Genomic DNA, 288358 nt, shown 5'->3' with positions numbered 1-288358 from the left:
TCCGGAATGACTCGAAGAATCAACAGAGACTAGCTGACTAGCCAGGGTCAGTCGAGTGTAAATAGGGCAGCAACAACAAGACAAAAATGACAAGAGAGAGGGCATGGGAGAATAATAACGTCCGAATTATTCATCGAAGAGTCGATACCTAAGGCCTAGCGATATTGTCATCATCATCTACATCACGGATTGGGCCTTTGGTCCGTTCCGTGTCCTTCCAAATTGGTAAAGGCATCTCTTAATTGGCTTAAAAATGGGTGTCTTGCCTCTTGATTTGTATTTTTATACGACTTTAGTGATTCTAGCATACGGTGTATATTGCTTACTCACTTCAGCTCTGATGTTATTATTTGCCTTTTTATCCGTCAAAGGATATGCAGCTGCCTGTCTAAGGAAATCATTTCGCATACGTCTATTCTATTTTCATTTCTCTTCTTGAAAGTCCTGTTTTCGCATCCACAGTGCAATGCTGATAGAGCCGTAACCTTAAAGAACTTTAGTATAGTATATCTGTGGACTATCCTCCACAATGTTCTGGGAAAGATTTCACAGAAATAGTTAAAAAGGTCTAAATTTATTTGTATTTCATTGTTCGCCCTATATGTAATACTGTATCCGAAATATTTAAATGTATTAACTTACTCTGTGATTCCAATTTCTACGAGTATCTTAACTAGCAAAGGAGTGGTGTCCTAAAAATGCCACTGATTTTGTCTTTGTGATGGAGATGTTCAGATTGTATTCTCTGGCTATTTTACTGTAATGAAAGATAGTTTCTTATAAGTCATTTCCATTCTGACTAACAGTTACTTGGTCACCAGCAAAAGTAATACTAACAACCACATCGTTAATTTTAAAACCTTTTATTGTCTGTTCTCAAGTTTTGGTTACATCGCTGATATTCATATTAAAAAGAGTGGGGAAGAGGGGACAGAGTTTGTAACTCCTTGGTTTATTTCAACCATGTTATGTATGCTGCCGGCTATTTTCATTTGTATTTTGTTATTCATATGTAAACCCTCTACAGCTTACAAGATGAGATCGAACCTATTTGTTTCTTAAAATGTCACGCAGTTTGTTTCGATTTACTTTAGTCAATTTAGGGAGGAAAAGGTAGAAAACTGAGTTTACGCTCTTTTTATGTTAGTTGTGTATTGATGATGGTACAGTTCGAGCAAGATCTGCGTTTTCGAAAAACCATGTTGGGCATCGATTAATACAGTTTCAGTGATTGGCGACAGTCGTTTTGTTAAAATTCTAGCATACAATTTCTAACATGATTTCAGAAGACTAAAACTTCTAGACCTTTTTGCCTTTTTATTTCTTGCTGGTTGGGGTACATTCCGTTCTTCAGCTAACCACTTCGCCAGCACATATTCATAAAATCGTGTATTCTTATTTTTGCAACATTATGTATATTTTATCAGCTCTCTATTGGTTTGTTATACCCTGGAAATTAACTATTCTTGCTTGACATGACTGCATTCTACAGTTTCTCCAATGTTATTAAGTCTACGTTCCTATCTGGTTCAGACACAATCACCTGTGTATCTTGCACATTCGACAGATATTGAGTTTATTTGCAGATTTTTCTTGTCTCCTTTGTTTAAAAATTTCATTGTTATGTATGCTTTGTCTTGCCTTCCTCTTACATCGTCTTCAGTATATGTAACTTTCCCTTTGACTAGAGCTGATTCATAATCTAGTCGCAGATCGTGATAGTCTGGGAAATTCAACATTTTAAGTAGGCATATTACTTATCTGCAATTAGACTACGTGTTTCACCAGTCAAGTATCAGAGATCTCTTTTGTGAAAACTTTTCTTTCTTGCACCAAGTGCTTCTGTTGCTTCTTTAATTAGTGCTTGCTTTATACTATTCCATTTCTGGTTGATGTTATACACTTTTATATTTAAACTTAAGTATTCTTCAAGCTTTTTCTGCCTGAGTGACTGGATACACTATTCTTCAAGTAAATGTACTTTAAATATTGTATCAACATTATTTTGATTTTCTTTGTAAGTTATCGTCCATTTTTTTAACCAGAAAGAAATGATCTGAAGAGGCATCTGGATATCTGAAGACCCTCGTAGCAATGTGTCTTGCTAGCCAAGCTCTTCTTATTTGCAATTACGTAGTCTATATTTGTAGCAGAGTTAACCAGGTATATCTTTGGATCTGTTTATACCTGCAGAATGTGTTAGTTACCCTTACCTCATTATTTAATAATAACGCCTTCAATCTATACCCAAGATTATTTATTACATTTTCCTTTCAGAACAATAATATTTGCCATGTGGTTGCTACCTACCCTTACATTTAAATCTCCAGCTATTACCGGGTAATCATTTTTGTTTGTCTCTTACAGTGTTCTTTTAGAGATATCATAGAAGTCTTCGGAATCATCATCCCGTCCCTCTTCTGGGGCATGTACTCCAATTATCGACAGGCAACTTCTTAGCGTCTTTATTCTTTTGCTCCTTCACCTATAACTGCATTCCAGTCTCCAATGACTACTAGATTTTCATCTCCCTTAACATATTGAATTACCTGTTCAATTTCCTTGTATACTGTCTCTCTTGCTATTTGAGCAAGAGAATTGCTGTTCTTTATGTAGCACTCAATATTGTTTTCTCTGTGGCCACCAGTAATTTTCCACAATGTGTAGCTTGTCGTCCACTATGCCCAGCCAAAATGGAACCATGAGATTGCCTCAATACTTCATCCAGCAAACAGGCTGGCTGAACGATGTGGCAGCCACATCATGTTTGCTACTAAAGCACTCCATCGTGAGACCTGAACTGTGCTTGTTCTACATACCATTGACAATCCAGGTTGGTGGGCTGAGCTCGTAATATTCTTTAATCCCAGGGGCCAATTTAGTGCAGTGTGATCTTTTATGACCTTAAAATGCCTCCCATACCGATAGCAACAAAAAACATGATACCAAGAATTAGCACCTTCGCTTCTTTTTCTTTTGTTGAATGATTTTTTCTGCTTTATACAGCTGCCTGGAACCATAGGTGATGGGGTGTTCCTTCCCATCCACTTCTTGGGTCAGAACAAAGCCAAAGGCATGTTTTCTTAAATCAGAAGTTTAGGTTCAAATGGCTCTGAGCACTATGGGACCTTACATCTGAGCTCATCAGACCCCTAGAACTTAGAACTACTTAAACCTAACTAACCTAAGGAAATCACACACATCCATGCCCGAGGCAGGATTCGAACCAGTGACCGTAGCGGTCGCGCGGTTCCAGACTGTAGCGCCTGAAGACTAGATAAATAGTCTTCAAAAATGGTAATGGGATCTATGGTCGGTAGTTCTTTTAATGGTTGAAATGCTTCTTGATAGTCTGGATAGTCTTGTATCCAGTTAAATTTTATTCCTTTTTTAGCAAATGCATAAGGAGGTCTGGTAAACATTGGTGACTTTCTGCTGATTCAGACCTCTGTAATCACAGCAGAACATATAAGTGTTTTCCTATCGAAGAACTTCCTGGGTACATTTACTACTGGAGCCAACCGGAGGCTAGTACTTTCTCCTGTACTTCCATCCCAAAGCTGTTGGTCAGTGAACTCCTCCATCACCATTTGTAAAGTAGAGGGCACACAATGTTTTCTTGTATACAGATGGATCGTCCCCAGTAAGAATTCTGTGTTGCATCAGAAGTGTAACTCGGAGTGGTCCAGATGTGTTGTATAATCCTGCATATTTCTCCAATAAATTCTCCATATTTACTCTACCACGTCCTCTCAGATGCAACCCTTTTTCTCTTAGTGCAGTTAAATCAATTAGCTGTCCCGTCTTTTAGCATTCTGCATTGAAACCCCTTTCTAATCCCTCCTCTAAAGTTTCTAAGTTAGCTCTCAGCTCTCCTTTTAATAGCTTCATCGCCTCTGAACCCAATTTATTTATACTGATGGGCACAATTTGGCTGCTGTCTAGGTCCTGGACATATGACAACCTACGTTGTATGAAACATTGTGCCCAGATTCAGAATAATGTCGCAGCTAATACTCACAGTAGGAGGAATTTTCAAATATTCTCAAAACTCCTTCCCCTCAATCGAAAGCCAACAATTTGGAACCGAGAGAATACAAACATATACCACCCACGCCACTTAACCAACACCCTGGTGGGCTCAAATTCACTGTATTCAGCACATAGTGCACATTTCTGTTTGGGTTTTTCAGCTACTGTATCATCATAGGCCTATTACCGATTTGAAAATATCACGATAACTAACAAGAGATGTAAACGTATGTGTAGAAATAAACTTCAAACCAATTGCAGTACAAACAAAAGTGACCCGGTTTTTCTTTTCTTTTAGAAAGCTGGCCAGCCTAATCTGATAGCATAACAAGCTGGAGATTTATGGCTGTGTTGTTAAGTGAAGGCCGTAGTCTCTGTGATTTCGCGGAGTAACCGGTTGTGTAGAACGAAATACTCCATAGACCACCAGCTCCGTCATTGCACAGTGAAGAGTACGTTTGCAGACATTGGTAGTAGAGTATGGTGAGCAGTTTGATGTAACGACAAAGAAAGAAGACCCCTCGAGTCCCACTATGTAAAGACCGGTACACGACTATTCTTGCCTGCTTTACAGCTGAACAAACAGAACTGTCTCGACACTGGTTTTTTAGCGATGGTTGAACGTCAGCTGAGGGTGCGGCAGGCGTGTGGGAGGCTAAGACCCGGCGGGCCACGTGTCACTCTGGCGATCTTTCATTAGGCGCTCGTTAATCTCGGTCGCAGCGACGCCGCGCGGCGCCCCGGGGGCCGAGCCAAGGCAAACACGGCGGGCTGTCGCCGCCGTCACAGCCGCAGCCTCCGCCCGCTCGCCACGGCACAGTAATTATAGATCCGCCGGCGACGCCCGCCGCTGCCGATGATCGCTTGTTAACCGGCCGGGTGGGCAAAGCCGTCGGCGCGCCCGGGGCTCATCCCCCGGGCTGATCTCCACTATCCGCTATCTCCTTTGTCAATTTGCTGCAAGCGTGGCGTGAATGGGCCCTGTCCCATTGATTTCGTCAAGTTGTTATGTATGCAGAGTATCCCGCAGTTAATTGCTCCAGCCTGTGCATTTTGCTATTATGGATGAGCTAGTTGTGTCATGAATACAGAAAGGCCATGGGGAGCAGAAGGCAGGGCGGGATCCTGGCCATTATGGGCACATGAACGTGTCCGACAGAGGTGAAAAAAAATCACGGGATAGCGATATGCACTTATCAGATGGTGATAGTATAGCGTATACAATTATAAAAGGGCAGTGCATTGGTGGAGCTGTCATTTGTACTCAGGTTTCTTGATTATGGCTGTACGAAAGGAGTTAACTTTGACCGCCGAATGGAATTTGAAGCTAATCGCATGGCACATTTCATTTCAGAAAACGTTGTGGAATACAATGTTCCGCGATCACATCGTCAAAAGTGTGCCGAGAATAGCAAATTTCAGGCACTGCCACCTATCACAGACAGCGCATTGGCCGACGGCCTTCACTTAACGACTGAGAGCAGCGGACTTTGCGTAGAGTTGTCAGTGCTAACAGACAAGCAACACCGCGTGAAGTATCCGAAGAAATCAATGTGGGACGTACGACGAACGTTAGGGCAGAGCGGCGAAATTTAGCGTTAATGCAGCGTCTCCCCAGGGCTCGTGACCATATCGGTTGGATCCTAGACGACTGGAAGACCTTGGTTTGGTCAACTGAGTCCCGATTTCAATTGAAGAACCGATGACAAGGTTGAAGTGATGTCCTTAGGTTAGTTAGGTTTAAGTAGTTCTAGGGGACTGATGACCTCAGAGCCTTTTTTTTTTTTTTTTTTTTTTGTAATTTCAGCCTACTTCTGGGAAGGCCGCTATGCTGGTGCCGCGCCTGTGTAATCGGTATACTGTGCCAGACTCTCCTGACGACGATGACAGGTGGAGGTGTCAAACAGTTCGAAGATTTATTCTAAATGACGTGTACCGTAAATCCACACAGTATTGCATTCTCCAAACAAATGAAAATGTTGTAGCACATTACTTGCCTCAAATCCTCTGTTTAGCACCCAGGAAACCGTTCAAGTGTCATCCGAGACACTTCATCACACCGCGACCTTGACCCCAGCAACTGATAGTTGAGACATTGTGGGTAACATAGGCGTACGCGACAGTCACAAGGCGCTGAGTCTCCTGGAGATGATGCAAGTAGCACCACTGAAATTACACCACCATTCGAGTCATCTTTACCTGGAAACGATTCGCTGCCCCTTGCGACTATCCGTCTTGATGCTCAGTCTGATACTCTGGGGCTAACCAGCAATCCAGCCAGCAAATTATCCCCTCTGTGGAAGGCGCAAGCGATGTGTGAAGCAGACCTGGCCTCTGGCAGGAACCACTATTATATACCGCAGTCAGAGGAACCTCATGTGGTGTCACCGCCAGACACCACACTTGCTAGGTGGTAGCTTTAAATCGGCCGCGGTCCATTAGTGCATGTCGGACCCGCGTGTCGCCACTGTCAGTGATCGCAGACCGAGCGCCACCACACGGCAGGTCTCGAGAGACTTACTAGCACTCGCCCCAGTTGTACGGACGACTTTGCTAGCGACTACACTGACGAAGCCTCGCTCCTTTGCAGAGCAGATAGTTAGAATAGCCTTCAGCTAAGTCAATGGCTACGACCTAGCAAGGCGCCATAGCAATTGATAGTTATCGTATGAAGCATGTCTCATCAAGAACGATGTATACAAATGATGGATTAAAGTTAAGTATTCCAGAAGCTACGTACTTTTCTTTATAGCATTCATTACGTATCCTGTTTCAGAGCTCACGCCAATCTGCGTGAGCTTAACGCGTGCCTTTCGGCTACTTCCGAGTGGCGTGGCTGTCTTGCTACGCCACTACACATCACGTCTTCCCGCGCTCTCTATGAAACCTCAGTTCAAAGCCGACCTGGAATCCTGCACGCGTGTGAAGCTGCTGCACATGTGCAAGTTCCTGGTTACAGTTTGCCGCTTCGGTTTACCCACTAGCTGGGATACCCTGTTGCTGCGGCTCTCTCGTGCTCTTTTCATAGTGTGAAACGCAATCACGGGAAGGTATCGTGTTATTCCATTAACAAACGTTACGGTTCTGAAGCAAAACATAAAAACAAATGGTGCATAATTATGCCGGATAGGTTTTACGCTCACGTTAGGTGACTTAATACCCCTCAAAGCAAGGGTACCAAACATGTCTCTCTATAAATAAAGGATAATTTTTAAGCACGTAACTACGCCTTCAACAACCGGTTTAATACCAAATTTTTCAGATAACAATGTTCACCTGCGTAACATGGAGCAGAATGAGACACAGTTAGTAAATAACTATTTTAAATTACAAAAAGCAAAAAATCCGAAATATGTTTATTATCGGTGGCGAGAAAAGACAAATTTATTGTCTGGTACAAAAGCACGGTACACTGATAAAGGCAAACAATAGACTAGCTTTTAGTCGCAAGTACTCGGTCGAAACCTTGATTTTCTTGTTTTCATTATGGAGAAAAATCTTTCATGCATCTAAGTACTTTCGAACGTGGACTTAACTCCGGTAGCTTCGTGATGCAGGCGTGGAAATGCTTGCTGTGGAAAATTTTTGTAGAATTCTTTTGTGCTTCGTACTGCAAAGAACTTGTTCTTCGGCCGTATTTTGCACTGCAGGTCGACCAGTTCCAGCAGTAGATGATTCGGAGCATCTTCAACTAATGCTGAAAACAGCCGTGCAAGGCAACGAATGATACGAGACACACTCGTAACATCTACAAGTCGTGCTCGACATTACTCCTTAATTTTTACAGTTATTCACAAGTATTCTTTAAATCTAGCACTTTCGTGGAACAAAGCAAGAGTGGGGGAATATGCAGTTTTTTTCAGACAATAGCTGGCTCTCCCAGAGAGTAAGCTCCCTTTCAAAAACATTTACGTTTTCTAACATGATAGAAATTAAATTATTTTCAGCTGCAAACTGACGTTCAGGATGTTCATATCAGACGTAATGTCCACGAGAAATATAAAGTCTGATATCCAACAAGGGTCTTCACATTTCCGTTCGCTCTTTCCCTTCTCATGTGAGAAATGTACTACGATCAAACGTAAATCATAAAATCTTTTCAGCATTTTACGTTCCTTAGTAGTAAGAGGTGTCGCCGTTCTCCTCTCCTAATTGCTCCAAGAACTGCCGAAACTGGCGATGCGTAAGCCCAAGTGCTTTCAGATAGTTAAAAATTTGCACGCCGTTTTCTGACGTTACAAATTTTGCACAAAGCGCCTTTCCACGTGGAATGCAATGAATTCCGTATAAGGTGTCTTCTGTGCGTCCTGGCTTCTTCTCGCATCAGTGGCACGAGTCCTCTCTGACGGCCTCGCATAAGATGGTCCATCCATGGCCACTAAGATTAAACGTTTCCAATCCATACCGACACCATCAATCGCTGCTCGACAGCTTGGAATGGGAACTCTACATCGGTCGTAGTTCCTTTCACAGGCATTAAGTTCAAAACGTTCTCTGCCACACGCAGCGCCTTATTGACACCACGTGTATATATCAATACTTGAGCTGTATCTGTAAAATCTGTTGCTTCATCCAACGCAACAGAGAAAGCAACAAAGTTCCTAGCTTTATTTATTAACTGCCTATGCACATCGCCGCCCATAACACTTATACGCCGTGTCACTGTTTGTTAGGAAAGGACGATTCCTTGAAACCTGCTAAAGTTCGTGGGACACAAAAGTTCTTCTTTCGCAAAGCTGGTCGTATGTGAAGTTCCGGAAACGAACGGTAATACGCGGCTGCACTTTCTGCGCAACCCACCCGCCATTTTCCACAATGCGCGGGCGAATACAGGGCAAGCTGTGGATGCTCTGTTGGGTCGATGGGACTGGGAAATACCATACCACCCACCATACTTCATGGAGTTAAGTCCTTGAAACTGATTTGATTCGGAAGATGAAGGAACCACTTTTTGGCATTCGCTTCAGAACTGTTCCCAAGATTCGACAGTCAGTAGACCGCTCCAGTCGACCATCAACAGGACAGGCTCTGTTAATGATATCGCTGGAAAAGAGTTCTACACAACGCTGGTGACTACTTTGAAGGACAGTAACAGGTGAAAACATGTAACTCTTTTTGTATCGGCTGTGAATAAATAATTGCCACTATTTAAGTTCCAACCCTCGTATATGAATGTAACACAACAAACTAAGAGTTCAAGAGGTATCAATTATTATGCCCTACATAAAAAACCTGTTGATGAAAATGTTTGCCCGCATCTCGTGGTCGTGCGGTAGCGTTCTCGCTTCCCACGTCCGGGTTCCCGGGTTCGATTCCCGGCGAGGTCAGGGATTTTCTCTGCCTCGTGATGGCTGGGTGTTGTGTTCTGTCCTTAGGTTAGTTAGGTTTAAGTTGTTCTAAGTTCTAGGGGACTGATGACCACAGATGTTAAGTCCAATAGTGCTCAGAGCCATTTTTGATGGAAAAGTTTTTTTTCTTTACTCATCAGTCTTGTGACTGGTTTGATGCGGCCCGCCACGAATTTCTCTCCTGTACCAACCTCTTCATTTCAGAACATTGCTGGCAAACTATGCCTTCAATTACTTGATGGATGTATTCCATTCTTGGCTGCATTCCAGACGTCTCTTTTGGTCAGCTACTCACTACGTGAACTGTGTCGTTACAGTCGGTTTCCGAGTCACCGCCGATGCGAGTGATTACCCAGTTTGTTTCTAGCTACTCTTGAGTAGTTGCACTTCCACTTTCATTAACTATAGAATTGATGAGAACTGCTATCTGCGATTCTATTCACAATTTATCACTATTACACGTATTGGTTGTTATTAACCCGTTTCTGCTCAGTGAAATTTGTACAATCATTTCGTATTCATGTGCCACTGAGTTTCGGAGTGGGATTCTGAATAGGTGGGTACAGGTTGAGACGCAGTAAACCTGTTGACTGGTCCTAGTAAGACCCCTGTTATTTTTTCTTTGTGTTTATTTATAGTTACAGTGACATATTTTACAAAGCGTACTGTTACGGTGGACATCTTAGAGGCGCATGCAGTAAAGAAGCTTTTGTAAACTGTATCATCCTCATCACACACATTTTCAGTTAAACTTGAGTTTCTGTATGTTGCCTGTAAGTTTATTTGTTATCCAGGCCACTTACGTTCTATTTCTCAGGATACAGCTCTCCTGGGATCTGAATGTTTCGATCTGGCTTCGATGGATTAGGAATATCTGATACTTAATTTACATTATAAGTTAAGAAACCTAAGAAATATGTTATTAGAAATGAATTGACGAAGTGATTAATGTAAGTCAAAAACAAAGCAATAGTGCCACTATCGCCCGGTTTTCGTTATAAAAGAAAAGGAATGGTCTTTTCCAGTCTTTCATCCTGCAGTTGTGCTTAACGCTGCTGGTGGTATTTGTCTGCGACACTCCAAAAATTATCAAGCCATGAGCATAGGGGATAATTGTCTTTCTTACAATTTGTGGCTTGTGTGGTCTCTCTCCTCATGTTCAGTGAGTAGAACTCCAAGCCAGGTCCTGTGTCCGTCGCAGAAGTATCCGCTCGGAGTCTCTGCAACTGCACAGGAGCCGTAAATACGAGGGTTGGAACTTTAATAGTGGCAACTATTTATTTACAGCTCGTACAAAATAGATACGTGTTTCAAAGTTTTACTGATCTTCAAAGCAGTCACCATTATTGTGTATAGCCTGTTGCCAGCGATGTAGAAGTCTTAACAGTGCCAGTTGTGTTGAGAGTACGAGCGGCGCGGTCTATTGCACGACGAATTTGTAGCAGTTCTGAAGCGAATGCCGTGAATTGTTTCATTCAGTTTAGAAATCGAGATGAACTTACGAGGGCTTAAGTCAGGTGAGTGCAATAGGTGGTAAAGCAGTTAGCAACCCCATCAGCCAAACGAATCAGCAGCAGCTTGCCCTGTACATGCTTGAGCATTGTCCGGCAAAATGATGGTCAAGTCCTGCAGTCCTGCAAGTCTGTCTCTAAGCTGGTCGTAGGTTGTGTTCCAAAAGTAAACAGCATAGAGACAGAAGTGATGACTCTTTCTGCAGGACTTGACAATCATTTTCCAGGACAATGCTCAACAACGTACAGTGCAGCTGTTACTGATTTGTTTGACTGATGGGGCTGGTAAGTGCTATACCACTGCTCCACTCCCCTGACCTAAGCCCTCTCGAGTTCAACTCTCTTTCTATACTGCAGGAAACACTTCACGGCTTTCGCTTCATAACTGCTGGAAGTTCTTCGGGCAACAGACCGCGCTGCTCGAACTGTCAATACAACCGTCACTGCTAAGAGTATCCTACGACTTCCACATCGCTGGCAGCGGGTTGTACACAATGCTGGTGACTACTTTGAACGTCAGTAAAACTTTAAAACGCATATCTGTTTTGTACGATCTGTAAATAAATAGTTGCCACTATTAAAGTTCCAACCTTCGTAGTAACACTCAGATGATTCGACAACCGTCACTAACTTGTGTTTGTTACAACACTGAAGTCTCCCTGTTTAGCAACAGCGCTTGTTTTTTGTGCATGGGGCACTCTTCCAGTATTGTGAGATAATTATGCAAATCGCGCGCACACAGATTCGCTTGAAGACGCGAGAAAACGGGCTGGCTCGCAAACGAGCGCTATTTGATTAGTGAGCCATGACGAACATTAGGCGCGTGCATCCGCAAGCGATCCGACCACTTCCTTTCCTGTCCGCAGTTTGCACCTGTCAATACCTTCTTGTGGTTCGTCTAATGAAGGCGGCGTTACGCTGCGCTACGTTCCACCGCCATTACTCGTCGTCCAGATAGGCTGTTGATGTCACGCATCTTACACAGCCCCTTCGTTAAGATCGCCACACACGTTCAAGTAGACATGACAGGTTGCGCACAGGCGTGCTGAAATGTTATTTTTTTCCCCGTCTCCATTTGTACTTCTATACATATTGTTTTTTTTTACTAATTGAACTAAATCCTCTTTCTGCTCGTTTGTTCTAAAAAAAAATCTGCATCGCACCTAAAAGCACTAGATCAGCAGCTGTCAGAAACGCTTTTGCCCCTCTACTAGGTAGATTTTCAACTGTCTAACAGAGTTCAGCGTAACTGACACATATGCATCACATACACCCTCTGTGTCATAATACACGGTAAGATATTCAAATACCATGCAACAGGTTAAAAGTGACAGATACATGAACATTAGCTACTATGGACCTAAAATGTAATTTTGACTGTTGCTTGCCTTATGAGTCGCGATAGCAGACAATTGGGTGAAGTAGTTCTCCATGACATTCACTATCTGGCACTTTAAAAACCCTTGAAATACATTTCTGTTTTCTGCTCTTTTTTACCTACCTATAAGAATAGTAAACGATATTTCAGTGTTATTTAATTTGAATACTGTTTCCACGGTGTCAATCAAAATACTTCGCGTCCTGCATCTTCTACAGCAGGTGAGTTATTTTCTATTTTTGATACCAAACGAGTTCCTTCTCGATGCTGATAACCCTTTGCCCTCTTGCAAGCTATAATTCTGATTTTACTTTAGTATCTGCAAAGTACATTCTCGTAAATAAACAAGGAAGTATAAATTTCTGGGTAGCTGCATCGTCTTTTCTTGTTACTGTTGAGTTCCGTCAAAGACAAGAGAGAGTCATAGGAGACACACTATGGGATAACGTAGCCCCGCTAATGCTACAGTAAAATCTGCGATCGCACTTACACCAACAGAAAATGATCAAATTTGGTAAAGGCGTAACTCCAATGTTTAATATCAGTAAAAATTAGATTAAAATTGAGCGTGACGGAATTTTCTGCTGGAAGTCCTTTGTTCGACAACTTGCGAAATGCTAAAAAGTTCCAACAATCACGGTCGGATGCTGAGGCGGGAATTTGGGTACAGGTAGCTAACGCAGTCAACTGCGAACGACCGTTCCACGTTTATCAGAGTGTGTGTATTTAATTTATCCCAAAAAGCAACCCGTAACAATCATTAGTGGTCCATACAGTCGGTCGCGTACTGTCAGTTTAAATTTTAATCGATTGCTTAAAATCATAGTCTCTCCGTAAGAACAAATCACCTTCCCATGTACTTCAACATATAATTAACAAAATTCACAGTTATTGTCAGATATTTTCACTCATTAAATTTCTATCTCGCAGATAGTTCAACTCAAGAGCGAAATATTTTAATAATTTCCATGTTTAACGCTGCGGTATTCTCCATGTTTATAATACTGCGACATACAAAATAGCTATTCAACAGATTTCAAGTTGTCTTCAGTTAGCCAAATACAGCCAGAAAAGACCCTGCAGAACCACTCCCGAAAATACAGTCTAAGCTCAAAATTTTTACCAAAATGGCTCACACTCAAATTAAGACGTCCACACTGCAACACTCGCGCTCATCTGCTCCTCGCGACACAGCAACTAACACTCCCCTGTTTCAGCAACAAAACATCCTCTATCTCGATAAAATTCATATCGATAAAATACAGCGTATTAGGGATATAAGCGCAATAATTGTGCTAATTGGTACCTTCGTATGCACCCAATTAGCTGTGTTGGTTGTTTTGTCTCTACTTCTAATAGTCTTCTCATGTTTTCTGCACGGTCGTACCTACACCACTAAGTGGACTACGGATGTCAGTATGGACAAGCAGTTTTGTGTCCACACATCCACACTTAACACCTGACATGCTGACCATAGGAAATAAGCACTAATTGCTTGAGCTTACCAAATGTACTTACTAACTAACCTAAAAACATATTAATTCTAATAGCTGCAACTGTTAGTCTGCAGATGAAGTAAATACTGATGTAATGTTGCTCTGTGCCCTGTCCTCACTCACCAGTAAAAATTTCTGCTCTTATACCCCTAACAGGTTTAGAACGCTATGAATTTTTTTAAAATTTAAGTAAGGCGTTTGATTGTGTTGATCGCAAAATATTGCTCTCTAGTTTTATGCGTAACTCTGAAATATTTCTGTTTGCTGACGAGACTAGCTTGGTAGTAAAGGATGTTGCGCCCAAGATAGGCTCGGTTTCAAATAGTTTCTAACACACAATTCAACAAAACTCGACGTTTTAACTTCACAGAATGGGAATATGATTATTGAAACTGAACAGTTCAAATTTCTAGGTGTTTACGTAGATAGTAAAGTGTCGTGCTAAGCCCACATTCAGGCTCTTGTTCAAAGACTTAATGCTGCTGTTTTTAGTATTGGAACGGTATCTGAAGTAAGTGATCATTCGATCCGAAAATTAGTCTACTTTATTCATTTTCGTTCACTTATGTCGAGTGGTATTATATTTTGGGGTAGCTCTTCCCTTCCTAAAAGGATATTTTTGGCTCAGAAACGTGGGGCTCGGGCAGTAATTGGGTAAGTTTGCGAACCTCTTGTCGACCCCTGTTCACTAGTCTGATTATTCTGACATTGGCCTCTCAATATATATATATATATATATATATATATATATATATATATATATATATATATATTACAATCATTTGTTATCAACAATATCAGCTTATTCCCAAGAATAAGCAGCTTTCAATAAGTTAATAGTCAGCAGAAATCAAACCTGCATTTGGATCGGACTTCCTTGACGCTTGTACAGAAAGGTGTGCAGTATGCTGCTGCATCCATTTTCAATAAGCTACCATAAGAATTCAAAAATCTTAGCAGTAAGCCACGCACTTGCAAATCGAAACTGAGAAATTTCATCCTGAGGCGCTCCTTCAAATCTGTTGAGGTGTTCCTTGAAAAATTAAGCTAATTCTTATGTTCTGTTGTTGATTGCGTTCACTTAAACTTACGGTGTGATTTTGTTTGGTTCATAAACAATTTATTTCTATCTGTTATTACTTTTACATCGTAATTCCATCTATTGTCACGTTCCATGGCCTTGGAGACATCCTCCTCAATTGGTCCTAGGGATCTTGACGTGTAAATGAAAAAAATAACACAACAAAAGCGACATTTTGCACGATAAAACTAGAGAAAGATCAAATGACTGTACATAAAGATCGATGTGTCCATGTTAGTAAGAAAAAGACACTGAAGTGCCAAAGAACTGGTATACGCTTTGCGTGTTCGAATACACAGATAAGTAAACAGGTAGAATATGGCAAGCCTATATAAGAGAGCAACTGTCTGGTGCACATATTAGATCGATTACTGCTGCTACAATGGCAGATTATCAAGATTTAAGTGAGTCTGGAAGTGGTGGGACAGTCTGCGCACGAGCTATGGGTCGCAGCGTCTCCGAGGTAGCGATGAAGTAGAGATTTTCGTGTATGACCATTTAACGAGTGTACCGTCAACATCAGGAACCTGGTAAAACATCAAATCTCCGTCATCGCTGCGCCCGGAAAAAGATCTTGCAAGAACGGGACCAACGGCAATTGAAGAGAATCGTTCAAAGTGACAAAAGTACAACCCTTCCGAAAAATGTTGGAGATTTCAATGCAGGGCCATCAACAAGTGTCAGCGTGAGAACCATTCAACTAAACATCAGCGATATGGGTTTTCAGAGCCGAAGGTCCACTCGTGTACCCTTGACGGCAGCACGACAGAAATCTCTTCGCCTCGCCTTGGCATGTCAACACCGACGCTGGACTATTGATGACTGGAAACATCTTGCCTGGTCGGACCAGTCTTGTTTCTAACTGTATCGAGCGGTTGGACGTGTACGGGTATGGAGACAACGTCATGAATCCAAGGACACTGCATGTCAGTAGGGGACTCTTCAAGCCGGTGGAGGCTCTGTTGCAGCTGGTGGAGGCTTTGTAATGGCATGGGGCGCGTGCAGTTGGAGTGACATAGATAGGACCAGTGATACGTATAGATACATACCTAAGCATCCTGTCTGACCACCTGCATCCATTCATGTCCACTGTGCATTCAGACGGAACTGGGCAATTCCTGCAGGAGAATGCGAGACCCCACACGTCGAGAATTGCTATAGACTGGCTCCAGGAACACTCTTCTCAGCTGGTCACTAAACTCCCCGATATGAACATTATTGAGCATACCTGGGATGCCTTGCAACGTGCTGTTCAGAAGAAATTCCACCGCCTCGTACTCTTACGGATTTATGAGCACCCTGCAGGATTCATGATGTCAGTTCGCTCCAGCACTACTCCAGACATTAGGCGAGTCCATGACACGTCGTGTTACGGCACTCCTGCGTGCTCGCGAGGCCCCTACACAATATTAGGCAGATGTAACAGTTTCTTTGGTTCTTCAGTGTCTATCCGTTAAGTCACGATGAATTTGCCCAGCATGTTCACCTATCCAGACTACTGGAGTTAACATATGTAACTTAAAAATTTTCAGTATATGTGTGAATTCCTAAGGGACCAAACTACTGAATTCATCGGTACCAAGACTTACACACTACTTAAACTAACTTAAACTAGCTTTGGCTAAGGACAACACCCACACACATACCCGAGCTAGGACTCGACCCTCCGGCGGGAGGGGCACGCTTATTCAGTATAAAACTTCTGCATTTATGTTACCTCGTCGACATCCTTTTTATATATCAGCTTTCGGCCTCTGTTGTAGACGTCTTGGCCAAGGTGTGCCTTAATCACACGGCCAGTTCCACTTTGATCTTAGGTAACATTTCTTCTAATTGTTTCTCCTGAGTTACCCTATATGAGAGTCCTAGCTTTGAACCGGCCGGAGTGGCCGAGTGGTTCTAGGCGCTACAGTCTGGAACCGCACGACCGCTACGGTCGCAGGTTCGAATACTGTCTCGGGCATGGGTGTGTGTGATGTCCTTAGGTCAGTTAGGTTTAAGTATTTCTACGTTCTAGGGGACTGATGACCTCAGAAGTTAATTCCCATAGTGCTCAGAGCCATTTGAACCATTTGAACCTAGCTTTGATATTTGTTTCCCTCGCATTTTTATTTCCGCTAATAACGTAAGTATTCCACAACTGAAGCACGTTACACTCCCCTTTGGGAAGTTCGACTTTAGAACTTGCGTTTTTTCTTACTTACTTTTGGCAGTGTGGCAGCACGCGGTGTCTTCCGACAAATACTTCAAATATAGCAATTAAATTTTGAGTAATGGAGAGTTACTTTGAAGTAAGAGCAGCTTATACAGATTCAACGATACTGTTTATTGAACACTGTAAACTGTTTTCTCATTCTTACTGTCAAGAATTACCGCGTCGAATAATTTGTCGTAGCCTTCCACCACACGGCCAAAGAACCCCACACAAGGTCTCCAGCCTATAATGCCATATGATCTTCTCATCATCATTTCAAAACGGCTGTCGCAATGGCTCGATAATACACGGACACGTTTGAAAGAAGTCACCACTAACCCAGATTGTCAGCACGAATGGGACAGAAAATTGAAAGTAATAACACTATGTGCAGTTGATGATCCTAATGCAGTTCTGGAGTTACACGGAGAGTAACATTTCCTTTTTCGTTTTCTTTCGAGCACTTACAGTAACCTACGTTATAGCGAAAGCATTCTACTTCTGAGAAACGTCAAAGAGTGATTCCAGGCCAAGTGAAAGAAGTATTTAGCCAAAGAGATGATACTTGTTTTTTGCTACTATGTTAAATGTTTCATATTTCCCATACTAAGAGACGTGAGTAAATACCTGTCTCTCCCCATCTCCCTCCCTTCCAGGAAACGAACAAGCTTGTCTGCGGTAATTGTAGTCTTTCACGTGTTGGATAACGTTGTATGTGGCAATAATTGCAAGAATGTTAAGACCATTCTAGAGACCGGAGGATACTGTTCTTGTGTGTTAATGTCTAAGTCTTCCTGCAGATTAGTATCGCATTGGGCTCGTGTACACGGATAGATACGGAACCCCACCGGGTTGCTCTTAAGAGTATGTTACATAACACAGCGTGGCTCCATGCTTTCACCATTGCTGTCGTGTTGTTTTTTAAGAAGTTCGAAATTAATTAGAACGCTGTGCGTTGGAAATACACAGTCACTCGTAGCTGGATGACTGCGTCTTCCAGAGCTTGAGTAGGTGGAAGTGACAACTGGATAAATTCGTTTAATACACGTCGGAACACAATGAGGGGGTCACTTTTATGAAACCCCGTAATCCCACCAATTGGGACGCAGAAGTTTGAAATTTGTCTCAAGGTCGTCTGCAACATTCGTCTGTAAAACAGCACACGTGTGGGGCCCTACGACGTCATTCTAGCACTCGCCGACGATTCGGATAGCAAGGTGTCGACATGTGCTAAAAGAATGCGGGAGCTCAGACGGTCATTTTAGGTGTAAGTTTGGTTAGTTATGTCATATTGGCGCCAAATTTTACCTTAATTCTGCCCAACACCATCGTGAACACGTCACACAATGGGATATTTCACCCCTTCTGTTGACACCTCTGCGATGGACCTCGGAAATGCGTCACCCAGCATTGAAATGAGGACGAAGAACATATTACAGTCACACCACTCTTCAGAATCGGCACGGAGAGGAGGCAGCGTAATGGACGTCAATAAAACCATCCCTTATTATGGGGCGTTTATTTACATACATTTTCTGATCGAAAACCACATTTTTCATTGTGCAACAGAACTATGTTCTTTACAACCTATGATATCGCTGATAACCCAGACGATTCTACACTTCTCTAAGGATGTCGAGGGTCTGCAACCGTGTTGAACATGCTTATACCCCTTTGAAGTGTAGCACGACAGTAATTTTCACCCTGATGTCCAAAATGGTACCACTAGTGACCAATCAAAAACATTCGACGAAATCTGAACGTGTTCTGGTGCAACATAGAATGTTTCTGCTTTTCAGTACTCCTGCCTCGTGTCCTCTGTGGTGTGACCATGAGGCAGTGCAAATTGACACATGTGCAAAAGGTTCCTCTAAGAATCCCCAGTGTGGCAACATCTAGATGAACACGTCAAAAATGTGTCTTTACAGAGACAATGCTTGATGGATTCCTAGGCGCCTGCAGGCAGGCAAGCCCTTGACACCCAACTAAGTGGCGCTACGGTGCTGCTGTAGTGCCTGCCTGCGGACATGTGGAATTCGAGGGATGTTGAAGGGCCGGCCGCGGTGGTCTAGCGGTTCTAGGCGCTCAGTCCGGAGCCGCACGACTGCTACGGTAGCAGGTTCGAATCCTGCCTCGGGCATGGATGTGTGTGATGTCCTTAGGTTAGTTAGGTTTAAGTATTTCTAAGTTCTAGGGGACTGATGACCATAGATGTTAAGTCCCATAGTACTCAGAGCCATTTGAACCATTTGAACCATTTGATGAAGGGTTTGTCTGCCTGCACGTGCCATGCAGGTTGTCACACATTTTTAAAGTGTCCATTAAAGATGTGTGGTGGCACTGATTGTGTTGCCAATCACTGACATCTTAGGGGCACCCTTTACGTTTTGTTCATACATGTGTGGGAATCAACGCTCAAGGGGATGGGGTGGTTTCATTAATTCATTAATTCAGTTTTTGCCGGTCCTGAGCAGCGGTGTGCCTGAAATGCTTTCCTCAACCACCTGTAAGAAAATGGCGTGATTTGGACGCTGGGCGTCGTGGTTCTAACCTCCACTGCAGAGGCGTCAGAAGAAGGGGTCTAACGTGGGAACGACATAGTGTGACGACCGCACACTCGTGTGATACGTTCTCGATGGCGTCGGGTAGAATTTTGGTGGAATTTCGTGCTAATGTAACAGCATTAACCCACCTTACGAGTCACTTCTGAGCTTTGGCCTCTTTTTTCGCCTTATTTGTGTTGTGTAATGTAGTTAACACGAAAAGCTCTTTAAATTCTTCTTGCATTGTACTTATTTAATGACATTTACCTCCTTCGATTCGTTTTTTGCAAAGAAAGATACTGAATCAGAAGTCCTGGGTTCTATCGATGACAATTCTTTCTTACTAAAACGACCGTCTCTGCCTCGTGAGGCAAAATAAGATGCGGTGCTAAGTATAAGCAATACCTCTGACGGTCATATCATCCAAGCGAAGTCACATGAAGGTGATTGATACTGAACATATACTTTTAATTTATTGTTAAGATAAGTAAGAAGACAAAACAGGCAGTCACATACAGAAATACCACAAGCAACGCTTAGTGTCATACTTCTGTCTCAACTATAGAGTAATAATGTCTCTGCCGGCCGCGGTGGTCTTGCGGTTCTAGGCGCGCAGTCCGGAACCGTGCGACTGCTACGGTCGCAGGTTCGAATCCTGCCTCGGGCATGGATGTGTGTGATGTCCTTAGGTTAGTTAGGTTTAAGTAGTTCTAAGTTCTAGGGGACTGATAACCACAGCAGTTGAGTCCCATAGTGCTCAGAGCCATTTGAACCATTTGAACTAATAATGTCTCTAAAACATCAATTTCTTTTACAGTTTCAAAGTGCTTTCGACCCTAGTCTGCCTGATTTTTTCGCTTTGGTGGAGTGTACCCTTTCACGATCAATGGTTACTTGATACCATTATTTTTCTAATCCGACAGTGCTCGCTCAGTGGAGCATCCACAGCACACAACATGGCGTACTCCGTACTGTCACTTGCTCCTAGTACATTGTAGAGGAGAGCAGAATATCATCGGTCGTGCCGGTCAATCAAATAGACCATTTCACATGTCGTTCGTACGGCTCTTTAAGGTCGATTCATACTAGACGTCACGAAACGGAGTGTGGAATATTACATAATTTATTTCAGGTGGGAGCAATCATAAAGAGCTTCAACAGAATTGAGTGTAAAGGAGCTATTATACGACATACCTACAGTCAGGTATAGACGCCCTCCCACCTAGCGGCAGAACCGGTGAAGCTACGATTTTAGCAGATGGGTTATCCACCGGGGAGAAATGTATTACGGACACACAACACCGTGATTCAAATACAACATTAATTTTATTTCTCTCCAAGGAACGTACATCATGGAATATAAAACATTAATTCAAGGATAATCAATATTTCCAGAGTGTTTATAATTACAAATATCAACCCGCAACACCCTCCCCACCCTGGTCAACTTCTAGAGGAATGACCAGTTGAACGGGACGTGAGATTATGGATCCTTCTGAAGTTCGTAAGGTTACAGTTCGTATTTTCCCATCTCTTCCTTCATGAAGATCTTCTATCCGCGCCTTCCTCCACATGTGTCGTGGACGAACATCCTCTTGTAGAAGAACGACATCACCCAGCTGGAGTCTTCCTGAACCTGGCCTTGGTTGATGAGTTTCATGGAAGATTTTGAGCAAGATCAGATACTCTTTCTTCCACCTGTTCCAGAAGTGTTCTACCATTTTCTGCAGCCGTTGAAATTCCTTGGACAAGCCCTTTCTAACTGGTGATTCTGGACCAGTAGGTAGTGTTGTGAGTCGATCACCTACAAGGAAATGTGGGGGCGTCAGTGGCTCAGATTCCTCTCCCCCTTGCGTAATTGGTCTAGAGTTTAGTGCTGCTTCTATGCTGACCAGGATTGTGTTGAGACCTTCTTCGTCCAACTGTGACTGTCCAAAAACTTTTCTCAGGCAGCGTTTGACAGATCCAACCATCCGTTCCCAGAATCCTCCCCACCAAGGCGCGTGTGGGGCGATGAATTTCCAAGTGATGGCTTGCTGGGCGGGGTACTTGTGCGTCTTGCTTGCCACGAGAGCCTGTCAGTTGACATATCTGAGCTTAGTTCCAGGTGTATAGATCGTGTTGTTGCACATGTGAATAGAGCAATATACGCTTTCTTCGTAATATGTCCTTGTCTCTTGTCTGACATATAATGGACCAGCAAAGTCAATACCTGTTACTGTAAATGGTTTCAGTGGTAAAACTCCTTCAGCTGGTAATGGAGCCTCAGTTTGTTGAACAACGTGAGCTTTCACCATCTTACAAGGTAGACAACGGTGTAGAACATGTTTAATTGCCTGTCGAGCTCTAAGGATCCAGAATTCTGTTCTCAGTTCAGATAACACTGTTTACTCCAAGGTGATGCAAATGAATATGAGTCTGCTGGATCAGTAAACGTGTGAAATTATGATCTCCATCAAGAAGAATCGGGTGGCGTTGATCTCTGGTTAATTCTGCAAACTGCAGCCGTCCACCGAGACGAATAAGACCATTATCCAAGAATGGGTTGTAGCGAGCTATGTGAGAATTACGTGGTAGAGGCATGTTGTTGTATAGTGCATGCAGTTCGAGCGCAAAATGTTGCTGTTGAACAACTTGAATCCAGTAAGTGCGTGCTTCGCCCTAATCTGATGCTGTTAGATCTCCAGATGTTCTGTTTTCTTTCAATAAGTGCCGTTTAAAGCGAAGTACCCATCCTGTAACTCTTAATAGCTTTAAATAGCAGCCGGCCGCGGTGGTCTCGCGGTTAAGGCGCTCAGTCCGGAACCGCGCGACTGCTACGGTCGCAGGTTCGAATCCTGCCTCGGGCATGGATGTGTGTGATGTCCTTAGGTTAGTTAGGTTTAAGTAGTTCTAAGTTCTAGGGGACTGATGACCACAGAAGTTAAGTCCCATAGTGCTCAGAGCCATTCGAACCATTTTTTTTTAAATAGCTACTGTACCGTGTAGCTCTTAAAATAGGAATCGTTGTTTGTACCATGAAGACTTGGTCTGTTAATTTCTTCTTTTCTGGCAAGGAGTGCTCTTCTGTCTGTAAAATTCGAGGCCACTGTGTTCTGTTCTTTGTTAACCAAGCAGGTCCATGGAACCATACAGAAGCACGGTGAAGTTTATCTGCTGTGGTACCTCTGGAGGTTAGATCAGTTGGATTTTCGTCACCAGGGCAGTGCCTCCACTGTGACGGATTTGTTAGTCGTTGTATTTCTGTAACACGGTTTGACACAAAGGTTTTCCATCGATTAGGGTCATGTTGTATCCATCCTAAGGCTACAGTTGAGTCAGACCACAATGTTGCACGACTTGCATTATAGCTCGTGGCCTTAGAGAAATAATGAAGTAGTCTTGATCCAAGAAGTGTCGCTAGAAGTTCCAGCCGTGGAAGAGTTATTTTTTTGATGGGAACTAGTCGGTTTTTACTGCAAACTAAATGGACTGATACCATGTTTGTTGTGGTGCACCGTACATAAAGGTATGCTCCGTAGGCCTTTTCTGATGCGTGTTTTCAGATACACCAACCCATCGGGGAATTTTTATGTGTGAACATGATAGCAATGTTGATACCCACATTCGCCAGCGTTTGCTAAAATCAAGGGGTGAAAGCTCATCCCATTTCTTGAAAAATTATTTTTGCAGTGAGGGATACAGGCGACAACAAACCCAGTGGGTCATAGACTCTAGCAGTGTTTCGTAGTACTTCTCGCTTAGTGGCAGGACGATTTATAACATTGTCGGTAACATTGTTGTGAACAATACAGCGTATCAGTCTGTGTGTTCCAGTGGACTCCCAGTACCTCCGTATCTATAGTGTTTATGACACCTTCTGATTGTCATATTCCAATCAGTTGCCTTGAATTTGTGGCCCACTTTGCCATTGGTAGACTGATCTGTCCCATGAGTGATGTAAGCTCATAATATAAGTTAATTACGGCATTGTCATCTTTAGCACCTGCTACAAAATCATCCATGTACATATTATCTTCAATAAGTAAAGCAGCTTGCGGAAAATTCGTTTTGTGCATTACAGTAAGTTCTTTCAGTGTGGCTGCAAGATGAAACGGACTGCAGGTAAGTCCGAAAGGTAGTCGGGTGAAGTGGTATGTAATCCTTTCGTCATTTGTAATATAGTTTCCTTGTTGATCTACGATTACTTTGTACCAAAAGAACCTCGTGAGATCTCTATCTTTCCTGTGAAGAACTAACTGTAGAAATGCTTGTTTGATATCGGCAATTAAGGCTACTCGATGTAGACGATATCTCAGTAAAATTGAAAGAATGTCAGGAAGTAAATTGGGACCTATTTCTAAAGAGTCATTCAATGAACGTGCATTCTGGTCGTGCGACGAACCATCAAATACAATCCTCCATTTGATGACACCTAACTTTTCTTTCTTTACTGCATGATGTGGCAGATAAAACGTGTCACGCAATTTCTGTCCAGAAGGGGTGACTTCCACATGTTTCTTCTTGATGTGTTCTATCATTTGCGCCTCGTAAATTTGTTTCAGTTTCATGTCCTTCGTAAATTTTTTCTCCAGTGAAGCAAATCCCTTCTCTGCTTGCTGAAGATTATTAGATAACATAACGTTGGGTTTTCTGGGGAAAGACACCCCTCTTCTTTTGTCTTCGATGCAGTAGGATTTTGAGAAATCTTGCAATAACGCCAATTCCTTCTGATTCAGAGTTGTTGTTTCATCTTCTGTGATTCCCATTGTTTCTAAACTCCAGAAACGTCATAAAATATCGTCTGTTGTTGTCGCTGTCTCTAAACTGATGTAGTTTTCCACCACAAAGTTAGCCGCGGTGCTTGATTTGCTTCCACTAAGAATCCAACCTAGAATGGAAGGTGCCAGAACAACTGATGACGTTAGTCGAATCGGAGGGGAATCTTTAACGATTTTCCAATAGTAATCTGCTCCGATAAGAATCTCGATGGGAAGATCATCTGTACCATACCTTAGGTCCGCAAACTGAAGTCCTTGTGTGCGTACAAGTTTTCTTAAATCGGAAGGCGCAGTTGGGTGCGCGGAAAATGAGTATGTGCTTTCAAACGCAGTCATAGACGTCTTGGAATTAGTTCATGTACCCTGTAGTGTGAATTCTACGACTCTACGATGCGTTGAAGTTGCGGATGGCATGTCAAAGGCGTTGACAGATAGATCACAATGTTCTAGAGTTCTTAAACCTAGCTCATCAATCAGGAACTTGGAAATGAAGCTTGACTGACTACCGCTATCCAGAACGCAGCGAGTAAGTTTGCTTAATCCTGCGGGTCCACTGACCCAAACTCGAGCTGTCTGAAGATAAGTAAAACCTGCTGAACTTACGTCGATTCTCCCTACAGATGTAGAGCTAATTTGCTGAGAAGATGAAGAAGAGGCAGCAATGTCAGTACAGATAGCTTTGTGATGACTTTTCTTGCACTTAGAACACGAGACCTTGCCCTTCTTACTGCGGTTTCTAGCATTATGACCTCGGTTTAGACATATGAAACAGCGATTATCTTGCTTTAGTTTATCGATACGTTGTAGGCTGTGAGTTCCTATGTTGCAGTCTTGGGCCCAATGAGAGCGAGCTTCGCAAAATACGCAACATGCTTGTACCGGTACTTCTCGTTTAGGCTTACGCGGATTTTTCGCTTGCTTTGAATTTATGTGAAGAGCTGCTGCAGTGGGCGTGAAGCTAGGAGATGACTGATATTCTGTACGAATCTTTTGTGCAGTGAGAGCATCACGAACTTCTTCTTCCAAAAAGTTAAGTAGTTTCAGTACATCTCCTTCCGCTACTTCGGTTCTTCTAGCATGAATGACCCATTTCCGGCACATTTCAGGGGGAAATGCACGCAGAATTTTCGGAGTGAGAATTTTGCCGTGCGCCACGACGTCTTCTCCTAAGGCACGCAGTGCTTGAATACGACGGTTACATTCCAGGAATGTACTGTTCAGCGTTTCAGGTGTCGCTGACTGTACAGGCTTTAGCGCATCCAGATAATCCAGGTGCGCCTGTATAATGCGATTGCTATCTCCGTATCTATTCAATAAAATTTTCTTTGTTTCTTCATACGTGTTAGCCGTTATATGTATTCCATCTATTAGTGACTTCGGTTCGCCTGACAGATACCCTCGTAGGAAAACATGTTCGTTTACTGTAGAAAGGGATGGGTCTTTATCAATGGTCGATTCAAATTGTTCGCAGAAGCGGAACCACATTTTGACATCTCCACAAAATGACTCAAGCTTAATTGCTGGTAGCTTGACAGAGTGGAATGCAGTTGGTTGTGTGAGCACCGGTGGTGACGTGATATTCATCTGCGACGTTGAGGCTGAAAGCGTGTAATCAATTGCTTTTGTAGCCTTCTGTATAGCGCGTTTGACTTTGTCTATATATTCCTCACAGCTCAGCACGTCTGCATTGTATTCATCGTCAGAGAGAAAATTATGAATAGCGTCATCTAATGAAACGAGCTTCTCTAGAGTTTCTTGAAGACGTTCCCTGTAATATTCAAAATCATCAAACGGGCTTTCTGTGGTAAGAGCATCAACAGCCGCACAAAACCGCGTAGCATTAGTCCTCTCCCTAGTTCGCTTTCTTTTGAAGTTTGCTAACTGTATCTCTGATTCGTCCTGCATTATGCCTTACTAAAGACGGCTGTTGTAAGATCGTTTACGAGTGGGCTTGTGAATAGTTTAAACGTTTAACAAGCAGCGCATGCGCAAACGTAAGTGAACGAAAACCTTTTAATAAAACTAGCTACTCTTAGTACAAGTTTCAGGCTTGCAATACAAAGCCGCAAAATTTGTTTTGAAGCAACCAGTTCATGCGATCATATTATATTGGAATGGACTTAGCTTGTGATGCGGTCCGACGTCGTCTCTTGTTACACCTACAGCGTGAAGTAAGCCGTTAATTGTTGAAATCACGCAGGAAATCGCAATTTCTTCCCGGGTTTCGGCACCAAAATATTACGGACACACAACACCGTGATTCCAATACAATATTAATTTTATTTCTCTCCAAGGAACGTACATCATGGAATATAAAACATGAATTCAAGGATAATCAATATTTCCAGAGTGTCTATAATTACAAATATCAACCCGCAACAAAATGAAACCGTTCTATTCTGCCGTGCATCTGCACATGCTCAGTAGAAGAGCTGTGTGCGCGTAGCAGCAGAATGCAACGTTTCAAGCGGACTTTCTTTTTGTTACCGTTTTCACTTGTGGTCAGCGAACGATAAATGCATGAACTCTTGAAGACTCTTTCGGCTACTACGCGAGATATTCTACAAATTTTTCAGTGAGTAATTTTTTATAAATACAGCAATAAAAGAAAAGTAAAATTCTCTTTTTTGATTTGTCGTTGAGGAAAGCTTTTATGTAATAAGAGTTTTTTTTGCTGTAGAAATGGAATGTAAGAATAAGTGTGCTTATTGAGGCGTAGAGCAAGGAGAAGTGTCTACAAGTCTTCTTGATACGCTATACCATAATTATGTACGTCTACAAATGTTTGATTCTGAATTTATGTTTCACGTAACTGAGCAGACAACGCTGCTTTGTATATGTGTACGTATCACCTTTATTAGAGAAAGTAGCGTCTTTGGTATTATTTCAGCATGCCGGGAAGGATAGTGTTGAGAGAATAAGGATAAGAGTGAGAGCAGTTTTGCCGGCCGCGAGCAGTGAGGATTATAAAAGCCGTTTTGCATCTTTGCGCTCACACTATTATAAAATAGCGTCTCTCTTTACGGTGCCACTTGCGCGAATCCGGTCGTCTACTGTCAACAGCAGTTTCTCAAAACAAGGCACATCCATTCTGACGCAGTCGAGCCTAAACTCCTTCATTAAAAGGGAGTATATGTCCTGCCTTCACCCTTCTTCCCCGTTAGGGTCGAACACAATTCCTGCTCCTGGCATTACATTGTCTTTCTGCCCTTCTCCTAACGATTAAAGCGGGCACTGTCACTGAAAATCCTGCGTAGATAATTGCGTCCTCCATGTCTAAAATGCTTGCACCAGCTGTACGTAAAACGAAAACATTATTCTGTTTAGTCAAATTTCATTCTACATGCGCAAGATAACAATAACTGCTTAGTAAAAATACGAACCTAGAACTCTAACAAGTTTTAGTATCAGTATTTCGCAGCTTTATGAAAACATCAACTTTCACAATCAGCTATATAAATAAGCTTGCAGTTCCGAATATGTACCCTTGGGGCACTTGCGCAGACTTACACGTTAGGTGTGCTGTGTAATAGGGCCAAGGAAAAAGTTGGTAGTCCAACACTTGTACGCTAGGGGCTCTAATGCAGGCTTGTATACGATAGATGCGTCGTGTAATACCGACTTAAGGGACCAGAACGGCAAGCCACAATCAAGGATTCTCGGGAAAGACATTTTGAGGTTTACATTGGGAGGGGGATGGTAGCATCGTTTAACAAGAACGGAAGTTAACTTAGTCTCCACACACACACATATTATAGTAATGGATTCTGTAAATTATTTACCTCTACTTCTTGCATTGCTTTCCTTACAAATAACGAACGTAGCATGAGGACTTGAGCTCTTCCCTAAGAGTTACTTCTACAAAGAGATTAGTACATGAATGTCAAAATAATTTAAATTTTATAGTACCTGGACAATGAAAAATCCTACATTGCGCCCAACCCTGGACATAAATTTAATTAAACAGCTGTTATTAAAAAATGCTTATTTTGAGAGTGAAAGCGTTAAGTGTATTGAAGGATAAAAATGTATTTGACGTTTTTTCCCACTTAGGAAGTAAACATTACGCAGAGGTTAAAATAAGGCACTATGTATTGATTTCTAAAATATTACTCGGCATGCTTATACGCATACATTTTCTCGACAAAAGGGTGATGTTTTGAAATGCTTGGACGGAATTTTTCTATTCTTTCAGGTCTCAGGCTAGTGGGAAGTATACCATGCACATTTATCATGAATATGTGCTACTAATTTGTTTTGGTAATTACGAAACCCTACTAACGCTAAAATATGTAGGAATATGAGTAGAGGGCGATTTAAAGTGGAGCGACCTCATGAAATTAATTGCGGCTAAGGCTGATATCGGACTGAGATTCGTTGGAAGTATCAACAGGAAATGTATTCCGACAAGAAAGTACATAGCTTACAAAACACTCGTTCGATCAGTACTTGAGTACTGCTTGGCAGCCTGGGTTCCGCAGTCTGCGATCCGTATCACATAGAACTGATAGAGAAACTAGAGAAGATTAAAAAAAAAAGAATAGTACGTTTCATTACAGATTTATTTAGTAAGTGGCAAGTGTCACCGTGGATTTCAGTCAACGGCAGTGGCAGACGTTACAAGAGAGGCATTTGCATGGTTTACTGTTAAAGGCCCGAGAGCGACCGTTCTTAGGACAGTCAACCAATATAATATATTGCTTCCTACTACTTATATCTCGCGAAAAGACTCCGACGATAAAACTAAAATTATTCTAGGTCACACATAGGCTGACCAGCATTCGTTCTTCCCGCTAACTATTCGCGGCTGCAATAATGAAAGCTGGAACTGACAGTGGTACACAACGCATCCTCCGCCATACACTGTAAGGTGGCTTGTAGAGTGCAAGCATAGATGTGATATAACTGTGGATGTACAGGGTGTTTCACAATTCATGTTTCACACTTCTAGAGGTTATAAAGGGTACTTAGCAGATCAAGTCTGACATAGGAACGTATGTCCGGAAACAGTTCGCTTCCGTGTTACAAGAAAAACAATACATACAGATTTCACTTTTGTTTACTGTGATATTACAACAGCTGTTCGATATGGAGACCACCAAGTTCGTTGCACACAGAGTCTCTGCGCAGTAAGTTCTCAGAAACTCTGACCAGAATGCGTTGTGTATGGTTAATCACTTCCGCCGAAGACATGATCCGTCCACCAGATCTTCCTCCGACTAGACAGAGGTCAAAAATGGTCAAATGGCTCTGAGCACTATGGGACTCAACTGCTGAGGTCATAAGTCCCCTAGAACTTAGAACTACTTAAACCTAACTAACCTAAGGACATCACACACATCCATGCCCGAGGCAGGATTCGAACCTGCGACCGTAGCGGTCGCGCGGTTCCAGACTGTAGCGCCAGAACCGCTCGGCCACCAGCGGCCGGCGACTAGACAGAGGTCCCGCAAACAAGACTCTCCATATGACCCCACAAAAAAAAATATCCGTAAAGGAGCTAAATCTGGGGATCTTGGTGGGGAAGCATAGGGTCCTCTTCGACCGATCCAATTGTCGCTGTAGACGACTTCAGATGATTTCGGGCGCGAACTGCAAAATGTACTGGCGCGCCATCATTCTGGAGCCACAATTACTGCCGAATGTTCAATGGCACATTTTCTAAAAGCTCGGCCAGCATTTGTTGCAGGAATATCAAGTACCTTGCATCCATTAGGTGGAGAGGAGGGACTGTACGGCAAAATCGCACTGCCTTCACTGATATCTGCCCTGACATTGATGCCTATGATGTGCTGAAATTTTCGTGTACACTTGACTTTGGGGTGTTCTTGGTCCCAAATGTGGCTATTTAGAGCGTTCAAAACGCCTTCGCTGTTGAAATGCGCTTTGTCGTTGAACAAAATTCGCTTTGGAAACTGAAGAAAATCCACGCAACAGTGTAAAAACCAAGTACAGAAATTGACACGTGACACAAAATCCAGCGGAAACATGTTGCGTACCTGCTGAGGGTGATACGGGTGGAGTTCTTGTACGTGCAGAACACGCCAGACAGACGAGTGAGACACATGTAGGTCACGGCTCGAGTACTCATCGATGGATTCTCCTAGACTTGGGTTCTAGGCGCTTCAGTCCGGAACTGCCCTGCTGCTACAGTCGCAGGTTCGAATCCTGCCTCGGGCATGGACGTGTGTGATGTCCTTAGGTTAGTTAGGTTAGTAGTTCTAAGTCTAGGGAACTGATGACCTCAGATGGTACGTCCCTTAGTGCTCAGAGCCATTTGAACCATCTTCACCTTGATGAAGCCCTTCCTGTTCCAATACGATAGTGCTCCTTCTTGGAGCGCCACATTTTGCTCTATCGCTTGTAAATTTCCGACTTCCCCGCTGCTGTTGTTCTACTCTGATATACGTGGGATGAGATGGAATCACAGGATTTCGAAAGTACTCGTGGTATATACGTTGAGCTTTTCTTCCAAGTCGGCGAGCTTCACCGAAAATTAACAGCATATCGGTGTACTCTGCGGACGTGTAATCAGACATCCTTTTACTGTTGTACTAATCACCGTAATGTCAACCGACGCACCAGGAGGAAGCTTAAAAACAAAGCAGATGGAGACAGAGGACATCACGTGACAATGCGACATCGTACCGTTCTTGAATGTGGATAGCCTATCATGACAGGCGAACTGCGTAAGAAACATCTAGCACGCAATTGAATAACTCTTGTTTTCCGTGTAACATCGAAACGGTTTCCGGACATGGGTTCCCATGTCAAACTTGATCTGATAAGTCCTCTCTACAACCCCTGGGAGTTCCTAAACAGTCTTTAAATGTAGATATACATTCTGGTACTAAGAACATAGGACAAAAAATTAGTCACTCCCAGGTGACATCACCCAATAGCATATAATGCTGCCTTCATTTCGCTGCCATTCGATGAGGAGAAGAGTCGACAAGTTTCAGCTGGTTTATCAAACCCATCTGAAGCCACACCCTGTTTCAAACTGATTCAGTTACTATGGCATTAAGATAGGGTGATTTTGCGGCCCAAACAAGGCGTCATGGAGCGCCTGATAGTTCGTGAAGCTAGAAACGTATGCATACAGCTCTATGAACATGGCTGTTGTCGTCTCGGAAGACAGGAGCGTCCGTAGAATACTCAGCAGAAGTAACGAGAAGTCTTGGTTACCGAGAACGTTGGACGAACAGTTCTGGTTCATGTTAACGGCCCTAACTACACCCTATACAGAATGCGGATTAAGTTGTTCGTTAGGACGTCGGAGCATTTCAGCCCTTGCGTAATTTGAAAAGAGATGAATCGGGCTGTCGGACCAGACTACACGCCTCAAGTCAACTACTGTGCGCTTAATGTTCAAATGGCTCTGAGAATTATGGGCCTTAAATTCTGAGGTCTTCAGTCCCCTAGAACTTAGAACTACTTAAACCTAACTAACCTAAGGACATCACACACATCCATGGCCGAGGCAGGATTCAAACCTGCGGCCGTAGCGGTCTCGCGGTTCCAGACTGTAGCGCCTAGAACCGCTCGGCCATCCCGGCCGGCTCCGCTTAATGTGTGTTTGCCTCACTGGAGACGTGCAGCAGCATGTGTCGCTAAGAACACTGTTCTTTTACGAGGTGCAGTTCTCTTCGTAAAGTTCGCTGGAGAACTCGATGAAATGTTGACCTACATTCACTGGTTCAAATGGTTCAAATGGCTCTGAGCACTATGGGACTCAACTGCTGAGGTCATTAGTCCCCTAGAACTTAGAACTAGTTAAACCTAACTAACCTAAGGACATCACAAACATCCATGCCCGAGGCAGGATTCGAACCTGCGACCGTAGCGGTCTTGCGGTTCCAGACTGCAGCGCCTTTAACCGCACGGCCACTTCGGCCGGCTACATTCACTGGTAGCAGCTGTTCCTCTATGGTCTGACTGCCATTGAAAAGGCATCAGACACGTCTCCCACTCCCTGTCACTTACAGTCCTTCTGCGACAACTGCTCTTACACCGTGTTACGTTGCTGCGTTTGGTTCAGCATTGTAGACATATTAATAATCGGCTTTGGTACACCAAAAAACTGGACCAGTGTGGCCATACCCATGTGTTGCCACAATAGACCTTTTCTGCCATTCTGTCAGGTTCAAGCGTCGCCCCGTCTGAACCGTGTGGCTATGAACAAGCGACTGATACCTACACGTGACCTACCTGCTATGATTACGTCACGCCTAGTACCAGTACTACAACAAGTATAGCGCCTCAAAGCGACCAGTATGCTTCTTTAAGGGGATGACGATCATTTTTGACCAAGGTTACATTCCAACTTTTGTATTAATTACTGTATCTCATAACGTCACTGCCACCATCCACTGTCGGGTTAAGCCAAGTGACACTTTGTTCACTTTCCTTCCTGTGTGAACACACATTCACTTGCTGCAGACATTCCGATCCATTCCGTTACACTGATATTCGGCGGGAATAGACCTTTCTGCACCCGAAATACTTCAAAGCTATTATTAAAGCGTCATTAAAACTGTCGTATGTTACAAATTAGTGTTATTGTTAAAATATTTTCTCATATTACTAAAATATGAGAAATACCCTGAAGCTACTGTTGTGCCCCAGAATGAAGTCATTGCGCCACCATGAAATTTTTGAAGCTCTATCCAGTGTGCTCAGAATCGAGGAGGCCATCCTAGAGGCGGTGTGCCAATCGGAATGGCAACACGGCGCATTGACGGTGCGGCGGAAGACTGGGCAACAGGCGAGCATTCCTACACAACCTCCGAATGAGGAAAGCGTTACAACTTAACAGGACAGTATAAGGTAACACTACATAACTTACAGCACCACAACGCGCAGCCCAAAGTAAGTACTGAGCTACTGCTGTAAGACAAGGAGCGCTGGCAAGACGAATAAACGAGCGAAAATTCGCTTGCGTAGGCAGAGTCACTAAGTCATAGACGTGGACTCGGATCTTTAATCCACGGAGCTTCTGAAGCTTAATAAACGGAATCTTCGGAGCTTTACGACACATTAACTAATGCTGTCATTCTGTCCATATTTCCAGAACCAGACAGAATGCCGGCCTCTTGAGTTTGAATGAATGCACGATAAACCGATCAATGATGATCTGCCTGATACCTGCTTGCTAACTTCAATTCCGAGATGCAGCCAACCTGTCGTAAACGATAGTCTGGGTTTTCCTGGGAACACGTGTGGTACTCCTGTGCTGCCTAAGCAAACCTTTTTCGAATCGTGTAGTTGTTTGAATTTTCTCTGTCTCCTTCGTTCATCCTACTTGCTAGAGCACCAGACTGGCGATGTTTAGTCGGAATTGGTCAACTTCGTGCCTGGGTGAATTAACCTTTGTTAGGGCCTTTCCGCTCTCCCCAAGTCTAGAATTATGTGGTCGTTCCACCTTAGATCATCCCACAAAGCACCATCGGGTTCTTAATGGTTGTAGCAGATGTCCGAGACTTATCGCTAATTGCGTAATCAAACAACATTAGCTTACGCAGCACCAATGCGAGATTTGATGTGGCGATCCGGGATAGCTACAGGCAGTGGGGAGTACGGAACTGCAACGACAAGTTGAACAGGGAGCATATGGCAACGGCTGACAAGGCTTTCGTCGGGGGTCATGTTTGGTGTGCCAGAGAATTTGTTTTGTATCAGTGTGGCTGACCCATGGATTTGCTGCAGTGAACGTAGTTCATTGTAGATGAGTTGCACGACAGGGACGGAATCGACCACATCCTCTGGGACCCAGTGCCGTGACGCCGTGGAAAGCGGCTGACAACTAGCGGTGTGTCGCTGGAGGCTGACCTTGTATGGTATCCGCAGGGCCGGCCGGAGTCTGTATGGCAATAGTAGAGGATGGGCAACCACGGGTCTGCAACGGGAGGTGCGGCGAATCAGATGGGCAGGTGGTAACCTCCAGCGAAAGGGAATACGTCAAGAAGGAAGCTCAACAGTGCCACCTGAAGTCGGAGCGTAAAACTGGAGACAGCAAGACAGTGGGGTTACGAACGGTCAAAAGTGGGCGTGGTTTGCTGTTAACTCAAGGCATGAACCATATTTGGTGTTACACGAAATTAGTGCTCGCCTCCGGATGTGTACTGTAGTGTAGTGGTTCGCACACTGGACTCGTATTCAGGAGGACGATGATTCAAACCCGCGTCTGGCCATTCAGATTTAGGGTTTCCGTGGTTTCCCTAAATCGCTCCAGGAAAATTCCGGGGTAGTCCCTTTGACAGGGCACGGCCGACTTCTTTCCCCATCCTTGACACAATCCGAGCTTGTGTTCCGTCTTCAAAGACGTCGATGTCGACGGGACGGTAAACCCAGTGTTCCTTCCTTCCAAACAGTCAATTGCTCGAATCGTAAATACAGGCCGGCATGAGCAGTATCATGCTATGGGGAACATTCTTCTAGGTTACCATGGAAGCTGAAGCATCATGATAGCAGTGCGTGTGGTAAGGAAAGTGGCCTTTCCTGGAAGAAAACCGCACTGCCACACAGAATGACTAACGGCCCGTTGAGCAGGTATGTTCCGAACTGCTCGCTTGTGTACTGACAACGGGCTCATAGACCAGTCTATGGCCGGTCCGTCGGTTCGGTCGGCGAAGCACTACCTGCTTGCCCAAACCGCTACCTGCCATTCCACACTCCGTCAGACAGGTAGGTCCAACCAAGCGGTCACCAGTATCCACAAACTGTCGGATGGGTCGATGCTGTTGTTGGCGTACGTGTCGGCAGACCAGTGGGGCTGTGAATGGATGGCTTAAGAATCAGAGTTCTGACTAGCAGTGCGGTGGAGTGAGCGGTGATCTACGTAAGTTCTGTTAATGTGCGTTTCTTGTATTAGATGTATTAGTTATAAATTCTGTATTCCTGTACAGTATTAATATATATAGTGGGGAAAAAAACCGTAACAGGCGCGTCCCAGCACTGTGTTGACACTCATTTGGAAGTCGTGCAGCGGAAAAGCTGGTGTAAGATTGAGAAACTGCTAATAGTTAATCGTCAGGACGAAGTTGGGTAGAGAGAGTGGGGACTCACCTCCTCAGTCTTCAGTTTTCCGACAGACTATAATCAAAGGAACAAAGATACTTGTCTACCATGCAAACATTGCTGAGGACTATCTGCATCCCTTTATACTTGATTTCAGTTCCGACCGCGATGGCATCGTCAGGAGAAAGACTGTCCGTATCACGAGGCCAGAATAGAACTAGAGTTGTTTCAGGGACATGATGGTGAACTCACTTTGATGTCTTGACGATAGACTATTTTGAACTATACCAATCGTGACGAAATATACTGACATGCTGCAAAACATTATCAAGCAAGATGAAAAAAGCATAATAATTGTTCATCGAACAAGGTAAAATTTACACTTAACTCACGAATGATTTTAAACTGTGCAGACCACACACAGACGCACACGGACACACACCCACACCCACACCCACACCCACACACACACACACACACACACACACACACATATATATATATATATATATATATATATATATATATATATATGTGTGTGTGTGTGTGTGTGTGTGTGTGTGTGTGTTTGTGTGTGTGTGTGTGTGTGTGTGTGTGTGTGAAGAGGCTGGTTGGAGAGGCAATTACAAACTTTGCCTGCCCGCCAAAGAAGGAGAAGGAAGAAAGACGAACTCTGTATATCCACAACTGTGGCCGGGAGCTTCAGTTTCGGTAATTCGCTAATGTCCACAGGCTTGGAAATAAGGTACTCTCTGAAACCAGTCCTTCGAAGCTCTTATGACACTGTTCGTCTGTTATAAAACACACACACACACACACAAACACACACACACACACACACACACACACACACACACACATGGATTCGAATCTGCGACCGTAGCGGTCGCTCGGCTTCAGACTGTAGCGCCTAGAACTGCAAGGCCACTCCGGCCGGCCAACAAACTATGTAAGATACCTTAACGTAATATGAATAAATTAATTACAACTTCATTTGGAAATGTTTAATACAATAATGCTTCGTTTACACGAGTACTTAGTTCAGTGCTTTAGCATGACGTCTGGGAACTTGCACTTCAGAGAAATACAGCTATTGAAAAGCACGCGATCAAACTCTTAATAAAGATTTTTGCAGTCAGATCCTACGAGGCTACTTCAAAGGCTGCTGAGCTTCCCAGAAGGGCAGATGTCTTTCTATACTTGCTGGAAGCAAACGTATGGTCAGTTTTGGTAATGAGTAGCACATCGCAAAGGAGGTCTGTTAGCAAGAGCGGGAGATGGCAAATCAGGTGCTTTCAGTCTGCTCCCAAAGCTGACTGGAAATCCTGATCGTTGGAATAAAAACTGGAGCATTTTGAAGGTACTGAAATCAGTGAGACCCATTGTGGGGTTTAATAGGAAAATATTGTGCCCTCTGGGATGGAGGTGGATATTAAGAAAAAAATGTTCAAATGTGTGTGAAATCTTATGGGACTTAACTGCTAAGGTCATACACACTGCTTAACCTAAATTATCCTAAGGACAAACATACACACCCATGCCCGAGGGAGGACTCGAACCTCCGCCGGTACCAGCCGCACAGTCCATGAGTGGAGCGCCTTAGAATGCTCGGCTAATCCCGCGCGACGGATATTAAATTTTTTTATAAATTTCTAATTTCGGTAGTTAGTGATCCTTACGGATCAACAAAGTTAGGTTTCCAATATGGAAAGCCTACAAGAATTCAAAAGTTTATCCTCATGAATAGGATTGTAATTCTGCTTAGTGTGCAATTTTCTAGGCGAGTGCTGCAGTTTAGTGACTGTGTATCTGCTTGAGCTCAGATCAAAGCATGGAGTTACTACGTATCTGGAAATAGTGTTTAAATAAAGTGGCGGGCTTGATGAGGTCTACCTTAACCAGTGAAGTACTTGTATGTATGTTTCAATGGAGACACAAAGTGTGGTGTTTTTGAGTAACTTTTTGGCCTGACTGAGTTAGATTTAATACCATATTTTGTTTTCGCAGGGCATTATCAGCAGAAGTTTAAAAGTCATTCGTTAAAATATCAGCTTGCAGGTCACTCATTCGTGCTCAAGTTGTGAGGCACAAGTCTGTTGGAAAGCCATTCTTGTACTAGTCGAGTGAAGACGTATCTGAACGCCTACAATTTGGAGACAGTGTTTACTGACCAAGGAAACACCTGCCTGGGCCGTTTCACATGCGCTACGGTCGCAGGTTCGAATCCTGCCTCGGGCATGCCTGTGTGTGGTGTCCTTAGGTTGGTTAGGTTTAAGTAGTTCTAATTTCTAGGGGACTGATGACCTCAGAAGTTAAGTCCCATAGTGCTCAGAGGCATTTGAACCGTTTCACATGACTGTGAACTAGATTTCACAGCGGACAATGGACACTATTTTGTTCTGCTCTTTGCTTTCACACGTCTCAACTCGCCAGTTCCACGTGCTGTATTCTAGACTACTGGTGCCAGAGCTGGGTATCTGAAATGAGATTGCTTTCTGATGGCCGTTCTCAGACTACAAACACTGAGAATTTTGCAGCTTGGTGTAATATTCTGACACAGTGATCAGAGAGCGTTACCAATTATTTCTTTAACCAAAACTGCGTATAAAAGGGGCACCTTCTCAGTGCAATTTACTGAAGTCACAACTCAATTCAGGCACAAAATTGAGACGGAATAAAGAGAAGGACGCTTTTAAGTTGCTTGCAGACTTTTGGGGACGACGAATGATACTGTTAGCGGAATATCGTTTCCAGTCCAGTGGTTGGATGTCGGAATGTTTTTGTAAGTAGTTGAATTGCTTTATGACACTAATGACTAATCTTTCGAGTGGTTACAAGTTTAACACTCCCTCACATATCAAAGCGACTCTGGAGAACCTTTAAAACACTGTCCTGTGACATTAATGTGACCACCTGCCTAATGCCTGAATAGCCACGTTTTGCAGCGTGGATCACTGCAAGACATAAAGGAAGAGTGTCAGTGAGGTTACGTGAGGTCCTGGAAGGCCTAACAGAGATGTGGAGCCACGTCGACTCCAGTGCCGTGGTCAGCTGCGCCAGGTTTCTAGACTGAGGATCTGTGGTGCGATCAGCCAGACTGTGGTGATCTCATAGATTCTCGACTGGGTTTAAATCCGAGGTGTTTGGTTACCAGGGGAGTTCGGTAAACTCGTCAGGGTGCACTTCGAACCCTGCATGTACACTTACATGTGTGAGAGACGCTGCGTTGTTCTGCTGTTGGATGCCATCGTGCCCATGTAAACTGCATCTAGGGGTGGACGTTGTCCCTAAAGGTAGATGGAAAATGGAAATGAGCGTTTGGTGTCATTGGCTGGGAGGCCCCCTGACGGGGCAGGTCCAGCCGCCTTGGTGCAGGTCTTATTACATTCGACGCCACATTGGGCGACCTGCACGCCGGATGGGGATGAAATGATGATGAAGACAACACAACAACCAGACCCTGAGCGGAGAAAATCCCGGACCCAACCGGGAATCGAACCAGGGCCCCTTACAACGGCAGTCCGTCACGCTGACCATGCAGCTATCGGGGCGGACTCTAAAGATAGGTGAATACTTGTGTTGATAAATTGTGCCTTCCAGAATGACGAGATTACCCAAGAAACATCACGAAAGCATTCCACAAAGCATAACGCTCCCTCTTCCCTCCAGACCACTTCTGACGATTCTTGCAGGGTGTTTTCCTTTCAGACTTCTCATGCTCATGGAGCATAAAACGTGCTTCATCTGGAAACGACATCTGTCGCCACTCACAAGTCAGTGGACGTCCAGTTGCGACCTTGGCACGTAAGCTGCAGCCCCCGTCGACGATGTACTGCAGTCAGTACGGGTGCGTAAACCAGACTCCAGGTGCGTAGGCTCATACGGAGCAACATTACCTGAAATATCGTCGAGGAGAGATTTTTGCAGCCCCTTTATTCATCTGGGCTGTCAGTTGCTCAACAGTTGCACATCTGTTCGTCCGTATATATCTCCCCCAGCCGTCGTTATTACCTGTCATCTATGGCGCGGAGTGCACCCCACTTGCCTCGGCGGCGGTTAAAGTGCCATTTTGCCAGGCACGGTATAATTTAACTACGGACCCGCCAGGATAGCCGAGAGTCTAACGCGCTGTTTCCTGGGCTCGATCGAATCCGCCCGGCGGATTAACGACGACGACCGGTGTGCCGGTCAGCCTGTATGTGGTTTTTAGGCGGATTTCCACATCCTCCTAGGTGAATACCGGGCTGGTCTCCACGTCCCGCCTCAGTTACACGACTCGCTGACATTTGAAACACATTCACACTATTTCACGATTTACACTAGACGCATACAGCTGGGGTACACTAATTCCGTCCCAGGGGGTATGAGGTTGTGGCAGGAAGGGCATCCGGCCACCTCTTAAAATTAACCATGCCAAAGCCGTACTTCACCCTGCCGACCCTGCACACAGTGCGGGATAAAGGCTGCAGCAAAAGAGAGAAAAGGTATAATTTAACTACGGTGGAATGTGAACATTTTACGAACTTAGCCATTTCGGAAATGTTTCCACCATTGGTCCAGAAGCCAATGATTATGATCTTTTGCAGGCCAAATAAATCTCTCACATTCTACATTACGAGAACGACTGCACTGTTTTCCGCGGTACCTGGACAGGCTGTAATACCCTCCAATGCTAGTGCTGCCACCTACAGGCAGTTAATTGTAGCCGGCCGGTGTGGCCGAGCGGTTCTAGGCGATACAGTCTGAAATCGTGCGACCGCTACGATCGCAGGTTCGAATCCTGCCACGGGCATGGAAGTGTGTGATGTCCTTAGGTTAGTTAGGTTTAAGTAGTTCTAAGTTCTAGGGGACTGATGACCTCAAATGTTAAGTCCGATAGTAATCAGAGCCATTTTTGTGATTTCGAACATAGGCGGTAATCATAATGATTTCGCTGTACCCTGTTGTATAGCAATGCAGAGAATTAATCCGGGTGTGCAAATAAATGTTTCCAAGGTGATCTGCGTAGTAAAACGTCGAGTTAGGCATCTCACGCCCAACACATCGCTAATAATGGGTGGGTTATTGCAGAGACCGCGACTGTACCCCGTAAGCTCCGAGGATGACACGTGTCACACCAAGTACTGAGCTCGTCACTGCGACCATAGTAGACTGTCTAAAATGCAACTCGTATTATTCCAGGTTTCCTCGTTGGCACACCTCGTCAGGCGTACAAGTATGCCCGAGGCACGAACCTCGGCCATTCGTTAAGCATCCAAGTCACGTGTCGGAAGGCGGTTTCCTAGAGACGATGACGCACGGACGGATTCTCGTGCACTGTGCGCTGTTTTTTCCCGGCGCGCTAGAGGTGACTCTGGCCGTTTAGCGTGCAGGCCGCAAACAGCGCGCGTCTCTCTTTCCCGCGCCACCGGCGGCGCCCAATTAGGAGGGTGCCGTCACGGCTCCAGTGCGAACAGCCGAGGCAAACATTCGCGACGGCGGTCAGGGCGAGAGGTCGGCCGCGAGCCGGATGCTCCGGCCGGCCGGCCCGCCGTAAATAAAGCGGCCGCGAAATTCCGCGATTAGGCGGAGTGCGCCGGATGCTGGCCGCGGGCCGACTCCTCCGGGCCGTTCCCGGCGCGACACGGCGGGCCATCCGCGCCGCGCGGCGCTGTCAATGAGGAAGTGAGCGCGAGGCGAGTGCGCCTCACTTGACCCTCGTTGTGGCGCTCGGCCGAGTGTGGGCGCGCCCCGGCACCGCCGCACAGGCGACAGCTCCTCCGCTCCCGGTGCCCGTGTCCGCTGCATTCACTCAGCCACCCACTCTTACATCCACTCAGCTCAATCCACTAGCAAGCGCAAGACCGGCAGGCGACTTGCCTGACACTGTCGTACGTCTCCATTCTTCGACGAATGTAAACTTTCATTATGGACCGTGAAACATACTGTAATTCCCTCATGGGCGTACGCAGCGAAGGGGCTCGAAGGAAAATTGTTCACCCTCCCCGCCCCCCCTCCCCAATCCTTGAAACGAAAATGATCTTCGCAAACCGAACTCGCATCCTGCTCCTTTCTGCAGACAGACGTATCTGTTCGCTATCAGTTGAACGAAAGCCAGAAAATGTATCTACACTAATTACTATTAAAACTGCTACACCAGGAAGAAATGGAGATGATAAACGGGTATTCATTGGACAAATACAATATACTAGAACTGACATTTGATTACATTTTCACGCAATTTAGCTGCATAGATCCTGAGAAATCAGTACCCAGAACAACCACCTCGGGCCGTAATACGCCTGGGTATTGAGTCAAACAGAGCTTGGATGGCATGTACAGATACAGCTGCCCATGCAGCTTCAACACGATACCACAGTTCATCAAGAATAGTGACTGGCGTATTGTGACGAGCCAGTTGCTCGACCACCATTGACCAGACGTTTTCAGTTGGTGAGAGATCTGGAGAATGTGCTGGCCAGGGCAGCAGCCGAGCGTTTTCTGTATCCAGAATGGCCCGTACAAGACCTGCAACATGCGGTCGTGCATTATCCTGCTGAAATGTATGGTTTCGCAGGAATCGAATGAAGGGTAGAGCCATGGGTCGTAACACATCTGAAATGTAACGTCCACTGTTCAAAGTGCCGTCAATGCGAACAAGAAGTAACCGAGACGTGTAACCAATAGCACCCCATACCATCACCCCGGGTATGGTGATGACGAATACACGCTTCCAATGTGCGTTCACCGCGATATCGCCAAACACGGATGCGACCATCATGACGCTGTAAACAGAACCTGAATTCATCTGAAAAAAATGACGTTTTGCCATTCGTGTACCCAAGTTGTCGTTGAGTACACCATCGCAGGCGCTCCTGTCCATGATGCAGCGTCAAGGGTAACCGCAGCCATGCTCTCCGAGTTGATAGTCCAAGCTGCTGCAAACGTCGTCGAACTGTTCGTGCAGATGGTTGACTTGCAAACGTCACCATCTGTTGACTCACGGATCGAGACGTGGCTGCACGATCCGTTACACCCATGCGGATAAGATGCCTGTCATCTCGACTGCTAGTGATACGAGGCCGTTGGGATTCAGCACGGCGTTCCGTGTTACCCTCCTAAACCCACCAATTCCATATTCTGCTAACAGTCATTGGATCTCGACCAACGCGAGCAGCAATGTCACGATACGATAAACCGCAATCGCGACACGCTACAATCCGACCTTTATCGAAGTCGGAAACTTGTTGGCACGCATTTCTCCTTCTCACAACAACGTTTCACAAGGCAACACCAGTCAACTGCTGTCTGTGTATGAGAAATCGGTTGGAAACTTTCCTCATGTCAGCACGTTGTAGGTGCCGCCGCGGGCGCCAACCTTGTGTGAATGCTCTGAAAAGCTAATCATTTGCATATAACAGCATCTTCTTCCTGTTGGTTAAATTTCGCTTCTGGAGCATTTCATCTTCGCGGTGTATCAATTTTAATGGCCAGTAGTGTATCTAGGAACTTGTGTACTGAGAGCGAAACGTATTATTACTAGCCAAGATTACTTGCTGTGAAATAGTTTATTTCGTGACTAGTTTCAACAGTAACTCTCTGTTCAAAATGGTTCAAATGGCTCTGAGCACTATGCGACTTAACGTCTGAGGTCATCAGTCGCCTAGAACTTAGAACTAATTAAACTTAACTAATTTAAGGACATCACACACAACCATGCCCGAGGCAGGATTCGAACCTGCGACCGTAGCGGTCGCTCGGTTCCAGACTGTAGCGCCTAGAACCAAACGTCCACTCCCGCCGCCTAGTAACTCGCTGTCAAATGGTTCAAATGGCTCTGAGCACTATGGGACTTATCATCTGTGGTCATCAGTCCCCTAGAACTTAGAACTACTTAAACCTAACTAACCTAATGACATCACACACATCCATGCCCGAGGCAGGATTCGAACCTGTGACCGTAGCAGTCGCGCGGTTCTGGACTGCGCGCCTAGAACCGCTAGACCACCGCTGCCGGCCAACTCTCTGTCATCTTCAGATTCTTATATCAACCCAGAAATATAGCTATACATCATTCTTGTCGGAAAGACTGCTGTATTGTCATATGTCTGGGAGATCTGAGAATCTGAAGACGACAGGTAGTTGCTATCGACACTGGTCTTAAATAAAAACACACTGGTGTCTAAAATTAAAGCAACACACCACTATTTCCCCGTATTATGTCTAACTCACAGTATAATCACACAAAGTATTAACAGATATTCGCAAAATAGTACTGTGCACGGAAAGTTGCATTCTGGTCAATGGACAACCATGCCAACGATGACGTCAGGACACCTATCAAACGGGATAGTGTATGACGGATAGTCCCACATCAACATTCGCTGTGTATATAGCCACATACAGGGCAGTATTGCACAAGAAATACACGTACTGGACTCTCTGCAGTGGAGGGCCATAAAATGGAAGCAGAACAGTCCCAATCTCGTGTGGGACGATGGCTTAATGTAAATCGTTCTGTTGTTTCTCGGACGTCGTGACAATTTATAAACATCCAAACAGTATCCTGAAGACCAGGGCAGGGCCGACGATGTGTGATATTAGAAACATGGGACTCGCTTATTTGGCTGCAAGGGCACAACGTTATCGCCGTGGTACTGCACAGCAACTGGCATCTGTCCTCGCAGCATCGGGGGAAACGGTGTACAGTAGGCTTCAGCAGAGGGTACTTTACTGTCGGAGACCTGCTGTATGTGTACCTCTGATACATCCTCACAGAAGAGAACATATAGAGTGGAGTCGTCAACATACCACCTGAACGGTCGAACAGAGTGGGCCGATATTCTTTCACAGAAAAGTCACGGTAAAAGAGTCGGCCAATGTTGTTTCCACAGATGAAAATGGCTCTGAGCACTATGGGACTCAACTGCTGAGGTCATTAGTCCCCTAGAACTTAGAACTAGTTAAACCTAACTAACCTAAAGACATCACAAACATCCATGCCCGAGGCAGGATTCGAACCTGCGACCGTAGCGGTCTTGCGGTTCCAGACTGCAGCGCCTTTAACCGCACGGCCACTTCGGCCGGCTCCACAGATGAGCTCCATTTTGGTCTGGACAATGATTCTTGAAATATCCGCTCTGGAAGGAATGTGAAACATTATTTCGAAACCGAAGCATTGTGGATAACCAGGGCGATCCATAATGGTATGCACAGGGATTACATGGCAAACTTGAATACCGCTTCATGAAATTGTACGGGTGAATCGGCAAGGTTTAACTGGACCTCATGTGCGGTTGCTGCGATGTTGTGTGGACCTAGACTTCGTATTGATGGACGATAATGCACTAACTCGTAGAGAACGGGTAGTAGACCTTTTCTTGGAAACGGTAAATGTTGCACAGTTGACGTGGCCTACTCTCTCTCTCTCTCTCTCTCTCTCTCTCTCTCTCTCTCTCCGTCTCCCTATTTAAATCCCATAGAGTATGTCTGGGATGTACTAGGGAGACAGGTTGCATCACGTCAGGAGCCACCATCCACTCTCTAAGACTTTAGAGCAGCTCTGCAGGAACAACGGGTGTTATTCCCTCAAACGTGAGTTTAATGACATCATTCACAGCATGCCCCGTTGTTGTCTGGTCTGTATTGCTGTCAGAGGTGGTCACACCTCATACTGAGTACATTAACAAGTTGTCGGAATGTGTGTGCAAATCTGATAATGTGGAAAATCGAAGAACATTTTTGTCTACCATTATGGATATTGCAGTTCTTTACGTTCTGTTTTCTTTACATTGTTTCTACTTTAGCATCACCTTTTTATACTAATTGGTGGCGAAACAAACGCAACCTTGCCAAATTTCCGTTTATTGCTTCAATTGTGGACTCCGGTGTATTTCACATCAAGTTATCTTGGCTTCTAATTGTGCAAATTACAACTTTAGATCGCCCCAGTAACGTGGGTATGTTTTAACAGCTGTATGTCGTGGAATCTGAAAACTGTTTAGCCATTTTAGCTTCTCCTTGCAACTGAAAATATCATATGGCTATTGGTTCTAAAAGTTGCTAGTAGCATTGTGTCTTTGGTTCACAGTGACTTTCCTCGAGTTACCATCCAATGTGAAAAACTACTGAAAATATTTGCATAAAAAGTATTTGCTTGTTGTAAGGGTATGATGGGAGGATGTTAACTAGAGATACGTAACGTGGCCCTGTTGATCTCACGTAATTCTCTCGTCGCCCTCCGAAATAATGGACTAAGTATTTGTTATCTACGTAATTAAACAAAAGTCTCAAGTAACTCAGATTACTACATTGAAGTGCATCATACATCATCTGACAAATATTGACAGTGCTAAATTAATATCACGGCAATCCTGGTCAAGGGATCTGGGGTCTGACTCTATTAAACATGTATGAGGATAAAACAACTGAATTCACAAAGTCGGACCGTGATCACCAAAAGTTTAGTACTAAAATGCAGATAGCACTATAGAAGAATTCGTATCTGTCCCTGGAGTTGAAGGCACATTGATCGTACAACTGCAAGCCATTCTTCAGAATGAAGCCTGAAATTACTGAGACTCAGTAAAGTCGACTTAACTGTCCCTGCGGTTTGTCTCATTGTCGTGGTTGGATCTCCCCATATTAATCCTCAGGTGGAGGTTGAAATGGCTGCAAAATCAGTCATTACTTTTGAATCAATAGTTTTCCTTTGTTAGTCACAAAAATTTCTAAGTCCTTAGCTCACCTGCACGTAAAGGCATCTGGCTTCAGAGACACTCGGCTAATGAGGTGCTGAAAAAAAGTGCGACGGAGATGTAATTTTGTGCTATCTGACACCTAAAAGGAAGACTCGCATTTCAGCGTTTTTCGTTCGTCACATCGTTTTGGAAGGCTGATCTCTGAATGCTCATCAGTGAGAATAAGACTTAAAAGAAGCTGGTCCCCTTCTCTGACTCTTGTTTCAGGCTGTGAATCTCTAACAAGCTGTCTCACACTAGGTGCTGAAATAGTGTGTCTTGCTTACTTTCTGTGTCTGTCTATGGCCAATGAGGTTGGGTCTCTGTAGCACAACCGTGGTTCTCTAACTTCTAAGTTATTTATTTTACCCAGTCGCTATAGTTCTTACTTTATGTCAAAAAATATTTGTCTGGCTTTGCCTGAGCTGGCTGGCGGTGCCTCACGCCCTTAAAGAGGGTGTACATCCCCTGGTCCTAGCTCCAATATAAGATGTTACTTATAGTAGTTCATGTATTTTGAAGAATCCACGCTTTCTATGGTTCTGTTCACAAAAGCATTCTCCTGATCTTGCCAAAAATAGCACACTCCTTCGTCCACATGCAGGTTACTGGAAACAGACGCCGCCAGTCTCCTAGCGCCGTGATAGATACTGTATCAGCACCGTGATAGATAACTTCCTGGCAGATTAAAACTGTGTGCCCGACCGAGACTCGAACTCGGAAGGTAGGAGACGAGATACTGGCAGAAGTAAAGCTGTGAGTACCGGGACTGAGTCGTGCTTCTTTAGCTCAGTTGGTAGAGCACTTGCCCGCGAAAAGCAAAGGTCCCGAGTTCGAGTCTCGGTCGGGCACACAGTTTTAATCTGCCAGGAAGTTTCATATCAGCGCACACTCCGCTGCAGAGTGAAAATCTCATACCGTGATAGATACTGTATGCATTGCTATTCTTGGCGTGTTTTCATACTGGTGTCCTACTTGGATGAACATGTAATTCAGTAAGAAAATGTAATCTATGTTAGTTAAGTCGTAGCAATCACTGATACTAATCCACATCTCGTTAATCAATGGGGATTAATTGTTTGACTGGCTCTTTAATTCCGTTTTGTATCAGTTACAGGAGAGTTTTGTAAGCAAACGGTAGTGTAACAATGTTTCAGAATGTTAACTGGCTGACAGAAAAATAATACATAGGAATCTCATACAAACCACAATGTTGTAGTTAAGTTCACCGTAGGTAACAATAGAGTGGTCGCACTATTCTATACCAGGTACGCTCTTGTGTTCCATGGAATTCAGGAATCTCCTGAAAATCTCAATGTTTTGTTCCCATCTGAGGAAGACACTCCACACTCTAATTTTCTACTACTAATTTCGAAGCTACAACTACCCAGAAGACATCTTCTTAGGATAATGAAAAAGGATCCGATATTTGTTAGAGAATATGTATTACCGCAATGTAATGGCCCGGAAATTCTCAATTTAAGTATTTTGATATGATTCGTTGCAGTAAGTTTTGCTAGTGTAACTGTTGAGGTATATTTCGATTTCTTTGCAAGAGTTCGACATACTAATTCAGGACCACAGAGCTGTTCTGTCCAGCTAACAATTGTTTCTCGTAGGTATTAAGTACTATTTGTATTATTGTGCTGCCTGCGGACACATGCAGAATAACTTACCATTCTTATTTTTTCGTCATCAATCAGCAGCTACGTCAACACTAAAAGTATATAACAAAACAAGTATAACATCCTGCTTTTTCCCCGATGTGTCAGGGACGTTCTTTCAGTGTCATTTCTGTTGCGTATATTGTTCTGTCATCTACTCTACTACAGCAGCTGCACGTTTTCTTTTTTCTTTCTCAAAAATTTTGCAAAGATTTCTGAGTTTTACTTAGTATTTTAAAACGTAGTACTCACTGAACAAAATAAGTTTTTCTCGTTTTTAAATAATTTTTGAATTCAGTTATCCTCCAAAATAAGCAACGTATTCCATCAAAACACCAGGATTCTGGAACTGTTTCGTCAGTAGGAAAGCTTGGGAGCCCCTGCTCTGCAGGGACCGGCCACATTTCATGAACGACTATCCTGCACAACATGTCTGATTAACGCATCATACCATCACACTGTTTCACACCTATTATGCCCTCCTAGTCGCTGCTATATGACTTTCCTGAATATTGGTGTAGTACTGTGTGGTATGCTCTTTCTGGTCGGAGTGAATCATTTCAGTAAGCGATGCTAATAGTCCAGAAAGAACTTTAGTCTTCTCCTTCGTCTTCAGTATATTTTTGCCTCAGATAATCGCCGTATCTTTTATTTCATCTGAATAATAATCTATCATTGTTTTTCCCGGAAATAGTTCCCATACGTGGTGTAGATCGACCAAAGTGGCCGCCATTGCTACAGAAAACGTGACATTCTCCAAGTAATTTATTACTTTTCCAGGTTCCCTCAATTTATTCAGTGCAGTTTCGTGACTCCTGCCATTTACTTGTCATGTTGATTCCGAGAGTGATATGTTCAACATGTAAATCAAGCCGCACTTGTCAGTTTTTGATGTATTTATCTTTACGCCACTGGTTTCATGCTGGTCCTGCACAATCTGTGCTCTGCTTAACTCATCATTGTAGTTCGTTTTTCTACGTGTCACGCCCTCCCGCTGGCTGAATTATCCGAATTAAAAAGAGAAATTAAAATGTAGTAAGGAGGAAGGAAGGGCGATTTTCGTTTAACGTCTCGTCGGAAGCAGAAGTCAGAATAGGGAAAGCATGGGAAAGGAACCATCTGGACATTCACTCTAAACGATTCAGGGAAACTCTAGAGAGATAGAAAGCCTAAATTTGGGTGCCCGGAGGGGAATTTCAGACACAGTCCTCCCAAATACTACTCGGGTTCAAAATTTTGAAAAACATAGCCCTCAGTCGTGAACACAATTAATTTGTGACCTACGATTCTGTATCACAAGGGACACCTTCTTCGGACAAAATTAAAACTAAATGTTACAGCATAACGTACCAAAAAATGCGAAAGCTGCGGTCATACCTGACACGGTCACATGGAGTTCTGCGTTGACTGTAGCAGAGGACACATGGCAGGTCCTAGTGGCTTGCACCTCTGTTGCATCTTATTTTAATTCTGACTATCTGACGCTGTCAGGTATGACCGCAGCATTCGTATTTTTCGGTACGTTATGCTGTAACGTTTAGTTTTAATTTTGTCCGAACAAGGTGTCCCTTGTGACACCGAAACCTAGGTCACAAATTAATTGTGTTTGCGACTGAGGGCTGTGTTTTTTCAAAAATTTTGTATTATACAACCGTCGCTGATTGCCAGCCATGTTAAAAACCTTACTACTCGGGTATCTTACTACCGAATGACTTCTCTCAATATAACACAGTTACAGTACGCGGCATTTACCAGCGTAAAGTACAGAACAGTTGATGATTTGACACATCGTATCTACTCGTACACTTCAGGTTTTAGTTTGATATAGTAGTACCTATGGCGAAAACCGGTTATAAGAAATAACAAGCATACTGCAATCCAACAAATTCTCTGACTTGCTTCAGGTTTGGAAGGAGAATATTTTGCTTTACGATTATAGGAACAGGTGCTGTGCAACAGACTGCAGGTACTACACAGAAGTGAAGGTTGGAGGCTGGGCCAATGGCTGCAATTTCCTTCTTCTCTTACAGATTACATATAATTTAAGCGACATTTTAGTAGACGTATGACGTAACAAGTTGAGTTGAGGCACCACACAACAGATGCTGCTATCTTCATGAAGAAATCGCGGGAAATTGCCACATAAAAGAAAAACTATTTACGTTCTGATTGGCTGTAGTAATGAAAGATAAAGAAGATTATCCTCCTGTCTGTGAGTCACACGGCTTATTTTCAGTTATTAATAACAACTAAGTTAATACAGTACAAAATAGAATGGTTAATCCCCGGTACTGTACTACCAAGAAGTACACTACTGGCCATTAAAATTGCTACACCAAGAAGAAATGCAGATGACAAACGGGTATTCATTGGACAAATATATTATACTAGAACTTACATGTGATTACATTTTCACGAAATTTGGGTGCATAGATCCTGAGAAATCAGTACCCAGAACAACCACCTCTGGCCGCAGTAACGGCATTGATACGCCTGGGCATTGAGTCAAACAGAGCTTGGATGGCGTGTACAAGTACAGCTGCCCATGCAGCTTCAACACGATACCACAATTCATCAAGAGTAGTGACTGGTTTATTGTGACGAACCAGTTGTTCAGCCACCATTGACCAGACGTTTTCAATTGGTGAGAGATCTGGAGAATGTGCTAGCCAGGGCAGCAGTCGAACATTTTCTGTATCCAGAAAGGCCTGTACACGACCTTCAACAATCGGTCGTGCATTATCCTGCTGAAATGTTGCGTTTCGCAGGGATCGAATGAAGGGTAGAGCCACGGGTCGTAACACATCTGAAATGTAACGTCCACTGTTCAAAGTGCCGTCAATGCGACCAAGAGGTGACCGAGACGTGTAACTAATGGGACCCCATACCATCACGCCGGGTGATACGCCAGTATGGCGATGACGAATATACACTTCCAATGTGCGTTCACCACGATGTCGCCAAACACGGATGCGACCGTCATGGTGCTGTAAACAGAACCTGGATTCATCCGAAAAAATGACGTTTTGCCATTCGTGCACCCAGGTTCGTCCTTAAGTACACCATCGCAGGCGCTCCTGTCTGTGATGCAGCGTCAAGGATAACCGCAGCCATGGTCTCCGAGCTGATAGTCCATGCTGCTGCAAACGTCGTCGAACTGTTCGTGGAGATGGTTGTTGTCTTGCAAACGTCCCCATCTGTTGACTCAGGGATCGAGACGTGTCTGCATGATCCGTTACAGCCATGCGGATAAGGTTCCTGTCATCTCGACTGCTAGTGATATGAGGTCGTTGGGATTCAGCACGCCGTTTCGTATTACCCTCCTGAACCCACCGATTCCATATTCTGCTAACAGTCATTGGATCTCGACCAACGCGAGCAGCAATGTCACGATACGATAAACCGCAATCGCGATAGGCTACAATCCGACCTTTGTCAAAGTCGGAATAGTGATGGTACGCATTTCTTCTCCTTACGCGAGACATCGTACCAACGTTTCACCAGGCAACACCGGTCAACTACTGTTTGTGTATGAGAAATCGGTTGGAAACTTTCCTCATGTCAGCACGTTGTAGGTGTCGCGACCGGCGCCAACCTTGTGTGAATGCTATGAAAAGCTAATCATTTGCATATCACAGCATCTTCTTCCTGTCGTTTCAATTTCGCGACTGTAGCACGTCATCTTCGTAGTGTAGCAATTTTAATGGCCAGTAGTGTAATAACAACAAAATTTTATAGTTAGCGTTAAATAAGCAATTGACGCCCTCGGCAGATAAGAAAAGCTTTGTGCGTCATCGGCAGTCATGCTGATGACCATACAGCGAAACGATCGTGGCAATTAATCAGTGTTACTAATGACAGCACGGTGTTGGAAGTTCGCGGTTAAGCTCGGCCATCTGGCGACAAAGCAGATTTTATTAGGCGTTCAGGAATGTGTAATTTTTCTTGCCATATATTAATAATACGTATTCCTCAAAAAGAGATAAAGGCTGCAGTTTGGCTGATGAGAACGACTCATGATTTTGTGTAAAACAATTGAAATGTGTACTAAAGTTCACACTGTATTCAAGTGTAGCTTCCTGTTTTTTCTGAAGGAATGTTTATAAGAAAGACTGCCGCTTAGTCTGTTTCACCGCCGGCTGGTGTGGCCGAGCGGTTCTAGGCGCTGCAGTCTGGAACCGCGCGGTTGCTACGGTCGCAGGTTCGACTCCTGCCTCGGGCATGGATATGTGTGATGTCCTTAGGTTAGTTAGGTTTTTTAGTAGTTCTAAGTTCTAGGGGACTGATGACCACAGCAGTTAAGTCCCATTTGCCATTTGCCAGAGCCATTTGAACCATTTTAAACCAACCTGTTTCACCGTAACTCCGACAGATCCTCTCATCGAAAACAACGGACTCAAGACCTAAGTGCAATTTCTCTTCTGCGATAACGGCATCGCTCTAGATACCGGATGCCAGGTTGATGCCATATTTCTCGACTTTCGAAAGGCGTTCGACTCAGTTCCGCACTGTCGCTTGCTACAAAAAGTGCGCCCTTACGGTCTATCCAATGACATATGCGGTTGGATAAAAATTTTTCTAACAGACAGGGAGCAGTATGTCGTCCTGAACGGGTTAACTTCAACAGAAACAAGAGTGACTTCAGGTGTGCCCCAGGGCAGCGTAATAGGTCCTCTGCTTTTTACGATTTACATAAACGATCTGGTTGATGGTAATGACAGCGGCCTTAAACTGTTTGCCGATGATGCTGTAGTCTACAGGAAAGTAGTATCACAGGAAAGTTGTGAACAAATCAATGATGATTTGCAGAAAATAAATGCCTGGTGTAATGACTGGCAATTATCTCTCAGTATCAGTGAGTGTAATCTACTACGTATAACAAGGAGAAAATCCCCATTAATGTACGAGTACAAAATAAACGATCAGTCTTTGGAAGCGTTAACATCAGTCAAGTATCTGGGTGTGACTATTCGAAATGATCTCAAATGGAATGATCAATTTACACAAGTAACGGGTGAGACGAATTCTAATTGCGGTTTATTGGTAGAATCCTGAGGCGATTCAGTCCTTCAAAAAAGGAAATAGCTTGCAATACGTTAGTTCGTTCAGTCTTATAATATTGTTAATCTGTATGGGACCCTTATCACTTGGATCTGATTCAAGAGATTGAGAAGATCCAAAGAAGAGCGGCAAGAATCGTGACTCGTACATTTAGCCATTGCGAGAGCGTTACAAATCGCATGGAAAGTTTGAAGTGGGGCACACTTGCAGATAGACGACGCGGTAAACGGAAGGGGCTACTCACTAAATTCCGAAATCCAATCTTCACCGAGGATGTAGAGCATATATTATTACCACCAACTTTCGAATCGGCTAATGATCATCATTCAGAGATAAGGGAAAAAAGAGCTCGTACTGAGGCGTTCAGACAGTCGTTTTTCCCTCGCTTGATCCGCGAGAGGAACAGTGGGGGCGGGGGGAGGGGGGGGGGGGGGGTAAATATGACTTTGGCGCGAATTGTGCCCTCCGTGACACACCGCTTGGTGGCTAGCGGAGTATTTATGTAGATGTAGATGTAGAAATGTGGAAACATTAAAACTTTCGTATTTCATTCTGGTGTAGCTTGATACAGTTGGGCCCCTTGCTCATGCAAATCTACTCATTCCTTAAGGGGCTCCGGAAAGGCTCAAAATCATGAAAAGTTCAATTTTTACTTTTTTGCGTTTTCTGAATCTGCAGACTATTACCTTTTAATAGATATATAATTTATTCAATTCCGAAGACTACAACTATTTTTAAATTTTTTTTGAAATGTGTTCTACATGGGCGTGACCCACTGTGGCGCTGTTAAACTGCTGTCAAATGGTGTTATTATTAACGTCCGTGTTCATCAGGTACATTTTAGTGATGTGAGATAAAGTATGTGTTGTGGCTAACCTGTGATGGTTCAATATATATCGCTGGTGTGATTGTCGATTGTTTCATGTTTATTTACTCTGTCGTTATCTCAAAAATATTCGTAATTAATTCTGTTTCTTGAGTCTCTGTTTTGTTGAAGTATAATAATGAGTAAAAGTAAAGTTATTAGAAATCCTCTGAAGGCTTTTAAGAAAAGGAGAAATGTTGGAAAGCCAAAGGTATCTGTTATTACTGCAAACAATAAAGACGATAACCAAGTGAGTGAACCTAACCTCTCAAGTGCACCTGCCCATAGCAGTCAAAGTGGGAAAGAAAATACTTCACAGAAGAAGCTTGGTTCAATGAGTGAAAACTATGAATGTTTTATGGGCGAATCGGATGTGAATGAAATATTTGATATGTCGGTTCTCAAAGGAATTTTTTCAAACTGTGTAAGATGTATTCATTGTAGTGAAGTTGGTCTGGAACTCTCCATAATAAAGCACGTAGGACTTGCTAGTGAAATACAACTGAAATGTGATAATTGTTCATACATGACCACCTTTTGGAACAGTGTTGCAGTAACTGCAACTGAAGAAAATGGTAGCAAAATCTACGAACACAACAACGAGCGATGCTTGCTTTAGACAAGGAACGCCTTCGGGCTGCAGACAGGGCTGTAAAGAGTCTAGAAATACAAGCAAGAGTAAACAGGAGGAGGAACAAGAGGAAGCTGGAGGAGGAGTTTGCAGAGGATGAAGATAATCCATCCTATGGACCTGGAATGCACTAAAAAGTTAATCCAATCTTTGTCGCTCGATTCCCAAAACTTTTATTTTCTCATACTAATTACATATTTTCTAAGGATCTTCCAAACATATTTGTTTCAAACTTTCAGTAAATGTTACACAGTACCTTCTGCATAATTTAACACAGCCTTTTTCCAAAAAACTGTATATTTTTGAATATATAAATAAAAAATTGCAAAAAAATGTTGCGAATTTTCATTACAATTGAAAAAAAATCATCTTTAATAACTGAACTAAAATTTTATAAAATCCCTGTGTTAAGTTGTAGCCCATATTCCAATAAATAATCTGTAAAAAGTTCAACTTCCTACCTCAAGTACTTTGTGAGGAAAGATGTAATTTATAAGCGTTATTTTAACATTGCAAGTATAGGGCGTTCCGGAGCCCCTTAACTAGCCACGTATTTAATCACTGGCGAAAAGGCCTGTTACTGATTTCGCCGAGAATAACGTTGCTAGTGGGATGAAGCGTGCTATTGTTGTTATGCCGCATCCCGTGCCTGGAGCAGGCGCAGCTAGTGGTTTGTATAGTGACGAAGGCTGCGACATTTACCGATCAGATCTAACCTAGACTCGGGCTATGCTATGATATCCCTGTCACCATGGTGACTGTCTCATGGGAGTTTACGTAATGAGTCTCCATATTGTACTAAATAAGATCACAAGATCTGGAAGTAGCGTATTTATCTGCCGAAGTGACATTTCCTGACACTTTATCACAATCGTATTAAAAGACGTGCTTTGGAGAGTGATCTTTAATGCAGCGTACGTTTGCTTCGCCGCGTGCTAAATGTTTTTTTTCTCGTTTTGAAACTTAAACTTGCGTTTTTATGTTCTGTGCGTGTTCAGTGCTCAGCGTTTATGAGTTCGGAAGAAAATCAACATTGGTATTTCCGTGACATCGCCACGAACAGTCACCAGGTTTATTTGTTTGTGGAGCAGGCATACCTTATTTGTTGGTTTTCGTATTTATACTCGTTTTGTAGATCTTCCCAAAACGTGTTATTTTTGTACGGTTTTGTTGTGATACAGTATCGAAAAATGTCATACCGGTACAAAAATACTTTTTTAACCATTTTAAGCACTTTACTGAACAGGCTAAGTAGGTAGTTACAACAAATATGTTGGTTCTTGTCACCTATTAATTCAAGTTTTGCTTATCTCAGTTTATTTTGTAGCGACTTTAGCGCTTCCCCCTTCTGCGAGGGGAAATGATCTACACTCCTGGAAATGGAAAAAAGAACACATTGACACCGGTGTGTCAGACCCACCATACTTGCTCCGGACACTGCGAGAGGGCTGTACAAGCAATGATCACACGCACGGCACAGCGGACACACCAGGAACCGCGGTGTTGGCCGTCGAATGGCGCTAGCTGCGCAGCATTTGTGCCTCGCCGCCGTCAGTGTCAGCCAGTTTGCCGTGGCATACGGAGCTCCATCGCAGTCTTTAACACTGGTAGCATGCCGCGACAGCGTGGACGTGAACCGTATGTGCAGTTGACGGACTTTGAGCGAGGGCGTATAGTGGGCATGCGGGAAGCCGGGTGGACGTACCGCCGAATTGCTCAACACGTGGGGCGTGAGGTCTCCACAGTACATCGATGTTGTCGCCAGTGGTCGGCGGAAGGTGCACGTGCCCGTCGACCTGGAACCGGACCGCAGCGACGCGCGGATGCACGCCAAGACCGTAGGATCCTACGCAGTGCCGTAGGGGACCGCACCGCCACTTCCCAGCAAATTAGGGACACTGTTGCTCCTGGGGTATTGGCGAGGACCATTCGCAACCGTCTCCATGAAGCTGGGCTACGGTCCCGCACACCGTTAGGCCGTCTTCCGCTCACGCCCCAACATCGTGCAGCCCGCCTCCAGTGGTGTCGCGACAGGCGTGAATGGAGGGACGAATGGAGACGTGTCGTCTTCAGCGATGAGAGTCGCTTCTGCCTTGGTGCCAATGATGGTCGTATGCGTGTTTGGCGCCGTGCAGGTGAGCGCCACAATCATGACTGCATACGACCGAGGCACACAGGGCCAACACCCGGCATCGTGGTGTGGGGAGCGATCTCCTACACTGGCCGTACACCACTGGTGATCGTCGAGGGGACACTGAATAGTGCACGGTACATCCAAACCGTCATCGAACCATCGTTCTACCATTCCTAGACCGGCAAGGGAACTTGCTGTTCCAACAGGACAATGCACGTCAGCATGTATCCCGTGCCACCCAACGTGCTCTAGAAGGTGTAAGTCAACTACCCTGGCCAGCAAGATCTCCGGATCTGTCCCCCATTGAGCATGTTTGGGACTGGGTGAAGCGTCGTCTCACGCGGTCTGCACGTCCAGCACGAACGCTGGTCCAACTGAGGCGCCAGATGGAAATGGCATGGCAAGCCGTTCCACAGGACTACATCCAGCATCTCTACGATCGTCTCCATGGGAGAATAGCAGCCTGCATTGCTGCGAAAGGTGGATATACACTGTACTAGTGCCGACATTGTGCATGCTCTGTTGCCTGTGTCTATGTGCCTGTGGTTCTGTCAGTGTGATCATGTGATGTATCTGACCCCAGGAATGTGTCAATAAAGTTTCCCCTTCCTGGGACAATGAATTCACGGTGTTCTTATTTCAATTTCCAGGAGTGTATTATCATTTCATTAAAATTTGGACGATCTGATAGCTCTTTTTCAAGCGCATATTCCAAATTTTGGCTGTTAAGTTTCACACTGAATTAATGTTGTGCTGTTCTCAGCCTTACGGTATGAAAGAAAATAAAACTAAGTACAACTCACGCACAATACACTCGCAAAAAGAAACTTGCCAATAACGGTAATGGGATATCTTCGCGCGCGTGTTTGCTCTGTCCTTTCGTGAATGTCCCGCTATGTGGTGGCACTTAATGTTACCGTACTCTAGTGCCCTATAGAGAGACATCTACGAACCCCATGGTACAGCGGATAGCTTTGCTATCGACAGAAACATGAATCTACTTAAAACACTGTCAAGCCATTATTAGTAAACTTCGCTTAGTGACGCATAAAAGCTTAGTAGCATAATAGAGATAGACAGGGTTTCGACAGTGACATTTCAGCCACTCTGTTCATTACCTTTCGGCATAGGCAGCGGTATATGAAAATCGTGTGGAGATTGATAGGACACCTTCACATGTTGCTACTTGAGCCGTCGGGGGGTCTGTAGTAGATGTACTCTGTAGAAGCCATCCTCAAAGCTTCTACTACTACTTGGAGTTCATGGGCATTTCAAGGTGCGACCTGAAGACTAGTTAATATCTGAAGTTTTTGATAACATTTCTAGTGGAGGAACAGCGGTCTAGTTTAAAATACTTTAAAATGGATTAAAAACAGTTCTTAGCCGGCCGTGGTGGCCGAGAGGTTCTAGGCTCATTAGTCTGGAACCACGCGGCTGCTACGGTCACAGGTTCGATTCCTGCCTCTGACATTGATGTGTGTGATGTCCTTAGGTTAGTTAGGTTTAAGTAGTTCTAAGTTCTAGGGGACTGATGATCTCAGATGTTAAGTCCCATAGTGCTCAGACCAATTTGAACCAAAAACTGTACTGACCAAAATAAAATAATTAGTTACAGTATTTACCAGTTTCGCTCGGAATGTGCCCATCTTCAGACCATTTATACCGAGATGGTAGGCGGTGGCGGTGAACAGAACAAGTGTTATGACTCCACGAACGTTAAGTGCTATGGTATAAATGGTCTTAAGAAGGTCACATTCTGACCAATACCGGTAACCATTGCAAATAAATATTTTATTGTGGTCAATACTGTTTTTAATTCACTTTTAAGTTAACTACTACCTGTTGGAAAACACCAATCTACATCAATAGTCTAATGGCGGTTATATCTTTCAAAAACTTCCAGAAACATACACAGTGTTTGAGTGGAAAAAATTGGAAATGAGTCTGATAGCTTAAATTCAGTAATACATTATTGAGAAATAGATTTCAATTTGTATTTTGGGGAAGCTCCAACTGAGTACTTTTAACTGCGAGCTGTGCCTGATTTTAGAGTATTCGGTCATCTGAAGTGGGACAAGAGTGAGGCATTAGCTTGGACGTTTCAGACAACTGAACAATAGGGCGTAGTAACCGAGAGGTTCAACCAAGTGCCACGCAGGTAGCCACGCGGTCTGCGGCGCTGTGTCACGGTCCGTGCAGCTCCCCCCGTCGGAGGTTCGAGTTCTCCCTCGATCGTGGATGTTGTGCTTAAGGTACGTTAGCTTACAGAATGACATTTTCACTCTGCAGCGGAGTGTGCGCTGTTATGAAACTTCTTGGCAGAGTGTGCCGTACTGAGACTCAAACTCTGGACCTTTGCCTTTCGCGGGCAAGTCCTCGACCATCTGAGCTACCCAAGCAGGACTCACGCCCCGTCCTCACAGTCTTACTTCTGCCAGTACCTCGACTCCTGCCTTCCAAACTTTACAGAAGCTCTCCTGGGAACCTTGCAGGAAGTTTCTTAAGTTAGTGTAAGTTAGATTAAGTAGTGTGTAGGCTTAGGGACCGATGACCTCTGCAGTTTGGTCCCATAAGACCTTACCACATAATTCCAAATTTCTTCTTCAACCAAGAAGCTTCCGTGACAAATGTGTGTGCCGAGCGGATTGGCCGCGCAGTTTGAGGGGCCATGTCACGAATTGCGCTGCCCCTCCCGCCGGAGGTACGAATCATCCCTCGGGCATTGGTGTGTGTGTTGTTCTTAGGATAAGATATTTTAAGTAGCGTGTAAATGTAGGGAGCGATGACCTCAGCAGTTCGGTCCCTTAGGAATCCACACTCATTTGAACATTTGAACAAACGTGTGTGTCACTGGTTAAGGCTGATTGACAGTAAATCACTATTTCTGCAACGAGTTTCATGCCGTGAGATCACTGGCGAAGACCGATATAGCTTAGACTAATCCCAGTCGGCTGACGGCCCGATTTGAGGAGAGCGTCCGACTGGTGGAGCTCCGCGGTGGGCGCGTGCGCCTCCCAGCGGTGGACGGGCCGAGGGCTCTCTTAATGACGCGACGCCCTCTGGAGGCGAGCAGGCGGGTATTTCTGACCGCGGGCCCTCAGCACTCGGACAGGCCACGCCGGGCCAGCCGGGGCCCTGCCCGCCTCGATAGCATCTCAATGCTCGCGCCACGCCGTTGCCACGTCTTCGGCTGAGGAGGAGCGCCAGGTCTCGGGCGCGTGGGCGGAGCCGCCCTACGAGATCGACCGTGAAGCGATCCGGCCGCGCCACGGCTGGTGATGCGCCTCGGACCTGCCGTCGTCGTCTCAGGATCCTCTCCTGGGCCGTCAAGTTTCTGTGTTGGCAGTCTGACAAACCAACGCGGCTAGAAGACACACAGTGCTAAATTGAGACTGAACTTCTCCTGCACTTCGTGACCAACATACAATGCCCGAAATGGGAATTACGAGGGTAGTTCAATAACTAATGCTCCACATTTTTCTCAGAATATATTTATTGCTAAGAGTATGAATTTGGTGAAAATTACATCAACATGTTTTGTCCACGTGCTATTTTACTACGTAGTCTCCATCATGTTCCATGGTCGTACCATAACGTTGTTGAAGAGCAAGTGTTCCCTGCCGGTAAAAGCTCTTGTCCTGTAGGAGCAGCCAGTTTTCACTGCATGACTGACACTCTCGTTATCTTCAAAGTGTTTTCCCCGTAGAAAATCATTAAGTGGCCGAGAGAGATGGAAGTGCTAGATCTGGATTGTAGGGTGAATGAGCCAGTGATGTCCAACCCAATTTGGTGATGTCTTCCCAGGTTTTCAGACTTGTGTGTGGGCGTGCATTGTCGTGTCGGAGTAAGATTTCTGGTGGATTCTTGTCCGGTCGAACACGTCCGAAATGGTTCTTGAGTTTATGCAGTCTTCACGTATACCTCTGAATTGATGGTTGACCCTCTTGGCCTCACATCCAAGGGAATGACGCCATCACAGTCCCCGAAGACTGTCACCATGACTTTTCCGGCGGAGGGTGTTGTCTTCAATTTCTTCTTTTGTGGTGAATGAGGATGATGCCACTCCATGGACTGCCTTTTTGTTTCCGTCGCAAGCTGGTGCACCCAGCTTTCGTCGCCTGTAACGATCCGTGACAGAAAGGCCTCTCCGTTGGTCTCAAAACGCTCCAACAATTCATATGAAATGGCCTTTCTTTGAATCTTGTGGTCCGCTGTGAGCATTCGAGGAACGCATTGTCAGCACCTCTTTGAATATCCGAGAGTCTCGACCATTGCAGACGCGCTTCCAATGCTGACCGACAGCGAGCAAATTGACTAGTTGTGATGCGCCGGCCGGCACGAATAATGGCATCCGCACGATTCAACATGTCTGGAACAGTGGCCTTGACACGACGTTCCGAGCGTTGCTGATCATGGAGCTTTGTTTCTGCATTTCCTAAGGATGTAATTTTCTTTACCCAATGCCCAACTGTACTATCAACTGCAGCATCGCCATACACTGCACACAAACGTTTATGGATGTTCACCACGGTTTCTTTTCCTGCACACAAGAATTCAATAACAGCACGCTGCTTGTAACGCAATTTTGACACTGTACTACGACTCTGCAATCTGCGAGAACGGTTCGAAACTACACCGACACAAAGAACAAACATCAAATGTGAAGCACCAAATGGTTCAAATGGCTCTAAGCTCTATGGGACTTAACATCTGAGGTCATCAGTCCCCTAGACTTAGAACTGTTTAACTAAGCTAAGGACATCACACACATCCATGCCCGAGGCAGGATTCGAACCTGAAACGGTAGCAGCAGCGCGGTTCCGGACTGAAGCGCCTAGAATCGCTCGTCCACAGCGGCCGGCTCTGAAGCACCAACAAGGACGTTTGTCTATGTATATTAATGGCTTTTTTAAAACAAAAATGTGCGACTTTACTTATTGAATTACCCTCGTATTACACTGTGAAGCACCGATCTGATGTGTATCCAACTTTTTGGAGAGGTTCTCCGTATAATGGGACTTAAATTATTAAACTTTCATTCGATTGAACAGATGATCATCACTAGCGTCAGTAAGAATTTGACCCCTTCCGACACAAATACTCCTCATATTTGCTGTGGCACGGAAGTTAATCGCTTCTGAATGTCATCTTCAAGAGTTTCTTGCCTTGTCTGAAATATATGCCGTCTATTCATGACGACTGTTCGCTACAGGTTGGTAGGAACGTGTACGTCTTTCTATCATATACGAGATAAACTCTTTGATTGGTAAGTTTGGGGCAGGTAGGCCAAACATGAAGCTAAACATTTCTCAAAGCCTTTGGTGTGTAAACTGCAGTGTGGGGTCTTGCAGTAACCTGTCGAAGTACATTTGGTATAATGCTCATGTAGGCTACGAAAATAAATTTTGCCATTCTTGCCACACAGTGGCGAGAGTTTAACTTACAGGGTTATTACAAATGATTGAAGCGATTTCACAGCTCTACAATAACTTTATTATTTGAGATATTTTCACAATGCTTTGCACACACATACAAAAACTCAAAAAGTTTTTTTAGGCATTCACAAATGTTCGATATGTGCCCCTTAAGTGATTCGGCAGACATCAAGCCGATAATCAAGTTCCTCCCACACTCGGCGCAGCATGTCCCCATCAATGAGTTTGAAAGCATCGTTGGTGCGAGCTCGCAGTTCTGGCACGTTTCTTGGTAGAGGAGGTTTAAACACTGAACCTTTCACATAACCCCACAAAAAGAAATCGCATGGGGTTAAGTCGGGATAGCGTGGAGGCCATGACATGAATTGCTGATCATGATCTCCACCACGACTGATCCATCGGTTTTCCAATCTCCTATTTAAGAAATGCCGAACATCATGATGGAAGTGCGGTGGAGCACCATCCTGTTGAAAGATGAAGTCGGCGCTGTCGGTCTCCAGTTGTGGCATGAGCCAATTTTTCAGCATGTCCAGATACACGTGTCCTGTAATGTTTTTTCCTCAGAAGAAAAAGGGGCCGTAAACTTTAAACCGTGAGGCATCCAGAAGCTTTAAACTGCGCATACCATCGCCGAATGGAGTTAGCAGTTGGTGGATCTTTGTTGAACTTCGTCCTGAAGTGTCGTTGCACTGTTATGACTGACTGATGTGAGTGCATTTCAAGCACGATATACGCTTTCTCGGCTCCTGTCGCCATTTTGTCTCACTGCGCTCTCGAGCGCTCTGGCGGCAGAAACCTGAAGTGGGGCTTCATCCGAACAAAACTTTATGAGTTTTTCTACGTATCTGTAGTGTGTCGTGACCATATGTCAATGAATGGAGCTACAGTGAATTTATGAAATCGCTTCAATCATTTGTAATAGCACTGTACTTTAAATAATTACAAATAGATTCTGTTGTCCCATTCATTAGCTCCTCACACAATGACCTCAGGAACTGGACAACAATGGGTCTCGAGAATCGCTTCTTCCTGTGACATTTCACCAAGTCTTCTACAGACGTGATGTTGTCCATCTGTCTTCGAAACACAAAACCTAGACTCATAGCTGAACACCACACAGAGGATCGACGTCCAAGTTGACTCTAGCTCCACGCAAGTCTCCGTTTCCTGACGTATCAATGGCAAGCGACGCTTGACAACTCGAGATCTCAACCCATATTCTGACAGTCTACTTCCGACTTTTCGTGGTAACACTCTGCCTGTAATACTGCACAGATTTCAACAATTACCGTCGCGCGGACTGGCCGTGCGGCTTGAGGCACAATGTCACTGTCACGGACTGCGCGGCCGCTCCCGCCGGAGGTTCGAGTCCTCCCTCGGGCATGGGTGTGTGTCGTTCTTAGCGTAATTTAGTTTAAGTAGTGTGTAAGTTTAGGGACCGATGACCTCAGCAGTTTTGTCCCTTAGTAGTTCCCACACTTCTCAACATTTGAACATTCAATTGCTACCATCCATCTACTGATAAGAGCCAGTCGAACAACTCTACAGTTTTCTCGTGCGGCAGACTTTCCGGAAGGACTCCTGCATACCCTTGTAATTCTGACCCACCTCCTCATCAGTTGTTCTGCAGACACTGCACTACAACCAACTATCCGTCCGATATGTCGGTGTGATGCTCTCATGACTCTCATATCGATCATTCGACCTTTCACGAAGTCCAACTGATAAGTACAGTAATTGCACGTACACGTCTTGTGGGAAAGCTGCGTTGCGGTCTCCAACCGAAGATTTCCGGTAACGTTACACACATCCAGTACTCGGCATGTCCTCTCAGCATTTTCCATCTGTGGGAATGAAATTTTTCTCTACTCAAAAAAGCTTTCTCAGGCTTTGAAACACTGGTGTAGCAGTTTGTCAGCATTCGTCGTAGCATTTTCCATTTCCGTCAGTATATATACTGTATATATAGAACGTGCTGAAATTTTTCCACGGTGCGATTGCACTATTAGGGCGCGCCATGTAATATGTTTTGCACGGCCCGTAGTGCTGCACTCAGTCCATTTAGCTCGAACCAACGACTTCCGCCACGTCGCTCTCATGCAACGCAGTTGAGGCCACGGGCTCGGCTGCCCCTGCAGCACCATCTGGAGCAGGGGCCTCGTGGAGAACTATGATTCTTTCTTTGCGAGAAAGGCAATTGTATTACATGTATTAAACTATTGTATATGGAACTATAAATAGTAAGTTGTAAAGGACATAACCGATTTCAGAAGAACGATAAAAGAATGTAGGACAGATTGAGTAGTGGGTATCCCTCCACATGGAGGAGATCTCGGAACGTGACCTCGAGTCCATCATATTCGTGCAGTGGTTCCCAAGATCACTTACTAATGTGTGTTAATATGCAAGTCTACTTACACTATTGGCCATTAAATTTGCTCCACCAAGAATGAATGCAGATGATAACCGGGTATACATTGGACAATTATATTATACTAGAACTGATATGTGATTACATTTTTACGTAATTTGGGTGCATAGATCCTGAGAAATCAGTACCCCGAACAAACACCTCTGGCCGTGATAACGGCCTTGATACGCCTGGGTATTGAGCCAAACAGAGATTGGATGCCGTGTACAGGTACAGCTGCCCATGCAGCTTCAACACGATACCACAGTTCATGAAAAGTATTGGCGTATTGTGACGAGCCAATTTCTCGGTCTCCACTGACCAGACGTTTGCAATTGGTGAGAGATCTGGAGAATGTGCTAGCCAGGGCAGCAGTCGAACATTTTCTGTATCCAGAAAGGCCTGTACAAGACCTGCAACATTCGGTCGTGCATTATCCTGCTGAAATGTAGGGCTTCGCAGGGATCGAATGAAGGGTAGAGTGACGGGTCGTAACACATCTGAAATGTAACGTCCACTGTTCAATGTTCCGTCAATGCGAACAAGAGGCGTGTAACCAATGGCACCCCATACCATCACGCCGGGTGATACGCCAGTACTTCGATGACGAATACGCGCTTCTAATGTGCGTTCACCGCGATGTCGCCAAACACGGATGCGACCATCATGATGATGATCCGAGATGATAGTCCATGCTGCTGCAAACATCGTCGAACTGTTTGTGCAGATGGTTGTTGTCTTGCAAACGTCCTCATCTGTCGACTCGGGGATCGAGACGTGGCTGCACGATCCGTTTCAGCATTGCGGATAAGATGTCTGTCATCTCGACCGGTAGTGATACGAGGCCGTTGGGATCCAGCACGGCGTTCCGTATTACCCTCCTGACTCCACCGATTCCATATTCTGCTAACAGTCATTGGATCTCGACCAACGTGAGCAGCAATGTCGCGATACGATAAACCGCAATCGCCATAGGCTACAATCCGACCTTTACCAAAGTCGGAAACGTGATGGTACTCATTTCTCCTCCTTTCACGAGGCATCACACCAGGCTACGCCGGTCAACTGTTGTTTGTGTATGAGAAATCCGTTGGAAACTTTCCTCATGTCAGAGCGTAGTAGGTTTCGGCACCGGCGCCATCCTTGTGTGAATGCTCTGAAACGCTAATAATTTGCATATCACAGCATCTTCTTCCTGTCGGTTAAATTTCGCGCACGTAGCACGTCATATTCGTGATGTAGCAATTTTAATGGCAAGTAGTGTAATTCTAGGTTAGTGTTCTGTATTCATTTGTCTTCAGTTGCTGAGGTCCGCTCGACTTCCGTCCCTGCCTACTGAAGGCATATTGGCACTTACACACAACTTCCTCAATCGTTTGTGCACTACATCTCCACCTCTGTTTTCTTCTGTTGTTCTTGCCCTCTCTCGTCTTGATGGTATATGACGAGCGAAAACCGCGTGCTGGAGGGAGACTCACACTCGCATATCTGCTTTCCGTAATGATTCTGGTTACATTGTCTTGGTGCATCTCACTCCCTATCTGGGAACATTAATTTGCCGCTGGCTTCTCTCCATTTCGGCCAAAGTGTCGCAGAAGCTCCAGCGTGTCGTATTCCTCTATGTGTATGGATGGACAGTTTGGACAAACTTTTCGTGATGGTCATTCTTTCAGAGTAACGTGGGACGGCCTTTGTGCGCTTTGGAAAAAAAGGGCGGAGTAATTTTACTCATTCCTTGAGGCATGCTTAGGGAACGCATTACCTACGTATAGCAGAGTTGTGAGTTTTAATTTGGGAGGTGGGATGAGGAGAGGGATTGGTGATGGTATTTGCTCTAGGGTTGTAACGTTCAGATATATTTTAATAATGCTATTATAGAGCCGTAGGCAATTTTTGAGAACTAGTTTCAACTCACCTTCAAATCTAGCTTCATTTTAGCTAGTCTGTCAAGCCATAAGTAATTTTTTATGACTACTTGTTGTCATAAAACGTGCAAGGGGGAACGTCTCGAATGCCATCCAGTGTGTGTATGGAAGCAAAGCCTCTCACGACGACGCCATTGTATGAAATGTTCTCAGTGTTCTTAGTACGTCCAATCAGATTCAAAAGTAAGCTCTCAGCGACAACATCAGTCTTGCTGACGAGGCTGGCGGAGGTATTCATTTAAAACTGGAGATTTTATCCCAGTCAGATGTGGAAAGAACACCGATAGTATTTTATACTTCGTTTTGTACGTTATTTTCTTACTAGCTTAATCCTGTCTTCGTCTGCTTTCCCGTGCAGAGGATATGAGGGAGCATCACACATTGTAATGTCTATCTCGCCAATAATCCCTAACAGAGGTAAGTCGATTTTCTCGTGGCAGTCTTGGCCTAGTTCGTCCTCTCTTGATATGTATATAATTACCTTCTTCATGAACCTTCATAAACCTTGGCAAGCTGGACAAACCAAACTTTTCAGCAGATGCTTTTGGATTTTCTTTTCAGTTGCTTTACACTTCAGTTTAATAAGTCACAGCTGCAAAATACTAACGCGAATTCTTTACAGACGAATGGAAAAACTGGTAGAAGCTGACCTCGGGGAAGATCAGTTTGGATTCCGTAGAAATGTTGGAACACGTGAGGCAATACTGACCCTACGACTTATCTTAGAAGACAGATTAAGGAAAGGCAAACCTAAGTTTCTAGCATTTGTAGACTTAGAGAAAGCTTTTGACAATGTTGACTGGAATACTCTCTTTCAAATTCTAAAGGTGGCAGGGGTAAAATACAGGGAGCGAAAGGCTATTTACAATTTGTACAGAAACCAGACGGCAGTTACAAGGTTCGAGGGGCGTGAAAGGGAGGCAGTGGTTGTGGAGGGAGTGAGACAGGGTTGTAGCCTCTCCCCGATGTTATTCAATCTGTGTATTGAGCAAGCAGTAAAGGAAACAAAAGAAAAACTCGGAGTAGGTATTAAAACCAAGGGAGAAGAAAAAAAAAATCTTTGAGGTTCGCCGATGGCATTGTAATTCTATCAGAGACAAAAAGGACTTGGAAGATCAGTTGAACGGAATGGACAGTGTCTCGAAAGCAGGATATAAGATGAACATCAACAAATGCAAAACGGGGATAATGGAATGTGGTCGAATTAAGTCGGGTGATGCTGAGGGAATTAGATTAGGAAATGAGACACTTAAAGTAGTAAAGGAGTTTTGCTATTTGGGGAGCAAAATAACTGATGATGGTCGAAGTAGAGAAGATATAAAATGTAGACTGGCAATGGCAAGGAAGGCGTTTCTGAAGAAGAGAAATTTGTTACCATCGAGTATAGATTTAAGTGTCAGGAAGCCGTTTCTGAAAGTATTTGTGTGGAGTGTAGCCGTGTATGGAAGTGAAACATGGACGATAAAGAGATTGGAGAAGAAGAGAACAGAAGCTTTCGAAATGTGGTGCTACAGAAGAATGCTGAAGGTTAGATGGGTAGATCACATAACTAATGATGAAGTACTGAATAGAATTGGGGAGAAGAGGAGTATGTGGCACAACTTGACAAAAAGAAGGGACCGGTTAGTAGGACATGTTCTGAGGCATCAAGGGATCACAAATTTAGCATTGGAGGGCAGCGTGGAGGGTAAAAATCGTAGAGGGAGACCAAGAGATGAATACACTAAGCAGATTCAGAAGGATGTGTGTTGCAGTAAGTACTGGGAGATGAAGAAGCTTGCACAGGATAGATTAGCATGGAGAGCTGCATGAAACCAGTCTCAGGACTGAAGACAACAACAACAACAACAACACTTCAACATTAACGAATGTAAATCTGTCCCTCCTACTCGCGTGTTCTGTCTTCCGGAAATGTTTCATTTCTGGTACTTATATCTGACATTTTTCTCGCTTGCTCCCTGTCCAATATTCACAGCCATTGGTTGTGATGTAGAATGATCTATATACAGTTAACAGTCCGATATCTCACAGCTGTTGAGCAAGTTCCATCTGGCTGCATTAAATACAAGGCCTCTTTCACCGACTCTTTCCCTAATTTTTCTTCCGTCTCTCCACCAGCACTAATAGTACATTCTTCGTAACTGAATTTACAAACATTTTCAAGTGGCATTTCTTCTCCTGTGATGGTGTGTCTATCTTCTCTATTGTTTATAAGCATGATTTTTCTTTTCCAACATTTCCCTCTATTCTTTTCTTTCTCAAGTCTTCCACGCAGATACTGTTTTACACTAGATTATGTACTCACTGTAGACTGCTATCACTAGGTCACCTGGTGGACTAAACGAATTTTCTTTCATAATTTCTGATGGTCAACTTTCTAACTTTGCTACTACATGGCTCTTACACGCAATTTGTGTGTTACTACATTAATAAATAGCTATTTGTACATCGAGCTACTGAGGAAGAGGTTAGGGACAAGTCTGGCATTTACTAAAACGACCGTAAGAAACAACTCAAAACGCACATTCCGCATGGTCAATGTGCTCGACAAATGCTCTTCATACGCTGCACGATTTTTTTTCGAACCTGGCTCATCTCGCTCTCACTACAGATCATTTTCTATTTGCAACGGTGTACAACCAGGCATGAAAGTGCCTGTATTGTGCTCCTTAAAATAGCGGCTTCCACCTACAAATTATCTGTATTGTGCTCCTCAAAATAGCGGCTTCCACCTACAAATTGTCTTTAAAATTCTGTTATCCACTCTTAGGTAGGTCAGATGAGCATATTCAACACTCCTGTACATACTGTGATTACAGTTAAATATCCCGTTGTTGCTGAAAAGTAATTGATGTAATGTGTTAATGGTTGGAGAGTACTCATATATTAATTATTTTGTGTTTTAAGTCATCAGTCATGCAACTGGGTTGATTCTGTTTCACCATGTTTTCCTATCGAACACACGTTTTCGTTTATACGTAAGTGCTGCACCCTGCAGTTTCTGTAAACTGTTCTGCATCTTACAGTCCTGATATACTATTTCCCCCCTTTGCTACTCTTTCCAGCGCCAAGTTAACTTTTCTCCTTTCCACGTTAGACTCCCATTGACCTGGCCTTCTTCAGAAATTCTTCCGCAGATATATATCCTCATCCGTTCAACGGAATTTGAATAATTAAATCCAAAATGACAGAAGACGACCAAGAAATAATACAAATACTAAAAACAACAGAAGTCACTTTAGGCCAACCCAAAGGATTACAATTCACAATGACTAAATAACATTTTATGACAAACTGCCTCTGCCCATGATATCAGAACAGAAAATTTAATTACGCTAGATCCTAGCAATCAGAACTACAGAACACTTGATAGCCTCCCAAGTTCTCTGCTCGATCCTAAAATCAACACGATTCGATATTTAGGTGATCGATGTGTCCGCCATCTTCAAGAGAGCGCTGCTATTCAGAGTCCCGCTGAGAGCTGATTCAGAGACTGCAGATCTTTGTCCTATATAGGCAACCGTACAGTACACGGCGCATGGGCTTCCCACCACAATTGCTGCCCTCCAAGACTGAGTTGGAAGCACTGCCGGTAGTACAACACGGGAGTCAAAGACGATTTCCATAAACTTGGGCTGGCCACACTGAACAACGTTGTGTTTTGATGCGGGATAGTACAGATTTCCATACGTTCTGCTACAAGGAAGATTGTCTGCAAAGGTAATTTCAACTGACTCTGTATAAACGCTGTTCCAAACACCAGAAATATTGACAACTACCACTGTCCCTCCAAATTTCATCCTATGTCCTTCGGTTATGTAATGTTCTGCTACCGGCGATTTTGCCGGCTGTTGTAGCTTCCTGTGAGAGCCATGTTACACACAGCTACACTGTGTGAATGAACGGCGGATGAAAGCCTTCCCACAAGGAACTTCATAAATTGCAGCTTTTTAAGTCCCAAACCATCTTTCAAGGAGCCAAGTAGTCCCTAAACTTGGAAGATGGACGAAGTCACTACTAAGGTAAAAATTCCTTATAATCCTGCCAGTCTTAAATAATATGCCGTAATCTTAGGTAATAAAGGCCACAGATCAGTCCTTCTCTTCATGAACCTCCGCGGATGTACCAGACTCCATAGCCCAACGTATTTGCATCCCAGAGTCACCAAATGTCCAAGTTATTGGTTTAAACAGCTCACGTCTGAAATGGGACTTGCTTGTGACCAGAGTCCTGAGGACGCCACTGCATTGGTATGGAGCATGGCATGTAGATACCGGTCGGCGTGTGTCCATGTTCGGTGAACACTATGTCCTACGGTACTACCCTGTTTTTTGTAAACCATGAGTCGTTGACTCACCACGGAAGATGTTGCCCGCAGTTGGCAGCGAAACGTCAGTAAGAAGAAGTTTTACAGATCGACCACGGTCTCTCAGCCCGGTTTTAACTAATGAAGACGCCGGACGTGAAAGCCTACACGTTATGATTACACATAGGCAATTCGTCATTGTGTTCAGAAATGTTGACAAATACTTTGATGTCATGATAGGACGACTCAGCTTGAGCAACAGAGTGGATCGGTACTTTAGCTAAACACGACACACATATAGTTTGAAAATCTTCAGTTTACTTTCCGTTTGTCCATGTCTCATTCTCATGCAATGTTGTATTCCAGATGTATACTACTGGGATGTTCTTTATTATTAGAGGACTTATATTTATGTTGAACAGGTCGCTATAAATCGTTACTTGTTGATGAAAAACTTTTATATTGACTCGTTTCTTCGGAAGATTTTTCAACAACATGTGACCAGTTCGTTTCTAGCGACCTATACAGCATTAACGTACGTCCTCTCAAGCTTACATCACGGTTACAGGCGTTCTACGAGACCTTATGTCACACCTTAAAGTAAGTTATTTCTTAGTTTAATACCGATAAGCGATACCAGTAGAGTTCTCTTATCGGAGAACCATTTTTTGGCTATGACAGTCTACTTCTAACATCTTCCGTGCTTCAACTATCCTGTGTAACCCTACTTCTTAAATAAGAGAATCCTTTCATGTCTTCTACCACTGAGGCATTCCAGATTCTGTTGTTAAGCCAGTCGTTATCCTCCTTTCATCTAGTCTTCATCATCTTCATATTTGCTTTGTTTATCCTTAAACCAAATCCACGCTTAGTATGCTGTCCATTCCTTCCAAACCGAGTTTACAAGTCGTCCATAATACGGGCAGATGGGCTATGTTATCTGCAGGCCTGTTCCGACTTTTTCTTTTCCGTTGTTCATAACGTCTTTGACATACAAGTTGGAAACAATGCCAATAAACTGCAGTTTTACCTTAAGAGCAATGAAATACGACTGTTTTCATCTTGATCTTCCACTTTTCTTGCCTCCACGTCGATCTATAGATGTTGTAGATCATTCCCCTGTCTTTGTACGTTAGCCCCGATTTTCTAAGATTTATAAATAAATTTTAAAAAAATTTTCTACCTTTCACAGTCAAAGGTTCACTCTAAGACCACAAGTGGAAGTAATAATTCTAATTTTTCTCCAGTCTATCACTGAGTACCAAGCGCAATGTCATTACAGCTTGACGGGTACCTTTCTCGTCTTGAGACTAACAAGATCTTCGTCCACTTGGAAAGTGCTTCCTTCTTCGCTGCTCTTTGTTATCTTGATCCGCAGATTATGTACATAAATTGTCGGATTAATCGTCTGATAATCCTCACGTTTATTCGTTTTACGTCTATTAGCCAATTAGAAAAATTCAGAAGCCTGATGGGGTTTAAGATAATGATACCTGTTCAGTACTCTACAGGTTAGCAAACGCAAACGCCTTTCAGACGTCTGAAGTAAGTTTCTGTTTCGCACAAGAAATGGCTGACACTGATATTTTAGTGGATATGAGGATTTCTCTGGAATCGAGTGAAACTACGCTCATTATGGCACATAGATGACGCTAGGCTATAGTACTCCCTCAATGCCCTAATAGGGGTACTTCCGGTCAATTAATGAACACGTCGCAGCCGCCACGAACACTTGGTTCTCCCTCCCTGAGGTAGCGCCCGGCGGCAGCTGCGGTCATTACGCCATCATTTGCCTCGCGTCGCCGACTCTGCCTTTCGATTTATCGCTGCTACACCTTGTTTTTTCTCTCCTTCCCTCGCACTCGTTCTTTTTCCTCTCTACCCCCACATTCATACTTCAGCCGGAAACATAATTCATTTTAATGGATTCGGGCTTTCCCGCCCACCTTTCCGCAGGCCTGAAATGTTGCCACACGCGTGTGACATATCTTAGCTATTTCACGGGCCATTAAGCTTCGCTTCATTTTTGCGCGTGCCGTTAATTGTGCGTCCCGCTTTGTTAAACGGTTCACTACCCCGCTGTTACCTTCAACGAGTGCTTATCGAATCAGACAATGAGAGCAATCTTGTGTGGGAGACGTGTATAAACGAAAGTGTGCCAAAAGGGCACTTTTGTGTCACGTAATATGATTTCCTCTCGTTTCATTCTCGGATGGAGAATGGATAAAAATAATAACTTACATATTTCTCTGTGTCTCATTATTTGTCTAACTTCGTCTTTGCGGTCGCTATGGACTGAGGCTTATGGTTCTGGAAACTATGAAACTCTTATTTCCCACGACCTGTTTTACTGGAATTTTTTAAACAGGATTTCAGGAACTACTCTTCGAATGTCTGCAAATACAGATATTTCAGGACTTCTTTTACACTCTTACGCGAGAAAGTTTGCGCTACCCTTCTTTCTGTAAGCCTGATGTATCACTGTTAATCGAACCTGTAACGTATCACACTTGGCTAGTATAAGCCGTATTACCATGTTTGTAAGCAGTTCCCATCGCAAACTAATCAGTCTCTAGTCGTCCTAAAATAGCATCGGAAAATATGTTTCTTTTCTGCTTCACATTTCTAGTGATTTTTTTCTAGATATTGACACGTCCCTAAGTTAGTTTCAGTAAATTTTGAAAATGTGTCTACTTGAAGTAACGAGTTGTTGCACAGTGACATTTGTTACAGATATGACTGAATAGCTCTACGTTTTACCTGCCAAGAGGTTCCACGTCCCCTCAGAAACATGATTTTGTAACTAATACAAACGGATTTCCTGCAGTATGATTTTATCTGGTACCGATTCGACATTAGCCGAAAGTTTATAGAATAGTATACTGATGTCATCCGTGGTACTTGTCCATGGCAGAACACTTCCTTGATAGCGAATAGCCGGCCGCTGTGGCCGAGCGGTTCTAGGCGCTTCAGTCTGGAACCGCGCTGCTGCTACGGTCACAGGTTCGAATTCGGCCTCGGGCATGGATGCGTGTGATGTCCTTAGATTAGTCAGGTTTAAGTAGTTCTAAGTTCTAGTGGACTTATGAATGGCTCTGAGCACTATGGGACTTAACATCTGTGGTCATCAGTCCTCTTGAACTTAGAACGACTTAAACGTAACTAAGCTAAGGACCCCATACACTTCCATGCCCGAGGCAGGATTCGAACCTGCGACCGTAGCGTTCACGCGGTTCAGACTGAAGCGCCTAGAACCGCAAGGCCACAATGGCCGGCAGTGGACTGATGACCTCAGATGATAAGTCCCATAGTGCTCAGAGCCATTTGAACCCATCTGAAAGCGAATAACAAAGAGAAATATCTGTACACGATGAATCACGAAGGATGTTGTGTTGTGTTGTGTGTGTGTGTGTGTGTGTGTGTGTGTGTGTGTGTGTGTGTTATTGTGTTCTTCTTCTGTCAAACTCAGCTCAGATGAGACTACTCAAATAAGTGCCCATGCGAGTGTGATGTTCCTAAATTCCAAACAATTGTCGTGTACGCTCATTGTGTTCGCATTCCAAAAATCTGTTGTGGGAAGCATTGGCAATAAACAAGCAAAGGCACAGCTAATGCTGCTGGCTATGATTAGCTTCTCTGAACATGCCATGACAGAGTTGTGAGCATACACTTACTTGTCCGGATTAAATTTATTGCATAGTTGCATTTTAAAAACTACACTCCTGGAAATGGAAAAAAGAACACATTGACACCGGTGTGTCAGACCCACCATACTTGCTCCGGACACTGCGAGAGGGCTGTACAAGCAATGATCACACGCACGGCACAGCGGACACACCAGGAACCGCGGTGTTGGCCGTCGAATGGCGCTAGCTGCGCAGCATTTGTGCACCGCCGCCGTCAGTGTCAGCCAGTTTGCCGTGGCATACGGAGCTCCATCGCAGTCTTTAACACTGGTAGCATGCCGCGACAGCGTGGACGTGAACCGTATGTGCAGTTGACGGACTTTGAGCGAGGGCGTATAGTGGGCATGCGGGAGGCCGGGTGGACGTACCGCCGAATTGCTCAACACGTGGGGCGTGAGGTCTCCACAGTACATCGATGTTGTCGCCAGTGGTCGGCGGAAGGTGCACGTGCCCGTCGACCTGGGACCGGACCGCAGCGACGCACGGATGCACGCCAAGACCGTAGGATCCTACGCAGTGCCGTAGGGGACCGCACCGCCACTTCCCAGCAAATTAGGGACACTGTTGCTCCTGGGGTATCGGCGAGGACCATTCGCAACCGTCTCCATGAAGCTGGGCTACGGTCCCGCACACCGTTAGGCCGTCTTCCGCTCACGCCCTAACATCGTGCAGCCCGCCTGCAGTGGTGTCGCGACAGGCGTGAATGGAGGGACGAATGGAGACGTGTCGTCTTCAGCGATGAGAGTCGCTTCTGCCTTGGTGCCAATGACGGTCGTATGCGTGTTTGGCGCCGTGCAGGTGAGCGCCACAATCAGGACTGCATACGACCGAGGCACACAGGGCCAACACCCGGCATCATGGTGTGGGGAGCGATCTCCTACACTGGCCGTACACCACTGGTGATCGTCGAGGGGACATTGAATAGTGCACGGTACATCCAAACCGTCATCGAACCCATCGTTCTACCATTCCTAGACCGGCAAGGGAACTTGCTGTTCCAACAGGACAATGCACGTCATGTATCCCGTGCCACCCAACGTGCTCTAGAAGGTGTAAGTCAAATACCCTGGCCAGCAAGATCTCCGGATCTGTCCCCCATTGAGCATGTTTGGGACTGGATGAAGCGTCGTCTCACGCGGTCTGCACGTCCAGCACGAACGCTGGTCCAACTGAGGCGCCAGGTGGAAATGGCATGGCAAGCCGTTGCACAGGACTACATCCAGCATCTCTACGATCGTCTCCATGGGAGAATAGCAGCCTGCATTGTTGCGAAAGGTGGATATACACTGTACTAGTGCCGACATTGTGCATGCTCTGTTGCCTGTGTCTATGTGCCTGTGGTTCTGTCAGTGTGATCATGTGATGTATCTGACCCCAGGAATGTGTCAATAGTGTTTCCCCTTCCTGGGACAATGAATTCACGGTGTTCTTATTTCAATTTCCAGGAGTGTATTTTCAACATAGACATCTGCTTGAGTTAGCCGGATCTGGATATAAAATGAAGTTGTCAAAAGCAATGGTCGCAGAGGCCTACATAACATTAATCAGGAACTTACCAGGAAGTTTCTAGAGGCCAGCAGACTTTGGTGTAATATGAGCTGTGGAAATCTTTATATTTGGAATATGGCGAGTCTAACGTCAGGGCGATTAGTTACAATCCGCAACGGGCAGTTCGGAAGTTGTTTATGGTTGACTATTGGGTGGAATCTGGAGTCTAATTAACGATTTACGAGCCAGTGATAAGCTGTGCGTCTGCCGAGTTAAGCCCATACTGCACTGCGGATCTTGCCTTTTGAAAGGTGCCTGTTTTTGGCTCTTTCGTCATCAACTCCTTTCTCTTTTTCGAGATCTCTAATACTCAGTGAACCCATGGTCTAGATATCTCTTTAAACGTGTTCGGTCAGAGGGTTACTCGTTCTCTGTAACAACAATACTGAGTAAATGGATCGACGATGAGTGTCATGGGACATGGACATCCGCCCCGAACAAATGCAACGCGCAATAGCGAACAAAATGAGATTTAAAAAAAAAGGGGGTAGTGTCTTTGATTACTAATCAAAACGTCTTCGGTCCCGGGTTCGAAACCCGCCACCGCTTAAATTTTGATTAATAATCCACACTGGTGACCGAAGACTTCCGGGATAAAAAGTCAACCGCACACTGCCAACGGCCATTTCAAATTGGGCAGCAATGATCAACGGCATGAATATGCAAACAACAATGGAAACCACACAAGGTGCATCCACATGACATGTGGCCTGTATTTCAAAAAGTGCCAAGGGATATCGCCATTCGCGAAAGATTCCGGAATAGTGTTCCATTCAGATGTCCGGGAGAGAGCTGCCAAGGCGGAGGTGACCGTGAGAGAAAGATTGAATAACAAACGAAAACATAACTTTCTGTGGGTCGGGGCGTGGAATGTCAGAAGATGAACGTGCTAGGGAAGCTAAAAAATTTGAAAAGGAAAATGCAAAGGCCCAGTCTACATACAGAACGGGTAATTGAAGTGAAATGGAAAGAAGTCAAGGATACCTGGTCAGATTAGTGTAGGGTAATATCAACAGTAGCACAAAATAGTATAATGAGAGTAGGATTCGTTATGAATAGGAAGGTAGAGAAAGTATGTGAGGCTATTGAAGTAAAAATATAGTCCGTGAAGGGAGATGAAAATCTAATAGCCATGAGAAATGGAACGCAGTTATAGGGCAAGGAGGAGAAGAAAAGGTTGAAGGAGAATATTGGCCTGGAACAAGGAATGAGAGAGAAGAAAGACTAATTAAGTTTTGTTATAAGTTTTCGCTAGCAATAGTGAATATTCTGTTCAAAATTCACAAGAGGAGGAGGTATTCTTGGAAAAGGTCGAGTGTTACGGGAAGATTTCAGTTAGATTACATCATGGTCAGGGAGAGATTCCGAAATCACATATTGTATTTTTAAGGCGTACCCAGGAGCAGATACAGGCTCAGAGCGCACTGTAGTAGTGACGAACAGTAGGCTGAAGTTTAAGAGATTAGTCAAGAAAAATGAATATGCAATGAAGTGGGACACGGAAGCACGGAGGAATGATGGGAAACGCTTGAAGTTCTCAAAGTCTATAGATACTGTAATAAGGAAATGTTCAGGAGACAGTACAGTTGCGGAGCGATGGGCATCCAAAACGGGCAATCACAGAAGTTGGAAAGAAAAAACATAGGTACGAAGACGGTAACTGCGAGAAACCATGAGTAACAGAAGAAAATACTTCAGCTGATCGATGAAAGAAGAAGGTACGAAAATGTTAAGGGAAATACAAGGATACAGAAATACAGGTCATTAAGAAATAAAATAAATAGGAAGTGCAGACAAGCTAAAACGAAGCGGCTGCATGAAAAAGTCAGAGGGACAGACTCAGCGCGTAGGAAAGGCAAAAAAGTCTCGCACTGGCAAAAAGGGCATTCCTGGCCAAAAGAAGTCTTCTAGTGTCAGACACAGGCCATGATTTGAGGAAGATATTTCTGAGAATGTACATTTGGAGCACAGCATTGTATGGTAGAGAAACATGTACAGTGGGAAGACCAGAGCAGTGTGTGTGTGTGTGTGTGTGTGTGTGTGTGTGTGTGTGGATCTTATGGGCACTCAACGGCAAGGTTTATCAGCGCCCTCATAATTATCAAAACGAAAGAATGTGGGGAGAAACTATATAAAACTGTTGTAGACTCATGCATCGAAATGACCACAAAGTCACTCTATCTGACATGTCCTAATACCAATAAGTACCTATACATGAAATTAGAACACAGTGAAAACGAAAGACAGAGAAAACAAGACACAATGAAAACAAAATACAGAAGAGCCAAAACGAAAGCATATAGAAGTGTCACTGGATGATCACTCACAAGAAACTTCGATGAGCCAGCCACCCTGTTGACACATTAAAAGCATCTCCCCAAATCTTGTTAAAAACGTTGGACAATTCACAAATCTTTAAAAGTTGAACCACATTCGTTTGAACATTGCCTAAAATAGATAGATCTGTCGGCAAATTCGCGGCAGTCTGCTGGTCGGAAAATAAAGCGCAGTCCAGTAACATGTGGTGCACAGTGATCTGCGCGCCACGAGCATGATATATTGGTGGGCCCCTCGCCTGACTACGAATCCATGTGTCATGGGGCTGTGGCCCATGCAAAGACGAGCAAGAAGGACCTTTTCCCGTCGATGTGGCTGGAAAGAAATATGCCATGGCCGAGTTGTGGACTTCACTACAGAGCGCTTGTTGTCGGTCACTTCCAGCTACTCGTTTTCCCATTGACGCTGAAACTTTGTACCTCAACAGTGAGGTGATGGCGTGCAGGGGAATGGCACACTGAAATACCGAGGATCACGACACTCCTCCTTGGCTATTCGATCCGCCCTTTCGTTCCCTGCAATTCCATGTACCCTGGTACCAGTGGTGGTATTTAGAGGAGGGCATCTTGGATGAATTTATCTGCTGGGTACAAACGTTATAAAGAGTAAAGGCGCTCAGATAATCTGAACAGGCAAGAAATTTAGCACTGGAAGAATGTGTTATCTGCTCCAGTGGCCGCAAAGTTGCCTATAATTCTGTGTCGAAGATAATAAATTCTTGAGGCAGTCGGACCTTGAGGACACAGTCCGGAAAAATGACAGAGTAACCAACGGAATCCCTCTGCTTGGACCCATCCATAAAGACAGCGACATAGTTCTGTATAAAATGAAAATGTGGCATTAAAAATGGAAGCAGGAGTGCACTAAATCTAAAATGAAGTTGGGCCTCTGGAGCAATCAGTGTGGCGGACAGTTAAATCCCTGGATCTGGGATTCTACTTGCTCAGCACCAAGTGACTCCAGCATACGCCGCACATGGATCCCAAATGTCATTGTGGCTCGCGGATGGTTGGAGACGAGGCATTCCAGAGACAACAGAATGGTGTGTGGGTGAAGTTGGAGCTGCAGGGATCTTACTTGCCTGAATCACCATGAGGTGCTACCGCCGGATGGTAAGTGTATGCCTCAGCATAGGGGCTGGATATGGTACTGGTCCTGTAAGCACCCGTGGCTAGCCGAATCATATCATGGTGGCCAGAGTCAACGATCTTCAAATAAGAAGGCCTCACTGATCCATACACTGTGCACCTGTAGTCCTGCCATGAAGGCAGGTAAGAAAACTGGAGGAGATGCGCACTGTCTGCTCCCCAAGACTTGTGGCTGAGGTACTTAGATTCATGGCCTTCAGGATTCTGGCTTTCAGGTCTCTCAGATGTGGCAACCAAGAGAATTTTAAGTGAAAAGTGAGGCACAGAAACCGCACTGAGTCTCTAAAATGTAGGATGGTGCCCCGAATGCAAGGCAGGGAAATTGAAAATACGACGAGAACAATTAAAATGAACACCCACCCATACCACCCATACCCATCTACAGAAAACTGAGAACTTGTCTTTGCAGCCCACTCCACTAACCTCCGCACTGTAACTTGCAATTGATGGCTTGCTGTTGCAGCACTGGAAGAGGAACAGAAAACAGCAAAATTTTTCACAAATAAAGAGTGCTGTACAGGTCTCCTTACCACAGACATGATACTGTTTACAACTATGGCAAAGAGGGTAACACTTAAAAATTGAACTTAGGCACACTATTCTCCTGCTCAAAACGAGCTGACAGCAAGTCACCATCTCAGGTCCAGAAAAGCCATTGAGACAGGAAAGACTGTATGTAGATGGGTAGATGAGCATGAATGCCTCATTGATGCACTAGTATAAGAATACAGTGTCTCAAAGTGGTATCATATACCTTACTAATATCGAAGAATGTACCGATATAGTGGTGGTTGCAGAGGAAAGACTGCTGAATAGCCTCCTCTAGAAAGGTCAAGTTGTCGACAATGGACCGAAATCTCCAGAATCCACACTGAGAGCTGTTAAGAAGTTATCTGGTCTCTAGTAACCAGGCAGAATATGGTTAATCATTCGTTCCAGGGCCTTTCCTACACATTATGTTAAGGGAATACTCCAGAAACTACTGGGAAATGTACAGTCCTTTCAGGAGAGGTATCTGAACTGCCTACGTTCACGAGTGAGGGAAGTTGCCTGTCTACCACATAAGACTAAAATGTTTGAGGAGGGTTTCCTTTGACGCCGTTGGCAAATGTCGAAGCATGCAATATAGGATTTGGTTGTGACCAGGTGCAGTATCGAGAGTTTCAAACAGTGCCAATTCCAGCTCCCACATGGAGAAAGGAGAGTTGTAGGCCTCAGAACAGTTGGATCTGAAGTCCAGTTTGTCCCTCTCTACAGTTACTCGGTAGTGGTGAAATGCCAGATCCTGGCTTGCATCAGTTGTAGTTTGTGCAATTTGTTTGGCCAGCGTCAGACCAATGTCTCTGGGCGTCATTTTGGGACATCCCTATTTCAGCGCTGCTGCTACTGGTAAACGATTGTGTTTATTGGAAATCTTCTGGATGCCTTCCCATACATTTGTAGAACAAGTGGAACGGTTGATGGATTCCAGGACTGTTTCTTGATCTCCTTAATGACGCGTGGAGCCTTGGCTGTCGCGACTCGAAAGGCTGTGAGGTTCTCTGCTGTCAGGCGGCATTTAAACTGTCGAAGAGCCACACGTCTGGCCCTTATGGCTGGACGGCACTCTTCTACCCACCAGGATACAGGTCGCCTCCTAAGAGGACCAAAAGACTGTGGTATGGATAGGTCAGCAACACAATGTATCACATGCATTATGTGGTCCAGATAGCCCTGCCTGCTTTCCTTGTTGGCGGCTTCTCTTTCCGCAATACACTATCCATTAGATGCATGCGGATTGGGAAATCATCACTTCAGTGAAAGTCGTCAGTGACATTCCAGTGAACTGAGACGGCAGGGGCTGGAGAGCAGAGAGACTGTTTGGTGGCCGAGAACGACCCAGTAGCCACACAGAAAAGAGTGGGAGTGCCAGCGTTTACGATAATAGCTCTTGAGGTGTCAGAAGACTCTCCCAAACCCAACCCTGATGGCAAGTAGCTGTCGAGCCCCACAAGACAGGATAGGCATTGAAGTCTCCCAAGAGGAGAAATGACGAGTTGCTGTGAGAGCCTCAGAGTCTTCTGCACCCAGCGGCGGTGAATACAGACAGCAAACTGTAATCCCCTGGCGGGCATGAATTTCAACTGCAACTGCTGGCAGATCAGCAGCCAGGGGGAGTGCAGAGAAGTGGTCCACATAACTGACAAACATGGCAAGCACTATCATGGCCCTTTCCCCAATCAGGCCATCCTTGTGATACAGGGTATAGCCCTGTAATATACGGGCGTCAGATGCTTTAAAATGGATTTCCTGCAAACACAATCACAGGGGCCGTTGTTGTGCTAGGGGTTTCAGTTCCTCCTCATGCGTTCTGAACCCATTAGTGTTTAGAATGGGAACCATCTGTCACGGGAATAGCTCTTTCATCCTGACTTTCTGCAGTGTTGTGGTGGGGAGGGGGTGGGACGGGGGGGGGGGGCACAACGTGTGGAGGCTCAGTCGTGGGGCTAGAGGATTGCCCTAGTCCAACATCAAGTTCCATAGTCTCTAAAGAAGAATCGAGAGAGACGTTGACATTGTCATGCTGTTTACTGCCTGATTCTAACCATAGTTGACATTTTACCTTTGTTTCCTTCTTTCCTGAGTATGCAGCCCTACTGCGGCTGTAGTAGTGGCAGTAGTGGACAGCGTACCAGATGAAACCTTTGGAGGCTCAGGGAGCTCCACAGTGTCAGCAACTGCGGCACAAGTGCATGGACAAACCCAGGTACTAGTGCTGACACTAGCAACCTCCGTTTGTATAGCAGCATCAGCTTGCCGCCCTGGCTGTTTAACAACCAATGTGAAGGAGGTAGCAAAAGCTGGGGGGCAGCATGGCATTATGCGTAGTTTTTGCCTCAATATATGTGATGTGCTTCGCAGTTTTAAGCTCTTGTACCTTCCGTTCTTCCAGAGACAAACTGCAGTCCCGACTCCAGACAGGCTGAGGTCCAGATCAATTCATAAGGGACACCTTATTGGGCGGCCTTACCTTACTTGCCGCAAGCAGCTTCTCCATGACATTCACTACTACTATGCCCAAAGTGCTTGCATTTGAAACACTGCAATGGGTTGAGTACATAAGGCCGCACACTTAGGTGAAGGAAATCTGCCTTAATATGATCAGGAAGTTTTGTACTATTTAACATCAGGATAAGGGAGTCGGCCTTTACAAGATCCCCAACCACCCACTTCAAGATGTTGTGCACATCATCTCATCCCTCTGGAGCCCACTCATCTTTCAGGTCCTCCTTGGGAACGTCCACTAAATCCCTGCACTTCACAATACCTTGGCTGCAATTCAAGATGGAGTGCAGCTCAGTTTCAAAGGCTCCGGGTGCTCAAGCCAAGATCCCCGTTCCCTGAGAAACATAATGTTCCATCACCGTGCAGCACGTTGGTCGCTGAAGCGTGCCCAGAGTTTACAGTAAAAGGAGTCTGGCGGCGTTTACCAGACCGAACTCAGGAATCCCGAAAACCAGAACAGAAGATTCAAATGGTTCAAACGCCTCTGAGCACTATGGGACTTAACACCTGAGGTCATCAGTCCCCTGGAACTTAGGACTACTTAAACCTAATTAACCTAAGGACATCACACACATCCATGCCCGAGGTAGGATTCGAACCTGTGACCGTAGCGGTGGCGCGCTTCCAGACTGAAGCGCCTAGAACCGCTCGGCCACCACGGCCGGCGGGAACAGAAGAGAATCGAAGCGTTTGAGATGTGGCGCTAAAGACGAATGTTGAAAATCAGGTGGACTGATAAGGAATGAGGAGGTATACGTGTAAAACACTTACAAGGAGCAGGGACAGGATGGTAGGACAACTGCTAATACATAAGGAAGTGACTTCCATGATACTGTAGATGGCAAAAACTGTAGACCAAGACAAAGATTGAACACATCCAACAAATAATTGAGGTCATAGATTGTAAGTGCTACTCTGACATGAAGAGTTTGGCACAGGAGAGGTATTCATGATGGTCCACATCAAACGAATCAAAAGACTAATGACACAAAAAGAAAACTTAGTTACTTCTGAGGTGTTGATTTAACCAGCTTTGATATTACCGATCCAGATACTTTTTCAATCTCTTCACTCAGCCACTGCATCAGCTGGTTGGCCATCACCCAATACCCTGCTCTGGCTGCTGAAAATACCATGCTATCTTTGCCCGAAGGAAGCTAGACACTACATTTGTTGTATGTTGCTTTACAGTGTGGTTCTGGAGCTATATCTGAAAGAGCATATTATTCTAAAGAAATTACCTTTCTCTGACAGGGAGTCATTGCTTTGAACAGTCCGTATAACATGTAAGATCATTCCGGTTTATATTCTACAGTTTGAGAGTACTCAGGTTGAGAGGCGTCAGCCTTGTCTGGACGTCCTCCTCTTGTTATTAAATAAGTATTTCACTAACTTAAAATTGAGTTTCCCTGATTTTATTTATATTTGACTCATGTTGATTTCCAAACCGTCAATGAGCGGTTACTAGAATCATATGTAGTGGGTTATTTAGTTGATTTCATCACGTTACTTTTTTTACATTTATTATTACATCATTGTTTGAGGTGTAGTATGCAGTAGGCTAGCATTCGCCAGAAGTTCTGTTGTGCCACACTGGTGTAATGAGAGGAATTTACGACGAGCTTTCTGTCTGGGAACCTGCAGAGCTGAGGGTGCGGGACGGGGAGGCAGCAACGTGTAGCTGAGCTACTTACTGGAGTGCTATGGAGCCCATCTGTGCCTGGAAACGGCAGAAGGCGTTGCACTGGCCGTCGTCAGCTCAAGAGCAAGAGAATGCTTTTTCTTTAGAAACCGGGCGTGAACAATGCAGAGAGAGAACCTCTGGGTAATAAAAATGAGGCTTCAACAGCGGTCAGCCGGCAGAAGGGACTCCAGATAACATCGTTTGCTAAAAATCACAATCTTTCGTAATGCAGTGGAAGAGTGTTTCAAGAAAGGCCACTTGAGAATGTTAGACTTTTGACTTGCATTCTTGTGGGAAAGAACTCGACTCCTGCTTGTGAAGCTGGCGGGATGAGTTAGGTGTACAGGTGGGAGTGTGTTCGATTGTCTGTTCTGTGCTGACGCTGGTGGAAGTTAAAATATTATTGTCATTTGCTTTAACTGGAGACTACTCTTGGGGGCAGAAACGGCACACGGCTCAGAGCTCAGGTGGCGGGTCATGTAGAGCGACTTTACTGATTCCGTGGTGAGAAGTGTCAGAGTTCAGGCTGCTTTGTGCAGAGCAGTTGTTCGTATTCAGAACAAGATAGCTTTCGGTGAGCGGTAGCTTGCCTTTATTTGAGACAGAAGTCTTCAATCCTGCATTGGGCCGTGCAGCAGACTTCGACCATCAGTGCCACTGTGTTACGGAGGCATACGTGAGTAGCAGCCTATTAGCGTACGCTAATCGCAAATGAATCGACGGCGCAATTTGCAACAGCATCGCGTTATCTTCAGCCGTAATCATCAAACAGCGGTTGTGGGAAAAGCGTGCAATCAAAATGGGGCGTGAAAAGCCAACTGATGAAGGAACAGAAATTAAAGTTAAAACGGAAGTTGAGGGAATACGAGAATCTCGAATGAGTCAATAGATATCGGTGTGTGCGCACAGATTATTAGATAAGCAAAAGAGGCAATATCAGAATTTCTTTATTTATGCATCAGAATGCAACATGTAAGAAGAATTGTACATGGGAATAGTGTGAAGGTGGGACCCATCAAAACTGGAAACTTGTAAAGAAGACACCGTGTCTTGAATTCAAGCTGTACACTGAGTAAAAGAAGTTGTAAGAATTAAGAAATAAATACCTACGAGGAGTACTCATTGATTTGCGGAAAACTTTGGAAACTTAGGGGAGTAAAATTATTTGACACGTTCTGCTTTTAGGGATAAAGTAATAATGTAAGATAGTAAATGAATACGTTAACAAGGCATAATAAGGAATAAAAGGTGATTATAATTGGGGGGCAACGTAAATTTCCAGTTTCCAACCATTAGTTAGCCCTAGAGAGAATTTTTTAAAACGTATTTTAAACTACTTTGACGATATGAAACTATGATGAAGATGATGTTGATGATGATGGTGATCGCACGAAATATTATGCTGAGGACAGTAACTGAGGACGAGACACCAAAATTACCCGGTTCTATGAACGGTGAAGATGAGATAAGGACAAGAGAAGAGGTTCCCCACGGGAGTAGGACAGTAATCAGGAAAGGTAAACGAATAATCAAGGGCACAGATGGGGACTTATTTAGAGAGAGAATTCGTGTGGTATTGTGTCCCATGAAGATGAATATAGAAACAGTAGGGTGAGGACCGTGTTAGCAGGGTCTAAAGGTGTAAGTGGAAATTAGGGAGATGAGAGTTGTATTTTGTCGGCATCACTGAGCACCGGAGCTGTGAGTATATAGCGGTGTGATGAATTTAGCCGTCCACGCCAGAGAGCACCAGGACCACCAAGTATAGGGGGTGTATGTAAGGAAAAGGCTTGCACGAAGATTTGGGACCCTCAACGGGGATGTGCAGGAAATTTTCAGATACTGCCAGGTGATCAGAGGAGACGAGCTTAGGAGAAATCGAATTCAGATGTGAGATCATGGCATGAGAATTCAGTGTTCGTGTTAGCTCAGTAAAACTCTAAAGTAATATTCGAATTTTTTTGTATGTTTGTGTCAGTCACATTGTTACAGTCGAGTCACCACAGAGGAAACAAAATCTTGTTAGAAGAGAGCAACGATAAGAAAGGAGTAAGTATCATGCAGAACCATGAAACACAGTGAACAATAAATCATTCAGAATCAGATGAAATTTTTTGGGAAACCTGAAATACGGAGAAGTGGAAATTAGCTAGACTAAAGGTGGTACAGTCAGCAACGGAAAAAAGTGGTGTTAAGTCAAGGGTAAGCATAACAGTTTATTTACAAACTAACATTTTGTTTTGATGTTATGAATTATATCTGAGCCGGCCGGGGTGACCGAGAGGTTCTAGGCGCTACAGTCTGGAACCGCGCGACCGTTACGGTCTCAGGTTCGAATCCTGCCTCGGGCATGGGTGTGTGTGATGTCCTTAGGCTAATAAGGTTTAAGTAGTTCTAAGTTCTAGGGGACTGATGACCTCAGAAGTTAAGTCCCATAGTGAAAAAAAAACAAAAATTATGTGTGAAGTAACGGTAAGTAAAATCTAAAATCAGTAATAATGAGAGGTAAAACGAAGGAGATATTGACAGGAGTAGAATGTGAAGGTACAAGTCATGCAAGAAATTTAATGTTTATAGGCAGCAACATGATGATGTGCAGTATGTGTGGAACAGGAGTCTTCTTCCTGTGCCTTTGTCCCGCATCGACGCAGTGTCGATATGGTTGTTAAGGAATTAGCATGTTTAATTTTAAGAGCTTTCCGAATGCCCTTCCTGTCAACACCACGTTATTCTCCAGGACGGAATGTGAGTACTCCAGTTGTCTATGTGTGGTGCTAGTCATGTTAAAGAGAGTGCAAGTTTTCTAAATGTTTTTCTATCTTGTAACTAAGGCGAGACTTTGGTACTAGCCCACTATTCGCCTACTGGAGTGTGAAAAACTGCCTAAAACCACATAGAGGCTGTCTAGCACAGTGATCCTCATTGCTAATCCGCCAGGTGTATTCAGTCTGGGCCACTACATCTCCTTATTCCAGAAACGGCACTTGAGCATACATGGCTATTTGTGGGTATGTGCAACAGGAAGGATCGACCTTTTTCCTTTTGTAGCATGGTAGCGAATAGCTTGAGGGCATAGGGATGCATGAGTGGGGTGCCAACGTAAAAAGAGGTTAGATTTTTAACCACTGATCCATGAGGCAATGCGAGTTAATAGAGAAGTACTAGGATAGTGTTCACTGCAAATTTAGAAAGTCAAAAGTGCCACGATTATAGTGTAATATGTAATGTAAAATGAACAGAGTATTAGCCATTAGAGCTTTTAGTTTTTTGTGAGGCCAATTATTCTGATGATTACACTGCTGTAAAATTAACGAAGACGATGAATGCAGTGTAGAGTCTTATGTAAAGGTAATTTCACTTGTGAAATCAGTATCATCAAATCACTGATAATATCGACCGTTATTTCCATGTAAAGATAACGTAGAAAGAGTAAAGAGGAAATTTTCATTGAATAGGTTGGCTGACGATATGTAAAAATGTATGTAGTATTAAGAGGCATAGCCGATGCTTTTGTTTGTGAAAGTACGTGCAGGAATTTTGAGCAGACGGTCACATGGATGCACTGACACACGAGTGAGCCATTTTGCAGAGCAGACGGGTATGATGCAAGCGAACAAGGTGGAGGAGCGGACACAAGAGCTGTAATCCCAAGGACTCAAACATGGCAACAAGGAGGATGTCAGCTGGTGACCTCAGTGAAAGTAGAAACACATTGGGGTTCAGCCCATATCCACCCTACGCCTCGATTGCGATGCTGCTCATGGTACCCTGGTGCCTGTCGGGGATATCAAAGCAGGTGGGGTTTTCCCCAACCGAAGATAGCGGCAGAGCCGGCGGCGACAGCTGATTTAGTTTCAAGCAAACCTCAACGAGATAAACCAAAATGAGATGGCGAATCAGCTGGAAATTCACGTCATTCTGAGTTAAGAGGAAAGGAATTTTAAAGGCAGTTTACACGGGAAGGACCATGTAACACGATCATGCGGCACCTGTGGCAAGCCATTAAGATGAAACCATAATTTTTATCTTAATGTCAATACCCAGTTGGTATGTCAATAAGTCAACTTATCATGTTCAGATAAGGTGAAGGGGTTTTTTTCTGGTGAGAATGACAATGACGAGCCACTTTCCAAGTGTGATGGTAACATACGAGCAGTAACAAACCATCTTTTCTCGTAAAGAGAGCCATATTCTTGTGTAGACACTACATGCATGGTGGCCTGTACCATTTATTTCCTTCACGGACGAATACCGAGTATATCTTGTGGTGTACAGCAACTATACACATAGTAATGCCAACAAATTTGCCAATAACAAAATGTTCCCTCGGCCTGACACAAAATCATCGACAAAGCCTTACCTCGTGCCACAACCATACAGTGTTTCCTGGAGAGAAGCAGTTATGACAACCCGAGAGACCACCACCAACCCAAAAGAAATTTGTCCTGTTGCCAGTCACTGCACTCAAATCCTCGAATTAGACAATGTTGATAAGGAACTTGGAATTGAGTAGCTGAATTTTTCCTCGTGGGGTATGTAAGGTGACAGTGTATCTACAGTCTAGCATCATATGGCAAAAGTGAAAGCAGAGATTTGTGTTTAGGCAAAATATTTTTATCAAAGGACCTCCTTGAAAGACAAATCATTTGTTACGTTGTGTTAAATTTTTTTGCAGTGAACATTGTTCTATGTACTATTTTTCTTTGAGTGATGTTCTGTAATTGTATGTTGGATCTTTAGACAATGTGTGTGCCACCTGTGAAAACGAATGAAGTTTTGAAATATTTAGCAAATGTAAGCGATTTTAATAAGTAAATAATTTATTGCTTTTGGCAAATAATTAATTATTCACATGAAGGGACCCTTATGCTATATCTTTGCTTTAACTTTTTCACTTCATATATGGGTTACCAAGGATAGTTTGTAGCATAGGTGAAATTTATTGGTTTTCTTGACAATGGACACTTTTATAATGCGAATTTCAGAAGTTATGATGATATTGCTTCTGTATGCATGCCTGAGGGCAACGTGTAGTATCTAGACCAGGCAGAATAAAAGGCAACAGAACATCTAACACACTCCCACTCACCAAGCCCAAGATCTTCGACTACTCAGAAGATAAACTCTAACAATTTCCATAAATTATATTGAAAACTATTTGAAATACTCCTCACAATAATTACCTGAACGTTAGAATACAATCAGCCATTTATAGCAATTAGTTTGAGTTTCGGAAAAATAAACAGTAAATGTTAGAACAGGATTTATCCCAAAAATAAATGGAAATAGCACCTAAAAACAGACAAATGGAACCAACCAGCATAACCAGCAGGAGGATGAAAAGGGTTTAATCCCGTCACATCCTGTCACCTCTATGGGAGGTGGAGAATATGACGGAAAATTTTTGCACAGACTGCAGTGCAACTGAGCCAAGTATTGACATTGCTTTCTTATAAAAACCAAGTGAATTGTATCATGCTGAACTAAGTTTCATTTTTGTCACTTTTAGTAAGAAACCATCAACCTGTAAGAAAATCTTATATCCCAAAATGTATGTGCAATATCAATGACTGAAGAACAGATGTTAACTGTAATTTACTGGCAGTGTGCATAAGGCCTATTGGGAGACATGTGGTTTTACTCCGATTTATCGAACAATAATAATAATAATTTCATTCATGAATAGTAGTTAAACCCTACGCTGCTACGAGATCGTTTTTTTAATTATCTTATACTTCCTAAATAAATACAACAGGAAATTGTGCGCACATTATTTGAAGTCATGAAGATCGATTGCTTATCGCATTGTGCCGTTTAAGTACATTGTTCTACCCAAGTCGAACCAACGGAGCAGTTTTTACCAAGTCCGAAAAATGTTCATTACCACTTTTTACGTGGAAGTCAGTATAATTTTGTCGCGCTCAACGAGTCCTCAAACAATGATGATGCGCAATAGCCACCAGGATCTGCTAAACCAATACATGATGCAGCGCGATGTCTCAAGAATGTAAATGACGATGATTCACTTCTCAGAAAGTTTGATTGTATTTCGATGTGTATAATATTACTAACGGCATCGTGGCACCGGATCTGTGGCGTGTGTTTGCCGGAGGCAAACCTTTATTCGTGCATGGCGTATTTTTATGAGAATTTAAATATTTTGTTTGCTTTAATCTTTCAGAATGCAAAGATACGTTACAACACACTCACAAAAGATTTTTATACTTTTTGTTAGGAGTGCGCTGAAAAAATTTGAATAAATCCAGTCCCAAAAGGATTTTTCTTGAATGTCAGGGAAATTCGATGACTGATAACCTGTCGCAAATATTTCCAATTTGATTACTTTTGATCAATTCCTAGGGCGCTGGATGGGGAGGAAATAAACCAGGACAAATATTACATTCGCTGCTTAACGTGATATTAATGAGCAAACAAACAGTAAATTATGAAAACTGATAAGTCAGCTTCACTATCGCGACAGCGTTGTAGACGGAATTCCCATAATGCTACTGATCCTCCGTTGCATCTTACTGAGCAATGTCAGCCTTTCGCCCGCAAGTATTGCCGTAGTAAAATTTGCTTTGAGTAGTAAGATGAGAGTCCATAGCTAGCGAACTGTAGTGCGAGTAGGCAACGATCAATCAGTTTTGTTGTGACATCAGTAGAGCAACTACATTTTTGTGGTTTTGTGTGCTCCGAGACATGGTATCCAAAGCCAATAAGACTATAACGCTGCTCGTACTAACACACCTTAACGAGAGAACGTCGTGTAGCAATCTTCAGTAAACAGTGCCCCTCCTAGATGAAATAAGTCATAGCATTGTCTGAATTTTTTATAGGTTCCTCCTGGAGAGATTCAGTTAGTCTTTCGTTAAAAAAAGTTACGTACAGTAAGTAGAAATTATCCAGCTGACAACTAACAGTTGTCAAGAACTTGAACAGATAATAGCTGCAGGAACATTCTCGCAACTGTCTAACTTTTTCTTTCTTGTTAAGTAATTGTTACAGGTTTACTTTTGGGACTTCAGTATAACCTTATATCCCTAAGCCCCGAACGGCTCAGATATTGAAGGAATACGTTTCAAATCTGGATTGAACTAGTTATGAATCAAGTGCACTGTGTTACTTCTAAATTTTTCGCATTTTAGTGTGTTCAGATTTGATGATAACTTCAAGCATGCACCATGCACTTAATATGTCTGGAGGTATCGTGTCATTCACTACGTCATTTGTATGTTTGCTTGCTGCAGTACAATGTCACGAACTCATTTCACGTCGCTGTCCGACGATCTGTTCACTCAGAAACAATTGCTCATTGCGTCATGAAATGCCTATGGCAATCATCCACCTATGAAAAGAGTGCAAACCATAATTTGTGCTGACATGATTCCCACCAGTGAACAGTATTCTTGCCCTGTTTTCGAAACTTTATTAATAACTAGCTCCGAAATCCGGCGTTGCTCGAGTGTTTATTCCAATATTCCATTATTTCTTCTCCTTCTGCCTATTCTCTCCGTCTCTTTCCACCTCCCCCTGTCTCAGTGTATCCCATCTCTCTGTCCCTCTTCTCCTCCACTGTCTCTCTTTTTATCTCCTTAATCCCTCTCTATCTGTCCATCTGCTCATCTCTCCTTCGTCAGGGAGTACGAAGGAACAAAGTTTCGAAAGCTAGGATAAAAATTTTCTGTTCTGTTTCGTGTATCTATCGACTGTACTGAGCTGAGGTAAGTACTGGCAGCCCCTCTATCTCTTTGTTAGTATTTTTTAAACAGCGCAGTTCACAGACAAAATGCACTTCATATTTTTAAAAGTATTCCACGTCAACTAAATACAGAAAAATAAATACCAACAGGTAGTTTTCTAACATGTTTGCGTTTCTCCTACTCATTCCCACCACCACTCCTATTGGTAATGGGGACTGTTTTTCCCACGGAGTACCTAATAAATTTGGTTGAAATTGCGCCAGGTTTGCCTGAGTTACGTCATCCCGTTTTCATTCCCGCCCCTATGGGATGTAGGTGGTTCGTCACTACACAGTCCTTTTTTTCTTGATAGTAAGTAACCAGTACGAAATATCGTCCCCCCATTTTTCCTTAGTCGTTAGTCTTCTGACTGATTTGTGCGTCCCGTCACGAAGAATTCGTCTCCTCTGCCAATCCCTTCTTCTCGGAGTTGCTCTTCCAATCTACGTCCTCAGTTATTTGCTGGGTGTATTCAAACCTCTTCCTTTACAATTTTTACCCAATACATCTCCCTCTACTACCATGGAAGCTATTCCGCGATATCTTAATAGATTTCCTATCAACCTGTCCCTTCTTCTTGTCACTCTTTTCCACTTTTTCTTTTGCTCGCCGATTCTGCGCAGAACCTCCTCATTCCTTACCTTATCGGTCTACTGATTTTCAACATTCGTGTGTAGCACCACATCTCAAATGCTTCGATTCTCTTCTGTTCCGTTTTTCACACAGTCTAAATTTCACTACCATACAATGCTGTGCTCCAAACTTACATTCTCAGAAGTTTCTTCCTCATACTGAGGCCTACGTTGATAGCCAGTGCTAGTATGCTTTTAATGTCCTCCTTGCTCCCACCGCCATTGGGCATTTTGATGCTTAGGTAGCAATGTTCCTTAACTTCACGTACTTCGTTACCAACAGTTCTGACGTCAAGTTTCTCGCTGTTCTCATTTCTACTTCTTCTCATTACTTTCGTCTTTCTTCGATTTACTACTAATCCATATTCTGTACTCATTGGATTGTTCATTTCATTCAGCAGATCATGTATTTCTTCTTCACTTTCACTCAGGATAGGAATGTCATCAGCGAATCGTACCACTGACATCCTTTCATTCTGAATTTTAATTCCACTCGTAAACCTTTCTTTTGTTTCCATCACTGGTTATTAGATGTAGAGATGGAACAGTAGAGACGGAAGATTACACCCTCTTTAATCTGAGCATTCCGTTCTTGGTCTCCCGCTCCTATCTTTCCGTCTTTGTTCGTGTACATATTTCATTTTACCCGTCTTTCCCTATAGCTCACCCCCGTTTTCTCAGAATTTTGAACATCTTGCTCCTCTGACATCGTCGAACGCTTTTTCCACGTTGACAAATCCTATGAACGAGTCTTGATTTTTCTTTACTCTTGCTTCCATTATCAACGGCAACGTCAGAACTGCGTCTCTGGTGCCTTTACATTTTCTAAAGCCAAATTGATCGTCACCTAATACATCTTCAATTTCCTTTTCCATTCTTCTGTGTATTATTCTAGTCAGAAATTTGAATGCATACGCTGTTAAGCTGATTGTGCTACACTTCTCGCACTTGTTGGCTCTCGCAGTCTTTGGAAGTATGTTTATGATGTTACTCCGAAAGTCAGATGATATATCGCCAGACTCACACATTCTACACACCAACGGGAATAGTTATTTTGTTGCCGTTTCTTGCAATGATTTTAGAAATTCTTATGGAATGTTATCTGTTCATTCTGCCTTACTTGATCTTAGGTCTTCCAAAGCTCTTTTAAATTCTGATTCTAATATTGGATTCCCTATTTCTTCTAAATCTACTCCTGTCTCTTCTTCTATCACATCAGAAAAATCTTCCCCTTCATAGAGGCCTTCAGTATACTCTTTCCACCTACCTGGTCACTCCTCTACTTTAACAGTGAAATTCTCATTACTCTCTTAACGTTACAGTCTTTGCTTTTACTTTCACCTAAGGTTGTTTTCACTTCCCCGGGCACTGAGCTGGTCCTTTCGACCATCATTTCTTTCTCGATTTCTACACATTTTTCATGTAGCCATTTCGCCTTAGCTTCCCTGGACTCCTTGTTTATTTCATTCCGAAGTGACTTGCTTTTCTGTATGCCTGAATTTCCCTGAACGTTTTTGTGCTGAATTTTTATGATATCATATTTCCCGAACTATGTGTCTTACGATGATATAATGCTTCTTTCCGGATAGCAAGAGATATGTGCAGGAAGTCTGAAATCAATCATGTAGTTTAGGAAAAATTGTAGAACGCACACCGATTTGACAAACCTCTTCAGATACCTGCTTTTATCGTACCGGACCTCTTTTTACTCGGCGTAGTGCAGCAGTGTCAATGGCATGGACTGAAAAAGTCGTTGGAAGTCCCCTGCAGAGATGTTGAGCCATCCATAACTGCGAAAGTGTTGCCGGGCAGGATTTTGCGCACGAACTGCCCTCCCGATTATGTCCAATAAATATTCGATAGAATTCATGTCTCGCGACCTACGAACTCTCCTGAATGTTCTTCAAACCAATCGCGAACAATTGTGCCCTGGTGACATGCCTCAGTGTCATCATAAAAATTCCTGGAAATCCATGAAAGGCTGCAAATGGTCTCCAAGTAGCCGACCATAACAACTACCAGTCAATGATCGGTTAATGTTAACCACAAGACGCAGTCCATTGCGTCCATTGCCGGTAAATACAGCCCCCGCCATTATGGAGCCACCAACAACTTGCACAGTGCTTTGTTGACAACTTAGGTCCAAGGCTTCATGGAGTCTGCGCAACACAACTCTTACAAACTGAAACGGGGACTCATCTGACCAGGCCAGGGTTTTCCAGACGTCTAGTGTCAAACCGATGCAGTCACGAGCCCAGGAGAGGCGCTGAAAACGATGTCATCCTGTTAGCAGTCGTCTGCTGCCATAGCCCATTAACACCAAATTCCATCGCACTGTCCTAAAGGGAGCGTTCGTCCTTCATAACACATTCACTTCTGCGGTTATTTCACGCAGTGTTTCTTGTCTATCAGCAACTACACCTCTACGCAAACGCCGCTCTTCTCTGTTGTTAACTGAAGTTCATCGGCGTCTGCGTTGTCCATGGTGAGAGGTTACGGTTGAATTCTGGTATTCTCGGCACACCCTTGACACTGTGGATCTCGGAATATTTAATTTCCTAACGATTTCCGGAAAGGTATGTCCCATACGTCTAGATTCAGCTATCGTTCCACGTTAAAAGTCATTTAATTCCCGTCGTGCAGCCATGATCACGTCGGGAAATTTAACGTATGAGTCACCTGAGTAAAAATGACAGCCCAGTCAAAGCACTCCACTTTTATAATTTGCGTACACGATGCTACCGCCATCTGCATATCTGTATATCGCTGTCTGATGATGGCATCAACTCAGTGTATATGCGTACTACATACATATGTTAATTGAACATCACTTGGGTGACTTGAGTGACTCTAACCAATGTCAGTAACCCTACAGGGGAAGCTTAACGTGGAATCCGAACGACGTATCGTTCCTGACGAATTTTCACATCACTATGTTGTGAATGCTAGGACAAACGCACTCTGAGATATTGCGTGTTCCAACTAAGATTAGATCCCACGACCTTTCGTTTTCTAGGCACGTGCTTTGAACTAGAACTCTACATTCTATGTTTCCAAACATAATAACATGACTTCATTGTAAGTGGAAATTATCAGTTTGCTTCCTAACACGTCTTGCACATCTGTAAGCCCTTGACGTACGAGTACGTTTAGTGAACATCTGTCAGCAACCTACGTAATCCCTTCATCTCCACCTGAGACATAACGTGCTTCTTGGGAATATTTTACAACCTTAATGCAGACCATGGTAGTACTAATTTTACTCATTTGTTACTTGTCAGTGAGTCTTGCAGTCACGTTAATCAACACGGATCTACATCTTATCTGCCACTGACTGTATGCTCTTAAATGATGTCAAGCATACACGATTTGTCAGCTGAAGACGGTCACCTTGTCTTGCGCTTCAGGACAAACAGGCTGACTTAACACATAAAAACGTCTTCTGTGTTATCTGCGTACATGTCTTAATAACTTATCTAAACTTTGACATGACTTATTACAAGACCCCGTGTGACTCAACCGCAAAGGACATGGAAAATCTGCCACTTTACATTCAGCCTTGAAGTTAATTTCTCCGTATATCTTAAAGTCAGTGCCGTGTTACGGACTGAGGAAGATCAAAATAGTGCCGAATGTCTCATGGTGGAGATTTTCCCCTAAATGCAGCCTTCAACGTTTATCGTCAAGTGGCTTGTCAGCAACGTTTCAAATCTTGGTTGATCTGTAAGAAACACCGAATACCTATTACAAAAATACACTGTGAAACACGACGTCTTCCTTCTTTCGCGAATGGTGTTAGCCGACTATCAATTTCGCCAGCTCTGAAACCTCTCCATGAAATTGTTTTACATCCAGGCCTTTCTGCAGATCAAATTCAGAAGCAGGATGCAGGAATTTAAACTGACCATTGCTTGCGCAGCCTACGCCGTATGTTATTTTCTGGGTATATTCCAATCTCTACAGTTCTTACCCAGTTTATTGTTGGAGGGCAGCGTGGAGGGCAAAACTCGTAGAGGGAGAGCAAGAGATGAACACACTGAGCAGGTTCAGAAGGATGTAGGGTGCAGTAGTTACTTGGAGATCCACTTCGAATCGCCTTCTTCTACAAAGTTTCAACTTGTCATGTTAAATGGACATATAACTTTATTAATCATTCTAATACCCATAATGCCTGGGATAAGGTACGCGGCATTTCTAAATATTTATTTATTTATGCATTTATTTTACCTGGCAAGATTAGGGCCTTCAGGCCCTCTCTTACACCTAACCAGGCATACTCAGATTGAGCAAATTTCAGTTTCTACAGAACATCAAGGACATATAACATGTTATACAGTATTAATGTTAAAGAAAAAAAATAGAGATTATAACAGTAGTACAATGATAATTATAACAATCAAAAAATAATTATAACAATCAAGAATAATAATAATAATAGTAATAGTAATGACTATGTATATGAAAGTAAACATATTTTTCTTTTATGAATGTCAGTCCTATTGCTAGTTGCGAATTTTCTCGTTATATTCTTGCAGCTTGTGAGTTATTCTCATCGAGCAGAGACATAAGACGATAGAATGGGGTGAAAGAGATATAGAAGAGGTAGATAGGTTAGAGGAAGAGAAATAGAATGGTAAAATTCGAAGCTATGATGGAGAAGAGATAGAAAGAGAAGAGAGTGGCACAACAATGGTGGCTATACCGTCCCTAATATATAAGTTTTGATTTCCCTCTTGAATGTTGAGTGGTTCTGGATAAGACGCAGATCACAGGGGAGCGCGTTCCATAGTTGTATGGCTGAGATGGAGAATGACACGGAGAAAGATTTTGTGTTATGTAAAGGTACAGCCAAGATGCTAGACGTATCCGATCTGGTATTGCGGTTTTGGAATGATGATAGGTGTTTAATGTGAGAAGATAAGTATTGGGGGCACCCGTGGCTAAGAAATCGATGAAGTAAGCACGTCGTGTGGAGATCGCGTGCCTTATGTGGGCAAATCCAACCTAGCTGGGAGTATGAAGGACTGATATGATCATACAACCGTATATTGCACACGTATCTAACGCAGGCATTCATCACTAGCTCGAGGCATCTCGAATTTTCACTATTTGTGCCGTGTTGAACTACATCACAGTAGTAAAGATTAGGCAAGACTAGTGTTTGGACTAATTTTTGTTTAACATGGGTTGGAAATATTTTTCTAAATTTTTGAATTGCATGTAGGGAGGAGAGCGATTTCCGGCAAGCTGTTTGTTCTTCCCAGTTTAGGTGTTCATCCAAGATTATTCCAAAGTCTTTTACTGTTTTTTGGTATGGTAGTTGGGTACCACTGAGGAGTATTTGAGGGACTGTTTCACGAAAGTACCGGCTGATTAACTTTGGATGAGATACAAGTATGACCTGGGATTTCTTGGGGTTTAGTTTCAGACCTAAGTTCTGTGCCCATCGAGAAACAGAGCAAAGATCTGCGTTCATACTCGCTAATGCGTATTACTCAATAAATTGTAAATACTGCGAAAATGAATCTAAAGTAGCAAGTAAATTTATGAATTGCTCGGGCCAAACGAAATAATGTCTACCGCTTTAAGTCAGCACCCACTGTGCCACAAAAGTATTACGCAACTGTCAGTAATACTTGTTCTGTGACCCAAAATATTGTTACTGTTGAATTATGTTCTTTTTTCCTGTCCTTCAGGTTACTCCATCAAAATAGGCAGGTTCTGTACTAGTCGACATTGTGATCACAGATGAGAATTGTTGCTCGAGAAAATGAACTTCTTATAATAGCTCCTCTTTAGCCTGTACGCTTCACGATGAATAACAAAACTTTAGCCGGCCGGAGTGGCCGTGCGGTTATAGGCGCTACAGTCTGGAACCACGTGACCGCTACGGTCGCAGGTTCGAATCCTGCCTCGGGCATGGATGTGTGTGATGTCCTTAGGTTGGTTAGGTTTAAGTAGTTCTAAGTTCTAGGGGACTGATGACCACAGTAGTTAAGTCCCATAGTACTCCGAGCCATTTGAACCATTTTGAACAAAACTTTAATAAATGGCGTCATGCAGAAGCAACATGGAGGGCTTGTTGCCTGCACAGCACTCTCGAGGCCGTTGTCGCCGCTCTCGACCTTGGAACCGCTACGCCTCACTCACGTAGCTGCTCAACTAGCATCATGAGCCTGAGTGCGCCCACCATGGGAACACCCTTAGCAGTACGGAACTCGAATCCCAGGCTCCTGCATAGCGGCCACACACGCTGAACATCTTTTTCATTTTGTTTTTCAGGATTCTTTCTTTCAATCTTTTTCCTTCGTCGGCTTTTCGCCAGTGATTCTGTGCAGATGTTCTATACGACATGTGCTACATATGTGAGGAATACAAGGGGACTCCAATAAATAATGCCACACATTTCTTTTTCTGAGAGCAGGTAGGTTTTATTCAGGATTCCAAGACGTATTATTCCCCACTCTTTTCGGTACAAGGGCCTGTTTTTTAACATAATCTCCGTTCAGTGTGACGATCTTGCGCCACCTTACTGGGAGGGCCTGTATGCCCATAGGATACTACCCCTATTGGTTGACTTCGGAGCACACGCCTTACTGCATCAATATCTCTCCATTATCCACTTACTGATTCCCGCAGGGTGCATCCTTCATTGGTGCAAACATATGGAAGTCAGAAGGTGCTAGACCCGTCTACAGGGTGGATGAGGAAGGTCAGCTCAGTGAAGTTTTGTGAGCTCTTCTCGAGCACGCAGACTTATGTGAGGCCTCGCCTTGTCATAGAGGCGGTGAAGTTCGGTTTCATCCTTCGATCACCTCGAATGAGAATGTACGGACGTTTCAACATCGCAGCAGTCATAGCTGCGTGTGACCAGCCGGCAATAGGGATATTGGACAAGTTGGCGCGGCCTTATTGAGATGACGACAGACGTCTCGGCCGACGACTCACCGTGCTTTTGTTCGATGACAGGTCTCCTTAGATATTCTGCAAGCGCCTATGAATATCTGCGATGCTTTGGTATTCCTCCGAAAGAAACTCAATGATAGTTCTCTGTTTGGAAAGCACCTCTATTACAGACGTCTTTTTGATTGCAACATAGAGCGCCGCCACCTATCAGAACTTCATGAGGCCGTAGGGGCCGAAACGGGAACATACCCCGAAGTCCCACTGTAAATACCGCATCTCATCAACAGAAACTGGCTGAGAAAAATTTGTGTTGCACCACTTCCTGAACGCCTCTCATGCTACAGGATGTTGAGCAGAGTTAAGTTTGGACCTTTTTGCACAATATTCCATCAACGTGGCAAGTCTTCTTTGTGAGGTGCTAATGTTGATGGACTCAGAAAACTTTTCCAGTAAACCTTTGATATGCTGTTAGCGTGACTCCAATACTTGTAACGCGAGTTATACAAGCAGCTAAACGGCGTTTACCTCTCGGTGACTGTTCCAGCGGTCTGAAAAATATTCGATTGGAGTTTACATCTCTGTTTTGTCAGGTGTAACATAAGGTACATAATCAATGGAAGCAAGACTGAAGAAAAATGGAGACACGTTCACAGTATTTCTCAACGTGGAAGATGCGTTCGCCAATGTAAAATGGTGTAATACATTCGAAATTCTGAGAAAAATAGCGAAAAGCTACAGCGAAAGACGAGTACAATATGTAAAAGAAACAAGAGGAAGATATAAAACTGGAAGATCAAAAATGTAGAGCTACGATTAGAAAGGCGGAAAGACAGGTAAATAGTCTTTCGTTTCTGCTGTTGGATCTATACATCGAAGAAGCAAAGACGGAGATAAAAGAAAAGTGCAAGAGTGAGTTCAAAATTCAGAATGAAAGGATTTACTGATGTAATTGCTATCCTCAGTGAATCTGAAGACGAATCACAAGACGTGTTGAATGGAATGAATAGTCGAATTATTACCGAATATGGACTGGGGGTAAATCGAAGAATGACGAAGGTAAAGAAAAGTAGCTGAAATGAGAATAGCGAGAAGCTTCAGGTCGGAATTGAAGAGCGCGAAATAGACGAGGGTAAGGAATTCTGCTACCTAGGCTGAAATATAACCCATGATGGACGGAGCTTGAAGGACATAAACAGCAGACTAGCACTGGCAAAAAGGCATCCCTTGTCAAGAGAAGTCTACCCGTACCAAACATAGGCCATTATTTGAAGTAGAAATTTCTGAGACTGTACTGTTGGAGCAGAGTATTGCATGGTAGTGAAACGTGGACAGTGGGAAAATCGGAACAGAAGAGAATCGAAGGATTTGAGATGTGGTGCTACAAATGAATGTTGAAAAATAGGTGGGGTGATAAGGCGAGCAATGAAGAGGTTCTCCACAGAATCGGTTAGAAAAGAAATACATGCAAAGAAATTACACTGTTTTTCTTCTTCTGACTATTCAAACTTAAATATGTAACTGCTGTGCCACGAAGTAACAGAGGCCTCAGGACATGCCCTACCAACCGATCTCATCTTCTAGTCAAGTTTTGCCACAAATTCCTCTTCTCCCCAGTTTTTTCAGTACCTCCTCATTAGTTACGTGATCTACCCATCTAATCTTCAGCATTCTTCTGTAGCACCAAATTTCGAAAGCTTTTATTCTCTTCTTGTCTAAACTATTTATCGTCCATGTTTCATATCCATACATGGCTACACTTCACACAAATACTTTAAGAAAAGACTTCCTGAAGAAACGCTTTTCTTGCTATTGCCTGTCTACATTTTATACCCTCCCTACTTCGACAATCATCAGTTATCTTGCCCCCCAAATAGCAAAAATCCTCAATTATTTTAAGTGTCTCATTTCCTAATCTAACTCCCTCAGAATCACCTAACGTAACAGACTGCATTCCATTACCCTAGTTTTGCTTTTGTTGATGTTCATCTTATAGCCTCCTCTCAAGACACTGTCCATTCCGTTCAACTGGTCTTGCACGGCCTTTGCTATCTCTGGCAGAATTACAATGTCATCGGCAAACCTCAAAGTTGCTATTTATTCTCCATAGATTTTAACTCCTACTCCAAATTTTTCATTTGCTTCCTTTACTGCTTGCTCAGTGTATAGACTGAATAACATCAGCATCTCACTCACTTCTCAATCGTTGCTTCCCTTTCATGCCCTCTGTCTCTTATAAATGCCATCTGGTTTCTGTACAAATTGTAAAGAGCCTTTCGCTCCCTGTATTTGACCCCTGCCAGTTTCAGAATTTGAAAGAGAGTATTCCAGTCAACATTGTCAAAAGCTTTCTTTAAGTCTACAAGTGCTTCGCAAGCTTGCCTTTCCTTAATCTATCTTCTGAAATATATTCCAACATTGGTACGGAACTCAAACTGAACTTCTGCAAGGTCTCCTTCTACGAGTTTTCCCATTCGTCTGTAAAGAATTCGTGAAACTATTTTGCACTTATTAAACTGATAGTTCGGTAATTTTCACACCTGTCAAACCTGCTTTCTTTGGGATTTGAATTATTACATTCTTCTTGAAGTCTGAGGGTATTTCGCCTGTCTCATACACCTTGCTCACCAGATGGTAGAGGTTTGTCATGGCTGCTCTCCCAAGGCTATCAGTATTTCTATTGGAATGTTTTCTACTTCGGGCCTTGTTTCGACTTATGTCTACTCGTTCTCTGTAAAATTCTTCATGCGGTATCATATCTCCCATTTCATCTTCACCTACGTTCTCATCCATTTCCATAAAATTGCCCTCAAGTACATCGCTATCCAATAGACCACCTATTTACTGCTTCCACCTTTCTGCTTTCCCTTCTTTGCTTAGACCTGGTTTTGATCTGAGCTCTTGATATTCTTACAAGTGGTTCGCTTCTCTCCAAAGGTCTCTTTAATTTTCCTGTAGGCAGTATCGATCTTGCCAACGGCCTTGCTGCAGTTCCCGTCAGATCACCGATGTTAAGCGTACTGGGCTAGCACTTGGATGGGTGACAATCCGGTCGACCGAGGGCTGTTTGCAAGCGGGGTGCACACAGCCGTTGTAGGCAAACAGAGAAGCTATTTCACTGAGAAGTTGCGGCTCCGGTCCCGTAAACTGACATACGGCCGGGAGAGCGGTGTGCTGACCACGTGCACCTCCGTATCCGCTTCCAGTGACGCCTGTGGGATGAGGATGACACCGCGGCCGGTCAGTAACATTGTTCTAGTATGTATCTTACCCCTAGTGATATATGCCTATGCATCCTTACATTTGTCCTCTACCCATCCCTGCTTAGCCATTTTGCCCTTCCTGTCGATCACATTTTGAGACGTTTGTATTCCTTTTTGCCTGCTTTATTAATGCATTATTATATTTTTTCCTTACATCAATTAAATTCAATATTTCTGTTACCCAAGGATTTCTACTAGCTCTCGCTTTCTACCTACTTGATCCATTGATGCCTTTACTACTTCATCTCTCAAAGCAACCCATTGTTCTTCTAATGTTGTAAGTAGGCTGTTTAGCTTTTTCTATTGGTAACGCCACGTAGCGCTCTGTATGAAAATCACTGGCTGTGCTGTGTGCAGTCTGTGGCTAGTTTGCATTGTTGTCTGCCATTGTAGTGTTGGGCAGCTGGATGTTAACAGCACGTAGCATTGCGCAGTTGGAGGTGAGCCGCCAGCAGTGGTGGATGTGGGGAGAGAAATGGCGGAGTTTTGAAATTTGTAAGACTGGATGTCATGAACTGCTATGTATATTATGATTTTTGAACACTATTAAGGTAAATACATTGTTTGTTCTCTATTCAAATCTTTCATTTGCTAACTATGCCTCACACTTATGAGAATGTATTTTGTCTGTACTTTGTGAACTGTTCATATTTTTTCGGAACCATTGTGATACTATAAGAGCTTTGAATGATGTATTTGGTAAGGGGGCACGATTTTAAAATACGTTTTAGGTAGATTACACTATTGAAATGAGCAGAGACTTTTTTTTAGGTTTTGACATTATTGCAGAAAGCTATGACGTTTTTGAGATTTGACTGAGGTGTTATGATGTTATTTTCACGACGATGATGTGTATTATGCTGTTGAGGTATGTTTACGATCAATAAGATGATGCTACCATAAATGAGGAATTTGATTATGCTACTTATTTATTTTGATGAAATATTGAAGAAGTGTCGACGAATACATATATGAATAATGAGTACTGGTTAGGGACTCTGATTTGTGGAAAAGGATGTTGGAAACCAAGAATCGTCCTTTAAGAGTTATGAAATGTGTGTAAATGCGCAAATGTATCACAATGCCGACGAAAACTTTTTGAACACTGTTATATTCATAGGATTTTGTTTCTACACATTTGCAACGCAAATTCTCGACCTGTGAAATTTTTTACGTGAGACTGTCACTGTAGTGCAAACTGGTGTCGTAAATATTTCGGTAAGAAAGCCAAGTGACCTTGACATAATGCATCTTGAGCGGCCAGCTGTGTCAGATGCCTGGAGAAAAAGCCATTAGTGTGTGCCTTTTCGGAGGCACAGGTAGAAAAAAAAAAGAGGCCATTATCCTCGCTATTGACATTTCTTTGTCGAAAGCATCGCAAATACGACACGCTCAAACTTGAAAACATATGATTACAATGTGGAGCTCTTAATTTATGATATTTACTAAAATGCCTAATGAAATGATGGGAAACATTTTTACATCTATTGTCTTTCTAGTTGAGAGATTGCTCAATTTGTTTAATATCACGTTTCTAGCTGCCCTGCAGCATTGGTTAAAATAAAATTTTATGGATGTACTAATACGAATATTTTATGCCTACAGACACAGTAAATAATAACTTTATGATGTACTTAAAAAAAATGAAGGAGCACAAAAAGACATTTCCCTTCACAGGAATTGTATACAGAATTTTCTTTTCAAGTACTTGGTAATTTCTTTTGTAGAATAAATTGTGATGCATCACTCTAGTATTAAGATGTGACACATGTATTAGACATGGCCATCTTTAGTGTAATATTTTTTTTGCTTGAGCTTTGCCATGTTTAGATATAAGTTATTACATTTGCTGCTGCTGTTTGCCAGGCATAGTGCTACTAAATTTCAATTTGTATTACTCTGTTAAGCTAGTTTTACTACTGATTTATTTTTCTTGTTGCTGCACATTGGCTCATATTAGTTGTAATGTTGCATTGGTTGGTAATTTAGATTTACTGCAGCTTGCTTTGACAATTTCCATTTTTTTTCATTGCTGTTTGTATTAATTGTTTTATGCTGCTGCATTGCCTCTTCCCTTAGTTTAGCATCTGAGCTCAGTAGATTTAAGTTAGCTTAAGATGGGGTAGGCTATATAAGACAACGAGTTACGATGAATTGGAAGAAATGCATTGAGAAGCTATAAGAAAATGGTTTGGCCAAAAAGTATTTTGAAAGAGGATATGAACAAAAAAGCAGGGTTTAGCGACAACAGGTTTAGGTAGGATTTTCTTGAAAATAAGTGATGGGGTAAGATAATGCAAAATAAATAATGTGGTAAGAAAAATGTGAACATATAAATACAGAAAGAATGCTTAGATAGGATTTTTTTTGGTGGAAACAAATGTTGAAATAAGAGGAAAGATCTACAGATGAAGTTTCGGGTTGGACTGCAGTACCAAATGTCACACTGAAAACAAACCCAGTCCTGTATTTTTGTGTTATTACACTATGTGAATTTATGTTTTTCCTGTCTTAATGTGTTTAGCTAATAAGAGTTATGTTGTAGAATTTTTCTGATAATATGTTATTTTCTTTGTAAAGATGCTTAGACATTATTTATTCTGTTCTGTTATAATGCTCATGTGTGAAGTTGATGTTTCGAAAGTTATTCTGATCTTTTATGTATGTATTCATGTCATAATTCCTGTAACACTGATGTATATGTTATTTCGATTCTTTTGTAAAGCCTGTACTACAAATGTTATCTGTATTGTTTTGTACCTTTGTAATTGTATTCTTATGTTATAAAATTGTAATTGACACCAGTTCATCATATTATTAACTTGTAAGTTCCATTTCACTGCGCACGTTTCTGTTGGTCATAGTATATGGACAATATGTGAGAAGTGGGGACTGTTAGTGTTTGCACGTGTCTTAATAATTCAGCAAGGGACTGGAGAACAGCATTGATGGTTCTAAGGACAATTCCAAAAACTTTGAGTGTGCACAAGTGGTGGCTATGGACTTGCTATATTATCCGCAAGACTCTTCAATGGTGATTGTGTACCTGCACAGTCACAACAGATGGCCATCTCTACAAGGACTACAGTGGGTCTGCATCTTTGATGACCCACCAATACCATTATTTCTACAAGGACTACAGTGGGCCTACACCTTTGCTGACTCACCAGTACCATTATTTCTACAAGGACTGCAGTGGGTCTGCACATCTGGTGGCCTACCAATACCACAATCTCTACCAGGACTACAGTGGGTCTGCACCTCTGGTGGCCCACCAATACTGTAATCTCTACCAGGACTACAGTGGGCCTACTGTGTGATGACCTACCTATCAATATTCTTCAAAACTTCGACTGACTCTGCTGTGGGTTTTATCTGTTGTGACCCATTACCTGTCTGCATGTCAAGAGTCAGCATTGTCTTTCTGTTGGAAGGACAACACTACTTCTTCAAGATTGCATGGAAATCCACTACTTCCATGTGCATTGTCTTTTACTGCTCAGACTTTGAGAAAAGAAACGGCAGTTTTACTGTGATGAATGATCAGGACTGTCTTTATGGACTGTGAGAAAATTTTAGCTTTTGACCAACATTGTATTAATAAGTATGTGCATTTGATATCTTTCTTACTGTAATTATGAAATTTTTTTTCAAATCTGTATTTGCCACTGCCCAAAACAATTTGTAAAATTGAAACTTCCTGGCAGATTAAAACTGTGTGCCCGACCGAGACTCGAACTCGGAACCTTTGTCTTTCGCGGGCAAGTGCTCTACCAACTGAGCTACCGAAGCACGACTCACGTCCGGTACTCACAGCCTTACTTCTGCCAGTACCTCGTCTCCTACCTTCCAAACTTTGCAGAAGCTCTCCTGCGAACCTTACAGAACTAGCGCTCCTGAAAGAAAGGATACAGCGGAGACATGGCTTAACCACAGCCTGGGGGATGTTTCCAGAATGAGATTTTCACTCTGCAGCGGAGTGTGCGCTGATATGAAACTTCCTGGCAGATTAAAACTGTGTGCCCGACCGAGACTCGAACTCGGGACCTTTGCCCGCGAAAGGCAAAGGTCCCGAGTTCGAGTCTCGGTCGGGCACACAGTTTTAATCTGCCAGGAAGTTTCATATCAGCGCACACTCCGCTGCAGAGTGAAAATCTCATTCTGGAATTTGTAAAAATTTTTGTGTGGAGCATGGGGGCTATGTAAGTAGGCTGTTTAGGTTTTTCTATGGGTAACGCCACGTAGCGCTCTGTATGAAAATCACTGGCTGTGCTGTGTGCAGTCTGTGGCTAGTTTGCATTGTTGTCTGCCATTGTAGTGTTGGGCAATTGGATGTTAACAGCGCGTAGCGTTGCGCAGTTGGAGGTGAGCCGCCAGCAGTGGTGGATGTGGGGAGAGAAATGGCGGAGTTTTGAAATTTGTAAGACTGGATGTCATGAACTGGTATGTATATTATGATTTTTCAACACTATTAAGGTAAATACATTGTTTGTTCTCTATTAAAATCTTTCATTTGCTAACTATGCCTATTAGTAGTTAGTGCCTTCAGTAGTTTGAATCTTTTATTTAGCTGGCAGTAGCGGCGCTCGCTGTATTGCAGTAGTTCGAATAACGAAGATTTTTGGTGAGGTAAGTGATTTGTGAAAGGTATAGGTTAATGTTAATCAGGGCCATTCTTTTGTAGGGATATTTGAAAGTCAGATTGCGTTGCGCTAAAAATATTGTGTGTCAGTTTAAAGACAGTCGTGTATAATAGTTCAAAGGGGACGTTTCAATGTACTTCTTTCCCCCGTTCTTATCAGTCGTTCCCTAATACCCTGTCTCTGAAACTCTCTACAATCTCTGCTTCTTTCAGTTTATCTGGGTCCTAACTCCTTAAATTCCGAAATTTTCGCAGTTTCTTCAGTTTCAATCTATCGTTCATAACATATAGATTGTGGTCAGAATCCACATCTGCCCCTAGAAATGTCTTACAATTTCAAACCCGGTTCCTAAATCTCTGCCATACATTATATAATCTACGTGAAACCTTTCAGTGTCTCCAAACCTTCCACGTATACAACCTTCTTTCATGATTCTTAAAACAAGTGTCAGCTATGATTAAGTTATGCTCTATGCACAATCCTACCAGGTGGTTTCCTCTTTCACTCCTTACCCCCATTCCATATTCACCTACTACTTTTCCTTCTCTTCCTTTTCCTACTATCGAATTCCAGTGCCCCATGACTATTAAACTTTCGTCTCCCCTCACTATCTGAATAATCGCTTTTATCTCATGATACATTTCTTCAGTCTCTTCATCGTCTGCGGAGCTAGTTGACATATAAACTTGTACTACTGTCGCAGGCGTGGGCTTCCTGTCTACCTTGGCTACAATAATGCGTTCACTGTGCTGTTCGTAGTAGCTTACCCACGCTCATATTATTTTACTCATTATTAAACCTACTCCTGCATTACCCCAATTTGATTTTGTGTTTATAACCCTGTAATCACCTGATCAAAATTCTTGTTCCTCCTGCCACCGAACTTCACTAATTTCCACTATACATAACTTTAAACTATCCATTTCCCTTTTTAAATTTTCTAATTTACCTGCCCAATTATGGGATCTAACATTCCACGCTCCGATGCGTAGAACGCCAGTTTTTTTCTCCTGATAACGACGTCCTCCTGAGTAATCCCCGCCCTGAGATCCGAATAGGGGACTATTTTACCTCTGGAATATTTTACCCAACAGGACGCCATCATCATTAACCCAGAGAGTAAAGCTGCATGCCTTCGGGGAAAATTACGGTTATAGTCTCCCCTTGCTTTCAGCCACAATTTGTAGAGTAATTCGCCAAATTCTTGGTTCCCGTAGAGCACATTACTGTCAGTCTAGCAGTGGCCTGGCTGTAATGAAGTTTAGTCTAGATAACGTTACGATAACGTCAAGATAACGCTGTGTTTCCGTTGGAGACCAGATATAAATATCTCCAATTACTACGCCAGAAAAGTTTATGGGGTCACAAGTTCAGAGTAGCGTGTGGTATGGGATAAGAGCATTTGGCAAATTACTCTGTTTATTGTGGTTTTAACTCTCACTTGCCGATGCATTGCTCATTTCGACCGTCAGGTATCTGGCAATCTTTTAGAAAGAGATCCTGCACAGCTGCTTTAGGTGGCATGTAATAAGCTTCTATTGATATGTAATGGTGGTAGCCACGCTACCCCAAACCGGCAATGGCCAGTAAAGGTTGTTTACAAGCAATCTGAGTCAAGAAGTTCTCTTTCTCTCGGGTAATAATTACGGGTCGCCTCTTACCACTCAATATGTGTAAACTAATAGATAATTCTAAGTTACAGGATGATAGGACAAGTGTTAAGATATCAGGCAGCAACTTCCATGGTAGAAGAGCGACTTGTAGAGGATAAAAGCCGGCCGGGGTGGCCGAGCGGTTCTAGGCGCTACAGACTGGAACCGCGTGACCGCTACGGTCGCAGGTTCGAATCCTGCCTCGGGCATTGATGTGTGTGATGTCCTTAGGTTAGTTAGGTTTAAATAGTTTTAAGTTCTAGGGGACTGATGACCTCAGAAGTTGGAAGTCCCTTAGTGCCCAGAGCCATTAGAACCATTTTAGAGGATAAAACATTAGAGGAAAACAGAGACAGGAGTACACCCAGTAAGTAATTGAGGACGTAAACTGTCCATTCACACCTAGCCGACTACGTGGACTTCTATGATCAAGATGGTTCGCACAAAGACGCATTGATCCAGGCGCCATTCTTGCAGACACATAGTGAGGGGGCTGGGGGTGAGGGGGTTACTTACCAGCTATTGTCTTTGGCTGGTGTCGTCAACCGACGGAAACAACTAGGAGACAAATGGGTTACATGGCTCTGAGCACTATGGGACTTAACTGCTGAGGTCATCAGTCCCCTAGAACTTAGAACTACTTACACCTAACTAACCTAAGGACATCACACACATCCATACCCGAGGCAGGATTCGAACCTGCGACCGTAGCGGTCGTGCGGTTCCAGACTGTAGCCCCCAGAACCGCTCGGCCTACTGGGAGATAGATTTATGTTATTTTCTGTCTCATGACTGCGACTGTAAGTCCGATGAGGTCGCTGTAGTTTACGCCCGTTCTGACGGCCACTTCTCGAGAAAGAGCTTGACGATGAGCGGTTCTATAATTATTTTCAGCGATGCATTGCCATCATTGTGGCAGCACGGATACTGCCAGGCAACTGCAATAAGTAGTATTTCCGAGACGGCTGGGTTGCTGGGCGGTGCAGAGGGAGTTCACATCCCGTGGCGTCCCTTGCCCCGCGGTTGGCTGGCCGCGCTCAAGGTCCCGGTGACCCGGTGAGCCAGAGGCCCGCTGGCCGCCAGGCATCTGGCGTCCGCGCGGCTTACGTAAGCGGCCTTCGCTGCGGTGCGGCGTGCAGCCTTCAACTCTAGCAGCTGGCCTGGCGTGCCGTATCAACCAGAGCCGACAACCGCCCACCCACGCGTACTCGACGGAACCGTGAAACCCATCAGCTGTTTTCTCAAAGGCTCACGGGGCGCTATGACGACGACTCAGAAGGGAACTCTTGTCAGTTGTGTACGACTGATTTCCATGCCAACTGAGTCAGTTATTTTGAAAAGGTCACGAGTCACATTTTCTGCCGTATTGAGTTATGCTTGGATTCGGTATCCCGTTTTCAAGCAGGGACGTCGAACATATGTGCAGAACTATAGACCTATATCTCTAGCGTCGATCGGTTGTGGAATTTTGGAACGCGTATTATGTTCGAGTATAATGACTTTTCTAGAGACTAGAAATCTACTCTGTAGAAATCAGCATGGGTTTCGAAATAGACGACGGCGTGAAACCCAGCTGGCGCTATTCGTCCACGAGACTCAGAGGGCAATAGACACGGGTTCCCTGGCAGATGACGTGTTTCTTGACTTCTACAAGGCGTTTGATACAGTTCCCCACAGTAGTTTAATCAAAAAAGTATGAACGTATGGACTATCAGCCCAATTGTGTTATTGGATTGAAAAGTTCCTAAATAACAGAACGCAGCATGTCATTCTCAATGGAGAGAAGTCTTCCGAAGTAAGAGTGATTTCAGGTGTGCTGCAGGGGAGTATCGTAGGACCGTTGCTATTCACAATGTGTATAAATGACCTTGTGGATAACATCGGAAGTTCACTGACGCTTTTTGCGGATGACGCTGCAGTATATCGAGAGGTTGTAGCAATAGAAAATTGTACTGAACTGCCGGAGGATCAACAACGAATTGACGCATGGTGCAGGGAATGGCAACTGAACCTCAATGTAGACAAGTGTAATATGCTGCGAATACATAGAAAGAAAGATCCATTGTCATTTAGCTACAATATAGCAGTTCGACAACTGGAAGCCGTTAATTCCATAAATTATCTGGGAGTAGGCATTAGGAGTGATTTAAAATGGAACGTTCATATAAAACTAATCGTCGGTAAAGCAGACGACAGACTGAGATTCATTGGAAGAAACCTAAGGAAATGCAGTCCGAAAACAAAGTAAGTAGGTTACAGTACACTTGTTCGGCCACTGCTTGAATACTGCTCACCAGTGTGGGATCCGTACCAGATAGGGTTGATAGAAGAGATAGAGGAGATCCAATGGAGAGCAGCGCGCTTCGTTACAGGGTCATTTAGTAATCGCAAAAGCGTTACAGAGATGATAAACTCTAGTGGAAGACTCCGCAAGAGAAATGCTCAGTAGCTCGGTATGGGCTTTTGTTGAAGTTTCGAGAACATTCCTTCACCGAGGGTCAAGCGGTATATTGCTCCCACCTATGTATATCTCGCGAAGAGACCATGAGCGTAAAATCAGAGAGATTAGAGCCCACACAGAGGTATACCGACAATCTTTCTTTCCACTAACAATACGAGACCGGAATGGACGGGAGAACCGATAGAGGTACTCAAGGCACCCCCCGCCACACACCGTCAGGTGGCTTTCGGAGTATGGATGTAGATGTAGATTTATAGAAATAGATACTTCGTTTTGTATGGAAGCGGCATCAGTCTAATGCAGAACATAGGTAGGGGAAGGCAATGAGTTTGTTGAATGTTTTGAAAAGGGCATTAGTCCTGGACCGATACCCCTTTCAAAACAACTACGCTGCTGCTATCTGGTGACATTTTAGTACACTCTTCAAGCAGCTGGTTGAGTGTAGTTTTACAGTTGATTTCCTTGGAAACATGGACAGTGACACCAATGAATCACTTGGAAAATGAAAAAAATGGCCAACGAAACCCAGACGATTATAAACAGAATAAGATTAAAAGGTGTAAAGTAAATGGAAATGAACACATCGGCTATTCTGGGAAATTCATTACAATCAAAAATATAGGAGCCGACTGCAGGTAAGCTACTAACCTAAAGTTTATGTCGGTTACACTTAATTAAAAATATAATCTAATACAAAATAATCTTTCTACATAATGGTCAGCAGAACAATAAAAATCACATTTGCATGGGGCAAACATTCGCTTCATCTTCACTAATTAAAACCTATAAAATAAATATATCAAAATTTTAATGTCGGCTTATCCTGTTGACTGTCAGCAAGCAATGAATTATACTGTAATTATTAATCTTCACCCACATAGGCCGCGCGGAGTGGCCGTGCGGTCTAGTGCGCCTTGTCACGGATTGCGCGGCCTCTCCCGCCGGAGGTTCGAGTCCTCCCTCGGGCATGAGTGGGTGTGTTGTTCTTAGCATAAGTTACTTTAAGTAGTGTGTAAGTCTAGGGACCGCTGACCTCAGCAGTTTGGTCCCTTAGGAATTCAGACACATTTGAACAACCACATAGCATAAATACAGTCTCACCTGTATTTAAGCTCAAATAAATTAAGAATCTACAGTACTAAAGTTACATTTCCACGGATTTATACAGATAACACAGTTTGTCCAAACACCCAGTACAAAACACTAAAGCCAAAAATAGTAGCTTTTGTTTGATTTCAGATGTAGTATGAAGTGTTTTACAAAATTCAGTGACCTTGACAAGATGACAATTTTGAAAAATTCTCCTGAATTTCTGCTCACTTTCTTAATCATCACTTATGTAATAACATATCTGACAGCACCTACGAGCTTCATTTATTTTCAGATTTCTGTGGTGGTCAAAACCGAAACCACACAGTCACACACTTTATCATGAGTCTGGTTGCAACAGGAACATTCAACAATATTCTACAATAGTATTCTACACGGGGGCACTCTTTCCTCCCCTGTGACCGTGCACTTGGGGTAATTAAGAGATATATAAAGCGGAATGGTCGTGTGTACTCGCCTACAGAGTACGCAACGAAAGCAGCTGAATCAAGTTCAAAATGTAAATTCACTAGCGTACTGCATGAAAAATCGTTCAGTATTAATTCTAAAGGTTGCTGTGCAAAATTTAACAAAAGGAAACCAAGTGGACTGAATCTTTGGGAAATAGGGTGCCAAAAAAGGACAAAATTGATTTTAATATGTTCAACGTATTTCATGTTACTATGTGAAATGTATAATCCTGGTGTGTTAATAGCTTATGAACATATTGATGGGTTAAAAGTACACCACTGGCTAAGGCAGGAAGCATTTGCTTACCAACAGAGGAGGCTTACTATAACAAGTGTCCAATCAACCACAAGATATTAAAATGTTGGTAAAGTACATTCCACAGGAGCATATCCCCTTTTATGAAGAAATATGTTAATGGCCGACACAAGACGAAGAACTCAATAATGACTCAATATAAAATATAACCTTAATATGCATATATTTTGGTATTTTTCATTGATAATCCAAATAAGTAATCACTTTTTGGGTACAATGTTAACATATTGAGATTCAACATTAAATAAAAACACATTTTCCCAGAAAGTGCTACTATTAAAATTTCCTTTTTTTCTTTTTGAAAAGGGCATAAGTCCACATACTTTAAATTTTTATGCGAAAACAAAAAGGAAATCACTTGCAATTTAGGTACACAATAGATGCTAAGTATATACATTAATGGAAATTCTTAAAAAAACTAAAAAACTATATATACATCGAAAACCTTTTTTAAAAAAACTGTTTTAATCGATTCCCGGAAAAATGCTTCTAGTGGACTCGTGCTCTTTTCAAACCCACTGATTCAATTCGCAAAGAATCTCTATTCTCTCTCCCTCCATATCTCTCTCTCTCTCTCCCTCTCTCTCTGTCTCTCTCTCACACACACACACACCTTTGCTATCTCTCTATCCCTCTCTCTCTGTCTCTATTATTCATCCTGAAGTACGCTACTCTTCTACTCTTTCACGTTTCTCCATACGTATCTAGACACTCCACACTACAGCCTGTTGCATCTATGATCCTTGGGTTACGCGGCTAGAGGCGGCTTCTTTAAAGTTGAGTCGTACTGTAACACTTTACAGTATGACGCAGTCGAAGCATCCGAAACTAATTTTTCTGTCTGCAACGCGTATTACAGCTCCGGCAGTCCCTGACAATGTGTTTTCATAACAATACGTTCTTTTGTTTTCCAGTAACGCTGTTGCGCCCCAAGATGTGACCTAAAAGATTATTTCTTCTTGTTTGAATTTCCTACACAACATTTGTCGTTCCTGAATTCCCTGAAGCCTATTCTCAATGTAATCTCTATTTCTACTGCTGATAACTGATCTTAAAGCCCTTCCATAGTACAAATCACTAGAGCTTCTTGCAGCCTGTTATTTTTTTATTGTTTCGTTTTTCGTATTGTCCAAGTTTTTGACTTATAAGACCGACCTCCAGTCAAATGTATTATTTTCCAATTTCCGTGCTTATGATCGTACTGGTGAGCAAGTTACTTTTTGAGTTACAAGCAATTTTTAACTACTGTATGCTACTCACAAACAGTTCTCTGCTGTTCCTCTGGTGATCTTGCTGCACATATAGGCAAGTTCTTCTATGTCTTCTAATTTATATCCCTGTTGCCATAACAAGAGATCTAGCTCTACGTATCATTACTCTAGTCTTTCTCTTCCTTACCAACATATCAGTCAGGTCATAGAAAATACTTTACACCTGCTGAGGGCGTCTTTCAAAACATTGTCTTCATGAGAACAGAGACGTTATCAGCTTATCACAATGTCTTCCTCGACATTAGCTTTGGCCCTCATCCACGTTCTTAAATGAATTTTGTCTGCCGCTTTCTGGGCGTAAATAGTGAATACTCTATAACAGAAAGAAATCTGTAGGATTGCGTGGCACATTTAATAAGTTTTGCCTTTTGTTCTGTATTTTAATTTACAATCACAGCCACTTTATTCTGCGAAGTTATCATTTCATGCCCCGTATTAAAGAAAAACAGCAGAAAAATAATACTGAATGAGGAACTAAAGTGGAATGGCGTCATCTTGCATATTCAACGATTCCATTTGATCCGACGAAGTTTGTAATATTCTTTTAATCAGACAAGCTGTATGAAATTTACGCAGTCGGTTCATATCAGTGTTTTAATCAGTTCAAAGTAATTAACGTTTAATGCTGCGTTGGAAGCTAGGTGTTGCAACCGAAGAGCTTTGTCCTTCTGCTTCGGCGGATATAACTAAATTACTGTCAAAAGCTGTCCATAAACAGTAAAGAAAGCCAAGCAGCGCAGTGCACTGTATCGGGACTGACGGAATAAGTGCACTGATTTCTCAACCTATCACCTGCAGTTGACCTCAATATATGCAGCAATTTAAGGCGTGGACTCGAAAAAAGAAATCAAAAGTGAAAAATGGAATATATATACCATCCGTTAAGTAAGTATGTATAAGACTACAGGTATGAAAATAAATAGCGCTTTTCAAGACATGCATGTTACGCTGTATTCAAAACTCTGCAGTACGCTACGTTGAGCAAACTTTTATTGTGTTTTCATTTAGGTTAGAAAATTAAAGGGATAGTAATATGAATTGACAGATGAGTTACAGATCGTGAGGCAGCTAACGATATTTGGAAATAGAAAACGGTTGCTTCATGAGAATTTTGACAAAGACTATAGCCATTTAAAGAGTCTACTATAAGTTGAATCTTGTTTATTTTCAAGGCACTGTAAGTTGTTGTTATTCTAGCTTCTCCTGTTTTTAGAATTTGCATTTCAGTTTTGTTCAACACAGTATGTAAAAACTAAATCACGATTAGTATCATGAAAATATGTAGTTTCGGTTTTTAGGTTCATTAGTTTTTAGATCATATGTAACGCCAAAGTGAAGTAAATATTAGTTAATAAGTAAATAAAAATAGGAATTCTGTTAACAGTCGTAATTTTTTCGACGTCAAACGAATAAAACACGTTGTTGCATTGAAGTGATTCTTATTTTGTGGAAAATCGTGTTTTACATTTGTGAAAACAGTATCAACTCAGTGAGCCACCATTGGTGTCCTTCCCTCGCTAATGGAAATGAGGCCGTTTGTAGAAACCATGTATTACCGACGAAAATAATTTAGAAACAGTACACCCAGTGTTAGTTGATATTATATGGTACTCAGGAGGATTTAATATCTAATTAAAAATAAATTTTACAGTGATGTTGCCAATCACAAAAGCAACAATAACAAATGCATTAAATGAATTTAACCAAATGTGTTGAGAATACAATACGGAAATATTAACGCATAACACCAAACAATATATCTTCACGGAAAATTTTACATGAGCTAAAGTCGTCAAAAATCATGTCACAGCACATAAACCACAACCAGTATGATGGTCAGAAACAACATGATGTTGAAGTTTCGTGAATTAAAATTTCCAAAAATTACTTCCGGCATCCCTTCGAAAGTGTCTACAACTATTTCTAGGATATACGTAGTAGGAGCAGACTGTAAAAAATTTTGCAATTATTGCCTAAGGCATTTTGTTCAGATGTGTATAATCATTGAGTTATAATGACATATATTATATACCCTGAATAAAACTTTTTGTACATGAGACTGCTGCTTCGATGTACACTCCTGGAAATGGAAAAAAGAACACATTGACACCGGTGTGTCAGACCCACCATACTTGCTCCGGACACTGCGAGAGGGCTGTACAAGCAATGATCACACGCACGGCACAGCGGACACACCAGGAACCGCGGTGTTGGCCGTCGAATGGCGCTAGCTGCGCAGCATTTGTGCACCGCCGCCGTCAGTGTCAGCCAGTTTGCCGTGGCATACGGAGCTCCATCGCAGTCTTTAACACTGGTAGCATGCCGCGACAGCGTGGACGTGAACCGTATGTGCAGTTGACGGACTTTGAGCGAGGGCGTGTAGTGGGAATGCGGGAGGCCGGGTGGACGTACCGCCGAATTGCTCAACACGTGGGGCGTGAGGTCTCCACAGTACATCGATGTTGTCGCCAGTGGTCGGCAGAAGGTGCACGTGCCCGTTGACCTGGGACCGGACCCCAGCGACGCACGGATGCACGCCAAGACCGTAGGATCCTACGCAGTGCTGTAGGGGACCGCACCACCACTTCCCAGCAAATTAGGGACACTGTTGCTCCTGGGGCATCGGCGAGGACCATTCGCAACCGTCTCCATGAAGCTGGGCTACGGTCCCGCACACCGTTAGGCCGTCTTCCGCTCACGCCCCAACATCGTGCAGCCCGCCTCCAGTGGTGTCGCGAAAGGCGTGAATGAAGGGACGAATGGAGACGTGTCGTCTTCAGCGATGAGAGTCACTTCTGCCTTGGTGCTAATGATGGTCGTATGCGTGTTTGGCGCCGTGCAGGTGAGCGCCACAATCAGGACTGCATACGACCGAGGCACACAGGGCCAACACCCGGCATCATGGTGTGGGGAGCGATCTCCTACACTGGCCGTACACAACTGGTGATCGTCGAGGGGACACTGAATAGTGCACGGTACATCCAAACCATCATCGAACCCATCGTTCTACCATTCCTAGACCGGCAAGGAAACTTGCTGTTCCAACAGGACAATGCACGTCCGCATGTATCCCGTGCCACCCAACGTGCTCTAGAAGGTGTAAGTCAACTACCCTGGCCAGCAACATCTCCGGATCTGTCCCCCATTGAGCATGTTTGGGACTGGATGAAGCGTCGTCTCACGCGGTCTGCACGTCCAGCACGAACGCTGGTCCAACTGAGGCGCCAGGTGGAAATGGCATGGCAAGCCGTTCCACAGGACTACATCCAGCATCTCTACGATCGTCTCCATGGGAGAATAGCAGCCTGCATTGCTGCGAAAGGTGGATATACACTGTAATAGTGCCGACATTGTGCATGCTCTGTTGCCTGTGTCTATGTGCCTGTGGTTCTGTCAGTGTGATCATGTGATGTATCTGACACCAGGAATGTGTCAATAAAGTTTCCCCTTCCTGGGACAATGAATTCACGGTGTTCTTATTTCAATTTCCAGGAGTGTATTTAGAAACTGCCTGACAAAAAGAGTTCAGAATTCAGAGAACATGATTGGATGTCATTATAACGTCGTACACACACACACTATCGGCTGGTATGTAAATGATTAGAGCTGCAGTTCCCTGTAACAGATAGAACGGCCACCAAAATTCGTTAGGTTTTTTCATGTTTAGTGTCGTTACCAAACCTGGTATGTTACGTAAGGGATATGAGCAGCATCACATTGACTGATTGGTGTGAAGGCCACAGAAATGCTGCGTAGTCATATGAGACAACATTTTCACCACCTGACATAGTTCGAAATGGAATTAATTGTGGGTCTCCATTTGGCAAGCTGGTTGCGCAGTATCCAAATTAATGGAGCCTTCAGATGTGACAGTGGCTTCATATGGAACTGCATGGGAATGTGACGGCACACTCTTTGTCAAGGTTCAAGTCGACCACGTCTGAACACTACAAGGGAAATTATCTGTCAGTATAGCCGACATATTCGTCTTGTGTATCAAGCACATCACAACCCCTTCACATGTCTGTCTGTCATCCGAGCAGAATTAATTGACTCTCTACAACACTTTGTGCCATTCTGTAGCATTGGTCAAAGACTAACACGAACTGGAGCAATGAATCAATGCAGTGGCTTAGCAAAGAGATCGCATAGGTACCTGAATCGATATATGTTTGAATTAGTTACCACAAGATTTCGTAGACAGTGGTAAACTAAATATTACAAATCACTAAAAGAAATACGTTTTGAGGATATGAAAGAGCCATCTAACAAGCACACTTCATGATCTCCCCTTCAGTGAATTATGAAGAGCTGAAATTTGCTCTGGATTGGACTTCCAGGGGAGATTCCAAACTGTATCATCACATCCTATTGTTAAACATCATGAATTTATTAAACAAGTTACTTAAAGAGTTAATTCTAGAAGAAAAGATTGATCAAGATAATTCATGGTAATGCATTACAGCTGGTTCTGCACATTTATCTTCCACACACTGCAAAGTGCTGCTGAAGAGCTTACCACTGTTGTAAGATTAAAAAGGAAACTCTGCCAAGTGTTAACAATGTTAACAGTACACCTTACGAACTTACAACACTACACGTAATCTGAATGGGTAATCAATTTTGAGAACTGTGCTAGAAATGTTAAGGTTCAATATTAAAAAAAAATCACTCATTAAATCCCATGTACAAGCTACCATTAATGCCAAACCACATATGTTTGTGTCTGGAGTGAAGCCGTGGTGGAAGCTTGAAATGCTGATGAATGGTGTCGCACGGTATTGAGCCCATGAGTAATAATTTTTTACTACCATGGTTGATCATCGTCATCAAGTATGGCGGCGACCTGAGAAGGGGTCCAATTCTTCCATTGTTTTGGGGAAGCAAGGCGTTTTGCCCATGCCACCATGGTGTGGGGAGCCTCTGCATATGTCTTCAGGTCAAGGTTGATAGTTACTGAGGAAAACCTGATGGCACAACGGCAGTATTGTGGTAAATAATGTACTAGGCCATTTTGTTTGAGCAGGTTGCATACTTTCTGGGACAAGCATATATTCAGGGGCAAATTATGCCTCTTCCCTTCACATACTGCTCCACTAATTATTTCATAACTCTTCATGGTTGACTTATGACCCTCTGGGATTAATCCATCCTTCTGAGAAATCCTCATCCCCTACCCCTCCACTATGCCTTTGCAAAATCCCAATACTGCTCAACCTCCCTCACTGATTTGACCATATATTTGATCTCTCCCACTTCCTCCCTCTCCTCCCACGTCTGGGTTGGGTTGTTTTGGGGGAGGAGACCAGACAGTGAGGTCATCAGTCTCATCGGATTAGGGAAGGATGGGGAAGGAAGTCGGCCGTGCCCTTTCAAAGGAGCCATCCCGACATTTGCCTGGAGCGATTTAGGGAAATCACGGAAAACCCAAATCAGAATGGCCGGACTCGGGATTGAACCGTCGTCTTCCAGAATGCGAGTCCAGTGTGCTAGCCACTGCGCCACCTCGCTCGGTCCCACGTCTGGAAATACTTGTGAAAGCTGAGTCTGTGCTGGAGATCACACAACATAAGATTAAGGCCAATGCCAATAATATACTATTCAGTTCAATTTGCATTTGTTTATTTAATCATTTTGTGGGAGACAGGGCTCCCCCACTTGAGTAGAACTCACTTCTGCACCCCCACCTTTACTTCCCAATAAGTAATAACTGTCAGCACCGAGGAAAGGAGCGAGGAGCAATGTATTAGGCACTGTTTTGGGTCGCCTGCGCTTGTGTCTGTCGTCCAGGCACCGCCAGGCACCGGGTAGAGCGCTAAGCACATGCACCTGTACACTGCAGAGGTCGGGCCATGTCTGTGATGCTGGCACCACCGGCACCAAGTGGAGCACCGAACACTAACAGCTTCATTTGCCGTGGAAGCCTGTGGGGCTAATGGCACATCGCGCAATGGTGTTTGCAGCAAACAGATTCACATGGAAGCCAGAGGAATTACCACAAGACTGCGCACACATGAGGCACCAGTCCGCTGCACTGCTGTTGGATGCCACACAGCCAGCCATCACACACACTGATAACGGTTCAAGTGCTCGCACATGCCTATGCACCCGAGGGACACCCCCGCCCCACTGTTCTCATGGCCCCAAGCAAATCACCAGGTGCTGGAATTCCTTTGATTGACAAATTCAAGACTATCTTCTGGTATCTCAAGTATTAAAATATTGGTAGCGATGAAAATTGTAGAAAACACGTCTTCTGTTGGTGAAGTATCATTGTAGCTCTTCTGGAGCCTGCAGGTCAGCAAATGAGCCGAAATAGTAGACATCATTTGTACACTCCTGGAAATTGAAATAAGAACACCGTGAATTCATTGTCCCAGGAAGGGGAAACTTTATTGACACATTCCTGGGGTCAGATATATCACATGATCACACTGACAGAACCACAGGCACATAGACACAGGCAACAGAGCATGCACAATGTCGGCACTAGTACAGTGTATATCCACCTTTCGCAGCAATGCAGGCTGCTATTCTCCCATGGAGACGATCGTAGAGATGCTGGATGTAGTCCTGTGGAACGGCTTGCCATGCCATTTCCACCTGGCGCCTCAGTTGGACCAGCGTTCTTGCTGGACGTGCAGACCGCGTGAGACGACGGTTCATCCAGTCCCAAACATGCTCAATGGGGGACAGATCCGGAGATCTTGCTGGCCAGGGTAGTTGACTTACACCTTCTAGAGCACGTTGGGTGGCACGGGATACATGCGGACGTGCATTGTCCTGTTGGAACAGCAAGTTCCCTTGCCGGTCTAGGAATGGTAGAACGATGGGTTCGATGACGGTTTGGATGTACCGTGCACTATTCAGTGTCCCCTCGACGATCACCAGTTGTGTACGGCCAGTGTAGGAGATCGCTCCCCACACCATGATGCCGGGTGTTGGCCCTGTGTGCCTCGACCGTATGCAGTCCTGATTGTGGCGCTCACCTGCACGGCGCCAAACACGCATACGACCATCATTGGCACCAAGGCAGAAGCGACTCTCATCGCTGAAGACGACACGTCTCCATTCGTCCCTCCATTCACGCCTGTCGCGACACCACTGGAGGCGGGCTGCACGATGTTGGGGCGTGAGCGGAAGACGGCCTAACGGTGTGCGGGACCGTAGCCCAGCTTCATGGAGACGGTTGCGAATGGTCCTCGCCGATACCCCAGGAGCAACAGTGTCCCTAATTTGCTGGGAAGTGGCGGTGCGGTCCCCTACGGCACTGCGTAGGATCCTACGGTGTTGGCGTGCATCCGTGCGTCGCTGGGGTCCGGTCCCAGGTCGACGGGCACGTGCACCTTCCGCCGACCACTGGCGACAACATCGATGTACTGTGGAGACCTCACGCCCCACGTGTTGAGCAATTCGGCGGTACGTCCACCCGGCCTCCCGCATGCCCACTATACGCCCTCGCTCAAAGTCCGTCAACTGCACATACGGTTCACGTCCACGCTGTCGCGGCATGCTACCAGTGTTAAAGACTGCGATGGAGCTCCGTATGCCACGGCAAACTGGCTGACACTGACGGCGGCGGTGCACAAATGCTGCGCAGCTAGCGCCATTCGACGGCCAACACCGCGGCTCCTGGTGTGTCCGCTGTGCCGTGCGTGTGATCATTGCTTGTACAGCCCTCTCGCAGTGTCCGGAGCAAGTATGATGGGTCTGACACACCGGTGTCAATGTGTTCTTTTTTCCATTTCCAGGAGTGTATTTTGATTAACATACTCCACCCAGTGGGCTTCTGGTCCCCCAGCAACATCTAATTTCACATAGCCTTCCGTAATGTATCCCACATGAACACACCATGGATTCTTGGAATGATGATTTTTTTACTAATGAACTTGAACGGATCTGTATTTGTAAGCAGTCTATCCAGTTGGATAGCTAATGGGGGTTCTTGTTTATTTATGAAGTGACAATGTCCTTTCTTGTGTGGTTTCAGGTATAGTCCTTTTTTGATGCAAGGTGCTTCCATCATGCTGTAATGTCTTCTTGCTTCCTGTAGCTGCTCCTGGGAATCCTGTGCGTCTTGACTGTTCTGGCAATAGCTGCAGCCCAACCAACAAGTGAACCTATCGCTGAGAGACCTGCAAGAGCAAGAATGAGGCAGGGGATAATTCCACTTGATTTTTTGAGTATCGGCACAATCAGAGCTGCTTTAACGAATCCTTTATGCTACAAAGCGCTTTTAGCTGTATACATATCTGTAAAGATACAGATTTTTAGGACGCATGCCTTGGCTTCTTCTTCTTCATTGTTGTCCTCTTCTTTTTCAATGTACGACGTCTGCCATCCATAACCTGCTTGAAATCTACATTCATTCCCAAAATTATATCAAGCCCAGTTCTATCAGTTACAAATGCCGTAATGTGCTGCCCCTATTATTAACCTCCTTCCTCGCACGTAGTGCCTTGGCTTTATCAACTACAATTCGATGTGCAGCATGAAGTCCTACGAGCTCTTCATCTTTTGCACATGTAGTTTTACAGTCCAACCACAGCTTATCAAACTAGCTAACTTTCTTACTACCACGAGCAAAATGGCTTGGAACTTTGTACCATGTCAACAGTTATCATACCCTGGAATACGCAAGTCAGCTGCAAGTTTATTCAGAATGCCACCACCTCCTATAACGTGTCTCCTCTCATGCATGTTATACAACATTGCTGACTGTGCTCTTTGTGCACCATTACACAGCAAAACATCAGCACCATTCCAGCTGTGTTGTGTTGCAGGAAATCCAAGTCATTTAACTTTTCCTCTATTCCTTAGACTTCTTATGATGTTCTGAGCTACTCTGCAATTCCTCTGTGTAAAGGCATCCTGGAATTTCGGTGTCACTCCTATCCGTCTCAAATGTAATTTTGGGATTTGTTCTCTGCACTTTGAAAACTATGAATATCTCAATGGACCTATATGTTTTCAAGTATCTACCAGATCACCCTCATTAAATTTCTGTTTATGTAGACCCAACATTTTAATACGATGGTTTTGTAAACCCTCGTCGCCAGTTTTGTAAAGGCCGCGTCGCTACTGCTGTGGAGACTGAGTTGCCACTGTTGTTACAGTAGGCCGAGTTTTGCGAGTTTGTGAAAAGGCCTCTGGTGCAGTACACCGCTAAGACAGTTTCTCCCAGCCACTATTGCACAGCTATGCGCCAGTGTCAGGTAACAGGATAGAAGAATGAAGGGTCTTGAACACTCCAACAAGTTAGTAACAATGCCGCACAAATGAGTTTACTTATCTTTGTAACTTGAATAATGATGTCTGCAACACTGCATGTAATATAACACGAAAAAGACCCTCAATGGCTAGGTGCAAATAATCGTAGGTAAACCTCACTGTGCATAGCAGTGCAACGGTGTTTTCACTTCTAAGAATTCACTAAATAATGTTCCTTGTCTAAAGTCAACCCTGGACGATGATCTATAACAAAGTGGCCGGAGCTGCTCTTCTGTCTCCCGAATAGGCTTCTGTCAGTTATCGCCCGGTAGTTGGCGGATTGTGCCCGGCCAGCGCCACCCGTGGTGCTGGTGGAATTCGCCCAAGTGTCGAGTGTCTGTGGCATTGACACCATCTCGCATCTTTGCGCCTATGATGCTTCTGCACCGGCTGTGTCTTGTTCGGACTTCACAGCAGATAGTATACAGTATCCAGAGTCCATTATCATGAACATCGATTGATCTCATTATTATTGTGTATTGTTTGGTTGGATTATACTGCGAAATTATATCTGCTTGTACGAACTGCAAAGGTTGAAACACAACCCATTTCGAACTTTCGTTGTTCTGTTCAGACGTGACATGATACTCGCCTTCAGGTGAGTGAATGTTGAGTAGTGATGTATTCCATACCGCTGCATCACGATCTTGAAATGCCTATTGTAAAACTCCACCACGATCGATTTGGAGGTTGTCTGAGGATGGATTCGTCCCCATCTGCAACAAATGATCAAACACCCTCTGTGACATCTTCCCCCATTTTTGTTTTAACGAGTAATTCAGAGGCAGATTTGGAGTATATATCAACAACTATTTAAAGATATCTGAATTGAATATTCTCGCATATCTAGAAGATGAGCCTGCCGTATGTCATCCAAATGTTTAATCATAACATGCCTATGAGGATATGTTTTGTGTGTTGGTTTGTTCAGTTCTCGAACTAATGTCTCCATATTTATTTGATTATAAATCTCTCTCTCTAAGCTCGGAGATCATTGAAACAAACTCATTCGAGAGGAACAGTATCACTAACAGGAGCTGATGTCGTGAGATCGATTGCGGACTCTTTTTGATCTATGCCAATACCGTCACCAATGCTTTATCGAACATCTAATATAGTTCTTATAATGGTTCTGTATTTACCATTGCGCCTGGTTCCCACTTCCCTACGAACACGTGTCAACTGCAGTATTTTACTGCTCATATCCAGATATTTGGGTTAATAATTTACAGTATTTTGGGGATTTAAAAAATTTCATTAGACCACACGTTCTTTGAAATACCCTGTTACCTATCTGTACCGTTTTTCGCTTTAAACTTACAGGCTGCTTGCCCAGCACATACGGTTTTCACCACTGACCCTGAACGTTTTGGCTATCTTAGCATCGCTTGATGGTTAATGAAATACGCAACGCCCTCGTCGTTGTGTAATTTTGCCAAGAGTTCATCAAGAGATTCAGTAAGTGGTTTAAAGATTTCTCTCAGCGTCTGCTCTCAGTCCAAATGTCCTAACCTTAGTAGTCGTAACTTCTCTTGAACAGCCTTCTGTACGAGAATGACCTTTCACTTAGTCGACATCTTATTATATGCGATGACGATGATGTTTGGTTTGTGGGGCGCTCAACTGCGCGGTTATCAGCGCCCGTACAAATTCCCAACTTTTGCTCGGTCCAATCTCGCCCCTTTCATGAATGATGATGAAATGATGAGGGCAACACAAACACTCAGTCATCTCGAGGCAGGTGAAAATCCCTGACCCCGTTGGAAATCGAACCCGGGACCCCATGCTCGGGAAGCGAGAACGCGACCGCAAGACTTCGAGATACGGACTGTTATATACAAATCGAACTCCTTTGCAGGGTGCACCTTATATACATCCGTGCAGATCCATCAAACTATACAATTAAGTCGTGTACATTCGTTTCAGTTCCATCAACGTTTACAGCTAAGTCATCTTTTCTATCGGAGAATGATCTGGGTGTACGTCTCTGGTTTCTTAACCATAGCATTTAGTCATTGGTCAATCTCAGAAGGGCCTGGGCATGCATCTCTGGGTCCTTAAGTTTACGTTCGAGAGGCTGAATTTTCCATCTATGTATAGAAGCACTTTCTGTCTATGCACAGCTATCCTCTCAGGCAGCCGGCCGGAGTGGCCGTGCGGTTCTGGGTGCTACAGTCTGGGGCCGAGCGATCGCTACGGTCGCAGGTTCGAATCCTGCCACGGGCATGGATGTGTGTCATGTCCTTAGGTTAGTTAGGTTTAATTAGTTCTAAGTTCTAGGCGACTGATGACCCGAGAAGTTAAGTCGCATAGTGCTCAGAGCCAGTTGAATCATTTGAACCTCTCAGGTAAGTGCTTCACCTACATGTGAACGTGTCCATGGTATGATGTAAACTAATGTATTCATCATTTTTTTCGTATCTATATATAAAGAAACTCCTGGAAGTTCCATCTATATCTACTATCACTCAATTTCATTGATTTATCCTTAACAAGAAACCTGTACTGTGTGATAACAGCAATTTACCAAAATATTCACAAAATCATTGAATGACATTTTGTTCCCACATGTTGTTGTTGTTGTGGTCTTCAGTCCTGAGACTCGTTTGATGCAACTCTCCATGCTACTCTATCCTGTGCAAGCTTCTTCATCTCCCAGTACCTACTGCAACATACATCCTTCTGAATCTGCTTAGTGTATTCATCTCTTGGTCTCCCCCTACGATTTTTACCCTCCACACTGCCCTCCAATACTAAATTGGTGATCCCTTGATGCCTCAGAACATGTCCTACCAACCGATCCCTTCTACTGGTCAAGTTGTGCCACAAGCTTCTCTTCTCCCCAGTCCTATTCAATACTTCCTCATTAGTTATGTGATCTACCCATCTAATCTTCAGCATTCTTCTGTAGCACATTTCGAAAGCTTCTATTCTCTTCTTGTCCAAACTATTTACCGTCCATGTTTCACTCCCATACATGGCTACACTCCATACAAATACTTTCAGAAATGACTTCCTGACACTTAAATCTATACTCGAAGTTAACAGATTTCTCTTCTTCAGAAACGCTTTCCTTGCCATTGCCAGTCTACATTTTATATCTTCTCTACCTCGACCATAATCAGTTTTTTGCTCCCCAAATAGCAAAACGCCTTTACTATTTTAAGTGTCTCATTTCCTAATCTAATACCCTCAACATCACCCGACTTAATTCGACTACATTCCATTATCCTCGTTTTGCTTTTGTTGATGTTCATCTTATATCCTCCCTTCAAGACACTGTCCATTCCGTTCAACTGCTCTTCCAAGTCCTTTGCTGTCTCTGACAGAATTACAATGTCATCGGCGAACCTCAAAGTTTTTATTTCTTCTCCATGGATTTTAATATCTACTCCGAATTTTTCTTTTGTTTCCTTTATTACCCTGTCTTACTCCCTTCCAAACCACTGCTTCCCTTTCATGTCCCTCGACTCTTATAACTGCCATCTGGTTTCTGTACAAATTGTAAATAGCCTTTCGCTCCCTGTATTTCACCCCTGCCACCTTTAGAATTTGAAAGAGAGTATTCCAATCAACATTGTCAAAAGCTTTCTCTAAGTCTACAAATGCTAGAAACGTCGGTTTGCCTTTCCTTAATCTTTCTTCTAAGATAAGTCGTAAGGTCAGTATTGCCTCACGTGTTGCAGTATTTCTACGGAATCCAAACTGATCTTCCCCGAGGTCGGCTTCTACTAGATTTTCCATTCGTCTGTAAAGAATTCGTGTTAGTATTTTGCAGCTGTGGCTTATTAAACTGATTGTTCGGTAATTTTCACATCTGTCAACACCTGCTTTCTTTGGGATTGGTATTATTATATTCTTCTTGAAGTCTGAGGGTATTTCGCCTGTTTCATACATCTTGCTCACCAAATGGTAGAGTTTTGTCAGGACTGGCTCTCCCAAGACTGTCAGTAGTTCTAATGGAATGTTGTCTACTCCCGGGGCCTTGTTTCGACTCAGGTCTTTCAGTGCTCTGTCAAACTCTTCGCGCAGTATCGTATCTCCCATTTCATCTTCATCTACATCCTCTTTCATTTCCATAATATTGTCCTCAAGTACATCGCCCTTGTATAGACGCTCTATATACTCCTTCCACCTTTCTGCTTTCCCTTCTTGTTCCCACATACACACAGTAAATACCTTTTAAATTCAGATTGTCTTGTTCGAAACCTGTAATGAGATATGCATTATTCTGCAATCTCTGTTTCAGGATTCTGGAATATTTTTAACAAAAATAGAAAAAACCAAAACAGAAACAGCGTAAAATTTGATCCTGGTTTCCAGAGCAACACCGTCAAATATGAAAACTGTGTTCAGCTTTACTTTTGGTGCTGGAGGGACTTGACTGCTTTGACTGAATGTAGTGTATGATAAACCAACAACACTCTGCAGTACCTTCTGCAGTAACTGATACTTGGGTTGAACCAGAGTTTTGAATGCTCAAAGCAGACTCCATCTGGGTATGTTAGCAGTGACATGAGAACATTTGTCTTACAGCAATTGGATGCACCCATAATTATCGATTTATATTATCAGGTACGAGTATCCCATTCTTCTTCTTCTGCTCTTCTTCCACACCATCACAGGACCTGTCACTTACAACAGGGTGCTTCACCCACCATGCCATGGCACTGACCACATCAGGTTTTGGTGTGCAATAAGTTTTTATAGAAAATATATATCACCACTTAAGCTACAAGGTATGTACACTGAAGTGCGAAAGAAACTGGTATAAGCATACGTATTCAAATACAGAGATACGTAAACAGGCAGAATGCGGCGATGCGGTCGGCAACGCCTATGTAAGACAACAAATGTCTAGCGCAGTTGCTAGATCCGTTACTGCTGCTACATTGGTAGGTTATCAACATTTAAGTGAGTGTGAACGTGGTGTTACAGTCAGTGCACGAGCGATGGGACATACCAACTCTGAGGTAGCGATGAAGTATGGTTTCTCCTGTATGACCGTTTGACGAGTGTACCGTGAATATCGGGAGTCCGGTAAACCATCAGATCTCCGACATCGCTGTGGCCAAAGAAGATCCTGAAATAATGGGACCAATGACGACTGAAGAGAATAGTTCATCATAACATAAGTGCAAGCCTTGCGCATAATGCTGCAGGTTTCAATGATGGGCCACCACCAAGAGTCAGCGTGTTAACCATTCAACGAAACATCGCCGATATATGCTTTCGGAGCCGAATGCTCACTCGTGTACCCTTGATGATTGCACGCGTGGGCCTCGCCTGGGCCCATCAACACCGTCATTGGACAGTTGATGACTGGAAACGTGTTGCCTGGTCGGACAAGTCTCATTTCAAATTGCATCGAGCAGATGGACGTGTTTGGATATGGAGACAACCTCATGAATCCACGGACCCTGCACGTCAGCAGCGGTCTGTTCAAGCTGGTGGAGGCTCTGAAATGGTGTGGGACCTGTGCAGTTGGAGTGATATGGGACCTCAGGTACGTATAGATTCGACTCCTATAGGTGACACGTACGTAAGCATCCTGTCTGATCATCTGCATCCGTTCATGTCCATCGTGCATTCCCATGTACTAGGGCAATTCCAACAGGACAATGCGACACACGACAAGTCCATAATTGCTACAGAGTGACTCCAGGAACGCTTTCCTGGGTTTAAGCACTTCCGCTGGGCATCAAACTAACCAGACATGAACATTATTAAGCTTGTCAGGGATTCCTTGGGACGTGCTGTTCAGAAGAGATCTCCATCCTCTCGTACTCTCACGGATTTATGGGTAACCCTGCAGGTTTCATGGTGTCAATACCCTCCAGCACTACTTTAGACATTAGTCTAGTCCATACCATCTCATGTTGTGGCACTTCGGCGTACTCGCAGGGGCCCTACACGATATTAGGCAGGTTTACCAATTTCTTTGCCTCTTTAGTGTGTATACATCTGAAAACCTTCACCTACATTTCAGTTTAACAATGACTGAAGACACTGACTATGATGGTGAGCTGATTCAGACAGCTTGGTTCTGCTGCATCATCTAGACATTGCAGTGAAAACACTGGTAGCAGTAACGTTATTGTGAGGGGTATGAAGAGAATAAAAACATCATTTGCGGTAATATACATATTTTTATTCAACAATCATGTACAGGGTGCACTACATCACAAAAATCAACTGGTGCTTTCTTTATCTTCACATCCGCAAAGAATTTAGCAAATAAAGTTTTCCTGTATGCTCAGAATTCAGAGTTTATTTTTCTCAAACTGATGGGAGTTACTTTAGCTTCTTAATTTGATACCATATTGTTGCAGTGTTCTAAATCGTCTGCATGCACACTATTGTACAACATAGTTAACAAATCCTTAAACACAGTTTGAACACATGGCAGCCAACTGTTCAGTTTTTTCAACACAAGGGATAGCACCATCTGTAGGTCAAACATGTTTGTAACAGTGGAGTGTTGCGGATTAATGAATCGACCTCTGCGTCTCACTATGAGTGCCAAGCCATACTACACTGATTTCACTGACAGCATTAGGTTGACACAGTAAATTTCTAAGGGTGGATGAGATAGGCAATACTCGTAGATCGTCTGGTGTTTTGATGTAGGGTTCTGCACGGCACAGTTCATCTCATTCCAACTCCATAAGCAACACTTTAATGCTTCTTGATGCCTTTTCAGTATCTAACACAACATGCCATTGACTGTCCACTGATATTTTGTAAAAAATATTTAAGCACTTTTACCTGCTAGCTGTTATTTATAAGTTGAAGCGAAAAGCAATAGAGCACTAGGAGGAATGGGCATCTTCTCATCAACCACATTAATGCTCTGTCCTTCCAGAAACACCAGAATGTTCTGAGATGGTGCACATGTCAGAGACCAGTACTGATCTGCACCATGTGGTATGGGGCCCCCAGCTCAGTTCTTCTGATAGCTGGGCACAAATCAATGAGAAGGATGGATAACAGGAGCTTGTTGTTCTGTTCCAACATGCTGGTCAGTATTCTAAAGGATGCTATGATGCTACTGCCGCTGCTGAATTGTGGTTGCTGGTGGTCCAGACATGCTGGACGTTGCAGTAGGTCCAGACATGCTGGAGGCCGCTGAACAAAGAAGAAGGAAAAGAAGAAACAATAAGAACCCCAAAACAAAGGCATGGTGTAGACTAAAGACTTGGAACTTCTGCTAGGCAGAGGTGTATGATGATCTCAGTTGCTGTTGATGCTTCATGGGTCTTCCACTGATGGACTGCCACTGAGAGTGCATCCATCTTATATACTATTGACATCACTATCATGTGAGTGGATGTAGCGTTCCTATCGACTCCCGTCAGTTTTCAGGTTGGGGAGGAGGTGAATGCTGTGTTTGAGAGGGGAAAAAACATCTTTGGAGCGCCACCTGTGACATTCTTGTGGACTAGCTCATTCACAGTTCTTACACCCAGATGACTACGTCTGGTTCACTCTGTCTGGGGAAGTTCCATAGGAAGAAATTGTTTGCAGCTCTGTGAACTGGCTGGCTGGTTCCAACACAAGGCAGTAGTTTCTATGAGTTGTGAAATGCGTCTCACTGTTATCATTAAAAATATTCACATCCTTCCATTCCTCATGTAGGAGGCTATGGACACAGTCACAAGCTGTGTGCTTAAAAGTAATGCACTTACTAAATTTCCCTCTTCCCAACAGCAACATCTCCTCAACAGAACACATTATGACAGTACCTACCCAGGAGGACATTACATACTAAGGCTCTAGGGTAGCAGAGTTCTGAACCAAGCTAAGATTTTCGGAAAGATCAATACTATACTGCAACATTCCTCGTTTTGTCTTCATCTTCACATGAGACTACATAGACAGATTTTTCCTGCCTGACAGGTCAGCGCAGACTGAGAGATTTAGGTAGGTGTGAGAGCTAACTGGAATCCTGCTGCTACTTGTCAGTGTTGTATGTAATTAGAGCCTCAGAAGCGACCCAACATCCCCAGCATGCAATTGCACACACTCAGCACTATGCCTGGTACCTTTTTGTGCCTGGACAACAGACACAATTGCAGATGACTCAAAATGGTGGGTAATGAACTGCACTTCATTCGATACATTGGTGCTTGCAAACAGTACATCATGGGAAGTGGGGGCGTGAGGTGGAGACATGAGCTCTACACAAGTGGGGTAGCCCTTTCTCCTGCAAGCTGTTTAAATAAAGAATAATCGATTGAGCAATATATTATTGACACTGATTTGAATTTCATGTTGCAAGATTCTTTCTCTCCAACACAAACTGAGTCTTTTTCCTTTCAATTTTCAGATGGTGAGGGGCAGGTTAAGGGGGGTAAAAGAGGAGAGGGCTGGAGCATTTCTCAGAGGGACTAATTAATTGACCAATTTAAACAATCAGGTAATTAACTGTACTCATATTTGAGAGGGGGTGGGGAAGGGTTAGCTTGTTACCAGAGAAGTGGGGAGGGGAGAGGGCAAGGGTTTTTCAGGAGAATGGATTATCCCCAGGAGTCGTAAATCACCACCCACAAGGTCATAAATCAATCAACAGTGCAATATATTAAGGGGTGGTAGATAATTTACCCCTGAATGTATGCAACCCACACACACAAAATGGCACAGAAACCCGTTTATCACGTTACTAACAGTATGCCTTGAAGCTCCTGTATCATCATTTGTATCTCTCATATAACAGCATTGTGATGCCAGTTTTCATGACGATTATGCTCATACTCATATGGCACGTATCTCTGTGAATATTTGCGTGATGTAAGCATAGGCTTCCATGGCTATTGTCACAGTCAACACAATTTTTCTGGGTATGTGACTGCATTGTCAGTGAGAGAAATTCTCTGACATCCTAACCACTACTGCAAATGGCCTTCCTCAGGGGGGAAAAGGCTGTTATAATCTTATCTGGTGTTGAGGTTGTGAGTAAGGCGTGGTAGACGTCCTTTATTGGTGTTTGCATTATTTATTTTCATTGATGGAAACACAAAGTCTTGATTTATGTTTGCTTTTATCCTCATCTCCTAACCAACTCGAAGAAAGAAGATTAATACATCGGAATTAGTTCGCAAATAAGACAAAAATAATTGAATGAATACACTTCTTCCTCTTCTTAGATGGTCCGATCTCTTATACATCTCCTCCTCAACAGGCTTCCTATCACCTAAACTGATTCATTCATTTTAATATCATTACACAACAGAATACATAATATCGATCACAATACATAACAATAAGGAAAATAGGGGATGAATGTGGCATTAGTAAAAATCACCCTGTATCATTGGCACAGCTGCAACACCTACAGCAATGCACAAAAAGAATAAACTTTTAGAATTAATGAAAACAACCTAAACCTCATAAATAAAGGACCTGTGAGAACAGACATACAGCATTAAAAGAATAACATGGCTAGGTATGCTACAACTAAACACTCTAATGTTTATGCCAGTAGCACCACTGACAAGAGACATGTAGGACAAAACCTAAACAGTTACAAATCAGTGGGGTACCACACTGAAAAAAAATCATTAAACATAAGTGTATGGTATGTAAGAACATAGGTGAACCAGGCAGCACACTGAAAATACACTGAAAAATTAAATCACAAAGAAGGGATCTGTGCAGTACTAAGTAAATCAAGCGTCTGGGAAGGAAGACACCATTATTGTTGCACCATTGGCTTCGAAACAAAGGAAATATTCATTATTCAACAATGTCATTTCACTCATACATATAATCCGTCCTCCGTGCAGAGCAGCGCATTCACCGTACACAGTCTGACAATTATAATTAACCACAACACAAAATTCAAAATGATCTACACCTTCTGTCACTATACAGACCTATACAGTGTGTTCACTTTAACTGAAGACATTGAAGTACCTCGAAAACTATATATTTGATCAAAGAAAGTTATAATTCCAATTTGTTTGTCTCACAGGGGGACATCCAATGATACCACATTCGACCGCCTACCCAGCACCATGCTTGGGTGGTGGGGAGCAACTTTTCAATCTTCAATGGGAACTCCTGTTTTTTATTGCAGATTACCATTCTATGACAAAATCTACATACACTTTATTTCTACATTTTCTTCGTTTCGGCACGGATGATGCTGTAAATGCAGGAATAGGAATTGACGATATGCTACTCAATGGCCCTTGAGTAACCAATAGCACGCGGGACACTCCACGCTGTGAGGGTACCAGAGGCCAGTATTTCATTACTTATGATTGGAAACCCCATTCGCAACCCTGAACTCCTCAAATATATCGAACATGGGACTACTTGACGCGCCACTATGATCGTGGCTTGAGGCGAAAGCTACTCTACTTTTCCAATTAGAGTAAGTGTTCAAACATAGTACTGCAAACTTCAATACATTTAGTGATCCGCTTTCCAAATGACCATACACAGGTCAGAAACACACCTTTGGGGATGTCCACACAGGCGTTTCTAATGCAATCTACCATGTTTTCATGGTCTGTAGGCACTTGTTGGTACACCTTATCTTTTGACTATCCCCACAGAAGGAAATCAGGCAACGGCAAATCCAGCGACCTAGTGAGTCAAATAATAGCGCCACCTCAGCTAATCGATCGACCAGTGTAAATACATCTAATAACTCCCATGGTTCAATTGCGTTATGTGCCGGACAACCGTTATCTTCAAACCACGTACGTTGTCAAAAGTCCAGGGCAACGTACTCCAGTAGTACTGGCAGCTACAGTTCCAAAAACACACTCATTATTAATCCACGAACCTTATTGTGGGCTGAAACTCCATTGTCTTCTCCACCTTATTAATCTGTCGTTTTGCTGACCTCTTCATGCACCCTTCTTTGCTAATGTCTTACTTTTAGAACCTAATGAAGTACGTAATAATTCCTAACAGTTCAGGCTACAAGGCAGTAGAACAGTGTATTTGAAACATTTGCACTGTAAAAATTCACACATCTTAATTTTTGAATGTTATTATTTCCTGAATTACAGAGAGATTTACAAGACGTTGGACTAAATTATACTGAAAGGATCTATCTGGGTTGTTGTTGTTGTGGTCTTCAGTCCTGAGACTGGTTTGATGCAGCTCTCCGTGCTAATCTATCCTGTGCAAGCTCCTTCATCTCCCACTACCTACTGCAACATACATCCTTCTGAATCTTCTTAGTGTATTCATCTCTTGGTCTCCCTCTACGATTTTTACCCTCCACACTGCCCTCCAATGCTAAATTTGTGATCCCTTGATGCCTCAGGACATGTCCTACCAACCGATCCCTTCTTCTAGTCAAGTTGTGCCACAAACTTCTCTTCTCCCCAATCCTATTCAATACTTCCTCATTAGTTACGTGATCTACCAACCTAATCTTCAGCATTCTTCTGTAGCACCACATTTCGAAAGCTTCTATTCTCTTCTTCTCCAAACTACTTATTGTCCATGTTTCACTTCCATACATGGCTACACTCCATACAAATACTTTCAGAAACGACTCCCTGACACTTAAATCTATACTCGATGTTAACAAATTTCTCTTCTTCTTCAGAAACGCTTTCTTTGCCATTGCCAGTCTACATTTTATATCCTCTCTACTTCGACCATCATCAGTTATTTTGCTCCCCAAATAGGAAAACTCCTTTACTACTTTAAGTGTCTCATTTCCTAATCTAATTCCCTCACCATCACCCGAATTAATTCGACTACATTCCATTATCCTCATTTTGCTTATGTTGATGTTCATCTTATATCCTCCTTTCAAGACACTGTCCATTCCGTTCAACTGCTCTTCCAAGTCCTTTGCTGTCTCTGACAGAATTACAATGTCATCGGCGAACCTCAAACTTTTTATTTCTTCTCCATGGATTTTAATACTTACTCCGAATTTTTCTTTTGTTTCCTTTACTGCTTGCTGAATATACAGATTGAATAACATCGGGGAGAGGCTACATCCCTGTCTCACTCCCTTCCCAACCACTGCTTCCCTTTCATGCCCCTCGACTCTTATAACTGCAATCTCGTTTCTGTACAAATTTTTAAATAGCCCTTCGCTCCCTGTATTTTACCCCTGTCACCTTTAGAATTTGTAAGAGAGTATTCCAGTCAACATTGTCAAAACCTTTATCTAAGTCTACAAATGCTGGAAACGTGCGTTTGCCTTTCCTTAATCTTCCTTCTAAGATAAGTCGTAAGGTCAGTATTGCCTCACGTGTTCCAACATTTCTACGGAATCCAAACTGATCTTCCCCGAGGTCGGCTTCTACCAGTTTTTCCATTCGTCTGTAACTAATTCGCGTTAGTATTTTGCAGTTGTGACTTATTAAACTGATAGTTCGGTAATTTTCACATCTCTCAACACCTGCTTTCTTTGGGATTGGAATTATTATATTCTTCTTGAAGTCTGAGGGTATTTCGCCTGTCTCGTACATCTTGCTCACCAGATGGTAGAGTTTTGCCAGGACTGGCTCTCCCAAGGCTGTCAGCAGTTCTAATGGATTGTTTTCTACTCCCGGGGCCTTGTTTCGACTCAGATCTTTCAGTGCTCTTTGAAACTCTTCACGCAGTATCGTATCTCCCATTTCACCTTCATCTACATCCTCTTCCATTCCCATAATATTGTCCTCAAGTACATCGCCCTTGTATAGACCCTCTATATACTTCTTCCACCTTTCTGCTTTCCCCTCTTTGCTTAGAACTGGGTTTCTATCTGAGCTCTTGATATTAATACAAGTGACTCTGTTTTCTCCAAAGGTCTCTTTAATTTTCCTATAGGCTGTATCTATCTTACCCCTGGTGAGATAAGCCTCTGCATCCTTACATTTGTCCTCCAGCCATGCCTGCTTAGCCATTTTGCACTTCCTGTGGATTTCATTTTTGAGACGTTTGTATTCCTTTTTGCCTGCTTCATTTACTGCATTTTCATATTTTCTCCTTTCATCAATTAACTTCAATATTTCTTCTGTTACCCAAGGATTTCTACTGCCCCTCGTCTTTTTACGTACTTGCTCCTCTGCTGCCTTCACTACTTTATCCCTCAGAGCTACCCATTATTTTCTACTGTATTTCTTTCCCCCATTCCTATCAATTGTTCCCTTATGCTCTACCTGAAACTCTGTACAACCTCTGGTTCTTTCAGTTTATCCAGGTCCCATCTCCTTAAATTCCCACCTTTTTGCAGTTTCCTCAGTCTTAATCTACAGTTCATGAGCAATAGATTGTGGTCAGAGTCCACATCTGCCCCCGGAAACGTGCTACAATTTAAAACCTGGTTCCTAAATCCCTGTCTTACCATTATATAATCTATCTGATACCTTTTATTATCTCCAGGGTTCTTCCATGTATCCAACCTTCTTTTATGATTCTTGAACCAAGTGTTAGCTATGATTAAGTTAGGCTCTGTGCAAAATTCTACCAGACGGCTTCCTCTTTCATTTCTTAGCCCCAATCCATATCCACCTACTATGTTTCCTTCTCTCCCTTTTCCTACTGTCGAATTCCAGTCACCCATGACTATTAAATTTTCGTCTCCCTTCACTACCTCAATAATTTCTTTTGTCTCATCGTTCATTTCTTCGTCATCTGCACAGCTAGTTGGCATATAAACTTGTACTACTGTAGTAGGCATGGGCTTCGTGTCTGTCTTGGCCACTATAATACGTTCACTATGCTGTTTGTAGTAGCTTACCCGCACTCCTATTTTTTTATTCATTATTAAACCCACTCCTGCATTACCCCTATTTGATTTTGTATTTATAACCCTGTACTCGCTGACCAGAAGTCTTGTTCCTCCTGCCACCAAACTTCACACTGTATCTAACTTTAATCTATCCATTTCCCTTTTTAAGTTTTCCAACCTACCTGCCCGATTAAGGGATCTGACATTCCACGCTCCGATCCGTAGAATGCCAATTTTCTTTCTCCTGATAACGGCGTCTTCCTGAGTAGTCCCCGCCCGGAGATCCGAATGGGGGACTATTTTACCTCCGGAATATTTTACCCAAGAGGACGCCATCATCATTTAACCACACAGTAAAGCTGCATGCCCTCGGGAAAAATTACGGCTGTAGTTCCCCCTTGCTTTCAGCCGTTCGCAGTACCACAACAGCAAGGCCGTTTTGGTTAGTGTTACAAGGCCAGATCAGTCAATCATCCAGACTGTTGCCCCTACAACTACTGAAAAGGCTGCTGCCCCTCTTCAGGAACCACACGTTTGTGTGACCTCTCAACAGATACCCCTCCGTTGTGGTTGCACCTACGGTACGGCTATCTGTGTCGTTGAGGCACGCAAGCCTACCTACCAACGGCAAGTTCCATGGTTCATGGGGGGAGGGGGGAGGGCTATCTGGGTTATCCAACGTAAAAAAAAAAATTATGTATTAACAACTGCATCACATACAGTCATAATAAAGCGTAATATATCACTTATTATTGAATCTACAGTTGTTTCGGGAAAAAAGTTAAGAATATTCATATAACAAGCTTTCTGTGATATCGATAGCTACGATGCCACGGCGTAGGTGCAAGTTCATAGGTTGGAACTACGACACCGACACAGACGACAGCGCCCTCTAGCAGGCGCTGTTCAGCTCTCCGGGCGACGCTGCAGATTCTACCCATTTGATCAAGAGCAGACGGCCGGCACATTTCGCTTCAGCTTCGCTTCATATAGAGACTTTGCTCTACTTACGACGGGTCTAAGGCTTCGTACCTACGTACAAAGTTATGTATGCCTCTGTATATATTCATGCACCAGTAAACCACTTTTACTTACTTGCAGTACCGACGTGTTTTACCTTTTCCTGCTCCTACTCACTTCCTACATTCGACCTACCCTTCATTTTACAGGAGCAGACCCACGAGCTGCCTTCCAGGCGGGATACAAAACTTTCACTACATGTATTATATGTTATAAGACTGATCATTGTTGTTCAATCAAAATTTTTGCAAAATCTTTATAACACATTTCGTGTCTTTTACAGACGTTTATTACCTACTTAAAAGAAACTGAAGCAAGAGAATGATTGTTATAGCTTCTACAGGCCTGTCTCACTTAGTAGACCAGTCGCTTCTATATCCACAGTCTCTTAACTCAGTCCCCACAACAAAGATGAAAAAAAAGGAGAAAACTTGCGTTAGTTTATATAATACTTGAACTATCGTGCTATTCATGTCCAGCGTGATAAATGCACAACTCTACATACAAATATGTCTTCACATTATTTATATCTGTCGCTGTTGCTGTTCTTTGTCATGTCTGTTTTCATTTTTGGTTTGAAGCTAGCAGAATTCCTTCACCTTGTCTAACTCGTGGTCCCCAGCTTTGGTGTTAGGTTTATCGTTAATTTCTTTTGTTCTACTCCTCATTACTTTCGTCTTTCTTAGGTTTACTCTCAGTCCACTATGTGTGCTCTCTGTTCATTCCATTCGACAGGTCTTGCAATTCTTCCTCATTTTCACTTAGGAAACCAATGTTACCGTAGAACCCTATCACTGATATCGTTTCACCCTGATTTTTAATCGTAACCCATATCAATTCTTTTATTTCTGTCATTGTTTCTTAGTGTACAGACTGAACGTGAAAGGCTGGATTCCTGTGCTGCACCATTTTTAGTTTGAGCATTTAGTTCTTGGTCTTGGATTCCAATTTTTCCCTCTAATTTCGAAAGTCTTGCTCCATTTTACAATGTCGAGGGCCAGACGCATATCTGTTCGTGTATTCTGGTGTTTGGTAAGCTTGTTTCGCCCAGTCATTAGTCGGAAAGGCAGCAGCTCTTTCGATAATTAGTTCCAGTATCAGCGGACACCTGTAGCCGCCTCTGCGGCGCATCGCAATGGCGTGGCGTCCGTCGCCGCCTTCCTTGCGAGGGGCGGAGCGCCGACCGTCCGTGACGCACGGCCTTCGTTACATAAAAGCGACAGCCCGGCTGGGCTGTCGCGTGACCGCGCCGGCGGCCGCTGTCCTGGGGGCATCAAACATTCCCGGCCGCCTCGCGGTGTCGAATGGCGTATGCGGCATATCGACTGCGGCTCGGCAAAGTGCTGGAAATCGAGGTACAATGGTAACGCTAACGTATTAGCTGTAACAGGTGTGTTCTGAATTGCTGGGTGAGAGCCTCTTCCACAAACTACTAGGCCGTTACGTATTCTAAAGGAATATAATTCGATGCAGCACTGGTAGCATCGTTTTAGGAAAGTACAGCGTCACGAATTTAAAATTTCATTGCTTCGAAGTAGTGGCATCTGTATCCACGCCCATACTCCGCAAGCCACCTTAAGTTGTAGTCAAGGCCTTTCAACAATGGTTCAAATGGCTCTGAGCACTATGGGACTTAACATCTGAGGTCATCAGTCCCCTAGAACTTAGAACTACCTAAACCTAACTAACCTAAGGACATCACACACATCCATGCCCGAGGCAGGATTCGAACCTGCGACCGTAGCGGTCGCGCGGTTCCAGACTGTAGCGCCTAGAACCGCTCGGCCACAAAGGCCGGCGGTCAAGGCCTTTCATTAATAATATTATTTCCCCGCTTTGCTATTCTTTTCGCGAAACGTGCGTGAGAAAAACAACTCTCGGGAAACCTCGGCATGAACTCGAATAGCTCTGATTTTCTAGTCGTTTCTGTATGTGGGAATATATAACATGGTGATGGGTGACTTTTCTGTGGAAATTCAAAAATAATATTTTTCGTGACGAACGCTGTCTCTCTTGTAGCGTTTTCCATTGGAATACGATCAGCATCTCCGTGACGATTTCACGATTTTCTGATGAATGCGTGACGATACCTTCCGCTCGTCTACATCCACTGATACATGTAAGAGGGTCATACTAAAATTAGTGTGCTAACAATTTTTTAATCTCTTAATATTTATTTTTTTAGAGAAACCGAGGACATCATCGTAATCTACAGACTTTTCTCTCACTTTTCAGTATAATCCCTATTGCTCTGCACACGTATTTCGCATGGTTCTACAAGTCTGAAGATTACCTTACTATAGAACTACGTTCTAGATGCACGAAGGCATCGCTTTCTGAATAACCTCCGCCGTCTCTTAGTGTTGGCCTCACGTTCGTCCCTATACAGAACCAAAACGAGGGTAGTCGCAGGACGCCAAGGTTTTGAAGAGTTTCCCACCCAGACATTCTTCTCTGAAGTTTTTAGTCTTCAGTCAATAACGTGGGACACAACGGGTACAAACTTCCCGATAATCTAAGTTTTGAAACATTTCTTGCACCGTACTGTGTCTAATCGAAGCTTAGCACGGATTTCATTCGCTGTGCCACACCTGTCTTCTCTCATGAGCTCAACAACTCTCCCCTTGTTGCGTTCCGTACATGCACTTCGCGAGCGACCGTTACGCGGTTCATCTTGCATACTCGTTTTCCCGTCTTTGAAATGCTTCACCTATCTCCTGAAATTAATAGCACCCATGCAGGTATCTCCATAGGCACGTTGAAGTCTGATGTGAATTTCAGCAGCAGACTTTTCCTCTTTAACGAAAAATTCGTTGACAGCACGCCGTCGAAACGCTGTCAGACATTTTACAAGTACTGCCTCTCGTCACGCGATAGACGCTAGTTACTTCACAATACGGCAACATGTGGTCAAAAGTGTAGATTGTGATCATGCACTCGTTTTTGTTACATTCCTGTAATCTCAATTTTAACAGTGGGTTGCTCACGACTTTGAGTATGACCCTCGTACATACAAAAGCTTCAGACCACTTTTAAGTTCATGATACAGCGTACTTAGCGATGAACTATATCTTGAGGTTTCTTCCCGTACCAGTCTGGCATGGACTCTAGCAATAACGTTAGAATGCCTTTGTGCGTGCTGTAATTAGTGTATACGATATGAGATACTACTCATTTCAATAAAGGTTACGCGCCACGACGCGTAACATACCGATGGGACACTCGTATTGACACTCGGTTGATACGATACGTTACTGTACACAATGCGTCTCTCTGTACGGTAAGCAACAAGACAGCGTGAATCATGTTTCTGTTTCAGTCTCAGTTCGATCATGAGCTCTTCTGAAGAGGAACCTATTGCGACTTACGATTATTTAAAGCTCAAGAAACTTAAAAAGGAAAGGAGGTACTGGATATTCAGGTGAAATATACAATAAATCATAGTTAAGCTGTGGTTTCTCGTGAGCTCTCCCAAAACGACTTCTGCATAATGAGACTACACAGTTCCCACTTTTTGGAGCAACTAGTATCAGCAACTCTGACAAAGGGGACACAAATTTTCGACTTCATACATCTCCTGCTGACAAGCTACTCATTAATACGGTAAGTTGGTGCAAGCGTCTGTGTGACGTAAATTGTACTTTGAAAAGTTTATTTTGAGTAAGACCATTTTATTCATTGTGGTACATACATATAAATAATGGTTACAAATTAATAAACCCAGCCTCTTCAGTTTCGCAAAGTAATACATGATTCACCATGAGGAGTATTCAGAAGAAAAAATGCTGGATTTGCATCGAGATATCTCACAATCTACGGTGTAACAATGGTTGGTGAACTCTGTGTAGGGGGGAGACAGCGTGTTTGCAGAATTGCCAGAGGGCCATTATGATAAGTAATAGCCCAATGAGCTTTACACAGGTTCATCCAAGTGCTCATTCAGATGTAACAGGAATTTGGCTTTGAGATCTCTTTCACACATCCCAATAAGTTTCCTGAAAACAGGGAGAATAGACAGAAAAACATAAAGTCAGCATCACTTCGGTAAGTTCTTCTTTCATTTCCAGCTACGGCTTGTACCGGCGGCACAAGGAAACGAGAAACACGAGGTAGCTCCGTATTCGGCATTGCAGGCCATAGCAAGCGGCAGTAGCCTCGTATGTGTCGCTAAGTTGCCAGCTCATTTCAGACATACTCCAGTGTATCTGACACATTTTCTCGAGGTTAGAAAAGGGTATCGCTCTCCTCTAAGCTTTAAAAACAATACCGCTGTGTCAGTTGTACTTTGTATGCACCAATATGTGTCATAGAATGCACCAAACGTAAACTGGCCAGTGACTATATTTTTCACCGCAAAATTCGTGGTCTATTACTACACTTCCAAGTATCATAATAAGTAGTACGGTCACTAAACAAAAGAAAACCAGTTTATTATAAAGCTGTCATGGCAGACTGCTAGATACAAAAAATATTTGCTATACCTAATAATGTCTTCAAAACATAATGAGAAAAATTAGCATAGTAGATAACATAAACGATCCCGACAGCTGTTTTCAATTTTTATGCGAAAAATAAAACTTTTTACTAACTGAATACACAGATGAATATGGCTTTGCTTCCTCTACATAAAACAGCTCTTTTGAGGCGCATCGGATGACTTGAAATTGTCCTCACCGTGTATCGACCGATACAAGTTGAGTGGAGCAGCCAGCACTTCGTGTTGCACCGGCCGGTACGACAGACATGCTGGCCGGTGTTGTACTGCTGTCTTCGCAGTGTGAACCAGTTACGTAAAGCAAAAACGTATTGAATCAGTGAGAATCCTGCCTAAAATCGTCTTGGCGGCCCTTACAGGAGTGGTATGTAAGTGTCTGTAGTATATTTAGATTCTTTACATAAACCTGATTATCGAAATTTTAACGGACTAATGGCGCCTATTTCGAGAGTCTGCAAATTAAGGTATTTTGTCAATACTGTGACGCTTTCTCATCATTCAAACTGAACAGTGACGATTTACGCTGCCTCTCCTCGCATCCTTTCAGTATCCTCTGTTTGTACACGTAGTAAGAACGCCACACTCTTAAGCAGTATTCTACGCCAGGACTCGAATGTATTCTGTAAGCTGCCTCCTTCTTAGTCTTACTGAACCTTGGCAGTATCCTAGCAATGAACCGAAGTCTGTCCAGGTTCTAATAAACTGATGTAAGGAAACTATTAGGATTATACTGAAAAGTATATATTTTTTGTTACTGTAATTAAAATTCAAGTAATCTGTGACCCATTATAAGTGAAGATGACATCACGTTATATTTGTGAGTGGGAAGGGGGAGTGAAGAATTGCGATCCACCCCCCCACCCCACCCCGCCACCCATGGAAAAACTGAGCTTGTACGACTGCCTGAGCGTGCCTGTTGAATGACCTACAACTGAGTCTATTCCACTTAGTATTCTCATAAATTGCTACACCCACGTGTTTTTATGAGTCGACTGATTCCAAATGTGCCTCACTGATATTGTGACGTCGAAACCACAATTAAGTCCAAACCCGTAGGCAGGGTTGTCAAACAAGTACAGAACTAAGACCTGAAAGAACTTATTATTGGCAACAACGTACTGCCAGAACTGCATTGAACTTCTGCAGGGAGGGTGTAGCTACACTGAAGCGTCAATAAAACTGGTATAGCATGCATATTCAAATACACAGATACACTCCTCGAAATTGAAATAAGAACACCGTGAATTCATTCTCCCAGGAAGGGGAAACTTTATTGACACATTCCTGGGGTCAGATACATCACATGATCACACTGACAGAAGCACAGGCACATAGACACAGGCAACAGAGCATGCACAATGTCGGCACTAGTACAGTGTATATCCACCTTTCGCAGCAATGCAGGCTGCTATTCTCAAATGGAGACAATCGTAGAGATCCTGGATGTAGTCCAGTGGAACGGCTTGCCATGCCATTTCCACCTGGCGCCTCAGTTGGACCAGCGTTCGTGCTGGACGTGCAGACCGCGTGAGACGACGCTTCATCCAGTCCCAAACATGCTCAATGGGGGACAGATCCGGAGATCTTGCTGGCCAGGGTAGTTGACTTACACCTTCTAGAGCACGTTGGGTGGCACGGGATACATGCGGACGTGCATTGTCCTGTTGGAACAGCAAGTTCCCTTGCCGGTCTAGGAATGGTAGAACGATGGGTTCGATGACGGTTTGGATGTACCGTGCACTATTCAGTGTCCCCTCGACGATCACCAGTGGTGTACGGCCAGTGTAGGAGATCGCTCCCCACACCATGATGCCGGGTGTTGGCCCTGTGCGCCTCGGTCGTATGCAGTCCTGATTGTGGCGCTCACCTGCACGGCGCCAAACATGCATACGACCATCATTGGCACCAAGGCAGAAGCGACTCTCATCGCTGAAGACGACACGTCTCCATTCGTCCCTCCATTCACGCCTGTCGCGACACCACTGGAGGCGGGCTGCACGATGTTGGGGCGTGAGCGGAAGACGGCCTAACGGTGAGCGGGACCGTAGCCCAGCTTCATGGAGACGGTTGCGAATGGTCCTCGCCGATACCCCAGGAGCAACAGCGTCCCTAATTTGCTGGGAAGTGGCGGTGCGGTCCCCTACGGCACTGCGTAGGATCCTACGGTCTTGGCGTGCATCCGTGCGTCGCTGTGGTCCGGTCCCAGGTCGACGGGCACGTGCACCTTCCGCCGACCACTGGCGACAACATCGATGTACTGTGGAGACCTCACACCCCACGTGTTGAGCAATTCGGCGGTACGTCCACCCGGCCTCCCGCAAGCCCACTATACGCCCTCGCTCAAAGTCCGTCAACTGCACATACGGTTCACGTCCACGCTGTCGCGGCATGCTACCAGTGTTAAAGACTGCGATGGAGCTCCGTATGCCACGGCAAACTGGCTGACACTGACGGCGGCGGTGCACAAATGCTGCGCAGCTAGCGCCTTTCGACGGCCAACACCGCGGTTCCTGGTGTGTCCGCTGTGCCGTGCGTGTGATCATTGCTTGTACAGCCCTCTCGCAGTGTCCGGAGCAAGTATGGTGGGTCTGACACATCGGTGTCAATGTGTTCTTTTTTCCATTTCCAGGAGTGTATGTAAACAAGTAGAATACGGTGCTGCCGTCGCAGCGCCTACATAAGACAACAAGTGTCTGACGCAGTTGTTAGAGAGGTTACTGCTGCCACAATGGCAGGTTATAAAGATTTAGGTGAGTTTGAACATAGTGCTAAAGCCGGCGCTTGAGCGATGGGATAAAGCATCTCCTAGATAGCGATGAAGTGGGGATTTTCTCGGTAGACCATTTCACGACTGTGCCGTGAATGTCAGGAATCCGGTAAAACATCAAACCTCCGACATCTCTGCGCCCGGAAAAAGATCCTGCAAGAACGGGACCAACGACGGATGAAGAGAATCGTTCAACGTGACAAAAGTACAACCCTTCTGCAAATCGCTGCTGATTACAATGCTGGGCCATCAACAAGTGTCAGCATGTGGATCATTCAATGAAACATCAGCGATATGGAATTTCAGAGCTCAAGGCCCACTCGTGTACCCTTGATGACTGCACGACACAAAGTTTTACGCCTTGCCTGCTCCCGTTAACATCGGCATTGCACTGTTGATGACTGGAAGCACACATAAGCATCCTATCTGATCACCTGCATCCATTCATGTCCATTGTGCATTCCGACGAACTTGAGAAATTCTAACAGGACAATTCAACACCCCAAACATCCAGAATTGCTACAGAGTGGGTCCAGGAACGCTCTTCTGAGATTAAACAGCTCCGCTGGCCACCAAGCTGCCCAAAAATCTACATTATTGAGCGTATCTGACATGCCCTGCAACGTGCTTTTCAGAAGAGATCTCCACCCGCTCGTACTCTTATGGATTTATGGACGGCCCTGCAGGATTCATGGTGTCATTTCCCTCCAGCACTACTTCAGACGTTAGTCGAGTCCATACCACGTCGTGTCGCGGCACCTCTGCGTGCTCGCTGGGCCCCTACACGAAATTGGGCAGGTGTACCAGTTTCTTCTGCTGTTCAGCGTATTTATACAAACATTGAGTATTTCAAAACGCCGATATTTTACAAACATTAAATATTCGAGCAATCACAAGCATTTAGAACATATTTCAAGAACCACTCAGAAGTGATAAATACTAAATAACTGGTGATAGATTCGAAACGGTGATCCGTTGTAGGCCAGCCAGAGGCGCTCACAGCTACGTCACACTGCACGTGCCACAGCTTGTGACAATACTGTAGTCCTAAAATACTCCTTTTGTACACAGTTTTAAATTTTTCATTTCTGCCAGTGTGAAACACTTTGGTTTATAGTACACGTTACTTACCGTGACAAGAGTGTAAAAAATAAAACAAAAAAAGAGAGGGAGAGGGAGAGAGAGAGGGAGAAACAGATACACAACATTGTAATTCTTGGGCAGTTTATTCCCACGAAATACCTAATTCTTAGTAATTCCACATACTAATCACTAACACAGTCTCGAAGTACGTGCACCATAACACGCGTTCACAGCTGGTTTACATAACTGCGTGATTGACTGCTCAGTACATAATTTTGTTCGCCTGGCATTATCTATTAACATCTCCATAATTCTCATAGTATCCCTGTGCGGTACGTTCCACACATGTTTTGAACATAGTCTATAACCAGATCATGTTCAGCTATTTATAATTTCGACTTATGGCGAGGACGCTCCATTTCAAGGTTTGTAGTAATTTGCAAGATAATGATACAGTAATTAACCATACCAAACAGATAAATTATAAAGGTAACCAGCCAGGATTTTTTGGGCCAGTTAGTTCATGTACCCATTATTTTGTATCCTTGTGTCTTACGGAAATCGAAGGTACTACTTTATCATATCGTAATGCGACATTACCTTTATGTTCAGTAAAACTCCCCGGCTTCTAAGAGGGCCGTCAGTTAAAATTAATTTAACAGAAGTTTAAATTATGAGTATTTCCTCTAAGAATCGAATTTGGAAAATCTAAGAATATCATTGCATTCGGAAAATTCTTAGCAGGAGTATCAACAGAACAGGATTTTGAAATACTGCAAGGTACAAAAGTGACTGGTGTTTTCAAATTTTATCATAATTAATTAACAACTTTTGAATTACGGACGTTTAAGCTAAACCAACCGCTTTCTCGGAATGACGAACAACTGGTAAACCACGTTCACAAGGTCGCTGGTTCTTAGATTTCAATTTAGACACATATACTTCAGTATGGTAATGACATTACAAATCCTTGTATCTTTTGAATAAATTAATTTTAAGTGAAAAAGTTACGTCACATTGTTCCTGGATGGATCCAGTTTATCTGTAATAATAAGAATATGATATCCCTTACCAAACGTAAAGCTGACAAATTCGTATACATTTATGTTGCAGTCACTATGATATATTTGTGATAACGAGATGAGTGGTGCCTGTAGTGCCAAATGATTGGATTAAAGGTGCTTCGTTTCATTGCAGATATTAATTCATTACAGATAACCTCAGAAACTGCAAAAACTCTGAGGTTAATATGAGTTTCGTCATCCAAGTCATTAACGTACGACGTGTACGGTGCGGGCATCAATACTCGTAACTGGGGCGCGCCTCAAGTTGCTTGCAGTTTTTGCTGGTGACATTCCTTGCAAGATAAGATGCTACATCTTTAGTACTCAACCATAAATTTGGTTTGATACCACATATGATCGACCGCTTTTTTAGTAAACGTTTGCGTTGTACCAATGTTTTGATGTATAACAAGAAAGAAACACTTTCTTGATGTTCTGCTACTGTTGTATATTTACCCAACAAGACAATTTTCAACTTGTAAATCCGGAGTTTCTCCCGCCGTATACAGTGTTCAGATAACTTACACGAATGCAGCCGGGTGACGTCGTCGGCAACCGCCCATATTTCGATAAGTGCACACCTTATTATTTTTAAGGCAAAACTGCAGCAGGTAAGCGCTGTGCAAGGGAATTTAAAACCTCCGTTTGGAGGGCAATTCCGGAAACACGACTCACACTCACACGTTGACATTAGAGCCATCACACGACCAAAGATGAACGAAGTCAGGAGTAAATCGATAGTGAAAATTAACAGCCAACGGGTTAGGTAGCATTAACTCTGTTCCTTTATTTCTCGACAAGTGACAGAGAGCAGGATTCCTCACAGAATTTAAACTAAAACCCCCACCACTTTTCATAATATTACTTGCTAATTTAATACGAAAACCTGGAAGTGCATGGCAGAATCTCCGTGTTATTATATTGCATGGGACGACTAGTGTAAAGACAGTGTTCAAGAATACCAGATTTGCTCGGCTGTTATAACCACGTGTAACGCTTATGCTCAGTACACCGGTCCTCCACAGTTTTGGCAGTCTGACTAATGTGTGACATGCCACAAATGCGTGGGATCCTATTCTCTCGCTCATCGAAAGACAGAGGGACAGAGTTAATGCTGCCTCAGCCGTTGGTTATCAATTTTCCGTATCGGCAACTTATAACGTCGGTCATATTTTCTTGTGTGATGGTAGGAGTATTTATATTGTGTGTGTGTGTGTGTGTGTGTGTGTGTGTGTGTGTGTGTGTGTGTGTGTGTGTGTGTGTTTGCGTGTGTGTGAGAGTTATCGTTCCGGAATTACTCAACAAACCGATGTTTTAAATCCTCTTGCACAGCGTTTACTTGCCGCAGCTTTACCTCGAAAATGACACGGCGTGCACCTGTCGAAATATGGGCGAATGTTCACCCGGCTACTTTCCCGTAAGTTGTTTGAACAGTTTTCGACTTCTTAGTCCATCATCGGATGAACACTGAATGTTGTAACTACAGATAAAATATCGTTCCACTTGCACAGATGTTAGTGAGTTAATTACAGGGATGTACAGAATTAGAGTCGAAAGCAGTAAATTTTAGAAATAAATATTAAAACTAATTTTATCGTTGTAATCTGATTCTATGACATATGCATAACTAGTATTAGATTTAACAAAAGGGAAAAGTGAATATGTGATGGTTCGTTAGCCACTAAGCGTTCTATCGCATGTACTCGTACTTACTGTTTTCTGGTTTTCCAATAGTGTCAACGTTCTGCCTTTTTAACTATATGTAGCACATCGTAATATATTTTGTATGGATGGTTCACCGCTGAAATATGAATCTCTGTTTCACAGACTCTCATATACTGACAGTTTGCTTGCGACAGCTATACTTTGCTGAACAACAAAATTTCTCGAAAGTGCATGAAGGTCTTATTACACAGATAAGTTTGTATCGAAGATTTGTTTTTGCCTGGTAACAATTAGTTACCTATATTACCACTACTGCAGTAACAAAGGTTTTTTTCCGTTTTCATTGTTGCCATGTTGACCTAAGTACCAATGGAGAGTGCAGTTTACGTTATACATGAAACTGAAGATTTTCTGCCGAATTAAATTGTGTTTGAATGTACGTAAGGCTTTCGAAAATTATGTTACGCATTGTGTCATTAAGCTGCTTGAGATGAATTTGGTTCCCTAGTCTATTTTAACCTTTGCCCAGATGTAAAATATCTCACATTATTAAGTACATGATTGTTTTTGATGATGCGCTCCATAAAGACAAAATTAAAATTAGCTATATGCTGAGTGTAGTGACGAATAAAGCATACAGACTATACAGGAACCATGTTCTCTGTCAAAAAGTGTACGAAAGAATCGAAGGCATGAGATTATAAAAGAAAAATCGGACGATATTCTTGCACCGCAGAATGCAGCAGTGTGAGGTGGTGCAAGTACGAATTCACATGGACTTGCCCTTCCTCTGCAATACGTGTTACGCCATAATAAGTGAGGGCCACACACCTTCAAGGACAAAGGATCGCCAGCTCGTCCTCTCTCGAACCAACCTTGACCTTTAATCGGTGTAATTTTCATGTGATTATGAATGCCCATCTATTCTACGAAATGCAACCTCACGAATTCAATCTCGGTATTTCAATAGCAGTACTGCAGCGAATGCTTCTCTGTGGAAGATTATTGCACATTGCTAGATTGCCTTAAGAAAATTATCCGAGATTTTTTTCCTCACAATAACTGATATTCCGACCAGCAGCATATGAGATTCTAGATTCGGCTCCCGTTGCTTGGAGACGCCGTCGGATAGTGGCAACTACACAATTACGAACCATGTTGATTAACTCTTTAGTTAATTATTTAAGTGCATCATGAATTCTTTCTGTCACTATGATTTAGAACATGCCGCTTCGTTCACAGCTGTAATACTGTTTCTCAGTGATAACCATGGTAGCATGCTAATATTTACATTTGTGTCCTTTACGTTAATGTGATACTATCTTAGCTTTTTTTTACACTACCTTTATTTTTTTACGTAGGAAAATTTACATTTTATATGCAATATACATTCCATTCTCTGTTGTCCCCCCCACATCACCCCATCTCACACTTGTACTCTGTCTCTGTCTCTCTCTCTCTCTATCTCTCTCTCTCTATCTATCACTCTTTCCCTCTGACACATACATACACTCACTCACATATTCACGTATTAACACATGCTCAGAAACTCTTTTATGGGGTAGGAGTTGTGAAACAGATATTTGTGCCTCTTTCTTAGATTTTCCCTATTTCCGGGTATGTGGTCAAAAATTGCTTCCTTCCATACAGTTACGTTTTTTTGATAATATAAGTCGCTTTTCGTTTTAGTATTACATTTATAAATCTTTGCTGTTGTTTTAGTCCAGTGATTGGCTTGTCAGTATGCCCATGTGTTTAAGGAACAGTCTACAACAAATTCTACAGTGGACACCACATACTGTACTCATTACAAACTTCTGTGCGACGAAAATTTATCTCCTCAAGGAAGACTTGCCGCAGAATTTGAAATCTTTACCCATTTGTTTGTGAAAATACATTTTGTATTTTCATATTCAACGTCTGCCACCTTCCATGAAGCAAATGTTGCTGAGCTTACATATTCAAGAAGTTCTACAACAGGAGACTTGTAGTTCGATTTCATATTAAAATAATCACTAAAGGATTTAGAACGAATGTTACACTTAGTAACTGTGACCAAGGAATTAGAATACATTTACTGAGAGTACAGGTTTGAATGAAATGTCCTTAAACGTCACGTGTAGGAATACGGATCACACGAACGATACTAAAAAGTCTGCCATAGAGCTTTACTTTGCAACTTGTGAACAGGATAATTATGCCTGGGACAAGTCTGCTCACACTAAACAGGGAGACGTGATTAATACATCAAAAGACGAGGCGAATGGACATGAATATTGGAAGTTTTTCCGGCCTTACGAGTGCTCGATGGTATCTGGGAATTGCAGTTAGACGTCATTTACTACGAGGCACGATATTTAAGCTGTACACCTGTCAGTTTTTTATTAATTTACAGCAGGCGAAGACTGACGCTGACTTCCATTCTGTATCTCCCCCCCCCCCCCCTCCCTCCTCTCAGGTGATCAAACTCAAGTGAATTGTGGCTAACTTACTGACTTCATGGTCTTATTTCACAGAGACTTCGTGACTGTGTTACCGTGATCGATAGATTACATTAAACGGACATTCTAGTTGAACCGCAGCTCATGGCGACAGGATGCCGCTCCACTATGACGGTACAGCATACAGGCATCCAATGATGACAAGAGAGTTCACAAAAAGTAATAGCAATTTCTCATGAACGTTAACCGCGGTGTATCTTAGATACTGATCTTACAGTCCAGCTGATGCCAGGTGCTAATCATAGGATGTAGTAGTTGTTGAAAAAATTGCCTACTGCTGAAGCACAGAGAAGTAAGGGGTCTTTTAGTGCTTTGTGTACAATTTAGTGGTTCTTGACGTACTTGCATCGACTCCATCAATGGTAAGTTTTACAATAAATATACTCACGAACCTACTGGTTTAGGCAGTGCCCCATTTTGATAACCAAATGATAGGCCATACAGTATGATAGAGACTAAAAATTCAGCTCCTTTCGAAATACTTCAGAAACTGGCATTCTATTGTAGAATATCTGCATTTACACCTTCATCTACTTCGGAAACAACCATTCAGCCGGGAGGACGACGGTTCAATCCAGCGCCCGGCCATTCTGATTTAGGTTTTCCGTGATTTCCCTAAAAATCTCTTCAGGCAAATGCCAAGATAATTCCTTTGAAAAGGGCACGGCCGACTTCCTTCCCCATCCTTCCCTTATCCGATGAGACCGCTGACCTCGCTGTTTGGTCTCCTCCTCCAAAACAACCCAACCCAACCATTCAGCATATGAGGTAAAGAAGTCCACTTAAAACTGTAGGTTGTTATTTCCCTCTTTTCTTGTTCCATTTGCAAATGGGCCACGAGTAGAACATTAGGACGTTCATCTTGAGCTGAATGTCGGAGTACGTTATATCGAGCTAGTCGCGAACACATGGTCCCAGAATTTTACCAGAAAATTCACAGCTCCTTTCTTTCGGCGTCTGCCACTGGGGTTCGATTAGTTCCTTTATAACGCCTTCGCGCTTCCTACTGAACCTGTGACGAAATAAGGTGCTCTTGTTTATACCTTCCTGATGTTATCCATTAATTTTTTACGGTAAGAGTCATATACTAATGACCAAAACCCAAGAATCGATCTAACAAGATTTTTCAAAGATGACTATTTCGTGGACGAACTACATTTGATTTGGATTCTTCCAATGGATCCCGCTCCTACCTCTCCTACAATTTTATGTGACGATCCCTTCAACGCTACGGACTCATAGTTACAGTTGTTTTAAGGCTGTGACGGTGACCGGCGATTAATAACCAATCGTGTAATCTCTGTGTAGTCGACGACCAGCAAACCGACTACGAGTACTCAACTTCAAAGAGACGAATATCAATCAGACTTCGGTGAACATCGTAATACAACATCTGCAACAGACAACAAGGACCTAGCAATGGACAGAGAAGAGGAAATCATCATGTGCTTCTTATATTTTTAGCAAATCTTTTAACATTGTTAATTTCAATATGTTATCCACCACTCTGAACAGCCAAAATAGTAGGCAAAATTTCTTTCTTAGTGCAGTGCTATTTTTCCGCTCATGCCTATCGTCTCATCAAAATATGTCACGTCTGGAGGCACAAGTCGCAATGGAGAGATTCAGTATTAAGTTCGACGCTCTTCTCACTATACGGCAGTGACGTTCTATCAGTTCCACCCACTGGAAGTATCATATGTGTACTGGTGTCCTACAATTAAATCTACGTTCAAAACCAATCTACTTGACAGTAATCGAGAATGTCATTGCTGACCTGTATTTATCATCAAAACGGATGATGAATATCTGTTTAAAATTGAAGTTATTAAATCAATCAAGGCTAGGAGATTGTTAGTGTTAGAAAGAGCAGATAACCAGTCGTTAGCATTCCTCTTAAACAATGAATTGACATCACTTCGATCCGGTATGAAGGACCTAGAGGAATTATGGGAAAAGTCTGGAGAACTACGTGCCTGGTACGTTAATTAAGAACGAAAAAAAAAGCCTCCATGGTTTAACAACGAATTCAGAAAATTCTGAGGAAGCAAAGGTTGTTGCACTCTCGTCTCAAAAGCGAACCCGCAGATTAAGACAGGCAATGGCTAGTAGAGATTCGTTTGTCTGTGAAAAGATCTGCGCGCGAAGCGTACCTCAGCTACCGACCTCATACCTTTGCAAAGGATCTGGCCGAGAACCCGAGAAAATTCTGGTCCTATGAAAGACTGCTAAGCGGGTCTAAGACTTCCGTAGAGACACTCGTTGACCAGTCTGGTGTGCAGTAGAAGATGGCAAAACGAAAGCCGAAGTTTTAAACTTTTAAGAAATCGTTCACGAAAGAAAAACGTACAAGCGTACCGTCGTTTCGCCATCGAACAGTTCGTATGAACGTCATAGTAATAAACATCTTTGGAGTAGAGAAACAACTGAAAGAATTGAATAAAAATAAGTCACCAGGTCAGGATTGAATTCCAGTTTGGTTTCACAAAGGGTACTTGACGGCTTTGCCCCTTGCAATTATCGCGAATATCTTGTGCAGGGCAAAGTGCCAAGCGGCTGGTAAAAAGCGCGGGTGACTCCTGTATATAAGAACGGCAAAAGTATGGACCCGCAAAATTACGGAGAAATATCCTTAACATCGTTTTGGTGCAGAATGTAATAAATTTCATAGAGACCGAAAAGCTTACGTCCACGAATCAGCACGTTTTAGAAAGCATCGCTCGTGGGAAACCCAGCTTGTCGTTTTCTCCATATACTACTAACTATGGATGAAGGGCAACAGGTGGATTCCATAGTTCTAGATTTACGAAAAACATTTTTCACGATGCCCCACTGCAGACTGTTAACAAAGGTAAGAGCATATGGAATAAGTTTCCAGATAAATGAGTGCCTCAAACACTTCTTAAGTACGAGGTGCATTCAAGTTCTAAGGCCTCCGATTTTTTTTCTAATTAACTACTCACCCGAAATCGATGAAACTGGCGTTACTTCTCGACGTAATCGCCCAGCAGACGTACACATTTTTCACAACGCTGACGCCATGATTCCATGGCAGCGGCGAAGGCTTCTTTAGAAGTCTGTTTTGACCACTGGAAAATCGCTGAGGCAATAGCAGCACGGCTGGTGAATGTGCGGCCACGGAGAGTGTCTTTCATTGTTGGAAAAAGCCAAAAGTCACTAGGAGCCAGGTCAGGTGAGTAGGGAGCATGAGGAATCACTTCAAAGTTGTTATCACGAAGAAACTGTTGCGTAACGTTAGCTCGATGTGCGAGTGCGCTGTCTTGCTGAAATAGCACACGCGCAGCCATTCCCGGACGTTTTTGTTGCAGTGCAGGAAGGAATTTGTTCTTCAAAACATTTTCGTCGGATGCACCTGTTACCATAGTGCCCTTTGCAACGCAATGGGTAAGGATTACGCCCTCGCTATCCCAGAACATGGACACCATCATTTTTTCAGCACTGGCGGTTACCCGAAATTGTTTTGGTGGCGGTGAATCTGTGTGCTTCCATTGAGCTAACTGGCGCTTTGATTCTGGATTGAAAAATGGCATCTACGTCTCATCCACTGTCACAACCGACGAAAAGAAAGTCCCATTCATGCTGTCGTTGCGCGTCAACATTGCTTGGCAACATGCCACACGGGCAGCCATGTGGTCGTCCGTCAGCATTCGTGGCACCCACCTGGATGACACTTTTCGCATTTTCAGGTCGTCATACAGGATTGTGTGCACAGAACCCACAGAAATGCCAACTCTGGAGGCGATCTGTTCAACAGTCATTCGGCGATCCCCCAAAACAATTTTCTCCACTTTCTCGATCATGTTGTCAGACCGGCTAGTGCGAGCCCGAGGTTGTTTCGGTTTGATGTCACACGATGTTCTGCCTTCATTAAACTGTCGCACCCACGAACGCACTTTCGACACATCCATAAGTCCATCACCACATGTCTCCTTAAACTGTCGATGAATTTCAATTGGTTTAACACCACGCAAATTCAGAAAACGAATGATCGCACGCTGTTCAAGTAAGGAAAACGTCGCCATTTTAAGTATTTAAAACAGTTTTCATTCTCGCCGCTGGCGGTAAAATTCCATCTGCCGTACGGTGCTGCCATCTCTGGGACGTATTGACAATGAACGCGGCCTCATTTTAAAACAATGCGCATGTTGCTATCTCTTTCCAGTCCGCAGAAAAAAATCGGAGGCCTTAGAACTTGAATGCACCTCGTACTAGAACCCAGCATGTTGTCCTCGAGTACAAGTGTTCATCAGGAACAAAGATATCGTCAGGAGCGCTGCAGGCAAGTGTGGTACACATAAATGATTTGGCGGACATGGTGGGCAGCAATCTCCGATTATTGGCTGATGATGCTGTGGTGTATGGGAAGGTGTCAAAGTTGAGTGACTGTGGAGGGTAAAAGGCGGCATAGACAAAATTTCTGGTGGGTGTGATGAATGGCAACTGGCCCTGGATGTAGTAAAACGTAAGTACATGCGGAAGAGTACGAAAAACAAACTAGAATTTTCGACTGCAGCGTTAGCATGTTACTGCTTGACACAGTCACGCTGTGTAAATATCTGGGTGTAATCTTGCAAAGCATGTGAGGATTGTGGCAGAGAAGGCGAATGGTTGACTTCGATTTATGGGGAGAATTTTAGGAAAGTGTGGTTCACCTGCAAAGGAGACCGCATATAGGAAGCTGATGAGACCTGTTCTTGAGCACTGCTCGAGTGTTTGAGATCCACACCAGGTCGAATTAAAGAAGGACATCGAAGCAGTTAAGAGTTGGGCTGTTAGATGTGTTACCAGTACGTTCGAACAACACCAAAGTATTACTGAGATGCTTCGTGAACGAAAATGGGAATCCCTGGAGTGAAGGTGACGTTCAATTCGAGGATTACTATTGAAGAAATTTAGAGAACCCACATTTGAAGCTGACTGCACAACGATTTTACTTCCGTCAACGTATGTTTTGATAAGGAGCACGAAATTATGATACGAGAAATTAGGCTCATACGACGGTATATAGACAGTCGTCTTCCTTCGCTCTGTTTGCGAGTGGAACAGGAAATGACTAGTAGTGGTACTGGATACCCTCTCATTCGCACCGTACATTAGCTTGTGGAAAAAATGGTTCAAATGGCTCTGAGCACTATGGGACTTAACATCTGAGGTCATCAGTTTCCTAGACTTAGAACTACTTAAACCTAACTATCCTAAGCACTTCATACACATCCATGCCCGAGGCAGGATTCGAACCTGCAACCGTAGCAGCCGCGTGGCTCCGGACTGACGCGCCTAGAACCGCTCGGCCACCGCGGCCGACTTAGCTTGTGGAGTGTGTATGTAGACGTAAATGTAGATGTAAACCATAACTGGCGGGGCGGTGTCGTTCTGTCTTCCTCTCGTCTCCTTACTCTCTCTCAGTCATTTTCATCGAACAGTTCATCTACCTCTATATTTCTTCCTTCCGACGTCCCTTCACTCTGCAGTAACAGATATACGCTAGGCAGTGTAAAACATGGTTGATGAAACCACTACCTAATACCTACCACACAGAGGCCGTGTAATTCAAGTTGCAAATCAGTTCCTGTAAGTTCATTTTCACAAATTTCGGGTGGAAGGAGAATGCAGTTTAATTGCATTAAGCATTTGAAAGTTCTATTAACGTCTTCTTATTCATAAGGAAACACATGAAATGTCTATCAAGTCCGTATTTAATAATGCAAATGCTTTATCATTCGAAGTTCCCTGTTTATCCAACATATTTCACACGTAAAAGCAGCCAGAATTCCTGCAAGTCCGTCCCGACTAATTTTTGCAATCCAACACTCACTGACCCATCACTAATAGCGAGTTGAACATTCGGTCTTTTCAGTGGTCTTCTATGTTAGAAGTGCTCGCCAAAGTATTCCATAAGGAACACGGAATATGCTACGCGGAATTGTCTCTACGACAAAAAGATCACACGCTTATAAAACTTCAAGTAATTAGTTCCGAAATTTCACACTTTCCTCAAAATGTTCGTAACTTTAAACGCTTTAGTCACGACACATTCTATCTGAAACGATCTCACTAGCTCTTCATTTTACATACTATTTTCGCGGAGACATCTAGCACGGTGTTACTCGGTAGCAGGTTAGCGAGCGACTCCCTTGATGCTCCTCTTCTCTCTGTCTATGTAGCTCTCCGCACGTGGGAAACGCTTAGTTCTGATTGGCTATTGATCTGAATGTCCAATTAGAATGATCCTTCCAGATCATTCTCGCGGCAAAACTTGCCTCAGCCAACCACTAATAAGATAGTCATTTACGTCATTACAATTTCAATTTCTAATATATTGTTTAATAAAATAGAAAGAAATGCAAAACATTTGTTAAATTAATATAGAAACTTTTTCCGCTTCAGACTTTTATTCTGACTGCTCTATTACAAAAGGAAGCACACATCGACATATGTCATCAGCATCGTGGTTGCAACACTATTTTCCCACGGTTCAGTTTTATAAGGTTTTACGTAAAATGGCATTAAGTTTTAATGTATGTCCCACAACACTCTCTAATTCATTCCTATGTATTCACACCAACAAATAATAAGGAAATGATAAATTTGAATGATTTGTTTACTACATGAAGTAGAGTAATTGAAGTTTGGAAAAGAAAATTCCAATTAAGTGATTTTATATGCTGTGAGCCTTGTTATTACTTCAAATGATAATAAAAGACATTTGGTTGTTGTTCCTGACTGAGTTTTGAAACGTAAGTGTCGGTTTTAGGACATTTAAGTAATTTTCTCAGTCTCCGTAACTATAATAGAGAAAAATCAGCCTCGGGAATGGATGTGTCTGACGTCCTGAGGTTAGTTAGGTTTAAGTAGTTGTAAGTGTAGGGGCCTGATGACCTCAGATGTTACAGATGTTAAGTCCCATAGTGCTTAGAGCCATTTGAATTAAAAATCTGAAATTTTGATAGGATCCCTTCCTTAATGTCCAGAGACTGTGTTCCAAGTTTCAACAAAACTGGATGATAATTACTATGGTTTATTCGCAGGGGGTATGAATTTGCATACCGACTGAGTGTTGCTTGAGACCGTTCACACGGCCAGTACTGTCAGCTACGCTGTGGGTTAGAGCGAAGAAAAAACGTAGCCATGGTTCAAATGGCTCTGAGCACTGTGGGACTTAATATCTGAGGTCATCTGTCCCCTAGAACTTAGACCACCTTAAACCTAACTAACCTAATGACATCACACGCATCCATGTCCACGGCAGGATTCGAACCTGCGATCGCAGTGGTCGCGCGGTTCCGTACTGAAGCGCCTAGAACCGCTCGTCCACAGTGGCCAGCTAAACGTAGCCATCCTGAAGCCACCGTGGTACAAGGCTGCGTGTCTTACTGCACCAAATGTTATTTCGTAATAACTTCTTACGTTACACGAAAGTTATCCAAATCTCAAGTTCGAGGCTCATTAGCGGGAACTTGAGGAATCCCTACCATCTTTAATCGTAAATAGGACGAAAATAAATTTATTTTCCTTAGCTAAGTGCTGACGAATAACAATACATGAAAACCTAAAGTGGGCCAAGCACATAACAACAATTTGCAAGAAGCATCAACACCTCTTCCGTCCACTACAGAAATATGAAAGCTCCTCTCTTTTCACATTAAAATTTCCTTTTGGAGATGTCTGTACATCCAAGTGTTTAAAGTAAAATTCTCCTGCAAGTTCGCAGGAGGTCTGACGGTGCTCACATTATGATGATCCTCTGAGTACGATGTACACTCAAAGGAAACGATGCTTCACGAAGGAATTATCCGAATGGGAAGGAAATCGGTAGATGTGAGTACCTGTTTAAGCAAACTAATGACTAAAATTTCAGATAAGTTGGATGACTTATTCAAACAAAGACCTTCAGAAATGAGCAAGTCTGTACCGCGTTGGTACACCCTTGACCCTCTTTCAAGCAGCTTGCAAGCGGCTGGGCACTGACTGATACACTCCTGTTGAGGGATATCGTCCCAAATTCCTTCCAATTGGGGCGTTAGATTGACAAACTCCAGTGCTGGGAGAAGAGCCCTCCCGATAATGCTCCAAACATTCTCTATTGGGGAGAGATATGGCGATCTGCTGGCCAGGGCAGGGCTTGGCAAGGAGGAAGATAAGCAACAGGAATTCTTGCCATGAAGGACAACAAAACGGGATGTTGAATATCGGCGAAGTACTGTTGTGCTGTTAGAGCGACAGGGATGGGAAGCAAATGGATCCTGCCCTGGCCTCCAGACACGTCTTCCCTCATCATGGTGGCTCAGTTTGGAGCGGTATGATCTCAAGAGCATCGAACAGGCCATAGGCGGGCTGCCGTCTGAAGCCTCTGAAGAGATGAGAATGCCTAAACCCAATATGTCGGCGGCGGAACGCAGGGCGATATGCAGCTTCAGAGAAGATAAGGATACTGTTATTCACCAGCAGACAAACGGAACGCGACGGTGCTGCTAAGAGCGGCTGACTGCTGGGACAAGATTAATTCGCTGCTGTACGACCAGGCCTACGAACAACTGGAGAAGGACCCTACAACAGCTGCGACTAGAAAGACTATCGGTATTATCAACAACTGACGCCTGGACCAGTACCTGGTATAAAGGTTTTACCCCAGAGCTCCGGTTCCACCACGGTTATACGGCCTCCCCAAGGTACACAAGAGGGAGGTACCACTACGCCCGATAGTAGACACGGTAAATTCTCCAACGTATGGTATATCCAAACACATGGCACAACTATTCAAGTGTCTAGTGGGTAAATGTCCCCACTACATCAACAATTTCAAGCAGTGTGTTAAGACCTCTTGACAAAAAACATATTATGGTCAGCATTGACGTTACATCCCACCTCACGAGGGCACCGCTAGAGGACCCGTTGAAACTACTGGCGAATCATTTTGTCGAAGACACAGTCGAATTATTCCGCCATGCACTCACGACCACGTATTTACAGTGTGGAGGCAAGTTTTACTAACAGGTGGATGGAGTCGCTATAGGATCCCCACCACTTGCATCATGTATCGGCAATCTGTACATGGAATATTTGCAGGATCTCGTCTTGGAAACAGCACACCTTAAACCCAAGGTCCTTTATCGGTACGTGGACGACACTTTCGTCGTCTGACCGCACGGCAAGGACACTCTAATGGTATTTCTAACCAATTTAAACGGCATGCACGAGAACATCAAGTACACAATGAAATTGTAAGAAAATGGGTGCCTACCCTTCATCGACATCCTAATAAAGAAGAAAATGGATGGCACACTGGGACACTCGGTCTACCGAATAAAACACACACACAGACCTGTACCTCAACGCCAGCAGCTGCCAGCACCCAGCACAACGTAAATCCGAGCTCACGACCCTTGTCTGCAGAGCTCAAGACATATGCAACAAGACAGTTTATCTACTGAGATTCAGCACCTAAATAAACATTCCAGAAGAATGGCTACACCGAAACGCATATTAGGTGCGCTCTCAAGATGAGTAAGAAGAAGAAGGAGGACCTTCAGGAAGAAGAGAACAACAAAAGGCTGGCATTCCTCTCATACGCAGGGCCGCCCATTGCAAAGTTTGCCAGGATGCTAGAGAACAAGATAAAAACCGCCTTCCGTCCTCCAGTAAAAAACAGGAATATGCTGGGCTCAATGAATGAGAACTTCGGTCTCGGGACATCGGGTGTCTACAGCATTTCCTGTGATTGTGGAAAACAATGTATTGGACTGACGCGGCGTTGCATCACTCAATGCATCTCTGAACATGGGAGAAGCGTTATCTCGGACAAATGGAAAAATTTTGCGGTAGCGGAGCACAGCCTCAGTGAAGAACACACGTTTCAATTTGGACAAACCAAGAGGCTGTGTAGAGCGATACGTTCCTGGGACTCTGTTATTAAAGAGGCAGTGGAGATACGGGTCAGTGGTAAACTGGTCAGCCGGGATAGCCTGATTGGCCCGACCGGCGCAGAGGATGCAGAGAATCCCGTGGTCCAGCGGCTACGGAAATCCGGACGAGACGTGAACCAGACACTTCGCCTGAAGATGACAAGTAAGAAACTTGCTGAAATGTTGCCGGAAAACGACGCATTGAATTGGCTGTCATCGAGAAAAGATTTTATCATCAAAGTCCTTTCCGTTCAGTTCCGATTGGCTCTGAGCACTATAGGACTTAACTTCTAAGGTCATCAGTCCCCTAGAACTTAGAACTACTTAAACCTAACTAACCTAAGGACATCACACACATCCATGCCCAAGGCAGGATTCGAACCTGCGACCGTAGCGGCCACGCGGTTCCAGACTGTAGCGCCTTTAACCGCTTGGCCACACCGGCCGGCTTCAGTTCCGACTCTGAGACATATTCAATAGCAAGAATGATTCAAATCACTTCACGAGTTTCAAAAGATAGCTACTGAGACATATACTAAGACAGCATTTCAGGAGTATAACAGGGAACCAGCCATAGTTGAAAATTTCACTTTCACTTACTTGATGAAGAGTCTCGGGTCGCGCCCCTTTTTCCAATCATCCAGATAGTCAAAATGGTATTTCCCAAAATATAAGAACCGTGTAAAGATAGCAAAACTATACGTATAATGAAGCGCAAGTTACCTGCATGATCTGTAAATGTTCATTTGCACTTTGTTATACGACATGTTTGTTATCAAATGGTTCAAATGGCTCTGAGCACTATGGGACTTAACATCTATGGTCATCAGTCCCCTAGAACTTAGAACTACTTAAACCTAACTAACCTAAGTACATCACACACATCCATGCCCGAGGCAGGATTCGAACCTGCGACCGTAGCAGTCACGCGGTTCCGGACTGAGCGCCTAGAACCGCGAGACCTCCGCGGCCGGCCATGTTTGTTATCGTGGCGTAGTTCTTATAACTTATGAAACACCATTTTGACTATCGTGATCATTTGAAAATGGGTCCCGACACGAAACTAGTCGTCAAGTAAGCAACATCGAAACTGCAACTGGACATTCGTAAACATTTCAAGTAGCTGGCTGCAGAAAGTGCCAACTATCAGTTCAGTAAAGATTAGGCTGGTAACTTTATCTAGAGAACCATGTGCTGGTAACAAGTAATTCTATATGTACGGCTAGAGAACGCTATCTACTTTATAAATTATTTAGTCTGTTTTTTTTATGTTTTAGTCTTTGAATATGGTCAAACGTATAGCATGGAGTAAGCACGTGAGCACGTTCTTCCACCAATCCTTTCTGTTGTCATCGTCCTCCACACATGTCTTAGGCCATTACAAATAAATGCTCTCCCTTCCCACCACACCTTCATTTTCCAGTAAACGTGACTGATAATTCTATGTCAGTTTCTCTTCCACCGCGTCGCTGCTTCTTAGAAACTACGCGGACTCGTTAACATATTTTTATCTTCTACTATCACTGTACTAACAGTAATTATTAGTATGGTTAGTTGTAGTAGAAGTAGTACTAGTAGGAGTAGTAGCAGTAGAGTTGCTGGTATTGTTGTTACTAACTCTGATTCAATACTGCTATTCCTGACAGCATCTGATACATCCCAAACATTTTGCAAATAAGTTTTTATCAACAAGTATCAGCGTGCGAACCATTCAACGAAACATCTTCGATATGGGATGTCGAAGTCGAAGGCCAACTCGTGTACCCTTGATGAGCTTTAGGCCTTGCCTGGGACTGTTAACACCTACATTGGAGTGTTGATAACTCTAAACATGCTGGTTGGTCGGACGAGTCTCGTTCCAAATTGTATCGAGTGGATGGACGTGTACGGGTATGGAGACAAGCTCATGAATCCATGGACCCTGCATGTCAGCTGGGGACTGTTGAAGCTGGTGGAGGCTCTGTGATGATGTGGGGCGTGTGCTGTTGAAGTGATATTGGACCCCTAATATGTCTAGATACGACTCTGACAGGAGACAAGTACTTAAGCAGCCTGTCTGGTCACCTGCACACATTCATGTCCATTGTGCATTCCGACGGATTTGGGCAGTTCCAGGAGGACATTGTGACACCTCAAACGTCCAGAGTTGCTACAGAGTGGCTCTAGGAACACTCTTCTGAGTTTAAACACTTCCGCTGTCCAACAAACTCCCCAGACATGAACATTATTGAGCATATCTGGGATGCCTTGGAATGTGCTGTTCACAAGAGATCTCCACCCCGTCGTACTCTTACGGATTTATGGACACCCTGAGGGACTCACGGTGTCAGTTCCCTCCAGAATTACTTCAGATATTAGTTGAGTCCATGCCACGTGGTGTTGCGGTACTTCTGCGTGCTCTCGGAGGTCTTGTACGATATTAGGCAGCTGTGCCAGTTACTTTGGCTCTTCACTGTAATTTCATAAGGCACAATACCATGCTTTGCGATCAGTCTCACTGAGCTTCCTATGTGCTCTATGTGAAGGATATTTGAGCTCAGATATTCACTTTTAATATTTCAAGAACCACTTGAGATATTTTTATTTAGTTGTAACCCTGACTAACTGTAAGAAAGTTCTCATGTAGTTATTATCATTTTTCACGGCAGTTTTAGTTATACAGATCTTGCTATGAATGTTTCGTTTCCCAGATGTAGCTACAGCAATTAATACTACTATTATCGTAGATCTCGAAGACACAAATTAAACACGCTTTACTCTCCATAATCTGATAAGCAATTTCCGAAATAATACAGTATATAGAATTTATGATTTATCTTTTTTCACATCATACTGGTTGCATTCTTAAGTTAAGTTTGTAATTTCATACCCAAATAAAGACAAACGTCACGATGGTATAGAGGAAACGGAATGATGTACCGATGTGATATCAGTATGAATGGTGCAAAGAATCATGACGATTTTGATGATGCATAAAAACTTTTTTCGAAGAGCAAAAATATGTTACACAGAGTGTAATGGTCTCCTCGTCGGCTGCGACTGAAGTAAGAGACTTCCTGGCATCGATTGCTGAAAATCCAACTGTTAGCTCTAAAGAAGTTGCGAGCTCATCTGGATTAAGTTAGTACGGCTTTACTTGCGTTTTACATGTAAGCACTTTCCATCCGCATCACGTCTCACGTCATTAGAGGACGACCACTTCCACAAAACACACCAATACATTTGATGTTCAAGATAGAAATATCGTGAGTAATAGATACCTTATTTTATTCCGTATAAGTAATCGAATTTTGATGACTGCAACGGCACTGAAATTGTTTTTTTCACCTCTACGACGTTAGTAGCAGAAATTATCATAATTTTAGCTGAAAGAATAAAGTCCGTACCGCTATCTGGTGCAGTTCATACTGAAATGTCAAGAGACTATACGTTGTTTAGTCGGACTTTCTTGCACTTCATGTGGTTAAAAACGAAATTACTGCACCATAATCTATTCATGAGATACTGAAATCATGATACCGACTAATCCTGCACATCGTGAACAGTAATAAACCTCTAACACTCCCTTACACAATGCACGAAGCTCTCCATGAATCTAACGATTTCTTTCTGATAAGATTGTCGTGATATCTACTGTAGGGACCTCAGCCCAGTTGGTCTGATATCCTGTAAGCTCGTATCTTGTCACCAAGTAACAGTCCGGAAATGTAGCTTTCCTATAGTAATGGAAAACGGCATTAACATTGGCCGCACTATATGTTGCTCTCTGGATACTATGAGTAAGAATATAGTGCTGTTATAACATCTCTATTCCCAGAAGTGATAGGGATTCCTATGGAAGACTTTGAAATGCTACGAAATTTAAAGTTGCGATTGAGAAAAGGTGGATCTATTTCAACTTTTTCTCTCTCAAAACGATATCACAGTACTCGATGCAAAAAGTGTTTCATAGTTTACAACTTACTAACTTCACCATTTGCTCGACGAACGTTTTATTAAACGTGAACGACCTGCACCATGTTACAGTTGCTCAAAAAGCTTCATGGGTTCAGATACATGAGATACCTGTAAACTACAGCTAAGAGGGTCTACATCATATATAACACGTCGAGTTCAGACTTTGTCTTCAAGAATGTTCACGTCCATTAGACTTATTAATGAGATCATATCAGGTCAGCAGTAATGTACTGTTCCACTCGTTACTTCAAATACCAAGTGATACACACCAAATAATACCTGAATGGCCGCCGATCTGTATCACGCTTTCCCTATCTCTCTGGTTGCCCAAGAGATGTAAAGGAATCTGAAGACATGTGTACTAGTAATATCACAAACTGTCGCCCCCCCCCCCCCCCCCACGCCCTCCAGACAGCTGCTCCAGCTGTTCTCCAGCAAGCTGTCTGAAGTCCAGGCCGCTACCAAGGATGGCCGTTGCTCCGTGCAAGGCTCGCGGCACCACTTGCGCTGGCACTTCACCTTACCCCTCCATTCCGGCGCCTACTTACGACTCCCTTATTTACTTTGATGCGGTCCTCTGTATTTTCCTATCTCGTACCCATATTTTCATCCGTACGCAAATACAATCAACTACATCTTCTATAACCTGTAGTTTACATTATTCTTTTCTGTAGCACGCTCAAGCGTCGATATAATTGTTTAAGATCAGCATCGATGTAGGTAGACGGCACGTGTTGAGAAAGTCATCGATTTTAATACTGAGCCTTCATACCTTTGTCTAGAACATCTTGTCCTAGAATTGAATTAAAAACACGTCACATACCTCGCCTCTGAACAAGACCTTCAGGAGGTTTCCCTTGCTTGTGATGCCAGAAATGGAAATACTCGCGAGAATATTCCCAATTGTGACTGCTTCTGCCCCATAATCAGCTCGCCTGGTACTTTGTTGACTCTGCAGTGGTTCATAGCTCCAACAGCTCGCTATGCCTTCACGGACAGAGAATGAAAAGTTTAAAACATTCCAGTCGTTTTCTGTCAGTATTTTTCTACCCTACTGCTCCTTCCAGCGCCAACTGTTCCTGGATGCGACAGCGCATGTTCTGCTACCGCCTCCCTTCTGGTAAGGATTTTCTTAGTAGACTACTTTCCTTCCCGTTTCTTTTTAGTACTTCTTCATTTCATATTTTACCCGCCCACTTGTTTTAACATTCTCTGATATCACCAGTCCTCAAATGCTTCCTGTTTCTTCCTCTCTGGTTTTCAGATGGCGCGCATTTCACTTTGATACAATGCTGTGCTGCAGACGCATTCTCTTAGAAATTGCTTTGTCACTTCTTCAGGGGAGCTCTGTTACTGAAGAAAGCTTTATTCGTCTGCGCCAATCTGCACCTGACGCTTCGACCACCCAGAGCAATCCTACTTCCTACATAAGAGATCTGTCTTACTTCTTCCACTAATTCATCGATCCTGCTGTTTACGATGAACAAGTGTCTTTCTCCTTTCTACGACCCTTCTTCACCTTTTGTCTTCATGTTTTTGCTGTAAAGTCGTATAGTGTGTTAAAAATACTATCCGTCCTTTCCAGTGGTCTTCCAGGTCTTCCTTAGATGCAGCCAGAAATATATGCCGTCTGCTAACCTTAGCACTAGTACCTGTTGCTCCTCCACTTTTACTCTTCTTCTGAAATGTTCTTTAATTTCCCAAAAGTGTTTCCTCGAATTGTACCTGGAGCTACAGTAGTGACAATGCCATCTAATTTTGCGCCCCTCTTAACACAGTCTTCCTTCGTGCTTCATTTACTCCTACTTGATATTTGTAGGCATTGCAGATTATTTGTCCGTTTCTGTGCTTTATCTCAACCATACAAGGCGTGAGTGCATCTTATTCCATTTTACACCTTCGAAAGCTCTCTCCAGATCTACAAATGCTACGAGGATTCTCTGATTTTTCTTTCATTTGCCTTCCGTTACTAGGTGCCGTGTCAGAAGCCAAGCTGATGTTTGGTCAGAGTATCTCCAACTTTTCTTTCTATTCTTCTGCTTATTACTCCAGTCAGCAACCCATCGATTCTTACGTCACTGTAAGCGATTTATCGATATACAGGGTGGTTCAGCTGCACCTATCGGTGGGTTTTCTGCAACCCGCAGTGCCTTTAAATACCAAACACATAATTTTCATATTCCCTCGCTAGCTGCACGAAAACTATTTAGTCCCGCAGAAAAAAATGAAGTGTGTCGTTTTTGTAGAAAATGTAATGTAGTTACATTTTGTACTAATGTTTTCGCTAGAGGCCGAAGTTCTCGAACTATTCAAGGAAAACGTACAAAAGAGATCTTTCAAACGCATTTTTCTTGAATAACACGAAAACCATGTCCTTCAGCGAAAACGTATCCCGGCACAAAATTTAACTGCATTAAATTTCCATCAAAAATGTCTTGTCCATATTTTCTGTAGCAGTAATAGTTTGTAGGTGTCGAGAGAGCGAATATGAAATCTCTCTCATGGTTTTCGAAGCAGTTTCATATTGCACTAAAGCCATCGGCAGGGGCAGTGAATCACGCTGTGTTGTGGCGCAAAGTATATCACTGGGTAAGACTCAGAACTTCGGAAGTTGTGTGGTGTTTTACGATATCCTTGCACCATTTCAGATGATTTAACAAAATCATCGGCGAATTCTTTCCACATGACCAGTTCAGTTACAGTTCTGTTCGTAGATTCGTCAGTGTCAACGGGACGTCGAATATTAGCCTGTTTAACATTTTTCTGTTCCGAGGCGAGATCAAATCTCACCAGTGACGTTACTGAATTCGACTTTTGGGAGGTAGAGTATCAGTGAGGAAACATTTTTTCGCTAAGTTTAATTTTCTTTCTTTCTTCTCAGAAAACCTTCTGACACTTTCAAAGTAGCCACAGCTTGGTGCACACTGAAGAACGAGTTTCTCACATCCAGCATAAAGCTTTGAAGTCACGTTACTGTACTACTTTCTCATATCCTGAGAATTTCAGTGGAGTTCATAATACGCACTATCCCAATGTTAAAGGCCTCTGGAGAACTTAAGTGTGGAGGTCTGTGCGCATTGTCATTCTGTCGTGGTGCAACTCTTGCACGTGAGAGAAAGCATCATACTGCAGTGGTTTCCTGCGTCAACGAAGGGACTGAAACACTGGTGGAACTACAGATATTTCTAGGCCTTTGATAATTTTACATATTCATTTCACAGCTGCATGTGACCGACGCTTACGCATCTCTCGCGCGCGTGAACCGTCTTTGTACGCATTCATTGGACTCCACGTGAGTTTAAAAACGTAGTATTAGCTTTGAAGAGAGATATTCACGATCAAAGCTCGTCAGATCTGAGTAAAAAAAAGAAATAGATTTCATAATGTTTTGCTGGCTATTTAACTGTGGATTAACATAAATGATGAATCAAATATTAGTGCAGAGTCCAATCACCGTTAGCGTATAGCCATGTTTCGTATGACAATGTGAAAATGTAACATTTATTCAGTGGATATTGGTCTTCAGTTATCGCGATCATCTCTTCAGCTTCATGGCTGTAGTATGTCGGTTCTCTCATCAGACTTCAACAGGCTAACACAGCTTATTTCCACAACTTTGCCTGTCACAAGTAAAACGAAACTCATATAGTACGTTATTTGATAGCTACTAATTTGTGTTACAACAGCAAATGAATGTCTTTAATTATAATGTCATACTTGATAATGTGTAACATTTGATTAACAGAAGATGCTCTCTTTCGCTTCCATTAGTTGTCTCCGCGTTAGTTTACAGCTTAACTCCAAACATATCCGGTCTCGAAAGCTGACTTAATCGACAGTCCAGAGACTAATTCACATTTGAGGGAGGCCGATAATATTTTCCGCAGTGAAAGCGACGAGTGTAAAATATAAGAAGCTAGCATCAAAGAAATTGTTACGAAAGTTTACACAGCTCATTTGCATTTTCTCGGCCAAAGCTGTTGATGTGACACAGTTGCTGGGAAGGTTCAACGTGGAAGGAAGACGTCAGCTTTCAGAAGTTCCCTGCGTAAGAGCTTAAACTGAAAGAAACAGGCTAACAGCAAGTTCAAATCTTGGATAAAATAGAATTATAGCGTAAATAATTAGTGTCTTTATAAGAGAAACACTGTACAGTAACATTCAAAAGCTGTCTCTTCTTGTTACAGCGTTTAAAGAAGGAAACCAATTTATGATAATATGAAAACTTTTTCTAAGTTACTTTCTCTTCATTTTTGATTTTCCTCAATACATTCGACAGCGAGTATCTTTTATGTAAAATTTCAAAATCAACAAATGAAAACCAAAGCTGGAGCATTGTTTCTCACGTATAACCGATTTTTAAAAGTTAACTTCAGGTAATGCCGTTACAGGACTTCCACGCGTAAACTGTTAGCTGTTCTCGTGAAACCATGTTTGAACGTAATGAACGTAGATTATCTGGAAGAGAAGAAAGTAAGAGTTTGTTGTTCCAGAGCCAGGTATTTCATTATCATAACAACAGGTTCCATCAGAAACTTTAAGGCAAAGCAGTCACTGTCCCTTCGTTTCCAAACTACGTATTTCGTTGCGAGAAAAAAACTAACAGATTTTGAGAAACTTCAGGTATACTGTCGATTTCCTGCCATGGCAAAGCCAGAAACCAACAATACAAAAACATTACCCGCTGCTTAAATATTTTTACGGATAAAGAAATATGTTATGGGAGGCCGTACTTCCGTCACGAATGCCAAGTTTCCCGAACGTTTCACGGAGTGGCAAGTTGGTATTCTGTTTCCGACGTCGTTGCTGTTCATATTTCATGGAGTTCTTATTGACTGGTAGATTACGGAAGACAACCCTTTGGGGTAATAAATAAACCAGCGACAGCATGTTTGATTTATGCACCCCGGTCTGTTCTTGCGGAGCCGCGCGCCGCTGTGGCTTCCGCCGAATCACATTTCCTCTCCTCTGCCCTCCTCGCCTTATTTCGTTCTTCCTGGCTGGCTACTGGGTCGGCCGGTCTTCCTGTTAGCGGACTCGCGGAAGCCAGCGTGTGCAACTCTTTCCAGATATATGTGTGTTCCTTGTCCAGAAAGGACTTTCGGCTGCCCGGAAATGCGACTACACTTCCTGATTCATCGGAAGCCGCGGAACGAGTTCGCAGTTCTGTCGTTGTTAGGAGACAGGACTCGTCCTCTGACCTACCGAGGTAGGTCTGTCTGAATGAGAAAAGAAATGCAATGGGCAATAATTTGTGCGTACTTAGCCGAACAAAAAGTTAGACATGAAACTACTTGGCTGATTAAAACTGTGTGCCATACTGGGACTCAAATACGGCACCTCTGCTTTTGCAGACAAATGCTGCCTCGGTATTTCCCATCAGCGCATAATTCACTGCAGAGGTGAAATTCATTCTGTAAACCAGTACATACGCTGTGGCTAAGAAATTTCACCGTAACAACCTTTCTTACGCAAGTGCTAATCTTACAAGGTGTGCAGGATAACTGTGAGGTGCAGAAAGTGGGTGGGAGGTGAAGGCGGAACTAAAATTTTTAGACCAGGTCGTTAGTTGAACCTGGGTTGTTGAGCTGGCGAGCATTTGTAAAGATCTATGCCTTTCCCATAATTCTTCTATAGCAAAAGTATTAAAATGACTGTTCTCAAATCAGTGGGCAGGAGAGTCTCTTGCAGCACTGCTTGCGTTGTTGCCCGATCTCCACCTCTCTTCATACCTCCATACCCCCATCATCTCAGTCTCCTTCTCCCCTCCCTCCTCCTACCCCCACCCCCTCCACCAGTACTTGAGGCCAGTTGTTTTACGTACAAAGGCCACAAAATTAAAATAATTGGAGAAGGGGCATTATACTATTGGCCGAGGCATTCTAGCTCAGCCTTCCTGTCTGAATTTTTTCATGTATATTCAGGATCTAACTTATAACGCTCCAGACAGCGGCGGTATACGAAACTATCACCCACGATACGACCCAGCAACAAGGAGTGATGGCATGGGGTGCCACTTCTTTTCTTAGCAGGACCTCTTTGGTTGTCATACGTGGCACCCTTTCAGCACAGTTGTAGGTTGACGATATTCTAGCCCCTGTTTTGTTGTCCATGGCAACCCATCTTGGGCTTACATTTCAACACAATAATACCCGCCCACAGACGACTAGTTTTTCTGCTGCTTGTCTTCGCGCTTGCCATGCCCTACCTTTTCCAGCAAATTTGCTGTATTTATCCCCAGTCGAGATCATTTGGAGCGTTATGTGCCGGTCCCTCCAACCAGCTCGGGATTTTGTCAAAATAACGCTCCAATTGGATAGAATTTGGTACGATGTCCCTCAGGAAGACATCTAATAACTCCATCAAACCAAGACGAATAAGTACTAGCATAAGAGTCATAGGTAGGTACTGACTTGCTCAGTATGTGGAACTCTTTATCTCGGATAAATCATCAATTTTTGAAATTGTAATCATTTGTTTGTCTGTGTGCGTACAGCACATCTACTGATTTTGTTCCCACTTGGATTATTATTTCGTGAGGTGTTTTGTGTTTCCCTTGGAGTGTGATACCGTGGGTGTTGTTTACTATAATTGTTGTAAGGATAGGCCATTCTAAAGTATAGATGAATCAGTCAAAGATACCCGTAAGGGGGAGAGACGTTTTGTAATAATTTGTAATCAAACTTGGCTAGTCCAGGAAGACCTGTAGGGGACTGATGGTTGCTACAAGGATTAAGGGTGACACTGAATGTAGGTAAATATTTAGTTTTGAACATCAAAAGACAAAAAGACTGTGTACATTTACACTGTTGCTGACGATTCGTTGCAAACAGTAACGACCAAACAACACCTAGGACTAACCCTGCAGACCATCCTAAGGAGGAGTGTTCACAAACGTAATACAACTTGTAGGTATATCGGGAATCAATGCTTGGATTCATTTTCGGAATCCTAAGGAATGGTAATCTATCCACAAAAGAAGTGGCTTGCAAAACACATGTTCGACAGTCCTTTTAGTATTATTGTCAGCCTACGACCGTTCCCAGGTTGGATCAGTAGAAGAGACAGAAAAGATTCAGTTCAGAGCGGCGGGTAAGCAGTCATTTAGTCAGCGTTCGAGCATTATTGACACGCTAAGCAAACTACTGTGGTAGGCTGTACAAGAAAGGCGTTGGGTATCCTAGAGAGGTTTACGGTTGAAAAAAAATTCCAATATAGCACATTCTGGGCGACTTAACACTTCCTCCCAGATACGTGTTGTGAAATAATCCCAACCGAACAACCTTCTTTCCACACATTGTCGTGAACAGAACGGTGATTGAGGTGAAATGATAGATGTATAAATAGGAGACAGATTGCGCATGTGCGCTACCAGTATGGCAGGATGTATACACTGTTCTTAGTCAAAATGAACAATATGAAAGTCAGGGAAGGGGGTCAACTGAAGAAAGTACACTCCACCACATGCCGTAAGATTACTTGCTGGTGTGATAAATTCCATTTTCAGTACATTCCATGTATGGAAGTTAGCATTGTCTAGAAAGAGCTTTGTGGGGCTGGATGGCTTGGGTGGGCGCACTCATGAACACACTGCACAGACTGGATGTGAGAGGCCCTTACCTATCTTGTTTGTTTTGTGTAAAAGTGTAGTTATTTAGTTCCTGAATGTTACACCAAGACCTCATAAATAAATGCTTGTGGTAATTGTTATGCATATAAATCTGGGATATCAGTGTACTTTGTTTATGCACGTCATCAGTGCAATTTAGAGATGTCATGTGTGTGACCTATAGTGAGTATTTAACGTAATACAGAGTCGTGATTTTTGTACTTAGAAGCACTGCTAATGGGTCGAGTAGCTCATAATAGCCTCAAGAGGCTAACTGCACCCTGTACCAGTCCTCCCGCTACTCAAAAACTCCTTGTAGTACCGGGAACGTAGCTCGGGAAGCTGGATCAGGCATTCATGGTAGAATACACCATTTATAGTCAAGCGCTATGTCAACCTCTGAGATAACCGAATTGGTATTATTACACACGAGTTCTCCACAATAAGAACATCATCTTCCAGTACGGCAATTCCTGTATCAAAACTATTACTTCAGTTCGGTTGTAGTTTAATACACACGTGGATGCTTCTCGTAAACTGTCCACTATTTCAGAAATTGTTGTCTCCTACAGAAGAGAGAATCCGCTACAAAAGCGTTTGTTTTCCTCAGCAGAAATAAGTGGTACATTTCATGACGAATAATATAGATCTCCTGTTGAAACAGTGAAGAAGTGGGTGCATCGGTTGTATACTACTGCAACAGGTCGCGTTTCATGACAATAGAATTTTTATTTTCCCTTAACTAGTTTCAAATCACCCAGCGATTCCAGAATGAGATTTTCACTCTGCAGCGGAGTGTGCGCTCATATGAAACTTTCTGGCAGATTAAAACTGTGTACCGGATCGAAACTCGAACTCGGGACCTTTACCTTTCGCGGGCAAGTGCGAGTTCGGGTCTCGGTCCGGCACACAGTTTTAATCTGCCAGGAAGTTTCACCTAGAGATTTATCATCAGGTGATAAAGTTCTGAGGAATTTTGTGGGTCATTGTGTAGGTTGTAGCGAGACTAAAACAAATCGAATCAATTAGTGCTAAATGTGGCAACTTATCAGAAAATATTTATAACATAAAATCATAACGTCGATGGTTATTTCATTATACAGTATAACCTCTAATGCACGAATCGTTTAAGATAACATATACCTTGCCAGATTCACTGATAAAATAAAAATTCTACCATTACGAAAGGTGACTAGCCGCTCTGAATTCTGGAAACCTATATTTATAACCATCACATATTTCCCAAATCTTTAATGGGGAAATATTTTACATTAAAATAGCCAATCTCCGTAATAACGACCTGTCTTCAATTTACCCTGTTGGCTCTAGAAATATCTGTACATACATGTTATTTTCAAAAGGTACTTCATCACCATAATCGGATCGTAAAAGGTCATTATGTGGATACTTTTCTTTTAGCATATTACACTTGGTTACGTCACACAGTGATAACATGTGTATGGGAGGACGATGTACCACGTACTCGAGACTGGTGCGTTACAGACCACTTGATGTCGTGTAATGGCGGTTGTAGCACCACTTAATTTTGTTTACAGTAGTGGACGAACAACAGCTAACACTGTGAGAGGTCACGCGGGGATACGACCCTAGCAGCCTATTCAATTACTCGAGCTGCTAATAATTTCATTTAAGCGGGACGCTCTAACTGAATACCCAATTTAAACCATTTTACGATCTGAATTAAGTCGAGGCATTTGTCAGAACACAGTGTCTGTTACAACATACGATACTTTCGAAGCTGTCTTTTAAGTGCTTTAACGACATACGAAGCAATAGCAAGCAGCCTGAGAGTAATTGTATTGTAAACAAACACATTTATGTAACGGAACTAAAAATACGTTTGGAAAACGTACACAGCGTAATAGTAAATTATAGTGTGAAACTTCTCGCAAGTATTAAATTTCCTTGCTCCAGTGACAGCAGCTAATCCGTCGCTACAAAGCTCATATGCTGTTTTTAATTATTGTTTCATTTACCCATAGTTATCGAAACAAAATACTGTTAAACATTGTTGTTTAAAACGTAATTGCGCTCAGTGTCATTGACGAGTTCTCAGGTTTTCTGGAGCTGACAGTATGAGGTATTTTACTTGAAAATTTTCTATGAATGTTTTTACATTTTCCAGGAAATGTTTAACTTCACGAACTTATATTTTTTGCGACGTGAACGTTATAAAGAGCCAAAAGAACGGCAGGACCAGGTCGAGAAATGTTAATTAAGTAATTTTATGAAATTAATTGTAGTACAACCATTCTGTTTATTTCCTCTTTCTGTAATTCTCAGCAAACTGCATAAAGTCGTGACTTCACTTGTTCGTGAAATTAAACGCATAATTATACGAAACATTTCACCGAAAATTGTATCATCACCGCTTCAGGTATTAACTGCTACTACTTTAATATCTCACTATACATTTCTTGTTATGTGATCTACAATCCTGAATTACATTAGAGTTTTCTGAAATGTTTTCTACTGCATGTTTCACCAAATGTATTATAAAAGAAATATTATTTTCATGTTCAGAAACTGCAGTTACACACGTCAGACCGGCACAGAGTATTGAACACACGACTTCGAACCTGGGATTATGTCTTAATTTTAAGAGACTATCGCTGCCGAATACTTCATAAACACATTTACTCTCCTGGTACAGGAGAAACTAACAATAACGTCCTGGAAAGTGACTCGATGTGTTATTCAGATACTTCTCTGTTGCTAGAGTAAAAGCACTTAATAAGCTGCTCACTTCTGTGAAAGCATTGTTCAGGGGAGTAAAAGATAGCAGTCTCTTCACACCTGTGTCTGAACCGTGACCACCACAGTAAATTCTACTGTCGCCTTTGTGACGGAGCTAATTTGCTGTCAAGGGTTCTCAGGATGCGGATCTGCGATGTTGTCCATACTTCTGGGTTCAATTGCTCATTAATATAGTCCCACTTGGGAGCAAGTAGACAGAAGCTTTTAATGGCAACAGAGGGAAAAAAGGGGCCATGACAAGTAGTGGGAAAGAACAATATCCAGGACAATCCTTAAGACGATAGTTCTGCTGACAAATCTTCTTGCCACCAGCAACAGTTCATGAAGGGGTGTTGGGTTTTGCTAGTAGTGGCCGAGCTACTTTTGTTGGTGGGTACCTATGACGTCACCTGAGGCAATCGCCGCTGTCTCAGTCCGGTAACACGCCATAGTGATCATCAGAGAGGTCAATTTGGCCACAAAATCGGCTGTTCTCACAGGAGAGCGTCACAGTAATGTTGGAAAACCTGAATTGGCAGACTTTTAAAGATAGATCTCACAGAACTTACCCTAGTCATTTCAAGTTTAAATATGCGCCAACTTCGTTATTTGTGACTGACACCATTTTCAAGATCTTATTTGGCTAGTAACACAGAGACTAGTTGCACTAGTTGCTAGATCGGAGTCTGTGCTCCTCATACAGTATACAATTTTCTTCATGAAATTTCGAGCTGAAACTTGTTCTCTGAAAAATTTGTTATTGTAATAAACTTACAAGCGTTAACGGCTCTCTTATATCTAATAACTGTTTCTTGATACTTTCGTTATCGTGGTATTAATTTGCAACTGGACTTATTTTCATACATAACAGGGTTATCTACTGGTCTCTTGTAGTAACCATTTTGTATAGTCAAACAACTGTACCGGAAAGAGATTAGAGGACCCACAAGAAAGTTACGATATCTAGGTTGCATAAAAATGTGATGGAACGCAGTTCCTGTCGTTGGGATACTTTTGAGCATAACAGTACATACACTGATGAACCAAAGCATAAGCTCAATAGGTTGTTTCCCCGTCTTTGGAGCGAAGTACCTCATTGACGCTGTGTATCAGGGAACGGACAGTTTTGGCAGGATTGTGGAGGTGTGTGACATTAGATGTCTATGCACGGGTCACGTAATTCGCCTAGATAACGGTCCATTGATCTGCGTACGCGGTGACGGCGTCCAATAGCGACCCAGATGGGTGCCATAGAATTTACATCAGCCGAATTTGGTCTTCGACGCATCAACTTGAGTTTACCGTAATGCTCCTGAAACAGCTGTATCTCGGTTCTGGCTCCGAGACACAGACAATTATATTGCTGAGTGATAACAACGCCATCGGGGAAGACACCAAGTATGAAAGGATGCAGGTGATTCGCAGCTGTCAGTGTGTCTTTGATTTCTACCACAGGTCTCAACGCAGGTGCAGGAGAATGTCTTCCATAGCATAATACCGCTGCCACCAGCCTGCGCCCATGCCGCGCTGTACGTTTCGAGCCGCCGTTCACCTCGACAACGGCATTTGTGGAGACGACCATCAACGTAGCGCAGCAAAAATATGAGTCACCCGAAGAGCCCACACGTTTCCGTTGATGGACGGTCTAATGCCTACGATCCACTGCCCACTACAATCGTAACTGACGATTTCGTTGGGTCAACGTGTGAAATGGTAGGGGTGGTCTGCTGCGGAGCTCCATGTTCAACACTGCACGATGGACAGCGTGCTCCCAAACACTTGTCTGTGCACCAGCATTGTAGTCCTCCGGCAAAGATGCCACAGATCACCATCTATCCTACTCTACAGAGCACACTATCCTCCGAATCCCACGTTTTGTGAAGAGTCGGGACGTCCAACCACTTAGCGCCTAGTGGTAGTTTCTCTGTTCTACGTCTTTCCGCGCATGCTCACGACAGCAGAACGTAAACATTTGACCAGCTTCACCGTTTTCGAGATACTAGTTTACAATCTCTGCTTTTCAATAATCTGCCCTCCGTCAAAGTCGCTTATCCCAATGGATTTCACCATTTGGAGCCCACATCTTCGCTAGGGTGACCCCCCCCCCCCCCCCCTCCCTACCGTGTCTGCTCTGCTTACATACAATTGTTAGCGCGACAAGTATAAATGACCTGGGTGACAATCTGAGCAGTTCTCTTAGGTTGTTCGCAGATGATGCTGTAATTTACCGTCTAGTAAGGTCATCCGAAGACCAGTATCAGTTGCAAAGCGATTTAGAAAGATTGCTGTATGGTGTGGCAGGTGGCAGTTGACGCTAAATAACGAAAAGTGTGAGGTGATCCACATGAGTTCCAAAATAAATCCGTTGGAATTCGATTACTCGATAAATAGTACAATTCTCAAGGCTGTCAATTCAACTAAGTACCTGGGCGCTAAAATTACGAACAACTTCAGTTGGAAAGACCACATAGATAATATTGTGTGGAAGGCGAGCCAAAGGTTGCGTTTCATTGGCAGGACACTTAGAATATGGCAACAAGTCCACTAAAGAGACAGCTTACACTACACTCGTTCGTCCTCTGTTAGAATATTGCTGCGCGGTGTGGGATCCTTACCAGGTGGGATTGACGGAGGACATCGAAAGGGAGCAAAAAAGGGCAGCTCGTTTTGTATTATCACGTAATAGGGGAGAGAGTGTGGCAGATATGATACGCGAGTTGGGATGGAAGCCATTAAAGCACAGACGTTTTTCATCGCGGCGAGATCTATTTACGAAATTTCAGTCACCAACTTTCTCTTTCGAATGCGAAAATATTTTGTTGAGTCCAACCTACATAGGTAGGAATGATCATCAAAATAAAACAAGAGAAATCAGAGCTCGAACAGAAAGGTTTAGGTGTTCGTTTTTCCCGCGCGCTGTTCGGGGGTGGAATGGTAGAGAGATAGTATGATTGTGGTTCGATGAACCCTCTGCCAAGCACTTAAATTTAAATTTCAGAGTAATCATGTAGATGTAGAAGTGCCCGCCAACGCCACCAGGTGGCATCCAACGTCGCGGTGGGCAGTAGTTGTAATATTTTAATATTTTGGATTTTCAGTGTATATGTACCACAGTCTGTAGGTCCCAATTACAGATCATTTCACTGATTCATCTGCTGTATATCTCCTACAGTGCTACCTTGCCCAAAGCTGCTAGACTTGGCCAAAATTTCCTGGAAAAAGTAAATGACGCCTGCGCAATGTTGTCAGTGACTTACGACTTTTCTTTTTCTTTTTTCTTTTTTTTTTTTAGAATATCGAGGTTCAACAACAGCCGCAGTTCTTACTGCATTCCTCGTCCTCGTAAAACTGCTTTTAGTGAGTGTAGGCACTAGACTCCAAATGTTGCAGGTAGCAATTAAAGCTCTTCCCGTTGTTACACTGCTACTAAATACCTCCTACAGTGTCGTGTTGCTTAAAATTGCACTGGACATAGCCTACATTAACTATAGGAGAACGCAAGCTTACCAGAAAAAATTTTTGTCCTCCCTTTAAAAGTATACACTAGTACTTTGAAGAGCTTGTAAATGATCAAGAACTGGTGCCGGGTTGTGATCCTCCTGGGGTAGCGTAAGTTATAACCGTGTATTAGTGTATACGTTCCACTCAGTTGTATGGAATCAGCGATGTCAAATGTGTTGACAGGCATTTCTGACAGAATGGTATAAGGTAGTTATTGCCTTTGGACGTATCCATGCCCATTTTGTGAATGAATAGGCCTGATTTCTTAGTGTCCGGACGCGGTCTGTCCAACATGTGTACAAGGAATGGTGTACCACTCTGTCCCTTGCAACACTATTTTTAAAAGTGGTGTAAACTGATCTTGGTCAACAGGGGTCGCAGACGAGTGTCACGCCAAGACTGTGACAACCGGCTTCAGACTCGATAGGAACTCTTGTAATGACTGAACGCATGTCCATTTCAACTAGATTCCGAGAAAACATTGCGAAGATAATTGCAGGAAGTTGTCATTTGGAGTCGGGTACCTTGTGAAAGGCCATTGTTCACGGCGTCTTGTAACGCTCAGCGTCTTCATTGGGGCAAACAACACAGACACTGGACAGTAGATGGCTGTAGACGTGTAGTGTGCTGCGACCAACGGCAATTTTTGCCTCAATTCCAGTGATGCAAGGCTTCGAATGCATCAGGAGTTTTAACGCACAATGTGTCTCCATAGGTAACACTGTGATATTTAGCTGTATTTTTTTGTTTCATCACTTCGGCCAATTTATTCAGGTTACCGTGGATGTTGAAAATCGTTCGTCAACATTCAAGATTTTTTTTTTTCGGGGATTCCGAATCCTGATGTTTATGCAAAGACATTCTTTAGACTGGTTACCAACTGCTAAACGTACTGCGGTCTTTGGCTCGTAAAGTGAAGGCATTTCTCGTAGAAGGTAGTTTGCAGATAGACCTATAGTAAGTTGTGCACTCATCAGTGTTCAGACATAGCTTTCGTCGTTATAGGAGATGGTTCTTGTTTCATGCTTGCAGTACAGTATAGGTGTTTCACTTGTCAGACTCTGAGATTAGCGTGTTAGCTCTGTTGCACACTCATTGATTTAACTGTTTAGAGTATTCTGGCGTCTACAGAGTTTCGTTTTGCTTTTGGTATATCGTGGGATTGCTTACCACGTAATCCTACAGGGGACAAGTGTAAACTATGGACCCAGTTTTGATGAAGCTGGAGGAGTGGGTATTAACTGTCGAGGTTGAAATGAATGAAATCTATTTACTTTTTTAAACAGTTCCAGATAATAAAAGGATGAAACTATGGCCAGCGGCCGACTCCCACCGGATGATGGGAGTAGGTCCTGCTGGTGGAATTCTGAATTTCGGTCGGATCTCAGAGAAGCATCCTGCAGGGCCGGCTGGTGAGACTAGAACCTGGCCGAAAGTGCAACACGCTCCGGTAGGACTCTTGAAACTACCACCTCAATAACTACTTGCGTCCTGCAAGTGACTGAGCACAGACTAAATATCTGGTGACGATGACGACGACGACGACTAGGAAGACGACGCCAACAACAAAAACACTTAAAGTTCCTTTTACATAAACAAAACGGCTTAAAATTCAGAAGGCAGATAAATATTGTTGAACCTGCCCTCCTTTAAATAGCAGGAGTATGCCCTTTAAGGCTTCTGGTGTGCGATGCCAACGCCAGGAACTCAAAAACTTGACACTGCTACTGTATGTTTATGTATCATAAACCTCAAGGTTGGCAGGCAACTTAAATACAAGGGCTTAATTCTATCAATCAAACAACTTAAATGGCCAGGGTACAACAGAGAAAAACGTTAGCAACACAACTTTTAAAACTTACTATCCTGTTTAAAAATAGGCTTAACGCTGGCCAAGCTCATCAAATAAAAATAAGTCTGCCGCACAGGTCGCCGAGTACGCCCACAGAATCACGGAATCAGCTACAGATGGCGACAAACTTAACAACTGGAAGTGGCCGCGCAAGGAAGGGCAAACACCGCGCAGGCTTAGCACAACTGACCCTCGGGGGTGAGCAGAACAAGTTAAGTCAGACGCTGCGACCTTGCCTAGACCAGTACTGACGGTCAAGCACTCTAAAGTAAAATAAGTAACTATTTTTGTGCTCCACTTTTCTATTCTACAGAAGCAAACAACCTACCTCAAACAAACGTGATCCCCAAAAACAACTGCCACAAAAAAGACCTTTAACATCAACTCAACAAAGCAAGTACCAATTACAAACAGGAAAACTGAACCCACAACGCCCTGCACTGTCGGAAACAATACACCAAGTACACCAAGCGAAAGCATGCGAGGCGGCAGCCCACCAATTCCTCATTTTTTAATTAATCCAATGACACCAAAAAGACAGGGAAAATCGACGCAGGTACAACGGCAGGTACGTGTTATAACATTGCTTTGAAAAAAATAGACTTATACAATCCAATGTTGCTGTAGTAGCCAGTCCTTACAGTAATCCACAGCGGCAGCACTACCCAACTTCTTGACGGCGGCACACTGTATCGGCGTTTCCTTCTTATAAATTGAAGTAAACGTTTTCGAGTCGTCTTCCACCGCTTTGAGGCACCCTTAACGACATTGGTGAAAGGGTGAAGCTACATGCAACATACAGCGACTGACCACAGAATAACCACCACGCTCGGCTACAAATTACGGAAGCCTGTACTTTGTCTGTGGCCAACGCAATAACCAAAAACACCCAGTAATCACGTTAGGACTCTACATACACGACGTGCTTAGTAACATCAGACTGCAGAGTTTGTAGTCAGACTACAGCCGAGCTATTGAAATCCACAGCCCTAGCCAACACCAACTCTGCGTTGTTGCTGTAGCGTCCCTATCCAACGCTGTGCTCGTAAACATAGGCGGTCAGGAACAAAACTACGGCACCGCAACGCGCACATATAAGATGTCAAACACTCCGTGGAATACAAACGAACTACACAAGGCGGTAGGGAGGCGTGATGGCCCAAATTCCAAATTGCCTGGGGATGAGACAAACCGGCACAACTATTACCTTTTTGGTGTTTTTAATTGAATTCGGAATTAACAATCACAAATTTCACAAAAACGTCTTCCTTTCCCGGTCTTTATGAAAGCATTACCATTCCTGATCAGCATACATGTTTTATGTTCATTCTTTTTCATGCATTTGACTCGAGAACGAACTTTACTGTGAATTCTATCTTCAGCGGAATTATTAGTCAAAGCAAAGCCGTACTGCCATCGGCAGAAGCATTTTGAATTTTTCGTGAGCCTTTACAGCTCATTATGTATGTTAATGCTGGTGAGACTTAGAGACTGCAAGCCGTTTGGAGACTGTTTGACCTGACTGACGTTATACTTGCAATGCTAAGTTTACACATGCTGTTATAAGGGATATCACATACACATTCATGAACAATGTCAAGAAACTACCAGAAGTGATCTTAGATTCATTCAAATAGACTTTCATGCACCCATTCCTTTCCGTTGGGGAATGAAAGCATCTCGTGTTCTGGAATGTGTTTACTAACCCATGGCCAGATGCCATAAAAAATTTTTGCTTGGGTCAAAATTTTGTACAAATGGGGCGCCGTTTTTAAGAAAGTGACATACTCTCATGCAGTCAGTTCAGTTCAAGAACAAGTAGACTATTTCATTATGAGACAGGTTGTTCAACATTCTCAGTGACCAAGTGTCACCCTTTCCTGTACATCACGATGAATGTGCTGAGTTAAAATTATGGGTCACAGAATATCAACATTAACATTCCCTCATGGCAAGCTGTCTTCTGTGGAAGTGGGAAAGCTCAACAGGAGCTACTGAGCAGAATAGGCTATTCACAGAAAAATGAAAAATAACAGAATCGTATACTTCAAAATGATGTGCTACAGAAACATGCTAACAATTAAGTTGACTGATATACGAAAGAAGGAAGTATTCTGCAGAAACAGAAAGAATTATGTGGTAAACGCTAAAGAGAGAAAGATACAGGAAGGGAAACGGTATGCCAATCCTTCATGGTGCTAGAGGAGGTCGTTGCGGCCAAAAATCGAAAGGGTACACAGAGATTAGAATGTATACAACAAAAGGTTATTTAATTATGTGCTTTTGGGTGTTCAGAAGAGCTGTTGTATCCATTTTGTGCACAATATTTCTATGTTTGACCCAGCTGTCGTGTGAAGGAGTTGGTGTCCAAGCACCGTGTACGCACAAGACTGCTCGAGGCACCTGTAGAAGATAACTTGATCGGTCATCGAAACATTGTGCACAAAATGGAAGGAATGACTTGGCTGAACGTTAGAAAACAAACATTCACGCAATCACGCAGAGAACGCAGAGAACAAATAATTAAAAAATGGTTCAAATGGCTCTGAACGCTGTGGGACTCAGCATCTGAGGTCATCAGTCCCCTAGAACTTAGAACTACTTAAACGTAACTAACCTAAGGATATCACACACATCCATGCCCGAGGCAGGATTCGAACCTGCGACTGTAGTGGTTGCGCGGTTCCAGACTGAAGCGCCCAGAACCGCTCGGCCACACCGGCCAGCAACAAATAATTATTTGTTCCTATAATGTAATCTCTGTTTTCCCGACCGACAACGGCTCTCCCTCGTACCATTAAAATTGTCATCAAATGTAGCTGAGGATGTTGGTTACAAGTGTAATTCGGAAATGAATGGATTAATACAGGAGAAAAAAATCATGGTGGCTTGCATGGAACCAAAAAAATAATAAATAAAATAAAATCGAAGAATCTAATATCCTTTACGAACATCTTACTATCTATAACGGAAGTTTTGCTACACAGGTGACCATTTTCAGCCAGTTCAGTGGCAATCTTCAGAGATACAATCTCAAAACTTACAACATATTAGTACAGAGCACTCTCATGTAGTGCATAAAGACGACGCAGAATACGAGGTGTATGGTGATTTTACACTTTCTGAGATTGTAAGCATGAACAACATAGCATGCCATCCTGCGTAATATGGAAACGGGTTGTAGTTTTCGCTTTCCGAGATAATAACCATAAGCAATATGACGCCATCCTGCATGATATAGGAAACAGTTGAAATTGTCCCACTGACGGAAACAGGCAGTTTGCCTTTTCCTGTCAGCGGGAGAACTTCAACTGGTTCCCAAGTCATACAGGATGATTTTTTATATTGTTTATTATTATTATTTTAGAAAGTGTAACATCATCATGAAATGGGATTCTGCACCGTCTTTTTGCGATACGTGACAGAGCTCAGACTAATACGTAGCCAGTTCTGGAATTATGAAGACGACAACTGAACTGGCTGAAACTGGTTATCTATGAAACGAAACTTGCGGCTAGGCAATAGGATGTTCTAAAAGTATACCACACTTTCAAATAAAGAAGAACGCCTAATGTTTCCACCGACGATGTCAATACAATACAATATAATTCAATAAAACAAAAACGTAGACGTATTGCGGTGAATTATGAGGTGATTCCAACGAAAGGAACAAGACCTCATTCTATTAAAGTCCCTTTGTACTCCGTCTTTTTCGACCTCGTCACGGACGGAGTGTTAAGCCCGTCTTCCACTATCCTAACTGAACCCCCCCAACAACCCGAGTCAGAGGGGTGCAATATCATGTCTACGAAAATGAAGATTACTCCAACTTAATGGCAATAGAACCAGGTGTTCCCGGAAACTTGAGTGATGCCGCAGCCGGTAACCTGAAGCGTATGAGGTGGCTCCGTAGAGCGGGCGCCAGCCGGCTGCGCTCCCTGGGTGCGACTGCGCGGCGCTCGCCGTAACTGGGCGTTTCAGCGGTGCCAACTTCGGAGCGACACTCCTCCACTGCGGGTCGTAATTAATTGTGGAGATGCAGGTGGCGCCCGCCGCTCGCCGCCGTACCGCCAATTACGTCTTGTCTCCCTTCCCTTCTGTCCCGCTGGCCCTGTTAACACAGGGCGAACAACTGCCACGGCGAAACCCAACTTCAGCACTCACACGGGACATCTCATCAGTGGAACAGCGCGATGATGTACAAAGGAGGCAGAAACTTAGAAGTTGTTCACATGTGTACGCTGTGTTATGTAAAGGCCACATGACGTCTTTCGAGTGTTGAACGGTGTTTCACAGCCCTTAGCACACACATCCATCTCAGCAACGTGCCGAATGATTTTAGACAAGTGTCCAATGAAGAGTAGGAATATAGCGTAACTGAGTTAAATTTCATGCTTGAATTTTCTTCAATTTCTGTGTAAAGGTGAACAAAGTGGTGCACGTCACCTACAAAACTATCTTTCTGTCAACCACTTCAACGATAAGAGAAATGTTACGCTGTTTGTTCCCCCAGTCACCACAATGTTGTTCGGATACTTCACAGCCACTCCAAATTCTTGCTAGGAGCTTATCTACAGATTTTACAGGTATATGTAAAGGTGGAGAGGGGAAGAAAGGAAAGGAATGGGGAGGGATCACTGCTGTTACATGCATTGGGACATAACGCGCAATCGGTTGCGCGGGACACAGCGCTACCGCAACTGCAGGAACCATACCGGCTCTCCTCACCGCCGATCCGACCGCCCCCGTAGCTGACTGGTCAGCGCGACAGAATGTCGATCCTAAGGGCCCGGGTTCGATTCCCAGCTGGGTCGGAGATCTTCTCCGCTCAGGGACCGGGTGTTGTGTTGTCCTACTCATCATCATTTCATCCCAATCGACGCACAAGTCGCCGAAGTGGCGTCAAATCGAAAGACTTGCACCCGGCGAACGGTCTACCCGATGGGAGGCCCCAGTCACACGACGACCGACTGCCGATCCACACTTCCATCGAGCGCCACCTATCCACAGCCCCTGTCCATTTCCTCCACGTTCGTTCTTCCGAGATTCCCACAGGAAATCGGACGTAATTGTGGAACCTAACTGAAGAAGGGGGATTCATTGCCTAGCTAGGCTTATCAAATTATATGTGTTGTGGATTGACAAGGCAGCCGGTCCACAGTGACGGGTAACCGAAAGGCACGCGCTTAAACTCACGCAGGCTGGCGTGAGGTCTGAAACAGGATACGTAATGAATGCTATAAAGAAAAGTACGTAGCTGCTGGAATACTTAACTTTAATCCACAATTGGTGACATTGGTCTTGTTACTGTACATGCTTCATTAGATACATAGCAAAGGATAAATGGCTATGCTAACTATTCTCAGTGAACCATGGCTAGCAACGTTTGCTGTACAACTGGGGCGAGTGCTAGTAAGTCTCTCTAGACCTGCCGTGTGGTGGCGCTCGGTCTGCAATTACTGACAGTGGCGACACGCGGGTCCGTCGTATACTAGCGGACCGCGGCCGATTTAAAAGCTACCACCTAGCAAGTGTGGTGTCTGGCGGTGACACCACAATATGAATGTGCGGTGTCTGTTCTTCCGTACATGTCCGAAATAGCATACACCAAACATTCATATAATTTTACAGGTATCTCGTACACGAGATACCCAACAAGAATATATCTAATATGATCAGATCAGGTGTCCTCCCGACATATTTCATAGGATGTCTGACGCGGATCTTCAAGAGAAAGATGTGCTAAGTGAGCTAGGTCCCCACCATGATTGAATCACAGGCATGCACCAAGATCAAGTGCACAGATTTCCACCAACAGAGAAGGGAGTAAATACCTTAAAAACATAGTGTAGAAGCGGTTCAAATGGCTCTGAGCACTATGGGACTTAACTGTTGAGGTCATCAGTCTCCTAAAACTACTTAAACCTAACTAACCTAAGGACATCACACAAATCCATGCCCGAGGCAGGATTCGAACCTGCGACCGTAGCGGTCGCGCGGTTCCAGAAAAAATAGTGTACGCCAGTGAATTTATGTGCCTTTAAAGTCTATACTGATTAGTCCCGTTCACAAGGTCACTGAAAATGTGCATTGGTGACTCTTCTCATGTGTAGAAAGAAAATGGACTCTAAACAGCCAAAAACAGATTGTGAGTAGGCTCTTTAGGTTTTTATGTTGGTAACGCCACGTAGCGCTCTGTATGAAAATCACTGACTGTGCTGTGTGCAGTCTGTGGCTGGTTGGCATTGTTGAAATATTCGCTATTATAGTGGTGGACAGTTGGGTGTGAACAGCGCATAGCGTTGCGCAGTTAGAGGTGAGCCGCCAGCAGTGATGGATGTGCGGAGAGAGATGGCAGAATTTTAAGAGCGGACGATCTGGACGCGTGTCCGCCAGAAAGAGTAAATTTATTATACTGGATATCATGAACAAATATATATATTATGACTTTTGAATGCTATTAAGGTAAATACATTGTTTGTTCTCTATCAAAATCTTTCATTTGCTATCTATGCCTATCAGTAGTTAGTGCCTTCAGTAGTTAGAATCTTTTATTCAGCTGGCAGTATTTGCGTACGCTGTATTGCAGTAGTTTGAGTAACGAAGATTTTTCTGAGGGAAGTGATTCATGAAGGGTATAGGTTATTGTTAGTCAGGGCCATTCTTTTGTAGGGATTTTTGAAAGTCAGAATGCGTTGCGCTAAAAATATTGTGTGTCAGTGTAGTGATGATCAGAATAAGTAAAGAGAGATATGTCTGAGTACGTTCAGTTTTACTCAGCTGTTTGAAAATCAAATAACATAAGGAGTTTACCAGCACAGTAATTCATTAATTTTTCTAAGGGGACGTTTCAAGATTAATGCGATTACTGAGAATTTCAGCTATGGTGACCTGAAACAGATTACTGCGACTATTCAGTAATCCACCTGTGGAGACTTTGTTAATCCGAGAAACGTACATATCCAGGAAACCATAAAATATATAAATTTTTTTCATTTTAAGACAACCGTCTTCAACGGACTATGCTGTCATCTTCAGATATTAAAATCATTCATTGTGAAACATGTTCATTTTACGCTGACCTCATGCACAAGGTGCCAAGTGGACATCTTGTGTGAAGGTCAGCGCAAAATATTTCACAACAAAAGATTTGAAGACCTGAAGATGACAGCTGAAAGCGGTTCTCTTACATAAAAAATATTTTGTGCGATATTGGCTGTTGAATGGATTTTAACAATTAAACAAATCGCCCTTCGGCTCTCGCAAAACGAGAAAATTCAATAAGTAGGAAAGGGAGGTCCAGCCATACAGCTGTGAAACGCCCAGTGGGTCAAGATCTACATCTACATACAAGGGATGCACAAAGATATGGAAGCACTGCGAGAAATGCATGCTTGCACGTAAATGCAGATCTTAGCCGAACCAGTAGATGTGTTGTTGCATCTGACCACGAACGCCATCTGCGCAATGTCTTCAATATTTTTCATGTGTCATCCATGGCAATAACAGATTCTGTGTAGTTATGAGTCCATTATGCCGGAGCTATGTGAATTAAAATGCTTGTGCTCTAGCTGTTGGTGCTCGTATGATGGTGGCTTTCATAAGCTTAGTACTGCAGAGAGTGTTTTGTAGGACCACCCTTGCACTGTATATACAGGGGCTGAAGCGAAACATGGAAACATCAAAAACACAACATTTTAACATGCCTAGTACGTTATAAGAGAAACATGGAAACATCAGAAACATAACATTTTAACACGCCTAGTACGTTATAAGAAACCCATTGTCACATGAAACAGCTCCCAGTCGTCTCCGAATGGCTAAATACAGGTCATATGTGGTTTTCAAGAATATCTTATACCATTCTCCCTGCAAAATAGTGGCAGGTTGAGGCAACGATAGTGGGGCCACCACGTTCGGGACCACGTTTCGCTGTTACGGGCGTTTGCATCGCAGATAAGTGGTTTTGGTATTCCAACTCGGCCTCCTATTCCCTTCTTCGGAAGTTCCCTTCATGTTGTTTTGGTGCTGACAGGGTTCGCATGTACGACATTCAGTTCTGCAGTGACTTTTGCAATTATCGCCCTCTTATTTTTTATCACAGTCCTCCTTAATTACCGTCAGTCACGATCTCTCAACACACATACTCTTGTCCGCGTTGTAACTTAGTGGATGATGTTTCTTCCGCTTTCCCTGTATGCGGTATAAATCTTCGATACGGAGCCTCTTGAAACTTCAAACACATCGTCTTCCGTGCTTACGGAAGCAACCACCGTTCGTGCACCAACAGACAGGCCACGAGCATTCTGCACTGAAGAGCCAAAGATACTGGTACACCTGCCCAATATCGTAGCGAGCACGCAGAAGTGCCGCAACACGACATGGCATTGACTCGACTAATGTGAACTGAAACCAAGAATCCTGCAGCGCTATCCATAAATCCGTAAGAGTAAGAGGGGGTAGAGATCTCTTCTGAACAGCATGTTGCAAGGCATCCCGAATATGCTCAATAATCTTCATGTCTGATTACTTTGGTGGCCAGCGGGAGTGTTTAAACTTAGAGAAGTGTTCCTGGAACCACTCCGTAGCGATTTTGGACGTGTAACTTGTCGCACTGCCCAAGTTCGTCGGAATGCACAATGGACATGAATGGATGCAGGTGATCAGACATGATGCTTACGTACGTGTCACCTGTCAGAGTCGTATCTAAACGTATGGGGGGTCCCATACCATTCCAACTGCACATGCCCCACATCATTACAGACCTTCGACCAGCTTGAACAGTCTTCTGCTGACATGCAAGGTCCATGGGTTCATGACAGTGACTCCATACATGTACATCCGCTCTATACAATTTGAAACGAGACTCGTCCGACCAGGCAACATGTTTCCAGTCATCAACAGTCTATTGTCGATGTTGACAGGCCTATGCGAACGGTAACGCTTTGTGTCACGCAGTCATCAAGGGTACACGAGTGGGTCTTCGGCTACGAAAGCCCATATCGATGATGTTTCGTTGACCGGATCGCACGCTGACACTTTGTGGGGCGGCGGGTAAAACTATTGTATGTTATTAGACGTATAACGATGGTGGTATTACGCTGTCTATCTCACGCGAACCTGGCAACTAATTGTGTGGTCAACCAGAAAGCGAAGGGAAACAACTGACTTTAGTTTCCAGTCTGTACAGCCATATTCTGGTCCAGCCCACTCAAAGAAATGTTTCTATTCTCCTTCTACTTAGCGGGATCAGGACTATGCAACACTTTGAAATTTATTATGTTTAATTGACAGTGAATCGTATCATAAATAGCACAACTAGCAGTTTAGAAGCGACCTCTACGGTACGTTCCTACCAGATTGTCTTTCGCCCTGACTGATAATACTCAACTGAATGTTCAAAATTAATGCTCGCCATCAAAGTGGAAATAATATTCACAACTTGCCACTCGGATTTGTAATTCTCACAGGCGGCCCACTAACACTTACTTTAGCGAATTCTAAGCGATCGAGGATGGTGTACAGTCTTCGCGAGTTCACTATCCGTTTTTACCGCAAATATGCTATTCGTCACTCTCCGTGTCTGACGTCATCTAAAGCAGAGCGCGATCCAGCGTTTTACAGACGTGGATCTTACAGTGGATGAGTGTGTAGCGAATCTTCCTACTGCCTCTCGGGCTGTATTTATATAGGCGCCAGCGGACGGTCGAGGGAATACCTGTTGTCTACTGCTTTAACACACGGCAGCAGACTCAGAACGACCGCTTTTCCGGACACCTAATCTTTAATAACGTAGTTATGAATCAATTCAGAACCTCCTTAATTTTTACATGTATTGAGGTAAGTTGTTTGAAAGCACAGAAAAAGTTTCAGCTCGCTTGAATAAAAACTTTACCTTCTAGAATTTTTACAGAGGATCTAACGGTAGATCGTTACCTCTGAACCACACCTTTACTAGAAATTGTACTGGCTGTTATTAATACTACATCTCTCAAATTTGGTACAGCTCCATTATTTGATAGGTTTTATCATCTGCTTTAACCGAAATTTTCTACTACTGAAATTACGGGCACTTAATCTACTACAAATAGGTAGGCTATATATCAGCTACAAAATTGGTTTTTACTTAATTACTCAAAAACTATAAGAGGTAGCTTAACGTGGTCTCTCAGTTATTATTTGTAAGGTGAACTGAAGAATGAAACAAATTTTTACGTTTCTAAGTTCAATATTTAGCGCCTGTAATTTTTCCTAAAAACGTGGATTCCGGTGGTATTTATGGCTCTTTAGCTTTGAAACTTGCCCCACTTATTTATGAGCTCTATAGGCACATTGTGACTAAATTCTGGCTTTCTAGTTTTATTATTTAGCGCCACTTATTTTTCTCTTAAATCTGCATTTTTACGGAACCTATAAGTCTAGGTACATAAAGATTTCGTATTTGAAACATTATTATACTAAACTATATTTTAACAAAGTTTTAAAAAAAATTTAATTTTATACTTAATCTGGTGCAATACTTTCGCGCTACGCGCAGACGCGTTAAGGTGACTTGGCGCTACTAGCAGTGAACTGAGGTAAGTTCCATCACACTCGCTCGCCTCTGTATCTCACAAACGATACAGCGCTTGCTTTGTTTCAACTTATTGATTGCCTAGCACTGAAATCTGCAGCAATTTGCGGAAGGGCTGTACTTCTGTCACGCTGAACGATTTCTTTATTCGTCGTTGGTCACATTCTTGCAGGATCTTTCGCCGGCCGCAGCGATGTCCCCCACAACGCTGTAATGACAACAGATGACATTTGCATTGGTGGTCAGATGCAACGTCGCAATCTGCTGGTTTGCCTAAATTCTGCGTTCACGTGCAAGCATTCGTTTCTCGCAGTGTTTCCATATTTTTGTGCATCCCTTGTATTTGATGAACACTCGCCGTCCAGGATAATTGCTATTGCTTAAAGAGTCTTTGAGGCCCTCACGCAACCGAGCTCGTAACTTGTTTAGCAGTCTGCATTCAGACGCCTTCCGAAATTCTAGGAATATGAAATCTGCTTTTCGCCTTTTTCCATGGTTCGGAGCATATCGAGCGAGAGAGGGGCAAGCTGAATTTCGCAGGATCGGCGCCTTACAAATGCATACTTGCTCGTGGACAGAAGGGGGGTTTAAAGTCGACATGAATTAAAGCTTGCACTTGTTGTGGATGGTAGATATTCCCACAGTAGTTCCGACTACGCTGTGTGGGACAGCGGGATGCACATTCCACTTGGCTAGTATCTAATGCTGATTGTTGGCATCTAATGCAAGCAAGCAAGCAGAACTCCTTCACGGTCTGAAGCCCATGGTCGCGGTATTGTGAAACCCCTTGCTCTGTTTCATTTTACCTTTGGGAAACTTTTGAAGTATGGTGTGCGTTGGATGTCGGCTACATGGTTACTTGGCCTTATAATGATTGTCAGCTTTCTTGCAGTTCTGAAGCCTGCTAATTCCACAAGTGGATACAATGCTGTTTCATTACAACGGATCACCAGCGCACTTCAACTCATTAATTTTTTGAGATCATTTCTCCTGAAAAAACAACAGGCTGGCTAACAGTACTTTACAAATGGACGCAAGCAATGTCGATCGCTACAACACTTATTTCGATGGCAACCGGTTTCGGTCAGTTTTTGACCATCCTCAGTGCCCCATTTCGTGACGGTAGGCGATGGCGGTGAATGGAGTGGGTGCTGTAGCTCCACTAACGTCAGTTGCAGCACTTCAACTCGTTAACACAAAATGCAGTCTTACAGACCTTACAGCAGTACTGACCACGTGAATTTACAGCACATTGCTAGAGTATCCTGTCCCCAGTTGATATAATGTAGGCCTAAATAATGGTAGACTCCGACTTCCATACAATTTGAGCAACTCTCAGTCTCTCTTTACTGGAGTTAATCCCTTTGTACAGTTCACGCTGTTTTTATGATTTGGAAAATTTGTTTTATTTTACATTGTGGTATGATGCACTTTCTGTCATCACAACCGTTAGCTAATGGACGGAAGAGAATATTTCTGCACATTCTGTCTGTCAATCGAGTGAACATTGCTCTTCGTGTTAACGTGTATTAATCGTTTGTGTATCGCGTTTACTGAGGTGACGACAGAAAGCTGTCCTAAAATGTTGCTAAACGAGCATGAATAACCCCCTAAAAACCACGACTTGTTATAAAATGTAAGGCAACAGGCTTCTAAATGAGCATAAACCAAACCAAATTAAAATCAATCGCTTTCGAAACAAATTTTCAAAATCCCTGCCAGAAAGCAAAACTTTTCTGAAGAGTGCTTTATTGAGACCTGAAAATGCCTTGACCCAGTTCCTGGGGCTGTTTGGATGAAAGGGCTAAGTTTAAAAAATAATTTTCGTTAACCTGTTTGGTGCTCATGATACCGACAAGGAGTCGGCCGCAGGCCCCATTGACTGTTCTGACGTGCAATCCCATGTAAAGGCGAGAAGTTCTAAACGAGGCGTTTCCTGGGTGATTTCTGTGATTCAGTGATCTCGTTAGGAAGAAGCCTCATATCAAATTATCAAATTGTGGAGCAGTTAGGTAGCTAGGGGGGGGGGGGGGGGGGTGTCAGTTCATAATAGTCTCAGGAAAGAAGGATTTGAGACAACATACAGCACTTCTTATTAAATAAAACAGTAAACCAGTCAAAAACTGCTTTTAATAAACATTGTAAATACAAGAACGCACTTGTACAATCCGAGAAAACATGCAGCATTTCTTATTAAATAAAACAGTAAACTAGTGAAAAACTGCGAATGTCTTCTAGGGGGGGGGGGGGGGGGGGGGGTAGCTGCGCCCTCTGCCCCTCGCTGGGTACGCCCATGAGCTAGAGGTCGTGTTGGATAAAAGTGACGAGCTGTTCAAGGTTCAATTAAAGCCAATTAATTTAAATTGCACAGGACACTATGGAGTCGCCAATCAATATAATGTCAATCTTTCTAAGAAAACTGAAGTGCTATGTATTTGTGGATCCTCCGATCACTTGAATTTGAACTGTATTCACGTTTTGTTATTGTGGAGATTGTCGCTGGAAATCGCTGGGAGCCGGCAGGTGGCCGTGTGTGAACTACTAGCGGCTCACATGCACTCTTGAGATAAAACATTAGGCCCACTGCTCACCGTCAGATTGAACTGCGTGCATTGGGGTTGGAGTAAGTAGACACAAACAGTAATTAGAGTATGTAAGTGGACTGGAGACAAATGAGGAGTCATTCTAGAGACGATACGGACACAAACTGTGAAATTCACTGACATAAGCGACTTTGACAAAGGGCAAATAGTTATGGCTTGGCGCCTGGGAATAAGAATCTCGGAAACGGCGGAGGTGGTCTGTTGTTTGGTTACTACTTACTGTCGTGAGGATCTAATGAATGGTGTTCAAGGACGGTGGAACTGCGCTTAGGCGACAATGCGTTGGAAGTTCACGCGTCATCACAGGAAGTCCGCAGGTCGTGGTTTGGTGGCTAGCGTTGCTGTCCCTGGATCAGGGGTCCCAGGTTCGATTATCGGCCGAGTTCGGGATTTTCTCTGCCTGGGGACTGGGTGTTTGTGTTGCCCTTATCATTTCATCATCATTCATGACAGTGGCTGGATTGGATTGTATAAACATTGGGACTTCGTATGGGGCCACGCGGAGTGACCGCATAGTTTGAGGCGCAGTGTCACGGATTGCCCAGTCCCTCCCGCCGGAGGTTCGAGTCCGCCCTTGGGCATGGGTGTGTGTGTTGTCCTTAGCAAAATTTAGTTTAAGTAGTGCGTAAGTCTAGGGACCGATGACCTCAGCAGTTTGGACCATTAGGATTTCACACACATTTGAACATTTTCCTTGTATGGGCGCTGACGACCGCGCAGTTGAGCGCCGTACAAACCAAATGTCATCATAATCACAGAAAGTATTGGTTGAGGGCTTGCCCACTCTGTATCGTGGCACCTTCAGGGAGTTGCAGCGTTAATAGCAAACAGTGTATTGCTTTTCAATGCCTGAACTGAATGCATGGTGACATCTCCATTCTTACATTGAGAACTTGTTGTTTAGTAAAGCCGCCGTACCGTCTCATTAGGAAGGCGTTGTCGACGCCGTGACAGGAGAAACCATCGAGCCAATTAGTCGGTGAGCCGCATAGGACCAGGGCAGTTCTTCGACAACTTTAATTTTATTCATGGCGCTGGAAACCAGCAGCTCTCAGCTTGGGCGGAGCCGTCTTATTGAGGTCGAACTCGATTAGCACAAGGGTCATGCCTGCAATTAGTACCCTTCCAAGAGCTGTCAGCTGAGCGCGCTGAGCGAAGCACGTATCAGCGGATAGCTTGGCAGGTGCGACGACGTGAACCCGGCAGCCGAAGATCATATGGAATACCCTAGCGCGGGGGATCATTGACAATTTCCGTCATCGGATAGCCAATGTGTCCCTAAAGCAACTCTAAAAAAATGAACACTACAGGTTGCACTGAAATCAAACAGCACTTACAAGAGGCGGATGGCATGAAAGGGAAGTGGTAGTTCAGAAGGAAGTGCAAAAGAATTGTAATCAAGATAATTCCCATTTATTGATTAGATACATGTTCTGATAAGATTGCATGTTTAGATCACTCTAAACTCTGGATCATCCTCAGATCTAAAACAAAGTAAAACTAAATATGTACCATCTAATATTTTACAATAAGCAGAAAAGACACTTCATTCAGTTCTAGGCACTCAAGATAATTCCACTTCGGTAATTTTACGATCTTTAAAATGGCTCTAAGCACTATGGGACTTAACATCTGAGGTGATCAGTCCCCTGGACTTAGAACTACTTAAACCTTACTAACCTAAGGACACCACACACATCCATGTCTGAGGCAGGATTCGAATATGCGACCGTAGCAGCAGCGTGGTTCCGGACTGAACCACCCAAAACCGCTCAATCTTCATGTCAACACTATTTATACATCCATTGTTCTAGGCCCATACTTTTTATATGTTACCGAAAAAGTTTGTATAAAATTTCATTTTTATACTCGCAGAGTAAAAACTTAAGGTTTTATAATTTCAAAGTTTCATTCTTTGAATACCTTCAGATACTAATTCAGTTTTCGGTACCTTATTTCCACTTCTATAATCTACTGTTACATCTCCCTTTTACAGTTCTACTAAACCATTCTGGTACCTTAACAGAAGGTTCATTACATTATTCACTTTTTAACAGTTTTATATAAGACCCTCTCTTATTAAACCCATAGCATCCCTGCCACAAACCCTCTCCGCCACAGATCTTTCCCTTTCCTTGATCGCCCGCTCTTAATCCCCTTTTGCTCCATTTTATAATTTCACGATTTTATGCAGTTTACATTTTACATGCCCATTGTTCTACACAATTATGTGATTTGCACACTATCCATGTAGATGTAGATGCAGATGTAATGTTTCAGCGAGAATTTTTCAATTACGTTCTGTATTAACTGTGGCCTAGGTTTAGTGTCTTTCATTACTAACCAAAATGCGCTCGGTCACGGGTTCGAACTCCGTCACCTCTCAAATTTTGCATAATAATCGGCATTGGCGTCCGAACACCTCCGGCGTAAGAAGTCACCTCATCCTGCCAACGGCCTCGTCGAAACGAGCGGACAGAGGTTCAGGGCACTCTCTTGCCCTTAGGTTAGCAAAATGCCACTAAAGGCCGAAGAAACAGCAATAATCAGCGGCATGAGGATGCAGAAGGCATTGCAAACCACTGCATTAAAGACACGTAATGTGTTTTCACAGGACATGTGGTCTGTAGTTAAAAAAGACTCACATTGATCTCCTCATTGGCAAAGGATTAGGAACTCTTGGTGGCGGGGGGCTGCCGAGGAAGAGGCAACCATGAGGAAAAAAAACTGAACAGCCAACGAAACGATAACGATCCACGAGACGGGACGCGGAATGTCAGAAGTTTCAACATGGTAGGAAAGCTAGAAAAACTAAAAAGGGAAGAGCAGAGGCTCAGTCTAGATACAGTGGGAGTCAGTGAAGAGAAATGGACAGAAGACAAGGATTTCTGTCAGATGAGTATAGTATAATATAAACAGCAGCAGAAAAATGCTATAACGGGAACAGGATACGTTATGAATAGGAAGATTGGGCAGAGAGTGTTTTATTGTGAACAGTTGCGTGACAGGGTTGTTCTCACAGAATCGACAACAAATCAACAAGGATAACGATAGTTCAGGTATAGATGCCAACGTCATCGACGACGATGAAGAGATAGAGAACGTACAGCCCTATGCGAATCTTGAATCGATGATGCAGTACGTAATTGGAGAAGAAAATCTGATGGTCACGGAGAAGTGGAATGCGGTTGTAGGTGAAGGAGTAGAAAGGGTTACGCCTGAATATGGGCTTGGGACTAGTAATGAGAGACGAGAAAGGCTAACTGAGTTCTGTGAAAAATTTCAAGTAGTAATAGTGAATACTCTCTTCAAGAATCACAAGAGGAGGAGGTATACTTGGAAAAGATCGGGAGATACGGGAAGATTTCAGTTATTTTACATCGTGGTCAGACTGAGACTCCGAAATCAGATATTGGATTGTAAGGCGTACGCAGGAGCAGATATAGACTCAGATCACAATAAATTAGTGATGAAAAGTGGGATGTAGTTTAAAAGATTAGTCAGGAAGAATCAATAGGCAAAGAAGGTGGATATGGAAGTTCTAAGGAAAAGACACACGCTTGAAGTTTTCTGAGGCTACAGATACTGCAGTAAGGAATAGTTCAGTTGGCAGTATAGTTGAAGAGGACTTAACATCTCTAAAAGGGGCAATCACATCGAATGGAGACCATAGATACAAAGAACTTTACTAGAAACAAACCGTGAGTAACAGAAGAAATACTTCCGTTGACCGATGAAAGAAGGAAGTACAAAAATGTTCAGAGAAATTCAGGAATACAGAAATATAAGTCGCTGAGGAATGAAATAAATAGGAAATTCAGGGAAGTTAAGACGAAATGGCTGCATGAAAAAAGTGAAGAAATCGAAAAAGTAATGATAGCTGGAAGGACAGACTCACCGTACAAGAAAGTCAAAACAACCTTTAGTGACATTAAAAGCAAGGGTGGTACCATTAAGAGCGCAACGGGAATTCCGCTGTTAAATGCAGAGGAGGGAGTGGATAGGTGGAAACAGTACTACTAAAGCCCTCTACAAGGGGATAGATTTATCTGATGCCATAGAAGAAGAAACAGGAGTCGATTAACAAGAGGCAGGGGATCCATTATTGGAATCAGAATTTAAAAGAGCTTTGGAAAGCTTAAAGTTAAATAAGACAGATGGGATAGATGAGATTCTATCAGAACTTCTAAAAACCTTAGGAGAAGTGGATACTGCTCACGTTGGTGGGTGTCGAATATATGGCCCTGGCGCTATACCATCTGACTTTTGGAAAAAATATCATCCACACAATTCCGAAGACGGCAAGAGTTGTCAAGTGCTAGAATTATTGCACAGTCAGCTTAACAGCACAGTCAGCATCCAAGTTTCTGACAAGAATAATTTACAAAAGAATCGAAAAGAAAATTGTGGATTTGTTGGATGACGATCAGTTTTGCTTTAAGAAAGGTAAAGACAACAAAGTGGCAATTCTGACGTTGTGTCTTATAATGGAAGCAAGACTACGGAAAACTCAAGACAGCTTCATTGGATTTTTCGGCCTGGAAAGCTTTCGGAAATGGCAAATGGTGCATATTTTTGAAATTCTGAAGAAATTAGGGGTAAACTGTAGAAGAAACGGGTAATACACAACATATGCAAGAACCAAGAGAGAATACTAAGAGCGGAAGACAAAGAACGAAGTGCTCGGATTAAGAACTTTGTAAGACAGGCATTTAGTCTTCCGCCTCTACTATTCAATCTATACATCGAAGAACCATCGAGTGAAATAAAAGAAAGGTTCAGAAGTGGAATTGAAATTCGGGGTGAAATGACATCAATTATAAAATTCGCTGGTGCTATGGTTATCCTCAGTGAAAGTGAAGAAGAATTATATGATCTGCTGTATGGAATGAACAGTCTAATGAGTACAGAATATGCACTGACAGTAAATCTAAGAAAGACCAAACTAATGAAGAATAGCAGAAATGAGAACTGAGAGAAACGTAACATGAGGATTGATGGTCACGAAGCAGATGAAGTTAAGCAATTCCACTACCTATGCAGCAAAATAACCAGAGGTGGACGGAGCAAGAAGGGCATCAAAAACTGGCTAGCACTGGCAAAAACGGGATTCCTGACCAAGAGAAAATAACTTTCTATAGCTGTGAAACATGGACTGTGGGAAAACCGAAAAAGAAGAGAATCGAAGCATTTGGGATGTGTTGCCACAGAAGAATGTCGAAAACTAGGTGGACTGATAAGAAAAGTCATGAGAAAGTTCTCTGGAGAATCGGAGAGGAAAGGAATATGTGGAAAACATTGACAAGGAGAAGGGACAGAATGATAAGACACCTTCCATGGAGCTAGAGGCAGTTGTATGTGGTATAAACTGTATAGAAAGACAGAGATTGAACTACATCCAGAACATAGTTGAGGATGTAGGTTGCAAGTGCTACTCCGAGACAGTGGGTTTGGCACAGGAGAGGAATTCGTGGTGGGCCGCATCAAACCACTCAGAAGACGGATGACCCAAAAAAAAGAAAACACTTTAGCACTACCTCTCTTGTTAAATTCATGACACCCCAACCACACCCTCCCTGTTTCCTTTCGCTTCCCACAATCAGCCTTACTCCATTTCTCTTTTCCCCCTACCTCAGAGATATACCTATTAAAACACTGGCCGCAGTTGCAGTATACAATACTCTGGTATGTGGTTCTGAGTATACAAGACGGGCTGCTGACGCAAATTCATAGGTATTTCTACGTTTACATACAACTCTTGTCTTTTCTACTTATGGTTCAAAAATGGCTCTGAGCACTATGGGACTCATCTGAGGTCATCAGTTCCCTACAACTTAGAACTACTTAAACCTAACTAACCTAAGGACATCACACACATCCATGCCCGAGGCAGGATTCGAACCTGCGACTGTAGCAGTCGCGCGGTTCCGGACTGAAGCGCCTAGAACTGCCCGGCCACCGCAACTGGCCTACTTATTCTAATATATTAGACTGTTTTGGTATGTTTTAGATCTGAAGATGATCCAGAGTGATCGAAACGTTTAATCTAATTAAAAATGTGCATCTGAGATGAAACAATAAACGAAAACTATTTTAATTACCTCTACAGTTCCTCAATCTCTCTAAACGGTTATGTGGGCTGTTGGGATTTGTAATAAATCCTCACCTTATACTGTCTGTACACAAAACACGCAATAAACAAAAAGAAGGAGAAAGTTGGAAAAGGGATTACAGGAGGAACAGTTTTCAAACTTTTCCTTCTAGCCAACCCTGTAATATAAGTTTAATATATTTCGTTATTTCATTACCAATTTTTTTCGAAATTACAAAAACTGATGTAAGGAAGTAAGGTTTTACCATATATGAGAAACCGTTCCCTCCACGGCAAAACATGGTCAAATTTAGAAGTGTTGCAATAGAGAAAATCTTCTCAGTACTGCACTTTATGGTCTATGTGTTACATTATTACTTTACTACTATCAAGTAATCATTAAGTGCAATCAAATTTGGGAGATATATCTTCAGAAAGCAATTACAAAATAAAAACTTTTGGAATAGAAGCTATGGGCAACAAAGACATACATTCCTTTGCAGAAAAGGAAAAATTGTAAAGACATGAAACTTAGTTCAATGTAATATCTCGTGCTCTATGGTAGAAGATGATGTACTGCCGAAGAGTATGCTTTAATCGTTCACATTAAAGATATACAAAGTTTTACTCGCCACAAAAATCAGTATCTGAGGAGTTAACAATATCCTCCAAATAGTTTTAATACAAATATATTGTACAGTGCTTAAATACGTAGAACTAATAATATTTACAAATGACGCACAAAACTCTACTTCAAGTCTCACCACAAAAAAAAAAAAAACACAATAGAAAATGGAGGGAACTACTTATGGCGATTTCTAGCGCATATTTATTCATTAGATTCCAAAATAACTCTCTAGACGGAAACACCAACCAGTAAATATTACGTATTCCTAGTTGCACTATCTTGCAGGTATCTCACTCTTCCTTGCAGTTCAGGGAGAATAAAAACTTAAACGTCTATCGATGACATTGTAATTCTCTCACAAACATTAAAGGTTATGGAAGATGAGATGTATAACACTGGAAGTGTTTCGAAGAGAAGTTATACGGTGAATGTTAACAAGATCGAACCGCGCGGCCGCTACGGTCGCAGGTTCGAATCCTGCCTCGGGCATGGATGTGGGTGATGTCCTTAGGTTAGTTAGGTTTAAGTAGTTCTCAGTTCTAGGGGACTGAGGCTCTAAGATGTTGAGTCCCATAGTGCTCAGAGCCCTTTTTGTTTAACAAGATCAAAACAGATCTGATAGACTGTAGCCAATAACACCGCCATAACCGTTCCCAAGCCTGGTTGGAAATGAAGTTGGTTCGTTTGGCTCCGGATAATACCGCTCCTGTAAGGGACCTTGCCTAGGACTACAGGCGAAGAGGACAATCTCTGAGGTGAAGAAGGCGGAAGAGTCCTTACCCTTACTGAATCCAAATCCAGACACGACGTCTCTCACAGTGAGCCATACTGTGGTCAGAGTCTATTCTCCTGGTTATGAGCTTCTGTATAAAATCCTTTGGGACTTAGAATCCTAGTTTTAACTTTGAAACTAAGGGATGACTTTGTTTCTAAAAACCAACTTTCAAAAAAATAATTTGTAGAAAATTTAAAAGGTTTTATCCATATAACGAAGCCCACAGACAGTGGGCCTAAGAATTATATACACCCTGCAAAAGTAAATCGTAACGTCTTGAAGGCCATAAAATCAAACCCAGGAAGAAACTCTTCTATGGAACTCTGAATATAAATTACACGTTAGAAGATGGTTTTCTGATGTAGTTAGATAAAGTTTTAGGAGAAGAGAAAATTTAACTCTTGCAATAGGTGAAACCAGAATTACAGACCACAACGTACTAGACTCTGAAAATTACAGAATCTTGAAAGGGAAACGAGGGGAAAGAATTATCTTTGTACTACGTTCTGTCATAGAAAAATAAAAAATCCATCCGTAATTTCCACTCCCCATCGGAGAGAGTATCGCTTTTAACCTTTTAACGTGCGAGTAAGTTTTATATACTAATTAGTTTTCCCGCCACAGCCAACGAAGACAATAGTGAAGGTTCCCAAAAACGTAATAACATTTTGGGGGCAACTGGAGAATGAAACAAACGAAGTCCCCAACGAAAATGTAAAAATACTGTCGGGGGACTATAAGGTTCAAATTGGGAATGTGAAATCATTTAGAGACGAAGAAAAAGAATAAAAAATAAAGTACAAATAGAACAAAAATTCAGACAGACTCTCGTCTATTCAGCTGACAATTAGAAAAACCTGATAGCAAATAAAAATTCAAGTATCCAAGAAAATTGCAGACGTTGCCGAAGATACAGCCCCCGTGAGATCTCTAAAACACAGATGGTGAAAAGCAGATTGTGATGAAGCCCTGCACGGGAGGACATTGCACTGAAAAAACGCTGTGTGGTGTTGAATTGCAGGAAAATATCAAGACTTCAGAAAAAAACGGAAGTGAACGCAGAACACATTCAGACATTCCACAAGAGCGTTAAATATGAAGCATTTAGAATATATTGGCAAACCCATTCAGAAGGACAACACAACATATTTGTACTAAACATTTCAAAGAGAGCTACTGAAGCAACAATCTCAAAGTTTATATTTCTGGAAAGAAAATCGTGAACTATTACTGAACAATACAAAGAACTTCAAACTGCTGGTTGACTACTTTGGAAAACTGTTCAGCTGTGAGGAACGAAGGGAAAGTATTACCATCCTACAATTTGTAATCCAAAGTGTAAGCTCTTCAGCCCCCAGATGCGGAGAAATACAAAGAATTATCAAAAAATAAAACGTCTTAATCATCTTTAGAAGACAGAATATTGACAGATATGTAGAAAATAAAATGTCCAAATCTAGAAAACATCGTACAAAACATAATTTGAGATACAGGAGAAATACCGGAAGAACAGAAATGTGCATTTATCCATCCACTCAACAAAAAGGAGGTAAAACAATGTCAGTAATTACGGAGGAATCTCATGCTATCCAAAAACTTACAATTTTCTTTCTCGTGCAAAATATATGTGGGTTGTTAATGAGGAACTGCTCCAAAGGAACGATTACTAAACTGAACGGAACGTTAAAAGGAACGACTCTGTAGGAAAGGTCATTAATCTTTCCCTTCACAACGGCCTCCTTCCCGCCTCGTTCTCCTTCATTCGGTGTCGTTTCTCATTACAGTTCTTCCATTCCTCCTTCCCGCTTCAGACCTCTTCAGCTGATCTTTCCCTCGTCCCATTTCCGCCGTTCCTCGTTTACCGCAGTGCCTCCTTCGGTCATCCCATTCTTTTTGGGTGGTCGCTTGTTCTTCTTTCCAGCTCCATCGTTCTTTCTTTAGCTGTGGTTACTTTCGCTCATTATGTTCTTCTGTTTTTGTTCAGTTTCAGACAGTTCCAGTACCATGAGTATGCCGTTCATCGTCCACGACTGGTAATTTATAGTTTTGTTTTACTTACGCGTTGAAATTAAGAAGTGTGATTTATTCTCGTTGCCGAAGGCGTTCCGTGGCCTGTACTAGTTATTTTTATGTCACTTTGTTCACTCATCGTACAATCCCTCAGGCACACGATGAAAGTTGCCTGAATGTCACTTCTATACTTTGATTAGTCTATCTCGTGGATTCCTGGTAGGAATCGTCAGTGGCAGGCTGGCCAACTGCGCGTAAAAGCAAATATTAACAATGACCTTTCGGTAATTTTTTTGTCGCGTAGTCACAATAAACGTGTCAGAATCTCGAAACGCTGTGTTTTGGGATAAAGTAGTCACACTAAGTGGACGTTCACTCGAGCTGTAGGTTCAGGCATTAATTCCTGAATACCAGTACTTAAATTTTCAGCAGTGGGAGAAAGTTACCCCTAAATTATCCGATAGAGCTCACAGTCACTTGTTAACTCGTATTGGCAGGTGAGAATGAACACAAAAGGAACCTCTGCGCCGGGAAGTGGGTAGATTTTCAAAACAAAACCAATAAACCGAAACCAGTTCACCGGCAGAAGAGGTCACTAAGACTTAATAACCAATACTCTAGTCTTCAGTTTCCAGTGTCATGGCGCTCGACGTAGATGTGCGCCGATTGACTGCGTAGTGGAAGCGCGCCTCCGAGTGACATGGCAAAGTGGGTAGCACAGCGGACTCGCAGCCATCCAGATCTAAATTTTCCGCGGTTTCCGTAATTCACTTCAGGTACATGCTGGAATGGTTACTTCGGAAAGGACGCTGGCGATTCCCTTCCTCTTCGGTTTGTAATTCGAGCTAATGCTCCGTACCTAATGACCACGCTGTCGACGATACGTTTAATCTTCCATCCCTCCCTTTTTAAACCACCTGCCCTATTCTATTCTCTTGGCGTCTACGACGTCGTGTTCCATGAAAAAAGTATATGCCAAACTTCATATTTACAGGGTTATTACAAATGATTGAAGCGATTTCACAGCTCTACAATAACTTTATTATTCGAGATATTTTCACAATGCTTTGCACACACATACAAAAACTCAAAAAGTTTTTTTAGGCATTCGCAAATGTTCGATATGTGCCCCTTTAGTGATTCGGCAGATATCAGGCCGATAATCAAGTTCCTCCCACACTCGGCGCAGCATGTCCCCATCAATGAGTTCGAAAGCATCGTTCATGCGAGCTCGCAGTTCTGGCACGTTTCTTGGTAAAGGAGGTTTAAATACTGAATCTTTCACATAACCCCACAGAAAGAAATCGCATGGGGCTAAGTCGGGAGAGCGTGTAGGCCATGACATGAATTGCTGATCATGATCTCCACCACGACCAATCCAGCGGTTTTCCAATCTCCTGTTTAAGAAATGCCGAACATCATGATGGAAGTGCGGTGGAGCACCATCCTGTTGAAAGATGAAGTCGGCGCTGTCGGTCTCCAGTTGTGACATGAGTCAATTTTCCAGCATGTGCAGATACACGTGCCCTGTAACTTTTTTTTTTTTTTTTTTTTTTTTTTTTTTTTGCAGAAGAATAAGGGGCCGTAAAATTTTAACCGTGAGATTGCACAAAACACGTTAACTTTTGGTGAATTTCGAATTTGCTGCACGTATGCGTGAGGATTATCTACCGCCCAGATTCGCACATTGTGTCTGTTCACTTCACCATTAAGAAAAAATGTTGCTTCATCACTGAAAACAAGTTTCGCACTGAACGCATCCTCTTCCATGAGCTGTTGCAACCGCGCCGAAAATTCAAAGCGTTTGACTTTGTCATCGGACGTCAGGGCTTGTAGCAATTGTAAACGGTAAGGCTTCTGCATTAGCCTTTTCCGTAAGATTTTCCAAACCGTCGGCTGTGGTACGTTTAGCTCCCTGCTTGCTTTATTCGTCGACTTCCGCGGGTTACGCGTGAAACTTGCCCGCACGCGTTCAACCGTTTCTTCGCTCACTGCAGGCCGACCCGTTGATTTCCCCTTACAGAGGCATCCAGAAGCTTTAAACTGCGCATACCATCGCCCAATGGAGATAGCAGTTGGTGGATCTTTGTTGAACTTCGTCCTGAAATGTCGTTGCACTGTTATGACTGACTGATGTGAGTGCATTTCAAGCACGACATACGCTTCCTCGGCTCCTGTCGCCATTTTGTCTCGCTGCGCTCTCGAGCGCTCTGGCGGCAGAAACCTGAAGTGCGGCTTCAGCCGAACAAAACTTTATGAGTTTTTCTACGTATCGTAGTGTGTCGTGACCATATGTCAATGAATGGAGCTACAGTGAATTTATGAAATCGCTTCAATCATTTGTAATAGCCCTGTACTACCAATTTGAAAATATTTTAATCCAAGCCGCGACAACAGACATCATCACCAAAGGGATACAGGTACGCACTGATGAACCAACACATTATGACCACTGCCCACCACGGGATTAAATACCGCCTGGTGGTTCAAATGGCTCTGAGCACTATGGGACTCAACTGCTGAGGTCATTAGTCCCCTAGAACTTAGAACTAGTTAAACCTAACTAACCTAAGGACATCACAAACATCCATGCCCGAGGCAGGATTCGAACCTGCGACCGTAGCGCGGTCTTGCGGTTCCAGACTGCAGCGCCTTTAACCGCACGCCCACTTCGGCCGGCCGCCTGGTGGTGTCGAGGGAACGTCACTATACAAGGAAATTATCCAAGCGGAGCAGAGACGAATGGAAATCATTCTAAGGACGATATGAGTCGCAAAATCGAAATCCATTTACATGAACAACTTTGAGAACGGCAAATTACTTTGTCCCGGGCCCTGAAGACGAGCATCTGAGGAACGGCAAAGCATGTCGGCTGTTTATCTGCTATGATCATGAGCGGCTACTGAAAGTGGTTGAAGAAGGGTGTAAATGAAGGCGACAAGGTGTACAGTGCTGGCCCAGGCTCAACTATTTCGGATCACATCGTTCAGTACACACTGCTGAATATTGGATCAGCAGCAGACGGTCACTGCTTGATGCCATGAAGGCCCAACGACACCGTCAGTTACGACTGCATCGCGAATGGACAGTCGGTAAATGCAAATGTGTTGCACTGTCTCGTGAATCTCGTTTCTTGTTACAGCAAGTCGATTCCCGTGTCGGGATACGCCATCCGCACACAAATGGCTGGTTGAAACAGGCACAGCACCACGACACAGACTGGTAGGAGCAGTATTATGCTACGGGGAACATTGAACCGGAACTTGCCGGCAGATTAATACTGTGTTCCGGGCCGAGACTCGAACTCGTGACCTTTGTGTTTCGCGGACAAGTGGTCTACCAAATGAGCTCCCCAAGCACGAGTCACGAACTCTCCTCACAGCCCTACTTCCACCAGTACCTCACCTCCTACATTCCAAACCTCACAGAAGCTCTCCTGCGAAAGACTAGCATTCATCTACATCTGAAAGAGAGGATATTGCGGAGATGTGCTTAGCCACAACCTGGGGGATTGCTTCCAGAATAAATGAGAGGTACCGCCGGAAGTGAAACAGTGAGGAGGTGTCGTTAGTCGTGCTTAGGTAGTTGGTAGAGTCAGAAATCCCGAGTTCGAGTCTCGGACTGGCATTCACTTTTAATTTGCCAGGAAGTTCCATATCAGCGTGTACTTCGCTGCAGAGTGCAAAATCAATCTGGAAATATTCACCTGGTTTTCCATGGGCCTATGATTGTCTACTATTGATGTGTTGATGCTTCTTTATTTTTTACTTATTCGTCAGTCTTCTTCCGTTACCAGATCCCATCCTGTGCCAGTTTCCTTTAAGAGTAACACTTTCATCCAGCGCCCTCAGTTACTTGTAGGATGCATTCTAATGACTTTCATTTTCAACAGATTTTATCCTCTGTAGCTTCCTGAAGTGCCATGGGAGTAAATTCTTGATGTCTTAACACACGACCAATCATCCTGGCTGTTTTTCTTACCAATGTTTTCCACATACTCCTCTTTTCGCCAGTTCTGTGGGGAACTCCACGTTTCATATGTCCACCTAATTTACACATCTTTCTATACCACTACATATCAAACCTTTAGATTTTCGTCTTTTCACATTCTCATAGAGTTCATGATCCACTTCCATGCATTGTTGTGCTACGTACGTACATTCTCAGCTATTTCTTCTTCAAATTAAGGCCAATGTTTGATGCTAGTAAATTTCTTTTGACAAGGAATGCAATGTTTTACTATTCTACTCCACTTGTAACGCACTACTAAAAAAATGGCTCTGAGCACCATGGGACTCAACTTCTGAGGTCATTAGTCCCCTAGAACTTAGAACTAGTTAAACCTAACTAACCTAAGGACATCACACACATCCATGCCCGAGGCAGGATTCGAACCTCCGACCGTAGCGGTCTCGCTGTTCCAGACTGCAGCGCCTAGAACCGCACGGCCACTTCGCCCGGCATAACGCACTACTCCTGTTATTTTATTTCTAAGCAGTACATCTCTAACGATAGCTTTGATGGAACCCACAATGCCTTCAAAAACCACGAGCAAGATTTTTATGTTTCTCGCTCGTTATGCGCAAACTATTAGTCCAGCAGAAAAAATGTATGAGACCTTTTTGCAGGAAATTTGATGCAGTTAAATTTTGTACTGGGATACTTTCACGCTGGAGGCCACACCGTCGACTTAATGAAGAAAAACGTATTTTAAGGTCACTTTTGCATATTTTTCTTGAATAATCCGAACCTTACACCGTCTAGCGAAAATGTATCCAAGTAAAAAATTTAATTGCATTAAATTTCCTGCAAAAAAGTATTGTTCATTTCTTTCTGTAGGACTATTTGTTTGTGTGTAACAAGAGACAGAATATGATATTGATGAATGTGATACTTGAAGGCTTTGCGGGCTGCATAAAACCCATGGGTAGAGCTGCTGAATCCCCCAGTATATTATGTGTGCTTGTAGTGGTGAGACACACTAGCAGCTCTATTTGTGGACGTAGGTAAATGATGATATGTAAGGAGAACTATGGAGTACATGAAACACTTCCAACCAACTCTGGTATATATGTGACTTACTACAAGGATAAACATACTGTTGGAGCAGGACAGTCCTAGCAACCTTACGGATGGTGTGCAGGTGTGGCAGGGACAATAAAAGATCCAAAACCGTGATATTATTGTCGAATCTATAGATTTCAGAATCTGATTACTGTCCTTAATTACATTTAACTTCTGGAGGTGTAGTTGTGGTCAAAAGTGTTACGTGTGGAGGATTTACCTGATAAGCATGTCACCTATTATCCGCAAAGAAAGTTACTGTGGCACGTGGCATTCCCACGGATGGAGGTGACGTTACAGAACGGAAGGGTGTGACATTGGCTTTGGATCGCATGGAACATTGTCAATCCATATTATTGCCTAGGGAAACACTCTAAGAATATGTTTGGCAGCTTAATTCAAACGAAAATCGTAAAAGAAAGAAAAAGACTCAAAGAGCTTCCATCAAACAGAAATCCATAATTCTCGCCTCTCTCTCTTTTTATACATAGAGATTACAATTTGCTGCGAGATGTACGTTCCCGCTCAGGATAAAAGAATCTATAGAGGCAGCCTGTTAAGTACTTTAGAGAGGATTTTAGGTCGCTCAAGGAAGTTTCAGCAGGGCACTTCTCCAAGAGTGCGTTCACCGAACAACTTATTTATTGTAAACGTGTGACATAAAGTCACGTAGCAGGCTAGCGATCTTTGTTGCAAACATGCGTAGATGTGTAGTTAAGCCGACTAGGTCGTGTAAAATTCACTCTAGTGATCAGAAAGTATGCATGACGCGTTTCGGAATTATTTCAGAAATCCATGTGCAAAGGTGGCACAAGGACAAGAGCGTTACCAGTTATGCGCCTAACACGAGACGACAGAATACATGGAACAATACTTATTGTTGCATCTGGAGGGAAAATCAATACAACTGAAGTTATATTATCGATTTGTTGTGTAATTAACATCACAATGATTTTAAAAAGATTTAGATTATAGTCTGTAATTCGATTTTTACTTTTGAAAACATGTAAAAAGACTTAGACTGTTTTTTTCAGGATTGACAAGTGACATTTCTTTCCTTAGCTAACATAAGCGTTCAATTAATTGTGAGTCGGGAACCCAAAAGAAACTGATTTTTTTAAACTTATTTATTCAGCATTTTAAGCACAAACCTCCAGTCGCCTTCAAAGTACTCTCCACGTGCACTAATACATTTGCCTAGCAAAACATTCTAAGATCCTTATCAGATAAATTCATCTCTTCTGATGCTTAACGGAGACTCCGTCGTTTCTTTCTTCATCTCAGAAACGTCAGCAAAAATACCTTCCTTTCATACCTCTTTTCATTCTAGGAAACAAAAGAAAACGGTCACACGGGGCAAGGTCGGGTGAGTATGAGGAATGAGAAACATTCCTGGACGAGAACTGTCGTACAAACAGGGCCATGTGAGCACAGGCAGTGTCATGATGGAAAAACTTGTCGCCCGACTGCCACAAATCAGGCCGCCTAAGCCGCACACTGTCGCACAGTCTTTCCAAAACTTCGAAGCAGAAAGCCCGGTTAACTGTCTGATACTGGGGATCAACTCTGAGTGGACAACTCCTCTCACATCGATAGCCGCACGGTCTAGGGTGTCTTGCCACAGCTCGCGCTGCTGTCCCCGTCGGAGGTTCGAGTCCTCCCTCGCGCATGGGTGTGTGTGTTGTCCTTAGCGTAAGTTACTTTAAGTTAGATTAAGCAGTGTGTAAGCCTAGGGACCTATGACCTCAGCAGTTTGGTAGGAATGCACCACAAAATTTAAAAAAAATCCATCATTTTTTTAATGTTTGATGTTTGATTTCAAATAATGAGCTTTCTTTTTGGGAGGTGAAAATGAGGTCTTCGACTGGCTTGAGTGTTGCTTTGATTCAGGATCGTAAGCTTAGCAGCGAGTCTCGTCACATGGGAATTTTTGAAAAAAAGTTCGGATCATTTCGGGCTCTCCTATTAAAGCACAGCATGTTTCTATGCGGCCTTGTTTCTGTTCAGCAGTCAGCAGTCTTGGCACGAGCTTGTCAGCAATCCCTTTCATTCCCAAATCTTTTGTCACACTTCCCTGGCATAAATCCAAGTCACTCCCGACAGCTCCACAATTGCTTCAACAGTCCATCGTCGATCTTCTTTGAAGATTGCACAAATGCTTTCAACGTTTTCATTTGTTCGTGCCATGGAAAGACGGCCAGATCAAGGTTTGTCATCAATTGGCCTTTCGCCATTTTTGAAACGGTAAAACCACTCAGACACTTCAGTTTTCCCAATAGTATCGCCCTTGTACGCAGTTTTTAGCATTTCAAGAGTTTCTGTTCTGCTTTCTCCGAACAAAAAGCAGAATTTCACCACCGCACACTATTCATGAAAATCATTCACTGCAAAAATGACAATCACACAAAACAGTAAAACTAGCCCTGACCTTCTTCAGCGACGGTACTGCGGCATACTGGCGCTGCAACGTTCGCCCTACACGCTCCTAGCGCCCCACCAAACAATTAGTTCGGTTTCTTTTGGGTACTCCTTCGTCTAAATGGGCAAAGATGGGTAATGAGGTACAACAAACATTATTGAGACTATTGAGTGTATTAGGTATCAAAATGTGTCCAGCAGAGGATGAAGAATAGAATAATTACTATGCAAAACATTACTCACCACTTTCCCCACCACTGACATCGAAACACATCAGACACTTATCTCACGCTTCAGGCAGATTTTACACTTGCGTTAAAACGCTGTGCGTGTCTGCAATTTGTACTTGCCAAGAGCAGTAAATATTTCATCGTTAGTGACGTCCTGTGGGGAAGGGCAGGAGAGGGGAAATGGTGGGGGGGGAGGGATTTATGGCGTACGTGTTTTACGAGTCCCAACTTTTGATGTACCGCCGGATCAGATATGTATTGCGCCGGTATACGAGCCGTAAAAGCACATGTGACAACTCCGCTATCAAATAACGCATCAGCGCGCCCTGCGCGGGCGCCACGCTCTCCGCCAATCAGCCGGCGGCGTCGGGAGCGCAGATGCAGCCCAAACTACTTTACGCCCGGTAGCCCTGATTTTACAGGCTGCGTGACGTGACGAGTTTTCCGAAACACGCTGTTGATGTCTTTGGCAAAACCAGCTTTATAAACAAGCTCCAAATCTCAAGGACAGTTAAATTTCAAGACTTTTTAATTTTACGAGGCGGAGTTTAAGAAAGAAAAGTTCGTATAGAAATGGATGTAAGCTAGGTTTATAGCTTATCGCCTCTCTTGTTCCATTTAATCGTCCAAGAAGCGATGAAGGCACCGAAGAAAATGTCGGAAGAGGGAGACAAATGCAAGGGTAAATGATGTGAATACCCAGTACCATACGCAGACGACATAGCCGTCCTCACCGGAGGAGAGAAATACGTGGAATACCCGTCGAAAGGAGCGCGTAAGCTTACCCGTCTGTTTCGTAAGTCTCGTAGATTTCCATCTCCCACAATTTTCTTCCTATGATTTTTAGTTGCTTTGAGCAACCAATAACTATCAACACGACACTGTCTAGTGTACCCGTCAGTTCATTTACCTTTATCAGCTTTCTGGTAGTATTTTATACATCAACATACAGGCTCGAAGTAGCCACACAAAACAATTATCATCGCAACCAAATGTAGCTGCGAATTGACTGTATGAATATTCTGATTGACAGAGGAGTTTTCACCATGATTACTGGATGCAGACCGCACAAACCGAATAACATAGCTCTAGTTCTGGTTGATGCTCGCTGCCAAATGACTCTATCTTTATGCGTGACGCCTGTTTTAAGATGCGCGTTACGCTATGTTTTACAAAATGGTAAAATTCGCAGTCATTACTTCTTTAATAATACGAATTTTCAATACGAATAACTTTTAAAATATTAAGTTTTCGGGAAAGATAATGCTGCCCGTTCTTCGGAAAGACGACAACGAGGGCTTTTAAATAAAGCAAGTAAGCACTAAAAGAACAATTATTAGCGGGTAGTGCTCAATGTTTTATTAAATCAAAAATTTACAATACTTCTCCGAGGACAATGATTGTACATAAACTATCTACACTATTCTTATCAGCAATCTGTTAACCATACCCGGAATAGTAAAGCTCAGAAAACTACAGCGTGAATATAAATTGAGACGCTTAAAGTAGTAAATGAGTTTTGCTATTTGGGGAGCAAAATAACTGATGATGGTCGAAGCAGAGAGGATGTAAAAATGTAGACTGGCAATGGCAAGGAAAGCATTTCTGAAGAAGAGACATTTGTTAACATCGAGTATAGATTTAAGTGTCAGAAAGTCGTTTCATAAATTATTTGTATGGAATGAAATGTGGACGATAAATAGTTTAGACAAGAAGAGAATACAAACTCTCGAAATGTGGTGCTACAGAAGAATGCTGAAGATTAAATGGGTAGATCACATAACTAATCAGGAGGTATTGAATAGAATTGGAGGAAGAGAAATTTGTAGCACAACTTGGCTAGAAGAAGGGATCGGTTGGTAGGACATGTTCTGAGGCATCAAGGGATCACCAATTTAGTACTGGAGGGCAGCGTGGAGGGTAAAAATCTTAGAGGGAGATCAAGAGATGAATACACTAAACAGATTCAGAAGGATGTAGGTTGCAGGAGGTACTGGGAGATGTAGAAGCTTGCACAGGATAGAGTAACATGGAGAGCTGCATCAAACCAGTCTCTAGACTGAAGACCACAACAACAACTCGTCTGTACAAAACGCAGAAAAAAAGAAAAGTGTTTATTTATGGAGTTTGATAATAGCAAGGACAGATCTTCCACCCTGCTACGTTTCAACTTGACTTTGTAATTTGCACGGAGTGTAACCTAAGTAAAGACGAAAGAGTAATAAGAAGGTAAATAAGGACATGTTTACAGTCAGAATTGGGAACGAGACAGTAATCTAAGACGCGAAAGACGTCTCCTCCGTACGAAGCAAAATAACACACAACAGCAGAAGTCAGGAAATATCAGAATTCGAGTGGTACGGCAAAGAAAGCTTTTTCAACCAAAGAGTTTTACTGTATTAGGTATTCACATAGAAATGATGAGGAAGTACCTGAGTGCAAACTCCTGTAAAACACTATTGTATTGAAATGAAAAGCGAACCATTGGTAATTTGGGAAAGAAGAGATTGGAAACTTTTGAAGTCTGGTACTACTGAAACGTGGACGTTGGAACCACTACATAAAGACGACCTGAAAAAAAAGTATGAGGAGAGAAGTGTAAGTAAAATCCTCTTCAGGTTAATGCTACATCCTATAGTGAAGGCTTTCACAACCGGATGTTTCAGCTGCCGAGAATTCTTCCGGGTTGTATGGCCGTGGTCCACAGAACCCTTCAGTCCCCGACGTTTCGTCCAAAGCTACGTTGGACATCTTCGGAGGTGCTCCTGGTTGTGCTGAGTCTTGCAGTCGGTGTTTTGTCTCTAATAATCTCAATGCAGAATATATGCTAGCTAAACTGTAATTATCCTTCCCACAGACCGAAAATTATCTATTGTTCAGGACAAAATTGCATTTTAAATAATTTTAAGTGATTCCTCACATAAACCCTATGCGTTTTATGTACATAGAAGTCTGACTTTTCCACTTGCTCTCTAAAGGAAGACAGTTGAGGAATCTTAAGGTGGGTCCGATTTGTGAAATTTTTTCGTCATCTTAACCGACAGGTTGAGGAAGGATACCTGTTTGTTAGCAAGGTGTATTTTGGTGAGTTTACACGCTTATACACAGTTTCTAAATCATTTCTAAAGAATACTTCGAGAATACAGTCGTTTTTCAATCTACCATAATTATTAGATTTTCATCTTCCTTTATACGCTGAATTACTCATTCAGTATCCTCATGTACTTCCTTTGTTACTTCATCTTCTCCTTCCAGTGTCGACTATTGTGCAGGATTGATTTGCTATCGGATCTGACGAAAACAACCTCCCAGCGATCCGAACGGTGGATTAATACATAATGCCAATGGTGAGAACATTATGTTCCTTTCTCTGTTACAGGCCACATATCCTGTGGGCACACAATTTATGTATTTAAGGCAGTGGTTTCCATTGCCTTCTGCATCCTCATGCCGTTGACCCTCGCCGATTCTTCCGCCTTTCAGGGGCAGTTTCCTGCCCTAAGGAAAAGAGTGTGTCCTGCACCTTTGTCTGCATCACTGCCCTTTTTGACAAGGCTATTCTCAGGATGAGAGTGACTTCTTATGCCATATTTCTTCATTCGCCAATGGTGACGACTTTTATTCAAAATATAAGTAGTGACAGGTTCGAACCTTGTACCCAGAACATTCTGATTACTTGCCTAAGACGCTACCTGCATGCTATGTGTTTTGTTCCAATTTGTGTGGCGCTATTGTGGCCCACTCCCATCACTCTTATTAAAGCCAGTCGTACTAGTCACATGCTCGGGTCGACAGGGTTGCTCTGTACACTGTAGTGAAATGCTGATTACCACGAAGTGTCAAAGATAGACCCAGTAAAATGTCAGATGGAAGATAGTGTTCTGGACGTACAAGTAATGACACACCATAACGTTTATTATTATTATTATTATTATTATTAATATTTTTACTACTGTATTGAATTGTATGGGACTGGGGACCTAGAAACGACAGAGAGGCTTCGTCCCTGCCGTAGCCCGCGGTGGAACACAACACCACAACAGCCTACGGCAGTCCACTCACCCCCCACCCCCCGCCGCCCGACAGCGAACCGAGTTATTGTGCGGTTCGGCGCCCAGTGAACCCCCGCCCCCATCCGGGAACGTCTCACACCAGACGAGTGTAACCCCTATGTTTGCGTGGTAGAGCAAATATGGTGTACGCGTACGTGGAAGAAGTGTTTGCGCGGCAACCGCCGACGTGTGTAACTGAGGCGGAATAAGGGGAACCAGCCCGCATTCGCCGAGGCAGGTGGAAAACCGCCTTAAAAACGATCCACAGACTGGGCAGCACACCGGACCTCGACACTAATCCGCTGGGTAGTATCGTGCTGGGGACCGGCACGCCTTCCCGCCCGCAAAGCAGTGCGTTAGACCGCACGGCTAACCGGGCGGGCATTATTATTACTGTTACTCTTGTGTGGGTGTCTGTCTTTTCACTGCTCTCCTTTATTTCTTACTCAGCGCAACGGATTCCTGATGTGTTGGGGCAGAAATGAATTTAGCTTACAGACAGACTAGCTGATGCAACGACTCATACGTTGGAGCAGCGCGCAGAACTGTTTCCAGACAAGCTTCCTGATGCAAGACTGATACAGGGTAGCAGGATACCGAGTTGTGTCCTGAATTTAAGTTTCCGCTATCTCCAATGTCTGCAACATTCGTCAAGATGCTTGCATTGCATAGTGCACCAATGGATGTTAGGTTATTCTTTGTGGTGTACAAGCTGAACGTCACACTAAACGTGTAGTTACATGTTTTTTATCAGCTTGAGGGTTCACTGTAGTGGTAATTTTTGAAAATCCATGGTTTAGTGTCATGACGGTAGGCTACCAGTTTACCAGTGACATGAGTCCTGACAAAATGCAGGACAAATAACTGCAGTGTTCAACTCTCAGACACTGACAGTCTTACTGGATTTTCATATACAACGAAAATGTACAACGAGAATGCTATGTACTTCTCTCATTTGGAGCAATCTGCATTCAGAAACTTGAAGCGTATTCTCACTGCAAGAATGTGGTTGGTCAAAACAATTAAAAGTTTGTATGGGTGATGGAAAAGGTTCCCCATCTTCAGCTCTGCACAACACGCAATCTGGATGGTACATCAGGGACTGTGTTGTAAGGTCCCGTCACGGTACCGCCATGCCGTACTATACCATACATGTGGGTAACACTTATGAGGGGTAGTCTCCACCCCTCCCACTGATACTTTGTACAGCTCATCCATACATTAGTTTTTTCAGTGTGGGGCAGGGAGTAGTCTCTGGAACCTCACCTGATGACATCATTAGTGACATCATACGGGCAGCAGGTGGGGGAGGGGGAAAATCAGGCAACAATCAGCTTGATCAGCCTGATTTCTTATTTACGCTGCTAAAGTGACAAGAACAGCAAAAGGGTTGGACTTACACCTGGACATCCACCTGTGGTAGTTCTGCCTGTACTTACTGTGGTTGTGTAAAACTCTCATTAGGGACATCAATCACACTCTGCTTTCTGCCCACAATGACCTTTGAAATACATATATCTGTAAGCAAATCAATTTTCATTGTGATACAGCTTGATAATCCCTGAGGGGTCAAATTATTTAGTGTTACATGGTGAAATAAAGTCTTCATTTCGAAACAAAAGTACAATCAGAGCAGGCAAACGACTTCATCTAAGGTATCGTTGATTGTGTAGGGTGTAGTACCTATGGTGAAATGGATACCTACGAAATGATGGTAATTGCGAAGTGCGTCGTATTAACTGATGCAAAATAAAGGTTATCCTCTAACGCCTAAAACTGTTCCGTTAGTCTAACTGTAGCTCAAGGTGATTTTATCTCAAGGTGACTGCGCGACCGCTACGGTCGCAGGTTCGAATCCTACTTCGGGCGTGGATGTGTGTGATGTACTTAGGTTAGTTAGGTTTAAGTAGTTCTAAGTTCTAGGGGACTGATGACCTCAGATGTTAAGTCCCATAGTGCTCAGAGCCGAGCCAAGGTGAGCAGCGGAACAGACATAAAAATATTCACAGTGTAAACATAAATATTATTTCATTCTGTTTTCCAGTAAGGCGGACATTATCCAAACTCAACACCATACCTCTTTTACTGGAGATGGTAAACCCTTATTACCTCTAAACCAGACGATTCGTAAAAAGAAGTAACTCTTCCATAACTTTAAGTTATTTTCGAAGTTGGAAGTTCAAAATGGCTCAAATGGCTCTGAGAACTCTGGGACTTAACTTCTGAGGTCATCAGTCCCATATAACTTAGAACCACTTAAACCTAACTAACCTAAGGACAACACACACATCCGTGCCCGAGACAGGATTCGAACCTCCGACCGTAGCGGTCGCGCGGTTCCAGACTGTAGCGCCTAGAACCGCTCGGCCACCCCGGCCGGCAGCTGGAAGTCACTCGATGCTTTTCTGTCACATGCTCATCCTTGGAGTTATTGGCCATGTTTTGGGGGCTGCATATGACGGTCGTCCACCCGTTCTGATTTTCTTCGGAGCCACATATTCCGACATGAAATGTTGCTGAACATAGTTGATGGAGCAGTGGGTGGAATTAATCACAGAGGCAGTATTAAGCATACGAATATACGGCAGATGGTTGATGTGTACGACAATCACGTCGAGCAGTTTATGGATACTACGTTGGGGTCTGGTGCTCACCATTTTATGTACACACCTGTGTCGTAGTGATTTCTTATGCGCAGATCGCTCCGTGCGCCTGGCGCGGTCGCCTGCTGTGTAAGAGCAGCAGCGCCAGCGCCTGCAGCGGAGATTAGCGGTACCTGCGGGATCCACGCGGCACGGCCGTGCATCACGCGCAGCGGGCCTCGTAATCCCGCGGTCGCTACCCAGTGCGCGTGTGACCTGATTCCAAACAGACCGCTGAGACCTCGCCAGCCCACGCCTCGGTGCTCGCCGCTGGGGATTAACCGTCGCAGCAACGCTGTGCGAGGCGTACTTCCTACCTATCTAACACCTTAACTGACACTGTTGCTTTCAAGAAACGGTGATTTATTACACATGACGTACCAACAGTAAGAGTCCTAATGCATTTCGACTGACAAGTTTCTATCAGTCATCCACCCTTGTCTGGGGGGTGTTTGCATTGCGACGCTTTTCTATCACACGGCATGCATACGCAGGGTGTGGAAGGCGTCCAACTGCATCAAACAGTGTTTCGGACTCAATCACTAAGCAGAGGCACCATTCAATACCCACTTTTCGTTGTCACTTCATACTAAATATATGCACTCTTTTAAACTCTCTGAACTTGTACCTAAGAGTTATAATCACTTGTATCATAATGACATCTTATTTCCAATTTTGCTTAAGCACTGTGAAATAATTTATTTAATATTAGCAAACAGTTACAAGCGTTTGCCACAGTCAGGACTCACTAGTTTACAAATTCGTACATGATAAATGCGTCTATCATGTATATTATGTTTCCTCTGAATTTAGTGTGATATAAAATTTCTCATACGAATGGAAACGGACGATGTCTTCATTCATAGCGACTGCAGGATCAAAATGGTGTCGGTCAAGGAAGCCGGAACATCTGCCTAATATCGTATAGGGCCTCCGCGAGCACGCGAGTCGCATGGACTCGACTAATGTCTGAAGTAGTGCTGAAGGGAACTGACACCATGCACTCTGCAGGGTTGTCCATAAATCCCTAAGAGACAAGGGGGTGGAACACATCACTTTGCAAGGCATTCCAGGTATGCCGAGTAATTTCCGTGCCTGGGGAGGTTAGAGGGCAGCGAAAGTGTGTAACTGAGAAGAGTGTTCCTGGAGTCATTCTATAGCAATTCTGGACGTGTGGGATGTCGCATTGTCCTGCTGGAAATGCCCAAGTCCGTCGGAATGCACAATGGACTTGAGCGGATCCAGGTGATCAGACAGGATGCTTACGTACGTCTTCACCTCTCAGAGTCGTATCTGGTTATCAGGGGTCCCATATCAAAAATGGTTCAAATGGCTCTGAGCACTATGGGACTTAACATCTGTGGTCATCAGTCCCCTAGAACTTAGAACTACTTAAACCTAACTAACCTAAGGACATCACACACATCCATGCCCGACGCAGGATTCGAACCTGCGACCGTAGCAGTCGCGCGGTTCCGGACTGAGTGCCTAGAACCGCTAGACTACCGCGTCCGGCCAGTCCCATATCACTGCAACTGCACACGTCCCTCACCATTACAGAGCCTCCGCTAGCTTGAACAGTCTCCTACTGACATGGGGGTTTCATGGAGTCGTGAGGTTGTCTACATACCCGTATACTTCCATTTGAAAGGAGGCTCATCTGACCAGGAAACATGTTTCCTGTCATCAACAATCCAATGTCGGTGTTGATGGGCCCAGGTGAGGCGTAAAGCTTTGCGTCACGCAGTCATTAGGGGTACACATGTGGGCTATTGGCTCCGAAACCCCATATCGATTATATTTCGTTGAATGATTGGCACGCTGACACTTTTTGATGGCCCAGCATTCAGATCAGCTACAATCTGCGGAAGGTGTACACTTCTGTCACATTCAACGATTCTCTTCAGGCGTAGGTACCGTTCTTGCAGGATCTTTTTCCGGCCACTGTGATGTCGGAGTTTTGGTGTTTTACTGGATTCCTGGTATCCAGGGTGCAGTTGTGAAATCGTCGTTCGGGAAAATCCCCACTTCGTCGCTATCTCGAAGATGTTGTGTCCCATCGCTCGTGAGCCGACGATAACACCACGTCCAAGCTCACTTAAATCTTGATAACCTGCCATTGTAGCAGCAGTGATCGATCTAACAACTGTATCAGACATTTGTCTTATATAGGCCCTGCCGACCGCAGCACAGTATTCTGCCTGTTGACATGTCACTGTATTGGAATACGCATGCCTATACCAGTTTCTTTGTCGCTTCAGTGTATATAACTAATGCGATGAAGGAAACGATCCCTTCAGTGCACATGAGCACCAAGCTCGGATTCCTGCGAGTGTCAGAGAGGTGCTGCGACTAATGAGGCTAACGAAAAGGGGCAGTGCATCAGCAGAGTATGGTATAAGATGAGAATTTGAGTCTGATGGGAGGGGTGCTAGGAATGTGCTATTATGGTGACCACTGTGTCTGGATGGCTAGCGGTCAACACATATGGCTAGCAATCAGGAGTCCCGGTCTCTAATAGCGGTCTGGCAGAAATTGTCAACTTTTCCCACTGATATAAAACAATGCCCCCTGGCAGCTAATGTCTTTCTTGCTTTTCTGTCTTTTTTGTGGAAATTCATCTCAGTTAACGTGCAACATTGTGCAGTTCATTAAAAATTTGAAAGACGAAGTGGTACTGCAGTTGATAAGTGTGTTTTAAGTGGTTCAGTTTGATACATTATGTTTTGATATCCGTCTTCCATTTATAAAGCAATTAAACTCTAATCTCCTTGCTACTGCTTTGCAGATAAAAATTGAAGCACGGATGGTAATATTAAAAGTTATATAAGGTCGAGCACATTATTTGCGGCGTTATATGAGTCTCTTATTGTAAATAATCAAATTACTATAAATTATAGAATACCCAAATGAAACAATGAACTCTCTTGAAAGTCTCTTAGCTGCTGCGACCTACTTTCTTTGCCCCTACTTACTGTATTCAAGGTTTTGCGTCCACGCACAGTTTATACCCCCTCACTTCCCTCCGATAATAAATTCATTATTTCTTAATGCCTAAGTATGTTTCCTACCAACCTATCCCTCCAAAATGGTTCAAATGGCTCTGAGCACCATGGGACTCAACATCTTAGGTCATAAGTCCCCTACAACTTAGAACTACTTAAACCTAACTAACCTAGGGACATCACACACACCCATGCCCGAGGCAGGATTCGAACCTGCAACCGTAGCAGTCCCGCGGTTCCGGACTGCAGCGCCAGAACCGCACGGCCATCGCGGCCCCTATACCTCCTTTAAGAAAATTGTTACATCTACCCTCTCAATTTTCAGGATTATTCAGTCGCACTACATCTCACAGGCGTACATTATATTCGTGTACTTACTGGTTATGGACTACAATTTATTTTTGTAAAATGCTTTACTCCACACAAAAACTTTGAGAAAAGATTTCGTCACCATTAAATTGATATTGTATATTGGAATATCTGTTTCACAGAGAAATTTTCCTTGCAGCTGCTAATCTGCATTTTACATCCACTTTACTTCTGTCGTCGTCAATTCGTTTGTTGAACAAATAGCGATATCCGTCTACTACTTTTAGCCTCTCATTTCCTGACTTAACTCCTCCGGCACCACCCTACTTAATTCGATCATGCTGCATTGTCTCCATTTTCCTGTATCATGTGCATCTTACAACTTTTATTCAAGAAATGATCAACTGCGTTAAACTGGTATCCCAAGTGTGTTCTCGTATCTGACAGACTTACATAGTCACCGAGGAAACTTGACGTTTTTAATTCTTGGTAGAATGAAGATTAAATAGCATACGGTATCCCGTCTGACTCCCATCTCACTTATTATTTTTCTTTCAAGTTCTATTACTCTTACAACTGTAGTCTAGTTTTTATTCAGGTAGATGACGTACGGCTCTTTGCATTTTATTCCCGATTTCAGAATTTCAAATAATGTGTTTAAGTCTGGTACAGAGCAGTTTGATTACCAATGTCCTTCCTTTTACTTTTTGTTTAAATTCTATACATGCCACCTTTCCTTAATTGATTCGAAGCAGTGGTACAAGAATTAGCAAGGGCGAATGGTAGCTCCACAGTATCCTTCCTCATTTCCAAAAGCAGACAACTGCACGTTTGATAGTAAGACAACAGTTAGTGTTTTGCGGGTATAAGAAGCCGTCTCAGAAAGACAGCTAGATTCATTGGCGTCGAGTGTGCTTTAAAAGAGGAGACGCGACGAAAGGCCGTTTGTAGACTGGAAGCAGCTCAGACAGAGACGGTCAGGGTGTGAAACGTACAAAAGGCGATGTTTTCAAAGTAAAATGCGATAACACCGAACTGCTCAATGCTCGTCCAGAGAACGGTTATGTCTGATGGCTTGCAGTTGAGTGCACTAAGTGCCTGTGACACTCTTAACCTAGATCCAGTACGGCTTGTTTGGGACGCTATATGTAAGTGCATTGCTACTCGCCTGTCCTAGTTCCTCTGAAAGCGATTCTGTAAGACGAATGCCCACACTTCCCATCGACTTCAAATAAGCTACCAGTTTCAGAATACAAATTAACTGAAGGTATTCTATCCAACACACACGTATGTTACCTGCACTATAACAAACTACATGGACTGTTCGTAAATTCTCCTCCAACCTACTAAAAAAGAAAAAGTAAAAATTATTTTATATACAATCCATACTTACACTTTGGCTTTACCTCACACATTCGCCACACAAATTCTGTCGTGACGTCATACAAGCCTGTTTATTCCTTCGTCAGAAAATGGTGCTGCAAGCACTTGTTGATAGTGTCCTTGAGCTCATCGTCGGTCGTGAAGGTCTGAGTAGCATAACTTATCCCCGCGCAATGCAAAAATATTTAGAAATGGCTCCAGTAATACTACGAGAGGGTAACTTATGTTCTCTAACTTGGAAAAATATTGATATTGTTATTCTAAAAACGGTTCAAATGGCTCTAAGCACTATGGGACTTAACATCTGAGGTAATCAGTCCACTATACTTAGAACTACCTAAACCAAACTAACCTAAGGACATCACACACATCCATGCCCGAGGCAGGACTCGAACCTGCGACCGTAGCAGCAGCGCGGTTCCGGAGTGAAGCGCCTAGAACCGCCGGGCCACAATATTGTTATTCTATATAATCTTTTCCTTGCTGAATGGTGGAAGTGAAAATAACTCTTTTGTTTAAATTATCATAACTACAATTATGCACATTAGCCTGTCTTATTCCTTTGAATGACGATCAAGTCAATGTTACTGAAATAGCATCGGCTCTGTGTGGTTGCATTAAGACCACGTTGGAATACGTAAATAAATTTTGCACCGTATCGCCTTTTTAAGTCATCAGAATTCGTACATTACTAATGAATCAAGCAAGGTTTTTTTTGCGGATACTGAAATTGTCGTCTGTCGAGAAAGCTGACCTATCGTGCGCACTTAACACAGTCGACAGCTAGTATAGTTACTGCGACCACCACTATTTATAAACGTAACTTCAGTTTAAAAAGAGGGCGGCTCAGGGTACTCAGCCTTATTGAATGAATGTCAAGACCTATTTTACTCTGTATTATTAAGATAAAACAACTCACACTTACACCAAGGTGCAGCATCGAGTAGAGGAAAAATCAGAATAGGATACATAACGATGAATCATCGTCTTATATCCATTATATTAAAAAGCAGCCTAGGCACGACTACGGACATTGCATTTCTTTGGGATATTGTTACTCTTAGATAAATTACAATACTATCTTTGCCAATAGCTTATACAATTTACATCTTTTATTTCACATACGTAACTTAAATAAAAGCTAGCTTAAAATACTGTAGCAATTAACGACGGCAAAAGCAGTTCCGTAGTAGACAAAAGAAAGTCTCTTCGTGCCAAGAGCGGACTATTCACAAAAATATTGTGAAACAAGGCTCATTGATGAGACGCAGGAATGGAAAAACTAGAAAAGCAACGATTCTGTGAACTAAGCAGGATGATTTAAGCGGATTTGTTCATCTGTTCATGGTGTTCATAATGGTGACAGGCACTTGAAAGACAGATGCATACTGTCCCAAGAAATCCTACTTACAAACTCCCAAGAATTCTCTTTAAATGATGACTTTAGGAACCTACTGCAATCCCCTATGTATAGCTCCCGTATGGATCACGAAGACAGGAGCAGATTAAGAACGGTGAGCACAGAGTCTTTGGAACCCTGCTCCTCCCGTCATTCCGTACATGAATGAAATGAGAAGCTCTAATAACTGGTATAGTGGGAAGTACCTTCTGCCAGGTATTTCGCAGTGGTTTGCAGAGTATGGATGTAGATGTAGATGGTGTGCATAAATGCCTATAAGCGATGAATATCGTTTGTCTTTGTCTCTTATGTCGTCGGAAAACGTTCGAGGAAAATGGCTGTGCCAGATGTCACATGGCAAAATAAGAGAATTTGGGTTGCGACAACGACGCAAAATGTGGTAAGCTCCACAGAGCTCATTTTACAGGTAACTAATTGACATTTAATTTCTTTTCTATTTACTGACACTAATGTAGATGCAGCAGATAATTGTTTTTTACGAAACACAAACAATGTACAAGCCTGTAACGTACACACATTGCTACCTCAAAACTTTGAGCCACTTTAGATATATTTGACCATTGGTCCATTACAGTCCCACAGTTTTGAGGCTAAGGATTTGGGGCGCACTTTTACTGACAATGGTTTTAAGACACTTACGAAGTTTCGCCCATGACGACCATCAATACGTAATTTTAATCCTCCTATATATCATACGTATCCTTATTGCATCAGTTGCTGTGTACCTGTATGGGATTTCTTGAATTCTATTCCATCCGGCAATAGCTATAGTTAACAGACATATAACAAAAAAACTTCCAAGAGTTGTGCATTAAACACAGGCGTGTGCAGGAATTTATGTATGTTTGCAGCTGGGGATATTCAGCCGCCAAGTACACTACTGGCCATTAAAATTTCTATACCAAGAAGAAATACAGATGATAAACAGGTATTCATTGGACAAATATATTATACTATAACTGACATGTGATTACATTTTCACGCCATTTGGGTGCATAGATCCTGAGAAATCAGTACCCAGAACAGCCACCTCTGGCTGTAATAACTGCCTCGATACAAGAGTAGTGACTGGCGTATTGTGACGAGCCATTTGCTAGCCCACCATTGACCAGACGTTTCCAATTGGTGAGATATCTGCGGAATGTGCTGGCCAGGGCAGCAGTCGAGCATTTTCTGTATCCAGAAAGGCCCGTACAGGACCTGCAACATGCGGTCGTGCATTATCCTTCTGAAATGTAGGGTTTCACAGGAATCGAATGAAGGGTAGAGCCACGGGTCGTAACACATCTGAAATGTAAACTCCACTGTTCAAAGTGCCGTCAATGCGAACAAGAAGTACCAGAGACGTGTAACCAAACGCACCCCACACCATCACGCAGGATGATACGCCAGTATGGCGACGACGTGCGTTCACCGCGATGTCGCCAAACATGGATGCGACCATCCTGATGCTGTAAGCGGAACCTGGATTCATCCGAAAAAATGACGCTTTGCCATTCGTGCACCCAGGTTCGCTGTTGAGTACACCATCGCAGGCGCTCCTGTCTATGATGCAGGGTCAGGGGTAACCGCAGTCATGGTCTCCGAGCTGATAGTACATGCTGCTGCAAATGTCGTCGAACTGTTCGTGAAGATGGTTGTTGTCTTGCAAACGTCCCCATCTGTTGACTCAGGGATCGAGACGTGGCTGCACGATCCGTTACAGCCATGCGGATAAGATGCCTGCTAGTGATACGAGGCCATTGGGATCCAGCACCGCGTTCCGTATTACTCTCCTGAACCCACCGATTTCATATTCTGCTAACTGTCATTGGATCTCGAACAACGCGAGCAGCAATGTCGCGATACGATAAACCGCAGTCGCGATAGGCTAAAATCCGACCTTTATCAAAGTCGGAAACGTGATGGTACGCATTTCTCCCCCTTACACCAGGCATCACAATAACGTTTCACCAGGCATCGCCGGTCAACTGCTGTTTGTGTATGAGAAATCAGCATGTTGTAGGTGTCGCCACCGGCGCCAACCTCGTGTGAATGCTGTGAAAAGCTTATCATTTGCATATCACAGCTTTTTTTCCTGTCGGTTAAATTTCGGGTCTGTAGCACGTCATCTTCGTGGTGTAGCAATTTTAATGTCCAGTAGTGTAATTGCTAAAACGCATGATGAAACCTTCAGCTATCACTTATTTTGCACAACATGCTACTACTTTTCGGTCAATGATCATTATGAAGTTGAGCTAGCATAAACGGCAGGAAAGCTATACCATAATTTGAACAAAAGTAATTTGCTCTTTCAAGCCCACCGTAGTTAGTTAAATCTCTTGAGGTTCAGGAAGAAAGACGAAGGTAATGAGAAGTAGTAGAGATGAGAACAGCGGGAAACTTAACTTCAGGATTGATGGTCACGAAGTAGATGAAGTTAAGGAATTCTAGTACCTAAGCAGCAAAATAACCACCGACGGGCGGAGCAAGGAGGACACCAAAAGCAGACTAGCACTGGCAAAAAGGGCATTCCTGGCCGAGAGAAGTGTAGTGATACCAAATATCGGCCTTCATTTGAGAAAGAAATTTCTGAGAGTGTACGTCTGGAGTACAGCATTGTGTGGTAGTGGAACATGGACTGTGGGAAAACCGGAACAGAAGAAAATCGAAGCATTTGAGATGTGGTGCTACAGTTGAATGTTGAAAATTAGGTGGAGTGATAAGGTAAGGAATGAGAAGGTTCTGCGCATAATCGGAGAGGAAAGGATATGTGGAATACTCTGATAAGGAGAAGGGACAGGATGATAGGACATCTGTTAAGACATGAGGGAATGACTTTCATGGTACTAGAGGGAGCTGTAGAGGGCAAAAACTGTAGAGGAAGACACAGATTGGAATACATCCAGCAAATAACTGATCACGTAGGTTGCAAGTGCTACTCTGAGATGAAGAGGTGAAGAGGTTAGCAGAGGTGAGGAATTCGTTTCCCGCCTCATCAAACCAGTCAGGAGACTGATGACTAAAAAATAAAGTTCATAAAATATTTCGCACAATAATAACTATGAAACTTCCTGGCAGATTAAAACTGTGTGCCAACAAGAGACTCGAACTCGGGACCTTTGCCTTTCGCGCGCAAATGCTCTACCATCTGAGCTACCCAAGCATGACTCACGCCCCGCCCTCACAGCTTCACTTCTGCCAGTATCTCGTCTCCTACTTTCCAAACTTTACAGAAGGTCTCCTGCGAAACTTGCACAACTAGCACTTCTGACAGACAGGATATTGCGGAGAAGTGGCTTAGCCACAGCCTGGGGGATGTTTCCAGAATGAGATTTTCACTCTGCAGCGGAGTGTGTGCTGATATGAAACTTCCTCACAGATTAAAGCTGTGTACCGGACCGAGACTCGAACTCGGGAACTTTTGCCTTTCGTGGGCAAATGCTCTACCAAAGATCCCGAGTTCGGGTCTCGGTCCGGCATACAGTTTTAATCTGCCAGTAAGTTTCATATCAGCGCACACCCCGCTGCAGAGTGAAAATCTCAATCTGTAAATAATAACTATGTTCGATAATTTTCGTCGAGAAGCAAGTCCACAATGATAGCTAGTAACCGCATTACGCTCCAACCCACAATTGGCGCGAAATTACGAACGCTCCGGATTTTTTTTAACAGACCTCGTAGATGGAATGACTTCTCGTCGGTTAGACGTTAAATTCTAATCTTGCTTCCTTCCTTTTTATGTGTACTGTATTTGTGTCTTTCTTCCAGCTCCTCGGCTGCCAGACGTACCTGTTCGGTCAGTGGCGTCGTCCAGCGCAGTGCACCCCGGAGGCGGCCCCCGCCGCCGCCGCCGCCTGGACGCCGCCGTGCAGACGCCGGTCCACGCGCCACTGCCCGCGTCGGTCCGCATTTCTGGAAGCCAGCCCGCGACCCCACACACAATCTAATATGACAGGATGATTAAAAGTGGAGTTCCTTTTCCCTCCCCCGGAAACTTGCCCTCACTGCGGCACGAGCAAAACAAAGTTGAGCCCGGGGCAGGGCCTGGCGACGCCTGGGCCAGACAGCCGCCGTTGGCAGCCGCTACCTGCCACCCGCCGTCCCGCCAAGCCGCCGTAAACACAGCAGCGGACGGCGCGCGCCGCTGCCTGCTGTGTGTACGCCACAACACTCTCTTCATTACTCTTTCGCGTAGGGGCCTACTCTGTCAGAATTACAATATAGTGTGTGGCAGAGGAAACTTTTCATTTTCAGTATTCCTGCCGGCCGCGGTGGCCGAGCGGTTCTAGGTGCTTCAGTCCGGAACTGCGCGACTGCTACGGTCGCAGGTTCGAATCCTGCCTCGGGCATGGATGTGTGTGATGTCCTTAGGTTAGTTAGGTTTAAGTAGTTCCATCAGAATTTCTAAAATCATTGGGGGAAGTGGCAACAAAACGACTATTCACGTTGGCGACTTTCGGAAAAGCATCATCCACACAATTCCGAAGACGGCAAAAGCTGACAAATGCGAGAATCAGCTTAACAGCTCATGCATCGAAGCTGCTTATAAGAATAATATAAAGAAGAATGGAAAAGAAAATTGAGAATGCGCTAGGTGACGATCAGTTTGGCTTTAGGAAAAGTAAAGGGACGAAAGAGGCAATTCTGACGTTACGGTTAATAATGGAAGCAAGGCTAAAGAAAAATCAAGACACTTTCATAGGATTTGTCGACCTGGAAAAAGCGTTCGACAATATAAAATGGTGTAAGCTGTTCGAGATTCTGAAAAAAGTAGGTTCAAATGGCTCTGAGCACTATGGGACTTAACAGCTATGATCATCAGTCCCCTAGAACTTAGAACTACTTAAACCTAACTAACCTAAGGACAGCACACAACACCCAGTCATGAAAAAAGTAGGGGTAAGCTATAGGGAGAGACGGGTCATATACAATATGTACAACAACCAAGAGGGGACAATATGAGTGGACGATCAAGAACGAAGTGCTCGTATTAAGAAGGGTGTAAGACAAGGCTGTAGCCTATCGCCCCTACTCTTCAATCTGTACATCGAGGAAGCAATGATGCAAATAAAAAAAAGGTTCAGGAGTGGAATTAAAATACAAGGTGAAAGGATATCAATGATACGATTCGCTGATGACATTGCTATCCTGAGTGAAAGTGAAGAAGAATTAAATGATCTGCTGAACGGAATGAACAGTCTAATGAGTACACAGTACGGTTTGAGAGTAAATCGGAGAAAGACGAAGGTAATGAGAAGTAGTAGAAATGAGAACAGCGAGAAACTTAACATCAGGATTGATGGTCACGAAGTCAATGAAGTTAAGGAATTCTGCTACCTAGGCAGTAAAATAACCAATGACGGACAGAGCAAGGAGGACATCAAAAGCGGACTCGCTATGGCAAAAAAGGCATTTCTGGCCAAGAGAAGTCTACTAATATCAAATACCGGCCTTAATTTGAGGAAGAAATTTCTGAGGATGTACGTCTGGAGTACAGCATTGTATGGTGGTGAAACATAGACTGTGGGAAAACCGGAACAGAAGAGAATCGAAGCATTTGAGATGTGGTGCTATAGACGAATGTTAAAAATTAGGTGGACTGATACGGTAAGGAATAAGGGGGCTCTACGCAGAATCGGAGAGGAAAGGAATATGTGGAAAACACTGATAAGGAGAAGGGACAGGATGATAGGACATCTACTAAGACATGAGGGAAGGACTTCCGTGGTAATAGAGGGAGCTGTAGAGGGCAAAAACTGTAGAGGAAGACAGAGATTGGAATACGTCAAGCAAATAATTGAGGACGTAGGTTGCAAGTGCTACTCTGAGATGAAGAGGTTAGCATAATAAAGGATTTCGTGGCGGGCCGCATCAAACCAGTCAGTAGACTGATGACAAAAAAAAAAAAAAAAAAAGGAAGTTCTAGGGGACTGATGAGCTCAGATGCTAAGTCCCATAGTGCTCAGAGCCATTGGACCATTTTTTTTCGTGTCTCTATACTGCGCAACATTTCATTATTTCGTTTATCTCGTTTGTCATGTAACTGATTAACCTTTTTCAGTTCTGATACATATACAGAGTGTTTGTTTTTAGAAACTAACAAACATCTTGAAAACAACTCATCGTATGAAAAATTTCTTCTAGGAGAAAACTTGATGTTACACTATTGGCCATTAAAATTGTTACACCAAGAAGAAATGCAGATGATTCATTGGACAAATATACTAGAACTGACATGTGATTACATTTTCACGCAATTTGGGTGCATAGATCCTGAGAAATCGGTACCCAGAACAACCACCTCTGGCCGTAATAATGGCCTTGATACGCCTTTGCATTGAGTCAAACAGAGCTTGGATGGCGTGTACAGATACAGCTGCCCATGCAGTTTCAACACGATACCACAGTTCATCAGGAATAGTAACTGGCGTATTGTGACGAGCCAGTTGCTCGGCCACCATTGAACAGACGTTTTCAGTTGGAGAGAGGTTTGGAGAATGTGCTGGCCAGGGCGGCAGTCGAACATTTTCTGTATCCAGAAAGACCCGTACAGGACCTGCAACATGCGGTCGTGCATTATCCTGTTGAAATGTACGAATGAAGGGCAGAGCCACAGGTCGTAACACATCTGAAATGTAACGTCCACTGTTCAAAGAGCCGTCAATGCGAACAAGAGGTGACCGAGACGTGTAACCAATGGCATCCCAAACCATCACGCCGGGTCATACGCCAGTATCGCGATGACGAATACACGCTTCCAACGTGCGTTCACCGCGATGTCGCCAAACACGGATGCGACCATCATGATGGTGTAAACAGAACCGGGATTCATACGAAAAAATGACGTTTTGCCATTCGTGCACCCAGGTTAGTCGTTGAGTACACCATCGCAGGCGCTCCTGTCTGTGATGCAGCGTCAAGGGTAACCGCAGCCATGGTCTCGGAGGTGGTAGTCCATGCTTCTGCAAACGTCGTCGAACTGTTCGTGCAGATGGTTGTTGTCTTGCAAACGTTCCCATCTGCTGACTCAGGGATCGAGACGTGGCTGCACGATCCGTTACAACCATGCGGATAAGATGCATGTCATCTGGCCTGCTAGTGATACGAGGCCGTTGGCATCCAGCACGGCGTTCCGTATTACACTCCTGAACCCACCGATTCCATATTCTGCTAACAGTCATTGGATCTCGACCAACGCGAGCAGCAATGTCGCGATACGATAAACCGCAATCGCGATAGGCTACAATCCGATCTTTATCGAAGTCGGAAACGTGATGGTACGCATTTCTCCTCCTTAGACGAGGCATCACAACAACGTTTCACCAGGGAACACCGGTCAACTGCTGTTTGTGTATGAGAAATCAGCTGGAAACTTTCCTCATGTCAGCACGTTGTAGATGTCGCCACCGGCGCCAACCTTGTGTGAATGCTCTGAATAGCTTATCATTTGCATATCACAGCATCTCTTTCCTGTCGGTTAAATTTTGCGTCTGTAGCACGTCATCTTCGTGGTGTAGCAATTTTAATGGCCAGTAGTGTAGTATGGGGGACATCCGTCTGCGCTACAACTGGCCACATCCTAATCAACCCTCCTGGGTGAGCGACGCCAACTTCGTATTTTCAAACGGGATCTTCCCTTTTCTTGCTATTCGGATTCTACACCAAAGAAAGTAGTTACGCTTTACTCAAACTATTCTTTCCCATTCGTGGTAGGTGGTGCAGTAATCTACAAATATTACGTGTGCCCCTTTTTCCAATTAAGGACGAACACATTTGATTCTATATTTTAGTTACGTTGTAAATGTAAACCTCTCTGTTCTAACGATTGATACTGGTGTTCAAACGTTACTTACGTGCCGCAAATGCGATTCTACACCACAAATAATGTGGCTAGACATTGATATCTCTGGCAAATAAGCATCTTGCATAGTAACGTAGTATTCTATTCCCTGCGGCTTGAGTGTAGTGTGTACTCAGACCATGGGAATGCTTGATTTCCGTGGCCACCCTTGAACCCCACTATAAGGGTGACTGATTTCGTTTTATGCTTCCATCCAATCGCCGTAACCCTCGCGCTGGCCTCTACGAGGCTATCGGCAGGAGACAAACCACTACCTTTCTGATAAGGTATAATGTTGATGAAGTGACTGTGACAGGCGCACAAACCATCGATACGCAAACAAATCAAGCACCTCAGTGGTGACAGAGAAAGGGTTTCGGGCATCAAGCATCCCGATGGGAACAGAAATCAATTACATCCACGTCGTTTAAACTGGATCACACTAAAAATATTCTCTAAGCAGACATTGATCCGCCTTGGTAGCTGCGCTGTCAGCGCTGCGGATTACCAAGCGATGGGGTCTGGATTCGTTTCCCGGCCGGGTGGGAAATTTTCTCCTCTCTGGGACTGGGAGTTTTGTGGTCCTTAGAACGAGAGTTGGTAAGCGTGTTTCGCAATCTGAAATTTTTATGTCTGTTCACATTTCGCGCCAGTAGCATAACGGTGGCTCAGTTACCACCATTGTGAGGTTGCAAATCAGGTTTGCTTTAAATTCTAATAATAGTGAGATTTACCGTGGTGTGTTGATGTCATTGATGTTTAGCAAGAATGCCTTTCAGTGGAGAAAGACGCCAATGTAAACATCCCATTGAGTTTTAACGAGATTTGGTAATAGCGCACGGGGAGCTGGATGTTCCTCCTAAGATACTGCAGAAAGTTTTGGCAGAAACGTAGCCACTGTAGATGACTGCTGGCACTGGTGATCACGAGAACGTACGGTTCGCACTACCGAGAAGGAATACGCTAGTGTTCGGCATGTAGCTCTGGAACACAGTATTGCTTCTGCAGCAGTAATTTGAGTAGCTGTTGACACCACAATGACACAAGGAACTGTTACACATCTGTTACTCAAGGACAGCTCCGACCCAGTCGCCCTCTATTTTGCCCCTGCCACCTTCAGAGTTTGAAAGAGAGTAATCCAGTCAACATTGTCAAAAGCTTTCTCTAAGTCTACAAATGCTAGAAACGTGGGTTTGCCTTTCCGTAATCTTTCTTCTAAGATAAGTCGTAGGGTCAGTATTGCCTCACGTGTTCCAACATTTCTACGGAATCCAAACTGATCTTCCCCAAGGTCAGCTTCTACCAATTTTTCCATTCGCCTGTAAAGAATTCGCGTTAGTATTTTGCAGCTGTGACTTATTAAACTGATAGTTCGGTAATTTTCTCATCTGTCAACACCTGCTTTTTTTTGGGATTAGAATTATTATATTCTTCTTGAAGTCTGAGGGAATTTCGCCTGTCTCATACATCTTGCTCACCAGATGGTAGAGTTTTGTCAGGACTGGCTCTCCCAAGGCTCTCAGAAGTTCTAATGGAATGTTGTCTACTCCCGGGGCCTTGTTTCGACTTAGGCCTTTCAATGCTCTGTCAAACTCTTCACGCAGTATCATATCTCCCATTTCATCTTCATCTATCTCCTCTTCCATTTCCATAAACAATCAAATGTGTTTTTTTTGTTTTTGTTTTTCAGTCAACCTGTGTGTGCTCTATGATTGAACGTTGACTACACTGTGAATAAGGCCTCTGGCAGACGACAAGACTCAGCAGGAGCTTTAAATGTGAAACGCTAGCGGAAACTCCGGCGTGACCTCGCCGTGGACGCCCATTTAGAACACCTGGGGAGAGGGCAGCTGGGCGGAACAGGGAGGCGTGCCCGCCGGTGTGACCGCTGCGAGGCCCGGCGCGGCCCGGCCCGTCGCGGTGGGGCGTCGCTTAGTCGTGGCCAGGTGCAGCAGGGCCGGCACCCGCGTCACGCTGCGCTCTTACCCAGCCGGAAAGCGGAGGCAGCGGCTGCGGCGGCGGCGTGCTCCGGGCTGCCGGCCGCAGGTCCCACGCTGCCCACGCAGCCGTGCCTCGCAGGCACTCTGCGTGCTAGACGTCTCTACTGCTGCGGTCTTTGGAGCTGGTGCTCCCTGCCGTGCTAACTACTGTGAGGGATACAGCATTGGTAGTTTGATGAAAAAGTTTTGATAATTAAGATCTGTAAGGAAGTTTCACCAACGTAGTAGACGAACAGTTTGTCGCCGAATGCAGGTATATGAATGTGTGGAGTGTGTTTGTAGTGTGCGTACTGTAAGACATTCGGTACACACACCATCAGATTATTTGACCTTTCGCTCTAACGAAGTAGGCGAGTGTCAGCAATATGTCTCGTGGTCTTATCGTGGCGTGTTTATCTTCTGCCGTTAGGTCACACGATAGGAATGCCACTTGCACGCTTAGAGTAGCAGATTGACGGCGACCAACTTTAAACAGAACTTGATTAATTTTCACACACATTTATTAAAATAATAACAATCATAAACCTTACTTAACTTGATTCTGGATGCTATTTACAATTGACAGTCTGAAGTTCATTTGGTCTTGGCTAAAAATGGCTCTGAGCACTATGGGACTCAACTGCTGTGGTCATCAGTCCCCTAGAACTTAGAACTACTTAAACCTAACTAACCTAAGGACATCACACACATCCATGCCTGAGGCAGGATTCGAACCTGCGACCGTAGCAGTCACACGGTTCCGGACTGCGCGCCTAGAACTGCGAGACCACCGCGGGCTCATTTGGTCTTGGTACATTAATCTTATTCTCACATATGATACCTGACAAAGTGTCTATACATTTATCTTCATGGCTATGTACAGGGATGTGATAATCTTACTAGGCGCAGACTGAAACTTGACTATAGACTAGTACAGACTAATGTAGACTGGTACAGACAGGTGCAGATAAATGCAGACTGACTAATCGGAGGTCTGTACACTCTTTATAATACCTCGCGCGTTCAGGTATCACTGCGCGAATGTGATCCGCGAGGAGAAAAGATTCTATGTTAGCAGCAATCTCACTGGCTGCATTACATATTAATACGCGGATCGGCGGAAGCAGAATTTGGTCCGTCTCTAAGACAGCGCCATCTCGTAGTACGGAGACGGACGAGCTCTGCGCCTGCACTGTTGTGCTTAGCGGGGCGCGCTCTAGTGAGAAAGTTGTGTTCGCACTGACTACACGGAACTATGTACACAACAGTATTCCTCCGGTCATGTCCGCCTTCAATACGCATTTCTATAACTGATTCGCCGAGAAGGGCAATGAGCCCATCATCTTCAGTGTGGATGTACAATTAAATTCCGCGTCTACTGGGAATCTCAAAGCCTGGAGGATGTGGGTAGAAACTGCGAATAGGTGGGAATGTGGGTCGGCCAGGAGGACTGCCAAGTTGTCCTCGCAATTGCGATAAATACTGTGTCTGGACGGCGCAGTGCTTAACACAACTGCCTCCTAAGCAGAAGATACCGCGTTGAAATCTCAATTCAGCACACATTTTCACTCGTCGTCGCTGATTCTGCATAAAGTCCCAATGCAGTTGACGTCAGTATTTCATTTCCTTTCTCCCCACCTTTACTTAACACAATATGACTACAGGTAGCCATTCACAAATGCATCTTTCGCTAGTCTCGTCCAAGTCACTTCTCTCGTGAACTACTGCGTGGGTCCTTACTTAGCTAACATTTATGGCGGACCTCTTGCCCAACGTAAAGTCCCGAGCGAGTGGAAAGAAGCGTAGGTGACACCTGTATATAAGATGGGTAGAAGGACAGATCCTCAAAATTACAGACCAATGTCCTTAACATCGGTTTGTTGCAGGATTCTCGAACGTATTTTCAGTTCGAATATAATGAATTTCTTTGAGACAGAGAAATTGCTGTCCATGCATCAGCACGGCTTTAGAAAGCATCGCTCCTCCGAAATGCAGCTCGCCCTTTTTGCACATGATATATTGCGAACCATGGATGAAGGTTATCGGACGGATGCCATATTACTTGACTTCCGGAAAGCGTTTGACTCGGTTCCCCACTGCAGACTCCTAACTAAGGTACGAGCATATGGGATTGGTTCCCAAATACGTGAGTGGCTCGAAGACTTCTTAAGCAGTAGAACCCAGTACGTTGTTCTCGATGGCGAGTGTTCATCTTAGGTGAGGGTATCATCTGGAGTGCCCCAGGGAAGTGTGGTAGGTCCGCTTTTGTTTTCTATCTACTTAAATGACCTTTTGAATAGGGTGGATAGAAATGTGCGGCTGTTTGCTGACGATGCCATGGTGTACGGGAAGGTGTCGTCGTTGAGTGACTGTAGGAGGATACAAGATGACTTGGACATGATTTGTGGTTGGTGTAAAGAATGGCAGCTAACTCTAAATATAGATAAATGTAAATTAATGCAGATGAATAGGAAAAAGAATCCCGTAATGTTTGAATATTCCATTAGTATTGTAGCGCTTGACACAGTCACGTTGATTAAATATTTGGGCGTAACATTACAGAGCGATATGAAGTGGGACAAGCATGTAATGGCAGTTGTGGGGAAGGCGGATAGTCGTCTTCGGTTCGTTGGTAGAATTTTGGGAAGATGTGGTAAATCTGTAAAGGAAACCGCTTATAAAACACTAATACGACCTATTCTTGAGTACTGCTCGAGCGTTTGGGATCCCTATCAAGTCGGATTGAGGGAGGTCATAGAAGCAATTCAGAGGCGGGCTGCTAGATTTGTTACTGGTAGGTTTGATTGTCACGCGAGTGTTACGGAAATGCTTCAGGAACTCGGGTGGGAGTCTCTGAAGGATAGGAGGCGTTCTTTTCATGAATCGTTACTGAGGAAATTTAGAGAACCAGCATTTGAGGCTGAGTGCATTACAATTTTACTGCCACCAACTTATATTTCGCGGAAAGACCGCAAAGATAAGATAAGAGAGATTAGGGCTTTTACAGAGGCATATAGGCAGTCATTTTTCCCTCGTTCTGTTTGGGAATGGAACAGGGAGAGAAGATGATAGTTGTGGTACGAGGTACCCTCCGCCACGCACCGTATGGTGGACTGCGGCGAATGTGTAGATGTAGATGAACCGAACAATTGCAGAGTTCAATTTTTGTACATAGCGCATATACTGCCTGAAAGCTGCGTTAAGGCGTGTAGCAGAGCGTAATTCTGATACGACTGTCAATTCCCCCTCTTCACCCCACCACTCCACCCACCAACCTATCGTTTCTTCCAAGTTCCCTTCAGGAATGCTGCAATGGAGGAAGCTCCACAGGAGCTGTATTCGCGACATGTTGGTTTAGCGAGACGTACATAGGTCTCACCTTTAATAGTAATGGCTTGTTTGCAGTTGTAATTTAACTAACTTCCGGTTTCGTAACCTATAGGAAATGTCATCAGGTTAACTCTGTTAAATTACAAAACGTGTTCGCTACAATTGTAGTCCAATGATAGTTACAATCAATAGTTTAGAAATAGAGAAAAGTACTTACATGCTGAATCATGAAATTAAAGTTGCAACATAGACGAGAAAGAATTTTTCCTGGCCATGAATAAATGACGGAATTAGCAGATCGTCAGGTAAATGGAAAGATGGTTTCAAGATTCGTCAGTCGTGCCCGAAATATTTTTTTTTAAAAAACTGTAACAGCTGTCAGGAAATATCATCCTGTCCTAATGCAATAAAACATCAATATGGCCGAAGCACCAGTCAGTAATTAAAGATTAGAAACTCCTACCCTGAATGCGAACGGACGACAGTACGCTGCGCCCAACTGGCTAACCATTAGATATAGGGGGCACAATCAGCGTCTAATTAGTGAAAACGTGAGAAGTATCGACATGAACGCACATTGTAATAAAAACAGAATAAAGATGATAACTGATGGGGAAACGTGTATGAAAATGGTATATCATAAATACATCAGACCGCAATGCTTGGAGATGCAAGCGGGAAAGTGGTTAACTATGAACTTGGCGGTAAGACATGTCGATAGCGGAAGTCAGGCCTACGCATGCACAGTGGGACAATATGTCCTACAGACATTCGCGTGACATTGTCACATTCGTAGAGTAAGACTCTTAGGACCCTGCCCACAGCATCATAACCGTGACAACAAAATCATTAGCAGCTAATAGGTCAAATCCTCATGTATCATGGCTCGCTTCACAGCAAGACAGTTTCAATCTTCCAACATCCCTTCACTTACCTGGCAGTTAGAATGCTCCATGGCGAGTGAAGAAATGCAAGAAAATTGGTATGTGACCGACCTTTGCTGCGAGACAGGATAATGAGAGAACGTGTATGAAGTGTGTGCAATGAAACAGTCTTTGTTAACCGCCATATTGTATAATTTGTGTTTCTTGAGATTCACAAGCGATATGTAACTTTCATGTGGAGTTTAGTAACAGACATACTAATACTACTGTCTGGTGCATTTCAAAGGTAATTTCGCGTATTTAATTTTGATCAAAAGATTCTGTTATGAACTTTAATGTCCGACAGGCTTATATACGACTTCATTTGGTGGTCGATGTTTGCTCTGGAAATTGGTGTTGTCCTTCATAGACATACAGAGACACCACACACTCTAGTTCACTAACAAGTTTAATAGTACCAGCTTAAAAACATTAATTTCTTCTTTTGAACTGTAATACTATAAAAATAACTAAAACGCGACAGAACCTACAACGACTGAAATATAGACACTGTCAAGTATTTCATGACCAAAAACACATTAATACATTATGATTCAGTTATATTGTAAGATGGCAAGAACTATGCCCCTTACATGAAGTCATTAAAGATCATATAAATCACGTTGAGCGAACAGCAGCGCTGAACAAAAATGGCAAGGCACAATGCATCTTGTAGAGGGTATAGTATGGACGTATTGGAATAATTATTGTTGGGTGATGGTTTTAAAGTAATTTTCACAACATGAAAACTTTGTGGAAACACGGCGATTTACTGGAGGCTAGTTTATCCCAGGGAAGTGTTCAAGAGTTGACCGAGGCCGGCTGGGAGCAGCAAAGGGAAGCGACAATAGGCAGCTTCGGGCGGCTCAAGCTATGAGAAAGCGGTAACGGGGCGCGGCCTCCAGCTGCCTTAAGATGAGTGACAGTGAGCAGGTGGTTGACCCGATGCTGGTGTACCGGGAAGCAGACAGAGAACTTGTATGGCTGTTGATAAATGTCGGCCATCCCGTTTTCAGTGAAACATGTGAGAAAGCCACGCAAAGCTACGGTGGAGCGGTCAACAGAGGCCAAAACATGCATGTTCGTGACTATAGCAACTTCACGCTGAATTCACGGTCTGCAGAGTCTGAAGTAAGTCAGGTGAAGTGCAACAGAATGAAATATGCCGGCCTCCGATGGGAACATAGGACCGAGAAATTTGAAGTACTCTCCTGGGAGTCAGAATTCCAGAAAAAGTGGTGTTTTGTGCAGACGCTAACCTTCATGGGTGGCCTGGGAGGAGCTAAATAGCAAAAGTTGAGAGGAAGGGAAATTTTGTGGGAAATTGTTCACTACCCAGAGCAGGCATTGGTCGGCGCTGGGAAGCGACGCATAATTAACGCGACTTGCGCTGCAATTGGCGTAAGTGATTTTGCTGGTGGGGAAACCGAGACAAAGAGCAGACTGTGAGAAGTCACCGTAGTAGTCTTCCATTACCATCTTGCCTAGAGTGCGGATGTGGCGTTCTTTACTCAGCTTGCCTGCGAAAGAGTGAGCATCTCTGCAGTTTAGGACCTAAAAAATGGAACGATTGAGCTTGGAGATAGGAAGTTTTGGTTCAGCTATGTACTGTGCAAGATAGCTAGGAGTGAATAGACGAGCGCAGCCTTGCAGCACCACGAGGTCGGCCGACGTCTGCACAACGACGCCGCTCTGCCACGCTGTATTCGGTGATATTGCGCCCTCTCCGGCCACTGATTAATTTGTTGGATCATGTCGGTAAAGTTTCCACGAGGGTTTCATGGGCCATGTATTGTAGAATTCTTCTCGCACTTCGCATTACGCCTGGGTCAGTCGAAGGAATTACTTTTGAGTTATGGCGCTTTACTCCACGCAAATACAATTTATTACCACTGCCTGTTAGCAGAGTCATGTAATGTGATGATTGAAGGTCGTGAGTTAAAAGTAAATCTGTGGTAATCGACTGCATCTGTTTTCAATCAAGTAGTTGAAATCCCAAGTCACTTTCTTAATTAATTTTATATTCAACATTTGCATCTGGTGTTCAATAGCTGAATATAACATCAATGTTCACCCCTTTTAATTAAAAGGGATCAATTCCGAATCAATTAATGTCAACACTGCCACCGCAGTTCAATCAAGAGTCAAAGGGCCTTATTACTTTCTTTGCGTTATCCGACATTGCGGCAGTTTTGCACTATCTGTTGATCTGTTAGTCAATTACCTGGGTCAACACACACCAAAACCAGATAAGTGACGGGTGGGGTGTTACAATATGTACACACAAATGTCTGTGGGTCATTACCCAGAGCGCGAGGAGGATGTCGATACATTGCAGGCTTCTTGAATGTATTCACAAAACATGTGAAATTTTATCCAATGAAAACCGTAACGAGTAAAAAATCTTAAGAATATTATTGCTGGAATATATACCGCAAGTAGGGAAACTGCAAGCTACTATATCAGATAACAGCAGTAATTTTACTTCTTATACCTGGAGGAACACATTGGAGCAAACTGGAATTAAACAAATTCTAACATCAAGATATAATCCACAAGCGAGTCCGATTGAGAGGGTTTTTCGCGAGCTAAATTGATTTATGAGGACATACTGTCTGAATAGCCAAACACGGTGGATAGAGTATGTGCAACTCTTCAAATACCTTGTAAAGAATTTAACGCACACCTCAACGGGTGTCATACCAGAGCAATTCATGTTTCAAAAGGAAGAAAGGAACGAATGGGTGAACAGTCTACCAAAGATGACATGTGATAAGCCCACTTGGAAAAAAATAAAGACTGCCGGCAAGTGTGGCCGAGCGGTTCTAGGCGCTACAGCCTGGAACCGCACGACCGCTATGGTCGCAGGTTCGAATCCTGCCTCGGGCATGGATGTGTGTGATGTCATTAGGTTAGCTAGGTTTAAGTACTTCTAAGTTCTAGGGGCTGATGACCTCAGAAGTTACGTTCCATAGTGCTCAGAGCCATTTGAGCCATTTGAAAAAAAAAAGATTAAGTTGGCTTTAGTGAACATCGCCGAAAAGGCCAGAAAGAGAAAGGTAAAATGTGACAATAAGTAAGGAAAGTACAAACTTTTACTGTGGGGGAAAAGAGTGTTGTTGCGTACACATCCACAGGCATCTTTTTTGAAGAAGAGGTTCAAGAAATGGCAATTGTTATTGTTGGACCATTTGAAATAATAAGGATTCCACATCCTGGGATGGCGAAAATCGGGCCTACACATGCGCAGTGGGGAGATATGACCTACAGAAATTCGCGTGGCTTGGTCACATTCGAAGACAGAAATTCTTAGGAGTCTGCCCTCAGTATCATGAACGAACAATTGTGGGTGACAAAGAATCACGACCAGAAAATAGTTCGATTCGTCATATTTTATAGCTCGGTCCACAACAGGCCAGTTTCCGCCTGTATCTCCATGCACTGCAGTCTGCTGTATTTATGGTATTTCATTTTCACACAAATTTCCCAATCAGTTATCGTCTCCATACTGTTTTTAATACTAATTGGGTTCCAGTTGATACTTACCTCAGCTTTGTTAACTTTTTCGCACTTTTTGTAGACGTGGCCCGTATCTAATGATTAATCGTTTATGTTAGTCGTCCGTCTGCATTTTAGGTTGGTGTTTTCAATTTTTAATATTTGACTCGGTGTTCTAGGCTATTATTGGTCCTTTATCACATTAGGTTGGGAGGATGTTTCTTACAATTCTTACAGTAAAAAAAAAAAAAAAGCTTTTTAGGTATGCTTGACGGACGTGGATCCACACATTCTGCTTACCTGACGATCCGCTAATTACGTCATTTATTCATATATGAGGAATGTTTGGTCCCGTCTGTCTAGCAGATTTAATGTCATGATTCACCATGCAACTAATTTGCTCTATTTCTATCTACTGATTGTAACTATGATCACAAAACAATTGTAGCGAACACTTTTAGTAATTTAACTGATTTAACATGACGATGTCTCCTCTACGAAAGTGGTCGCTAAGTAAATTGTTTAACAATAGCAGCCAAGCGGTTATTATTTAAAATGTACACCTAGGGCTGTGGCTGTCCCTCACACATGACAGTGTATACTGGTCTGCTCACTAAAATTCCAACACCGCGAAGTTGGCGTGCAAAAACGTCGAATTGATATGGCATGTACCACATGCTCGTACATCCAAATGATCAGCATTTCAGCGGAACTACACAACGTACGCAGGAGTAACGCGATCTGCATTATAAATGTGGTCCATTGATAGTGACCGGGCCAAATATCTCACGAAATTATCATCGAACGAAAAAACTACAAAGAACGAAACTCGTCTAGCTTGAAGGGGGAACCAGATGGCGCTATGGTTGGCCCGCTACATGGTGCTGCCATAGGTCAAACGGATATCAACTGCGCCAGTGCGGACGGTATTTGCTTCGTGATACATTACCTGTGTTAAAATGGACCGTTTACCAATTGTGGAAAAGGTCGATATCGTGTTGATGTATGGCTATTGTGATCAAAATTCCCGGACCGTTCGCCGGGTAGTTCCGCTATTTAAGGAAAAAGGAAGTGTTCAGCCACATGTGAAACGTCAACCACGACCTGCGACAAATGATGATGCCCAAGTAGGTGTTTTAGCTGATGCTGCGGATAATCCGCACAACAGTAGCAGACTAATAGCGCGAGAATCGGGAGTCTCAAAAATGTGGGTGTTGAGAACTCTACATCAACATCTATTGCACCCTTGCCATATTTCTATGGACCAAGAACTGAATGGCGACGACTTTGAATGTCGTGTACAGTTCTGCCACTGGGCACAAGAGAAATTACGGGACGATGACAGATTTTTTGCACGCGTTCTATTTAGCGACGAAGCGTCATTCACCAACAGTGGTAACGTAAATCGGCATAATATCCAATACTGGGCAACGGAAAATCCACGATGGCTGCGACAAGTGGAAGATCAGTGACCTAGGCGGTTTAATGTATGGTGTGGCATAATGGGAGGAAGGATAATTGGCCCCCATTTTATCGATGGCAATATAAATGGTACAATGTATGTTGATTTCCTATGTAATGTTCTACCGATGTTTCACTGCACGACAGAATGGCGAAGTACTTCCAACGTGATGGATGTCCGGCATATTGCTCGCGTGTGGTTGAAGCGGTATTGAATAGCGTATTTCATGACCGGTGGATAGGCCGTCGAAGCATCATACCATGGATCGCACGTTCACCGTATCTGACGTCCCTTGATTTCTTTTTGTGGGGAAAGTTGAAGGATATTTCCTATCCTGATCCACCGACAACGCCTGACAACATGCGTCAGCGCATTGTCAAAGCATGTGCGAACATTACGGAAGGCGAACTACTCGCTGTTGAGAAGAACGTCGTTACACGTAATGTCAAATGTATTGAGGTTGACGGACATAATTTTGAGCATTTATTGCATTAATGTAGTATTTACAGGTAATCACTCTGTAACAGCATGCGTTCTCAGAAATTATAAGTTCACAAAGGTACGTGTATTACATTGGAACAACCGAAATAAAATGTTCAAACGTACCTACGTTCTGTATTTTAATTTAAAAAACCTACCTGTTACCAACTGTTCGTCTAAAATTGTGAGCCATATGTTTGTGGCTATTACAGCGCCATCTATTACAAAGAGAGTAAAGTGGTCCAACTAAAACATTAATATTGCTTTACGTACTACAATAATATGTAATAAAAATGGGAGTTCCTATTTTAAAAAGCGCAGTTGATATCCGTTTGACGTATGGCAGCGCCATCTAGCGGGCCAACCATAGCGCCATCTGGTTTCCCCCCTTGAAGCTAGATAAGTTTCGTTCTTTGTAGTTTTTTCGTTTGAGGCTTTTTTCGTGAGATATTTGGCCCGGTCATGATCAATGGACCACCCTTTATTTACATTGTTTAAAGAAAGGGGGCAGTATATTGAAAGGTCACGTAAACCACCAAAACAAGAAAGAATATTCTAATGAGTACATTACGAGCTGTGAGCACTAGTTCGTCTTCGATATTGCGAAACACATATCTTTTACTGCAAGCTCTTTGCCCTTCGTATTTTGCAAGGAGGTAGTATGGACCCAAATCAAGAAAAAAAATGTCAGTAAACATGAGTTCTAAAACGCATCCTTGAAGAGTTACGACCATTTGTTCAATAGAACAGATGTGTTTCAATTGAGCGTAGGTGAACACGTGCTCATAGCCCACGAGATATCCGTTTTAGAGCCCATGTATATCGGTCATTTTTTCCTCGGTTGCTCAGTACCACAACCTCGCAAAATATGGATAGGTAAGAGCTTGCAGTGGAAGAGATGTGTTTCAGAATATCGAGGGTTAACGAGTACTCACACGTTGCTCATAAGATATGGATGTTAGAGCCTATGCTTGCTAGACAGTTCTTTTTCTTGTTTTGCTGGGTACTACCATCTCTCAAAATGTTCGTCACTTGCACGCATGTCCATATGAGCTTTGCATCGTTGTCAGAATAACAGAGCCACCACAATATCGTATTTATCTGCCGATCCCCGGCAAGCGACTTTCAAGTACAGGGTTGACCTGTATGGGAATATACATAATGGATGTACGAACAAAGGTCGTCGACGCATAGTTGACAACATATGGAAATTTGGACCTCGCCGTGAGTCGTGCACGGATAGGCGAATGGTAAGGCGAGAGCTCGTGATAAGCGGGAAGTCCTCGTTTGAGTCTCGGTCCGGCACAAATTCTCATTGTGGTCATTCAATTCTACAGCTGATGGTAGTTCTTATTCGCTATCACGAATTCATTTGATGTGTTTCGTAACGACTGGGTGGAGCTACGATGACCTGTAATGTGCAACTGTCATTTCACTGCGAGTAAAATAATTACAAAACATAATTCCTTAAATGATTGTAAAGAATCCGCTCGATAGCAAGCAGAAACCGGATGCTGACCTAGGTTTCGGCGCGGATAACCACGCCTTCTTCGGAACACACTAAAACTACAAACTGCCTAAAGAGGCATGGTCCAAGATTAATAGTTTTAATTACTTTTAGTGTGTTCCGAAGAAGGCGTGGTTATCCGCGCCGAAACCTAGGTCAACATCCGGTTTCTACCTGCAGTCGAGACGGAATCTTTATAATCATTAAATTATTCACGATTGCCGACGCGGTGCAATGTTAAAAGTTCTCACAATTCCTTAAATCTGCCTTGGTCTCTACGAGATTGCCGCGCGGAGTGGCCGCGCGGTCTCAGGGGCCATGTCACGGATTGCGCGGCCCCTCCCCTCGGAGGTTCGAGTCCTCCGTCGGGCATGGGTGTGTGTGTTAGCATAAGTTAGTTTAAATAGTGTGTAAGTCTAGGGAGCGATGATCTCAGTAGTTTGGTCCCTTAGGAATTCACATATTGCACCATAATCAGATTGACACAGGCATCGCAGTACCGTACTTTTCTTATCATCCTGTATAAGGTAATATTAGACAGCGGGTTCCCCATTCAGATATCGCATTTGAAGTTGGGTTGTTTGTGAGTGTGGTGTCACCGCCAGACACCACACTTGCTAGGTGGAAGCCTTTAAATCGGCCGCGGTCCGTTAGTATACGTCGGACCCGCGTGTCACCACTATCAGTGATTGCAGACCGAGAGCCGCCACACGGCAGGTCTAGTCTAGAGAGACTCCCTAGCACTCGCCCCAGTTGTACAGCCGACTTTGCTAGCGATGGTTCACTGCCTACGTACGCTCTCATTTGCAGAGACGATAGTTTAGCATAGCCTTCAGCTACGTCATTTGCTACGACCTAGCAACGCACCATATTCAGTAATTAGAATGAATTCTGAACAGACAATATTGTGAATCATGTACAGTCAAGAGCGACGTTCATCATTAATGGATTAAGTCCGCTTTCTGAATTCTAATTCCTTGTCATGTTCCAGACTTCACGTCAGTATAGTCCTTCCCTCCTCACGACAGCCTGCGTGAGCTAAAACGCGTGCATTTCGGCCTCCTCTAGTAACACGGTGTTGGCTCTTCTGCCAACACAACAGTGAGAATATCGTCTTATGCCTCGTGAAACGAAGCGTCATAATTGGCTGTTTACTTTCATCCCATTTACTGAGCGAAGAATTGCGTTTGTAAACACCTTGCTACGTCCGCGGCAGCGCCCACGATCCGCGGTTCCCGACGCGCGGGCGCGTGCGAGATGTGAGCGACACGACCGGCTGGCTGTGGGAACGGCCGATGGGCCTGTAATGTGAAACTATTCGGTGGCGGCGCGCACGCCAGCGAGCGTTCGGTTCATTTCAAACTCTCCACCCCAAGAATCTCAATTACGCGGGGTCCAGCCGCGGTGGACCGGGACGTGCTTTGAACACAGATAGCTCTGTGGCGCGGCGCGGCCGGAAGAGGGAAGTTTCTTCCAGCCGGCGGCGGAGGGCTGGCTGCTCGCCGCACACACAGGAACGTGGCGCGCACCCCGCAGCGGCAGGCCGCTCCCGCGGGCTGTTACGGGTCACTGGGCAACCGCCACACCGCCGTTTGGTATCGGCTGCCTACCAGCCGCGAAAGCCGAGCCGAGCGTTCCGCCGCCGTCAGAGGTGATTTCGAAGCTCCGTAGGCACTGTGTGAGCCGTTCGTGCGAACTTCAGTTCATTCCTGCCTTTCCAACCATTCGGTCCGGTACAGCACGCAGCTGGTAGTTCAAGTAAGGCGAGTTCCTCGGTTAAATAATGTAAAGAACGGCTGTAGCCTATCACTGTTATATCCAGAGTGAATCTGACACTCTGCAGCGTAAAATATTGGCAGAATCAAAGCTCTGTTTATTTTTGACACAATACATTTCTACAGTATCATAAGCGGTTTGGGTTCACAATGGCCATTTTCAGATGCTCCAACATGCAAAAACTAAAAAAAGCTTACATTACCATTTTGAAACAAGTAAAAATATTGTTACTGTGTCTGCTTGTGAGTTAAGTAATATGCAATTAAAATATAGGGTATTTCATAAGGCATAATACGACTTCAATGTGTTAAAGCAACCCTACTAATTAAGATATTCACCCGTGTTTGGCTTGTGTGAGCAGCTCACAACACTTTGTTCGTGTGTCTTCCAGGTTCTCGTGAGTAATGCGTAATGACAACGGTTCAGGAAAACGCTGTGTGCGGAATGGAATTCAGACCAAATCGGACATACAGGTTAAAAATAAATCCAATTAAGTTACAGGGAGCAGTCATCCTCGCCCATGTCGATACGCTTATGGCACAGGAATTTTATGAGGACAGGACGGGCTGATGACAAGCATTATAGTGGACGATTCAAATGGCTCTAAGCACTATGGGACTTAACATCTGAGGTCATCAGTCTCCTAGACTTAGAGCTACTTAAACATAACTAATCTAAGGACATCACACACATCCATGCCCGAGGCAGGATTCAAACCTGCGACCTTAGCAGCGGCGCGGTTCCGGACTGAAGCGCCTAGAACCGCTCGGCCACAGCGACCGGCCATAGTGGACGACCTGGAAGAACCACATCGTCTGATTGGCAGTGGTAGTCCAATTGCCTGGCCTGCTAACTTGCCTGACATTACACTGGTAGGCTTATATCTATGAGGGTATGTCATCAAAAGAGTGTACCAAAAGCCTGCAGAAAACACCAGTGGTTTGGAGAGCCAAGTCGTCGCTCCCATTGCCACAGCTGAGGCGGGTATTTTGTGCCGAGTGCGGATAGAGCTTAACCACAGAATGGATGTTCTGCATGCAGCCAAAGTTGTGAGACATACGCCAGGCATGGTTTGAGTATCTTAATTAATTTCGATACTATAACACATTGAAGTTGTACCATAACTTTTGAGGCACACTGTATATGTGTATATCTATGGATGAACAATCGTTCATGCGTTGTCAGACTAAAAATAGTACAAAAGTAGGGGAATTATGTAGCTGCAACTAACTGTGCTTTCCTTTTACAATACTTTTCTCAACTTGTTCGACGAAGAAGCAGATATTAATCCTTAGTTTCGCGAACGGCATAGCCTCCCTGACCGGAAGTAAGTAAGACTTCAGTGCTGATGAAAGGACTAGACGGCTTAAGTACCACAGAATATTGTTTTAGAGTTACCGAAGCAAAGACAACTGTAGTGGAGAATTGTAGGAACAAGGCTGACGACTTGAGTAACTACTGAATTCGACGACCCAGAAGTGGAAGAATTTTATCAACGAAGGAAGATAACACAGGACGACTGAAGCTAGAAAGATGTCAGAAGCAGACACAGGCGAAAATAAAAGTTTCCACAGTGAACGAGTTCACCTAATATGTGGCATTGCTGTAGAAGTGATCAGAAAAACTTATGAAAGCGTACGTCTTGAGCACGACACTGTAAGGAAATACCCTTATAACTAACTAGAAAGCCGTAAAAAATAAGTGTAGTGTATCGTGGAAAACTTCTCACACTTTCGCCTCTAGCCAGTTATAATAGGAGTTCAAAATATTTTGTTACCCCATTATGCAACGACAGCAATCACTTCATGTGAACTGCAGAACTTTTCTGAAATTACAAAGTGTAATCTTGATTTTTTTATTCAACGTTCGTCGGTTGGTTTGGGGGACGGGACCAAACAGCGAGGTCATAGGTTCCATCGGATTAGGAAAGGATGGGGCAGCAAATCGGCCGTGCCCTTTCATAGGAATCATCCCAGCATTTGCATGAAGTGATTTAGGGAAATCACGGAAAACCTAAATCAGGATGGCCGGATGCAGGTTTGAACCATCGTCCTCCCAAATACGAGTACAGTGTGCTAACAACTTCGCCATCTCGCAACCTAAGAAAAAATGCTTTACTCAAATTTAAATGTATTGCAGTCGAGAAAATCTTGTTAGCACTTTGTTTAGTAGCATTTGTGTTACATTATTTGTCTACTACATACCAATGGCCAGTAAATGAAATCGAATTTAGAAGAGGTATTTTCAAAAACAGGTTACCTGTTAAAGCATTTTGTAATGGAAGCTATTGGTAACTAACACCAATTTCAATTTTCGAGACATGCAAAATTGTTCAGACGTTAAGGACTCAGTTTACTGACAAACATGTCTTCCATGGTAAAAAGACCTTCCGTTTAGACAGGTATAACATGGTGCACGACCGACGAAGCGTCGAAGTTACACGTTATGTAACTAGTTTTAGAATTATACAGAATTTTGCTCACCATAAATTTTGTATCTGAGGAATTAACAATACGTTGAAAACGGATTTAATACATAATACAACAGTGAAATAAGTAGAATTTGTAATATATGCAAACACTGCACAAAACCCAACCTCATCTAAGGAACATCAATAACGGCCGGTAACTTTTTATGACGATATCTAGTGCGCGGTCATTCATGTGATTCTCAAATAGAATACTAAACTATCACACTGATAAGAGAACTTCATGTGTTCCTAGGTACTCTATCCTCCACGTACAACACCCTGCACTTTTGCTAAAGTACCAAATGAGAATTAGTACAAAGGATAACGGAGGACATTGCCAGAAGAAGAGTCAGGCCTATGAGACATCTGCTACCGTACCCACGAATAGCTAACTTGGCCATGGGTGGAACAGTGTGGGAGAAAATATAGTAGGGACAGACAAAAGATAGATAACTTCATACAAAGAAATTTCAAATGTTATGTTGAGGTATACATTATGTCCCCCTTTACGGGATAAAAAGAACGGATTCCACTGCCACTCTACACGCATTTCAGGAGGAATATTCACTATGCGACAGAATGACGTCACCCTTGGTAATAGAAACTTTAATTGGCGGACATAAATCAGTTGCCATTCACGTCTGTTCCTCTTTCGTAATTTTCGAGTGGTCATAGCGTCCTCTTGGATGGGTTCGCTATTTCATGATTTACTTTTGTTTTAAATTTTGACTATGTCTCTTACTTCCTCTGACTACGATTTGGTTCTAATAATTGTGTTTTTCTTTCTAAGAGACTATTTCGTGTTTTGTTTGAGGATAAACAAGCAAACGGTGAAACTAAGAAACAGATCACTAAAAGGTAGTGTGCTTGTACCAGCACTGTTCAACAAGCACACAATTCTCAATGTTATGCTGATGATATTGACTTCGCCGCCTAAGTATGAATCCTTAACCACAAAAACCGTGTTAAAGGTAATGTTACAGGGTATAATTAACCGAGACCAGGTCCTTCCTGCTCCGAAATCGACAAGTCAGGAAAAAGTTAACTGCTACCTGGACGTGGTCTTGTGAGTCTCTCATCTTCAAGAACAATTGTGAGTATCCAGTCAAGTAAGTTTCAGCAAGAACTAATGTTGATATATCAATGTGTAGAAAATTGGCCGCGCGGGGTAGCCCTGCGATCTAAGGCATATCTTGTCACGGTTCGTGCGGCTGCCCCCGTCGGAGGTTCGAGTCTTCCCTCGGCCATGGGTGTGTGTTGTCCTTAGCGTAAGTTAGTTTAAGTTAGAGTAAGTAGTGCGTAAGCCTAGGGACCGATGTCCTCAGCAGTTTGATCCCATAGTCCTTACCTCAAATTTCAATTTGTAGAAAATTAAGTGATGGTGAAGTGTTAGTCGCAACAAACAGTCTGTGATACAAATATAAGGAACATGACCCTGCTACATTCTGTCCATCATTTTCATCTAAATCGACATCATAATCAACAGGACACTTAATTGTGTGTGGCGGAGAGTACTTCACGTACTCCCTACCGCATTCCATTCTCGAATTTTCTTTCGTGTTCATTACGAGATATGTATGTGGAAGGGAGACACTCTTCCTGGGAAGTGCTCTGTCTCAATTTCAATAGTAAACCTGCACAACGCCTCTCTTGTAACGACTGCCAATGGAAATTGTTGAGCATCTCGGTAACGTTCTCGAGCCAACTAACCGATTTTGTGACGAAGCGAGCCGCTCTTCGTTGGATCTTCACTATCTCTTCTGTCAGTCGTACCTAGTAAGTGTCCCAGAGTGATGACTAAACTTAAGATCGGTCTTACAAGCTCCTCTTAAGCCACTTCTTTAGTGGATGAGTTACATTTATGTAAAATTCTACCAACGAATCTCAGTCTGGAATCTGCTTTTGCTATTACACTGAAGCGCCAAAGGTACTGGTATGGGCATGCGTATTCAAATACAGAGATATGTAAACGGGTCGAATGCGGCGCTGCGGTCGGCACCGCCTATATAAGACAACAGGTATCTGGAGCAATTGTTAGATCGGTTACTGCTGCTACAAAGGCACATTATCAAGATTTAAGTGAGTTTGAAAATGGTGTTGTAGACGGCGCACGAGCGATGGGACTTAGCATTTCCGAGGTAGGGATGAAGGGGGATTTTCACGTACGACCATTCCACGAGTGTACCGTGAATATCAGGAATCCGGTATAACATCAAATCTGTCGGTATCACTGCGACCGGAAAAAGATCCTGCAAGAATGGGACCAGTGACGATTGAACAGAATCGTTCAACTTGACAGAAGTGCAACCCTTCCGCAAAGTGTCACACATTTCAGTGCTGGGCCATCAATAAGTGTCAGCGTGCGAACCATTCAACGAATCATCATCGATATGGGCTTTCGGAGCCAAAGGCCCACTCGTGTGCCCTTGATGACAGCACGACACAAAGCTTTACACTTCGCCGGACCCGTCAACACCAACATTGGACTGTTGATGACTGGAAACATCTTGCGTGGTCGGACGAGTCTCGTTTCATATTGTATCGAGCGAACGAACGTGTACGGATCTGGAGACAACCCCTTGAATCCATGGACCCTGCATGTCAGCAGGGGACTGGTCAAGCTAGTGGAGGCTCTGTACTGGTGTGAGGTGTGCGTGCAGTTGGAGTGATATGCGACCTCTGGTACGTCTAGATACGACTCTTGACAGGTGACACATACGTAAGCATCCTGTCTGACCACCTCCATCAATTCATGTCCATTGCGCATTCCAACGAACTTAGGCAATTCCAGGAGGACAATGAGACGCAGCACACGTCCAGAATTGCTACAGAATGGCCACCGAGCGAGGTGGCGCAGTGGTTAGCACACTGGACTCGCATTCGGGAGGACGACGGTTCAATCCCGTCTCCGGCCATCCAGATTTAGTATATTTAGATTAAAGTTCAGTCTTGATCACGTTATGTCTGTTTTAATGAGTAACCGGTTTCGGTTTTTTCTATAAAACCATCATCAGACCCATTGGTCCCTTGGGTTGGTAGCACAGCAGCAAGGAGAGCTCCACCTACCAACCCAAGGGACCAATGGGTCTGATGATGGTTTTATAGAAAAAACCGAAACCGGTTACTCATTAAAACAGACATAACGTGATCAAGACTGAACTTTAATCTAAATATAACAATTTATTGATCACTGCATTCCAAAGATGTTTACCAAAATTGTGCATCCAGATTTAGGTTTTCCGTGATTTCCCTAAATCGCTTCAGGCAAATGCCGGGATGGTTCCTTTGAAAGGGCACGGCCGATTTCCTTCCCTAACCCGAGCATGAGCTCCGTCTCTAATGACCTCGTTGTCGACGGGACGTTAAACACTAACCACCACCACCACCACCACCACCACAGAATGGCCCCAGGAAAACTCTTCTGAGTTTAAACAGTTCCGCTGGCCATCGAACTCTCCAGACACAAATATTATTGATCACATCTGGGATGTCTTGCAACTTGTTGTGGTCCACCCCTGGTACTCCTACGGATATATGGACAGCCCTGCTGGATTCGTGGTGTCAGGTCCCTCCACCTGTACTCTAGATGTTAATCGAGTCCTTGGAACGTCTTGTTGCGACACTTCTGCGTGCTCGCTGAGGTCCTACACGATATCAGGCAGGTGTACCAGTGTCTTTAGCTCTTCAGTGTATTTGTCTGATGTGGTCATTCTACTTAAGGTCGACCCAGATATGTGTTTCTAGATATTTGACGGTAGATACTGTTTCCAGCCATCTGCCATCATTAGTGACGTTGTAAAATAGTGAATTTTTTTTCCTATTTACGTGCAACATGTTACATTTATTCAAGTTCAGGGTCGACTGCCAGTCCCTGCACCGTACATCAATCCTATATAGATCATCCTGCAAATCGTTGCTGTTCTCTGGCGTAGCTGCCTGCTTTTAGACAAGCCCATCATCTGCGAACAGCCTTAAAGACGCATTCTACTAGATCATTTATATACATTGTAAACAATAACGGAACTATCACATGTCTTTAGGGTACTCCCGAAATTATCTTTATATCTGTCGATTTTTTTCCGTTAAGAGTGACGTATTGAGGTGTATCTGCTATACGTCTTGAATCCAATTGCAAATATGACCGTATGCTCGGTAAGCTTGTCTTTTTTCCACTAAACATCAATGCGGGACATTGTCAATTCCTGTCCTGAAGTCGAGGAACACGGCACCCACCTGAGTGCCGTTGCATACGCGCAGCGGATCTCATGGAGGAACAGAGCGAGCTAATTTTCGCAAGATCTCTGTTTGTTGACTGCATGTTGATGTTTAAGAAAAGATTTTCGACCTCCAAAAACGTTATCATTCTTATTTTGATTTAAAAGTCTGCTTGGATGTAAAATTAATATATATAAACAGTTTCTGAATGTCCGTACGTTTAATTTAAAGCTACATTCCGTATCAGCTCTCGTATCAAGATCCAGCGTTGGCTTATAGGGATAAACACGCATGTAGGCGTAAGGTCACGGTGAATGGCCTACGTTCGGAACCGGTTCCTAAATGGGCCATTACTATGTTAACTAGTAGTGGCTGTATACAGAAGATGGATATGTTTTTATTCACGTTAGCCCTGGCTGGTGGAAAGCACAACACTCTGAAATACCAAGGGAGATGGTGGGAGGCCGTACCAAGGGAGATGGAGGGAGGCTGAGGGTCGGCTGTAGTTATCAGCCTTAAAATCGTGTAGGTTGGAGTACCATGAAAACTTGAAGACAACTGTTCATGATTAAACTTGTAAGCAGAACTGCATACACCAACTCTTACGATTGAATACCACAACAGCAACATTGTGCCTTTATCTGTACCTGACACGAAATAAATAAATACACTACAGCATAGCAAGCTGTATTTGATATGTGACGTATCACACCGGGAAGGAAATAGACGCGAAGAATGTGTCATAAAAAATCTGGAATCAAACGTTTATTTTGTGGCAATTTTACGAATTTCGTCTTCAACACAAGGCATTTCAATCGCACATTCACACAGATTCAGAGTACCGCAGCCTAAAAAATTTGCTCCTAGACTGCACGAAACGATAAACGAGTATAAAGAGTGTCTCAAACTCTCTGGTCAAAGTTATTTAAACTTCTGAAATCTAAACTCAGTATATTGAGAAAGTAAATAAAATGTAAGAATTAATATTTTAGGACATGGGAAAACTTTAAGTAGCAAAGAATGTGAATCACGTGTTTGCATCCTGATTACCTTTTTGCATCAACATTGATGGTGCTGTCTTAAAAGAATACCCAACCATCCATGTTGGAATATTTCCTGTTGGGTTACATGAAGTCTTTGGTGTTTGAAACTTCAGTTGAAAATGAAGGACTCGTATATACAAGGCGAACGCTAATAAAACCGACGAACTGCAGGGACAGATAGAGGGCGCTGCCAAATGACAGTTCCTCTGACCACGTCCCGTGTGTTCCTTGTATGTTACAGCCTATATGATTGACGCGGCGTACTGTAAGCAGCAGAATGGTCCGGTATTCCTGTCGGGAACAAGCCTAGATCGTGTTCGTGTACGGCCAAGCAAGTGGAAACGGTCGAGAGACAGGGCTGCTATACCAAAACAAGTACCCTCACAGACACCAATTACACCCCACAACATTTCAAGCTCTTTTTAGGTGTTTCTGTGATCATAGGTCCTTTCAGGAAAACGAACGTGTAGGGAAGTAGCGGAATGAGCATACACCAGATTTGGAGCTTGTCTAGGGATCGTCTCACTGCCCTGTAGAACTCGGTCGTCCAGACCTGGTGTACGCACGGTCTGCCGCCTCCCTATATATTCGTCTTTCGCAAACACAAAAGTCCAAAAAGGGCTTGAATGTTGTGTGATGTGGTTGGTGTCTGTGAAGGCATTTGTTTTAGTATAGCCGTGCTGCCTTGGTTCAAATGGCTCTAAGCACTATGGGACTTAACATCTAAGGTCATCAGTCCCATAGACTTACTTAAACCTAACTAACCGAAGGACATCACACACATCCATGCCCGAGGCAGGATTCGAACCTACGACCGTAGCAGCAGTGTGGTTCCTGACTGAAGGGTCCAGAACCGCTCGGCCACAGCGGCCGCCCCGTGCTGCCTGTCGACCTTTTCCATCTGTCTTTTAATACGACAGTATGCCATCTTAGGTAATTTATAGCACTTAAAACACTTGATAATGGCACTTTGAGACCGAAATCATGGTTGTGTTAGTGGAAATGTAACACTGTAAATAAACAAGTCTAATGGCGGTACTGACTTTAAAGAAATATATTATGACTGTGGCCCCGCATTATGAAAAAATTATGAAAAAATTATGAAAATATTATTACTTTTCCACCTGTTTGGCCGTACACAAAACACCATCTCGGCTTGTTCCCGACATGAATTCCGGACCATTCTGTGCTTCCAGTTCGCTGCGATAATCACACAGCCTGCAACACACAAGGAAAACACGGCACATGTCAGAGGAACAATCATTCTTCAGCGCCTACTAACGTGACAACGATGCACTTTCGGATACATGTTCCTAGGACCTTTTCTCCTTCATTACCATCGAGGAATCCGTCCCTGCAGTTTGACGTTTTTATTAATGTTCACCCCGTATATGGATTATCCGCCAGCTAGTGATAGAACAATTTCATATTTAAGGTCGAAAAACCAAGACTGCAGTAATTTGATCCACTAATATTTGTCTATTTCGAATCTGTTTCCGCCTTTTGGGGTAATCACCAGCAAAATTAGAAACAAAGATAGTAGCAACACAAGCACAATCTTCAGATTAGGCGAGTAATGTCAAATCAAACGCTCACCATCATGGTATACATGGTATTTTATACTATACTAAATTACAGTTTAAAAGGTGGATATTATCACAGTACGTAATGGAAACACGAAGTATTAAAATATACCCTTTATTTGCACATAATACTTTAGGTTGTAAGTTAAAACAGAGTAAATTTTAATGTGAATTTTATTGCGGTACGTGTTAGTGAATACGAATCCGAAAATAACAGCTAGACTGATCGAGCGGGAACATTGATAGAGGTGACACAAATTAGACACCATCTTTAGTAAACATGTTCTGAAGGAAGGTGGTAGACACAAAGCCAACACAGAAGTGCTACTTAAAGCCAACAAAGGGGGCGAAATGCAACCTATTAGAAGTATTGGAGGGCAATAAGCATTTACCAGAAACCCACTCCTGATTCTAAGTGATCAGTTACAATTGAGCACATCCGTAATTCCAATGATGAGAAGATCTCTACAGATTATTTATACTGTACCACAATATAATTGTGATTATAAGTTAGTTTATTTGTCCAGACAACTAGTAATATTACAACCATAAAGATTATATATGTTAATATTTTGTTGTTTCGTTATACTGTGTTTGATAGTGTCTATCTTGTAAACTGTATTTCAAAACGTTTGGTGCATAAAACGATTTGACGATTGTCACCTAATGTCACGACTGAAGGTCCGCAAGTGTTGATATTATATTTGTTTTCTGAGTATGGTTTCTCAGACACTAACGTCTCTAGTGAAGGCTAGTCTGTTGTTTCCTGGCAAAGGCTCAATAAGCCAAACCGAAAATAGTTCCGCAATAAACAAATGTTAGGAGAACAAATCGCAGTTTGTTTGTTTTTCGGTGCTAAAGTCGACGAGAACGTATTGTTAGGACCATAGCGAAAAGGAAACCTCAGAGTGTGGAAAATTTAATGCAGTGTTACAATCCACGAATTGGGACTTGAAGACTTACTATGAGCTTAAATTGTTGCTGTCAGATGTAGCTTGTTTATTTCAATGAAAATGAAATGTTAATTCCACAAAGTTAGTTTCGTATGCCTAAGGGCTCTACTAAGTTTTCTCCACCGTCTGTATTACTTAAGTCCTGGCCGCCTGAAACAACCTATATCGGACGAAGTACAGCCTAAGCGAGTGCAAAGTTTTCAAAATTATTTATTCTTAGACAAAATTAGACTGTTAACAGTGACGATACTACACAAATCATCGTTGGATTATAACGGTATATTGAACAGTGTGGATTGTTGAGTTGTTGCATTGTTACTTAAAGCCTAACGTCGAGCCACGCCTGTGCATCTGACGATATATAAACTCGACACCGTTTTGAATATATTTCTACATCAGTTTATCATCCGTAAATGACTGCTGCGTAGTGTTCAGTAATTATTGTAAACTGAACATAAGGTTTTCCGAACTAATTTGTTCCAATTTCAGACTAAGAATAGTTTCAACGAATCCGGCTTTACTAGTAAGGTTGTCGATCAGCTAGTAATGGATCCTTTATTCATTTGTTTCTCACAGTACGATTAAATCTGTTCTCAGGAAGAAATTTTCCATACATTTCTTGCAGTTTATCTGCACTGTTTCAGTAACAATGTGTTGTGGTACGAACGAGCAACCTCAGGGTCTTTCAAGCATTCTTTACGCGGTGCAGTTGATTAATATTTAACAGCCGGCCGGGGTGGCCGAGCGGTTCTAGGCGCTACAGTCTGGAACTGCACGACCGCTACGGTCGCAAGTTCGAATCCTGCCTCGGTCATGATGTGTGTGATGTCCTTAGGTTAGTTAGGTTTAAGTAGTTCTAAGTTCTAGGGGACTGATGACCTTAGAAGTTAAGTCCCATATTGCTCAGAGCCATTTGAACCAATATTTAACAAACACCTCGTTCCGAATTTCATCGTAGTAGGAGCATCGCAATTAACACAAAATAATGTTAAACTCTATGTAGATCTCTCCAAAATTTCAGATCTTGACCCATACTTTATTCTTCCAAATCTTTTTCCGCTTCTGATAGAATTACAATGCCATCGGCGAACAATAAAGCTATTTTTTTCTTCTCCCTGGACTTTCATCCCCTTTCCAAATTTCTCTTACGTTTCGTTAGCTTTTCAAATACATTGACTGAATAACATCAGGGATAGGCTACAAATCTGTCTCACCACTTTTTCAACCGCTACTTCCGTTTCATGTTCTTTGATTGTTATAACTACAACCTTTCGTTCACTGTATTTTATGTCTGTTCCCTTCAAAATTTCAAAGAGTGCACGTAGAATCGGATGTACAAAGAACTACTGACATTCAGCTGCCAAGAATTCTTTCGGGTGTATGACCGTGGTCCATGGAACTCTTCTTTCCCTGACGTTTCGTCCAAAGCTACGTTGGACATCTTCGGAGGTGCTCCTGGTCGTGCTGAGTCTTGCCGACTGAAGAGTCAGACGTCGAAGAACGGCCTAAATATCGTGGAAAGTGGGCGTGATCTGGATTTAAATACGTGATAGCAGAGATTAACCTTGTCAAGGATAAAATATAACTATCGATCATAGTACGTCAAAGATAAAAACTTCTCATCGATTCTGTAGCGCAACTGTCCACATATCGCTGAGTTTCATAGCTTCTTCTTTTCTGTTAAAATTATCCCCGTGTTTATATATTTCGATGGCTTCTCTATATAGCCGTTAATAATAGTCCGTTATAGGACATAAAACTTCTGTTTCCGAAAATTTCACTACGTGATCACCCGACTGAAGAGCATGTTCTGCCGCGGTTGACTTGTCTGTTTTCCCTAGTCGGCAAAAACTTTTATGTTCCTTCAACCGTGTATTCACACTTCTCTTTGTAGTTCCAATGTAGACCCTACCACATGTACACGGAATCTTGTATACACCACTTGCAGACAATGGGGGATGTTTATCCTTAACGGAACAAAGTATTTGGCCTATTTTCTTAGTTGGTCTGAAAATCGGTCGAACGTTATGTTTCCTTAAAATCTTGCCCACTTGATCCGTTACTTTTTTGATGAAGGGTAGAGAAACCGTGTTCCTCCATCGCTGTGACCTAAAGTTGTCCTTAGGCCTTAAGTTATTCGGTCCCACAACTCTATTTATTTCCTTACTAGAGTACTCATTCTTCTCAAAAGCCTGACATTGCCTATTATCATTAAGAGAAAAATGCTTGATACCAACAATAATAAAGTCGGATAAGACGGCCAATACAATATGTACCGTTATCTACATGAAAACATAACTGATGTGGCGCTGAGGAAGAATGGCTGAGGTAATTAACAATATAATGCAAGTTTTGAGTAATCTTAAATGGCAAACTCTTGAAGATAGACGCTAAGTAAGTCGCGGAAAGTTTCTTAAAAAACTGCAAAACTTGTCCTTCATGGTAGAAACTAGCAGTATTCATCGGCAACCTCGGTCCAGCAGAGATTCGGCTGTTGAAATTATACCTTGAACACAATAACAGTCCGCAGCTCGTGGTCGTGCGGTAGCGTTCTCGCTTCCCACACCCGGGTTCCCGGGTTCGATTCCCGGCGGGGTCAGGGATTTTCTCTGCCTCGTAATGACTGGGTGTTGTGTGATGTCCTTAGATTAGTTAGGTTTAAGTAGTTCTAAGTTCTAGGGGACTGGTGACCTTAGATATTAAGTCCCATAGTGCTCAGAGACATTTGAACCATAGCCACAATAACAAATTGATTTATAGCTATCACAGCAACATCCAGAGAGTGGGCTTGGGCGCTCCTTCGATTCCATTCACTCAGCTATCTCAGGTGTCAATTGCGGCAGTCAGTTGCAGACGACGTTTGTTGCCGGTAAAGTAACGACGGCGATTCGTTTTACAGTTTGTTTTGTTCCTCAGTACGCAGAGTATATTGTATGCGATAGAATGTCCTAAAACTAGTTGTGAAAGTGTACGTAAAAGTGACGAGGCAGTTACCGCTTCTGCACTTTAACGGGCAGCGTATGGACGCTTCATGAACGTAAACGCTCAGCTCTTCTTGAGGCAGTTGTGTCTATTGTATGTAGGTTGGCGGTGGCCACACGTTTTTGAGACGCTTCCCCGACCCTGCCCCCTCTCAGTTTGGGAATTTTTTCCAAAACCACCCGATCTTAATACACAATAAAAATATTCATCATTTCAATTTACGAGGGTTTCCCAGAAAGTAATGCACAGCTTTTTTTTTTTTCAACGATTGTTTACTGAACATAATGAGAATTACACACACACGAAAGAATGGTGTTCTATCTATACACCCTATTTTTCAAAGTAATCTCCATCCCGTTCCATGGTCTTCCTCCAGCGCGAAACAAGAGCGTATATGCCCTTCCGGTACTAATCCCATGTCCTGGTGGCGGAGCCGGTGCGTCACTTTGTGAATCACCTCCTCAGCGTACTTAAAGTGTCTTCCACGAATGGTATCCTTTACTGGCCCAAACAAGTGTAAGACCGAGGGGGCTAGGTGAGGGCTGTAGAGTGGATGGGGTAACACTGTCTAACCCTGTTATGCTACGTTTTCAGCAGTCCTCAGACTTGTGTGGGGTCGAGTGCTATCGTGCTGCCACAAAACATCTCCTGGGCCGCTGTGGCGCCGAAGTCGCCGGAAGCGCGTTTTGGGATTTGTTAATGTGTTGACATATGCTTCTGAATTAATGGTACCGCCTCTTGGCATCACATCAATGAGAATCAAACCTTCACAGTCCCAGAACACGGTGATCATGACCTTACTGGCGGAAGCAGTTGCTTTGAATTGTTTCTTCTGTGTGGAGTTGGAATCGACTATCGTTTTGTTTCGGGCTCAAAATGGTGAACCTACGTTTCATCACCTGTCGCAATCCGTGACAAGAAAGCTTCCTCGTCAGCTTCAAAACGCTGCAAAAAATCAAGACAAATGTTTTTTCCTGTGCGATTTGTGATCCACCGTTGCACACACACTTCTGAATATCCAAGAGTGCGGATAATTGCATCCACACTTTCTTTGCTGACTGACAGATGCAGCCCCAACGGCCGAGTCGCAATGCGTCTGTCCTCGCGAATGACATCAGCTCGCTGCAACATGTCAAGTGTGACAACCGTGGATGGTTTCCGCGAGCGCTGCAAATCGTGGAGCCACGCCGAACCGCCTTCTGATGGCCTCATCCTCCGTGGCTAGAAACTAACTTACTTCTGTCGACAGCAGATGCTCCATAGAGTTTGCACAAGCGTTTGTGAATATTCCTCTCAATTTCTTTCTCTGCAGTGAGAAATTCGATGACGGTACGTTGCTCGTAACGTATATCACCTACAGGTGCCATTTTGTAACTGTCCTGCAGCTACGCTATAAGTCGTAAATGCCAGAAACTTGGCGCGCTCACTCAGGAGACTTCAAATAATACATACGTAACGTCTGTTTTAGTAGCTTTGTTTTCGGCTGAGAAAAAAATGCGGTGCATTACTTTCGGGGCAACCCTCGTATTTTGAATCCTGGCTCTGGCAACAGTCAACGACGAAATTTATTGCACCTTTAGCAATTGTTTTGTGAATGTATTTTGCTATGAACTGTTTGGTTTCTAGACGGTCTTTGCTGAACTCTGCTTAAAGTTTACATCACCACATCTCTTTACTCTTTGTTTTCGCTTCTCTTTTGTAACGGTGCGGTAAACAGGAGAAGCTTCGCAGTAACGTTTTCAGTGAAGCTACATATTCTGGAGTCTCAACCAAATGCTATATTATAAGATATACAGTATATCGCAATAGTAAAAGCGAAATGTACATTTTTTACACTGTTTGTTACAATTGTAATAACACGTGGGTGACTCAACACAGTGGTACGTCTGTATTTCGGTGGTTAATTGTGTGAAAAAAAGCCAGAGTAGCAAGTAGGGGGAAAACTGTATTATTTTTAAGAGGTGTTAATATTGTTATTGATGATCTGTACTCTGTTATGCAATAAGTGCTTTAAGAACATAGTAAATGATGAACTTTGCAACTTTGGTAGGGAAAAGTGGTGCTCATAAATGGTACGAATATATCAGTACTACTGTTGATTTCAGTGAGTCGTTGAAAGTGGTGCAGTACTGTTTTGCTACACCAGGACATAAAGCAGCTGCAGAAAAAATACAGGGTGATTCAAAAAGAATACCACAACTTTAGGAATTTAAAACTCTACAACGACAAAAGGCAGAGCTAAGCACTATCTGTCAGCGAATTAAGGGAGCTATAAAGTTTCATTTAGTTGTACATTTCTTCGCTTGAGGCGCTGTTGACTAGGCGTCAGCGTCAGTTGATGCTAAGATGGCGACCGCTCAACAGAAAGATTTTTGTGTTATTGAGTAAGGCAGAAGTGAATCGACGGCAGTTGTTCAGCGTGCATGGTGTTAAACCTCCTGATAGGTGGTGTATTAAACGTTGGTATAAACAGTTTACAGAGAATGGGTGTTTGTGCAAAGGGAAAAGTTCTGGACGGCCGAGAACGAGTGATGAAAATGTAGCACGCATGCAGCAAGCATTTCTTCGCAGCCCAGGAAAATCGACTCGCAGAGCTAGCAGAGAGCTGCAAATTCCACAATCAACTGTATGGAGAGTCCTACAAAAAAGGTTAGTTATGAAACCTTATTGTCTGAAATTGGTTCAAGCACTGTCTGCAGGTGATAAGATTAAAAGAATCGATTTCTGTGATTTTATCCTTGCTCAAATGGAAACAGATGAATCTTTCGTTTCAAAGATTGTGTTTAGTGATGAAGCAACTTTCCACACTAACAGGAAAGTCAACCGTCACAATGTCTGTATATGGGGCACTGAGAATCCGCGGGAAACAACTCAGTATGAACGGGACTCGCCTAAGGTGAACGTTTTCTGTGCCATTTCAGCCAATAAAATTTTTGGTCCCTTTTTCTTCGAAGGTGCTACTGTAACTGGACTACAGTATCTGGAGATGTTAGAGAATTGGCTGTTCCCTCAGCTCGAACAAGAAGCACAACAATTCATATTTCAGCAGGATGGAGCGCCACCACATTGGCACTTATCTGTCCGTAACTACCTGAACGTCAACTACCCGGGCGATGGATCGGCCACCAGGCAGACAGAGCACTTCATCACTGGCCTCCAAGAAGCCCTGATCTTACCCCCTGCGATTTTTTCTTATGGGGGTATGTTAAGGATATGGTGTTTCGGCCACCTCTCCCAACCACCATTGATGATTTGAAACGAGAAATAACAGCAGCTATCCAAACTGTTACGCCTGATATGCTACAGAGAGTGTGGAACGAGTTGGAGTATCGGGTTGATATTGCTCGAGTGTCTGGAGGGAGCCATATTGAACATCTCTGAACTTGTTTTTGAGTGAAAAAAACCTTTTTAAATACTCTTTGTAATGATGTATAACAGAAGGTTATATTATGTTTCTTTCATTAAATACACATTTTTAAAGTTGTGGTATTCTTTTTGAATCACCCTGTATATTATCTGCTAAATGTTCAGTGGGAGGATAAGCGAAATAAGCTCACTGTCTAAAATATAAAGCTGTTGTTGTTGTGCCAATGACCTTGTCGCAGTGGAACACCAGTTCCCGTCTGGTCACCGAAGTTAAGCGCTGTCGGGCTAGGCTGGAAATTGGAGAGGTAACTGACCGGGTCTGCCAAGCGCTGTTGGCCAGAAAAGTGCACTCAGCCCTTGTGTGGCCAACTGAGAAGCTACTTGACTGAGAACTAGTGGCCTAGCGGCTCCGGTCACAAAAACTGACAAAGGCCGGGGAAGCCGTATGCTGAAACATTCGTATGCAGTGATGATTATCGTCTAAGGACGACATGGCGGTCAGTCGGTGACCTTGGAATTACCGAGGCCTGTTCGGATGGAGTTAGTTTACTTAGTGTTGAATGTACTGTGCAATAAGAAAAAATGTAGCCTTCATTCCATACTATCTACAAAATTATGTGCAGAAAACATTTTCTAAATAAAGTCCAAGGAAAGAAAAAGTATGTGATATAAATCACATTAACCTAATTCCTCCAGTTTTTGAACATTAAAATATGACAACCCTAATTTATGTTCAGACAAGCATGAACCGACACCAGTCCCATCCCATGTTCGACTGTCAACCACACTGTTATTTGGATCGAGATGAAGGCTAATAACAGCCCGTACAGGGATGTACAAGCATACAGTCTTAGCACGATACCGAGCAAGGTGGCGCAGTGGTTAGCACATTGGACTTGCATTCGGAAGGACAACAGTTCAATGCCACGTCCAGGTATCCTGATTTAGGTTTCCAGTGATTTCCCTAAATCGCTTCAGGCATATGCTGGGGCGGTTCCTTTGACGGGGCACGGCCAACTTCCTTCCCCGTCCTTCCCTAATCCAATGAGACCGATGACATGGCTGTTTCGTCTCTTCCCCCAAATCAACCCAACCCTCTTAACATTCTCAAAACGTTATTTGAGTTGGAAGTACTGTCTGTTAAGTAATAGTGTGGTCGGCATTATACATAGATGGTAAAAGATATCACCATAGTTCTTTCACAGCCCAATAGAAGTTGCCTTTGTCCTTGATACAGTGTCCATGAAGTATTAGTTTACTTTGAATTCTTGACTGAGATACAGAAGAAGAGACATGAGTGCAGCGCAATGTCAAAGTCATCCACGTTTTCAAACAATTTATAGCATGTTACACATTGTTGTAGAAGTGACACTGATTTTAAAAATCAATAAAAATAGTCTCCATTGCGTTTCACATTTTTTGTTTGTTGGCAATCGGTTTAGGCCCTTTCCTCAGACCATCATCAGGTTTACTCCGCCAGCGACAACCGCACTTCTATGAATCTCGCCCAGTCTGCCGCCACCAGCAGCCATAACGGCCTGAAGATGGTCTGAGAAAAGGGTCGAAACAGGTTGCCAACAAACAGAAGAAGTGAAACGCAATCGATACGTTTTATTGATTTTTAACATTTCATACCGATCGCTATTCTCCAGTCAGGGAACACTGTCTAAAATTCTGGCTGCCCAATACACTTAAACACCGCGTCCGGGAAAAACACTGCCTCAAAATGTGACGCAGAAACTGTGTTCATGTCTCTTCTTGTGTATCTCTATCAAGAATTCAAAGTATGGACGCTGCATGGAACATGTAGTTTCTCTCTATTGGGCTGTGACCGTAACTTTAGTATGTGATGCGGAACATAGATAGTAATCCGGCTGTAGAAATTATATTAGCTCATGTTGTACTACATCGTACTGTAAGTTGGAAAGTACAGATGTAAGGTGGAGGGTTCATGCCAGCCCGGACTGCCCTACTTCTGAAGCCAGGCGGAAAGCTGGAAGGAGGATTCCCAGAGCGGCTGAGTGTTGCGTCACGGCAGGTGGCTGGAGTGCGCCCTGCCCGACGGCGGTGAGCGGCCGGCGTGGGAACTTCTTTCTGGACGCGGCAGCGGCCGCTTGCGCAACGGCCGGCAGTCACGTGTCAAGGCTCCCGGTAAGCCACGCCACGCCACGCCACGCCACGCCACGCCGCTCTGGCTCCTTCTGCACCCCCTCAAGGTGAGGGTCCACCACGTGCGCCTCCGCTCGCTCTGCTCTCTTTACGTAATGACTGGCATTTCTCCGCTCGGTGCGCCTTAATGGGCAGCCTCCAAACGCGAGGACGCTGCCTGGAAGGGCAGAGACTGTTCCGCGTGCCAGCCTCTCGTGTTGTATCACCTTCGGATGCTGGTGGACAGCTTCGTAACAGCACGTGCCCTCTGTGTAGAGGGCGCTAATAGTTGACGTGCGCGTTCACTGGTAGGCGCTGCGCGAGTCGTGCTGTCGTATGCTCTGCAGCGTTTACTACGGCAGTCAGCGCACTAGTCCGCACCTTAAGGCCCGACAGTCCGAAAATGCGACCAGCTTTGCCGAGGGAGCAACACATTCGTCGCTCGCGACTGCCGCGAGGCCAACGAGAAAGCCAGTCCGTGGTGCTTACGTCACATCACGTGACACTACAGGTCTTACGAATGCCAGCAGCCGTCTCTGGCGGCGAGCGGGTAACTATTTGAGGTTAATAATTCTTGATGTTGCGTTTACCACTAGAAGTTTCACCAAATTCGTGGTCCCTTCCATAATCCTCACCAAAAGCTCCCGTGACTTTCCCTCATTTATGGGGTTGCACAACTCGCCAGACTTTCATCCTCCTAGCCCACCAAGAAATATGAAAAATTTGTCTGTTGTAACAATAGTACCACATGGGTAATTTTTGAACCTTTCGCGATTTGGCATCAGCAGCACTGGTTTTCAGACACTAAATAGGTTTTGGGTGTGCATCGACGTTATTCACAAGATATTACGGCAGTTTGTGTGAAAAAGAACGTGAAATACGAAGAGGTCGGGCGATACTTTATATCAAAGCGGCTTTCCGTTCTCTAGGTTCAAATGGTTCAAATGGCTCTGAGCACTATGGGACTTAACATCTGAGGTCATCAGTCCCCTAGAACTTAGAACTACTTAAACCTAACTAACCTAAGGACGTCACACACATCCATGCCCGAGGCAGGATTCGAACCTGCGACCGTAGCGGTCGCGCGGTTCCAGACTGAAGCGCCTTTAACCGCGTGGCCACACTGGCCGGTCGTTCTCTAGGGACAGGTGACATGCAGACCTACGAAGTGACACTAGTAAGCCGCAGAGTAACATATCACATGTTGGGTAAGTCCCCTTCCACCCTCCGACACAACTGTCTGTGGCACTGCCCATAGTTCTCTTACACGATAGCAGATGTCAGCAACTTCTTCTTTGCGGAAGCTCCTTGCCAGTATATCTTCTTGGTCAAGCCGAGCGTTCTGAGGTAGTCCTGACGCCAGCGACGTAAACTTGCAGTTTATTTTCGAGAGTTCGCATCGTTGAAGTTACAATGGGAAGATGACGTGGCCTTACCGAGGCTGAGATTGTCTATCTGCAGAACGTTTCACCGACGCAACTGAGTTATGAATCCGGTAGTGAGAGGAACGCCGAGAACAACGACGATTTGGTTTCAGTGGAAACTGCCGACTCAAGCGATTCAGATCTATAAAATGAACATCAAGCACAATATAATCAAAATATTTAATATCAAAAACAGTCTTGATCACAAATTATTTATTCCGGTGACCGCTTTCGTACACAGCTGTGGTCATCTTCAGACCAATAAGTAAGAACCTCCTTCTGGTGGTAAATCACGCACAGTTGTAGTCAAAACCGGACACCTGAATAAATAATTTGTGATCAAGACTGTTTTTGATAGTAAATACATGTAACAACATTGATCACTGTTCACTCCCACAATGTATTCAAAAGTAACAATATAATCCAGTAACAATATAATACAGTAGTACAAGTTTATAAGCCAGCTAGCTTTGCAGATGACGAAGAAATTGATGAAATGTATGATGAGATAAAACAAATTATTCAGGTACTGAAGGGAGACGAATATTTAATAGTCATGGGTGACTGGAATTCATCAGTAGGAAAAGGGAGAGAAGGAAACATAGTAAGTGAATATGGATTGGGGCTAAGAAATGAAAGAGGAAGCCGCCTGGTAGAATTTTGCGCAGAGCATATCTTAATCATATCTAATACTTGGTTTAAGAATCATAAAAGAAGGTTGTATACATTGATGAACCCTGGAGACACTAAAAGGTATCAGATAGATTATATAATGGTAAGACAGAGATTTAGGAACCACCTTCTTTTATGATTCTTAAACCAAGTATTAGCTATGATTAAGTTATGCTCTGCGCAAAATTCTACCAGGCGGCTTCCTCTTTCATTTCTTAGTCCCAATCCATATTCACCTACTATGTTTCCTCCTCTCCCTTTTCCTACTGATGATTTCCAGTCACCCATGACTATTAAATTTTCGTCTCCCTTCACTACCTGAACAATTCCAGGGGAAGATGTGGACTCTGACCACAATCTATTGGTTATGAACTGTAGATTGAAACTGAAGAATCTGCAAAAAGGTGGGAATTTAAGGAGATGGGACCTGGATAAACTGAAAGAACCAGAGATTGTACAGAGTTTCAGGGAGAACATAAGGGAGCAACTGACAGGAATGGGGGAAAGAAATACAGTAGAAGAAGAATGGGTAGGTTTGAGGGATGAAATAGTGAAAGCAGCAGAGGATCAAATAGGTAAAAAGACGAGGGCTAGTAGAAACCCTTGGGTAACAGAAGAAATATTGAATGTAATTGATGAAAGGAGAAAATATAAAAATGCAGTAAATGAAGCAGGCAAAAAGGAATACAAACGTCTCAAAAATGATATCGACAGGAAGTGCAAAATGGCTAAGCAGGGATGGCTAAAGGACAAATGTAAGGATGTCGAGGCTTATCTCACTAGGGGTAAGATAGATACGGCCTACAGGAAAATTAAAGAGACCTTTGGAGATAAGAGAACGACTTGTATGAATATCAAGAGCTCAGATGGAAACCCAGTTCTAAGCAAAGAAGAGAAAGCAGAAAGGTGGAAGGAGTATATAGAGGGTCTATACAAGGGCGATGTACTTGAGGACAATATTATGGAAATCTAAGAGGATGTAGATGAAGATGAAATGGGAGATACGATACTGCGTGAAGAGTTTGACAGAGCACTGAAAGGCCTGAGTCGAAACAAGGCCCCCGGAGTAGACAATATTCCATTGGAACTACTGACGGCCGTGGGAGAGCCAGTCCTGACAAAACTCTACCATCTGGTGAGCAAGATGTATGAAACAGGCGAAATACCCTCAGACTTCAAGAAGAATATAATAATTCCAATCCCAAAGAAAGCAGGTGTTGACAGATGTGAAAATTACCGAACTATCAACTTAATAAGTCACAGCTGCAAAATACTAACACGAATTCTTTACAGACGAATGGAAAAACTAGTAGAAGCCAACCTCGGGGAAGATCAGTTTGGATTCCGTAGAAACACTGGAACACGTGAGGCAATACTGACCTTACGACTTATCTTAGAAGAAAGATTAAGGAAAGGCAAACCTACGTTTCTAGCATTTGTAGACTTAGAGAAAGCTTTTGTCAATGTTGACTGGAATACTCTCTTTCAAATTCTGAAGGTGGCTGGGGTAAAATACAGGGAGCGAAAGGCTATTTACATTTTGTACAGAAACCAGATGGCAGTTATAAGAGTCGAGGGACATGAAAGGGAAGCAGTGGTTGGGAAGGGAGTAAGACAGGATTGTAGCCTCTCCCCGATATTGTTCAATCTGTATATTGAGCAAGCAGTAAAGGAAACAAAAGAAAAATTCGGGGTAGGTATTAAAATTCATAGAGAAGAAATAAAAGCTTTGAGGTTCGCCGATGACATTGTAATTCTGTCAGAGTCAGCAAAGGACTTGGAAGAGCAGTTGAATGGAATGGACAGTGTCTTGAAAGGAGGATATAAGATGAACATCAACAAAAGCAAAACAAGGATAATGGAATGTAGTCTAATTAAGTCGGGTGATGCTGAGGGAATTAGATTAGGAAATGAGGCACTTAAAGTAGTAAAGGAGTTTTGCTATTTGGGGAGCAAAATAACTGATAATGGTCGAAGTAGAGAGGATACAAAATGTAGACTGGCAATGGCAAGGAAAGCGTTTCTTAAGAAGAGAAATTTGTTAACATCGAGTATTGATTTAAGTGTCAGGAAGTCGTTTCTCGAAGTATTTGTATGGAGTGTAGCCATGTATGGAAGTGAAACGTGGACGATAAATAGTTTGGAGAAGAAGAGAATAGAAGCTTTCGAAATGTGGTGCTACAGAAGAATACTGAAGATTAGATGGGTAGGTCACATAACTAATGATGAAGTATTGAATAGAATTGGGGAGAAGAGGAGTATGTGGCACAACTTGACAAAAAGAAGGCACCGGTTAGTAGGACATGTTCTGAGGCATCAAGGGATCACAAATTTAGCATTGGAGGGCAGCGTGGAGGGTAAAAATCGTAGAGGGAGACCAAGAGATGAATACACTAAACAGATACAGAAGGATGTAGGTTGCAGTAGGTACTGGGAGATGAAGAAGCTTGCACAGGATAGAGTAGCATGGAGAGCTGCATCAAACCAGTCTCAGGACTGAAGACCACAACAACAGCAACAACAATATAATCCATCTGATGATGACCTATCTCTTCGAGAACATAGTCATGGACCATTCTAACTAGATCTGTGAACCAATGAGCGCGCAGTCCACCGCAACGGCTTTCTTTCTACTATGCTATAGGTTTCGTATTTACGGATGCTACCCAACGGCGTGGACGTCCCTCCCAACCTCGAGCCAAATGTGCGTGCAATGCAGGACGGGGCCTTCAACAAGGACGAACGCGCTGGAGCGGAGGAGTTATCAGTCAACTACCTGATGGAGTCAGTAAGTCACCTAAAATGTTCTTTCAGTGCTGGCGGCAGGAAATTGTGCAAGGCCCAAACCCCAGGTTCAACGTCACTTGTGATTAACATCATCTAGATTTATTTCGTGAAAACATTTAAAATTATCTTTTACGATGGAATGAAGTGAAAATCCAGTTAACAACCAGTAATGACAGAGACAAGAGCTTAAAAACTTGCTGTGAATTTTATCTCTTTAAAAAATTACAATAAAATCAAAAACAATAATTATCAGGCGCCAGAAGCCTCAGAATTTACCTTGAAATTTTAATTAATACAATACAGAGCCCATGAAGACTTATTTCCTTTCAAAAATTTAAAAAGAAAACACTCTAACAGAAATAGATCAAGATATTTTACAATTCCTTCCAAAACAGTTTAAGAGAGTAAACTCTCCGCTTCAAAACAACTAGGCGATGGGATGCCTACCAGGAATACAACATATATAAGAATAGTGACAGCAAGCAGGCCTGTAGGGGCTTAAACGTTAGGCAAATTGACAAGAATTCACGTCTTGGCACGGAACAGCGGTCCCAATGAGCACCTAGTACCGGCCTCCGCCCAGAACCGAACCCTCTTCCCCTCCCGTTGTCAAGTCGGCTGGCTGGTTAGGCACAGCGGAACAGTTTGTTGTCCAGTCGGACAAATAAGAGCTGTGTCAGCAAGAATATGGCTGACTAGTAACCACTAAAACACAATAACTATTCACCGTTTGAACTCTCTAAAAGTTTGTTCCTTTTTTTAAAAAAAAATAAAAAAAGGACAATCACTGAAATAAGATTATAGCACTTAAGCCCAAGATATAATACTCTTCCAAAGCTTTCACTAGATACAAATACTGCACCTTACCAATGTAGAGCATTCATCAACAGTCCACAAAGTCCGCTACATGACAGCCGTCTCGCTGTTTAGCTAAGACTAATGGACACACCGCTGGATGGCCAGTGTAATTCTAAAACACAGTTTGAAAAAGGAGTTTAACAACTCGGCGCAATAACTGCCCTGCCTGTTCCAGTAGGATTCCTATTAGTTGGACCACAAGCAACTCAGACAATACTAAAACCAGTCGCTGTGTAGCAACATGGAAGAACTGCAAGTAATTAGGGGCACACAGAACCCAGAGCGGCCAAAAGACCCAAATCACGGAACTCCCCAAACAATACGTTGTAGACAAGTCGCCACTCTTTGCATTGCGGCTATATGTCAGCGACCCGATACTGAAACATAAAAAAGTACACTGAAGAAAAGGCTCGCAGCAAAATTTGTAATAATGAGTTGTTCCTAAACCTCGAAGAACTTGTTGCTTTCATTGGAGTACTCTATGCTCATGGAACATATGGCTCTCGGGGTATTTCACACAAAGAGTTATGGAGCCGTTACTGGCGACTTCCTTTCTTTCAAAGCACTATGTCAAGGAACAGATTTGCCGAAATATGCAGGAAACTGGTAAATTTTGCCTTGCTTGAGAAATAGGAATATACGAGGTGCATTCAAGTTCTAAGGCCTCCGGTTTTTTTTCTAATTAACTACTCACCTGAAATCGATGAAACTGGCGTTACTTCTCGACGTAATCGCCCTGCAGGCGTACACATTTTTCACAACGCTGACGCCATGATTCCATGGCAGCGGCGAAGGCTTCTTTAGGAGTCTGTTTTGACCACTGGAAAATCGCTGAGGCAATAGCAGCACGGCTGGTGAATGTGCGGCCACGGAGAGTGTCTTTCATTGTTGTAAAAAGCCAAAAGTCACTAGGAGCCAGGTCAGGTGAGTAGGGAGCATGAGTAATCACTTCAAAGTTGTTATCATGAAGAAACTGTTGCGTAACGTTAGCTCGATGTGCGGGTGCGTTGTCTTGGTGAAACAGCACATGCGCAGCCCTTCCCGGACGTTTTTCTTGCAGTGCAGGAAGGAATTTGTTCTTCAAAACATTTTCGTAGGATGCACCTGTTACCGTAGTGCCCTTTGAAACGCAATGGGTAAGGATTACGCCCTCGCTGTCCCAGAACATGGACACCATCATTTTTTCAGGACTGGCGGTTACCCGAAATTTTTTGGTGGCAGTGAATCTGTGTGCTTCCATTGAGCTGACTGGCGCTTTGTTTCTGGATTGAAAAATGACATCCACGTCTCATCCATTGTACAAGCGACGAAAAGAAAGTCCCATTCATGCTGTCGTTGCGTGTTAACATTGCTTGGCAACATGCCACATGGGCAGCCATGTGGTCGTCCGTCAGCATTCATGGCACCCACCTGGATGACACTTTTCGCATTTTCAGGTCGTCATGCAGGATTGTGTGCACAGAACCCCCAGAAATGCCAACTCTGGAGGCGATCTGTTCAACTGTCATTCGGCGATCCCCCAAAACAATTCTCTCCACTTTCTCGATCATGTCGTCAGACCGGCTTGTGCGAGCCCAAGGTTGTTTCGGTTTGTTGTCACACGATGTTCTGCTTTCATTAAACTGTCGCACCCACGAACGCACTTTCAACACATCCATAACTCCATCACCACATGTCTCCTTCAACTGTCGATGAATTTCAAATGGTTTCACACCACGCAAATTCAGAAAACGAATGATTGCACGCTGATCAAGTAAGGAAAACGTCGCCATTTTAAGTATTTAAAACAGTTCTCATTCTCGCCGCTGGCGGTAAAATTCCATCTGCCGTACGGTGCTGCCATCTCTGGGACGTATTGACAATGAACGCGGCTTCATTTTAAAACAATGCGCATGTTTCTATCTCTTTCCAGTCCGGAGAAAAAAATCGGAGGCTTTAGAACTTGAATGGACCTCGTATATACCGACAATTCAACAGCGTGCTACAAGTCAGGCATGTCGACATGACTCGACGAACAACTGTATCTATGCAAGTGCATTCATATAGTACATACCAAATTGACTTTATATGTATGGGATAAAATATTGGCTTTTGTGTGATGCTCACGAGAGATACATCCTACTCTGTGCAACACATGTGTCACACTGGGTCTGATGTGCTGAACAGACTACAGTTTGCTCCCTTTCCATTTAGTGCCTGTTATCGTCTCCTTAGCGATCTCTGGTGGCGCTCATATGAATCAGTGGTGCAGTCAAATTTTACCATTTAGTTTCGTCATCCGGCCGGTTCTGTGAACTGCCAGGTAGCATTGTTTCATTCATTGTCTTCATATTACTGGAGTTTGTTGGATTTTTGATATATTCTTTCGATGGTTTTCGATACACTGCATGTCCCAAAGTGCCATCATATTTGTGCCGTCCCAACACATCCAAAAATGTAAGTCACTCTTCTTTTTCGATTTCCATCGTAAACTGAATTTGTCTGTGGATAGAATTCAGATAATTAAAAAATTGTTTTAGCTTGTCTTCACCATCGGGCCACACTACAAACGTGTCATCAATATACCCCCAAAACACTGTGGGTTTCAAGTTAGCAGATTCTAGCGCTTTCTCCTCAAAGTCGTTCATAAAAATTTTGGCCACCAAGAGCGACAAAAGACTACCCATGGCGACACCGTTAGTCTGTTCAAAAAATTCGTTACTGAATAAGAAATATGTCGAGGTCAAAACATGTTCAAATAAAGCTGAAATCTTTTTATCGAAAGTCTTTCCAAAGAGAGACAATGATTCCGAAAGAGGAACTTTTGTGAACAACGACACTACATCGAAACTGACTAACATATCAGAATTGTTCAGATTGGGTGGTTCCAGTTTGTCAATGAAGTCCACAGAGTTCCGTATGTGATGAGCTCATTTTCCCACCAGACGCCATAATAACGATGCTAAGTGTTTGACACAATTATAGGCTGAGAGCCGATGTTACTCACTATCTGACGTAAAAGAACACCATTCTTGTGGATGTTTGGAAGACCATAAAGCCTTGGAGGAACGGCACCACTTGGTTTCAATCTTCGGACAATTTCTGGTGGAAGAGGGAGGCGTTCAGAAGCGAAGCGGTCTTCCTTAACACCTGATTGTTGGGGTCTTTACTGATCTTCCGGTATGTGCTGTCACTCAGTAAACTGTTCATTTTTCATGGTAGTCGTCACGAGACATTGAAACAGTGGCATTACCTTTATCAGCTAAAGAGCCACCGCCTCGGAATCCTAGCAAAGCTTACGCGGTGCAGTCCTCTGCCACATATATATTACTCCTTTGTGGGCAAGCCTTCATTACTGCTCGACAAGTTTCGCGTCTTATTTCTTCTGATGATTCCGCAGAAAGAGGACGAACATCTTCGACAGCACTGATGAAAGCCGGCATTGGTAAAACCTTTGCTGTGGGTGCAAAGTTCAGTTCTTTACTTAAAACCATCATCGTAGCGTCACCCAAATCTTTAGCCGTCATATTAATAACGGAACGTTTCTTGCTGCGAAGACGTCTCAAGCCAGCTAACCTTTACCATCTGTCTTGACGTGGCTACCTCACGAACCCAGTCTGACTTGGGCCACGAAATATTAGAAGAAGAAGAAGCTGAATTTATGCGGTTGCAGGCCAGAAATTTTATGGAACTGTCTTAACGCCGCGAAAACATGATAATTATGTGGGTATTTATGTAGTGTCTGATCTATTACCTCTGTGGCGGAAATTTAAGGAATGCTTGTCATAAGACTTTAAGAGACTGTATTCGGGTACCAGTAAGTGTAAATATGGTGCATTTAGCACATGAAGTTTTGACAAATTTGACATTTCTATATGCGGCATAGTCTTGCTGAAATATTAAGAATCACTGAATTTGTAGTATGAATGAAATTACTATGGTACACAAGGACGACACTGAAACTTTTCAAAGGACTCTGCAGAACGTTAATTGTAGCTACAACATAATGGGTGGTGTTGAAATGTTACCAGCAGGCGATAATTGCCAAAATTATCAGGAAAGATGTGAACAGATGAAATGAATGTATGACTTACGACTCATCTGTGGTCCTCAGTTACTTTCGTCAACCGTTTCAAAAATATGTGGGACGGGCTGATGTGTCTCATCCCGTCCACCAAACTTTAAATTCGTATCATTTAAAGACAAATTAATATTTTATGACCAAGCGCTGATGTCTGAGAGCAGATAATGGAGACATCAGATAGCTGGACTTGACGTTTGGTAATCACTATGGGGAGGTGGCGAGGGCTTGCAGAAAGCAATAAATTTCATTTGATCCAGTAGAAACTTGAAGAGTAGTATTTTTGCGTCTCCAGTTTGACTTTTGACTATCAACTTTCACTTTCACTACACTGGGTTAGTGAAAAATTAAATCATTCTCGCAGGTCAAAGCGGGTCTGATGAGCCTTATTTAAACTAATAGTTATATACTGCAGTCTGTGAATCAGTCGAGGTCTGCCAACAAGCGGTTTCGAGAGAGTCTACGGAGCTGTACGTCACGTAATTTGTTTCGTGCGCCACTCATTGCTAGAAGTGAATGGATTCTGCCAGCGGCCGTAAAGTGGGTCCGCTCACAACGCAACGGAAGCTCCGAGAATGGGCCGAGAACGTAACTCACCTACTAATGTCATTCTATTTAAGCTATAATTACCTGTACTAGCCATCTTTGTCGTAGACTTCGCGTTTCTCAATCTACACTTTCTTCGGCTACCTGCACGAATGACTTTGAAACATACCTGAGTACCATGTTGTTGTGGCCCATTCTAAGTATCAAAGACAATACCCAATTCTCTGATTTGTATTTCCTTTACAATTTCACAGGGAGTTCAGAAACGGACTGAAACGCTCGTAAAGGTGTTGCAGGGTAGGTTGTGCTCAGAACTAATTGTTAAGGAAAAATTCAATACGTTGCACCAATTGTAATTTAATTAGCATTCACGATAGTCAGTCAGATAGTTCCGTGTGCAAATAAAGCAGTCTGCCAGAGACAGGTGTCCCCGAACGCGTTCTTCGTTTGGTATCCTCAAACCGAACAAGAGTAGCTTTTGTTCATATAGCTTAAATTTATCACTTCAGAACAAGGCACATTTTAACTGGTAATGAGCATTTGAACAATGGTAACTCTCAGACACGCAGATGTCCGTGCATTATCACATTTTAGCACGTGAAAGTGCTTGAATTTGGGCGTGCAACGATCTGATTGGGTAACCTCAATGTTAATTAAATCGGAAAAGCACAACGTAGTTTTCATAGCAATTATTTCTCAGCGCAACCTCCCCTGTAACATCCCAACGAGATTTTCAGACCTTCTCTGACCAACCTATAGAAGATACGGACTACATTTCTTGACAGCCTATATTTGTCAAGGCGCTAAATTCCATTGAAAACGAAACCATCATACTAGAGTAATAAGATTGAATCGTATCCGTGGCCTCCGTGTTCTGGCCTCGTCGACCAGGGAGCTTCTCTCTGTTTTTTTTTTTTTTTTTTTTTTTTTTTTTTTTTTTTTTTTTTTTTTGTATCACTTTGTTGAAGAAAGGGCCATCGGCTTTGCCGATTTGCCGTGTATTTTTGTGTGTGTTTGCATGGTTGTACTGTGGTGGCACTCTTTATTTAACTTTGGGGGACACGAATGTTATTGTTTTCGGCCTTCGTCCACTAATCCCCCTCCTTGGATGGTGGTTTGCTCTTCCTCTTCAGGAGTTGTGTGGTTGGACGTTCTCGTTGTCTTCTTGGTTCTTCCGAGGCGATTCGCCGTTGGGCTGTTGTACTTTGTTTTGGTTTCGGATGGGAGTACTAGTTTATTTTAGTGAGTAGTATTTGAGTCGTGCCTGCCTATCCTTATGAACTATGAACTTTCTGAGCTATGAACTTTCTAATCTACCTACAGCGTTATATGCTTATTCTAATCTGCTAGGGGTGGCTAATGACTTTAATCTATCTACAGCGTTTATGTTTACTCTAATCTACTAGGTATCAGCTTAGTCTGCTGGCTCTTCAATTATGCTACGTGGCACGCGTTGCTTGTGCCATTGCTTAGGTTTGCTGGTGCCTACTTTAGTCAAATGTCTGCAGTTGTCTCTTATGGTATCTAGCTTGTTATGGACCCGTGTTGCTAATTTCCTGACTGTTTCGTCTAGCATGTCCATCTCCATAATCTCGTGGAGGTCTCTGGTACGTGCCCATGGTGGGGCGCCTAGGATCCAGCGCAACACTTTATTTTGGACGATTTGCAGTTGGTATCTGGCGGTTATGCTTGCGGTGCCCCATGAGGTGCAGTCATATGTCATCGCCGGCAAGATTGTGGTTTTGTACAATGTTCGATTTGTTTCTTGTTTTAGGTTTTTACTTTTGAATATGGGGAAGAGGGCCTTCGCTAGGTTTTGAGCTTTTTGTTTCCTTTACTTGATGTGCTAGTGGTAGAGCAGCTTCCTGTCCAATGTGACGCATAAATACTTTACTTCATCCCTCCAGGATAGCTCCTGTGCATTTAGTCTCAGGTTTTCCTCAAGGATAGGTCTTTTTCTCGTAAAGTAGACCGCAGCTGATTTCCCTGCGTTTAGTTGCAGTTTAGTTTTGGCGAAACCATACTTCCACTAGGGACACTTGCCGCTGCAGCCTTTTGACGTTGGTGAGGTGTCGTTTACCGCTTATGAAAAAGGCCGCGTCGCCATCGAAATGGGCAATATTTACTCCTGGCTTCAGTGGGATATCGTTTGCGTAGATGTTAAACAGGGTTGGCGAGAGAACTGATCCTTGGGGATTTCCTGTATTCAGTGGTCGTATGGACGAGTATTTTCCGTCAATTTCGGCCAAGAAGTGCATGTTGGACAGGAAGCTGTCTATAATTTTGACGTAGGTGGGTGGGATGCTTGTCTGTCCTAAGAGTTTCCATATTAGGTTCTGATGCCACACTTTGTCAAACGTTTTTTTCAAGTCAAGGAAGTTGGCGGCTGTTGAATTTTCGTAGTTCATATTTTGGGAGATATGTTCTGTTAGCCAAAGTACTGGGAGCTCGGCAGAAACTTCCCTTTGGAAGCCAAACTGTTCTGCCCGGATGGTGTTATCTTCAGTGAGGGCTTTTTGTATGCGGTTTTGTACGACCCTCTCTAGGATTTTCCCCATGGTCTGTAGGAGGCTTATTGGTCTATTGTTGGCTGGTAGGCTGGGGTTTCTACCTCCTTTCGGAATTGTTATGAGTTCGCTTTCTTCATGTTATAGGGAAGTAATTTAGTTTTAGACATCGGTTTATTATTCTGGTCAGGAGGACAAGGTGTTTTCTAGGGAGGTTGTTGAGATGCATGTGCGTTATTCTGTGAAGGTCTGGTGCTGTTTTTCCGCTTCTTTTCCGTATTTATTTTCTTACTTCACTGGGTGTGGCTAGTTCTGGTGGTATGTCTGGTACTGTATTCCTGATTGCTTCTGTTTCACGTCTCATTAATTTGTCTTTTTCGTGGTCTTCCCGTGTGCGAACGTCGTACTGGGATAAGGAGTTTTGATCTTCAAAGGTGTCCGCCAGTAGTTCGGCTCTTGCCAGGGCATCGAAGACGGTCCCTTGTTGGCCCACTAGGGCCCTCTTCCCTGTTGGCTGGCTTTTTAAGTTTTTGACTAACTTCCATTCATTCTGTCACTGGAGCCTGAATGTTTCCATCATGTCGTCCCTTGTTTCGACGCGCCATTCTGTGAGACGTTTTTGCAGTTCTCTTGTTAGCTTGTTCATTTCGGTCCGGTCCCTAGGGTCGCGCGCTCGTTGCCATCGTTTTTGTGCCTTGTTTTTCAGGTGTCGGAGGTCTTGCAGTAGTGGGGGAAGATTGTCTTGCTGTTTTTCGATTGTTGTTGTTATGGTGGCGTTTTTGGCGGCTATTTGGATATCTTTGGTTAGCTTCTGTATTGCTTCATCTACTTTGTTGACGGCAGTGAGGTCGGTGGTTGGTCGGGTGGTGGCTGTTAATGCTGTTCTATATTGGTCCCAGTTTATGTCAGTCGTTTTGTTTCGGGGCTGAGATGGTGGTCTGATCTTACGGATGTTGACGAGAACTGGACGATGGTTGGATGACAGGTTGTTGCAGACTGTCATCGTCACATTGCCTATTGGGCCCTTGGTTACTATAATATCTAGGACATATGGTCTCTGCTGGGGTAGAAGTGGTATATGTGTGAGGTCGTCTTGCCCTTGGACGATAAACTGAATCGTTTCTTTTAATGACTGCAGCTTATTTCCCTTCGGGTTCACTATCCTGGAGTTCCAAAATGGATGTTTTGCATTTAGGTCTCCTCCCCCCCCCCCCCCCCCCCCCCACCCAAAGAGAATTCTGTGGTGGAGATCTAGCACTGTTCGTATGTCTTCTTCTAGAAGCTAGCGGTTTGGGGCGAGGTGTGTGGCTCCGATTAGCATCGCCCCGTCATCGGTGTTTATTTTGGCGAGCGTAACTTCCATTTGCTGTATGTCTGGGCTGCTGACTGGGTCGTGGGTTATTGTGTTTTTGATGAATATTGCTGTGCCTCCACCTCGTTGGATTCATCGGTCGGATCTGTAACAGGTCATGTTTCGGAGTCAGAAATTTTCTGATGGCTGCAGGTGGGTTTCTGTAACCAGCATGATATCAATGTCCGTTTCGGTAATGAACGCTTGGGTTTCGGTCTTTTTGCGTTTGATGCCATTTGCGTTCCAGATGTAAATAGTTATGTCTCGTTTTTGCCTTCTGTGGCCCGTAATTTTACTCCATGAGCATTATGGCTGCTTCCAGCATAATTACTGCCTTTGCCGTTTGGTCTTGTGCTGCGCGAAATTTGTTGGCCGTTGTTACGATGGTTGTCACAAGAATTTGTTTGTTAAATAGTTGTAATGTGGACAGTATTTCAGCCAGTGCTGTTCCTAGTTCAGTGGGCCTGTGGTCTGCTGGTGGTTGTTGTTGCGGTGGAGTGCCCAGTTGTTGTTGTGTTGGGTGCCTGGGGCCACGTTTCTGTCGTATTCTGGGTGTCGCTGTGGGGCTGACGTTACATTTGCACACGTGCGATCGGTTGACCGCATGCTTCTTGTGATGGTGGCATTTGCCAAGGTCTGTCTTCTGTCAGCGGGTCTTGTTGAGTCCGTCAATAGTTCCGTTCTTGTGTGTTCTTGTCGGGTGGTGTTTTGGCTTTGGGCCGGTCTGAATGGTTTCAGTCTCTTTTGGTACTGTTCGCACTCTTTGAAGTTTGCTGGCTGACTCCCTTTGCAGTCTGCGCAGGTGGGTGGCTCTGTTCGTGACTTCTGGCAGTCCTTGGAGTGGTGCAGTCCGGCGCAGCGTATACATCGTGCTGGCAACTGACAATAGTCCGCGGTGTGGTCTAGCCTTTGGCATCGGTGGCACTGTGCAGGACCGTTTTTCGCCCTGTATGCCTCCACGCAACAAGCCACGTATGTCGTACAGTTTGTCGGCTTCTTAAATTTGTGGCGTTGCAATTTGGTAAGTTCCCTGGGGGATGAGTTGATGTGTCTCTCTGTGTCTCTTTTTGTGTTCGAAAAAGGACACGATTTGGTGGCCTTTTTGCGTTAGCGCTGTTTTTACTTCGTCTACCGGCGTGGTGGGTAGTAACCCTTTCATAACAAATCGCCTACAGCGTTGATCGGCAAGTTGGTGACCGTAGTAAGGTAGCTTTTCCTCTCTAAGGTATTTTTCTGCCTCCCTGTGGTCTTCCGCTGTGTCGAAATGGCATTTCACGCTGTCTACGCGGAAGATGAGCTTTTAGTGGCCCCTTGATCTTACGCTTTAGGGACATGTTTAGTTTTTGGAAATCCCATGGTTGATGAACCGCGATTGGTGGTACTTTGTTGTTGGCCATGATGCGCACCGCTTGGGGTTTTGTTGTGTGTTGTGGTGCCTGTTGCCCTTGTTCGGCGTTATGACTTTCAGTTGTGGATGGTTCGCCCGATGTGTCATTTTTCTCTGGCTCTTTCGGCTCGTTTTGCGTCAGCAACGCCGTTGTTAGCTCTTCGATGAGGTCGAGGACTTGGTAGATATTTTCACTCTCGAAAGAGAGCTATGTTGGTGTGGTCTGATTTAGGTGTTGCCGACGTTTTGGAGAACGTCTGCCCCTTGGCAGTCTGAATTCCAAGTTGGGGTTGGAGTCTGTGGGTGTGGAGGCCCGTTGTGGGTGTTCATTTTCTTGGTTTGGCTCCTGGCTTGAGCCAGGCTGTGGTGTGTGTTGTGGAGTTTGATGGTTGTCATTTTTCCGGCGGTCATCTGTGTTAGGTGGACATGAGGGTGATCTTTGTTTTGCTCCTTTCGGAGTGTGGCTTGTGAAGTGTTGGCAGGAGAGCCAACACCGTGTTGCTAAAGGAGGCCGAAATGCACGCGTTAAGCTCACGCAGACTGGCGTGAGGTCTGGAACAGTTAAGGGAATTTTTAGTAGCAAATAAAACACGTAGTTGATGTAATACTTAACTTTAATCCACAGTTGTGGAACATCGCTCTTGATGATACAGAAGTATAATAGCAATGATAACTGGTAATGGCGCCTTGCTAGGTCGTAGCAAATGACGTAGCTGAATTTGATGCTAACTATCGTCTCGGCAAATGAGAGCGTATTTGTCAGAGTAGCATCGCTAGCAAAGTCGGCTGTACAACTGGGGCGAGTGCCAGGACGTCTCTCTAGAACTGCCGTGTGGTGGCGCTCGGTCTGCAATTACTGACAGTGGCGACACGCGGGTCCGACGTATACTAATGGACCGCGGCCGATTTGAAGGCTACCACCTAGCAAGTGTGGTGTCTGGCGGTGACACCACATTCCTCCCCCGCAAATCGGCGAACGGTTGTGTTATAAGGCTTCCGCCCGCCGTGGGGAGGACCCCATGTTGACGTATGCGACGAGATGGGGAGCCTAACAACAGGCGAGGCTGTGCCACCCGCACCCGGCCATTCGGTCCGAGGGGAGCTAGGAAACGCCTGAAAACCTAGTCCAGGGTGCACGCCAACATGCGGTGTATGCGCCCGTAGAGAGACAGGAGGGGCCGAAGGGTCGACCTCCATCGCGTCGGGGTACCCGACGGGTGAAGACGCCATCTGGTCCGGAGCGGGCAAGAGTTCCATGTCGGAGGACAGCTGGTCACGGGAAGCGATCGGCAGCGCGTGACCCAGGGAGGCGCCCGGCGGTGGCAACGACGCGTCCACTGCGGGTGGCGCCGGCGGGAGAACAGGCGGCGGCGGCGGCGGCGGCGGCGGCGCGTCGCCATGGGGCAAAATGGAAGGCAGCGTCGGTAACACCTGGGGATGGGGCGAGCCAGTAGATGGGTCCCCAGGGCGCTGACCGGACGGCACCGTCGCTGAAAGCAGACGGGGAGCGGCAGAACCCGGGTGACGACAGAGGCGCAGCTGATTGAGATGCCGACGCACCTCACCAGAGGCCCCCAAAACCAGATACATAGCGCGGCCGAGGCAGCGAAGAATGCGCCCTGCGAGCCAACGACGTGAACCTCCATAGTTGCGATGATATACAACGTCGCCTGGAGCAAAAGCAGGTGGCTGCCGCTGCACAGGAACCTGATGCGGCGGATGTAGCAAAGACATCAAGGTTCGATGAGGACGACCGTGTAGCGACCATCTCGGGGCTGAGAGCGATACGAAGACAAAAAGAGCAACAACGCGTCCTCCCGAGAATGCGACGCTTTCAACTTCAACATCTGTGACTTGAAAGTCCGGACCAAAAGTTCAGCAGCACCGTTTGACTGAGGCGAATACGGCGCGGATGTCAGATGTTGAATACCATTGGTCTTGCAGAATGACTGAAATTCTGCGGACATGAATTGTGGGCCATTGTCGGAAACAATAGTCTGCGGAAGACCTTCAATGCAAAAGATAGCAGACAACGCTTGGATGGTGGCAGATGACGTCGTGGAAGACATCCGGACAACAAAAGGAAAATTACTGAAGGCATCTACCAGAACCAACCATCGAGCATTCCAGAATGGACCAGCAAAATCGATGTGCAAGCGTTGCCAAGGGGAAGTGGCTTTCGGCCATGCAAAGAATTTCCGCGGCGGTGCGGATTGTTGTTCGGCACACGCCATGCAAGAAGAGCACATATTCGTAATCGCAGCATCGATTCCGAACCAAGTACAGTGCTGACGAGCAAGTTGTTTCGTTCGCACTATACCCCAATGTCCTTGGTGGAGAAGCCGTAAGACAGAGGACTGTATCGAACGTGGGACCACGACCCTGGACTGACCATTATCAGAACGCAACAGCAAAACACCACGTCGAACAAAAAGTCTCTCCTTGTGAGCAAAAAATCGACGAACCAACGGATCCTCGATCCGTGACGTTGACAAGGGCCATTGAGTAGCAACAAAACGCAAAACGGTAGCAAGGACAGGGTCAACAGCGATGCAGCGGAGCTGAAATGGAAGAGGCATGTGGAACATATCTGTGATAATAGTTAATTTTTCCCAGCACACTCTGTAGCTGCTTCAAATTCTGCGGCGAAGGCAAGTCTTGTATGGCACGGAGGTGCTCTGGACTAGGATGTATGCCTTGGGCATTGAGTATGTGGCCCAGATATGGTAAGTCACGAGCAAAAAACACACATTTGTCCTTACGCAAGCGAAGACCATTTTGTAGCATGACCTGAAATAATGTTCGGAGATTGGCTAAATGTTCTTCTTCTGTCTTTCTGGAGATCACAATATCGTCCAGATAGTTTGCTGCAGCAGGGACCGACGCACAAACAGTTTGCAGATATTGCTGAAACAATGCAGGGGCTGATGCACACCCGAATGGTAGTCTTTTGAATCGATACAAACCAAGATGCGTGTTAATCACCAAAACGCGCTGGGTTTCTTCGTCCGCCGGTATTTGCAAGTACGCATCTGCTAGGTTCAACTTGGAAAAATATTTACCCGGGCACAGTTTGTCAAAAAGATCTTCCGGGCGGGGTAAAGGAAAAGTTGCAATCACTCGTTGTGGATTCACTGTTGCCTTGAAGTCCACACAAAGTCTCAATTTTCCGGAAGGTTTTGGCAAAATTACTAAGGGTGATGCCCAGAGAGAAGCCTGCACACGTTCAATCACACCTTGTGATTCCAATTCGTGTAATGTTCTTGCGACCTCTTCACGCAATGCGTGGGGAACATTGCGCGCTCTGAGAAATTTCGGTTGCGCGTTTACTTTCAGTTCCAAATGTGCTTTATAGTTCTTAGCGCAACCAAGGCACGGAGCAAATATGTCTGCAAACTCTTCACATAGACGAGAAACACTGGCTGAAGGCACAGTCTGGTTCACTGATAGGACCTGATTTACTATAGACAAGTTAAACAACTGGAATAAATCTAAACCAAACAAGTTCACTGCAGAAGAAGAATGAAGAACATAAAATGACACAAGTTTTGTTTGTCCCTTGTATGTTGCAAGAAGGCTGCACTGTCCTAACACAGGGATCTGCTGTCCTGAATAACTAGTTAGCTTAACAGTTGCGGCACGCAACGGAGGTGTGCCCAGTTGTTTGTACGTGTCTTTATTGATCAAGGAAACTGCAGCTCCGGTATCGAGCTGGAATGGGATCACGTTGCCATTAATGTCCAAGTCTACAAATAGTTTATTGTCCTGCTGACGACAAGAGCGACTGTCTCGTGCAACGTGAACTGACACTGGTACAGAAGCACTTGTGACTTGACGTGATTTCCTTCGCCGTCGACGCACACTATTTGTGGGACGAACACACTCACTGTTAGAGAGAGTGGCACTGGGTGGAGTGGAATTAACTACATGAATGTCCATGGGCAAAGGTTCACAAGCCTGAGTATTCTTGGTTCGATTCCGGCATGAAGCAAAGGGCCTGGAATGGTTGTGAGTGTCCGTTCTGAGCTTTTTCTGGCAAACACTTTGAACATGTCCTTTTTTATTACAGAAAAAGCAAATAGCTTGGTGTGACGGGCAATTCTCACGCAAATGTCTAGTAGCACACCGCAGGCATGACTTTAGCACTGCATTTGCTTGCTTGCGCGGCACACGTAGCTGCGCGGACGGGTGCGAGGGCTGTTTACCGTTCCGTGCAGCGCGCCCGGTGGGCCGGTTAATGTGACACACAGCTGGCGAAGTTTCAAATGATTCCTGAGCAAAGTCAAGTGTGTCTTGCCTATCCAATATGTCCATCACTTGTTGAAGGGAGGGATTGACTAGTTTAAAAATCTGTTCTCTTATACGAACATCAGAAACGTTCTGTGCAATTGCATCACGCACCATAGTATCTGAATAAGGGAGTCCACATTCACACTCAAAAGCACAATCCCTAGTAAGGCCTTGCAAAGTTGCAACCCACTCCCGATTAGTCTGACCGGCCGTACGTTTTGTACGAAAGAAAGTATACCTTTTTGCAACTACATTGACAGATTCCTTGAAATATGCATCTAATGCCGACAAAATTTCTTCGTAGGACAGAGTTGCTACGTCGCGTCGGGGAAATAATTTCACTATCACACGGTACGTGTGCACCCCGACGGATGCTAACAAAAAAGGCTGCCGCTCGTTACCTTGAATTCTGTAGGTGGCGAGATGGAATCCAAATTGGCGTGACCACTCCGTCCAGCTTTCCAGTGCCGCATCAAAAGGACGAAAAGGTGGTGCAACTGCGTGTTGTGGCTGCGGTAGCAGTGAAGCGGCGGCGGCCGCATCGTTTTGCATTGCACGTTGACCCAGGACGAGCTGTCCAAGGGCATCCAATAAGGCCTGCGTCTGCTGATTCTGCAAGCGATAAAATTCGGACAGTACATCTGGAGATTGTGGTGAAGCCATGACACAAGTAAATTAGGGCAATACGAATGCTAAATCCTCGTTGCCATTTGAAGTGTTGGCAGGAGAGCCAACACCGTGTTGCTAAAGGAGGCCGAAATGCACGCGTTAAGCTCACGCAGACTGTCGTGAGGTCTGGAACAGTTAAGGGAATTTTTGGTAGCAAATAAAGTACGTAGTTGATGTAATACTTAACTTTAATCCACAATTGTGGATTAAAATATCATCGCTCTTGATGATACAGAAGTATAATAGCAATAATAACTGGTAATGGGGCCTTGCTAGGTCGTAGCAAATGACGAAGCTGAAGGCTATGCTAGCTATCGTTTCGGCAAATGAGAGCGTATTTGTCAGAGTAGCATCGCTAGCAAAGTCGGCTGTACAACTGGGGCGAGTGCCAGGACGTCTCTCTAGACCTGCCGTGTGGTGGCACTCGGTCTGCAATTACTGACAGTGGCGACACGCGGGTCCAACGTATACTAATGGACCGCGGCCGATTTAAAGGCTACCACCTAGCAAATGTGGTGTCTGGCGGTGACACCACAGCTTGTCCTACTCATCTTGGGATTGGGCTGAAGCTTTATTCAGCCCTTTCCGATGGCGTTTGGGGGAGGGGGGGGGGATCATGGGGGTGGGCACTGCGCGCGGGTGTCTTTGATCTGGCCTGGCGGAGCGCGGGCTGGTCCCGCAACAGCGGGTGCCGTAGCTCTGCAGCATTCCCTAGCTCTAACGGACGCTAAGTTCCGGCTCTCCGGAGTTATTCTAGCGCCGGCCGGTGTGGCCGTGCGGTTAAAGGCGCTTCAGTCTGGAACCGCGTGACCGCTACGGTCGCAGGTTCGAATCCTGCTTCGGGCATGGGTGTGTGTGATGTCTTTAGGTTAGTTAGGTTTAAGTAGTTCTAAGTTCTAGGGGACTGATGACCACAGAAGTTAAGTCCCATAGTGCTCAGAGCCATTTAAACCATTTTTGAAGTTATTCTAGCGACACGGACTCGGGCGTCTACAGCGCTGGCGAGCGAGGCGAGCGCTGCGGCTGCGGCTGCCTTATATTTGCTCAGCAACACAGTTCAAGTTCTTTGTACAGCATTTCGATGATTGTGTGTAGGCTCCAAGGACAATAAGCGTTGAAGGTTTACTTTCGTCACCATCACGCAGGACCAGCACACAGCATGACGCGTCATTGCCTAACCACCAACCACACCCCATGATCTCATAGTCTGTAATTTTGATAGAAGCCGTAACATTTCTGTGTTAAGTCTGTGGATTGCGCCCTTTTGTCAAAGTCAACGTAACGTTTGCTTTCAACAGGACAATGCAAGACCGAATTTTGCCCAAGCTGTCCTGATCTACTTTGATATAAAGCGTGCTCGACTGAATGGAAATCCAAATTGACTGAATGTGATGTTAGCTATAGAGAGTGATTCCTTCAACAATTTCGTACCTAAACCTTCCTTCCATCTTAACACCGGGAGACTGAACAAGATTTCAACCCAAATCCACGCATTCTGCGGTA

The sequence above is a fragment of the Schistocerca americana genome, chromosome 5 (genome assembly GCF_021461395.2).
Source record: "Schistocerca americana isolate TAMUIC-IGC-003095 chromosome 5, iqSchAmer2.1, whole genome shotgun sequence".
NCBI lineage: Eukaryota > Metazoa > Arthropoda > Insecta > Orthoptera > Acrididae > Schistocerca > Schistocerca americana.
This window is presented reverse-complemented; position numbering follows the sequence as displayed.